The following is a 286,035-nucleotide window of genomic DNA, read 5'->3' as shown; positions in this document are numbered from 1 at the left end:
TTTATTGATGCTATATCCATACGACTCTTCTTGCAAAAAAATCATAGTTAATATGAGAATACAAGTAAGCATATTTGATAAATGTTGAAAAGACCAAGCCTATTGATCTTGATAAGGCCATTTATTCTAGTGCTTGACATAAAATATGTAAATGAAATTTTAAATCCCCTTCTTATCTAGGTGGAACACATCATAGTTCAATGGAGATAGGCTTACTTGCAAGAATTAACTATAGTCGAATTTTGTTGTAATCTTATGAAATGGTCCTAATTCAATATTAAATGTTGTCAAATAGACATCCAAAATGGTGATATATAATGTGATGTAAAGTCTATCTACTTTAAAAATAGAAGAGACAAAGAAAAAGGAAGAGAATAAGAAAGCATTTAAATCAATTCTAATAACATTTTATTATTATTTCTAATTTCTTAAAAAAGAACATAAATCATTAAAAAGAATTCAAACTTAAATATAAATTCAAAATTAAAGCATATCAAAATTTAATAATATTTAAAAAAATTAATTAGTAAATAATAATAATTTATTTTATTAAACTAATAAATAATTAAAATAAATTTTAAATTTTACTTTTAATTAAAAACTAAAATTAAAATTAACTAAATTAATTACAAAATTAAAATTTATCAAAATTTAAATATTAAAAATAATAAATTAAACAATAATTATAAATAATAAATTTATTATATTGATAAATAAATTATAAAACTAATTTTTTTAAATTAATAATAAATGAAAAATAAAATTATAAAAAAATCAAATTAACCCTGAGAATAAATATAAATTCAAAAATTAAAATTAATTTAATTTATACAAAATCAAAATATATCAAAATTTAAATATTTAAAAATAACAATTTAAACAATAAACATAAATAATAAATATATTACATTGATAAATAAATTGCAAAACTATTTTTAAAAGAATAATAAATGAAAAATAAAATTACATAAACATCAAATTATACATGAGAACTAAATAAACATTATAATAAAAAAATTAATAACTATTCAACATGTATGGGAAGAAATGTCGGTTAACCTTTGTTCCATTGTTCACAATATGCCTGAAAACATGAGTCGACAACAAAGTAAAAAAAACCGGTGGAACATGAGTATTTCAGGGAAACATAAATGGGAAAAGGATAGTGGAATGATGACAAGACAATTTACTGTTGATGGTAAACACCCAGACCTGGAATTTGACACGCATGCTATTTTTTTCTAAAACCGTAGAGATGACACTTCAAATTATAAATAAACGGTAAAAAAATATAGTAGGTAATATATATCATAGAATATTATAATTTATAATATTGATATATATTAGTTTAGAATGTTTATTATAAAAATACAAATTTATTTAAAATATTTTGAAATGAAAAGATGTAATTGTTTCTAATTTTATAATATTTTAATATGATTTTTAGAATAGTTCTATTTTTTCATATGAATTTAGAAACTTGTCATAATTGAAATGATAGAATATATTTGATAAAATAGTTTAATATAAATTTTTACAATATATTCTATTTTTTTATATATGAATTTAGAAACTTAGTTAATTTAATTTTTTAGATATATTTAATAAGATTGTTATAGAAACTTGTCATAATATATATAATTTTAAAATTTTAATGTTTATTATTACTAAATTAGTAATTATTAATTGATTATCATTTAATGTTAATATATATTAGAAACTTATCATAATATATATAATTTTAAAATTTTAATGTTTATTATTACTAAATTAGTAATTATTAATTAATTATCATTTAATGTTAATATATAATATATATTAGTGTAATAATTTAGAAACTTATTTAGTAAATTTAAGATTTTTGCATATATTACTAATTTATCATTATTTTCTCATCAACAATGATTTTCATTTCTTCCCGAGAAAGATGTGCATTGCATTGTGGTGTGGCTTCAATCTTCTACTTTTATAGTTTTTGACAGTTAATATTTTTCTTAAAACGTCAAATGAAAGGCATTGAAATGACTAAACCGTCATAAAAAATTTCAAAATCCACAGCCAATTCTCAGGTTTGCCCAAAATAGAAAATTTTTGGCAGCATAACCCCCCATTAATCGACAATGGAGAAGTTAAAAATTTAACAACAATAGGGAGAGAAATCAAACACAAATTCAATCTTTTACAAAAACACAACACACAACAGATATAGAGGTTTGAATTTCACAAAATTTTACAAAAATGGAAAGTTTAAAACACCAAGCTTCCAAGAAGATTAAGTTTGAAGAAGAGCAAGCCTCCAACTACAAACCACAATCTCCAACCACAATTTCCCCAAATTGCAGAATGAAATGATTTTTGGAAAAAAATTACATTATAAATAATTTTCTCACACAAAATATCTCCTTTTAGGTCAAATTTCAATTTTTAAAATAAAAAATAGAAAATAACATTTCTTTTCAAAACAATGCATTTTCAATTAAATTTCTAATTTGAATTCATTTCATTTTTTTCAAAAATTTAAAATCAATTTAAACATTAACATATCATAAAAGTAAAATAATTTTATTCTTTTTTTTTTTAAACAATTGGAAAACATAATATAACATTTCATTAATAAATCTACAATTCAATTTTTAATTAATCACAATTAAAATAATTGATTAATCTATTAAAACATAAAAATACACTTGTTTATTTCTAAATTAATTTTATAAATGCAATATTTATAAATTATTATTATTATTATTATTATTATTATTTTATTTTATTTATTTTTTTGGTGAAAAAAGGGGTAAAGATTTATTCAAAAATCACATAAATACAAAGTTTCGGCCTTAGGCCCACCAAGACAACAACAAAAACTAAAAGAATCCTAAAAAACCACCAGCACCACCACTACAAAGTCTAGTGACCATAGCATTATATCCGACCGTAGGATTTCCAATGATAATACATTTTCGAAAAGTCCTTGAAAAGATGACATGGCTAGGCCAACTACTTTGGAATTAAACCAAAAAGAAGGCTCATTCGGAGCCTCGAAGGGCCTCAAAAATGATAATGAAAAGGAAACATACATTAAAGGGAAATTGATCCTACACCATCGGGTGCTCTTGCATCATCTTGTCTTCTAGCATTAACTTGTCTAAAGGTTCAAGATAATTAGGAGGTAGACCATCCCTTCCACTAAAATCCCAACCATCAACATGCTCTGAAGCCCACTTGGCCAAACAATCAGCCACTCTATTCCACTCCATGGGAATATGACAAAAGGAGACAAATTTCAATGTATTACACAGTTGTAAAATTTGTCTGATCACAGAAGCTAATTGTCAACTCACATAATTCAAATTTTGTTTGTTCAACATTTCCACAACAATCTGAGAATCCAACTCACAAATAATCTTCCTCTATCCTAAAGAACAACCTCGTTCAACAACAATCTTAATAGCTAGGGCCTCCATAAGATTGTTAAAGTGTTGCCCAATATAAATAGAGAAGAAAAAAATTGCACAACCATCATCACCTCTACTTATACCTCCAATACCTGCATGTCCAAGATTCCCACGGGAAGAGCCATCTGTATTAATTTTTAAGATTCCCATAGGAGGGGGAATCCACCTTCCATCTCTACTTATCCACTGCTTCGCCTATCGAGATCTATTTCCAGCAGCACAGTCCATTTTAATATTTTCCAATTGCAGATTCCTTACAATAACATATCACCTGGATCAACATTTTCAGACAAATTGCACTTAGTCGAGATTATCTCCTGAAGCCTATTAACTATCTTCTACCACAACTGAGGACTCCCTACATGTGAGTCACAAAAGACCCTTCGATTCCTTTCTAGCCACAAATTCCAGATAATAAGGGTTGGCCCAATAGCCCAGGCCACTTGAAGAAAAGAGGTCTTCGATGGGGGTTTGCCCAAGCTATCCCAAAAGTAAATTAAGGAGGTAGCATGAAAACAAGCATGTTGCCAAGCCTCCCACCACTTGTGTCAAATCTCCCTAGAGAAAGGGTAAAGAAAAAACAAGTGGGAGCAGTCTTCCTCATTATGCATACAAAGATAACAGATAGATGGTCCCTGGAAGCCTCCCTTGCGAAGATTCTCCCCTCTGAGGTATTTCCTCTGAGCAATCAGCCATAAGAAAAAATTACATTTCGGCCAAGAGAAGTTATTCCAAACCTTCTTCCATCAGGGAACATCTGTCAAGCCATGCCATTGCCTATCAAGCTAAGCATAACCTTCAACAACAGAAAACTTGCCTTTTGGGTTAGGACCCCAAGCCAAAATATCTCTCTCCTTGAGGAAACTATATAACCTACCCTCCAAGATATTAACCAACACCACATGATCTTCATCTGAGCCACTCATGGGCCATTCAAGAGGATCCTTCCAGCAAGTCACCTCAACCTGTTTTAAAATCCTCCACCCCAACCCATCCAACATTAGTGAAAATGTTGCAAAGAGGTTGGAGCTGTGGATAACTAGACAGAATAGGAGGGTGACCATCCCAAGAGTCCTGCCAAAAAAGAGCTTCAGAGCCTCTATTACAAATCCACAAAAGGCCATCTTTAATAAGTCGGGCACCTTTTTTAAGAGTATCCCAGATACAAGAGCCCCTTCCCACTAAACTAAGATGAGGCGCCTCATGATCATTAGCACCATGGAGATACTTGTGGGTTAAAATCTTGGCCCAGTCCTGATCCTGACTGTTACACCACCTCCAATACAGCTTAGCCGCCAAGGCTTTGCTAACCAAAGCAATAGATTTGAGGCCAAGACCCACAGCATGTCTTGTTCTACAAACAAAGTCCCATTTAACTAAACTCCACTTAGAAGAAAGAAAAATACCTAACCAAAGAAATTGACAGGAAAGAGCATCGAACTCTCTCACAAAGCTGGAGGGGGGAGCTTGCACAAAACACCTATAAATGGGAAGCACTTGCACCACAGTCTTCAGAAGAATCACTCTTCTAGCAGAGGATAACCACCTATAAGTCCAATGATTCACCTTGCAATGAAATTTATCCAAAATTCCTTGCCAAAAAGCTTCGCGTTAAACCCCCAAATCTAAAGGAATCCCGAGGTACAACAAAGTAAGGGACCCCGTCTGAAATCTGAGGATCCTGGCAATCCTATTCTGAAAAAGCCGAGGAGTATTAAAGAAATATACGAATGATTTATCTTTATTAATTTTCTAACGGCTTTGCAATAGATATCCAAAGCGCTCCTGAAATTCACTACCTCATTGATTTTGGCCTTGCCCATCAAACATGTGTCATCCACAAACTGAAGATGAGAGTAGGGAGGTAGAGCATTACTCCAACTCCAACCCTGAATAAGACCATGTCTCAATTGGGAAGTAAGAAATATGCCAAGACCTTCAGCCATGAGAATAAATAAATAGGGAGATAAAGGGTCCCCTTGCCGAAGCCCCCGCGAAGCGCTAAACAATTTTGAGGGTTCCCCATTAATAAGAACTGAGAATGAGGTAGAAGTCACACAACTAAGAACCCAATTCACCCACTCTTCTCCAAAACCAAAAGCCAAAAGGATCTTCTGTAAGAAATCCCAACTCACCCTATCATAAGATTTGGCCATGTCAAGTTTAATAAACATAGCCTTCTTCTTAGAGGAAGCCATCAAATAAATAGCCTCCATTGCTATCACAACTCCATTAAGGATATGTCTTCCATCAATGAAACCACCTTGCTCCTTAGAAACCAAAGTGCAGAGGAGAGGTTTGAGTCGTTCAACAATCAATTTAGTGATTATCTTGTAGACAACATTACATAAAGCAATAGGCCTGTATTGGTCCAAACTATTAGCCCTCTCCTTCTTAGGAGTGAGATACAAGAAGGTAGAATTCATAGATTTGAGCATTTGTTTATTCCCATGAGATTCCTGAACCACATCTAGAAGATCATACTTTATAATCTCCCCTAAAAAAACTCAATAGGAAACCCGTCAGGGCCAGGAGCCTTGCCTTTTTCATTTGAAACACAACCCCCTCAAGTTCAGAAAAAAAAGTGGGGCGCAAGAGAGCATCATTCATTTCAACAGAGACAAGAGGGGGAATACAATTCAAGATGACCCTCTCTTCCTCCATAGTGTCGGGATCCTCTTTGGTAAAAAAATTAGAAAAATAACTGACAGCTTCCCTAGAAATTTCTTCTTTAGATGAAAGATGAACCCCTTCTGAAGATATGAGAGAGGTAATAGAGTTACCATACCTCTGAGCCTTAAAAAAATTATGAAAAAAAGTTGTGTTTCTATCACCTTCTTGGAGCCAATCAACACGATACTTTTGTTTCCAGAAAATCTCCTCACGTAACTCCCACTCTTCTAAGTCCTTAAGAGCAAGGGACTCAGCCATACTGAGTTCCACAGTCATCCCTTGATCCCTAATTTGACGCATAACCTCATCCATCTTGGATTGAGCTGCCATCTTGTGTCTATGTAGATTCCCAAAACATTGGTTATTCCACCTCTTCAGCCCGTTTTTCACATGATGTAATCTCTTCCCAAAGGTGTACATAGCTCGCCCATGGGTAGGCACCCCTTCATACCACCAATAAACCATAAGATCCTTCAACGACTGATCACAAAGACACATCCATTGGAATTTAAAAGAGGGATTTTTGGAGGTTCTAAAAGATGTAATAGAAAGCTTAATAGGCCAATGATCAGAACCCCTCCAATCAATAATTTCTGAACTAGTGGACCACCTATCACACACCCAATAGAAGGAAACCAAAAATCTATCAAGCCTTTCAGAGATAGCCTCAACACCACTCCTATTATTCCATGTAAAGACACCATTAATTGGCTTCACATCAATGAGATTCAAGAGACCAATATTATCCCTGAGTAAATTTGAGGAAGGATCAACCCTGAATAACCCACCTCGCTTTTCCTCCAAACTAGTAACAACATTAAAATCTTCGCCCAAATCCAGGGGAGAAAAGAATCTTGAGCCTGAACAAGATTGATGTGAGCCCAAAGATGTGACTTACCGACAAGATCAGTAGGAGCATAAATATTAGAGAAGAGGCATATTTCTCCAGTCTCAAAGCTAGAAGCGACCATAGAAATGGAAGACCTGCTAGAAAACCACCACAAAGGGGAAACTTTCCTTGGGTTCCAAAAACAAGCAACGCCCCCTGAACTGCCATGAGAACTCACTACCTGCCAAAGGCCCTGGGGCCAGACATGCAAAGAACAACTGGCCAAACCATTCACTGAAAGCTTGGTTTCCTGAATAAAAACAACATCAGGAGACTCAGATTCAATTAATTTGCAAACAACCTTCTGACTAGGGATTTTGTTCAACCCCCTTACATTATGTGAGAGCGCAATCATTTATGTGGTTGAGAGAAGTGGGAATCAATGAGCTTCATAGACCCCGACTTAACCAAAGTATCACCAATAAGCTTAACCTTTTCCTAATTCGTTTTTCATCCACTCCTTAAAGGTTTGTCTAAGAACCCTTTTTGAGGTTCTTCTACTGCAAGCTTAAAACAGGTAGGGCTTTGTTACTCTTCATAGAATCTAAGGCCACTATAGTGGAAGGAGGAGTAGAGGCCATGACCACTGCATCTCCAGGGACCTGTGACCCACTAAGATCTCTGTTGTCTTGAAAATGGGAAGGCAAATCCAGAACCATTTGAACATCCTATTGATTCTCTAAAGATAGGGCCCGACCCTCTTTCTTAGAATCCCCATCCAGCACCTTAAGCTGAAATTGGGCACCCAAGGACATTTCAACTAGAACTCCTTCCTCTTGGACCAAATCATCTAGAACATCAAACCTATTTATGGTAACATCATTTTGCCTATCCAACTAGGTTCTCTTCTTTCCTTTGTCTTTATTCTGAGGTTTGACAGAAATGAAGCCCTCTTTATCAGCAGGACCATGAAGCATAGGGGCTTTCCCCTTATCTTCCCCCAGAACAGAGTGAGGAGGATCGGAAATGACCAATTTAGAAGATTTATTTCTGGGACATCTCCACTGTAAATGACCATATTCATGACAAATTTTGCATCTAAATGGCAGGGTCTCATAGTCTAGCTGTTGGATCCAAGAAGATGCCCCCAAACAGATTTCCATAGAGTTTGATAAAGGATTATTTAAATCAACTTCTACTCATATACAAGCGTAGGAAATTACCTTTTGATCTTGAGTTTGCGAAGCCTAACCCATAGGTTTACCAAGAAGCAGTGAGATTGAGTGAAGAATATCTTCTCTCCAGAATTCCAACGGAAGCCTCAACAATCGGATCTACACGCGCACACTAGAGGGAAGCTCCTTAGCAGAATTAAAGCCAATATGCCAAGGTTTGATAAAGAGTCCCACCTGGTTGAAAAAATAAGGGCCACCCTCAAAAGCCTTGTTCCTATCTACCAGGTTGGAAAAAATAACCAGAAAATAGTTATTAGCTGCCATAAGTAGCTCCATATCTCCTTTAGGATTCCAAACACGACGTGCCCAAGACTCTAAAACAGGTATAGAGAGTCGAAGATCGATAAATTTTCATATGAGAGCATGATTACACCAATATTCAACATCCTTCAAAATTTGCTCAGGTTGAATAACCAGAACTGGACGATCTTGGGAACTCTCCAAACAACCATTCACCTTTTTCATGTGAAGAGGCTCTTTCGAAGAAGAGACGTCTACCCTGATTGGGAATTACTAATGTGTTCCTTTCCACATGCATGCATCAAATGAGACGGATTTTCCATATCCAGATCTCCAGAGATCGTTTGAGAAGAGGATAATCCTCTATTCTTCATGGACCCAGAGAAAATACCAAAAATAAATAAAAAGAAGAGGGGCGGAAAACCCAACCCCAAAACCTCGCACACCCCCAATGGAAACCCAGAACAAAAGAAACAGAAAAGGGTTGCCAAAAAACCCTACGAAAGCCTAGAAAACCTGACTACAGGAAAGCAAAAACCGACCCCCAGCAAGCAAGAAACCCCCCCAGAACGAAGCAAACAAAGCTCAGGACATAGGATAGGGCACGTCGAACCTAGCACGACACCCACACAAACACAGAGCCATCCTCAATATTTATAAATTATTAATATTCATAGGGTATTAATAATTAATTACTCATCAAAAAAATAAGCAAGAATAATTTAAATTTAGAGACGCATAACACACAACCCACCAAAGCAAAATAGAAACATGACTCGCATACTAACAAAAGGAAGGTTGATGGATGACTGACAATGCTCAGTGGTGAGCAAGGCTAAGGGTGAAACTTAGGGCCTTAAGACTATCTCCTCCACTTCCATCGGATTATTTAGGTACGCTCAGACCTGTGGAACCAGGTGAAGTCAGTATATATATATATATATATATATATCGTTATATTTAAACACGGTAGACACACCGATGAAGGAGAATCGTGACGTTCCCTATCTCACCGAAGTGAGTGAAGGAAAATCATCTCCTCGCACCCCATACACTTTACACACATACATGATGACATATACATAACGCATCTCATGCATATAGTAAATGTGTTAGTCCATGGTCAGTAATCCAATAAAATTAACATCTAACCATCAATAAAGAAATCATGCATAAACAATATTCATTGAATCTCAAATCAAAGCATAACACAACATAGCATAATATCTGAATAAAACATCACCACAAAATGTATCCACTAATATACACTGAAAAAGTCAACCATAGTCAAAATAGGTATCTAAAAAGTCTGATCGAGGGAGGGGTACTACATCCTCCCCTCAAAAACTAGGCTTACTCCTAGAAGCCTAAAACAAATATGAGTAAAACTCTGTCATCTACATTGCATCCTTCCATATAGCCGAGGTCTCATCATTTGGGTTGCATAGGACCCTTCCTGGTCGATGGTACGACCCCTGAGGGTCAAACCACGACGTTGCAGAATGTGCACGGGCTCCATGGAAAGTTGCTCGTCCTTGAGCTGCAATGCATTCCAATCAAGAACATGGGTCACATCAAGATTATAAGGTCTAAGAACAGAAACACGAAAGACATCGTGGATGCAAGATAGGCTTGGCGACAAGGCAAGATGATAGGCAACATGTCCTATCCTCTCAAGGATCTCAAAAGGGCCAACAAAGTGAGGCGCCAACTTAGAACCCTTTCCATAATGGATCGGACTCTTTCACGGACGCACTCTCAAAAATACTTGGTCGCCAACAGAAAACTGGCGATCCACTCTGTGAGCATCAGCATACTTCTTATGCCTATCCTGTGTTGCTACCAAATGCTCACGAATATATATATATATATATATATATATATATATATATATATATAAACAAAAATCTTAATTTAAAAATCTGATATTTTCCTTTTCAAAATAAAATACTCTTTTCTTTAAAAAAAATAAAAAAATCCTACATATACATATACATTTATTGTTTTTTTTTAATAACTTTTTTTTAAAAATCAAACCTAGCCAAATGCAAATCCACAAATATATACATTTTTTTTTCACTAGAAAATTAAAAATGAAAACCCAGCAACATTTAATAAACAACCAATTTTTTTTTTAAACAGGATTTTGATCAACACTACAAGGTAAACTATTTTTTTTTCTTCTCCCTATTTTTTATCAAACACGCAGCAATTTTCAAAATCCATAGCAAATTCTCAGGTTTGCTCAAAATAGGAAAATTTTGGCAACATAACCCCCCATTAATCAACAATGGAGAAGTTAAAAATTTAACAGCATGGAGAGAAATCAAACACAAATTCAATCTTTTACAAAAACACAACATACAACAGCTACAGTATTTGAATTTCACAAAATTTTACAAAAAAAGAAAGTTTAAAACACCAACCTAGTAAGCTTTCCAAGAAGATCAAGTTTGAAGAAGAGCAAGCCTCCAACTACAAACCAGAATCTCCAACCCCAATTTCCAGCCAAATCCACTCACAGAGAATTCCCATAAAATTTCCCCAAATTGCAGAATGAAATGATTTTTGGAAAAAATTTGCATTATAAAGAATTTTGTCACACAAAATATCTCCTTTTAGGTCAAATTTCAATTGTTAAAATGAAAAATAGAAAATAACATTTCTTTTCAATTCAATTTCTAATTTGAATTCATTTCATTTTTTTCAAAAATGTAAAATCAATTTAAACATTAACATATCATAAAAGTAAAATAACTTTATTATTTTTTTTTAAACAATTGGAAAACATAATATAACATTTCATGAATAAATCTACAATTCAGTTTTTAACTAATCAAATAAAATAATCGATTAATCTATTAAAACATAAAAATACACTTACTCAGTTATTTCTAAATTTCTTTTATAAACACAATATTTATTAATTATTAATATCCATAGGGTATTAATAATTAATTACTCATTAAAAACATAAGCAAGAATAATTTAAATTCAAAGACGTATAACATGCAACCCAACAAAGCAAAACAGAAACACAACCCGCATACCAACAAAAGGAAGGTTGACCGACGACTAACAATGCTCAGTTACGAGCAAGGCTAAGGGTGAAACTTAGGGCCTTAAGAATATCTCCTCCACTTCCATCGGATTATTTAGGTACTCTCAGACCTGTGGAACCAGGTGAAGTCAGTACCTTGTACCTATAATTACTGCATCACCAAACCATGCATACATATATATATTCAAACACGGTAGACAAACTGACGAAGAATAATCGTGACGTTCCATGTCTCATCGAAGTGAGTCAAGGAAAATCATCTCCTCGCACCCCATACACTTTGCACACATACATGATGACATATACATAACACATCTCCCACATAAAGTAAATGTGTTAGTCCATGATCAGTAATCCAATAAAATTAACATCTAACAATTAATAAAGAAATGATGCATAAACAACATTCTCTGAATCTCAAATCAAAGCATAATACAACATAGCATAATATCTTAATAAAACATCACCACATAATGTATCCACTAATATCCACTGAAAAAGTCAACCATAGTCAAAATAGATATCTAAAAAGTCTGATCCAGGGAGGGGTACTACAACAACACTTGGTTGTTATTCTTGGCAATCCAATTTGAGGGATGGTTTATTCAAGTTTCTTGGAGTTCATTTTTGGAAGGTAACAACTGAAGTGATTTTATAATTTGAAGGTGTTTTTTGACCCCCATGCCTAGGCTCACTGAATTTAAGTTGTTCTTAAAAAATGTTCCCATGTGGTCGTCCAATTTGGGAATTATTAGTAATTTTTATTAAGTTATTGGTGCACATGGAAAAGGAAAATAAAATAAAGAAAAACTTTTAATCTGACATTGCCTAGAGAATAGGGTCGATTCCTTGTGAAAAGCTATAAAAGCAAGTTTGAGATGCTCATTTGGATATGCTATTATTTTGATAATGAAATGCTACTAAAATATTTTCATATACTCTTGCTTTGAGGTTGTCTGCCTCCTAGCTTTTTCCAGTTTCGAGTTTGAAAGATAACTCGTAGTTGATTGTGGTGCAACTTCATCAAGAGGTTGTCAGGGTATTCCAATGGAGATTTCAATTTTGAGTGGATTTGATGTTTCTTAGTTGGTGTGTGAGAGGTGTTTGTTGATTCAAGTTTATACTCATACTATCTAAAGGTTTGGTTCAATTTTTATGAGTATTGGCTCTTTCTTTTCCAAATATCTGGGTGCTCCTATGCTTAAGGTTTCATGATTTTTGATGAGGACAATAATGTTTGCTGCTGGTCATACCTTTTAGCTAGGTGTACCATCTTGCTCGTGCTGCATTGGGATTTGTGCCATCTCCCTAGTTGCTCGTTGGAACTTGGGATTGGATGGAGGTTGAACACCTAGCCTTTGTGGTATCTTTTTCCTCTTTCTTTTACTATCTCCATAGCATATTATTCAATAATATATCTTCATTGTTGTATCATTTATCATTCACTTTCAATTATCTTTCTATCTATCTATCTTGGTTGTCTGTGGAGGTGGAAACACCAAAGCGGGGGTCTAATTATAGCAGGCCTCTAAAACACAGCCACATCTTTTTGTCTATGTTTTCCTTGTGTGTAGGTTGTCGATTTTATTCGAGGAGCTAGTTGGAGACTTCAAGCATGGACGGATTAAAAGATCATATCTCCTTTCTTTTCTCTTGTATTACTTCATGTATAATCGTGTTTATCCTTTTTGCATTGTTATTTCCTTCCTTTCTATTACTTAGACACGCTTCCCTCACAATCCATTTTTGATACGAACTCAGTGACTCTGTATGTATAGGACACCAGTGCATCGCACTATCGTCTAAGACCTGCACGTACATCCTCAAATAGAGCATCATAGAGTTGCATCAGAAGACCTCTATGAAACATTCAATGCCATCTAAGGGGTACCTAACAGTCTTATACTTTGTACCACATCTTGAGTGGAGAAGCTGAATAGTGAGTTTCCGACTGGTGTTCAACTGCCTATAGGAGTGGTTCACTTTTTCCCCTCTACATTTTGGTGAATGTGAACCAAAATTTCATATTTCTTCTTTGCTCCTTTCAACCCGTAAATGTGAGTCTTTTCTATAAGATTCATGACCCAAATAGCTAATGTTGTTGTAAGAAGAACTTTTAGAAAGAGCATCCCTTTGGATCATTATAGTTTTATTAGGCCAGGGTCGATGTTCGTGGACTCATTAGATGTGAATGATCTCTTTGCTTCTCAACCTCTCAAAGGCATTGTGACTAGGGGTTCCTCTACACAATTCACAAAATAGTACTCCAACGAATAGTCCCCCTCAATCTCCACCTATTGTCAATCATGAATCCACTCTTAAGGTTTTCTTCGACTAGGTTCATTCTCTGGAGAGAAACTTGGAGGACTTTGAAGGTTTTCTTGAGCAAGAAAATGTCCTTTCTCAAGCTGGTTTTCATTAATCATCTGAGAGATATGCTAATCTCATATAAGAAGGGCCTAGAAGTGTTAAGGGCTATTTCTATGATTGTTAAAAATCATGTACCACTAGTTGAGGCTATTGTTCAGGATGATGAATCCGACACCACTAGTCCACAGATTGGTCTTGATATCTCTCAAGCAATGATCCATATGGTGAATACTAAACCTACTATTGATCCATATGTTGATGGATATATGATACCTAAAGTTAATGTTTCGCACATGCCCTTTGGGTATACTACGAGAGCAATGACCTCTACTACTTTTGGACCTACTGTTAGTGTTGGTGGTGGTGGTGACCATATTTGTAGCGATGGTGGTGGAGGCGGTACTGCTCTGCCTCCGTCTCCGCCTCCACTGCCACATAATCCTATGCTTAACACTATATTACAAAATATGGGGCAGTTGCAGTAGCAACTTAATAACTTGGCATCTACATCTAATCAATCATCTCTTCCCTCTTATTATCGTCCTATCCCTCTTTGATGTGACTATTCGAAATATGATCACCTCTTGAGGGGCTGAATCTTTGAAATTCAATTGATATAGTAGAGAAGCGGATCCAAATGCACACATAAATGCTGTTATGACTATTTGTAGCGATTACCATAATTTTGAATTTGTGCTACTTAAGCTATTCCCTCAGTCCCTCAAAGGAACCACGTTAGAATGGTATAGTTCACTACGTGATTACTCCATTCAATCGTTTGATCATCTTATGGATGCTTTTTGTATGAGGTTTCAAGCAAATGTTAGAAGCTAGGTCACCATAGCATACCCGGTTCGATGTAAGCAAAAATCCCAATGAAAAGGTGTTAGAGTTTATCTCTCGATATCAATCCATTTCCACCAAGATCCCCTTTTCCCTACCAGATAGTGACTTATAGATAATGTTTATCAAGAATTTCGAGCCCACACTAAGAGAAAAATTAGCTTTAAATCATTATTTGAAGTTTACCAATTTATGCACTGCACTCACTAATTATCAAAACATGATAACTCAATTTGGGGAATCTTCCTCAAGCTCCCATGGAGACTCTTTTGAAGGAGGATCTAAAAAGAACAAGGCAGTGACAAATGTGTTCTCGGTTCCTCAGGTTACTAAAAGATCTACACAGGAGCTACTATCAATTCCTATTTTTACCAAATTGATCGACTCCTACTTAAGCATCATGCATAAACTATTGAAGACAATCTCATAACTCTCTCAAAGATTTGACCATTGTTTGATAGTAAAACATGTCCTAGATGGTATGATGGCTCTAAATTATGTCAGTAAAATTGTGTTCCTGGACATGATACTGAGTGTTTTATTTGCCTTAGACATTTTGTCCAAGACCATATAGACAACGGTTCCATATTAGTTAATGAGCGAAAACAAAAAGTTATCAAGTCTATGGATAAGACGAACAATGAATTGTAGGTTTACACTAATCCTTTTCCACCTCATTCATCTAGTTTTATTTCTGCATCATCAAACCCCGAGTCAAGTGGTGGCCCCTTTGTCAACATGGTCACTATCACTCCTATCTCGCCCCCTAGCTAGAAGGTGCACAACAAGGAAATATCATTCACACCTCTGGATGCTCCCTATAGTGAGGAGCCTACTCCATTATATATCCCTACTAAGATTGACAATTACATTGTCACAAGCGTGATAGTAGATCCCACATGTCGAGTTGATGTCATTACGGAGGAAGCTTTGTTCATTAATGGCTGGCATAGGGTGAGATGCAATGAGTGTCGTGCCTTTGTTCATACACATGACAGGCTTTCCGTTCCACCTCTCAACAATACAACATTGATGGTCAGTAGTCCATAAATGCTTGAAGCTTCCTCAGGAGGGCATAGTCCACACCATCCACAACACTGGATTTTAGTCGTTGATTGCTTGTGGGGTTTTACATTAGACCATTTTTTCCCTGCCCAAATTGGGCCCATGACTCCCCATGGATATTTTCTATATAAAGCTTATTATAAATATAAGATGAGAGAGTTAGCTTCTTCATTAGCTCAACCTGTAGTTTCCTTTCCTCTTGTTGCACCCATCACCGCCCCATCTATTATTGTGCTTGAGTGGGTAGTACCTTATGTCCCTTCTTCATCGAGGGCTGAGGTTAAACTTGTTCCTTAGGATAGACCTCCTTGTCCACCTAGGACCACACAATCCCTAGTGGTGCCTCATATTCCTATGTTTGTACTTGGTACAAACAAAGGAAAGGCATTCATGTTGCCATGGTCTGCATCCCACCCTCTCTTTGAGCTTCCCATCCTTCCTAACATCCCTTTTCCTACGCGATATGATAAGGGTAGATGTTCACCTCACATTCATTCATCTCCACTGGCTCCCACATCACAAGCTTTGAAAGTGTTCTCTATTCCTATGACTGTTCCTCAAGCAAAATGAGGAAGGGCACTTGTAGCTATGAATGTGAGAACTATGTCAACTACACCTTTTCATCAGTTGGCCTTCTCCTTTTCTTGTTCTACCTTCAGAGACCTCTCACATGGAGCACGATGTTGTTGAACCTTCCCATATTTCTGTTCTTGGACCCCATCTATAATGTAATCACCAAGTGCATGAGTGCAAGCATCATCGACACATGATGACCCATGAGCATGAAGTCGTTGTGACTGTCGTGAGTGAACCAGTGTTGTTCATCCCTACCACTTTCATGCATGCTTCCTAGCCTATTGATCTTGCTCCTACTTCATTATTTTGTCTTGTTGTCATCTGCTCTAGGGACTATTGATGAGCCTCACCCTAAATGGGTACAAGTTTTCGTCACTCCTTCCTTGGAGCCTCCCTTGATCACTTCCTTGCCAGATGTTCCTCCATTTTCCAAGCCTATGAACATGCTTTATACATAGGTGGTACCCAGTGCAACCTTGTTTGGTCTACCTGCTTCACAAACATCTATACATCCTAGTTTTCTCGAGGCACTCAAGCCCACTATAGTTAATCGGAGGTCTTCACCTCTGCAAAATTAAAAATGAAAGATTGAACATGAGCTCGTGCCTAAATTTCGTCATCGGAAGTCAACTTTGATGCCTTTGATTATTGTGTCTTTGCTTGTTTCAATTTTAGTTTCATTGTCTACTTTTGTTTTCTTTGTTGACGAGTTTTCACCTTCTCCGGAGTTTGTTTCTACCCCTCTTTCGGAATTTGGTAGTGTAGCTCTTGTTCCACCACCTCGAGTTGAGTCACCCACCTCTTCTAATGAGAGGTGTTCGTTTGACTCCTTAGAGGATATCCCGACATTGTCGACGATCTTTAGAAATCGTTGCCCCTCTCCTACCATGGGCTCTTCGATGAAAATGTGGAAGCTGCTTCATTCCTAGCTCTTGCTGCTAGTGTCACGCCCAGTGCTCCCCTTGCAATTATCGCATTTGGTCTTGACCTCCCTCCCCATATCATCAAGATTGGGAGGACAATGACTTGTACATCGATGCCTCTCTTTCTTTATTTTGTAGATTAGAGCATTTCTACTTGTGTTCCATCGTACTTGCTTTACATGTTTGTTCCCTCCCGAAGAACCCAAGTTACCTCGTTGGTACTTCGGAATAGGAGGATATTTGTCTTTATATTTTACGTGCTCTCTTGAAGGACCCAAGTAACTTTATAGGTGCTTGGAAACATAGGATTTTTTGTCGTAATCTTCTTCTTTTTGTCAATTGCCCTTCTTCTATCTATCATTCATTGATTTTTGATATCAAGGATGATGTGAAGTGTTGGAGGCATTTAGGCTCTCTTCCATGTTGACCCGATTTTTATTTTCTCTCTATCTTCTTTTGCCTTCTTCATACAATCTGTAAATTTTGGTACCACGATAAAACACCCATACGCAACTATATATCATCTCTTACCACTACTATGTGTTATGATGCTGAATTAGTTGATCCCCCTATGCCCTTATGTTTTTGTTGATGTTGTGGGTGCTATGTGTCATCTATTGTAAGGTGACATTCCATGGAAACATCTCACTATGTTTACATGACAATAGTATTAAATTTCCACAATCCATAATGATGAATATGATAACTTCTAGATTTGATTGTGCTACTTTTTTTAACATCAACGTTTCAGATCACACTCTGTGATCCATCATCAAGATGTTAAGAAATGCCAGGATATGAAGTCTGCAATTTGCTATCTTTCATATCCTAGCATTTCTTAACATCCTGATGATGGAACACAAAGTGTGATCTGAAACGTTGATGATAAACAAAGTAACACAATCAAATCTAGAAGTTACCATATTCATCAACATCTCTTCTCCTTAGTATGACATGTGTCTCACACATACCATTCTAAAGGGGGGGGGGGGCGCTCACATGCTTTCATATTTTTACATTTTTGCATTATCATATATGCATAATGTATTATCTTGTCTTCCTATTAGTGAGGGCCAAACCATTTGATCTATAATCTTGTTTGCCCATTAGTGGGGGCTAAACCACTTGATCCATTATCTTGCTTGCCTGTAAGTGGGGCCAATCCAATTGATCTAAGTTTGCCCCATTGTATGGCCATCTAGCATAATTTGCTACCCATACCGACAAAATCCATTATCTTGTTTTCCTATTAGTGGGCGCCAATCCACTTGATCTAAGGCCACCCTATCATATGGTTATCTAGCATAACTTGTTACCCATACCGACAAAATCTATAAACCATTATCTCATTTTCCTTGGTGGGGGCCAAACCATTGGATCTTATTGCCCTATCATACGGCTATCTAGCATAACTTGCTACCCATACCGGTGAAATCTATTTGTCTTTTTATCATTATTTGATATCTCAATGCCTATCGTATCACATTTTTCACTTTTTCATCTGACATGTTCGTTTGCAGCTAACATGTTTTTGATGGAACAACCCAACAACAATCTTAGTAATCTTTACTTTAGCTCGCATCTCAATAATAATGATATGCTCGCTAAAGTGGGGGCAAATTGTATTGTCATAAATTACACCCTATGTAATTCTGTGCTACATAAGCACCTTTGATTTACACCGCTTGGAAATCTGCTTGATTCCTTGTCCTTTCGTCCATCTCATTTGCTCTATCAGCTTCCGTCTTGTCCTTTTGTCCATCTCATTTGCCCATTAACCTTCACCTTGTACTTTTCCCAACCATATTGGTTGTTTGACTTGTAGACACTAGTGCGCCACAAAGATGTCCATGTGCTACGCTAGTGTCCTGTAAATTTGATAGTCTAGAGGTGGTCATTTGAGCATTATGCCTATGCCTGGAAGATAATTGTAATGCCTCTATGCATGTCCACTGACATCCGCTTCTGTCCAAGCATGCATATCTTCCTATTTGGAGTCCATTTTTTATCTCTAGTCACTCATTCAAACTCTCTAGTTGCCCATTCAATCACTCTAATTGTTTCTTGCATCTACGCTTGTTTGCAAGCTCTCATTTGTTGCATACTTGGCTCTCACACGTTACTATAGTTATCGTGCTTTGAGGAAGACCGGCTTCTTCTTCTTCTCTATTCGGCAAGCTTCTCACTTTGGGTGTGGAAGGGGATTCCTCCTCTTCCTCTTTCTTTTACTATCTCTAAAGCATATTATTCATTAATATCGTCATTGTTTATCTATTACTTTTCATTATCTTTCTATCTATCTATCTTGGTTTTCTGTAGAGGTGGAAACACCAAAGCGGGGGTGTGACTATGGCAGGCCTCTAAAACATAGCCACAACATTTCGTCTTTCTTTTCCTTGTGTGTAGGTTGCCAAGTTGATTCGAGAAGTTACCTGGATACTTCAAGTGTGGACCAATTGTAAGATCACGTCTCCTTTTTTCTCTCTTGTATTACTTTATATATAATCGTGTTTATCCTTTTTACACTGTTATTTCCTTCCTTTCCATTATTTAGACACATAGTGAGTCCTTGGATATGTATTAGTATTGTTTTACATGTACCAATGTTGGTATTGGGTAGAAAAGTACAATCTCTTATGCTTCTTTACTCTTCATGTATCATGATGTTATCATAGGAACATTTCAATTTGTGTTTTAAAATGAATATAGATATGTTGATTTAGTGTTAGAGGTTGATTTAGTCATCTCCTAGTGGGTCACAAGTTATTGACCTAGTCTTGGATGTGTTGCTAAGGTAGCGACATCAAGGAACCCTTAGAGGTGACTTGAGTTATCTGGGATGGAATTCCATGAGTTTAGACTTCTGCATGTGCATAGTTGGTTAACATATAGTTGACCTTATCTTGAGGTTGAGTGTTATACTTGTATAAGTAATGCATGCTAACACATTATTACTAAAAAAAAAAAATTCATGAATTCCTTGTATAGTTTGCTCTTATCCTCTAGGGTTCCTTGGTGGGTCATTACACATTTATATGACTCATATATGTGTGTCCAAATAAAATCTGCATTGGTACACATTGGATTTGTAAGGACACATTGATCCCCCAATTGCATAAATGACTTAGAATGATGGACAATAACTTATACAAATTATTAAGTATTCGTCCAAACATCACTAAAATTCTTACATCCTAATGAATAATTTATAAAATTTGATTGCTAAAATATTTGCATGGGATATTCAACTAGATATCAATATTTTAGTATTGATTTTGTGTAATTATTTTTATTCTATATTGATTTTTCAAACATTAAGTTTTTATTTATTTATTTAAGATAGATGATAAATCCTTATGTGATTCGAAATGGAGGTAAAATATCCTTTTTACATATTAGTTGAAGTACTTTATCTCTGGAAGAGTATTTTACATGAATATTTTCACTCAAAGTTCCTCTTGCTTGAAGGCCAATGATTATTTTGAAAGTCAGCTTCTTTGATTTGAGTGAACCAATTTTTAATGGAAATATTTTACTATGAAAAAACAAAAATTTAACTTCATGATTTAAGAAACTTTTAAGATACCTATATGGTCGTTAAATAACTATTGTTCTTGTGTTTTATTTAGATCTTTTTTTATGCAAATAGTAGATTTTCATGGACCAATATTCTTGAGTGGATTTTGCTTCAATTTTATGATAAATTTGATTCTAAGTATATTGCTTCATGACATGTATCATGAAATACGTTTAGACCAATTTATAATAACTAGCATCGTTGCATAATTGCATCACGACCATAAAAAATCCTTTGTCAAATCCAATAGGCACATATGTTTTAGTGTCACCAACATCTCTTTTTATTAAAATTATCGTTAATTATGGTAAATTAGAGGATGCAAGTACATAAGGTGAATTAAATATGTGATAATTTCCAACACTCCAAAGGGAAGCATTAAAAGAAGAAGAAGAAGACACTTTTAACGTCTACGAGGCTAAGGATAGCCTATCCAATCAAAATTGATTTCTGCAGATCAGTGCTTTGCCTATGCAAGTTGATGAGGAGTGCTCCCAACTTCTCAATATACTCATCATTGAATAAATTACACCACGAGCTAGTGGTTAAGATATTAATAAACTTATCCCTGCTATCTTTGAGGGCATCACACTCTAAGATAAAATGCTTTCTAATTTCTACTTTCACAGAGGTGCAAAAAGTGCAAACGCTTTCTTCCCAAGCCTCTTTTGGTCATTTCCACCACCAAGTCTCACAGTGGAATTGATGAGAAATAGCTCTAAGCGGAGCAATAAGAATTTTACGTCTCCATGATATATCAGCCCCTATGTACACTTTTTGAAGATGATCATGTGTGGGGTTGAACTCATTGATATAGTATTGTTTCTTTCTTCCTAGTCCAATACCCCAAATTCTTGTGTAGAACTTATCCATGATAAAGGTCTTTATCTCTTTGTTATTTGTGGGGTACATAATCAAATAAATGTTCCATTTACTCATCCATTTGATGTTTTGTTGCATCCAAGTCTTCTTTCTTTTGCACATTATGTCATTAAAGACAATCTTAGGCCATCTACCTTCTCCCATTTGTTCAATTCTTTTTAAATAGTTAATAGGGCACACTATAGCAATTGCTTCAATAAGGGCAGCTCCTATTTCACTTAACATGATACCATAGGGAGCTTTACTTTTAATTTTGAACTTGCTTGTGATTAAACATTTTTGAATTCTTTCAATTTGCTTCCATTGTGAGACTAAGGTACTGTTGGCCCAAATTTCACACACATAGAGAACAAGCAGCAACATTAAAAGCCCAAAAAGAGTTTGGATGGTTTTCCAATCTCATAGATCCACCTCTTTGCATCTATTTTGAAGAGCATAAAATGCTTTCCAACCTCCTAAAGTTGTTTTCTTCCTACAACCTTCCCAGCTTAGATTTTTGTTGAAATCAATTCCAAGATAATTGTAATTTGTAACTTCTTAAAAAATGTTGCCTTCAAAGTAAAACTTATGCTGATTTTGTTTTCTTCTATTCGAGAAAACCATGACTTTCGTCTTGCTGATGTTGAATTGCATTCCCACTATGCTGAAAAAATGCTCAAGAGCAAATAAATGTTCTTGCAAACCAAGGGAAGATTTAGCAATCAAAATGAGATCATCCGCATAAAGGAGCAACTATATCACAATTTTACCTAGTTAAATAGCCTCGCCATTTTGCATGTTTAACCACTCTACAAGCTTGTCAATATTCAAACAAGGTAGGAGATAGAGGGAACCCTTGTTTGACCCCAACATCGTTCCTAAAGCTATTTGAAATGCTAGGTGAAGTTGTGATTTTGACTTTAACCTCCTCATAAAGCCTATGAACAGTAGCCTTGAGATGTATATCAATCCCAAATTCTTCCATTATGTGACAAAGCTTATCTCTAGGAATTGTGTCAAAAGCCTTTTTGAAATCGACAAAGCAACAAAAGACTTCTCTCTTTTTCTCCTAAACTTTTTCAATGATGTGTCTCAAAGTAATACCATAGGTTGTGAAACGTATTAAGTCTGAAACGAACTTGACCTTTGGCACATTTATGATTTTCTTCTGTCCATTTGTTGATTATATTTTCTGTCATGCTACAAAATAATTTGCAAACAAAGGATTAATCATTATCATCCTATAATTGGAGGGGTTATTGACATCGCCGCTTTTTAAAAAGAAGTATAGCTAGACTAGTTGTTCAATCTTTAGGTAGCCCCTGAAGGATGACGTTGTTGAAGATTTTCATAATGTGAGGTGCAAAGGTTTTCATGCCCCACTTGATATACTTTGCTTGAACCTGTTATGCCTAGCATATCTATTTTCCCGTTAGTCTCCTTGAGTCGAAACGTGGGCCCCCTTTTTTTCTTTCTTTCTTTTTGTCTTTTTACCTCGGAACTCCGGGATCCCGGAGTCCCGAGGTCTTCTTTGGTTTTACCTTGGAACTCCGAAGTCCCGAGGTCTTTTTTGGGTTTACCTCAGAACTCTAGATTCCCGGAGTCCCGAGGGTCCTTTTTTGGTTTTACCTCGGAACCCCAGATTCCCGGAGTCCCGAGGTCGACTTTGTTGCCTGCTTCAGAACCCCTGACCCCTGGAGTTCTGGGGTGCATTGTTCTTTTCCTTTTGTCGAGCTCGGAACCGCAGGACCCCAGAGTCCTGAGGTTGTGTTTAACGCCTTCGTACGGACGAGTTCGGGGGGCTTATAAATAGAGATAATGGACTTTGAAAGTTCATTTGTGCATCCACAGTTCCTCCTCTCGAGCTCCAAGTCGCGAACTTCCGGACCTCCGAGCTCTCTTTGGTGTTTTAGGGCACTTCGATTCACCAGGTTGGTGAATTTTGTTGCCCTTGTTGTGTTTTTGTTTCTTGGTTTGATTTCCTTTCCTTTCTTTGTTCTTTTTGTTTTGTTTTTTTTGTTTTTTGTGTCCCTTCGTTTTTGTTGTGCGTGCCCTAGTTTTGAGCCTGGAACCCTGGATCCCCGAAGTCCTAGGGTGCCTTTCCATTCACCACCCCAGATCCCCAGAGTCTCGGGGTTCCTTTCCATTCACCACCCCAGAACTCCAGAGTCCTAGATCACCCCATTCCACCACCCCGGAACCCCGGAGTTCCGAATTTTTTTTTTGCATACACTTAACCCCAGAGTTCCGAACCTTCTCCCCTTGTCCCTAGCCCGGGACCCCGAGATCCCGAAGTCCCGAAGTAAATCAAAGTTTATGCCTAATATTGGAGACTGAAGGTTTGTGTTTTTGCCTCCAGGTTCAAGTAGTTAGATGGACTCATCCTCTAGCAAAAGAGGCAAAGAAATTGATAGACTCTTGGCCACCATGAAATACCATTATCAAGGATAGGTCCATGTTTCAAAGCTCGAGGATCAAATCAGATGGGTTACAGATACTGAAATCGGCCACTTCGAAATTGAAGATATCAGGGCTCAATTGGATAAACCGAGTCTTGAGGCCCTCCACCGAAGAATCAAGAGATCCGGCATAGTGGAGGCTACTGTATTCTCGCAGTCGTTACAGGCACCAGAACTAATAATGGCCATTGCTCCATTTTACAATCCACAAACTAGAAAATGCACAGATGCACAGGGAAAGACAGTCTTAGACTTGTCTCCAGATATGCTTGGGTTCGTCTTTGGTATCCCCACTAGGGAAGAAGTGTTTATGCTGACAGAGGAAGAGGCCTTAAATGCATGGAATGACAAGACATCAACTAGCAAGAGGCATATGAATTCAAACTGGTTAGAAGAAGAAAGAAAGACAGGGCTCAAGGCAATAGAAATCCTAAGGGCGGACTTCAAAGAGCCTTAAAGAGATATAATCATCATGCTCAACAGGGCATTTGGCAAGCCAGATTCCAAGCATTTTCATCCGTGGATGTTTCAATTCATGACCACCATTTTGATAGGGAAACAATACTTTGACTAGCCACAGATCCTCTTTGATAATATTTGTAAGCAGATGAAAGATGTGCAGCATACCCAAAAGTTCTTCTTCACATCATATGTCATTTGGGTAGCTGCCAGAGCTGGAAAATTCCCAGGCCTACAGGTGGAAGGACAATTGGGAGAGAAGGAAGGACAAAAGAAGATATGGGAGTATTATTCCCAACTCACTCTAACCAATGTTAAGGTGCACTTCAAGAGAGTTAATGATGCCTTTGTTTTCCCGATAATCATCAAATTGACAAGGGATGCAGGATACCGGATTAGCCCAGAGGCTATGGCTATCATCCGAGAGTGGGCATGTTGGTTCATCCAAAACCCATGCTCCACTTACATCAGGGTTAGTGGATTCATAGGGAACCTGATGTTGTTGCCTTGTTATAGCAACGATAGAGTTATTTTGCTAGAATATGTAAGATAGCTTGTAGGCCTTCAGTCATTGCTATCATCGAAACATAAAACAAGAATTGATTTCTTAGTGTCTATTGGATACTTTGTCTGTTCAAAGATACAAGTGGCAAAATTGGCAGAACAAGAGCTTCAAGATTTAAACTTGAAAGAATATGATCATGCTAGGGAATTTTATGATCTCTACAGGAAACTCAAACAAGCTATGCCTAAGGCATACGAGGAGCATAAGCCCAGCTTGGAAGACTTTTGGGCCAACTTGCAGGACAGTTTTGAGGTTAGGGAGAAGAGCTACAACAGGTTGTCTGTGCTGCAAGTGAGAGATTTCGGGATTGAGACTAACCTCCCTAAAGACCTGAGGGATGATGGAGAGTTACTTGATCCAATTTATAGAGAATCAAGGATAGATAAGAGGCCCCTCTCCCCAGTAAAATGGTTTGCAAGCGAAGATACAAATATGGAGAAGGTCTCCCAAGTGGTAATCAACAGGACTAAACAATGGTTAAGCCAAAGGGTAAGGCCTAGTGTCTCCAAGGGGAAACAGAAGGAATCCACCTCAGGGGTACCTCAGTCAAGGGGCCATAAGGAGTACGCCCGAAAGACAAGGTCAACCTCAAGGCAAAATACATCCACCGACCCAGGCGAAGAAGACAAGCCTCAACAAAGTACCAAGGACTTATTGAAGACACTCTAGAAGAAGATGAGGGAGTCTGAACTATTGAAGAAGGCTGCAGACCTGGGAGTGACTGATGGGCTAGGCGCAGTACCACTTGCCAAAGTTCTTCCACCAAGGACAGCTATAGGCCACACTGAAGGAGAGGGTACCCGAGAACAAGAAGAAAGTGTAGAAGCTACTGAGGAGATACTCGTTCAGCCACCTTCAACAGATGTCACAAATGCTCCAAGCCCCACTGCTCCTAGACCACCATTAGTCAATATATCCGCGGGGCAGCCCGGAATGCAAGGCTTCCAGTCTACCACTGAAGAAGTAAAAATTAGAAACATCGAGTCTGACTCCGATCAGGAGGAAGAGGATCTCGAGTAACAACAACCGCTAGGGAGCGAGCAAGAAGGGGGTGAGAAAGAAAACATATTGAATGAAAGGTTGATCCTAACTCCCCAAGATCAAGAGGACCTTCTTAAGGATATAGTAGCCAGGCAAGCAGAGACGAAGCCAGGTGATGAAGAAATGGCATTCAATGAGGAGGTCAGTGGCAAGCTAGGAGAATTACATAAACAACAAGCTCTCCAAGTTAACCTAGCCCACCAGATTTCCTCACCCCAAGATCCTGGGCAAATGGGAGCCGAAGTAAGAGATGAAGCAGAGGAGTAGGCAGAGGTTCATGTCATAATTGCGGATATTGTATCATATCAGGGTGATAAAAATGAAGATATACCACAATGGCTGGAGTTTACCTTTGGGAAGAAAAAGAGAAAACCAGAACTCCCAGAGGTCACTCTACAACAAGTAATCACTGAGGAACCTCCAAAGGTTAAAAAGCTGAAAACCATACACCACCTGTCAAAAACTAGTTCTGGTGAAGTGATTGCATATGTGGCAGTTCCATCGCAGGCTGAGGGACAAGCTTCTCCCAAATACCAAATATCACAGATAAACCTGGGTAAGCAAACCAAGTGGGGAGAGCTGGATACTTTGGCATTAGCCACAAGCATCGTCAGAGGACGTGTAGAGAAAGAGCATACTTCTAACATGGAACTCAAAGCACAACTAGGACAATATAAGCAATTGCTGATTGAAATGAGTAAACCTCTAGACTCTTGTAGAACGGATGACCTACCTTCAACCTCATCACTGCCAGAGGGAGAAGTAAGGGCACTAGTGGAGGTGAGACGAGTGGTTGCTGCCGCCAAATCTTGGACCCAGGTAAATACAACCAAGATTAGGTTGTTCTTGCAGAATACAGTAGAAATATAGTGCAAGGCGGTACAGGCAAGTGGAGCTTTGGCAACCTGCTCCACACAATGGGAGTGTAAGGAGAGCACTTTCAATAAACAACTCCGAATTTTGAGGAGGATACTATGGTTAGGGGAAGAGGTGATAGTCAAAGAAGACCTCTTAGGAGGAGATAGCTATGAAAACTTACAGTCCTATGTATACATTTTGGAGCTGAAGATAGAGATGTATCAGTAGTATATCAAGGATATGACTGACATCTGAGACCCTCTCCTCAGGGAAATTTTGTCATATGAGAATTTTGTGACGAATATACTGGGACCTTTTGGCCTCAGAATAGCTGATACCGGAATAATGGACCAGCAGCAAGTTTTGAATCAGTGGGATGCATATGAGGCACAACACCTAGGACCTGCTGCCCAGTTCGATGTCGCCCTTATGGATAGATACACACAGCTGATTACTCAGTGTCAAGAGGTGGCGGATACGGTGAAGGAGTTAGAGGAACAAGGAGCACATGCAGATGAGGTTTTGAAGAAGTATAAATTTAGAATTAAACATGTAGCTAATCCTCCAGTCCAAGCAATTGCATGTATAATTGAGAATTATAAAGCTTTTACCAAGAAATAAAAGGCTAAGCACACGATTGCTAAAGATAGCAAAGTTTTTTTTTCTTGTATTTTAAAACTACTGCTCCTACTCAAGTTCCAATTTTGAAAGAAATCCTGCATGATTACGAAAATGTGGCTCACCCAGCATGGTCTTTGTAGTGCTCATGCAGTCTCCGTTTTGTAGTTGTTAAGTGGAGTGTCAAGGTAGAAACTTGCAAGTTAACTGCGACTCCTAATTTTAGTTCTTAATTTAGGGTAGGTTTATTTCCTAAGTAATAGGGTGGAGATCTCCTATAAATTGAGAAGTTGGATTCATTTGTAAGGGTTTGCGAATTGATGATTTGAGGTCCAATTAGAAATTTTAGAATATTTTTCAGATTGTTAAGAAGTTTGAGTTATTTTTGTTATACATTCATGGAGATTAATATGAAAAGCAGCTTGTAGATTGCCTAATCTACGTTTATATTCTACCAAATTGTTCTGTGTAATCTAGTAATGTCTATTATTTGGAGTTAGTAATGTAGTTTAATCTTTTTGTCTATCACTTTATGAATCATATTGCACACGACAGTGGTGTATGAGAATTATTGTGATAGGCCATATTGTTGATGATTTTTATTTCCATAGACTTGTGAAATTGATGATTTTGCAGGTTTGCTGGAGGTTCGTTGTTGAATGTTAACTTGGATAATATTTGATAATTGCTTGGATTGCAAGGAACTAATTGAATAGTTCATTAAATTGTTATTATATTGGTCTTTATTGTTATTTTCTTGTTTCCCTTTACGCTTCACATTTTATTTCCCAGAGAATCTTAAGCCATAAAAATACAAAAAGAGAGGAAGTCTAGTTATTCGTAACCAACGAGATTTAGTTCTAACCAGCAGACCCCTTGACAGGTACAATCGCATCAGCCACTAAGTTGCCCATCACCGTCGAGACCCGACTATAGAGACCTTGGATTGATTAGTTCCTCAGAACTTATCGCTTTTCAGGAGAGGTGGTGAGTGTTCACATTAACTACCTGACTGTTGGTGAGTGTATCAAAACACCCGTCAACAGAACCTCAACCAATTCTTTAGATTTATCAACACCCAACTTCTTAATACCCATCTCGATCTCTTGTTCCACCTCAAAATCATACTCATAAGGTTGCCTTGTGTAATCAAACCATTGAGTAGTTGTGATATTATTTTTAGTTTGTTTCTTTCTTGGCTGACGTTCTTTCCAAAAAAACTTGTGGTTATTTTTGCCAAGAAAAATTAGCTCCTCTCCTTGAGCTTTATTTTCCTTAAAATTTGCTTGTAAGCATTGATGTCTAACTCTTCTTTATTTGTCTCTCTTAAAATTCTCCTAGCCATTTTGCATTCCTCATCAAACCATGCATTAACTAGAAAAGAATTTATCTCTAATTTTTTATTTTTTTTGTTCTTTTGCACTTTGTGAGACCTCAGATTTGTTAACTCATGACTATTGAAACCATGAAATGGATTTTTCTCCTCCTTAAAAAGCCTCTTAAGCGTACTTGAAGATGCTACCATTTTCTCGAGTGAAAAGAATTTTGCCTGTTGAATGTGGTTACTGAGAGCATTGATTTTTTGCCTAATATTGCTTCTTTTTTCCTCAATAAGGGCTTGAATAAATCAGTTTATGATCTGATTTTAGATCCCATAACTGCTCACCAATCACAACTACCTCAATTTTCTTACATAAGTTATACGAGCAAATTGCGTAGTCAACCATGCTTTCCCATTGTAAGTGTTGCAAGTGAAACTACCTAACTTTGCCCATCTAATCAAACCATTACAAATAATCAAATCAAAAGTGCCAAAAAGAGTAAACAATTCTTCCCCAAACTAGTTGCATCCTTTGGTGTCTTATGAAACTCTTTCCCACTGATGCTTTCCCTCTTTTGTGAACCAAATAGGATTACAATCAACTTTATAGCTAAGTATGCTAGCTCGTTCACTTGCAATTCTAGCATTGAAATCCACCACAAGGAGGATATCGCCATGCTAAAAGAACACGTCAATATTCTTTTTTAAGGCCACAAAGGGATCTTTGTGGTCTAAACCACACTTATAGGTTTTTGAGGCTTGTGGAGTGAAATAGCATACTACAATCCTAATAAGATTACTATTTTATGAGATTTTGAATCATAGAAACTACTTATTTGAGTCCTCTTTTTCAAGCTAAATGAAACGCCCTTCATTTTCTTTCACTAACACCATTATACCCTTGTGACCTTTGGCATTACCTGCTGCTTTGTTTCACATTGCCATTTTGAAATACCCTTCAAACATGGCAGTCTTACATCCTTTGTGCTCATGAATCTCTATGAGATGAATGATGTTTCTTCCTTCTGCAATAGGCCCTAACCCAAGCCCACGTCTCCAAGGATAACCTCTACAATTCCATCAAACTAAACTTAAGGAAGCCTAGGTAGAACTTGATTGCTATTTGTCTTGGCATGCAAGACTCAAAGATGAGTCATCATCCCTATGTAATTGTATGGACCTTGTTGCATTGTTTTTAACTAAATTTGTTGCAATTCTTTGTTGCTCGTTGCTTTGCCCTAGAATGAGGACTGAAATAACCAATAAAAACTTTACCTTTGAACAACCATGCTCTTTTACCCTCATCTCTAGTTGCTCTAACCTTTGCCACTTCAACCCTTCTCTCCTCTTGCTGCCTGATAGTTAAATCTTCATCTAAGAAAAAATGAGAACTCAAGAGTTGCTTCTTGCTTATAAACTTTGTTTGTCATGAACACTTGATAACTTTTATGGGCCTATTTTTCCTGCTATATAACTTGCCAACCCTCCATGCCTAACATATTTGACCCTGACAAAGCAACATGTCCCTTAAAAAATCTCTTGCAAGATCAAGAGTGTGTTTGTTTTTCCCATAGTCTCTCACTCCTTTGATAATTACATTTGTTGCTCTACCTTGCCTTTCCCAAAACTCTCTACCTTGTGTTTCATCAACCCGAGTATTAGCTTCCTCCCCCATGCTCGTAGACTCCTTGCTAATGTTGGCCCAAGTCTTGGTAACTTTTGAGAAACTTCTTTTACCTTCCACATTTTCTCTCTCTCTCTCTCTCTCTCTCTCTCTCTCTCTCTCTCTCTCTCTCTCTCTCTCTCTCTATGCAAGCATGCTTGGTGCAATGGTCTCTCCTCAACATCAGATGCCTTAGCGCTTAACACATATTTATTTGTTGCTACTGAAAATTTCAAAATTTGCCATTGATCCTTCATGCTTTGCCACTCAAACTTCTCGATTGCAAATGCTTCTTGTAATACTGACACTTGTCCTTTTAAGACTATTATTGTATGCTAGGGATTTATTTGTTGTTGCCAACACATGCATTTTAAGCTCTCTTTATTGTTCATTAACCTCCAAACCCTCCAACCTCCTCTTGCAATTCAACAATTCTTGCACGTATAAGTTAGAAGACCAAGCGAGAGGAGTGGAATTAGGACTATAATGGCAAAATCTTTTAGAGTTTTTGTTGCCTTTGAATATGTTCTTGCCTCCCACATGCCAAGGGGACTTCTTAGTGTAGCCCTTGTGACTGAGGCTTTGATTATTCACCCTCTGACAATTTCTTTCATGTGCACACTTTAAATGAGCAAGTCTACTTTTTAGGATACCCCTAACTTTTTGGCATCGGCCCAGATCCATTTTCCCATTTTTACAGATGATGCAGTGTTAACTTACCCCAAATGGTTTGTTTCAAAGTGCTCAGAGATCTCATGTCCATTTTCTAACTGTGATGTTGATAGCTTTTCCAATCCCAAGGTAAATATAGAATAAAATAACAAAAGGAAATAGCTTTCGAAAAAAAAGACAAGGCTAACCTATCGAGTTTCAATCCAAGGTACACCAATTGGTTCAAAATCGTGGGACCCTAAACAAGCCCACACAACCACTAACTGAGTAGGGCCCACAAACATTGTCCACCACAGTGGGAGCAGACACAAAACCCACCAAAACACTACAAGATAAGCCCTTGAATGTTGTCTTAGACTTTGACTTTCTCATAAAGAAAAAAAATCACTGCTATCACAAATACCACTACCAAAAGCCCTCAAAAATCCAGCACATGATGTCACTGCCACTACCAAAGGCCCTCAAAAAACTAGCATAGGGCGAACCTACCACTGCCAAAAGCCCCTCTTAAAAAAATGTCATTGATTGAATAGGCATAAACAAGAAGCATTTATCCTCAATGTGAATACCTCTCTCAAGCTTAAAGTTTTAATGAAAGTCATGCATGTCCCTTGCCTTTGATGCTCAATACCTCAAATCCTGAATTGAAGTGTTTGGTTCAAAGATCACTTGCAGCTTAATTGTAGATGTGTGTAGTTGGCTTCAATGAGCTATCACAACAATTTTAAAGCTCTTGCAGCATCACTCTCACCGTCAATAGACCTGCGACTACACTTAGTACAATTGAGATTGGACAAAACCCACCATGCAAAGAAGAATTAGCGCCCAAACTTCATGAGCAAACAATAGCAAACATTCCTCTAACCACCCTCAAAACTGTAAGAGCAAATGACATTGGAAAACCAAATGAGGAATATCCTTCATAGTCACCACAATATTTTGGTATTCATAGTAATAGTTAGCACATTTCTATTGCAGATGACAAATTCGCCAAATACACAAACCAACAAATTTACTAAAATGAATTTTCCTAGTCATTCTAATGTCTATTAACTTATAGATCCCCAAAAATGTTGCATATCATCCCAAAGAATCCTAACATATCATCACAAATCATTTTACAACATAAGCAACCCAAATAGTGTCAAACTCCATTTTCTTTCCCCTTGTCTACACTTCAATGAACAGTGGTCCAGTAGGTTTTGACCCAAATATTTGGTGCCAAAATACTTACCAAGACTAAGAATGAGAAATTCCTATCCTTATACCTCCATTTAGACTCATCTCAACATGAGATGACAAAAAGAACGCCCATGTCAACTTGTCCTTCACACAAAAATGAATCACCCATGGCGCAAAGTTGCCTTTTGACTAATTCCTGCAACACGTCAGCATAACTGAAATGTAAAGTACTAGGCACATTAGAGGTTTCAAATTGTCTCCATGCTCCTTACAACTCACAAAGTCCACTTGTTTGCTTTCACGAAACAACATGCACATTGTTTTCATTCGCCATTTTCCAAATGTATGAAGCCCATTTCGAGTCTTGACATCAACCTCTTGGTACATTTGTTGCCCCTCCAACAATGAGGAAACAAACAAAGAAGCACTATACAAAGGGAACTCAATCAAAGATTTTTGGTTTAAACATTCCCAAGACTATCTTATTTGGTCTCCTTCTCCTTTGGGCAATTAGTTAATCAAACAAGGGTAGAATATTATTAGGGATCCTAGACTAGTTGTAAAGGTAAGATGTTTTTCCTTCTGCTTGTTTGATGCAGGTCTTCTTAAGTCGGGCTCCTTTGCTTGGTTAGCATTAAAAGGCAGGATATTGACTAGTGATAGACTTTCTCTTCTAGGGATTGATCCTATATTCAATTGTGTGCTATGTGATTCAGAATCTAAAACCAGAAATCACTTACTCTTGAACTGTCCCTTCTCAAGGTCCTATTGGTTATGGCTGCAAGGAAAATTGCATTGGAGTGCACCACTTCATTCAGATTTGTTAGAAGTATTCGAATCTTGCCCTCTTCTCCACCAAAACTCTTTCTTCGCTATAATTTGGAATGTTTCCCCAGCTATCTTGATCTGGAACATCTGCTGGGAAAGAAACAAGTGCATCTTTAGGAATTAAAAAAATACTCTGGAAACTGTTTTCTTGAACAATGAAAAATTAATATCAAAATCAATAAATGCATATACTATTAAACATAAGAGAATAAACTCTCGCTATTCATCTGAGGATGACAGGATCCTCTTAAAATGGAAACTCATATCTCTCCCAGTCAAAGGGAGTGTGCTAAACAATATGCCTAAGAGAATTAATAGGAAAGAAATCAAATGTAAACCCCCTGATAAAAGCTGTCAAATTGAACTTTGATGAGGCTTTGAAAGGAAACCCTAGTATTTTGGGGGTGGGGTATAATCTTAGAGTCTCCATGGGGATGGTTGTAGCAGCTCTTGCTGCTAAAGCTCCAAATGACACAAATAACATGGCTGAAGCAAGGGTTTTGGTTGCGAGTTTCAAAGTAGCAATGAAGTTTAAGGTGAGGTAGCTAATCATTGAAGTGGACTCCCAAATTATTATCTTAGCATTTAGGAGAAGGGAAGCTCCAAAGTAGAAAATTAATGCCTACCATACTTCCACTATTACCATCTCCTTCATTGCTTCAAAGAAGCAAACAAGGTTGTAGATGTGTTGGCATACAAGGGTTGCTCCCTAGTTGTTGAGGAGGAATCCTTTGATCACCCTGAACTCATGGCAGATCCCTTAATATCCTCATTTGTTAAGGATGATGCTAATCATATTTAACTAATTCATTGTTTGTCCACTCTCAGGTTTTGGTATTGTCAACTTTCTCCATTGCAGTCTGTTCTTGGACTCTTTTGGTGGCTAGATGATTATGGTTTCAAATGCATTATACGAAAATCTACTTTTGTGCTCAGTTCCTTGCATGTTGTTCAACTTTGGACCATTATGCATCTTGTGACCCCTTCAACTTGCAGGTACATGGACTTTCAGAGTCCTTGTCTAGGGGTTGGATTGGTGTGTTTGTTGGTCACATTTTCTGCATGTGGTCTAGTCAAAGAATCTCATCATGCATTGTGCAGTCCTCCTAAGATTTTCCTAAACCCTTCAAGTTGGGTGTTGTTCAAACTTTGGTCCTTTGTGCCGACTGTAGCTATGTCAAAGCTTTCGATTCTCTGCTCTTTGCAGCTTGCGGGTTCTTGTGCTTTCAGAGTCCTTGATTAGAGGTTGGTGTTAATGCATGATAGCCTCGGTAAGATAAATGATTGAATGAGAGATAAATGAAGTATCTCATTCAATCATCTATCTTATCGATAGACTATGATAAAGACTTTAGTTATCATTCCTTCATTTGATGATTATTCTTCGACTTGTATATATACAACCTTAATTGCAAATTTTGATCAACATCGGATTCTTAACTAATGCTTAACTACCGATAATTATCTGTTGTAAATCATAAAGCATAGAATACTGATTGGTATCGGTTTACATTGTTAATCGTATGCACACCGATTAGTATCGGTCAAACATGTTAACTGTGTGAACACCGATTGTTATCAGGTTTAGTTTATGACTGCATACATACCGATTAGTATTGGTTGACTTGTTTATGATATACACGCCGATTAGTATCGGGTAACTTGTTAAGTTTTATAGATATACCGATTGGTAAATACGATGATGATTAAAAGGTATGATCAAGTAATATCTTGATCGGTCATGTCTAATAGACATGACCGGTCAAGGTATTGCTTGATCCTCCTTGTAGACACACACACACACACACACACATAGATATATATATATATATATATATATATATATATATCGGTGATTGTGAGAAGGACATCGAAATTGATAAATGCTCTTTCTCCATCTACAACATACCAGACAATAATCAGATTTATTATATTAAGAAATAACACATACTTGAAAGAAAAGATAACCTTGAATATAACTTGCATCTTGAATTGTAAATTGAATATCATTTACATGGTATCAGAGCTATAGTTAAATCGAAGTTGAGGCTATTCAATTTTGTGGAAAATTCAAAACAAGCATATATTCAACATCACATTTCTTCTAATGGCTAGCGCTATCAGATTCGAAGATAGACTCGAAGGAGGTGATGACTTCTCAGCATGGAAGTTCAGAATTCAGATGATTCTAAAAGAAAATAAAGTCAAATCATTTGTAAAAACTGAAACTGCAGTACCTGAGACTGAACCTAACAAAACAACTTGGAGAGAGGGAAATGAAAAGGCCATCAAAATCATAGTTGATGGGGTGAGAAATAATATTATGCCTACCATAAGGAAACATGAAACGACCTACAACATGTTCAAAGCACTTGAAGATACATTTGAGATATCCAATTCTAGTAGAACCTTGGCTTTAAAAAGATAAATAAATCATATAGCTATGATCAAAGGGGAGTCAGTCAATGCCTACTTCATGCAGATATCAGCCCTAAGGGATGAACTAGCAACCCTTGGATATGAGATCCAAAGCAAAGAATTAACACTCATTGCTCTAGATGGGTTGCCTAGTATATGGGAAACATTCATCCAAGGCATCAATGCAAGGGATGAATTTCCAAAATTTGATAGGCTAAAGGCAGATTGTCTCCAAGAAGAATCAAGGTTAAATAAGAAAGGGATCAAACATAAGAATATAGACGAAGATCTTCAAGTCCTAAATACAAACTCAAACAAGAAAAACAAGCAGAAACAATTTAGAAAGAGGAAAGGTCAGCATGGCAAGAACACCTTCAAGAAGGACCTTTCATAGATTCAATGTTACAAATGTGACAAATTTGGGCACTATGTTGCCAAATGTCCAGAAAGAGCCAAACAACAAGCCACATTTGCCAAAGCAGGAAAATCTAAAAGGGAAGATGACTCCGAAAAGTATGACTCTATTCAGCACTTACAAACCAAGCATCAAACAAGGTTAACTCCTGGGTGATTGACAGTGGCTCATCCAGACACATTATAGGGTTTAGAGAAGTGCTAGACTCCATGATAGAGGAGAATGATGAGGAAGTGACTATCGGAGATGACTCCACACATCCAGTCAGAGGAGTTGGAACCTGCACCATCAAACTAAAGTCAGACGTATCATTACAACTTAAAGGAGTACTATATGTCCCAGGCATCAAGAGAAACCTAGTCTCCATATCAGCACTAGAGGATAATGGATACAGAGTGACATTCATGGACAACAGAGTGTTGGCTTGGCCAAAGAATTCATCTATCAAGAAAGCTAAAACTATTGGTCAAAGACAAGGCTACTTGTATGAGCTGTGCACAGAGCCCAACGTAGCCCTAATCCATGAAACTACAGATGCTAATGAAGTTTGGCATAGAAGACTAGGTCACTTGAATTTTAGAGCTTTATCATCAACGGGAAACCTTGTCACGGGCCTACCTAAGTTAAAGCAATATCACTCAAGGGCATGCAAAGGATGTGCCCTAAGTAAAAATGCTAAGGGTGCTTTTCAAAATAGTACTAGGAAAACAAGCAAAATTTTAGAGTTAGTTCATTATGATGTATGTGGACCTATGTCTGTACCTTCTTTAGGGGGATTTGTGTATTATGTAATATTTGTTGATGACTACCCTAGGAAAACTTGGATCTACTTTCTGAAATGTAAAGAATCAGAAGAGATCCTTAATAGGTTTAAGGAATTTAAATCACTAACAGAAAACTACTCAGGAAATAAAATTAAAACCTTAAGAACTGACAATGGGGGGGAATACACCTCAGATTTATTTAAAGACTTTTGTAAAAATGTTGGGATTAAGAGGGAGTTTACTATACCTTATAATCCTCAACAAAATGGGGTAGCTGAGAGGGAAAATAGGACAATTGTAGAAGTTGCCAAAGCCATGATTCTTGATCAGAATCTAAATACCAATCTTTGGGTAGAAGCAACCAACACTGTTGTATATATACAAAATAGATGTCCTCACTCCCATCTTGAAGATAAAACCCCTGATGAAGTCTTTACTAAAACAAAACCAGATATCAGCCACCTTAGGATATTTGGGTGCCCTGTCTATATTCATGTGCCTAAGGAGAAAAGATTAAAATTAGAGCCTTCTGAAAAAAGGGGAATACTTGTAGGATATAGTGAAACCTCCAAGGCCTACAAAATCTATATACCTAGTCAAAGGAATATTGAACTAAGTAGGGATGTAATCTTTGAAGAAGACTTAGCCTTCAAAAGAGCCCAAAGCTCAACAGAACCTGAAGTCTATATCCCTACCCCTAGCATAGATGAAGAGCCTGCTCCTGAGCTTTAGAGGGAGAGTCTTGAGGAAAATGAAGGTGAAACTCAAAACCCACCTAGAGAAAATTTCAAGAAAAGACCACTATGGGCCACCAAAACTGTAGAGGAAGCTTAGAAGTATGCTACCCCTTCAGGAACATTCAGAGAAAGCAAAAGGCCTAACAAACTTACCAACTACGTCGCTCTCATGAATGATCTCTCAAAAGAAGAACCTACTAATGTATCAAATGCACTTAAACATCAAGTATGGAAGAATGTCATGTTTGAAGAATACCAATCCATTATGAAAAATGATGTTTGGGAGATTGTTCCTAGGCTAGCTAGGAAATTTGTTGTCACCTCCAAATGGCTCTTCAAAATCAAACACGCTGCAGATGGCAACATTGAGAAACACAAGGCTAGATTTGTAGCTAGAGGGTTCTCTCAAAAGGAAGGAATTGATTATGAGGAAACATTTGCACCTGTAGCCAGATACACCTCAGTAAGAGCAATCTTAGCCATTGCAGCATCAAAGGGATGGAAAGTTCATCAGATGGATGTTAAGACAACATTCCTTAATGGTGAGATCTCAGAAGAAGTATACCTAGAGCAACCTGAAGGGTCTAAGATTCATGATGCAGTCTCATGTGTGTAGACTCAAGAAAGCTCTCTATGGGCTTAAACAGGCTCCCAGGGCATGGTATGAAAGAATTGATACTTATCTCTCAAAACTAGGCTTCTCCAAGAATGATGCAGATCCTAATCTCTACTATAAGCAAAACAAAGGTGATATGCTAATATTGATTTTATATGTTGTTGATTTGTTAATCACAGGAAAAGATCACCTCATAGATCAGTGTAAGAAAGACCTTGCTAAAGAATTTGATATGAAGGACTTGGGACTCCTTCATTACTTCCTAGGCTTGGAAGTATGGCAGAATGTTGATGGCATTATACTAAACCAAGGTAAATATACCTTGGACATTTTAAAGAGATTTGGAATGCTAAACTACAAACCCATGACCTCTCCAATGGAAACAAACCTTCATAAACTTAAGGAAGCAGCAACAGAATCACAACCCTCAGATCCTACTCTATATAGGCAAATGATTGGGTCCCTGATGTATCTTGTAAATACGAGACCAAATATCTGTTATGCAGTTAATGCTTTGAGTCAGTTTATGTGTGAACCAAAGGAAATACACCTAGTAGCAGTAAAACATATCATGAGATATCTACAAGGTACCCTAAAACTTGTTCTCAAATATGAGAGAGTTGAACTAGATCTACACGGATTCACAGATTCGGATTGGGCTGGAAGTGTAACTGACAGGAAAAGCACCTCAGGTGCTGTTTCAGTTTAGGTTCAGCCATGATATCCTGGATCAGCAAAAAACAGTCATCGGTAGCACAAATTTCCACTAAGGCCGAATACATTGCAGCCTCCATGGCTGCTCGAGAGGCAGTATGGCTTAGGAAGCTACTTGTGGGGTTATTCGATGAACCAATGAAGCCTACAGTTATTCATTGTGACAACCAAAGTTGTATAAAACTTTCAGTGAATCCGATGTTTCATGACAACTCCAAACATATTGAGATTCCATATCATTATGTCTGAGACATGGTAGATAGGAATGTGATCCAGTTGGAATACATTTGTATAGGAGATCAGACAGCAAATATTCTTACCAAACCACTTTCAAGGGTGAAAGTTGAGCACTTCAGAAAAGGTCTTGGTATGATTGAAATGTAATTTGCTTTGTACTCCTATGCTTATTAAGATGGTTTATGTGTAAATTTCTTTGTCATGTTAGGACTTTTATGGGTTTAAACCCCCCGTGTACATGTCTAAGAGGTGACGATCTCTCAGATAATGAACACTTGTATGTAGACATTATAAGGTGACGATCTTATGATGTTCAAACCAGTTATCATGTTGGATCTCTGGTATGCCATGGATGTGTTGTGGTAAAACATTTTGAATAAAATGTTAGTGCACATACCGCAACTTGAATAAGTAGAGAATTTAACTATTTTCCTATAGTTGTTTCTAAAGTATTGCATGTTTAGGCAATACTGATATCACGTGCTTAGGTGATATACTGTCATCACAAGTTGATGTGATGAAACGTTTGTATCACATGTTTAGGTGATACTTCATGTCATGTGATTAGGTGATATGATCTTCTAAAGAGTCAAATTACTTAAGGAATACTGACCATCATTAGAAATGTGATGTTTGATATGTTGTCTTTCATTTTTCTTACCTAGCCAAGAGGGAGTGTTAATGCATGATAGCCTTGGTAAGATAAATGATTGAATGAGAGATAAATGAAGTCTCTCATTCAATCATCTATCTTATCGATAGACTATGATAAAGACTTCAGTTATCGTTCCTTCATTTGATGATTATTCTTCGACTTGTATATATACAACCTTACTTGCAAATTCCAATCAACATCAGATTCTTAACTAATGCTTAACTACCGATAATTATCGGTTGTAAATCATAAAGCATAGAATACCGATTGGTATCGGTTTACATTGTTAATCATATGCACACCGATTAGTATCGGTCAAACATGTTAACTGTGTGAACTCTGATTGTTATCGGGTTTAGCTTATGACTGCATACATACCGATTAGTATTGGTTGACTTGTTTATGATATACACGCCAATTAGTATCGGGTAACTTGTTAAGTTTTATAGATATACCGATTGGTAAATACGATGATGATTAAAAGGTGTGATCAAGTAATATCTTGATCGGTCATGTCTAATCAAGGTACTGCTTGATCCTCCTTGTAGATATATATATATATATATATATATATATCAATTGGTGATTGTGAGAAAGATATCGAAATTGATAAATGCTCTTTCTCCATCTGCAACATACCAGACAATAATCAGATTTATTATATTAAGAAATAACACATACTTGAAAGAAAAGATAACCTTGAATATAACCTGCATCTTGAATTGTAAATTGAATATCATTTACAGTTGGATTAGTGCATTTGTTGGGTTATCTATTCTGTGTTTGTGAGCTAGTCAAAGAATCTCATCATGCATTGCATAGTTCTCTTGAGATTTTCTTGATGAAAGTTGGATTTGTTTTGACAGTGTACTCCTCCATGACTGCCCTAGATCCTCTCATGATCAAGGATCACATGCCTCATATTTTGCCTCTTTCTACGGCCTTCAGTGGGCTTTCAATCAAGCAGGCTCTCTCAAGTATCTCAGATCTGATCTTTTGCTTCCATTTTGGGCTTCATTGTGTATCTTTGCAAACTTGTCACTCTCTTCGTAATGGCAACATACTTTGGTGTGTCATGCAAATGTGACAATGAGATTCTGGAACAGCAATGCCATCGGCTCTTCCATTTTGAGGAAGATACAATTGAGAGGCAATTATCCTCAAGCACAACACTGGTGGAGATGGTTCTCATATCCACGATGGTCAAATTTTTAAGTTGTTCTTCACCCCATTACTGCAAACAGTCCCATTCCCAAATTGGGTCTGCATAGTGGATAGTAAATTGGTGGTTGGTCAGTATTGACCAAACAGCCTCCAAATGTAGCTCAAGCTTTGGGTGGTATTGATTGTGATCTGATCTCGAGCTCTTCAGTTGAAGTATTTGATCTTTCAAGGGAAGGCAACAAAGATAAAATGATGAAGGCATGGAACCTCTTCAAATCCTATGTAACCTATGACGACTATGCACCCATGAACATCTTCTATTCAAACAACGAGGATTTCTTTTTGGAAGCACACAAGCGTAAGATTCTGGATTTCTTTTCAAGCCTTGCCACAATTGTGATCAAGTTTAATTAAGGGCCTCCTATGCTGGTGCTTCCCTCTCCTCATTTGATTTGTTTTGGTGCTTCTCCTCAATATTTGGTTTCTTTTGTGTCTTTTGTCCAATCAGTTGGTGTTGGGCTCTTTTATTTCTCTGGGCCTTTATTCCTCCTGTCTAGTTATTTTCTGCTGCCTCAATGGTTGAACCTTGCTCCCATACTTTGTGCAGCCTCTACTTCTATGTATTTCTATCATGTATTTTCCCTATTATTAATATATTATTCACTATGCATTTTATCAAAAAAAAAACAATGAGGAAACAATTCTTCCATTAGCATCTATTAGTCTTCGCTATTTGATGTGCAGGCAATGGCAATCTTAGACCTACCCTCATAGGAATATAAAACACTCTTTCCCATTCATTGTCAACTTACATTGATTCTTCTTCCTATAATAAACGTCTCACATGTACAAACAAGGACTCCCATGAATCAGATCACTCACATCCAATGCAACAACATCAAACAATAACTCATCTTTGAACCCTGAGTTTAGACCAAACCATGACTTGCAAAGCTTTACACTCTCATCTCTACTCCACATTGTAACCCAAAATGTACTGATATGGATGGTTCAGAACCTCTAATCCGAAATCACTAACCAACCTATTATAAATCAGACTGCTTGTGAACATGAGTCATACATAGCATTAGCTTTTTTACCTTTCAATTGCACTTTTATTTGAATAGTTGGGTGAGCTCTCCTTGTCCACGTGAGCTGTCACCCAACTCTTGAAGCCTTCTTATTGTACATAGGACACAAAATGCTTATTCACAGTCGAAGTACACTCAATCTCTATAAGTCTCCTTGTAATCTGGCTTGCTTGTCCTCCTCATTTGAAGGCACCGCTTCAGGTTGCAATTTCCAACACCTCTTCTGAGTGCCCATCATTATCACAATGTGAGCAACAATATTTTCCTTTACCTCTGCTCTTCTGATTTACACTAACAGTAACATTATCTTGTTTTTCACTTCACCACCATCCTCATTTTTATTATCACCTTTGCTTGTTTTAGTCAGAATAATACCCCTTCATATCTAACTTGAGGTGGTGTGCTTGGGTAAATGCGTCATCTCTGTTTAAAAGCCTAGTCATGAGGACATTTCAAGCATCCAAACAGTCCTCGACTATATTTTACGAGAACCTCATAGTTCAACATATCCTTTCCCATATAGACTGCCCTCTTCCCAAAGTTGCTGGTGTACACTTGCACAATTTTTTCTTCCCTTTGCCTCAAGTAATGCCATTGCATCACGCATTCTTCTTCATGGCCAATGAGGTAAAATTGCTTAGGTAACAGCCCTTTATAATCCTCACACTTCAACACTGGTGACACTTTCCAAACTTCCAAGCGCACATAACTCTTAAACCATATAAGAACATTCTTAGAGAGTTTCAACCTTGCTAAGGAGATCTGTTGATGAGGGGGTAATTGATGAAGACTTAAATATACCTCCATCTAGGACACCCATTGATCAAGCTTCTCTGCACCAATCTCTCCAACATAGGGCTGAAAATTCACTTCAATCTTAAGAAACATAGGGCTGAGTATTCACTTCAATCTTGAGAAACCACCCTTTACAGGACTCTCCTCCTTTCCAATCCCCTTTCCTCCATGTTTTCTTGCAAAATTCTTTGCTTGGAGATTAGGACAAGTGTCATGCTTTCCAATCCATCCACCACCTCCTCTATGCTAAGAATTCATGCAACATCCCCTTCAAGTTTCCTAAACTTCATTTCTCCATTGTCTTCCCGTGCTATTCTTATTCTCAACCACAGTCTTGTTCCAATCTCAAGCTCAAAAGGTAGCAAACTCACATCTCCACTCGATCTTGTGGATGCCACATACTTGAAAACCTTGTAAAACAATTTTTCCAAAAGATACAACTGCTATAATACCACTTTATCTGTAAACAGGGAATATGTTCCTCACACTACAATTAGAAATGGATACTGAATGAAATGACATCAACAACCCTCAACATAACGTCTATGAAGCAACATATAACATCTCATTCTCAACATATTGATAGAACATATGAGAAACAAAACATGTAAACACGCCAAATAATCTTGGACAAAACCCAATATGAAATGAAAAGCTCCAGCTCTAAAGAGCAAATCACTCCTTGGTCCACTATGATAAGGTTGATTACAGATTTATAGTGTCGCAATGCTTCAATAAGCTATAACAACAATTATGAAGCTCCTAGAATACCTGCAACGTACTTTCACCATGAAAAAACCTACTGCTACACTCAGTACAGTCAAGAAATGAACTAAACCACCATACAAAGAGCCAACCTCACACACTGTGTGCAAACAATATATGACATTCCTCTAACCTCCTATCCTCAAAAAATGGAAGATTAAATGACAAATTGGAAAACCAAATGACAAAAAACCATCATATTCCACATTCTAACTATGCTTTGGCAAAACCCTACATAAGGGCAATTGCACATGTCAAATTCAGTGCTTGAATAAATCAATAAATTCAGTAAAATGAGTTTTCCAAGTCATTCTGAAATCTGCAACTTATCCTAAGACTTCCAAATAGGTCCCACACCATCCTAAGTGCTCCTCGGGCATCATCACAACCCTTTTTGCAACATAACACATTAAAACATGATGAACTCCATCTCCTTACCCCTTTTCAGCACTCAAAGAAACCTAGTCAAGCAGGTTCCGACCCAAATTTTTGGGTTAACATCAATCGCCTTGACATAAGTAAATTATCCTATTTAGATAAGGAGATATGTTTAGATCTATAGTAAATAATAATTATTGTTCAATGTTGCTTCAGCGAGTGCAAAAACTAATATTCTGTCAGACAAGCAGTACATTATTTGTGGAACAAATCTTGAGGTAGAAGTAAAACATATAATATGATTAATCATTTAATTGTATTCCAAAATTAAAGTTTCCATCATTACTTGGGTTCAATATCACTAGACTTATATCACAAACTTCTTTTCTAGCATGTCAAATAAGGGGTTTGCTGAGAGCGAAGACAGTTTATCTATAACCTTCCAAATACTAGAAGCTTTTTCTACATTCTTTATTTTTATCATCAGATATGTAAATGGGCATTATAATGGTTCTTATTCAATACACTTTTCAAAAGTTAATAATTCACAGCCTCGAAGGTGATGGATACCATCCCCAAGGATCATTCGAAACATATTCTGTCACTTGTTTCACAATCATGTAGTTTTCAAGTCCCCTGCAACACAAAATTCAACATGATATGTAATCGAATCATCTGAACCAAAATATTCATTTTAACATCCAGTATTATAATGAAATATAACAATCAAAGGGAAGTTGACAGTATAATGAAATATAATCAGGCATTGCATATACAAACCATTCTCCAAGTTCTCTACCAAAGCCACTGCGTTTGTTCCCTCCCCAAGGTGCTTGACAAAAGCATGGTTGTGAGCAATTAACCCATATGATGCCTGCCTGCAAAGACTGCAAGAAAAGAGGAAATGCATAAAAAGCAGGTTCTCAAACATAGCAAAGAGGACTTAAGTTCATTTGACTTCCAATAAAGGTCTAAAACACAGGTGAATCACATAATTTTGGTCCATCAATAACACATATACCATTTTATTTCTAGATCCAAATTGAAATGTGAACCATGGATACTCCTCTTGAAAGTTATTCACAGTAGAGAAGAAAAACTCAGGTCTTGATTAATCATCTCAACTATTAGACACAATATTTCTGGATTAGACTATGTGAGCTTTTTCCTTCAACATTTCAAATCACATTCCATGATCCATTATCAATATGAGCAAGCAAGAGAAGAGAAAAGAGAGATTGCTCATCCTGATGATAGATCATTGAGTGCAATCTGTAATGTTGATGAAAAAAAATCTCACATAATTGAATCCAGAAATTTTTTATCTAACATTATGGATTATGGAAATTTTACATCTCAACTATGTCAACTTAAATCTTAATCACCATAGCTATCTTCATATGAGATATGCTCCTCATTTTTTAGCAGCCTTTATGGTCAACCATTGCCTTTAGCATCCACTTAAGCCTGATGCTAAGAATCAGTGACACTCCTACAAATAGAGCTTTGCAAGCTGGAGAATAAGAGTGCTATAATGGTACGACACATTGTATGTCCGATTCCTGATGCAGCTAATGAAGTTGATATTTCACTGATTCATGAAAAGAACTTAAGTTGCTGAATCAGAATCGTGTATGGGTACAGGTGTGTAGGTACAGTATGCTGGCATGGCAGAATTTTTTTGTAGGGCTGAATTTTTTTTATATACAGTATTAATAATTCAAGTTACTAACTTGGAATCAGGTACGAAACATATAATTAAAGCCAAACTTACATAATTTTGCAGCCTAAGTTCAGCTATGTAAAATATACCTTTGTAGATAAAAATAAATATGAACATTGAGAAACAAAAGTATGAAAAGCTTGTACTATCTCGGTAGTTGTCTCCATGCGAATACATTCTAAGCACTATGAAGATATCATGAGACATTCGTGTGCTCTATTCTAGGGGCATCTCTGCAGTAATCTTATCAAATATTAAACGTGAACGTTGGTTCCCTTGCCCTATAATCAGCCTGTATATGTGCCTAATGTAACATAGGAAAGAACAAGACATGGTATCAAGACTCGGCAAGTCTCTGTCAAACTCACAGAGTCCCAAGCTGTGCTTCCAGCAACAAATGTTGATGGCTGAACTACGCAGAATTCATGAATCAAATAGCGAATTAGAGCCTTTGCAATTCTTCTTTTTTAGCAGAACTCACTCGAGACTCAATTAGTCTGTCCATGTGTTTTAAACAAAAACATTAAAAATAAATAATACTATTAAAATAAAAAACTTACTATCATTTAAAATTACAACTCTTAAAAGCCCTTATATAATGGAATAGTAGAAGACCCTCTTTAATTCATTTCTCTGGTGGGAGCGAACAGAAGACCCCCTTTCTGCAGCTGTAAACCCTGACTGTCACTGAATAATTTCTTCCAGCATTAGCTCGGCTTTGTGGAATTCTGAACATTAATTTGTAACTGTTGTTTCAGTGGTTGAAACTGTGACTCAACCAGTGATAAGCATTGGAAACAAAAATGCTTGTTGCTTATTCTAGCAGTTTGAGAGATTTAGAGCTTTGATTCATGACTAAGTTCAACTGTTTTGTAGCCCATTCCCATCTTGACTCATTCTACCAAGAAATTCCAAGTATAGGTATTCTTTTCACTTTTTCTTCTGTTTTTTGAACTGTTTCTTTCATTAGTTTGTCTTTGATAAATTATTCTTAAATATATACGTAAAAAAATTCATTCTCAGATGACTGCATATATGTATGTGTCTTTTAAAATATTCATCCATCTTCTAATTTTTGAACTTATTTTGCTTTCATTTTCAATTCTTCTTTAACCCAGCAAAACTCAGAAACTTAAAAAATTCTAAAAATTTTAAAAAGAAAAACAATAATATTTATGCAAAATACAACTACAAAGCGTATCAAATTAGTTTAGCAATGGTTTGGGAGCAATGCCCCTAGTAGGGTGTACAGGGTGGGATCAAGAGGTGGAGCATTGCCATGAAGGCCAATTGAAGATGTTCGAAACAGCACAAACCTTCACAATGCACACCATTGTCATAATTTTCAAAAATGCAAAAAGCTGTGTATTTTCACTCCAATTCACACAAGAATAGACAAATGCCAGAAAGTTGTTTTTTTTCAATGTTTATGTTGTTACACTTTTGCTGCATAAGGTTACTTATTCTTTGTCCAGCAAGTTTTTGCACAAACTCACCGAGTTTCAACAAGTACTTGCTAGGTTTGCAGACTATGAGTCACCAAAAACTTGGCCAACAAGGATGTCAAGTTTTTCTTGGGAATTTTGAGCTACCCAAAAATCTAACGAGTACTCGACTCACCAAGTATTCAGTGAATTTGTATATCATGGTCTTAAGTACTTGTATGTATTCTCAGTCATGATGGTGCTCCACAAAATCTCTTTTAAAGAGATTTGAAGTAAAAAAGATTCAAAATAAGAGGAAGTAAAAAGAAATGGGAGCACCATTTTCCTCTCCTCCATGCTCTTTGAGGGATCAATTTTTTCCCTACTAGTTTAAGGAGTGAGTGGACACACCCCCACTTGAGTTCATGCACATACACACCCACACGTAGCCCTTGTACACCCAACCCACCCCACCCCACCCAAATGCATGCATGCACACACAAACAAGGGTGCAACTACTTCCTTTTGGACCCAATCCTCAACCTTCACTCAAGATTACTGGTTGGAAAAGGACATGCATGAGACTGCAATGTATGCAATTCCATATTTTTGGTACAATTTCCAATGTACCGTCAATGTGGTGAAGCAAGTACTTTAAAAATCACACTGGTTTTAAAATCATCTACTTGAATTTTAGTTATTAATCATGGTTTTTATTTTTTTGTCTCCTTTATCAATCAACATTGGTTGATACCTTGACTATTACGCAAAGTCACAAATCCTATACTATGGATGTAATTAGAGGTTCAATGTTGAGTCTTTGACTACCAAATTAGAGAATGTGGGTGCATTGTTTGATCAACAACATGCTATAAAAGACAGAAGGGTTGCACATTACCGTATAATGGCTGGACAAATGATGGAAACCAAACCCTTCTAAATTTCCTAGTTGCTTCCACGGTGTGTATCGTTTTCCTTAAGTCTACTCATGTTTCAGCAAACATTAACAAAGTCAAAATATTCATACGGTGTAATGGAAAAGATTGTTGTTATATTGGCCATTGAAAATATTCTCCAATTAGTCATGGTCAACATTGAAAAATAATAACTTTGGTAAAGCTACTTATGGAGAGTTAGCTATTTTTGGTACCCATTGTGAAATGCATTGCCTCACTTTAATGCTAGAAGATCTCCATAAATTAAATTTCATTAAACCTCTTTTCCAGGGAGTAACATATGGAAATATATTTATAGCCATGCTTCAATCACAGCAAGAAAGGGGCTTGTACAACCAAGTGCCACTCAAAATGCCAATATTTTCATAACTTTACAATTCATGCTCAAGGCAATGGGTTTTCTCAAAAGAATATTTGTTAGTGAGAAGTGAAAATCATTAGATTATGTAAATAAGACAGTTGGCATGGATATTTCTAACTAGGTCTTTTAGGAGGAAAATTTAAGAATGAATGCAAAGGAGATCATAAACATGAGTGATGGTTATTTTACTTTTCAATTTTTGACTTCTTTTTTAGCTAGTTAAATTTCATTTTTATCATCTCACTTCTTAGCTATGCATACAAGAGGATGTACAAGGCCAAGATGCCATTAGAGTGTTACAAAAACACAGAAAGTGACTACTTTACTGTATTGCACATCATAGACTGAATTCAGCATCATCGGCTCCACAAGGCATAGATTCAACTAGTTATTGCTTGAACCTGAAATTGTAATTTGATAGAAAAGAAGCAGTCTTAATATACGTAAAGACCTTGTGGTACAGAACTAAACTAAGACAGTCTACAGGTTAGCCATCATGAGAGTGATAGTAAACTTCAAATGATAGTGGTATCAAAAGAGATATCATAGTGTTCTATGAAGAGTATCCTATGCATCACAGTGTTCTATGAATAGCCATGGATATGATAGTCATCAAGTTTTTATCTATGAAATGTCATTCATAGTCTATTGAGACTACAGTATGTGGAGCTCATAATCACAAATGATAGTCATGTCAAATAAACCCAAGTCAACTGACCTACAAGAAGATAATCATCTAATATGGATGGTGATGATGATATTTTTGATGACCCACATGATATTTGATCAATGATCAATGATGGCTGATTGTTGATACTTGACATTATTATTTTTTAATACATACATACATATATATAAGCCCCCACCCACCCCTGCAGAGAAAATATAGTTGCCTGGGTTCACTCCGTCTCCTCGACTGTGAGTTCGGCCTGGCAGCACCCACCTTTATATATATAAAGAGAGAGAGAGAGAGAGAGAGAGAGAGAGAGAGAGTCGCTGTTGAATCTAGATTGACAACCTTCAAAACCAGCTAGGAAAAAAAAAATGGTGAGAATGAGCTGTGTTGAAAAAATGAGGTGAAATGACAAAAAGAAGGAAAGGTAGGGCAAAATTAAGGTTGGAAGGCAGTTTTAATTTTTAAATGTTTTTTTTTTTACTTGTGGTGCCCTTTTTTGGACACCCATGGCGTCGGAAACACTCAGGATCACCTGGGTTTGGCTCAGGTTTGCCCAGTGTCCGGCTCGGGTTCACCTAGCATTCGGCTCGGGCGCTGGGTTCAAACCCAAGGTGAACACAGGGCCAAACCCAAACCCGATTCCAACCTCCGAGGGATTCTAGTGGCTAGCCTCCCAGGGACAACTCCAGTATCAGAGATTAGATTGAGAATACATATCATGACATTCAATTTTACTAATATTTGACTATTAATATGGTGGTGTATTTTACTACATTATTTTACTATTAATATGGTGGTATATTTTGAATTTAATTACTACTCCAAATATGTATATATTTTTTATTTTTATATGTTATTGTATTGACGAACTCAAACCCCAAAAAAATTCAACTGAACCCGCAAACCAAACCATCAAACCTGAACCGGAACTGGTAACTTAAGAAATATTTCAGAACTAGATTCTTTATTTTATTGATACTGTATAGTGCTAACATGGCACTAGTTAATCTCATCAGAAATTTCACCACAATTAATACTAGCATTTAATGCCAAGTAAATCAGGAGAGAGGAAATGAAAAAATGTATTTTTAGAACTCCAAGACGTTCATAAGAAATATGATAACAATGTCACAGTGGTTGTTGTCCCCCTATGGGAATGACCTTTTCAATCGAGACAATCAGAAGTTAATTTTAAACTTGGTATCTACTTTTTCAAAAACTGAATGCTTAGTGGCATCCAAAAATAGATCTGATATCAAATATTGTTCATACATGGTTTTATAGTGTTTGGACTTCATAATATATGGCACTCATTAACTCCATTGCCCAATGGATAAGTTATTGAACTGAAATTTTGTTTCATAGAGAATACTCACACATCATCAAGTGACCTAAGCAATCAAATCATCACTTCAAGTTGGTCAAAATTGAATAGGGAAGCCTAATTATGCACCTAAAGACATAAAAGGGTTCTCTTATGCCATTATTAGTCATTGCACATTATTCAATTTTAGAATAATATGTTATGAACGTGCGAATGTCAGTTATTATTATCCTTTGCAAATGGTTAGATTTATTTAATTCTTTTCCAAATTAATAAACTATAAAAGTGTTTATTATTAGCTTTTGCACATGATTATATTTATTTAGTTCTTTTTGGAATGATGATTACAAAAGTGTAAAAAGATATCTTATTTGTGAATCGTGCACAAATGTTACTTAGCTAAAATAGGTGGAAAAGGAAAACAAAATCTCAACTATTTGAAAAAGCAAAAGTGAGAATAGAAGGATTAAAATTAGGAAAGCAGATTTAGCTTTAGAACTTGAAGTGTTGTGCAAGTTTCTTAGTTGCTTTTCAAAAACTTCATTAATAAGTGCTATGCACATTGTAAGGGGACCTTTTGAGAAGAATCTATTTTTCTAATGAACTTGTTTTAATAGCTTTTTAAAAATAAGTATTTTATTTATATGCTTTACTAAAATTCAACTCTTGTCAATTGTTCAAAGTGTGCAAATCAGTGTGAGTAATGACTGTGTTAACATAGACACAATCTTGTTATTCAAACTGTGTACACACCTTCCTATTCATTGTTTAGCTTTGTTTAAGATTTTAGAGGTTATAGAAAAATAATTGATAAATTGACTGGGTTGATTGATTATGAGAAGGTAAATGCTCTCAGCTATTCTCCTTCTTTAATCTATGAAAGCTCATAAATTTGTGTTTATTTCAGAAATCGGTGGTTTGTTTGTGTGCACCAACTCCAGTTCTCTTCACTCTATCCAGAAATTTGTGCATTTTTTTGTGTTTCCGGAAAATCTTCGGATGAGGTGTTTAGAGTTTGCTTCAGCCTATGTCTTCTTCAAAGGCACAAAAAAAATTGCAGTGCATGTTTTGTTTTCTGTATTGTAAGAGTTACACAGTTTTATTTATTTTATTGTATAAGTGAGCAACCCCTTTCAACCCAAGGGAAATCGTATTGTTTGTAGTGATCTTTCCACACAGCCGATGGAAATTTTCACTGTCCATTGGGTGAATCACATACCATTTTTTTGAAAGAAAGAGGTGAGAATCTTAAACGATAAAACTCAGTGGTCAATAATGATATCATTATTTTTTCTTAGATCAAATTGAATCTGTATTCAATTTTCTTATCTTAGGCTGCTTTATTTTTTTTTAATCTTAGGCTGCTCTCCAAAAGTTGGAATATGTTGGTCATTGTTTCTCTATAGATTAAATCTGAACAAGGAAACATGATATTTTGAAGGTCAAGTTAAATCTGTTTTGATCAAACCTCATCTATGCAGATCAAACTAAATTTAGGATACATTAAAGAACATATAGATCATTGCTACTTTTTTTTTAAATATAGGAACTTCCATTGCATTAGCTTCATTATTGCATTCCAATCTTCTCAATGCTTACAACTTCTGTATTTTTCTGGAACAAATAAACACAAATTCACTTGCAGTCGGTTTCACCTTATCACAATTACACATAAATGACATAATTTCAATAGGCATGCATCAAGTTAAATTACAGTCGCATCCTGCAAAGGACACTCTTAAGTATTACTAGTTTACCTCTGTAACACGCTGGCACAGGTCAGCATCCTTGGAGAGAACAGCACCACCTAAGCCATACCTGAGAAGAAAGGAATCAGCACAAAAAGGCAATTCATATTATTCCATGTTCTGAGTCTGCAGCTACTTTGCATCCAGCAAACATGATTTTAACTTACATGTTATCTGCTTCACTTCACTAACTTCTTCTCAAATTTTATTTCAGAATACAATTTGCAGAGATTTATGGAGTGTATAAAAGAAAATTGCAAAAATAAAATATAGTACAATAGGAAAACATACTCTGTATCATTTGCAAGATCTATGGCTTCATCTTCAGTTTTAAAAGTGGTGAAACATAACACTGGTCCAAAAACCTCCTCCTTCCAAATTCGCATTGATGGATTCACACTTAAAACTGTCGGTTCAATATAATACCCTTTCTTCAAGTGCTGCCATATTGAATCACAGGGAGTCAGCCCATGTTAGATACACAGTAACAGTAGAGAGAATATGGCATTCAACAAACTTACTTCCGGATGCTTGCCTCCACAAAGTACAGTAGCTCCTTCATCTTTTGCCGCAGAGATGAGCCCAAAAATTTTCTTGTACTGGAAGGAAGAATGAGAAAATAAGTTCAGTTGATTATGTGTCAATGCCTTCTTAGACTGCCAGTGATACTCTCTTAACAGCAACCTTATCTTTGTGTCATAAAATAATTCTGCCAATCTCATAAAAAATAAGTGCAGGGAAACAGACTCCCGCTTGCACCATAGAAATATCAAAACATGCATCCACAAAAGTTAAAACAAACAAACAAAACAGAAAACCAAACACAAATGATCTGTATATGGCATCTGCAACCAACGAGATCACAGTAAGGAGATGTTTACTCATCACAAATAAATATAGACTCAAACACCTAAATTGAATAGCTATGTTACTGGGTTTGCCCATTTCTAGGGACATATCCATATGAAACCAGACCGGGTACAAGTCTCAAGTCCAGTCTATTGCATACACCCAGGGTATGTACACAAGACAGTGGGTTCAACCTGGGTACATCTCATACATAACTGGGACGAACACAATCCTGTGTACAAGCTACAAACCTTGGGCATATCCAGGGAAAACCCTAGAAAAAAAAAAAAAAAAAAAATTCTTTTAAAAACAAACTTTTAGGACCAGTTCATTGTAGTTAAGCTCTGTAAACTTTCTTCTCATAAATGTCCATGATAGGATTTTGTTAATGCATTAACTTCTTTTGAACATATGAAAGCCAAGCAATTTTTATGACAAATTTTTCCATCATACATTTTAAACTTGTATCTATAAATGCTGTTGGAATCGATCTTTCACAGTTTGCACATTAGGCTCCAGATTCTCATGTTCATTCAACGACAATAACGCTTGATATGCAATCAGAGGGCATGTAAAGATTTGACAATATACTTGAATGGCAACTATACTTAGGCCTCTATGTGGGAAATGGTGAACAGTGAATGCATTGTCTATTTTGTCAGAATTAAGGTGCCATTTATCTTGCAATCCTATGTATTATTCATGTATCTCCAACACTTTTGGAAAGTGTCCTTGGACACCTAGGGTGCAATTGAAATTAAATTGTAATTTCGATTCTCTCAAAATCTTGATTAACAGTGGCCATTACAGTTGACTTTTGGATCATTATATGCTTTTTCCCAATTCTAGGCACTAGGATTGAGTGGGAATATTGTATGACGAGATGGGTCCCACATGAGTAGGCTATTCCACATTTAGCATTACACTTTGGAGTAGAGTCATTAGGAGTTATAAAACCTAGGATGCTTCTGCAGTTACTGTAATGGTCCCGACCTAACAGCGGAGAAACAGAAAACTGGAGAATGAAATGGTCTTACACCTGTAAGACTTAACCATTTCATTACATCAATTATCTCCGATAGTCAAGAAGATAGCCAACCCGAAGTCATCGGAACTAGTTAAGAGATCAATTCTCTTCCTTGATTTGGTGCAATCTCCTCTAAGGCATGGGTAAGGATTCGTTAAAATAATTAACAACATATTGAAGAAGCGGTTTAGACATACAGTTGGTTAAAGGAAACATCTCTTCCCAAAGACCACCACCACCGTAAGCAAAGACAACTCTTGACACCCGATGGAAAAGTATAAAGCAACAACACCTTGCAATAAAGGAGGGGCATTAAAAGAGTACCAACTTCAGATTCAGATATTAACAACCAGCCTAGATATCTATCTAAATAGTGTGGTATGAAATATAATGCATTATGTCTTGGCTGAGTCATTATTGAAGAATATTATGTTGCTACAGTTATATCTGTTCCTATATTGCTGTTCTTGTTATAATTCTGTCTATAGAATAGATATAATGATTCCTCTAAAGCTTCATCCAATCTGCCATCCGGTTATGGAGGGGATATGTGGGCATATAAGGAAAGCAAGTAGCCGGTTAGTCCATTCAAGTTGAGTTGGGAGGCCAAATGATGGATGTAATTCCGTGCCCCCAGACTTGATGGATAGGCTCAAGGCACCTTGTATGATCTCCCGTGGGCTTCATAACGTGGATGAGTCATTGGGTAAAGCCTCAAATGAATCCCACATATACGATATGACTATTATGATGGTGAATAGACGTAATGTCCCATTTTAGGACTATTAGCCCTTATGAGACAATTACCTTAACTTAGTCCTCTTAGTAATCAATCTATGACAATGAGATCAATTAATGGATGTTTTGTTTATTCAATCCACTGTGATTTCTGATATAATATACAAATGTATAAAAAATTAATAGCAATATCTGACTATACAATTATGGATATGCTTTGAATATAATTTACTTATCCCTTAGGATGAGGCTATTACACTGTTGTGCCTGATATAAATATCGATATATTCATGCAAAAAAAATATATATCCTTGAGCAAGATATTGCTGGCTTTGATCTGCAACTTATAATAAAGTTGGCGTCTCTAAATGATCTGTCAATACGTGCAATTACTGTCTTTCTTGCATTGGCTGCTATGTCTGATTTTCAGATGACATAAGCAGATAATAAATTTGATACCACTGGAGGGTGATAGGGTTATAAATTAAGATATAAACTTCTATGATGATCCCTTCTGAAATAGAATTGAGTATCCTTTTATAGAATGTGCTTAGGATGATAAATTACATTACCAAGGGTCATGTCCTATGACCTTTCATTATTGATGCCTTCCTTACTTAGCATAATGAGTATTGACTTAATCACATCTTCTTATTATGCTTAACTGCGCCATTCCTTAATGAATTCCAACCGCTGCATATAGACTCAATCTGAATTAACAATTAGTCTTCTTTAATTGCTACACCAAGACATCACACTCTTCATCATAGTAATCACCGATAATGTTGAGATGATTCAATCTTTGACCAACATAATATTGGAAGACAGTCAACGATTTATTGGTAGCGGATGATGACGATCTTTGAATATCATCACCTAGATGGTCTCATTTTGGGTTAAGAGTCTCGTACTATCGTAGTTGGACAAGATTGGGATAAGTTTGACGAGTGCAACTGGGAAGCAGTCATGCTTATCAAACTTTCAGTTACTAATGATCGGCTACCTCAAGTGCCATTCGGCAAGATAGCTGCAGAGATCTGGACTGTTTTGAAGGATCTTCATGAGACATCAAACAAGAGTTGTGCATTCTTTTTGAAGAACCAGCTATTTTCTATCATGATGGATGAGCATATGTCCTTACAAGAGCATCTGATGAAGATTAAGGACATTCGAGATCAGTGGAAGCAATTGGTCGGAAAATGCAAGAAGAGGATATGGTAGTCATCACCCTAAAATGTCTACCTAAATCCTATGAGCACTTTATAGAAACTCTCAACATTACTTCAACTAATGTTGACTTAAAGTTTCCAAAGTTGTGAACCAAACTTCTGCAGCAGGATCGTTGGAAACAACAGTTTGGTAGCAGTGCCACTTCATCCTCTACAGAATAAGCCTTCGTAGCCAAATCCTTTCACAAGGATAAAGAAAAATCTTAGTCCTCTCAACAAAAAGGCCCCAGTCAGTCTCAAGATAGCTCAAAGAAGAAGAAAGTTCAATGTAATTACTGCCACAAATATGGTCACTCGATAAGGACTGTCGGAATTGTTTGGCATTTGAACGGTGGAAGTAGGGAGGCTCTTAGCCTAAGGCCAATGTCGCAGAGCACTCAGAGCAAAAAGAATCTGCATTTTATGCTTTCATGGCAAAAAGACCTACTGATCATGTGAAGTCTTCTGCTTTGTACATAGACTCCAGTGAATCTCGACACTTCACTCATCGGCATGATTGGTTCACAGACTCCTCACCTTTCACTGATTCAATCATTTTTGGAGGAGATGAAGAGTATATTGTTGTCGAGAAGGGTAACATTCAAATTCAGTCTGGTGGGAGGAATCTCATTTTCCTCAATGTATACTAGATTCCAGGTATAGTACTAAACCTTCTCTCCGTGAGCCAAATTATGCGGCACTCTCCTCAACTTGATGTGGTATTCAGTTCACAAAAGTGTTCGATTGTTGATCATGCGAATCGCACTACCATGGCTGTTGGCATTGAGAATCATGGTCTATACAGACTTGTGGATACAAGTGATTCTCTGGAGCATGCTTTTGCAGCTAAATCATCTTCTATCAACAATCTTTGACATCAACCAATACAGCCACCTGAACATTCATTATCTTGCTTAGCTTGTTCAGGAAAATTTAGTTCATGGCTTACCTAAGATTCAAACTCGAAATCAGCGAGTTTGTGGAGCTTATCAAGTTGGGAAGCGGCACAGGACACCATTCAAGGATGGTGACTCATGGCGAGCCTCCAAGATACTACAGTTGGTTCACGCTAATGTATGTGGACGAATGAATAATCCATGTTACTAGTTCCAAGTACTTCTTGCTTTTTGTACATGATTTCAGTCGTAAAATGTGGGTGTACTTTCTTAGACAGATCAGATGTGTATACTGTATTTCAGAAGTTTAAGGGCTTAGTAGAGAAAGGGTCTAGCTATCCCATAGTCACTCTCAGGTCCGATAATGGGGGGGAGTTTTGTTCTACTACTTTCTCCAACTTTTGTGATACTCATGGCATCAAACGGCAGTTAACCACACCATACACCCCTCAATAGAATGGTGTTGTTGAGCAGCGCAACCACATAATCACCAAGATGACCTGGTCAATGTTGGAACAGAAAAGAGTGTTCCCAAGAAATTTTCGGCAGAAGCAGTTTACACCACAGTCTATCTCCTTAATTGGTCTCCCACACAAGTTGTTTAAGGGGAAGACTCCTGAGGAAGCCTAGACTGGTCGCAAACCTAGGATCAGTCATCTGAAAGTCTTTGGCTCTTTAGCATATGTTTGGATTCCAAATGCCAAGTTCTCCAAGTTGGATTGCAAGAGTCAGAAACTTATGTTCACAAGGTATAGTGACAACCACAAGGCTTACCGGTTGATTGATGTAGACATTGATTGTCTCATCTTCACTCACGGTGTTGTCTTTGATGAAGAACAAGGACCTTTTCAGCTATCCTCGTCTGTGCAAAATTCTAAGGATCAACCTTTGAAGGCTACTGATTTGGGTGTCCATCTTCCATTAGGTTCACTAATGGGAGGGACGATGCAGAATCTAAATTTGATGATGCTCAACCTGAATTTTCTCCAGATGATGTTGATCTTCCACCTGTTGAACCTGTTCTAGATCCAATTCCAATTATTCCTCCTGCATCTGATGTTGGTTCTTCTTGGTTTACTATTTTCTCTTGGAGAATTTGGGAGCTTTGGCTTTCAGCAGGTTTGAGGACGGAAACCCGTGAGCTTGGAGGCAATGGATGGAAACCCATTGTCTGTAGGAGATATCATTCAGGTATCTCACATGTGTTTCATATTCTGGAAAATGAAGGTACTGTTGTTGTAAGTCTGGAGATTCAGTCAGTGCTTGCATTCAGGTAACATTATTGTGCACAAGCTTTCCATATTTCAGTTTAAGTTGCAATTGGAATATTTTATCAGATTTGTGGGAGTGACCAGAGAGGTTTACTAGATAAGTGTTAGCTGTTCATACACATTGCTGGCCATACTATACCAGCTGGGCCGTACTTCAGTGCTGGAGGCTTTACCTTAGCTTAGCCATCTTGGTCAGTGGGCTCGTGTTGATTTTAATTGAAGTTTGCCAATATTATGGGGAGGTTTTAGAGGACATCTTCCATTGTTGCTGGAGATACCGCTGGTGGAGGCCGTACAGCTTGACAGGGCCGTAATTGATTGCTGGAGCTGAAACCCCATTACTGGCCATCCAAATATATAACAGCCACGTTCCTCTTTGCTGGAGATCAGACCTGGGGGTGCTTGCGCAGTGATTGAAGGGTCATTAGTCACTTCTTAAAGCTATTTTCTGAGAATTGTTGCTGAACCAATGCTGGTCTAAGCATGGATTGCACACAGGGTTATGAAGTAATGATTATGATTATTAAAAGTATTTAATGACTGCACTAATGGGTATGTTATTTTCTGATTTCCATGTATTTCCTTGATGAAACTAAATAGCTTGGGTTGGTTAATCAGATTTGTAATCTCAGATATAGCTGTGCTGATTACTTAATCATTTACAGTTACTAGACTCTAGCTGAAACTGGATATAAGTATTTATTATCATTGTGGAAACATTGCAAATAAACCCCATCAAACAAATTTAAAAACAAAATCAAGCCAGGGAACTGTGAATTACAGTGCTTGAATGTATGCCAACTGTTTGACATAATTCCTCAGTAATATAGAAGAAGGGAAAGTGCAAAAATTTAGTGGCAAACAGGGGTGGGACTCTTAAATTAATTTAATTGATTCCCTTACTACCTAACTTTAGCCTATGAAATAAAAAAGGCTAAGTGGTCACTTGCGACTACTCCTTGGAAGGGACATTACACTTTGGCTGTGATTCCAGCAGTTCAATATTCATATCAGCACTTGTATCAGCAATGTTTTATGTATCACCAGTTATTTAATAATAATATTGCATATGCACTAACATTTTATTGCTTTGGATGGTCATACCATCAAAAGCTTTCCTGTTTATGCACTTTATTTGTAACATTGGATGGTAGTATGGCCAATGATTTTCTTAAGTTTATTGTTGATACTTACCCCAATGAATAAGTGGTTTTTTGTACTCGCCCATGGCTAGATAAGTGGCAAGAGCTTTGGTTATTTCTCAGTATTTGCATAATCTTTCCCCTTACTAGTAGATGTTCCCAAAGTTGTTATTTACTTTTAGTTTGTATAAACTTTGCCATTGAATATGCAGATGTGCCCCTTCAGTTGCCACTAGGCAAGTGGAAGATGAAATTTTATTTCCAGTAATGTATATGCATCCCACTAAATAAGTGGTTTGGTCCGCTAGCTACTTCATGCTTTCCTTTTAGCAGTTTGCTTTTAGTTAATTGTAATCTAAAACATCGTATGCTCTCACCTTGCCCTTACTAGGATCTGGGTGATCAGAAAGTGAAAAATAAGTTGTGCATTTTAATTCAATTGAAAGATAATGTGTTTTCAAAAAAATTGCGGGTGGTTATTACATGTCTTTATGTAATTGGTTACTATTTGTAAATTTTGTTGTGTTCCATGGAGACATGTCCCCTCCAAAAAAAACTCGTGTTCCCTACAGAGGGACGTTTCCGAGGCTTGGGCACTTGGGGGAAACATCCCCCCACAACACCACCACTTCCGCCACCTCTACCACCTTTATCGGGGATTGCAACCATTAACTTTGTGAAAACTAGTTGCACTTTCATGGGGGCACTCACAACAATGTTATATTGTAGATTTTGCCTTGAAGATTTCAATTCACCTCTATTTTTATATCAGCACCGCCCCCCCACCACCGCTCTGCCGCCATCCCCTCACAATCCCCAAATTTAGGCCCTTGGTCCCCCAATCCCCATAACTCGTCTCCATGTTCCCCTATCCCCCATCAGGAAACTCCGTGGAACATTGAAATTTTGTGATCCAGTGCTCGTTCTAAGCTATATTTGTAAACTAATTACAATGTGTGTTTGTGTATAACGTTTTGACCCGGAGCTGTGAACCAATGAGGTCAGCAATAGAGGCCTTATCCCCATTTAAACATTCAACAATAGCAAAAACAACAACACCACAACTTAACCATTAGAGCATGCCAATGCTGATATATATATATATATACACACACACACACACATGTATACATGTATGTATATATATATATATACATGTATATGTATATATATATATATACATGTATATGTATATATACATGTACATATACATGCACGTATATATATACACATGTACATATACATGCACGTATATATGTATATGTATATGTATATGTATATATATGTATACATATATATACATATACATATACATATATACATGTATATACATGTATATATATATACCTACATGTATATACATGTACATACATGTATATATATACATGTACATTTATGTATATATATATACATGCACGTATACATGCACGTACATATATACATGTATGTATATACATGCACGTATATATACATGTACATATGCATGCACATATATATATATATGTATGTATGTGCATACATATATTTATATATACATGTATGTATGTAAAGATACATATGTAGATATATGTATGTATACATAGGTACATAAATGTATGCAATGTATGTATGTATGTACACACATGTATGTGTATGTGTATGTGTATGTGTATGTGTGTGTGTGTGTGTGTGTGTGTGTGTGTCTGTGTGTGTGTGTGTGTGTCTGTGTGTGTGTGTGTATGTGTAACTAATTCCAATAACCAAAATCAAAAGACAAATCTGTTGAGCCAAATAAAGGCTAATTGCTTATGAGCTAGCTTTAAATCCATCCAAACGAAACAGAAATGATCATAAAGAAACATTAAGCTTGAACCTCTCCATTCTTACCTGTCCTTCACTAACAACAGGTCCCAGACGGCAATCTTTTTCCAACGGGTCGCATATTTTGATGTTTTTAGTCCAATTCACAAGTTTTTCAATGAACTCCTTTGCAATACTCTCCTGCAAACAAGCAAATTTTGTCATCAATGAGCATCATTGAACTTATCACCCAATAATAAACCTAAAGTCTGTTACACTACAGTACTCCTACACAATGAACACATTACACAGATTATTAAATAGTAAAATCATTAATGACCACAAAAGACCCAAATCAAATGGACATATCATGCAAAGATAAGTCATGGAGTAATTTTAGTTGAGCATTTACTCTGACCATGAATGTGATTAATGATTTAAGAATCAACCTCATTAATTCCCACTAGTACATGAACGAGTCTGATTGGAATTAGATGCACAAATTTGTTAGCAATTGGCACGATGTTAAAGATTAATCTTGTTGCACCCTCCAATCAAATGTTTAATGCAGTTGCACAATGATAATTATGTCAAAGTATTCCTTTCTTACATCCTTTGATGCTTTATAATAATGCCTTTGTCTAGATTTAAAAAAGAACCATTTGTTTTCCCCTTGTGACTATTATAGGAGTGTGTTAGGAGCCTACCTGTTTTTTACTCTGTAGATTATTGTTGGACTATGCAAGCACTAGCACCCTCGAAGAAAGTTTCTAGAAAATTGAAAGAATTTCCCGGCTCATTCTCCAGAGTCCCTTATAAGATATGCATGTTTGTCAAATTTAGTTTATCTATGGAGTTTATAATATTTTATTAAATTAATCCATGTAATGGGTCACAGTTTTAGTACTGAAGATTTCTCCATAAGAACATTTCTTTATCATAAAACTAAGTGTATGCATGTCTCCAAATCGTTATATGGACTTTTAGTCTGTTTTGGCATTCTGGGGTCTTGCTTCTAGTGTATGCTATCAGAAACGTACAAGATTTATTTGTGCATCAGTTTATGCTAAGTGGAACATCCTTGAATGGGGGAGTGGAGGTATTATGAGGATATTATAGTGTCAAAGGAAGGTAATGCCTCGTATTCAAACAAAAGGAATTATCTCTCATGAAGGTACCCCTAATGTGCCTTAACACAGATTTTCCTCGAACTCCTTTAACAGCTTTCAAATACACAATTGATCTAGACTTATGGAGCCTGCTAGTTAACTATAATCTATAATTGATGGGTGGGCATAGATGTCATGCAAAGAAAAGCAAGGATGCATATATTTTTTTATTATTTTTTGTGGAATAAGGATGCATAAGTAGTCAAAGTACAATGCCTTTAGTTATGTTTGATAATATTGGTTATCCAGCAATGTAATAATTGTCCAAATTAAGTTTGTTGTCACTCTCAGGTAGTTATATGTGTCAGTTTGTTCATGGTTGTGTTCCTCTTGGCCACCATCAGGTCCTTTAAATATGTTGTGTACCGTCAAGGAAGGTAGTATGATAGAGTCAGATCAATTGTAATCCTTGGCCGACCATCTCTAGTCTTCTTCTCTGTAATAACTTCATGTGTGAACAAAGATATATTTTACTCCTGCATCTAGTATGCATTGACATCTTTATTGTTACTTACTGTATTTAATTTATCAGATATAGCAGTAAACAGCATATATTTTTCATAGCATGAACCTTTAAATTGTTGTTATTTATGTACACATAAGGGTAGTGTTGACGTGGATGAAATCGCATTACTGCAAACTCCATACGGCCAACGCAGTAAAGAATAAACTCACTGAGTATCCTACCCTCTCTTGGAATAAGGGAATCCCTAATGCTATTTTCTACGTTTTGATCAAAGGGGATAACCTCAAGGTTTCTTTTGTCAGGTCTTGACTGCGGGATCTCTCAATGGCTTGATGTGTTTATGCTGGAAACACAAGGGGACTTACGTTTAATTGGCAATTCTATGTATAAATTCCCGGGGACCTTTTACGGTTTTCCTTCAGGTGATGTTGGTTAATTTGAAGCTGATTTAGCAGGACTGCAGACTTCTAAAAAAAGATAAAATAGGGAGAAAAGAAAGGAAGGATAGGGAGAGAGATGAACTGAAAATTCTAACTAGGACAGCAGATTCAATCAAGCAGACAGACACCTCCAGGAAACTAAATTAGGCATCAACAGTCATTCAGACGCAATGTTTGCATAAACTTAGTGCAATTTTCAAAGGAGAAACCAGATTTTCACATTACCAAATACGATATTAGAACTTCTACATTCATGATATATATATTTGATAATCGAACTGAATCATAAAATAGTCCAGATTAACCATGCGGAAAGGAAAAACAATCAGCTATCCTCTAATGGTATGGACTGTGAAGGCTCTATCAGATGCTTGATTAAAAAAACTGCTGTGCAAAATGAATAGACATAATTAAAAAAGCTTTCAAAATTAAGTGAAGAAGGAGACCATGCACTCACAAGGAGACTTTGAAAATAGTTTTAATCCATTGTATTAATTCCTGCAAATTCCTTCAGAGCTTTCGCAACAATCCAAGAACTTCTTACAAAATGAGGGAAAACCAGTCCCTTAAATAGGCCTCAAAAAAAGCTGAATGGCCTGGATTAAATCTTCATAAGTGGCCCAGATTCATCTATAAAGCAGGGCTGCCCATACCCATAAATGGGAGGCAAATATCAACAACCACCCCCAAAGGGAGTAATAACTACCAAAAAAGGATAATTACAACAATTGGAATAATCAAAAAAAAGGTGTATAAAAGTTTTACAATTTGTTGACCAGAAGTCAACTGTCACCTTTTTGGGACAAAAGTGCACTTTTAAGATTTGGAGGGAAAAAAGCACTTTTGAGAAACTACTTTCTCTATTTTGGTTTCACATTCTTTCTTTAGAAACTGGTCCTCGTCATGCAGGTATTCCCGCCATAAATCACGACCTGCCGCTCGTTCCTTGCGAACATATTCCTGAAACTTGATACATAACTGGAAGAGGAGGCTAAAAGGTGGCATGGGAGGGTGGCGAATTTTGTACTGCATGCCCTCAAGATACTGGTCCACGTGCCCTAAACCGTCCTTCCAGCTGGAGCGATTACGCTCGAAGCACAATATGTCTGAATGGAACTGACCAGCAAAACTCAAGTCTTCAACGGAATAAGAAACCTTATCTGCTCCCAACCTTTCTTCCCAATCCGGCCGGATTACACTGTCGGATAGGTCATTTATCCACCCCGAAACCATTGATCGAAGGATGGTCTTGCCTAGTTCTTGCATGTTCCCCAGAATTGCCTCACATGCGTCCTTTTCTTTGTCAATAATTTCCTGGGCGTCGTTCTTCATGGTGACGGTCCAGTACCATTCCTTGAGAACACTGATGCCATGGGGATCTAGGATGTCAGGCAGTGTGGGAATCTGTGTATGCGTCCAGAAAAGAGCTCTTATGAGGGGAAGGGTAGAGGCCGCTACCTCGTGCATGTGAAGGGATTCCCTCTTTACCTCCAACAGTCTGACTAGAGTGAGCTCTCGATGGAGAGCCATTTCCTTTACATCTCTAAGGATCTGTTCTCCCTTTTTCTTGATGTCCTGCATCCATTCCTTGACGGCCTTTGCGGTATCCCGAATTCCTTCAAATTCAGTGGTGGTCCTTTGTGCCAATGCTATTGGGGGAATATGGGATTCAGAGGGGTTGTGTAATGGCCGTAGGAGCTTATCGATGTATCCCTCGGCTTATTCAGCACGGGCCTGATACATATCCTTTTCGGCAGTGATTTCCTCGAGCTATCTGAGTATGTTCTGCACTGAGTCCTTAAATTCCTCCTTTTCTTGCTCTTTTGTAGCTCGTCCGATGGGGACAGTCGTAATGCTATAATCTGCCAGTGTTATTTGATCTGTTGGCTTGTCGACGGGCGGGGTGGCAATATGAAGAGTGCGGTTCCTTTGCTCATCCCTGGTTACCTTAGAGTATGCTCTTGGTTTCTTCTTCCCTTTAGCTTTTGCTTGATCCATTCGTGAGAAGATGTCCTCTAGATCGATGGGTGCCTTGGCGGCGGCCCTGCGCTGAGCTCTGGCGATCAGCCACTCTTGAGGCACCGTCTGGGTTGAGGATAGGGTTAAGTTAGCACCCTGTTCTCTTATGCTCTCAACCGGCTGATCACAAATTAGCAGCGGCCCCGCCATCTGAGGGGTGAAAGAAGGAGGAAGCTCCTTGCTTGCATCTGAGTTCTCCCCTATTTCACTGAACAATTGTCTAACATCCTCTTGTGAAGGTTGCTCCTCGGTTCTCTCGAGCTCATGAATCTCATCTGTTCTTTGTTCCCCTTCGACGGTCGAGTCGTCCTTGGCTGTATTGAGGAGTAGCAATTCGTGACGGCTCTGCTGGGTAGGTTCATGCACTTCGATCCCCTGGGTGGATGGGATTTCTCCTTCCTTTATTTGGTCACCCAGCTTGGCCGACCTAGGGCCCTTTGGCTCGGTGTCCGGTATATCAGGTGCAGGAGGATCATTGGCCTCAAATGCATCGATGTTGCTCTGGGAAGGCGGAGCAGGTACGCAATCCAATTCTATGGCGTCGTCGGACGAACTGGGGTCCTTTGAAGATGAAGTGGCCTCTGGCCTCCTTATGGGAATCTTCTCCCTTCTTGTTCTTTTGGACGTCCGAGTCCCTCTACAGGCCTTAGCTTTCTTTCTTTTTTCTGGTTTCTCAGCTGATGTCCTTTCGTCTTCGGAAGACTGAGAGTCGAGACTGCCCATCAAATGGTAAGTAAACTGGACCCCCTCATGGACTAGCCTCTCGATCTGGAGATGCAACCATTGATCTGTGTATCTTGCCGGGGCTACCATAACTGCTTCGAAATCCGTGATTGGGTCTTGAGACCAATCAATGCCTGGCAAGAGGTGTCTTACTGCCTCGAATTCTCGGACTTGGAGGCAGTTCCCCGAGTCTGTGAGCTGATCCGGGACCTGACGGTATTCAAAGAGTCGCATCTGCTGCACACTCAACCTAGAATATTCCCGTCGCTTGACTTCGTAGTCATCGGAGCAATTTTTCCAATAGTCTTCAATTGACTCCTTTGCTCTGTAGCCCCTACCGTAGGCTCTCTTCGCCAAATTGTCATGATCAAAACATTTCCTTGGGAAATGTTCCTGTAGGCCATAAGAGGCTAGCTCTGTAAGGGACTCCTCTGCTAGGGTGGGGGTTCTCAATTGGACGTCATGGCTGCCTATGATCATAGGAAATGTGAATCCAGCCTGCTTGCTCTCCCGTAGTAATATGCCGGCGGGGCGTGATTGCCTTGCCACCTCCATGAGGACTGCTTTATCGGTTGGGTATCGCGGAAGTCGAAGGGGGGCACCATCGAAGCCAGCTATTCGAATGTAGGAGAACCTTGGGAACTGAATGAACCAGGCCCCATACCTCTGCACTAAGGTGGTAGCTTGCTCCGAGAGCCTTATGTGTAACCCTCCCTGCATTAGCCTGACCAGGCGCATTGTGAAGGCGTCGTTGACGCGTTCGTACTGACCAACCGCGTAAGCCAGGCTGTTCTTTTCCCTTTGAGCTATATCCTGGTAATGCAGCTGCGGGTAGCAATCATAGACCTTCACCTGACCAGGCCCATTCCCAATCTCACCTTTCATTATTAACCCTGGCAGTGGCTGGTTCTTTGCGAACATATAGACCAAATAGGAGGTCATGGTGAAGTACTTCTTCGTTTCGAGCTCAATCAACTGAGCGTGGATGTTATCACTTATGATCTGGGCCCAGTCAAACTTAGACTTTCCGGCAAAGACCTGCTCTGTAAAATAGAACATCCACTCTTCAAAGTAGTTGGACCTAGGAAGTCCCATGACTCGGCTGAGTAAGGTGACCATGTCCCCATGTTCATTATGAAAGTCACTTCTGGGGGTCTTTTTCACAATCCTAGTGTTCGGAGGCCTTTTCTCCTTGAACCATTCTTCGTTAATCAATGCCCTGCATCGGGCCGGATTCATATCATATGCCCCTTGTGCTTCGTCCATTGTTGTAGCTATGGGATTATTTGGAAAGGGGATATCAAATGCATCACCGATAGCCTCAGGGGAGAAGTCGGCGATAGTCATATTTTCCAGAAGCACTAATCTGGACTTTGGTTCGTAATGCCGAGCAGCCTCCACTACTAATTCATAGTTCTGGATTGCTGGAGGAAAACCTGTTGCTTGGGCGATGCCACTTTCCACCATTTGCCTAGGCCTGCCATATGCGTTGGGTGAGAAGACCCGATTCCTGAAGTCCTGAATATCAATGTGGCCAAGGTCGGTGTCACCAATGTTGTCCCAAACGCTCTGAACCTTCGACTCTCTTAATCCTCCCCTCTGATATTGATACTTCATTCTTTCAACTTTCCGCGGGATGTCTGATTTGGATGCTCGTGAAGTTTCGGCTGCAGCGGGTGTTTTTGATGATTCCGCCGCCGATTTAGGCATTTATCCTGATGGGAGCGGATGGCGAGAGATTACCCGACCTTGTCGCGTGAAGTGAACGGACGATCCTCCTTGTTTTCGGATTTGAGAGCTCTTTCAAATTTTGAATTGCATTCTCTCTTCAACTTTGGATTTTGACAAATTTGGAGGCTTCGGAATTTAACCTGGCTTCACTCGGCCTGCACGAAATTCGGAGCTTGGACGCTATTTGCAACCATGGAGATCTCAACCTGCTGGCAAATTTCGGAAGTCTCTGGGGTTTAGGCGGGCTGGAGATACTTTCGAAGCTGGGAACGTCTTTTGAAGCTCTTCAAAAAAACTCGGACCTGAGCGCTCACCTTGTGTGCCTTGGCAACTTTGGAATTTCGGAGTTGGGAGCGCTTTTTGAACCTCGGCAAACCTTGGAGATCCCAGAGCCCGCTCAAGCCTTGGCGAATTTGGAAGACTCGGAGGACTCGCCGTCTATGCTGAATGCCCGTCCAAACTTCGGGGTTTTGTTTTTAAAAACTTTTCGCACTTCCTCTTCGCGACTTCGGACCTGGGGTTTAACTTTGGCTTCGCGATGCGAACTTTGGCTCTGGGGTTTAAAACTTCGGCTCTTCCGTTATAAACTTCGGCTTCGCGTTTTAAGCTCGGACCTGGGGTCCGAAAAGGAGCCTCGCGTTATAAACTTTAGCTTTCCTAAAGGATCCGAAATTCGGACTCCAACGCGTTTTAACCTACTTCGCAACCTCGGACCTAAGGTCGAAAATGAGCTCCTTGCGTTTTACGAACTTCGGACCTGGGGTCCGAAAGTGAGCGCCTTAAGTGACTTCGGGTGTTTCTAAAAGATGTCGCGCTAACTTCGAACTTGGGGTCCGAGAATTGGGAACTAAACGCCTTTTCGGGCTTTCGGACCCTAAGCGCCCCTTTTTGTTTCAAAATATTGCATGATTTAAACTTCGGACCTGGGGTCCGAAAATGGTTTTTATGTGTCTTTCGGACTTTCGGACCTAATGCATCCTTTTCAGAACATTCCGCCTTCATTAAAAACTTCGGACCTGAGGTCCGAAAATCGTTTTTTTGTGATCTTGGGGGGGGGCGGAATCTGCTCTTTAGAGAATTTTGGAAACTTGCACAGAATGTCGGACCTCCCACCAGCTTCGCCAGACTCCACAAATCTGGCCTTGGGAGGCATCAAAATACCGAGGGACTCGGCCGAGCAATTTGATCCTTTAGGAGGCGAAAATCATCTCTTGCCCAAACCTTGCAAGGGTCGGGTAGCAAACTTTATGCAATCGGCCTTATAGCTCTGGCTTGGCGGGGTTCGTTAGTTCTTACCAACTTACGCCTATCCAAGGCAATCTTCAAAATTTTGGAACAAAGCCCTTGGCATTCACGCCCGAGAGCTGGACCAGTCAGGAGGACTCACTGGTCCATTACTCCAACGTCAATCAGCTTACGGATTGGTCACGAACTCGCTCGAAGAGACACGAGAAACTCTGCTTGGATCCTCAGGACAACGATCGAAAACTCAAAACAGGAAAAGGGGACCCTGTCGGCGACAGGGAGCGTGTGCAACGCACAACAGGTAGGTATGTGATGAAGTGATAAGGAAGTTTGCATGGGTATTGATGAGCTAAAACTACTGGGGGAGAAATGTTTCTTGTATCTATTGATAGGATTCCCTAGAAATCTCCAGTTAAGTTTTTAGAATTTACTGCATGAACCTTTTGTTTGTTGTTATTTCTGTACACATAAGGGTAGGTATGTGATGAAGTAATAAGGAAGTTTGCATGGCTGGTATGTGATGAAGTAATAAGGAAATTTGCATGGGTATTGATGAGCTAAGACTAGTGGGGGAGGAATGTTTCTTGTGTCTTTTGATAGGATTCCCTAGAAAACTCCAATTAAGTTTTTAGAATTTATTGAGTTTTCTCAATGGGTTAGCCACTCAACTAAAAATTTGGGAGGTAGATTGCAGTCTTAATTTTGGCATGTGGTCATCATAGCCATCTCCTCAATTTTGGCTCATTAACACCCATAAACTCCAAACACAGGGTACATTACCCTAATTAGATGAAAATAATCCAAAGCTGCAACATAAATCATAGTTTACAAACTCACTAAGTACTCACAATTTTCTTTTGGGCAAGTATGAGCCATGTTTACTCACAAGCATATTCAAGACAAAATGTCTATGAGTTTTGGCATCAAACTCACCACAGTAATACACAAGTACAACGCCAAAACTCACCAACCACTGTAAAAACTTCTTTTTAAACCCTCACTCCCACACATCTTACTCACGCAACATTTTTGCTCACCTTGAGCATCCGCAAGCAACTTGGAGAGGATCTAAAGAGAAAAATTTTAGAAATTTTGGGTTTCCAGGTTAGTTTTTTATTTTTCCACAATCATGTAAAAATTTTCAAGAATGTTAATATTAAATTTGTCAATGTTATGTACAAACTTATATGCAATGAATTTTATTTATGAAAAAATTTATTGCTGATTTATGCTAATACTTTCCTAATGAAATCGTTAAATCTTTTTTTTCCATGAGGGGTTACACACTTTACAATCTATGTTCCCAGTTCACCCAAGGAAAGCCCTAGGTTCCGGTCTAGTTCAAATCCAATTCGGGGTCCAGGTCTGGACCCTTGTGGATTTAGACTCATTGCCTGTGGGTTTGGATTGGATGAACCCGAGTGAATACGGGTCAAATTTTGCTTCCAGCCGCATCAATCTGTTGAATTTTGCTTCCAGCCACGTCAATCCATCGAATTTGGGTATTTTTAAAATTTGTTTGACTTTTTTATTAGTTCCAAGAAGTCATAGGACTTGATGTTTGTGCATTCAATAGACTACACTAAAAAAAGGCAGATGACTTATTGTGCATTCAAAATTGTGGCTCCTTGCACACAAACAAAGTGACTACAAAGAAGGGTGACAAGAAAGTGGGATGTCAACCCAAAGCATATTGACTTGGATGCTTTCAGTGCCCACTTTGCTGCACTTCATGTTGATGCTGACTATGAGCCCCCTAGTGAGCATGAGAGTGCTAGTGGCACTACTTGTGGTTCTAATTTACCACAGCATAGATCATCTAATAGACTAACATGGATGATAATGATGATGATATTTTTGATGACCCATATAATATTTCATCAATGATGGCTGATTTTTGACACTTGACATTATTATTTTTAATTTGTAACTTTAAAGTTTAACATATACCATGACATTCAAGTTTGACTAATATTTGACTATTAATATGGTGGTGTATTTTGAACTTAATTACTGCTGCAAAAACCCAAAATAACCCAACCCCTCAAAAAAAATGTCGACCGAACCTGCAAACCGAACCATCAAACCTGAACCAGAGCCCACACCCAAACCAGTAACTTGGTTTACAATTGTTAGTGTTTTGATTTGCATCTTTCTGATCAAAAAAACAAAGGAATAGATGTGCAGTAAGAACATTCTTAGAATTAGAAAGGGAAGCTCTCTATAAAATAGTAACTAACCTAAAACTAGACAATTTGTACATGCAATTTACAATCTTTACAGTAATTTTTGGGCTGATTTACTTTCATGCTAAATAAGCTTTAAATCTACAGAAAGCTAAGGCATTCTTTCAACACTCGGCAAGGGATTTTTATGCTTTTTAACTAATAAAAGATCCTACAACTTAATGCTTAGACCTTTCAATTAAAAACAGAGACTAAGCCAAGTACATGCAAATTGGATAGGATATCAGAAATACAAATTTGTGGTAAATTGAATGCAGTACTCAGAACAAAGCCACAATGTACACCTTCAAGCTCATCTACAATACAAAGTTTGCAAATTCATCAAAGCAATTAACCCTCAGCACACATTATTAGACATCTCACTACGCATTCGTAAATAGCATAGACATAGTGAATGTTACTGAGTGAATAGCAAATTCGAGATAACAATAACATTGACCACTTAATAAAGAGCAACTCCAGAAAAATACACAGGAATGAAATCTACCATAGATTGATGATACTAAGTGTAAAACTTAAAAACCATGTATTTACAATAATTATAAAGCTGCATGAAATAAATCAATAGCACTTATTCCCTAACTACAACCGCTTGCATGGTTTTGATGCTTTATTATAAATTATATGGTGCACTAATTCTAATGAAACTGCCAATTCAACTAAGAATTAGAATATTACAATTATATCTTAAAAGCTCACGTTTCTTACATCATGATGAGCCAGCTCTAAATGATTATGCTTTGATGATGTTTTTCTTTGTTCTAACCAAATCTAGCAAACCCTTTAATGAAATTCTAAAAGTTTGAATAGTCAATGAACCTTACCCTTGGTGTCTTGAATCTTTAAGTAAAAACCCTGTGGCGAAGCTCTGAAAATTCACGTTGACACTTACATTGTTAACAAAATTTTAGCAAACCCTCAAGCTTTTTGAAAGTTTAATTGCTCAGTGTACGCTCTACTTGTATATGGGCATCTCCTCGATCACTTTTTATTTCTAAATCACCTTCTCAATTTGATCACTAAAACTGAACATTGACTCTTTTATGCAACTTCATTATTCAAATTGTTCTTAAATGAATCTCCGAAGCAAAAAACACTTCTTTGTTGCAAATAAAAATCAAAATCTAGAAATTGGATTGATCAGCAAGAAATACATGCTAAATGGAAAACTTGAGAATATCAACTCTACAAATCTTCATCACTACTGCTACAAATGAAAAATCTTTATTACAATGCTTGAAATCAATCTTTGAGACTTTTCAAAAATTAGAAAATGCATTGCATGTGCTCATAAACAAAAAAAAGGAATTTCCTTATGAATAATAAATGTTGGTTTTTTTTTAATAAGCATTAATTTTGCTTCTCTCTTTCTCAACTCACTTTATTATTATTTTTAATATCAATTGCTTTTTTAAAATAATAATTACTTAACGGTTAACCAATAATAAATTGTTATCAATCAACAACTAATATTATTAAAATCATTTACTAGGCCATACCAAATAGGCGCACCTTTTAGAATTGTCAAAGACTAATAGAAAATATGTGTTATATTTTTTTAAATGCTAGGCGCACTTCTATTGGGTTCAGGCTCAGTTTTGATAAAACTTTAAAGGGCAGAAAATGCTGCACCTAAAATGATGCATAATTTCAAACTCGAGGCTGCAGTCTTTAAAGACTTCAAAGCACTTTAAAAAGTGCGCTCTCCTCCTTTAAACTTTAGCCATTTATCTTTTAAGCTGATCACCAATTGTCTCTTTTCACTAATGCTTTTAATCTGACCTTTTATTTTTTAATTTTTACCACTTATTAATAACAATAAATTGTTTGGCTTGACCCCACAATGCAACGGCAAGTTGCAAGCCGATATGGCATTCATGGTTCAAATCTCATGCAGGTAGGTGGCACAATGAAGAAGGCAATGTTCACACTGGCCGAAGCAGACAATACCTGCAGATGTGCATGGAGGTGGACAATGGTATGCACTAGAGAGAAGAAGAAAAAGTCAACAAGCAGGGGCAGGAAAGAAGATTGGAGTTAAAGACAGAGAGGAGCAGAGAGATAAGGACAGAGAAAGGAGTGATGTGGAGATGATGGACAGAGGGAGGAGTGACGTGGAGATGGTGGACAAAGGGAGGAGTGACATGGAGAAGGCACACGAAGGAATAAGGAGTTTCTAAGCAGCAAAGGAGATAGGTGGGCGGATAACTGGTGGGAAGAAAGTGTTAAGGAGGCAGTGGCAAGAGGGTAAGGAGCCAGCAGGGAGGAGTAACGGGGGGAAATGGAGAGAAGCAGAGAGATGAGGAAGGAGGGATAAGTAGCGGAGAAATAAGGAGGAAGGATAAAATAAGGAGGAGATCAAAAATTGATACAACTGGCATGGGGCTAATCCCAACATCTGAGGATGAGGTCCCTCAAAAATGTGGCCTCACTGGTTCATAGCTCCAATCAAAAGCATTTATTGATCAAAAAAAATATATATATTAATAAATTGTTAATAACTAATATTAATAAAAGTTTTTTTTTAATTTTTAAACAACAATAATAATTTTAAGATAATTAATAACTAATAACTACTTTTAATTAAAACAATTATTAATTGAAAATTAATAACTTAAATCAAATATATTAATGATAATATTAATAAATAATTAATGATAAAACTATTGATTAAAAATTAATATTATCAACAATAACTTTGATCAAAACTATCAAATAATAATCAATAATAAATTACCAATTATTACCGATAACAATTAATCAATTATTAATTAATAATCAATAATTAATACCAACGAAAAAATTACGAATATGCAGCAATTCAATAGTTTTTGGATTTTGACACAACATTCGTGTTGGCCAAAAACAACTATTTTTTATTAGGACACAATTTGCAATTCAGTAGATTTTTATTTTTTTCAACTTCAATGTTTACTCACAAATGACTATTTTTGACAACAGAGTTTCTTGTAAGGCAATCAAGTTTTGAATTGGGTACAACTAGGGTCAAAATATGTTATTTTGGTTAGATTAATTAATGTCATTGCTATTCAATTACCATATTGCATTTGAAATGGATCTAATTAATGAATTTTATTTTATTTTTTGTGTTTAAATTACTATTTTTTAACAGTTTTTTTTATTGAAAAAAGTTGTAGGTTAGATACAATTGCACCTAGCTCGGCATCACTTGATGGAAGAAGAGACCTCACTTGGAAATATGTCATAAGGGGCTGGCATCAAAAAGTGTGATTCATCTTTAATGCTCAAAGAAGCTTAATGTAGGAATCAAGCACCTCAAATACCATATCACTTGCATCCCTTGCCATGATGCAAAGCTATGTGAAAAAAGTCATAGAAGAGACAAAATTAAAGATGCAAGTAATCCTTGCATTGTTGGATGAGAAGAAAATAGAGAGGGAAAGGACACAAGTAGTTTTAGCAACAACCATTAATCTTGACATGCCAACAAAAACAAAGGTAGATATGGTAGGTATTGTGGGCTCTAGCATACAAGGCTCATTCACCTAATTCAAGCAAAGACAAATCATATTGGCCTTTTGTACCTAGAAACATATTTGGAACACAACTTTCATTGCAACATACAAGGAGGTGCACCAAGAAGCGTATAAGCCATAAGGCATGTCCAAATTTTTTATCTTACAATAGGATCACATTCAACACAGCAAAGAATTCATATTCGGAGAATGTGGTGACAACATTGACAATTGCATGTAAAGAGTACAAGGCACCCTCTCTAAGAGAGGAAGTTGTTTCAGAATACCATTGCAAATTCAAAATCAATGATGGAAGAACAAAAGAGGAAATAGTGAGAGTTTAGATGGATGGATAGATGGAAGGAATTACACCCTTGTCAATTTTTTTGTGACTTCAAATGGTGAGATGGTTTTCTTGAAGTTGATGCCTCTCAAAAAAATAAAGAATGTAAACATTTTGAGCATAATGTTGGAGCACGTTGTCATGAACATAGAGAATGTAGTGCAAGTTGCTACACACAATGCAATGACATACATGGCAGCTTAAAAAATTGCTTCAACAAAGACATTTGTCACTATTTTGGACTCTCCTTGCATAGCATATTGCCTTGACCTGCTTTTGGAAGAGAGCCAAAATCAATTGGGTGAGACCATTTGTAGAAGATGCAAAAAACATTACATAATAGTGAAATACCTTTATGATCACCCTTGGATTCTCAGCTTGATGAAAGAACACATCAAGGGGAAAGAGCTTTTGGGATTAGATGTCAAACAATTTGCAACTTCCTATTTTGCAAAGCATCAATAGTTTGTTAACATTGTTGAAGCAAATGTCTGTGAGACATACATGAGACTCAACATATTGAAAGAAGGTTGATGGAGAGAACACTGTCAAAACAGTTTTTAATAATGTCTTTGTGAAGAGAGTTGCTAAAATTGTCAAGGTAACTTCAAATTTCAATTTAAATTTCACCTTGAAACCTTTATTTTCAATTTTTAAAAGTAATTACTTTCCTTGTAAGTTTTAACACTTTAATTTGTTTGTACTTGAAGGTGTTCACATATTTGCTAAGGGTTTCGTGCATAGGGATCGGGATCAAAACCCAATGGAAAACATTTATGAGGCCAGTAATAGGACCAACAAGGCCACCCAAAACTATAACACGAGAAAGAAACAAATTTGATCCCATTTGGGAGATCATTGATTGGAGGTGGAACAATCAACTCCACCAACCCATTCATGCAAGGGGATATTACTTCAACCCCAAGTTTTTCTACTCTAATTGTTAGACTTGTGTGAATATTGTTGTCATTGATGTCAAACCAGTTATCCGGTTTGGACCGGACAGCATATGCAGTTCATTATTGTCAATCCTGTTATCTAGTTTGGTCTAGATCTCGTATGCAGTCAATATGTACAGTTTTCGTTATGAGCAGGTGTTGTGTCTTTTGGTATTGCTATGAGGTGTGATGCAGTAAGAGGGAGTTGATATAATGGAGTGATTTCCGGAAGATCCCTATCTCCGGAATTTTGAGTTGTGCTTACATTGGTCCTGGTATCAGTTACGTGTTTCGATATCAATTATTTTGGTTATGTCAGGTGTATCTCTTCATGTCTCATGGTTATGTGCAAACTCTGTATTTTGGAGTTTTGGAGACGTTATGTTTGAGTTTTGTGATAATGGGTCAGTATCTATGGGTTTGGATGACCTTGTCCCATTCCGGTAATTAAGGTATATGCATCAGTAAAAGAATTATGTAAAAGGAAGCATGAAAAGATCTTGCGGAGGCCGACTCAATTGTCATGTTTATGTTCAAGGCTTTATTGGGTAACGTGTTGTGCTAGGCCAACACATTATACCGATGTATGAGTCCTTCGGCATGTATATATATATATATATATATATATAGAGAGAGAGAGAGAGAGAGAGGCATGTGATATGAGGTGTGTGAAAGTGCAGGGAGTGTGTGAGTATTATGTGGAAGTAGCGAAGATAGCTGAAGAAGCAAGTGTGAAGTATAAGTTGCAAACAGGGAAGGCAGTTGGTGCATAGTTAGAGTGCAGATAGTACTACAGTATTGCAGTAATCCTTTACCAGACTTGCTGCAAGTGCTTGAGGAAAGTAGTACAGAGGTCTTTCACTAGATCTGTTGTAACTTGTAAGGTTTGTGAATTGTGATCTGAGCTTAATCTTGGAACTGATCTCATACATTTGGAGATGCAATCCTTTTTAGTTCATTCATACCTGTTGTAGTGAGCATTCCAGCAGTAAGCCAATTTTGTATCTTTGCAATGAGCATTCTAGCAGTGACCCATTTTTGCAATCTGGTAGTGAGCCACCCTTTTGTAAAACACCATATAACTAGTTATATTCTCTTGAGAGTTAACACTCCGTGGTTTTTCCCATTTGGGTTTTCCACGTATAAATTCCAGTGTTTCTCTTGTGGCTGTGTTTTCATGTTTATTCCACATTTGTTGTTTTATATGTGCCAAGTATAATTGATGAGTTTGATATTTTGGCAAAAGGTTTAAGTTTGGAGAAAGTTTCAGAATATGTGGGAATACTGATTCAACCCCCCCCCCTCGCCCCTCCCTCCCCCTCTCAGTATTTTGGTTCCTTCAACCAATTCAACACTAATAGCTTCACATAAGTTAATGGGGAGCCTATGAAGACCTTTCAGCAGGAATGGAGAGTACAAGACTCAAAGTTGAGGTGAGGGACTTAATAATAATTGTTGCAGAATTAGAATCAAGTTGAGGAAAGGCTCTTTTCCTCAACACTAGTTATACAAGAGAGATACATCCAAACATCAAGTAACAAAAATTGGAGATCTTCTGGATATTAGCTCAACTTAAAAAAATTTCATCCCATTCACGTGAAAAAGCACAATATGTTCACTCAACAATGCCTCAATGACCTATTTTTTGGACAATACGACATTCTACTTCACACAAAAAAGGTGAACACATCTACACAAGAGCTTATAGAGTTGAATGACACTGATCTCTACAATGACTGTACTATGTAGGATGAGGAGACCACTATGTTCAGAGAGGTCAATATTGCTAATTTAGAGAGGCAAGCCATGGAGAGAAAAGATTCAGCAAAAGCAAGAGAGTTTAGATTGGACGACATCACTATAGATGACATCCAACGTGAGGCAAAGGAGTCACTGCCATCTAGTACCAAGGCGGTATCAGAGGTGCAACCTTCTAGTTCAAACGAAGACTCACAATGGCGTGCAAGGACTAGACCCCCCCACCCAATTATTTGCTAGTACATAGAAGAGAAATTTATAAAAACTTGTAATTTCTAACTTTCTTGGACATGCAGTTCAAAGACAATTATCAACTATTTATTGTAATTGCTTGATGATGCAATTTTGTACTCTATTTGTATTTGAATATGATATAAAGCACTTCCCCAACATTTTATAGACTCACTTAGTACAATTTATAACTATATTTTGCATAAAAAATATTAGTTTTAAATTTAAGTATTATTTTAAGTTGTCAAGTTTTGCCATGTCAGAAACTTTTTGTCTACCAAGTACAAATCGATTCATAGTTTGCAAAGTGTGCCATATATATAAGTAACTCACTAGGGCCCGATAAGGCAGGACTTACAGCTTTACCAAATTCTTCACTATGATAATAGATTCATTTTCATCATTACTAACATCTATAACGTAATTCCCTTTGAGTGCAAAACTACACCTAGAGAACTTTATTTATGGTTATTGGAAATGTAGGAAAATATGCTACTCAAACTCAATCTTGTTAATTCAAAGTTCTTTAAAGTTTTGCCAGAATCTTATGCATGATAATAGAAATGTCTCCTAATTATTCAACTAGACTTGTTCATCCATACCTGGACTAGAAGGCGTGATGTTGCACTACAGATTTGTCCATTTGTCCAAAAACAGCCAAACATTGTCCATTCTACCGCTGTTTCACAAATTCAATATTAGCATGTAAAAGAGAGACCACTAATATGGAAAATGTACCATAATTGTAAGAAAACTCATATAAAATATATATGTATGTATGCATGCATGCATGTGTATGTGTGTGTAATGTCCCCAACTTGTGATTACCTGAATTTTGTCCTAAATTAGTAATTCCACAATATAGTTTATTATTTTTTCAATACATAAGAGTAACTTCATCTAGTCATTCAATAAAATTAGGAATAGACAAAAAAATACATGGATTAATGGCAAATATATCACATAGAATAATAAACATGTCTTTCCACCCATAACCAATCATAGTTTAGTTTGGTGGGTAAGCCTAGCGAGGGTGCCTGTAAACTGCTCAACTCAACTAAGCCCAAGAGCCTGCAACGTCCCAATATGACAGCTCACCTCTTGGCCCACAAGAAGCAAGATCGTCCCACTATGACAATTCCATCCCTTAGGGTGGCCTACTTAACTTGGGAGAAATGGTAAACTACAATTCCCTAACTTACTTCCTCCATTCATTCCTTTGATTGATTACGAGATAAGACACATATAAATAATCAAAGTAATTCATTATATTCATAATAACATATATATTTATAATTCGTTTTTTTTTAATAAATATATAAATATAATCTTATTGATATTATTTCAAGTATATATGTATGTATATCAAGCGAATATAAATCTTGCTAACATCATTATCATATTTAAATCTATTATCCTTATTCTGATTTAAATATATATACATAAATAAACAAATGAATTAAATTATATTACCAATTATTTATGTATTTGCTAATTAACTATTATATAAGTTATTAATACTACCACTGCCTAGAAACATTAGTTATTAGTACATTTAGTGGCTGGTAAAGGCAGACAGATCTGACATGTGTCAGATCTTGTCTGCCACTGTATATGAAATTAAGTATGACTGTCATACATATTGCAGTCTATATTAATACTACTATTAAATTCTGAATAAGAACATTATCAGGCTTCATATATTAACCATACATATTAAGCACATCCCCATGCATACCACCAAGAACAAGGATGTTACTGCCTGTAACTTAATAAAAGTTCTGATCTGATCTAATCGATGGTGATATCACAGGAAGCTTTTGATTCCTTTCCTTTACATCTCTCAATGTGAGGGAGAGGTCAAACCTCTTCATCATGTACGCCCTTTGGTAAGAGACACACCCTTTCACCATTAGCACCCTTTGAAAGAGTGCAACTCTTCATTATTTCTGCCCTTTGAAAGGGACACAACCTTTCACAATCAGATCTGCAATTCTTATTTAAATCAGATCTGCACTTCTGATTCCCAAATTATCCCTTTTTCATATGTATTCTCGTCTCCCTATTATACCTCATATTTGGGGGAATCACACTTATCATTTCATGCCTTCTGACCATTCATTAACTTAAATCAAATTTTAATTATATTTAATTATATATTTTTTATTTTTTTTTAATCTTTTGTATTTTAATTTTATTAATATTATTTATAATGAAATCCTATTCAAAGAGGAGACATTACAGAGTGTGTGTGTGTGTGTGTATGTAACTTTGTATAATAGATATGTGTGTGTGTGTGTATGTGTGTGTGTGTGTCTATATATATGTTTATGTTGTATATCTACATACATACATACACATAGTTATACATATACATATATCCATACATACACACATACACATGCATATGAATATCCATGTACACATATATATACACACATATACATATATATACACAAATATATACATACATATTGATGAAAGAGTATCCATGGAGGTAGGAGATTCAAATTTGAATTTGGCATATTCAACCTCAAATTTGGAATATATATTGGGGCATAGATTCATGGAATTGCAACTTGTGACAACTCACAAATTCACTCCTAAAACATAGATGTTCAAATGGGCACCCAAGAATGACTGATTCAGCAGTTTCCATTTTGGGGTCATGTTGAGTGGAGTTGATGGCATAGTGGACTGTTATTCTTAGCATGCAGGTGGGTGGAGATGACGAAGCATCCAGAAGCTTTTACGGCAATTTCTAAGTTGGGACAATGCTTTTCCCTTGTTTGGGCGCAACTTTTGGGGGGTTAAAAGGCAAGTTTCAACATTCATTTTAGGATTCCCATTTTCAGATTTTTGCAAAGTTTGAGGGGAACAATTTGAAGAAGAAGAAGAAATTGTAGGTTGAAGGTTAAGAATCTGATAAGTAGGACATGGAGCAATGATTTTGGCTTGTAATTTCTTCTAGTTATTGTGATTGATTTTATCAGATTTAAATCAGATTTTGGAGTCAACTATATAGCAAGATGCATGAGATGGGGTAATGATTTTGGCTTGTAATTTCTTCTAGTTATCGTGATTGATTTTATCAGTTTTAAATCAGATTTTGGAGTGATATTTGAAGCCTATAAGGCTGCCATCCAATGTAATTTCAGACTTGTTAAGTAATTTGCATATTTCCTGAATTTATAAATAAGATTTGAGAGAGATTGTTGATTTTTTTAATTTACTTAGCATTTTGAGCTGGATTTTGAATGTGGTTTTGTGCTATGAGAATACCCTATATCAGATTTTAAGTCAAATCAATTGTGATTTGCATGTGTGGATTGAAAGGGTTTTCAGCCCTTCATTGGTGGTATCAGAGCAGGAGTTCTTGAGTGTGTAAACATATCGCCAAACTAGAGACAATTTGCACCAAGACTCGGGGTTGGATTGTGTAAGAGATTTGTTGCATGTGTACATGCTACTTGCAAGAACTTTTAAGAAGATTTGAGGAGTTGAGGTTCCTGTGGTTGTAAATAGATTGTCGAAGGAGGCAGTTTACAATAATATTTGTGAATATTGTAAGAGGGGTTTGTAAATAGATCGTCAAACATGAGGCAGTTTTACCTGTGTAAAACCTAAAGAGTTTTCAAAAAAATTGTGTTGTTGAGGCTTTATAGAGCCTTGAGCATCGAAAAGAGAAATAAGGGATAAACAAAGAATCTACAAATGATTATGAGCTTAAGTCATGAAACATTTCAAATACCTTGGGTGTCTAATGTGGGAGCATTAATGGTGGTAGGAGATTTCAAATTTGAACTTGGCATATTCAACCTCAAATTTGGAATATTCCTTCTTGGGGTATAGATTCTTAGGGTTAGAACTTGTGAGAACTCAAAAATTCACTCCTAAAAGATAGCTATTCAAGGGGGCACCCAAGGATGAGTGATTGAACAATTTCTATTTTGGGGTCTTGTTGAGTGGAGTTTATGGCATAGTGAATTGTTATTCTTAGTATGTAGGTGGGTGGAAGTGACAAAGCATCCAAAAGCTTTGAAGGCAATTCCTAAGTTGGGAAGATACCTTTCCCTTGTTTGGGCGTGACTTTTTAGGGGTTGCCAAAAACAGTTTTTGGTAAATGGTAACTATGGTAGTTAAAAGGCAAGTTTCAACATTCATTCTACAATTCCCATTTTCAGATTTTTGGGAAGTTTGAGGGGAAGAAGAAATTTGTCTTTGACGAGATGGCAGATTTGAAGATAGAGAAATATGATCATAGGTATATTTCAGACTTACGATATGAAGCCAGGTTGAATCTTGTTGCAGGTTGAAGGTTAATAAGCCACTTTTATAGTAAGATGCATGAGGGGAAGAAGTGTTTTGGCTTGTAATTTCTTCTAGCTATTGTAACTGATTTTTATCAGTTTATATTAAATTTTAGAGTGCTTGTAATGCCTATAAGGCTGCCATGAAATGTATTTGCAAATTTACTATGTAATTTGTTCATTTCCTAAACATTTGGATAAGAGTAATTAGAAGTGGTTTGCTGATTTTCTGCATTTACTTGCATATTTGAGTTGCATTTTTATATGTTTTGGGTTTGGAGAATACCCATATCAGATTTTAAGTCAAACCTTTAGATGATTTGCATGTGTGGTTTGAGAGGGTTTTCAACCCTTCATCACATATACATGCACACATGCATACACGCATATACATACACACACACACACATATTGTAGACACTCTAAATTTTTTATTTTTTGTTTTGAAGGTAGTTTTGTCACACAATTATTTGCCAGCACAATACTCAAAATACTTACTAGAGGTCTGATTTGATGATTTCATTCATTCAAAACACAATACATGGCCTTGAAAATAGCTTTAACACAATTCTAAATGAAATAGCATCACCAAATGATATTAAAAAGTTATCATCAGTCATGGACCTAACTAAATACCTCAGATTAGACAGCAAAGTTGATGTTACAGGTCTGTTACAAATTTCTGAGCTTGAATAATCTTTAACCACAATATTTTGTGACCACACTTGATAGAAACCAAGCCTCCAAAGGTAGCGATGGCATCCAGATTGCTTCCAAACAGGAGAAAAGACCCTCTAAACCGCTAGGATCAGAAAATCAGTCCTTGCAAACAATTATTCAGCCAATTTCAAGGCTGCAACATGAGAAATACGACTTCTGTAGCAATCTGGGCATTAAACCAGGGCTAAGATGCTGAAAACTTGACACCACTCCTGAGAGCTGCATGGAAGCTCTTTATACACACTGAAATCACTTTATTTGGACTGAAATAGCGCAGAAAGCTTCCAGTTATGACTGTTGTAGCTAACTAGGTGCCAATATGCACAAAGTTAGCTAGCAAAATAATTCCTAGTTTCACTTTTAAGGCCTCTATCTGTAAGGAAACTTCAGTTCCCCCTTCTAACACCTCAAATGCCTCTGAAAGGGACAGTTTGAAGCCTTTTATGTGCAGAACCACGACTAAAAAAGACCCCACGTGCCTCTAAAGGAAGAGTGCGGCCTGGCCCTAGGGGTGATTTAGCTTAGTAAATTCAAATGACCACCAAATCATGTAAATGACCTATGAATCTTCATCAACAATACCCAAAAGAAAATAACAAATATTCCAGGAGTTATGAGCAAAAACGTGGGTTTTGAGGGAGCTGAAAGTGTATGGCTAGATTGGAAATATTCACCAAAACACACTAAATTCAAACAGCACTCTAAAAGTCATACACACCATAAACCTAAAGGCAACTCAGAAAACTTCATACATCTTCATTTTCTCCAAAATCTGCATCACCAAATCTCAGTAAAATCAAGTATTCTCCATCTGAAACCAATAACCAGCAAGGGTAGATCTTTCACCACCGAAACCAAACAAATTGAAGAGGGTTTCCGTCCTCAACAATCCCAAGAAGTACTCTTCAAAGTTCATATTTCAACAACATTTCAATATGTGTGCAACTCTGAATGAGAGAATGAGAGCCCAAATCCCAATATATAGGAGAAATTAGGGCAAATTCAAACATTAAAATATAATATTCCCTCAAAAAACTCCCCCATATAACTTTTAAAAAACAACTTATGTCTCCCTTAGTCTAAGCGTCCCACTTGGAGACACACTTTTAGAAATAATAATCACTTAAATGTTAAAAAGTCACTTTTAAAACAAAGTGAAATAGTAAAATAATTTGCATTACCTTATGGAAACTTGCTAAGATATCGGAAATGGAGAATCGAATATGTCAGAACCACCTGAAGCTGAAACATAATAACTGATGCCAACACAAGCGCATACCATAAATAGCAGTTTTCTCTAAGAACCAAAGAGAACAAACCCAAATACACCTAAAACTATTGGTGCCATGCAAGCACTTACTATAAATAGCAGTGTTATCTAAGGACCAAAGAGAACAAACTAAAAAAAACCCAAAAAGATCGTTGTTGTGCAAGCACTTACTATATATAGCAATGTTCTTTGAGGACAAACGAGAAATAACCCAGAAAGATCAATGCCATGCAAGCACTTACTATAAATAGAAAATGTCGTCAAAACCCACTGAAATTGAGAACTAAGCTCGCCAACAACATTGGAAGTCTCCCAGTGCATCAGGAAACCTACGAAAAAACCCTAGAAAATTGGCCAATACTTGCAGAATAGGATGGCATAAAAATGGGGACATTACAACATATATGCACGCACGCGCACACACACATTACTAAATCCAATTTGACAAATGTAACCTCATAAAACAAATTGGCCCTCAACTCTCATCTGTATGCCATAGGTAGCAATCATTTATGAATATAGAAGCCAATCAAATGTCATGCTAGACCCAACCTTGTGAGTGGTGCACTCATTATGGAGAACAATTATCTAATATTAAGACTTTCAATAGAACAAAACACTGTTAAAAAGGCCAAAAGAAAAACACTCGACCTGAAAAATTATGCATGCGATACAACATTACAGTATCATTTCTTTTTTCTAACATATTTATTCTTAGGAAAGAAAAAAAATCAATAGATGGAGACATCTGCAGATAATAACTTGCTAAGGATGCAAAAGAGAAGATTCATAAAGTTTTACCTTTATCAATGTCTACATCCTCAAACACAATAATGGGGCTTTTCCCACCGAGCTCCAAAGATACTGGCTGTTACAACATAAAACACCATTAAGACAGTAAACACAAACCTAAAAGGACAGTAGAAGATTCTAATTGCTGTTTGCAAAGTGCCTATGTGTGTAAGCTTATTTCCTTAACACATTCAGCTCCAATGCATTAGAGGAGCTAAGATTTAATTCCAACAATGTCTATTTAGAAGGCTAAGGTAATATATACTAGCAGATATGAATTGTGCCAAATCATTTATTCTCCTTTCTCACATTAAGTTTTGTCCGTCACATGTAAACGAAAACTGCAGTAACTCACAAAACTCAAGAGTGTCATTATTGTAAGATAAAATAATACAATAAAACTGCAATAAAATGATCTCAAACTTTAATCAACTGATTCTACTTGAAATCCAAGTATACCATTCAAATAGAACAAGACCACAATGTGTGGCATTGTATACTTCAAAAGCAAGAGTACCATGCATCAAACTAGAACCTTAGCTTTCTTAAATGTGACATAACACAACACCTCGTGCTCAAACTCTACAGGCGTATATTAGAATATTGCAATTATTGTCAATTCAAATACCAGGCCAGGGTAAAACCTTAAGTCAGAGGATGTATAGAAAGTTGATCTCAGGTGTACATTTCAAAACTATAACTCAACATGCTTAAGAACAATGATAACAGCCATACTCCTAGAGAAGGTACAGTAATCTTTTTTTTTAATTTATATTCCAGATCGTTTACAAATATTTTGCTCATACGAGCATCAACTTGAGACCATTACATGACACTAATACAAGCTCATTTCGAGCAACCATACTAGAATCAACCTATAGAAGACCAAGAGTCACAAATTAGAATCCACTTATTAGAAACCACCATTAGCTCATTTCGAGCAACCACACTAGAATCAACCTATGGAAGACCAAGAGTCACAAATTAAAATTCACTTATTAGAAACCACCTAGAAGCCAACTGTGGAAGATTAAGAGTCACACCAATGAATTCCATATTAGATGTCCTTTTGGGATTTGAACTTTGATCTCCACAATGAGAACTCAAAGCTTTAACCAATAGAACACAACCCCTTGGACAAGGTACAGTAATCTTGAAAAGGTAAAACCTACATATAGACCGGCTGGTCCCATAAATTGCCCTCTGTCAGACACTTCACAAATATAGTTGATATCTTAGGACTCTATAACTCAACTACAGAACAACACCTCAAAAATCTCCTGACCACCTCAATGGTTTAGCATAACAAAAGACATAAATATACTTCTCTAACAATAGTCAGTACACTAATACAACAACAAACACAAATCTAGCACTTCTAGTTCTAACATATCAATCACTTTTATTTTCTATTTCTTTTTTCTTTCAGAGTTAGGGTTTCAAGTGAAAAGATGACGGATTTCAAAATGTTGCTTCCAGCCCAGCTGAACAGATCTCAAAATGTCACTTGCCACTCAGCCAAATGCAAAACCTAGGGAGGTTGACAAAGCATGGGAATCTAGGTCCAAGATGCATCAAGCAGCAAACTTATGAAGGATGCAAGTCCCAAAATTCTATACGGTAGTGGTATCTTGGTATCTGCAGATTTCAGCCCCTCCATTGCTGTTGCAGCAGATCCTTTTGTGCCTGTTACTCCGAGCATATTTTGAGAACAGCAAAAAGACACTGTAATGCTCAAGGTGAAACAGAGATTTCTAGGCACCTGCCATTTGAATCGGTTCAAAAATCCTGTGAGCAACAGGCTTCAGATGAGATCCCCTAATCTCGGCGTGTACTTTTCCAGGAAGCTATGGCAAATGTCATTCCTTCCTACACATTGAAAGTAGCAGGTTCATCAGAGGTGCGTCAGAAGAGACATATATAATACCCTGTTCTAGGCTTCATCCTATTATCTCTGCAGGGCAAGATGTTATATCTGACGAAGAAAGGTACACCAAGCAAATTTTGATCTGTAGGCTTGATTCCTTCTGGCCACGTCTACTCAATCTGCACACTTGAAAAACAAATACATGCAAAATGCATATTAGAGGAGCTACAAAAATTTATCGAAGCACTCGAGGGTTCTTTGTTTCGCTATGGAAGTTTGTGGATGACAGAGATTGAATTTTAGGCAAAGGTCCTTCCGATTGGGACAGTTGTGTTGTGAATCAAGCCTTGGGATCCAGCACTTAACCCAACTACAGAGAATTTTTTTGTAAGGCCAACATGGTTCAACCGTCTTACATTCAGCTACAATTTTGGGTTGACTCGTGCTTCCAAAGTATTGTAAATCCTCTGGGTAGGTTTATTCTTATTGACCCAGCTACAGATAGCCTCAATCACTCTACGATGGCTCACATACAAGTAGAGATTGATATTTTGCATCGCTTTCCAGATGAAGTGTGGTTGCAGGTTGAAAATTGAGTATGGAAACAAGTATTGAATTATGAAAATTTTATGTTTCAATGTCATAAGTTTTCCAGATAGGGCATAATGCTTTTCTCGCAAACTGGTAAGTGTGACTTTGTAGAAAGGAGCTTGTATAGGGCTTTTATCATTAAATCGGCTAGAACCTGACTCTTCTGGAGATCTGGCTTGCTCCTCTCCCAAGTCACCTTCAAAACAAACCATAGAAAATGCCTCAAAAGATATGGCTCAAAAGTCAAGAGGAACAAGATGCTACAGTATCTACTTCAAAAGAAAGATTGATCTCTCCAGGACTGAAGGCTGTGACTGCTATACCAATAGAAAATTAAGGCAAAACAACAGTTGAAGAGAAAGAAAAGTTAGTAGGTATGCAGCCAGAACCAGTTGCAGCTGATAATGTTATGATAGATTCCCCTACCATCTTTAATTCTTGAAGTAAGAAAACTTTGGCAAATGACTTTGACTAATTCACATAACGTTGCTTTCAAATCTACTGAGGCTTACATTCCTGTTCCTCAACCATTCAAAGTGAATAAGACATCATGGCAAGCAGATTTGAGTTATGCAGAAGAATGAGGAAACAATCCTATAGATCAGATTAATCAATCTCACTTAGCTTCTCTGGAATCTTCTAAATTTGAGAAGATGACAATATAGGATGGACTGATGTGTTATCAACTTATCTAAGAAAGTTCAGCCTAAAAACTGGAGAAAGGAAATATGGTGCTTCAATCTCATAGGAAAAAGTAAACTATTGGTCTAGTTTGAGCCTGTCACACATGCATGGGTTTGGCATAGGAGCTTAGAATTGATTATAGTTTGCATGTTTTCATTGTTTGGCTGGAGCCCACTAAATCCCCAATATTTTAATCAAAAAAAGGTTAGGGTTTAGACTTTTTAAATTTGAACTAATCTTTTTTGCTAGGGATTTTGTTTGTGTAGTTATGCATTTATTACACCTTATGTTGAGCTTAATTAAGTAATTTGTTTGCTTAGCTTTAGTTATGCTAAGTTTTTGGAGAGTGAGGTGTCACCTCATTCCTTGGAGTCATACTTTCTAGAGATTGAGTTCTAATCTTCATCTCGTCGTATTCTCCATAAGTGCAACTTCATTGCATTTATTTTACACCTCCTGAATGTAATAGCTGAGTATTGTCCCGCATGTTGGGTATGAATTAGATCTTTAAGAAACTAGCTTTATTTATAAATAGCTTCAATTCATTTGTTTTTGGGTAGAGATTTCTCACAGTTATCTGAAATCTTTTATGGCAACCAAGCATGTTTGGACTAAGGCTAGTTTCATTTCCATTTTGTAATGTCATTTTTTGGGGGTTTTTGTGAGTGATTTTTGCAAGTTTCTTTCCAGGTGAATGCTGAAACAAAACTAAGCTCACCATTGTGCCCAAAATATCCAAAAAAGTTGGTTTCGCCTTTCTTTTCATCCCAATTAGACACTTTAAGCAAAGACTACAAAGTTTAAGGTTGCTACTTATCTATTTTATATTCAATTAACTTCTAATGGAAGCTTGCCAAAGCAAATTTGTGGTCACCATTACATCTAAAGCAGCCAAAAACCTAAGGAGTGCCAATAAAATCATCCAAATCAAACAACAATTCAAGAAGGCCCAATTTTTTGCTAGTTTGAGCCATATGGGTAGCATGCAATTTGAGGATAATTACTTTTGAAGCACAATGATGTTGCTCTGCGAGCCAAGCACCACAGTTGTTCTACCTTCACCAGCGACATGTAGTCTATGCTCCAAAACCTCCCAAGTGCTGACATTGGTCATCTGCCATTACCATTGTCAACAATCATCAATGCATAGAAGACATAATATCACAAATAGAATATTCTTTTGTCAAAATCTTCAAATAGGAACGTTCCACGTTCTAACAAAATATTCTTTACACAACACCATACCATCTGCTTAGTCAGTGTCATGTCATTTGCACTTTCATCTGACATGTCAATTGCCACACTAGGATCATACATCCGATTAGCTACCACACTAGACAATCTGTATGGCCCACATCAACACCAAACTATAAGCATGTGCATGTCAAATTAGCATACACAGTCACCTACGTGAGGCACTCCTTGCCTATAGGGGCTTGTATTTTGATTTGACATCTTAACTTTTGAAGGCCTATTGTCAATCATCCAAACTATATTTGGGGTGAACTTTTTTAATTTGGATATTTTTTGAGTTGCTCTCACTTTGGGAGTTTCCAAAGCTTTATTGTTGCACATATGGACTCTTTATAAGTTACAAGTTTTGAATATGTGAGATTTTTTGTGCACCTAACATTGGTACTCTTATTTTGCTGTCATTGCGACTGATGCGACTGAGAAATGTACCTTCAATTTCTTGTTTGATTTAAAAACTATAATATTGAAGACCAAAATCACTGTGTCTATAAACAATTGATTTGGGAACAGACTATTCTATATAGAGTCAAATTTTGGGGGCTGCATCTTTAAATCCTTTCTACTTGGCCTTTAATTGGTGCACAATGTTAAAATAATATTAATATCTTCTATTCTTAGTGGTCATCTTAGTTGTCGACTTATTTAGCTATTTAGCTTTTTAGTCAACTTATTTAGCTTGTTTAGTTAGCTTTTTATTATTTAGCTTTTTAAGTTTTTTGGCTTATTTGATTTCACTTTAACGACTAGTTCTATTTATAGAACATCGTCTTGTACGCTCTATATATACGTACAACACTAGGCGCACTTTGTTACTATTTCTATGTGCATTCATATTTGCATGTGAAATGGTGCAGCAATTTCTTGCAATCCAACTAGATGGAACAAACTACTGCTCTTGGAGAACAGATTAGAGTCCTTTTTCAATCAACAAGGTTTCCACCCCTACTTTTTGCAACAAATTCCACCACCAACCAATTTGAGTAAGCACAAAAGGCTCAATAATTGTGAAATTGTTTGTGGTCAACTTTGGTGTGGACTCTTTTGCAGTTATATGGTGACACTATGCTTGATGTTTCCATGGATGGCACACTTCTAATGATACTACAAATATTGTTGGTGACAATAGAAAGCATTTCTTAGTAGAACCCTCCCCCATCAAAGAGCCACATTTTTGGGATTCCTACATGTGTGACATTGGTCATTTGTTTCTAGAATCCTAGCTTGATAATTGTCCTCACTTCTTGTAGGGCATTATTTCTTTTGTTTGATGAGAGTTTCCCAGGGTGTGTGTTTGGAAATCTTTCACCAACTAATTTATTATGTGATCCACCTTGTCTTGTATATCCTCCTCTTTCAAGGGTTATAATTTCTCACAATCCAATTCATTCGCCTTTAGCTGATCTCTTACAACTTCAATTCGTTTTACCTCCTCAATTTGAATCTTCATTTTTCCCTTAGATTCATCATCCTCTTGCATTTGTAGCTTTAGCTTTGAATTCTTCTTCTTAAGCTTCTTGATTTCCTCTAGGGCACAAATGAGTTCTTCCTCCAGATCTACTATGGCATCCTCATATCCTTCTAACTCCTCTTATTTTTTTGTCTTCACATTCTAGGGCATTATCTCTTGTTTCCATTGCCATGAGTAGAATCTCTTCTCTACCACTGTCGGAGAAACTTCCATCGCTTTCTTTGGATGAACTATTCTTGGATGTAGAGATTATTCTTATGCTTTTGAAGGTTCTTTTTTCATGCTTCCCTCGTGTGTACTTTTTCTTGTTATGATGATGTTTCCTTCCTATCTTTTGCTATACTCTTTTTCCTCTTCACTATTTTCAATCTTGGTCTGTAGACACTTAGCAGCAAAATGACCTATATTACCACAATTATTTCATCCTCAATCTTCTCTCCAAGACCACAAATAGTGTTGACAATTTCATCCACGTGAACTAGATGGGGGGGTGAATCAGTATAAGACAATCTTTTACTTATTAAAAATTTAGTAATCACATTGAGGCAATCAAATACATTACACAAATAAGAGACGCAAGATTTTACATGGGATCTACCATCTAAATCCAGCCTCAACAAAATGAAATCTTCTTTACAAAGCTTTGTAGGCACCAACCCATAGAAAAAACAATCCCCTACAACTGGGGACCAACCCAGCAACAGACACCAATCTCTTTCAATGAGGCACCAACCTTCAAAATAACAATATGATAATTATTTGGAACTTCTTGGATAAGTTCTAATTCACCTTCTCGAATCTGCTCATATCCTCATCAAAATCTGCTTAAAATATCATTCAAAAATTTGCAATAAATCTGTTTCAATATCTCTTATAAATCTGCTTATATTTCTCTCCAAAATCCTGTTCATATACCTTCAAAATTTCTGCTCACATGCATTCAAAATTATACACTTATGTGCATTTTAAACATGCTCTTTATACGAATGATATTGAATAATTGCTTGGTTCCGAATACTCCTCACAAACCCTTAGAATATTTTCAGCAACGGAAGCAACTTCATGAAAAAACACACTGATTTCCAACGGATGCAACTCCTTGTTTTAAATGTACCTCTTCATCTCTAACTTGGGTGCTCCAATAGGGGTTGGCCCCCATAACAAATATATTTTTTGTTTACAAATTTTAAACCCCCAAAATGGGCAACCAAATGAGGGAGGCCAGCCCTATGATTTAAAATAATATTTTAATTCAATCCCCTTCTAATGTGGGTGCCGAAAAATAAGGGAGTCGGCCTCATAAAAATAAATAAAATCTAGTTATTAATATAGAAACCGGACTCGCCCAAACTCGCCCAGACTCGGCGAGTCCGAGTACAAGTCTGTTGACGTGTCTGGAATCGCATTGTTGCAAACTCCATCCGGCCAACGCAGAATAGAATGTACTCGCTGAGTATCCTATCCTCTCTTGAGATAAGGAAGTCCCTAATGCTATTTTTTATATTTGATCAAAGGGGACGACCTCAAGATTTTGATTGTCAAGTCTTGACTGCGGGATTATTCAGTGGTTTGATGTGTTTATGCTAGAAACACAAGGGGACTTACGATTTGCAACAAGCTGGTCTGCTGTGATTCTCGAATTACGAAATAAAATCAAAAGGGAAGGGTTCAGGAAGCCTAAGGACAAGGATGATAACAACGGATGCAATGGGTAGACAGATTTCGATAAACCAGTTCTTGTTTCGCCAGAGATATCCTCACAACTAGACAAAAACGGTGCAAGCTCCAAGGGATGAAGGATTTTCAAATAGGAGACACCTGTTTTAGGCACCCAATTCTGGCGCAGCCTAAGACGAACACCTGCAGTTGAACTAAGCACAGTTTGGGTTCAGACTAACCATGCACAGTGACCTACAATCAGCAGACCCCCAATGGTATGAACCAGAAATCCATCAAATACCCCTCCACACTTCACCATTAAAATCCCTGCACTCTAAAATTAACCAGCTGAAAGAAACCATGCAAACAGACCAAAACAAAGACAACAAACACCATATTTCAATGTTCATATATTTGCTTCAGCTGCCATTACAACAATTTTTGCGGCATCTCTATGCTATGCCTAAAATCTAACCTATTCTAACTCTAAAATCTAACTATCTAACTGAAATCTCTAACCCTCTAACAATCTCCAATTATCTAACCACTTACAAAAGAAAGGCCTCTGCCTTTTATAGATTTTACAATATTGAATCGAAGGCTGGGATGGACTGCATCCAAGGGTCTTGATTTGACTTCCAGAAGCAGGCAGCTTTAACCCATGCCCATTAATTTCTCAGTTATCCAACCAACAAATATCCCAACTACCTACCACTTTTGGCTTTAATTCAGGTTTATCCGATCTTCTTGGTGGTTGGGAGTAGTTATCCACAAAAATATCTGGCGCGGGACCCATTGGCAGTTTACAATAAAGCAGTTTCAGCTTTTTAGAAATTGAATTCCTGGAGTTAAATCCAGCTATGTGCTTTTTCTCGAGAAGGCATAAACTTGCGGCATTCAGAGTGTTCTTTGGTCTTTGGTCCCGGTGGTGGACTTTAACTCTGTAATTTAGGTAGTGGTGCGCTTCCCAATGCTTCATCGCTTTGATCCTGCATTGCATCTTTCTCCTCCAGCTTGCAGCGCTTGGCCTTGGTTTGTGATCCTTCCTTGATTTGCGTTTGAGGCCTTCTCCTGGTTCTTCGATGACGTCCTGCGACCTGCGAACGATTAATTTCACTTCAATAAATCAATTTGAAAAATTAATTAATTAATTTAACAAATATTAAATTTAATTACGACGTCTGGCTTGAGAAGCTCTTTGTGAGATGTATCTTGAAAATGCTTCTCTTTTCTCTTCGAATGTGAAATCTGATCCTGGGTCTTAATGGTGTTTGGGTGATTTTCTTCTGCGTGATTTTACCTTTGGAGTCTTGGGCATTTTGAATGGGTTTATGGCATGATTCTGGAGGTTTGAAGAGCTTCCGCAAATTTTAAAATCCTAACACTTATGCCTTTTCTGGTGAATTTCGGAGAACTTAGACGTTTTTGTAATTTTCGGATGCTAGCCCTATTTTCGCAAATTCGACGAATTTCAGACTTTGAACGCCTTTTTGCAAGTTCTTCGGACCTCTAGGCCAATCTTGCAAACTTCGGACCTCTATCGCTTTTGTAATTTCATCATATTCTCCAATTTAGCCCCCAGGGTCCGAAATTGGCGTTTTAAGTGAAATTTCGGACCATTTGGGGGTTTTTGCATGTAATGTCCCCATTTTAGCAGACTTGGATTTTGTGAGATTAGCCTATTATCCTGAGCCTTGTAAGCTAATGTGTTGGATAGAGGGTCTTTTGAGGATTGGTATCATCTCCAGTGTTCAGAGTGCTTCAGTTTGGTCTTCGTTTGGCATCATTCGGACATCATTTGCTCTACTTCCTATTTTTAGTAAGTCTTGGGATGTTAGAGATGGACCCCTGCTATTTTTAGTAAAGGGGGTATGGTCATATGCAGCTTCATCATGTCAACTCCCAGTTCAGACGGCGTTCAAAAATGTTGAATATTAATGGAGATATTAATGTTTATTTAGTTTAAATAAACATTAATGTTTTGAGCTTATATTATTAAGTTATAATATAATTTTATATTATAACTTAAGTAAGAGTCCAAGTATCATTAAAGGGGACCATTTAATTAATTAATTGTGGCTCTTTTACCAAGGTGAAATATTAAATGACAAAGTGAAAATATTATATCATTAAATGTCATTTAATATCATTAATTGATTTAATGCCTTATTGGAGAAAATCAAACCTTCATGGGAAATATATATAAGGCTTTTGAAAAGAAGAGAAGGGGGATTGATTATGTGATTGGAGTTTTTGATTGAAGTTTCTCTGGAGCATTGAAGTGTAGAATACCAAGGGTTTCTGCAAGATTCAAGGCTTGTCGGCATTGGAGCATTGAAGTGTAGAATACAAAGGGTTTCTGCAAGATTCAAGGCTTGTCGGCATTGGAGAGCATGGCTTCTTCATTGTAACAGCATATAGAGGGTGTGCAATATCATCTAATTATGCTTGTGAGAGTTGGCTTCATTCAGAAGTCAATATTGAGCTGATTGGAGGGTTTATTTCAGAGTTTGTTTGCAGATTGAAAGAGACTACAGTGCGCTACAGTGCCGTGAACAGTGCGCATGAACAGTGCGCTTCAGTAGTTTGAATTCTATAGAAGGGGATTTAGAAAGGTGAACAGCTATATATATTTGACAAGGGCTTTGCGTATGAGGAGAATCAAACCAATATATCAAGGCAGCCATTGAAATTCCAGGTTTTCTATCTATGGTCATTGTATTAGAAAATCATTACTTCATTGCATCATTTTCTATTATGATTATATCATGAAATACTTGGAGGTTGCATATGTTTAATGGAGATATAAGTTGCATATTCCACATTCATGGTAACATTCAACATTGATCAGCCACTTAGCTTTCATGCCAATTGTTTGCTTAAATGCCTAATGGCTGTAGGTATACATTTTGGGATGCATGACAAGTGTTTGTCTTAATGTCAACTAGCTGTACTAGTTAATTTCAGTCATTACATGTGTGTGTAAAGGTCTAAAACAGCTAGTATATCATTTCTATAACAACTTTGCATTGTTAGAAGCTTTCCATAACTTCATTTGCAGCCTACAAACCCAAAGAAGACAAATAAAGAATTCACTACAGCGGCTTCAAACATTGTATGCCAAGTGTTTGACAATATTCCTTGGGGTTCAAATAAGCGAAACAGGGTCAGATTAGCCAAGGGATATTATAGTGGTATCAGAGCGGTTTCCTGCCAACCTGTTGGGTAGATTGATTTAGCTAGTTAATCATGGTTACTTCAAGTACCCAGAATCAGTTGGACCAGAATAGGAAGCAAGTGTATTCCTCATTGGAAAAGTTAAAACAAAATCAGAAGAAGCTGGATGAATTGATTTCACACCCTGCAAAACTTGATAGAGTTGCTCGGTATATGACATCTATTTTTAAGGATAAAAAGGTGAAACTTGAAGAGAATGTGGTGATTATTGGCACTCAAGAAGTTGTTATCAGTCATGATAACAAGTCTGATTTTCATGACAGCAGCCTTGCACTTGAGCGTAATGATGATTTGAAAGTCATGGAAAGTTCAGAAAGTGTTGTGGGAGTGACCTTGAGTATTGGCACTCGTGATACAAGTGTCAAGAATGAGGATTGCATGGGAATTTTGGCTCATAAGAGTTCTGATCTATATGACAGCAGTGATGAAATTTTGCATCAGCGTGAGAGAGCAGTGACTACACATGTGCAAGATGTTTCTATTAAGTTGCCGCATGAAGGTACTCGAGATTTGGGTACTAATGGGGTAATGTGTGATGTGGATTCATGTCATTTAGAGTCTGATTTTTCAGATCAGACCTTAGAGAACAAGTTTGAAGATTCATGCTTTGGCATAGGATCCCAGAATCATGAGTTGGATGGCCATGTAGTTGCATTGGAAGTGAAAGTGTGTGAAGATATTGTCATAACAACAACTTCTACCTTGCCAGTTGAGCCATCCTACGAGGTACATAGCAACAGTACCTTAGATATTGATGTGTGCACAATTGATTGCATACATGATGTTGTTGATCACGAGGTGAGTGATGTTGATTCGGTTTCATACCATAGTGCAGATTTGGGTGGAAAGAATGAGTCACAGGGGTATCATCATCTGACTGGGCAGTTGAAGGTTAATGATGATATGATTGCTACAACTTTGGAGCATTTTGATGTCGCTCGACAAATGTTGGCGACCTTTGGTTGGAGTACTCCTGAGACATATGAGCACAGTGATAGAAGTCTTTCCCTAGCAGAGTTCCATGCACTCCGAGCAGCTATTGGGATAATGAAACAGAATTACTTGCAGTTACTTGCTGATAGGGATTATCTTCTCGAGTGGGATTGCACTTGCTACGATGCACTGAAGGGAAAGGAGGAGGAGGTTGATGAGCTCACCCATGAGCTTGAGGTGACTATGGACTCGTTGGAGAGCGCTCAGTCAGCCCTTTGTGAGTCACAGTCACAGGTTGAGGAACTTACCGTGGCATTGAGTTTAGCACAGTCTTCACCATCTGTGGATACAGTTGAGTTTCCTATAGCATCACTTGGTGATGAGTTTACACCCACGGGTTGTAGTGATGGGTATGTTGAGGATGTTGTTACATCCGTCACTGATGCAGGTACAGGTGACTTAGCTGGGATAAGTATTTGGGTTGAGAGCAGCAGAGAACCACTTGTTGCATCAGGTTCTCCCGAGGTTAGTGCTATGACAAATGATACAGGTCAGATTGTTGATAGCTCTTGTGTGGCAGTGGTGGACTCTCCAGAGAGTTGTGTGTTAGTACGCGACGTTACTCCATCCACTTCACATGGAACTCGCATAGTGTCATCTAGTTGGGAGTATGGCTCTCATGTAGATTTGTTTCCCTCTCCTGGAAGCAAATCTGTTACTTCATCCCATGCAGCTGATTTTGGACGCCAGCTTGTTGTTTCTCAGAGTCAGAGTGATCAGCTGCAGGTCTTAGAGGATAAGGTTGACTCAGCCTTATATTGTTTTTACTGCACAGATTCATTTATTGAGTACCTTCTTGAGAGTCCTGAGTTTCGAGAGGGTCCGTTTGGAGCCACCAAGGATACTCTCATCTGAGGTTCTCTCGCCATCAGGCTTGGTGTGGGAGTAATTATTGATACTCTGACTACAATGCTTCCTAATAGAGATTTTGTGATTCGGTTTGCAGAGAGGGTTACCAGAGCCCCTACCCAATCAAGTGTTTGGGGTCAGAGATTGGAGCCATCTCATGATTCCAGTATTGTTAGAGATGAGCCCTTGACCGATGTTGAAGCGTTTTATCGCAACTACATAGTGAGGAGTGCTCATCACTTTTCTTTTGATCCACACGTGGAGGACTTGATGATGCATCGATGTGGATTGGCTTCAGGATTATACCATCCATTGTGGGATGGAGAGTTACCATTTTCAGTAGATGGAACTAGCAGTTGCAAGTAGCCGACTCAATTGATTGTTGGTGGCTACTTGCTCGAGCAGTGTTCAGTTTCCCATCATGTTGATGTGTATCCGGTGGAGATTGTTACTCCTATGACACAGAGGCTATCTTTGGATACATGGCTTCAGAGAGACTATGGTGACAATGGGCGTGATGGTTTAGTCGGATATCACATCCATGAGGGTTTAGCAGAGGTTGTGGAGAGATGTTGCATAGCAGATGTTTCCAGGTACTCCTATCTTCACAGTACAGATGGATGTGTGTATAGATTGCACTAGGATCCAGGTGATGACAGAGTTAGTGTTGCAGTTTGGATAGGTCTCATGGGTTGGCTTCACCACATCTCGCATGGTGAAGTGGCGATCAGTGTTGAGCAGCGAAAGTCTGAGGGAGGTTTACATGGCAGATTTCTACCCTGGATTTGGAATCCAGGTATACTATGTGGGACACTAGCGAGTATGTTGAGGGATCCTTTGTGTGCATCCGAGTTCCGGTTAATGTTCCCTGTTTTGGGAAGCAAACATTGTCAGTTTTCAGAGTTGCTTCCACTTGATGTTCATGTTCTTGTGACACCTGGTGTTGAGGTTGATTTAGTTTGGCAGGTCTTGTTAGTTGTGCCCTTGGTGTGGGCATTACAGGAGTTGCTTGGTAATACCAGGGACATTACACAGGTCTTCATTTGGGATCTAGGTGGAGGAGTTTCTTTGCAGTCGATATTGCTTGGGGACAAGCAATTTCAGGAGGGGCGGACTGTAATGTCCCCATTTTAGCAGACTTGGATTTTGTGAGATTAGCCTATTATCCTGAGCCTCGTAGGCTAATGTGTTGGATAGAGGGTCTTTTGAGGATTGGTATCATCTCCAGTGTTCAGAGTGCTTCAGTTTGGTCTTCGTTTGGCATCATTCGGACATCATTTGCTCTACTTCCTATTTTTAGTAAGTCTTGGGATGTTAGAGATGGACCCCTGCTATTTTTAGTAAAGGGGGTATGGTCATATGCAGCTTCATCATGTCAGCTCCCAGTTCAGACGGCGTTCAAAAATGTTGAATATTAATATTAATGTTTATTTAGTTTAAATAAACATTAATGTTTTGAGCTTATATTATTAAGTTATAATATAATTTTATATTATAACTTAAATAAGAGGCCAAGTATCATTAAAGGGGACCATTTAATTAATTAATTGTGGCTCTTTTACCAAGGTGAAATATTAAATGACAAAGTGAAAATATTATATCATTAAATGTCATTTACTATCATTAATTGATTTAATGCCTTATTGGAGAAAATCAAACCTTCATGGGAAATATATATAAGGCTTTTGAAAAGAAGAGAAGGGGGATTGATTATGTGATTGGAGTTTTTGATTGAAGTTTCTCTGGAGCATTGAAGTGTAGAATACCAAGGGTTTCTGCAAGATTCAAGGCTTGTCGGCATTGGAGAGCGTGGCTTCTTCATTGTAATAGCATATAGTGGGTGTGCAATATCATCTGATTATGCTTGTGAGAGTTGGCTTCATTCAGAAGTCAATATTGAGCTGATTGGAGGGTTTATTTCAGAGTTTGTTTACAGATTGAAAGAGACTACAGTGCGCTACAGTGCCGTGAACAGTGCGCATGAACAGTGCGCTTCAGTAGTTTGAATTCTATAGAAGGGGATTTAGAAAGGTGAACAGCTATATATATTTGACAAGGGCTTTGCATATGAGGAGAATCAAACCAATATATCAAGGCAGCCATTGAAATTCCAGGTTTTCTATCTATGGTCATTGTATTAGAAAATCATTACTTCATTGCATCATTTTCTATTATGATTATATCATGAAATACTTGGAGGTTGCATATGTTTAATGGAGATATAAGTTGCATATTCCACATTCATGGTAACATTCAACATTGATCAGCCACTTAGCTTTCATGCCAATTGTTTGCTTAAATGCCTAATGGCTGTAGGTATACATTGGGATGCATGACAAGTGTTTGTCTTAATGTCAACTAGCTGTACTAGTTAATTTCAGTCATTACATGTGTGTGTAAAGGTCTAAAACAGCTAGTATATCATTTCTATAACAACTTTGCATTGTTAGAAGCTTTCCATAACTTCATTTGCAGCCTACAAACCCAAAGAAGACAAATAAAGAATTCACTACAGCGGCTTCAAACATTGTATGCCAAGTGTTTGACAATATTCCTTGGGGTTCAAATAAGCGAAACAGGGTCAGATTAGCCAAGGGATATTACATTGCAACTCTTCCAAATATTAAATTTTGGCCCCATGGTCCGAAATTGATGTTTTGGACGAAATTCGGAGCTCTTGGGGTTTCTTACAAACCTTTTAAGCATTTTCGGACCTAAACCTATCTTTTGCAAATTTCGGAGTGTTCAAACTTTTTTGCAACTTTATCATCTTCGGACCTTCTGGTGAGTTTTGCAAATTTCGGAGCATTTAGCATTTTTTGCAAGTCAGAAAAGTTTTCGGACCTAAATGCCTTTCGTAAAACTTCGGACCTATAAACACGTTTTGCAAATTTTGGAGTTTTTTGAATTTTAGCGAACTTGGATGCATTTTCAGACCTAAGCCCACCTTTTGCAAATTTGCACAACTTTGAATTTCGGCCCCAGGGTCCGAAATTGGGCATTTAAGTGAAATTCAGACCTAAACCACCTTTTGGCAACTTTTCACTTTTTCCAGTTTTTGCCCCAGGGTCCGAAATTGGGCATTTTAAGTGAAATTCGGACCTAAACCACCTTTTGGCAACTTTTCACTTTTTCCAGTTTTTGCCCCGGGGTCCGAAATTGGGCATTTTAAGTGAAATTCGGACCTAAACCACCTTTTGGCAACTTAAGTGAATTTCGGACCTCTAGCCAGTTTTTGCAACTTTTCACTTTTTCGAACCTTATGGGCATTTTTGCAACTTTTTTAAAAAACTTCGGACCTTTAGCCCATTTTTGCAAATTTCGGAGCTTTTGAGTTTTTTTTCAAACTTTTGCGAATTTTGAAATTTAGCCCCAGGGTCTGAAATTAGGCCCTTAGGCCTGTTTTGGCGATTTTAAACATTTTCCTCAAGAAGTGCGAGCTTGGGCACTTGGGCGAGTTTGTCAAGATCTCGTCGAAGGATCATTTTATGGAATATAACATTTAAGTATAAGTGATGTCACTTATACTTTAAGTTATATTCCATATATACTGTCAGGATGTTTGAGAGTGGTTTCGGACCTCCAGGAGTTATATTGCAAATTCTAGTTTTTGGAGGATTCCTCAGTTTTCCAGACTTAGTCAAATTTCAGGATCAGGACATTCCAGACTTGGCCAAATTTCAGGATCTGGACATTCTAGACTTAGCCAAATTTCAGGGCATTTGAAGATCAAGATGACATTCCAGACTCCATCACTCACCAACTTGACCCTTCATATCCCCTTCCTCTTCCGCAAGGACAAAAAGGCACAAACTGGGGGGTCCCTGTCCAAGACGGGGATGGGTGTGCGATTCGCACATCAGAGTCATGCTCGGCGAGTCCTAGGGACTCGAACTCGGACTCGTCCGAGTCTGGCGAGTAACCGAGTTGGCGAGTTTGGCTCAAACTTGCCAAACTCGGCAAGTCCCGAGCCCCAGACTCGGCTACTGGCTGGGTTAGTAAAATGACAAAAAAAACATTTTAAAAAGTTTTTTTGAAGGGTAGATAGTCTTTGTTCACTACAACCTCCGCCTGAGAATGAGAAAAATTAGGGTTACAACATGTCAACCAATAGAAAAATAACACCCAACGCCTTTATTAAATAATAAGTTTTTTTGGCCTCGCAAGGCGCTGCCCCTCGACCCCGCCTTGTATCGCGACAGGGAGCGCGCAAGGGGCGCTGCCCCCAAACCCCCGTCGAAAAATATGGGGGGAAACTACGTGGATAGAAGTAGGGAAAATTTAACCTCCAAGTCTGACACTGATTGGATCGACCAGGTAGATATAGAGGTTGAGACTATAGCCATGGCAGAGGAGGAGCGGAGAGCACGAGCACAAACAAGAGATTCAGAGGCAGATAGTGACACGGATGTTCCTGATGTTGGTGAGCATGGCATGGTGTCACGGGGAGCGGCTATGGCTGTCGAATCATCTAGGACCTACCTTAGACGCCTTCGCAGGGGACCGGGGCCGGAGGGTGCAGGCTCCTCTGAGCCATAGGCTTGTAGTTGTATTTACCTTTGGTATTTGTATGAAACATTTGATGATGATCATATGATGACATGGATTTTTTATTCCATGAGTTTTGTAATATTGTATACATTTGACAATATTTATATATCTATGTTTGTTATTTTCTTCAGCTACAATTTGCGTTTATGCTTATGTGATTGATGTATACTTGTGTATGTAATCAAATGAGTCGAGTTTGATGATGTTATTGTGTCTTTAAGGTGTATTCAATAAAGGGTGTCTGAAACAAGTTTTAAATATTTAAAAATCTCTAAATTTCTTGAGTTTTTCACTTTCCTAAGTCCAGTCGAGTCTGGAGCCGAGTCTGACGCCGAGTCCCGAGTCCGAGTCCAAGTCGGCGTTGCCGAGTCCGAGTCCCATTTCTTTGATTAATACTATTGAGATATTTGTCATTGATGTCAAATTCTGAAGCTATCTGTGTGTATGTTGGAGCTGCTTGTGTGTGTAAATCTTCTCTAGTCAGCATAGTGCTTACTTGTCAAATATATCAGCTGCTCAGTCCAATTAGCCACATAATCAAATCTTATGTCTGGTGGGGCCCATTTCTTTCATCAATATTTGAATTTTTTATTCAAAGGAAATGAACCTTTTAAATAAAAAAATGAACCTTTTAAGGCAGGTGTTATGTAATTTAAGTGGCATGTCAAGCTTCAGTTTTCTTATTCGAATCTTTTTATTCTGAATTTTTTTGGGAATTGACTTTAATAAGTCAGACTTTGGCGACTGCAAGCTGGGTGTTGATAGTGGAAGAAAGTTGTGGGAGTAATTTTTTTATGGATATTACTATGTGCGCCATCATGCTTTCTAGTGCTCTTCTGATTTCATTTATATCTTCAGTTTTTGTCTTTGATTTCTTTATGGGCCTGTCTTCTGGAGCCGTTACTTTTTTTTCTGGGCGTTCTCTTTCTGTCAGCTGGAAACGCTTTTTATAATATTATACTAAAGTTTATGGACTGTTTAATTTTTTCTGGTGGCTACGCTTTTGTTGGGATATTAATTCCAGATGCCGATATTCATTATTCTCCAAGAGTCGTGCCTCTGTTATTTTCGGCAGCATTCAAAGCGATTAATGTTTTTTTTTATAAGGTCGGGCCTTCATTTAAATAGGCTGTGCGTTTTGTTTTTTTGGACATGGTTATGCTTGTGGCAGCAGGTTCAAAAGATTCGAACTCATTTTTTTAATGTGAATGGGATCGTGGTGTATTGAAGTCTTAAGGCTGTGAATGTCTTCGTGTAATTGCAGACTATTGGAATTTATTCTCTGTTAAAAATTGAGTTCGTGAATTTTAGTGGCATATTGTTCTGAGTTATTCTGAGCCGTTTTTTATGGATACTGGCTTTGAATGGTGGTATTGTGGCCAACATGCATTTATGGTGCTCTGCAGGATGTGAGAGGTTATACGATAATATTTGCAGGGAACTTGAAACAAGAATATATAGTCTTCTATTCCTTAACGGAAGTTTTTTTTAATTTTCTGAGTGTGCACCTTGTTCTGTGAGGCAACGTGATTAGTGGAGGACACTTTGTTTTATTGTATGGAGTTTTCGATATATCTCTGGTCAGTGAAAAATACATGTTAAGACTACTGTGCACATTCACTTCACAGAGAGGTCAAGATGACTGCAGAGCTGAATAAAAAGCATTTATACGGTGTATAAGTTATTTAAGGAACGGTGTCAAAGTGTTGGGTGTGAACTGGATGGTACTATTGAATCACTCTCAGAGTTCATGAGCTCATATTTTCTGAAGTACAGCAATATCTCTATGTTGGTTGAGCTGTTTGAATGTTAGAGGAAAAGTCTGACATTGTGTTCTGGTTTTTAGTTCCTAACAATTATTTGTATTTGAGGTTGGTGACTCGTCTAGCTGGAGTTGGTGCTTCAGGTGTTTAGGGATAGGAGCTTTTTTTGAGAGTTGGTGCTCTCTTATGTAATCTGGGTTGGTGCCCATTCTAGGCTTTGAAAAATATTATGAACCATGGTTTTTTACCCGAAAGGGTTTTCCACGCGATAAATTCTGTGTGTCCGTCTTCATGCTTTCTTTTATGATAATTTTCTGTGTTAAAGTATGAAATTTATTCAAAATTTGCAAATACTGATTCACCCCACCCACTCCTCCACCTCACAGTATTTGCTTTGTGATCTTCAAATACTTCCTTGTTAATGTAAATTGTATCCTTGGAGGCCTTCAATTTGCTTCAGCAATAACACCTTATGTTTCTTCTTTGACATCAATAACAATAAATCTAACATTACCCTGATGAGCTCATTAGCTTTCTTCACAAATAATTCATCAAAAATTGTCTTTGCAACCCCTTCTTCATCTATCTTCTTCAAATAAAAAGAATCCCACCATTTTTGGCTCACAAACATCTACTTCAAATGTGTTCATGAAAAATGCTCTAAAAAGCGTTAGGTTAGCCACAAACTATAGTACCTATTTGTGAAAATGCCTTTCCACTACTGTGCTCTCTCATCAAGCTAAGCACCCATGGATGATTATAAATCCATTTGGTGATCTTCCTTGCATCTTCCACCTCATACTTCTACCAATAAAATTTACCTATGTCCTCCAACAAAGAATCAAGGTAATGAAGAGCACAAGGACACCAAAAAAGTGTTAGATGCCTCTCCTCCAATAGTCTCACTACCACCACATACATTGTTGCATTATTAGTCACAAATTGGACCACGTTGTGCATACAAACCTCTAAGACAATCTCCTTCAATATTCAACTCAAACTCTCAACATTCTCTGCATTGTTAGAGGCATCAACGGACCTAAAGTTCACCATATAACCATTTGAAGCCATTAAAAGTTGAATAAGTGTTTGATTCCTTATATCTATCCACCCATCTAATGTAATGTCCCCTTCTCATTGATGCTCTTTCAGTGGTCCATTAGCCTATTCCTGAGACCCGTAGGCTAGGTGGAATGAAGAATGAGGGTCTAGCATTGATGAAACGAGGACTTACTATTTTTAGTAAGTCAGGGAATGGCCATTCTGGTGTTACTGTACTACTGAGCTCTCCATGTTTTGCCTCTGGACGCAATGATCATGCTTTTCTGAGCATTAGTTCTTGACTTGCTATTTTTAGTAAGTGGCAGTGTGGCACAATTCTATTTTTGGCAGTAGACAGGGTTCTGATTCTGCAGCAGTTTTGGTGGTCGTCCTGACTCAATAGTGTTAATAATCAGTACGGGAGTCATATGTGAAATAATTAAATATTAATTCCTTATCCTAAGGTTTAATATTTAATTAATCTGATTATTGACGACTGATTTATTAAAAATTGGGATTAATGCCTATTTTTCCTAAGTTCTTGGCGAATTTCATGTTTATTAAAGAGATCGAAATATTGAGAAAGATATTATTTTTTATTAACTTATCTCTAAAATTTGCCAAAGTGTAACGTGGGTCCTTGCCTTAGGCGTGAGGTTTGACTTGTGGGAAATGGCGCCACTCTTGGGGTCTACATGTAGTGGAGCGAAATGCAAATGAAAAGCGTTGAAATTGAAGGAAATGGCATTTGGGTTTGAGGTGTGTGGAGTTATAAATATGAGACTTGGGCTCCCATTTCCCCATCTTTGAAAATTGCATCGTTATGCTGCCGGTTTGGCTACTGAAAAGCTGAGCTTCGAAGTTGGCTTCCTAGCCGATTCTCAGTTTCGTACTTGCAAGATAGTACCTAGTTGTGTCTTTGTGTTCCCAATGCTGATTGGTGAATGAGTTGCAAATTATGGAGTGTTCTATGTTGGATTTGAGTGTTTCTGGTTGCTGGTCGCGAGACTGCTGAAAGTGAATTTTGCTCACACCTCTTAACTAGGCGACTCCATCATTCTAGGTACCAGCTCATCCTTCCTTCCTAGCCATGGCGATACAATGTGTGAGTTTTTAACCCTTTTAAATGAGCAATGAATTTATTAGACAAAATCAAACTTCCCAAGTATAGCGTGGGTTTTTGCCTTTGCCTTGGGATGCGTGCCAAATGATTAGTGGTCTATTTGGGTTGTAATTTGGTTGGGATGTTGTTGTTAGAGTTATATTGGGGGATTGGGATTGATTTGAATTGATTCGGATGAAAAATGAGTGAGTTACGAGTATTTTGATGTTTCCATAGGCTGCTGAAATTGTACTTTCAGCTTGCAGATTAGTTGTAACAGAAAATTACAGTCTTGTTGTAAAATCTGCAATTACTCCTCTCATCTTATCTATATTTTGTAAGGTTGTTTCAGTAGTACTGATCATCCCTTCTTTTTGATATTATTTGTAATCCCCACTACATAAGTGGAAGAGGCTGGCTTGCCGCCTTCTAAGTTTTGTAATTCAGTTTTTGTACTCTGTCCTCCCACTGAATAAGTGGTCGAGTGATAAGTTCAATACAATGGTCCTCCCGCTGAAATATGCGGTAGAGTGATAGCTTAATGTAATGTCCTCCCACTGAAAAACGCGGTAGAGTGATTGAGTTTCTTGTCATTTTCCCTTGGTCGGTTTACCGCCAAGAGTTTCGTTTCTATCCTGCTGGATAAGCAGAAGGGGCTGGCTTGCCACCTAGATATTGTAATTTTTAGTTTGATTATTGTTGCTAACGATCCCCGGAACACTGTATGCTCTCACCCTCCCAGACTGGGCTCTCAGTGAACAAAAGGTGGAAGGGTTCCCTTTCAGCGGTTTGGTTTATTTCTCTAACCTTAACGGGTTGTGGTGATTGCTTGTGTCGCTTATTGTTAAAAATCAAAAAAAAATTACTGGGATATTACAGTGGTATCAGAGCTAGTTTTCCTGCAAGCCTGTGAGAGTCAGTGGGTTCAGAAGTCTCCATGAGTGACAGAGACGTCAGATACTACAACAGAGAGTAGAAGAGACAGCAGTTTCAGGTTCCGATAGTGCCGGAAGAGGATACTTTTTCAGAGGTACTGAGAAACAAAGGAAAGGACATAGATATTTCAGATTCAGTGGATTCAATGGCAGATAGGACCACAGACCCGGATGAAGCACCTGATAAGAAGGCAGAGAGGCAATTTGCTGCCATGATGGACATGATGTCCCTACTGCTGGCCAAGCTTAACCAGAACGTTGTTGGGACCCCTAATCAACCCAACAATGGTCTGGAAGCTAGCACTTCCAACGCTCCTGTGGGCAATACGAACGGGAGTAACAACGGAAGTAACAATGGAGGTTCAGCCCCAAGGCCTTTACAGCCTGTCTTTTTGTCAAAAGAAGTACAACAAGCTGAAACAGAGATACCCACAGCTGATGAGATAAGAAACAACTACATGGAGTATGCTTCCCTTCCCGGTGAGATCCGAGATATCCTAACTTTGGATCAATTCATGAATCAGAAAATGAAAAGAGGAAGGAGGAATGACTACAAGTCTGCTGCCCCAAGAGATTTCCAGCAAGCTCTTGGAAGAGTAACCTTAGCACACTTCGATGGAAGCGCTAAGAGTACAGCTAGAGCATGGGTACAGAAGTTGGACAATTACTTGTCCTTGAAACCGATGTCGGAGAAGGACACCATCAAGTTTGCTACCTTGCACTTGGATGGAGTGGCCCACGAATGGTGGTACCATGCATTGGTCACCCTTGGTAACAACTTAGTCACCACCTACACTGATTTCACCAACAAGCTAATTAAGAGATTTGACACCAGGGATCCAGAGGTGAAGTTTAGAGAACTTGCACAACTAAGGCAGCAAGGGTCATTGGACACTTACGTGACTGAATTCCAAAACTTGTCAGTCATGGTGAGTAGCATCTCAAAGAAGTGATTGGTTGTCCTTTTCACTGAAGGACTTGAAGAACCATTGAGAGGATGGGTCAAAGCTTTTGATCCGCCCACCTTGGCAGAAGCTATTAAAAAATCTAGAAGTATGGAGTTGGCTGCCCCAAAGAGTAAAATTCAGTCTAAGCCTTTCCCTTTCAGAAAGGACAAGAAGAAGTTTACGAATTAGACCAAGAAGTTCTCTCCGCATATGGATGATGGGCTTCGTCAAGAGCTCCGGAGAAAGAACCTATGTTATTCTTGCAGAGAACCTTGGGTTCCCGGACATAGGTGCCATGGAAAAGGGAATTTGCATCAGATGGAATACTATTCAGAAGATGGATCAAATTCTGAAATTTCAGAACAGCAAACTGAAGTTGAGGACAGCGAGTATGAAGAGGCTCTTGAAGGGCCTGAATTTGGGTCAGAAGATAGAGGAGTGTTTGCTCAACTCTCGAGCATTCACAAAAATGAGTCTTTCAGAGCTCGGGGTGTGATTGGAGAGCATCGTGTCATAGCTCTCATTGACACAGGTGCAACACACAACTTCATTGATGAAAGGGTTGTTGCAAAAAAGGGACTAGTGGCAAAGAAAGTTGAGGGCTTCAAAGTCATGGTAGCAAATGGCTCCACTATATCCTGTAACAGAATGATTTCCAACATGTCTTTGAAGTTGGGAAATCATGAAATCATAGATGATTTCTTTGTGGTAAGCATTGGAGGGACCGATGATGCAGTCATCGGGATTCAATGGCTGAGATCTCTTGGTGAGATCACACTAAACCTACAAACCATGGAGCTGAAATTCACGTCTGAAGGGAAGAAGGTGGTTTTGAGAGGAATGTCGCATGGGGGACTTAAAGTTGTATCCTTGAAAAGAATGGAAAGGTTGATCTGCCATAATCAGGTGGAGTGGGCAGCCGAATGTTTGATAATGCCTTCCAATCCATTGGTGGATAAGGGCAGCTATTCTTCAGATATTTCAGCAATGGTCAAGGATAGGAGCAAGATCATGGTAATGCCTTCAGAACCACAACAAGAGCACAGAAATTATCCTAAAGACATTCAAGCTTTGATAACTAAGAGAAGCAAGGTGTTCAAAAACACACCTCTTGGCAGACCTCCTGAAAGAGGTGCCGAACACATTATTGAGCTTGAAGAAGGAGCTAAGTCAGTCATGACTACTCCTTACCGCTATCCTAAGAAGCAGAAAGATGAGATTGAGAAAGCAATTCAGGAATTGCTTGACATGGGTTACATCCGGCCTAGCAAAAGCCCCTTTGCTTCGGCTGTTGTTTTGGTGAGAAAGAAGGATGGGACCATGCGCATGTGTGTGGATTACAGAGCCCTGAATCACAAAACCATCAAGAATCAGTATCCTATTCCGAGAATTGATGAGCTCATTGACGAGCTACATGGGGCAGTGTTCTTTTCCAAGATTGACCTCAGATCGGGGTACCATCAGATTAGAATGAGAGCTTCAGATGTGGAGAAGACTGCTTTCAGATGCCACTTTGGGCATTTTAAGTTCCTAGTCATGCCCTTTGGTTTGACTAATGCTCCTGCTACATTCCAGTCATGCATGAACAGATCTTCCAAGAACGGTTAAGGAAGTTTGTTTTGATATTTTTTGATGACATCCTAATATTCAACAAATCTTGGAAAGAACATTTACAGCAGTTGGATGAAGTGTTGGGCATACTAGAATCTGAATCCCTGTTTGCCAAGGAGTCCAAATGTGAGTTTGGGATGGAAGAGTTGCTCTACCTCGGTCACATTATCAATGCGAGTGGTGTGAAGGTGGACCCTGAAAAGATTAGAGCCATCATTGATTGGCCTACTCCCAAAAACATAACACATTTGAGGGGATTTTTGGGATTGTGTGGATTCTATCGGAGGTTTGTGAAGGGATATTCTCAGTTGGCTGCCCCCCTTACAGATCTTACCAAGAAAGGAGCTTTTGAATGGTCTGAAAAGGCACAAACAACATTTGAGCAGTTCAAAGGGATCATGAGTTTCTGCCCTGTTATAGCATTGTCTGATTTCACCAAGCCATTTGAGCTACAATGTGATGCATTTGGAGAAGGTGTTGGTGCGGTCCTCATGCAGGATAAGCATCCTATAGTCTTTGAGAGCAGAAAGTTGAGAGGTCCTGAGCGACTGTATTCCATTTATGACAAGGAAATGCTTGCCATAATGCATTCCCTTGCAAAGTTCAGACAGTATCTGGTGGGGAGTAAATTCATTGTTAAGACTGATCACAATAGTCTTAAACACTTCATGCATCAGAAGGATCTGAATGAGAGACAATAGAAATGGGTGAGTAAGCTATAGGCTTACGACTTCGATATTGAGTATGTTAAGGGAAAAAACAATATGGTGGCAGATGCCTTATCCAGAAGACCCCATTTGAGCTCACTTTGCGAACTTACTGCTGATTGGAGGGAGTTATTGTTTGCTGATTATGCCAAAAATCAATTTGCAATCAGCCTTAAAGAAGGTACTTTTCACGATGAAAGGTACAAATTGGTTGAGGGATTGATACTGTACAAGGGAAGAATCTTCAGAGTACCTGAATCTAAGTTAAAAGAGAAGATTTTGAAGACTTTCCATGACATCCCCCTTGCTGGTCACCAAGGTTATTTCAAAACATACAAGCAGATCCGAAAGAGATTCTCTTGGAAGGGGCTTAAAAATGATGTTTTGAAGTACTTTAAGGAGTGTCATACATGTCAGAGGAACAAAGATGAGCACACTCTACTAGCTGGTTTGTTACAACCCTTGCCTATTCCCGATCAAAAATGGGAAAGTATTTCCATGGATTTCATCACGGGGTTGCCCCGGGCTCAAGGGAAGGATAGTATCTATGTGGTGGTGGACAGACTTACAAAGTTTGCTCATTCTTCGCCATCACCAACTCTTTTACAGCAGCACAAGTTGCTGAAGTGTTCTTCCGGGAGGTGTTCAGATTGCATGGTTTACCGAAGAACATTGTGAGTGATAGGGACAGCAAGTTCCTAAGTGCTTTTTGGCAGGAGATTTTCAGATTGTGTGGTACTGTGCTCACTCCAAGCACCAGTTATCACCCTCAAACTGATGGGCAGATCGAGATAGTGAATAAGTGGTTGGAAGGTTATCTTGGAAACTATGTCTCGGAGCAACAGAATACTTGGGTGAGATGGCTTCACCTAGGGGAATATTGTTACAATTCCTCCTATCACATGTCCATTCGGATGTCACCATTCATGGCACTATATGGTTATGAAGCTCCTAGCTTCGCAGACTTGGTATTTGGTGATAGCAGAACCCCTCAGGCAAAGGATATGATGCAGCAAAGTCAAGATATTCTGAGGATTTTGAGGGACAATCTCCAGCATGCACAGAATCAGCAGAAGTTATATGCTGATCAGCAGCGTATTGAGCGCACCTTTGAGGTGGGCGACATGGTTTATTTGAGGCTCCAGCCCTACAGACAGTCTACTCTCAAGAAGAGTGGGGTTGAGAAATTGAAGCCTCGATTCTATGGGCCTTTCAGAGTCAGCAGAAGGGTTGGAGAAGTGGCTTATGAGTTGGAATTACCAGCAAGCAACAAGATCCATAATGTATTTCATGTGTCTCGCCTTAAGAAGGCTCTGGGACATAATGTTGTTGCTTCAACTGAGTTACCTCCGCTTGATGAGGAGGGAGAGTTGGTTTTGGTTCCAGAAGCTATCCTTGAATTTAGGGAACGAACTTTGAGGAGAAGAGTGATCAGGGAATACTTGATCAAATGGAAGAATCTACCAGCAGAGGATGCTACGTGGGAAAATGAGGAGATTTTATTGCATCCAGTCTTACAGTTGCTTGACGACAACCAATTTTGGGGAGGGTGGACTGTAATGTCCCCTTCTCATTGATGCTCTTTCAGTGATCCATTAGCCTATTCCTGAGACCCGTAGGCTAGGTGGAATGAAGAATGAGGGTCTAGCATTGATGAAACGAGGACTTACTATTTTTAGTAAGTCAGGGAATGGCCATTCTGGTGTCACTGTACTACTGAACTCTCCATGTTTTGCCTCTGGACGCGATGATCATGCTTTTCTGAGCATTAGTTCTTGACTTGCTATTTTTAGTAAGTGGCAGTGTGGCACAATTCTATTTTTGGCAGTAGACAGGGTTCTGATTCTGCAGCAGTTTTGGTGGTCGTCCTGACTCAATAGTGTTAATAATCAGTACGGGAGTCATATGCGAAATAATTGAATATTAATTCCTTATCCTAAGGTTTAATATTTAATTAATCTGATTATTGACGACTGATTTATTAAAAATTGGGATTAATGCCTATTTTTCCTAAGTTCTTGGCGAATTTCATGTTTATTAAAGAGATATCAAAATATTGAGAAAGATATTATTTTTTATTAACTTATCTCTAAAATTTGCCAAAGTGTAACGTGGGTCCTTGCCATAGGCATGAGGTTTGACTTGTGGGAAATGGCGCCGCGTTGAAATTGTAGGAAATGGCATTTGGGTTTGAGGTGTGTGGAGTTATAAATATGAGACTTGGCCTCCCATTTCCCCATCTTTGAAAATTGCATCGTTATGCTATCGGTTTGGCTACTGAAAATCTGAGCTTCGAAGTTGGCTTCCTAGCTGAGTCTCAATTTCGTACTTGCAAGATAGTACCTAGCTGTGTCTTTGTGTTCCCATTGCTGATTGGTGAATGAGTTGTAGATTATGGAGTGTTCTATGTTGGATTTGAGTGTTTCTGGTTGCTGGTCGTGGGACTGCTGAAAGTGAATTTTGCTCACACCTCTTAACCAGGCGACTCCATCATTCTGGGTACCGGCTCATCCTTCCTTCCTAGCCATGGCGATACAATGTGTGAGTTTTTAACCATTTTAAATGAGCAATGAATTTATTAGACAAAATCGAACTTCCCAGGTATAGAGTGGGTTTTTGCATTTGCCTTGGGATGCGTGCCAAATGATTAGTGGTCTATTTGGGTTGTAATTTGGTTGGGATGTTGTTGTTAGAGTTATATTGGGGGATTGGGATTGATTTGAATTGATTCGTGTGAAAAATGAGTGAGTTATGAGTATTTTGATGTTTCCATAGGCTGCTGAAATTGTACTTTCAGCCTGCAGATTAGTTTAACAGAAAATTACATTCTTCTTGTAAAATCTGCAATTACTCCTCTCATCTTATCTCTATTTTGTAAGGTTGTTTCAGTAGTACTGATCATCCCTTCTTTCTGATATTATTTGTAATCCCCACTGCATAAGTGGAAGAGGCTGGCTTGCCACCTTCTAAGTTTTGTAATTCAGTTTTTGTACTCAGTCCTCCCACTGAATAAGTGGTCGAGTGATAAGTTCAATACAATGGTCCTCCCGCTGAAATATACGGTAGAGTGATAGCTTAATGTAATGTCCTCCCGCTGAAAAACACGGTAGAGTGATTGAGTTTCAGTTCTTGTCATTTCCCTTGGTCGGTTTACCGCCAAGAGTTTGGTTTCTATCCTGCTGGATAAGCAGAAGGGGCTGGCTTGCCGCCCAGATATTGTAATTTTCAGTTTGATTATTGTTGCTAACGATCCCCGGAACACTATATGCTCTCACCCTCCCAGACTGGGCTCTCGGTGAACAAAAGGTGGAAGGGTTCCCTTTCAGCAGTTTGGTTTATTTCTCTAACCTTAACGGGTTGTGGTGATTGCTTGTGTCGCTTATTGTTAAAAATCAAAAAAAAATTACTGGGATATTACATCTAAAAATTAAGTATATTATTCCTTTTTCTCTTCCACAATCATCTTTGAATTTGCCACTACTTTCTAGAGCAACAACCCACTTAAGCCATGTGGACTATGTCTTGAACCCTTTCCCTACAATGTTCAAGGTTATGACCAAATTCTCTCGATAAGGGCTTCTTGCCACATTCAATAAAAGGTGGTTGTAGCACCCAAAATTTGCACAAATTATGGTTGTTTTATCATAATTCTCCTTGTTCCATGAGCCTCTAAGTGAAGGTTGTGAAGCGAGCATATTTCATAGAACAAAAAATCATTGTTACAGCCTTCAATTGAAACTTGATGAAATGGATGTCCTACAAATTTTGTGGACTGTGAGAGGAGCACACAATCTCTATATTTGCATCTGCCTCTAATTCTCGTGCCATGTTAGGAGTCGTCATTTTTAAACTGCTTGTAGTTGTCCTCATCTTCTCCAATTTTTATTGCTCTATCAAAGCAAGGGCCATCTTTGCCTCCCATACAATCTCCAACTCAATGTTTGGACACAATTTGACATTGCACCTAGCAATATATATAAGATAGGATTTGAGGTGATTGATGTCTCCACTTAGCTTCAATCCACAATAGTTGTGGATAAACGATCCAAGATTGGTCCTATTGTCTCATGGTTCCAAGTGGCATCCCTATTGCAAATGACTTTGATCCACTTCTTAGATGCCATCGGATACAAAGTGTAAACCCTAGATTGAAAAAAAATCAAAAAACAGTTTGCTACAACTTGCAAACAATAGTATTGAATAACATAAAAAAAAAAAGCAATTGCTAAAGAAACCTATATAGCATAGATAAATTTGGATGCAATATAAAACATGAATGCACATTAAAAAAATAACATTTCTAAATACTTGGAAGAATTTCTAGATTTAAAACAAAACCTTGAAAATATGAAAAACAAAAAATATAACTGAAATAGGTTTGAAAATATCCAAAATCTTGCAACCACAATCACCTAGAACTGCCACAAGAAGAGACCAAAGCAATATGATCATTGTGTGAATGAGAAGGGAATCTTTTAGCACTTTAAATAGTTGAACCACATTTTTTCCTGAAACTAGGTCATGTTTTGTCTGCAAACCATGTCCATGAGCTTCTCCTCCAAACTTGACAATTACTCATCCTGAGTTTTGATTTAGAACTCACCAAAACTCACCCAAGAATAAATGGGCAAGTTTCTCACCAAAGTATGTATCTTGCAAGTGCTTGATAAGTTTTAGAACTATAGTACAAACAATAATCAAATTGCACAGCCCTACCATATTTAAAATCCTTGTAGATGCTACTTCTTGATTTCTGTTGCTTTTACATATCTTGACATCCCAACATTGCATTGTTTTTTGTTCAGACCAATCTTTTAATTTTCCTTATTTGAATTCCTTAACTAGATATGCCATGGATGCCACAGCTATTTCTTTTTACAATTGCACTCTTTTGCAGTAACTGTAGCTATATAGCCTTTACTGGACATTATAATTTATGTCCAAATAAATAATTTTTTAAGTGGGTCAATTTTCTTGATGTCATGTAACATCGTCCTACTTTCTTCAAACCTTTTCTTAGGACCTCAGGCAGAGACAAAACAACAAACAATTGAATTAACTCTTCAACCCATATTAAAAACTAGATTCCCATATATCTCTCTGTACCTTCAAACACTTCATGAACATCATTTATTTTTTCTTTCCTCCCCTTTCTATGTTTATTAGAGCATAGAATATATATAATTTAGAAAAAAAAAACTCTGAAGAAAAGCCACAAATACATGCAAATTTGTCTGCATGGTGTTAGACATGAACAAAAGAAATTTTAAAAAATTACAATTGCTTGAAAAATTGAATGTATTGTTTACCTTTATAACTTGGGCTGCAGCAGTCATGACTGATCTACCTGTCGCAGTACTTCCAGTAAATGCAACCTGGTAGAAACAGAAATATAAAATAGTCTTTAGGAAGAAAATGAGGAAAAGTAAGTAGACATAATTGTTGCTGAAGACAGAAAATGCAACAATAAAAGAATCGTGTCCACAACTTCAGGGCAATCATTAAGGAGGAAACACTTTTTGTGACACAATGCATTAGAACTCCATCCACTAATAATGGAAGATGAAAACTGGACAAAAGATGCTAAACCTTGTCCACATCTGGATGTGCTGCCAATGGCGCACCAGCTTCACGACCCAGCCCAGTAATAACGTTCAGCACCCCAGGAGGAAGCCCTACTTCCTTGCATATAGAAGCCAACTCCAAACATGTTCTGGACAAACATAAAAGGTTTTTCTTCAAAGAATATTCCTAAACTCTAAAAAGTATCTTAATACCTCATAAATGAATGTTCTTACACAGATGAAAGCTCTGAAGGCTTTAGTATAGCAGTGCATCCTGCTGCAAGGGCCGGAGCAACCTTCCATGTTGCCATTAAAAGAGGATAATTCCTACAATAAAAGAAAATAACAAGATTTATGCCTTGAACAATATGTGTTGTTGTCTGAACATTACCAAAGGGCTTATATAAATGGAACAGTAGCACAAGTTACCAGAAGTATGAAAGGAAGGAAAATAACTAACAGGAGATATTATTCTGATAATAAAATCTAATATTGATGCACTCAACCAAATTAATGACAAAAAATATAACAAGGAAGCTTTCTAGTGCAGTTTTGATAGGTAAAAAATTAACTCAAAACATAAACCAATTCCAAGTAATTTATTTCTATATCATATCCATTTATGATAGTTTATCTCTCAAGATAATATAGTTTTTGGACCACATATAAGATTCTAAATTTGTTCTATACCTGATTGCCTCAAACGTAGCACTTGTAAAACAATGTTTCTGGATGGAACATGAAAAATCAATAACTTGTTCCAGACTCCAGACTAGCTTTTTAGTTATCATTAGTTAAATATATAAAAGGGATTTTACATTCCATCCATCTTATCCCATCATCACTGTTTAGATTTTCAGGATTCTTTCCTTTCTCAAGATTTTCTCTCACCCTCCACATTATATAAAAATCAACTTAAGCAACTAATTTAGTATGCTGGGCCCATAAAAGATACCTAAATTTCACAAAGTTCTACTTCCCTATCGGTACCAAATTATCCACACAACAATCTATTGTCCTTTCTTGCTCCCACCTTTCTCTCTCTAGCATATAATCTCCCACAACATGGGATCAAGAGATCCATTTTAGCTCTTGAACTATGAATTTTAGGAATCGTTACTTATCAAGCATGTTCCTTAGAGTATAGTGGAAAAAGGCAGCACTAAAATCATTTTCAAATGATTTCACCAGATCACTGTATATAGTGGGAAAAGGCAGGACTAAAATCATGTTTTCAAATTATTTCACCAGATCCCTGTATATAGGGAAAGGTGGCTTGTAGACAATTATGAGAAAGCGAAACCTAGATATTCTGTAGGAAGGGTTGCTTTCTCATACCCTAGCATTCTTTATATTGTTCTTGAATCTTTATCTTCTTATCAAAATGTTTGAAACTAAATTTGTGACATCTCAAATTGATCCGTTGTCATAACTCATAAGCTTGCTAATATGAGTATAGAACTTGACATGTATTCCACTTCCTTATCAATGTGAGAACGGCATATTATCTGAAACTTAGTATATGGTCCTCCCCTTTGAGTGGCTTGTGTTCCATGTATTTTTCTCTACTCAAATTTTTGCACTCAAAAACTAAGCCCTTTCTTTATTATGAACAGCAAGAAAGGCCTGTTTTAGACCTATTGATGAATAAAATGATTGTTCTGGGTATCCATTTATTATTACCAAGTAATCTAGATCAAAGAAGAAAATTTGTCAAAAAATCAGCAAAAATCATAGAACTTTTAAAATGCCGATTCTTTCCCCCAAAACGCTCGCGATTTTGTATAAGATCGTTGATCAATCTGCAGATTCGAACATTGTTGAAACATCAATTTGACCAATCTGTTTGGCTGGCTCTTCCACCCACCCCTGGGCCCTCAATAATGAAGCAGGTCTACAAATTTTAGTAAGATTCTTCCGCAATATGATTTTTGCCTACTATTTTTGTTAACGTTTTTTAGTCGATATTTCATTGATATTTTATCTTTGATATTTAATATAATTATAATATATTAACATAACATAATATTATAGGAATACTAATAACAATAATAAAATAACAATAATTTATAATTATTATATTATTGCATTATAATTATATTATTATTATATTATACTATTATATTATTATAATATATTAATTATATATTATAATACTATTATATTATTATATAATTATAATATATTCATATAATATAATATAATAATAATAACAATAATATAATAATAATAACAATAATATAATAATAATACTAACAACAATAATATAATATAATCATAATATTATTGTATTAAAATTATATTATTATTATATAATAATAAATTATAATAGTATAACCTTTATTTTCCCAATTTTTCAAAAAATCTTATACTTTTGATTTGCCAATTTTTTCCCCAAAAGATTTTTGCTGCTATGATCTAGATTGGTAATGCAGCTTTGAACTATTCGATCATTTATTTGTGTCACAAATCTAATTATGGACTCCAGTATCAGATTCCAATTGCTGTTCATTGAGTGTTAAGAGGCCAGTCTTTGACAAACCTTAGATAAAACTTGGGATATGGTTTTTGGCAGCAAAGGACAGACTGTGTTTATAGTTATTATCTAAATCGTAGTTTGCAAACTTGGTGAGTTACTGAGTACTCACGAGATTTTTCGCTCAGCAAGTACATGAGATTTTTTGCTCAACAAGTAGTCACAGGTTTAACTCGCCACCCAATTTTTTTGAAAAACTTGGCAAGTTTTCAGCGAGTATTTTGAGTGTTAAAGACATCTTTTTTTCTGTGATTTAGACACTTATCCTGTGGCAAGTTCAAGCAAAAAACACATCGTGGACAGGATAAGCATCAAAATCACAGAAAACAATATGGGTTAAAAACTCCAAAATCTCTACCCCCCTGAGGGACGCTACCCCTCAACCCCAGTGGGGGCATTGCCCCTAGACCCCCACCAAGCTCATTTGACACATTTTGTAGATGTATTTTGCATAAAAATTATATCTTTTTCAAACAATTATGTTTTTAAGCACCAAAATCACAGAAAAAAGACATGGGTTAAACACTCCAAAAGCTCTAACCCCCCTGAGGGACGCTGCCCCTCAACCCAGTGGGGGCAATGCCCTAGACCCCCACCAAGCTCATTTGACACATTTTGTTTTTGCATTAAAAAAAAGGTTGTGTTTATTAAGTTGCCGACTTTTCCCAAGTTTTTGCCAAGTACTCTCCAAGTCCGAGTCTGTGAATTATGATTGAAATTATGAACTATTTCATGTGATGACATGTCTGAAGATCTAAGCTATCAGCATCTGCCTTTTTTGTTTTTAACAGATTAAATTTGTTAATACATTTAGACCTATTCTTTACCATGCTAACTCTGATTCAGCATTGAGCTAAAAAAAAATTATTTTTCCCCAGAATTCTTACAAGAATTAATCAGGAAGCCATCTGGACCTAGGACCTTATCTCTTCCTAACAAGAAGAACAGACTCGCAACTTTTTCTATAGTTATCAGGTTTGTAAACTTGGCATTTTTTCTTCTTCAATACTCAACTTTCGCTATTCTAGAACATATTTTCTATTGTGGTTGTCACCACACTTTTAAAAACAAACTTTACAAAAACTTTGCTACTAGCTGATGTATTTCGTCCATATTTTCCAGTGTCTTTTCTTCTAGGGTTTTCAGCTCATTGATGTTGTTTGTGTTTGTTTTCAGGACTATTATATGAAATAATTCAGTCTTGATGTCCCTTCCTTCATCCATATGGCTCTGGATTTCTTTCTCCAGCTGATCACTCTATTCTGCAATCACAAACTACAATTCTGTGCCATTCTGCAAAATATTTTATTTTACTTTATGATGTGAGCATCATATCCTCCAGAGAATATAATGAAATAAATGGAAGACAATGAAGAAGAGAAAACTGAAGCTTGCTGCATGGTAATGATATGGTGTTTCATTTGCAGAAAGAGTACAGAAAATCTGAAAGACACTACATTTCTTCTATTTTGAGAAAATCCAAGGATAATATTGAATATTTGAATAACAAAATTTACATTCTGCAGAGGCAGTTATAATGGACTGGTCTGATTTGAGAAGACTGAATTCCTGTAACCTATCCAACACAAAATGTCTGTGATTTACCAAGTCGGTGCATATGATGACAATGAAAGAGTCACTCCCAAAAAGCAGAGGAGTAAAGAAAGAGCTCACACCCATTCAAGACACTATAGTCAAATTGCACAAAAACATATTGCAAGTAAACACTAATTTAACATTAGAGGATAGAGAAAGAAAAAGAAAATTGTATTAATAGTTAATGTCCGGAATGATCAAACTTAGCCAACAGGACTCCTAAGTATGGTAAGTTAGAATAACCAATTAGAAGCACTAATAGATGCAAGCAAAGTTTACTTCTTGTGCAGAATAATTGAGATATTAAGTGAGGAAGGAAATGGAATCCGATCATGATTCAAAGGAGAAGTTTCAAGTGAACAGCCATATCTCAGACAAAGGCAAAACTCAAAGAAACCATGATACTGTATATGCAATAACCACACCCTTAATAATGGAAAAATGGATGTAATAGATTGCATATGAAGGATGGTAAACAGAAAAGAAAATAATTCATTCTACAAAAGAACGTCCAAACAGATTTTTATTAAAAAAGTCATCTGAAATAACTAAAAGAGAAATTTGTGAGAAATGCCCCACATTACATTTTGATTTAAACTAGTTAAATGCATAAGTAAATAGCCATAAAATCCATACTTATAAAGATGGTCTGATAGAGAATTGTGAATATGGAAATGCTATTATACTTCAAGCATTTATAATACAGATATTACAAGTATTTACAGACTCTTAGGGGAAAAGCACCTTACTATATCTTTTCACTAGTAAGTCTCTGTAATAGGATATATGTTCATTGTCAAAGATCTTTCAAATTTATATAGACCGTTAACACTTGCATGTCTGGTGAAAGGCTATGGAACCATTCAGTCTAAAGCGGATATTTTAAAAATCCAATTCCAGCTTGATCAAAAAATACCATCATGCAATTGGCAGGATATCCACCAATGCTCATATGGCAACATAAATGGAATATTAAAACCATAACAAAAATGCCCAATGATAGTGGACCACGGAAGCTAGTCCCCTCAAATGCTGTTGACAATGGACAAACAAATACCAATGTCGAAACATTTTTTTGTAAGATAATCAACATAATTTATCCAGAAAAGCTACATACCAAGGAGTGATCAATCCTACAACTCCAATTGGTTCCTTCAAGACATGACTCTTAAAGGCCTCCATGGGAAGGGAAACTGGAGCACGTTGTTTACTATCCAAAGCCTCAGCAAGACCAGCATAATACTCAAAACATCCAGCAACGTCATCCTGGAAAAATAATACATAAGAATTAAAGAGGCAAACGGAAGTGTAATATTATATGATTCTTGTATAATGTCTGATGAAAATTTCAACTTCTGAATAGATCTTAAGATACCATATCCCATGCTGCTTCATCTAGTGGCTTTCCACAGTCAAGAACCTCCAGCTCAGCTAACTCTGACTTTCTCTCAGTTACCTGCTCAGATTCACCAAAACAAGAATCGTATGAGCTCTTAAATTGTTATGAGATTGATATCAACAAGGGAACTGAGCATGACATGTATAACTGAATGAACCCAGGGCTCTAGTGCACAACAAGACATTGGCACCAACAAAGGCAAATGTGTGATTGTGACTTTTGAAATTTTGATGCATTTATATACAAACTCTAAAGTTTTTGAGTATCGCCATCCATAGAGTTCAGAAATAATTTAATAGCTTAACAATTACCTATTTTGTACTGTGTTCACTACAAATCTTATAAATGTATGAATTTTGCAAAATCCACTTATAACAGTCACAGTATCAGATATTGTAATGGTATAACAGTCGCAGGTCATGATCTAGTGTGACATGGAAAAGAGGAATAATGACATAATTCCCAGAGCCAGTATTTTCATATTGCAACAATATGATAAATAAGATATATACCTAGTAAATCAGTGTCTTATATAAAAATTTTACTAGATAATGCAGAAATGAGAATATGCTATGAAACTATCACAGAAATGCATATGGTGTCCAGTGTGTAAGTTTGGGAGTCAAAGGCTTGTAATAAGAATGTTCTAGAAGTCATCCAAATGTGTGAGTGTGCTTGTGATGTGTTGTGACCTACCCCAAAATGCAAAATTCGTGTCAGTTGTGCTTCCCTTCATATTCTTGTAGCCCTCTGTTGATAACCAGTTAAAGATTGTTTCATTAGGGTTTCAAGTGTATGTATTTAGGTTTGCAATTTGGTCTTTGGTCTTATTGTTACCCCTATGGTATTGTGCACAATCTGATGTTCAGATTGTCTATGTGTGCACTAGACATTTGTAACATGATGGTGGTCTATGTATGCACTAGACTATGGCCTTTGGAGTCACCCAAAAGGTGCCACATGGTGTCCTCTGGGCATCGCAACAGTACATAGGGCATCATGAATACTACAAAAGGTACCACAGAATATTTTTTTATTTTTAAAAAACATGATTTAAAAAAAAAAAAAAAACTATACCCAACTTGTGTAGGCTGACACAATGATGATACTAACGGAATCTTCCCAAGATTTTGCAAAATATTCTCTATGATCAATACGGTCAAGGCAAAAAACAATTCAATACTCATGGGCAAGTGTTTGATTTTGACGAATTCTTGGGCTTTTTGGACGTCATGGCAAGGTTTGTTTGACCCAAAATGCTCCAAAATTTGCAGCTACCTTTTGGATCTAGCAACCCTCTCCCAACTTCAAACCCTTGTAGATTTAGCCTTGGATGTCCGATTTGGATGAAACAAAATGCAGAAATGACTTTCTTGAACCCTCTAAACTCAATGGTGAGCTCAGATCTACACCAACAAGCTCTAAAATGAACCTGCAATATAAAACCACAAAAAGGAAACCCCCTAATCTAATATTTCTATCAACTTTTTCTGATTCTCCAGATAAGCATTCGATGCAAGAGAAGAGCATACTCAACTTGTCAAGATCCACCAAGATTTGCAACCTAGATCTCTCAATTAAGGCTGACAAGAAGCAATCCCACAAGCTCCAATACCATGTAAGAGTCCGTATAGATTGCTATATATGATGCAAAATTTGGCTGCAAATTGTAGCCACCCAAGATCTAGGAACTTCTATGGAAGCAAAACAAAGATCAGCTATGAGAGAATAATGCTATTCTATCAAAGGATATGTCGATGGGTGTTTTGGCACACAACTTAGATAAAATATACTAAGTAGCTTATCTATCTTGAAAATACAGTTGCCCCAAGGTTCTTTTAGTCAAGTCTTGACTGTGCATAGGTAACTCAGTGTTTGATGTGATTTGCTGGTATCACAAGGGGCCTTATGTAATTAACTGGAAACTAGACAAGGGTTTTTGAATAAGTTTTGGTGAAGTATGAAAACCCTGAAATAAACTTTTGGACCTGATAGTTTGATGGCAATACTTATCATCAGATATAGCAATTATTTTAATGCTATCTTAATCTAACCCAGATTTTAAAATATATTCCAAAGGCAGGGTTAAGAAGAAGAAAGGAGAACAGAAATTCCCAAGGACAATTACAAAGAAAATTCAACATTGCGAGTAAACTAATCCTTTGTAAAAACCAATTCCAGCTTCATCAAAGAAATTCTCACATTTACACAGAAATGGTGCAATCCTTAGTGGAATGAAAGATTTTCACACTGTAAACACTTATCAAAACACCCATGCAAGGTGCAATTCTAATAAACATTCACAATTGAACTAAAACAAAAGTTTCAGATAACCATACGAAGTAATTAGCAATCAGCAAATCACATTGGGTATGAACCAAGAAATTATCAAATACCTCAACAATTCATCATCAGTGTAAATGAACGTTTCTAATAATGGAAGGAGGAACAATAAAAACACTTAGAAATCACAAGATAACAACAAGATCAACGTATGCTTGTCTTAAATTCAGAAGACTTTTGTTACAACAATTTCTGATTAACCCTTAACAAATGAGAGAACGCTGCCTTTTATAAGAAAAGCAGGGAATTTCAGATTACACTCAATGGTGAGGATTCATCAACCACCGCAAGCTGAGATTGCATTAACATTTAAGAACTCGGTCAATTTTCAACACTTCTCATATCCTTCTAGCCAAATTTTAGTTCCATGTTTGGATAGCTGTCTTTTCTGGAAAAGGATAAAAATAACCTCTTGGTTTACTTTTCAAAAGCAAATAGTTTTGCAACATCATATATTTGGCATTTAATTTCTGGAAAAATAATTCTCTTTTAGACTTCCTAAATAATAAAACAGCCTGGGACAACAATATATTTCTGGAAAAATAATTCTCTTTTAGACTTCCTAAATGATAAAACAGCCTGGGACAACAATATATTTCTGGAAAAACAATTCTCTTTTAGACTTCCTAAGTAATAAAACAGCCTGGGAGAACAATATATAAACTAGCAAAGTTCCATATGTAGCAAATCTGACGTGTAAATTTAGCGCTAATCATCTTTTCTTGATAAAATTGACACATTCTCTAGTCAAACATCCTTATTGATCTAGTTGATCTTATCATATCTACCATGAAAAAGCTGTTAAATGAACAATCAATAGCCCATGTGTAGGACATCTAATCATTCAATGTTACAAAGAATAAACATTTTAACCTGCAAATAAATAACCCAAGAACCTTTGTCGCACAGGAAATAGCATTGTGGGGGAATTTATTAACATCATTAATACTACTAAACAACTTAATACAAATGATGTTTTCATTAATCTGGACTCCAATTCATCATTCCTGCAAGTATTGCAATTTATTAACAAAATGATCACCTTTATTCCAAACATAACAGGTTTTGGACATTTAGAAATTAGCTTAGCACTCATTCAATCCATTCTCCCTCTCAACTGAAGCATGGTCCTAGGTTGGGGATGTATAGGCCTATTGATTCAGAACTTTCCTTCCAAATGATGTTAAATATCTGTTTAAGATAGTCATTCAGCCCATTACAGGAGCCTGAATCTTTGTTTTCTTATTTAATTGCACTCCTAGGATCATGAAAGATTATACATTCCTTTCCATGGACCATTGCAACCAAACCGCATTCCATGAATTTAAATTATAGTGACTAGCCTTGGAAATTAAAAAACCTGAAAGGAAATTACAGACTCATGGGGTAATTGAGATGGCCAACACACATCACAGAAGTTTTATTGTATGAGGTTATTGCCGGAAAATGAGCATCAAAATCCCCCAGTATAAAACGACTTTGCATGTTAACCAGTATTGCGAAGATTTGGGAGTGCTTGACCATTGCGAAACATTCAGGCATATTCAACCTTAGTTGAAGAGGGGTTGAAAACCTACAACCAAAGACTTGAAGATGGTTTTGAAGTGTTGCAGAAGAATGAAGGTATTTGAGTATTGCAAGAATTATGGATAGGTCATGATATGTTTGCATGTTAGTTCTCTGCAATGGTAGAGATTCAATACAACTTGAAGAATGAAAAAATGCTATGAACAAATCCTAAGGTACATCAGACATCCACCAATTTGAAGTCTTTTAGGGATAAATGAGCGCTGTGGAATTTTGGGAAGCAATGGGACATGGAGTTGTGGAGATTTGGTGTGGCTCCGAATATAGGTAATTTCCCACAATTATGGTCATTGCAAAGATTTGGTGTGTGTCAGGAAATCTGGATATTGGCATCCCAATATCAAACAGGACATGTGTGCAAAGCACAAAAAATGCCAATATACAATGACAACAAACTTGAGATTACAAAGGGAACCCCTTGGTTGTATAGGCCAAGGTAAACATAAGAATGCATAAGATTATAACGTGTCTTAATCTTATGACTTGAGAGATAAAGTGACAACTATCCTATGTACCATAAGTAAACTTAAATAACAAGTGTGAATAAGCCAGGTGATGAACTAGCTAGGTAGAACATCCCTTTCACACCAACAACTATTGTAAGATCATTCTTGTACTAATTAGAGGCCAAAATACCCTCTCTACCAGCTATAAGTTAAAAAAGGGTGCAACAATTTTAAGGGCATTAACCTTTAGCCTAAACTATTTAAGGTGATTTGCTTCAGTCAAATGCTTCCATAGACAAACTCCATATTCTCCAATAAGGATGATGGTAAAGTGACAACAATCCTATGTACCATAAGTAAACTTAAGTAACAGATGTGAATAGGCCAGGTGATGAACTAGCTAGGTAGAACATCCCTTTCACACCAACAACTATTGTAAGATCATTCTTGTACTAATTCGAGGCCAAAAAACCCTCTCTACCAGCTATAAGTTAAAAAAGGGTGCAAAAATTTTAAGGGCATTAACCTTTAGCCTAAACTATTTAAGACGTTTTGCTTCTGTCAAATGCTTCCATAGACAAACTCCATATTCTCCAATAAGGATGATGGTATTCGCATAAGATCTCAAAGAATGAAGCTACAAAGATATTTGAATGGAAGTAACTCTGTTTTCAACTTTCAATTGCAATTTGTTTTTCTTTCTGCTCTTTTTTCTTCAAGGTCTGGATATAAAAAGGCCTCCCAAAATTTCTATTCCATCTGACCATCAATTATCCCCATATGTTCTGACATATATTGTTTTGGCAGAATAAGTAAAGTTCAACCTGGACCCTCTAATGATTTATGTATTTAAACTTCCTTGAATCAAAACTAAGATATGTGTTTATTGATGCAGGCACATTTTGGGGCTTGAGCAATCGCCATTACTAAAAACAATTATTTTGCTTCTAATTTTGTTTTGTTTGTTCTAACCTTGGTCTCCTTGGTGTAGATGAGTGCTCCACATTCAAATTTTAAATTCAAATTACAGTCTCTCTCTCAATTTAGTGTGTTGAACTTGAAGAGGATCTTGTGTGGAAGACTCTTAATGAAGGGAGTTACATAGGCTCCTTGATTCTTGCTTTGACTTTCTTGGAAGTTGGTGCCACTTATGGAGGTGGTTTAATGATGTAAGTTACACCAGTTACTCCTTGATTAAAGCTCTTGATTTCCTTGTGTAATGTCCCTTTTTGTAAATGCCCTAGTTTTTGCCCTAAACTCACAATTCCATGTAACTTTCCTACTAGGGTTAGGAACATATACTTAATCATAAGATATCTCTGATTTATTGGGGAATTCAAACAGAGGGAAGCTAGAATAAGGTGATTCGATAAGGTGCCTTAGAGATCCTCTACCCTAGGCCCAAGAGCGGATATACCATCCCTCTTGGCCTCATATGGCCCGTGCCATCCATATGAGGTGGTGTACCCAGTGAGGTTTCCTATAACTGTTCCCTTTCATCTTCCCATCCATTTCCCACTTCCTATGATTGGAATTCTTGGTATATTAATTCGCCACAATAGAGGGATGAGGAGTATTCACTATAGGGTGCACCAGAAGCCCATCCCTTCCAAACCCAAAGGCAGTACCCCTTGTACCCCCTTGGCCTCATGGGACCATGAGGTGGCGTACCTAGAAGAGTACCCCATCATTGTTCCCCTCCTTGTAATCCCTCATTACCCCTACCATGGTTGAAAAACAGAATACATATAGTACATCCTATACTATGTCACGTATTCTATATATCTATATATTAAACAGTCATAAGAAACAGCATATTCTTCATCATTAATAAGCAGAAAATATCCATCATGCTAGGTACAAGAACTCATACCAAAAACCACAAGTATGTTCGAACTGCTGTATTTAATTATTAATATTCAATCTGATCTGTTTTCCTTTGATGATGATCTCTGGAGTTCTGATCCACAGCATATATATATATATATATATATATATATATCAACGATGACCGCTGCCTTCATTGCTGACTAAACCGCTCATTATTTTAATATTATTTTTAATGAGATTACTCCTTAAACCCATGCCTCTTCACTTAACAATTGGCTGTTGCTTTCAGATGTGATTGCACCTCCTCATTAATTAATACATACGCATCCCCTTGCTATGTCGATTAGGTTATGCATCGATGTAGAATGGCAGATAATCACAAGTCTTATTAATAAGACGATTTTCTTATTGATATTGATTGAAATGTCATGGAGGGAACATGACACCTCCGAGAATGGTAATACATTAAGAAAGAGTTACATTTGGCATTCTTGATGTTTGAAACTTCTATTGTTGGTGCCATGCCTGAGAAAGAGTTATAAAAAGAGGAGAGGAGAGCTGAATGAGATTGGCTTCCATATCATTATCTTGCAGTTGGAAGATGGAAGAAGGTATTTGGAGTTTTCATTTGCTGGCTGGGAGCTCAAGGCTGAAGTTTTGTGTTATTGATTGTAGCTAATCTTAGCATAGGGTTTTGTTGATGTGTATTTTACACACATACGAACACAGAATAAAATACCAAAGTATTTTACCCTCTCTTGAGCAAAATCACTGAATATGCTATGATTGCGAGAAAGACCATATTGTGATTCCAAGGTTTCTACAGTCAGTTCTTGACATGTGGGTAACTCAATGGCTTGATGTGATAATGCTGTTTTCACTCGGGGACTTACGTAATTGTTCAATATGGAGATCAATAGGAACGCCGATGACTTAAGATTTTGCAATTAAGCTCTTGGTCTATTCTAACAAGGATTTCTAAAAAAACGGCAAAAGGAATAGGGTTTAGGAATTCTATTCTAAAGCTTAGAATGCAAGAAAAGGGTGAATGATTCACTGGAATCCTACTAGGCAAGGTCTCATCATCAAATCGAACAACTTGACACAAGCTCAATGCAATCATCTAAGGTATAATTCAAAGATGTTCAAATCATTACCATCAAACATTGATTACCATTGAAGTTAATGCATAAACAATTGACGTATAACAATTGAAGTTAAACTCATATAGAAATTCCAGTTGACCACGCAAGGCACACTTACAATCAGCCAGAGGCTAGTGGTATGGACTACTGGATTCCACACAAATGCATTCAACAAATTCTCTCATTCAATCTAACAAACACTTAAAGCAAATTTCTAGTCTAAATTTCTAATCTAACTTGGAGGAATTGAGTACCTCAAATGCAAAGCAACACTTAAACAAAAATCACCATCAAGTCGAACAATGTTTTGAATTCAAATCTGCAGCATATACTGACAATTCTCAAAAATATCTCCCTTACAAATGAGAGGCAATGGGGTTTATATAGAGTCTCAAACAAAATTGAATGGCCAAGATCTAACCAAAATCAAGGGCCAAGATCATGGCAATAAAACCCTAGAATTGCCCTAATTAGGGTTTACATCAAAAATGGAGCCACCAACATATGGCCCAATAAAATAATGCCTAGTCATCAAGTAAAGAATCTTCCAGAAGATTTTGTCCTGCATCTTTCTCTCACAGCATACTCCAAGAATCTAGCCAATACAAAATCTAACTCCTCCATGGAAACGCTAGGCAAGGCATCCTGCTGCAAATCAATCACGTCCAATGCATCCGAGCAAGTATCCAAGGTGTTCTCCCAATCTGACATAAGCTTCTGCAAATTGTGGACATGGATCAACAAAGAAACTAAAACATCCATTTGACTCTTCTTCAAAGAGTCCAACCGATTGAAGTACATGAACTTCATCTTATCTCTCAACTCTGCTAAGTGTAAACCACTAGCCTCACTGACATCTGCTCCCAATAATTCTTCAATAGATGCAAGGATCTTTAATTGTATCTCTTGAATTGATCCTTCCATCTCTACACAATCCTTGTGTGCGTGCTCATAAATGGATTTCTTCATGGCCAATGAGCAATACCAGCCATGGAAATTATATCTGTCTCCATCATGCACAACCCTCTCCTTGATCAATGTGGACATAGGAATCCTCTTCAAAACTCTGAGGCGACGAATGGTCTTCTCCTAAGGGGTGTGTGTATTCAGTGCATAACAGTATAGTAGTGCAGGAAATGTAACAGTACACAAGGATGCAAGTGCGAAGAACTCATATGTCTGTATTCATTGATTCCAAAATGCCAGTACATTCAAGACATAGTTTCCCTTACACTTAACACATACATTGAAATAGAAGCCCAAGTACATATATATAGCTATCGGTACAGGTTGTCCAGTGCCAACTGTCGGCAACCGTCAGGTAACCACCAACCCTTAACACACTTAACATTCTAATTACAATATGACATAATTACTCGACAACATCATCCCCCCCAAAAAAAGGTGGTCTTCTCTTGACGATTGACAAACAAAATGGGGAATGACACCAAGACAAAACAAGAAAAATCAAAGTTGAGGGGGTACAGAGGGTGCCCCTGATGTAGAAGGGGCCGACAGTGTTGCCGCTGCCAACTGCTCCCTCAGCTGGTGGACCTACTGCATCGTATGCTTCAGATCTCACTCAGCAACTAACTGCCTCTCCTTGGATTTCTTCACCATAAAAAATGCTTCCATGAGCTCCTTCTGCTTGTCGTCCAACTCCTCGAGGGTAGAGGTGAGACGGATCTCAAGGGTTGTTCGCTCTGCCACTTCTCGCGCACGCCTCGCCGTCTCCTGAACCAACTCTGCCTTGGCACGAGCCAGCTCCTCCTCCAGACTAGTCGCTCAGGCCCACTGCTGTGCCAACTCCATCTCCATCGTGTGCAGAAGAGTAACTAGCTCCTCTCGAGCCGTGATGGCTGCCACCCATTTTGTCGCTGTTGTAGATGCACTATGTTGGGTACGCCTAAGCTGGCAATACCCGTCCCGAAAGGCTTGCTCTACCCGTTGTAGCATTAAGTGTACTCCACTAGCCCCAACTGTCTCCTCACTCCTCCAATCCGCCAACATCTTCGAAGTCTCCACAGCAGGCCAACCCCTGGCCTCAAAACATCTCCCAAACTCCTCAGCACACCCTCTTGTGGCAAAGGCAAGGAGACCCTCAATGACAGGCTGCCCTAGAGCCTGCTCCTGAATAGAGATTGCCAATCTCCATGCACTGGCCTCTACCTCCGCTGCCATCCTCTGCGTACTGGCTCTCATCTCCGCCAAAAACATCTTTATGACCTCTGGCTAGCTCTCTGTAGTGGCCTACATCTGCTGCTGGATCTCTGTCATCTCCTCCCCAAACCCAACAGTGTCCTGCAGGAAGTCCATCGCCAACTCCTACCACCCCTCCTCCTGATGAGAACTACCCTCATCTAGGTCCACAATCTCAGGATAAGGACGTGGTAAGGGTGAGGCAAGTGGGGGTCCTAGTGGTGGCATAGGAGGCATCTCATAGCGACCCAGCCACTCATCCATGGTGGCATCATCATCTCTGGCGATTACGATCACCGTGCCCTCTGCTATCGTCACCTCTGTATGTACAGGCTCCCTCCATACAGCAGACTCAGTGCAAGGAGGTTCACTGTGAACCAATGATACTGTTGGAGCTCCCTCTGCCACATTCGGTGTCTAAATCACTGGTATATCCCCTATCGGAACTGTTGTGGTGACACTAGAGGGTGTCGGCAATGGAGGTCGGGGTCTCAACTGCCCAAATCCTAGAATGGGCACGACTGTTATGGCTGCCACCGTCACCCCCGAAGCCGGGAGAGGTGTCAGTCCTCCATCCGAAGTCAATACTGTTGGTGCATACACTAGTCAGCCCACTCCCGTAGGTCGCACTCCACCCGCCAATAATCCACAAATACCTCTCGTCACATGCCCAAAAGACACCGCACAGCCACTACTCTCCTCTGTACCAGGGGTTTCCTCTACTTCTCTTCGGCTAGCAAGGCGGAATGCGTCATGACTCTGGCTGCTCCTAGAAGAAGTATCATCGGAATCTCCCCCTTCCTCTGCACTACTATCATCCTCTTCTTCAGCCTCTTCTTCTGCATCTTCGTCAACTGTCTCTGTCTCCTACTCATTTTCTAACACTACTACATATGGTGGTCTCCTTCGCTTCCTGTTGGAATGGGCTTCCCCACTGCCTACGACGGTATCCAGGTGGGTCCAATGAAATATAGCTGGCTGTGAAGATTCCAACGTCTCCCGAGGTTTCCAGACATACCTCTCCGGAGAGACTTGTGTGCGTACAACATCAAGAAATAACCCTATGGCATGGAACGGCATGTAAAAAGCTTTGTGCCGTAGGGTCAAAAATTCATGAATTCTGTCGGACAAGATTGCAACCCAATTGTACACCGTCCCATTCCTCAATCCATTCATAAGTGCAATCATGGGTACCGCCGTGTCAGATGCCCTGCTGGCTCCCGTAAGTCTGCTTTTCATGACATCTAGCAGACACTGCCATTCTCCTAGCACGATGTAGGATTTTTTCAATCCTTTGCTCTTGGGTGCCTTAATCGCTGCCCATTCCTATTCTGAGAGATCACTTCGACATATCAACTATAGCAGTTTCTCTTTCCTCTCTGGCGACATCTTAGTGGCATTCTTGTCTACTTTCTTCCCCTCATCTGGTATTCCAAAGACCCTGGCAAAATCCTTGGGTGCAAAGGATACGGTCACAGTGCTCTGCTAATAAGAGAATGTCGATGCCCTAGTTGCGTTGTCGTATGTGGTTACCATCATTCGCAGACATGATTCAAAATCCTTGATCGCAAAGATGGGCATTTGAATTGCCCAATGCACTCGTGCTTTCCTGAGAGACTACTTAATCACATTACTATCTGGGGTCTCCAACCACCAAGTTTTGCATACACTTCCACTTAATCCTTCAAATGCAACAGTGTTAGATGTGATTTTTACCGGCATTGTCTTCTTTTTGCCCTTTGCTATGTTTGTTGGCCCTGCAACTTTTACTCCAAATTGCAACACTCGCTTGCCCTTGTCCATGCTTGTCGTGCTTGCGTCTGCCATCTTTCCTCACTTGAGCGGTTGCTCTAATTGTTGCAACCGTTTTCGCCAGTCCAGCTTCCCCAATCTTGGTTTACCCAATTCCATCAATTCGTTTTAACTGCGAGCGCCAACACTTAAATATTTTTCAAATACGATTATTTCCCTTTTGCTAGCTCCAGCGATGTTTGTACGGCTTTGTACGGAACGCTTTATGCTTTGTACAGAACACTTTATGCTTGTACGGATTGCAATGTGTGGAGCTATTTGTTTCCCTGTTATTCGATACTTTGTACAGCCTCCCCAATCACTATACAGTCTTCATCCTTTTATGCGTTGTACGGACGGACTTCTTCCTTTATCATGTGCAGCTTACCTCATTGCAGCCGTACGGAAATCATTCTATCCAACCATACGAAAAATCGTGGTATCTCACAGTATGGCCCCTTTCTTTCCTTCGATCGTACGATATCTTCCTCACGCGGTCATACGGTCTTCCTCACCACCCTTTGGCCGTACGTTGTCCTCCTTCAGCGTCCATACGGCTTTCGATTTGCACCCTGAAATTTCGGTAGTCGTACTATTCTACTTGAGTCGTACGGATTTCATTGATTGCACTGTACATGTACGATGCTCCTCTCCTCCTCGGTCGTATGGTATTTCTTGTCTACTTTGTCGATCGTACGGATTCTACTTGATGTTGTCGTACGGCCCTCCATCTCTCCTCAACCGTACGATGTCCTTCTTCGCCCTGCGGTCGTACGGAGTTTGCTTTGGTCTGTTGGGGAAGTCGTACTATCTGCTCTGTGCGACTTATGGAATGTCCGTACGGTTTTATTTTTTAATGACGAGGTCGTATAGTGAGTTCTCAATTTTTTTTTTATTTTTTTTTTTGAGATGCAACAGCAAATGAGGGCCACTACAAAGAGCTAGCCAGAGGTCATAGAGATGTTTTTGGCAGAGATGGGAGCCAGTACGCAGAGGATGGCAGCGGAGGTAGAAGCCAATGCACGGAGATTGGCAGCCTCTATTCAGGAGCGGTCTCTCGGGCAGCCTGTCGTTGAGGGTCTCCTCGCCTTTGCCACAGGAGGGTGTGCTAAGGAGTTTGGGAGATGTTTTGAGGCCAAAGATTGGCCTGCTGTGGAGACTTCGAAGATGTTGGCAGATTGGAGTGAGGAGACAGCTGGGGCTAGTGGAGTACACTTGCTGCTACAGCGGGTAGAGCAAGCCTTCCGAGACGAGTACTACCAGCTTAGGCATACCTAGCATAGTGCATCTACAGCAAAGATAGAGCGGGTGGTGGCCATCACAGCTCGAGAGGAGCTAGTCACTCACCTACACACGATGGAGATGGAGTTGGCACAGCAGCGGGCCCAAGTGACTAGCCTGGAAGAGGAGTTGGCTCGTGCCAAGGCAGAGTTGGTCCAAGAGACGGTGGAGCGCGCACAAGAAGTGGCAGAGCGGACAGCCCTTGAGACCCGTCTCACCTCTACCCTCGAGGAGTTGGACGGCAAGCAGAAGGAGCTCATGGAAGCAGTTTTTATGGTGAAGAAATCCAGGGAGAGGCAGTTGGTCGCTGAGTGAGATCTAAAGCATAGGACGCAGCAGATCCACCGGCTGAGGGAGTAGTTGGCAGTGGCAGCACCGTCAGCCCCTTCTACATCAGGGACGCCCTTTGTACCCCCTCAGCTTTGATTTTTCTTGTTTTGTCTTGGTGTCATTCCCCATTTTGTTTGTCAATAGTCAGGAGATGACTTTCTTTTTTTGGGGGGGATGTTGTTGTCGGGTAATTATGTCATATTGTAATTAGAATGTTAAGTGTGTTAAGGATCGGTGGTTACCTAACAGTTGCCGACAGTTGGCACCGGACAACCTGTATCGACACCTATATATATGTACTTGGGCTTCGGTATGTGTTAGGCGTAAGGGAAACTATGGCTTGAATGTACTGGCATTTTGGAATCAATGAATACAGACATATGAGTTCTTCGCACTTGCATCCTTGTGTACTGTTACATTTCCTGTAATACTGTACTGTTATGCACTGAATACACACACACCCCTCAGGGGCAAAACACTGAATAGGCTAGAACTCATCCCAAACTCCCTCCAAATACTGTATCATGAATATGAGAGTTGTTGTCCTATCAAATGCCTAGACAAAATGAGTAAGGAAATCATCCACCTGTCTCTTCACATCTTCAATCCATTTTCCAAATTCCGAGAGTGTAACTCTTGTTGCCTCGTAATCAACATGAAGTCCATGATCAAATGCAATAGGAGAAACAAAGGCGGGATTCTCACGCCTTATCCCTACAATGTACTCCCTAAGTCTGATATTCTCTTCTTTATATTTCTCTTTTTCTTCAATCTCCCTATCCACCCTCGCATTGATCACCTAAATTGTATCATTGAGTTCCTGGAACTCTTTCTTTTTTGTAGTTCGTCCAAGGGCAACTGAAGTGATCTGGAAATCCATAGGAGTAGTTGCATCCATAGTCACGTCACCAATAGGGACGACCACCTGTGCAATCCGCATTCCAATCTCATCTCTAGCTATGTCTGAAAGTATCTCGATCCTCCTAGGTTCTTTCTCCTGATTGTTCCTAGCTAGGTAATCATCAATATCATCAATAGGTTGCCCCTCTATCATCTTCTTACTTTTCTCCATGCTCTTCATTAGCCAATTAGGAATAGCAATCATCTCCATCCCATCATCAAGAAACATCTCTCAATCAACCTCCTTCAATGCCGAGATAACATCATCATCATCATCATTATTCTTAGACAAATCATACACATTCTTTCCCAAGCTAACCTCCAAAAGGACAGTGGGAGATCCCGGATATTCATCATCTTCATTTGGTGGTGCGGATGTGGTTGTGGCATGCAACTCGAGTATTATCTAGTAATATCACTGTGTTTGAGCATTGCTCAAAATCCTTGTTTGGTTCTGGCATATCAATCTCCTTGATTGATGGGACACTGAGGGGAGATAAAGGTTTTTTCTTCTTCTTCTTTACTTCTTCAATCTTCTTCCCTCTAGCCTTGGTTTCTTCTGGTGTATTCTTCCTTCACTTTGGAGCTTGACTCTCCTCATCCACATGAATCCTTATGTTGTCGATTGTCCTTTGATCATCTTGGGAAGAGGATTCCTCTAGTTTCATCTTATCATACGTGAAGATAACACCCATATCAACTAATCAATTCATCTATTTGTCTACCCATCCTTGGAAGAAACTCAAGACTTCTCTCATCAATTCACTCAAATCTTTCACTTCTTGTTCTGACCAATTAGGCAATAGGATAGCCTTCTTCATTTTGTTTTCGTATTGTGGATGAGTATGATCTTGATCATCCAACACCTGATCAAGAATGAGAAAGAGTTCACACTTTTTCATGAAATCCACGGACATTCTAGACCACATTCTTCTCTTGAGTGCTTGCTCGTCCATTAGGTTGGCCCAATAATCTTCAATGTCCACCTTGTGTATGAATCTATCTCCTCTGATCCTTCCAACTTTCTTATGTGAATCAAATCTTTCTCACGATAAAATGCAATCTCTTCAAGCACCGTACTAGGTGCAACAACAGATTGGCACACCTCCAATGTTTTTCCTACGGAAATAGGAAATGTCATCCCTGTTCTATGTTTCTCCGTCTGGATGAAATCAAATTCCAAAAGTTGTCTAACCACTTCCAATAGGATCATCCTATTTGTAAGATACCTAGGAAGCTTGTATGGTTCGGATTGAAATCCCTGAATCCTTAGGTATGTGAAAGTGGGAAACTGTATGTACCACAATCGCCTTTCTTCAACAATGGCGCCACCTCCAAAATCACCCAAATCTGAAAAATACTCTCCAAAACTTGCTCCAATGGCCTCCAAATAAAATCGCCTAAGTCTGAATAGGCAAAAAATAAACTTCAAACACCAACTTCAGCCTCAATGATGTCAAGTTGACACTACAAAAAAATCACCCAGATGGAGAAATTAGCCCAAATCAGCAACTTAGCAATCACAATCAACAAGTATATTATTATTATAATGCTGGTCGCTCTTTTTTAAACTTGCTTTTGCCTTGAGTTTTCACCACACAAGCAATGTGGGATAAAACATAACATTTGCTTTTATACTTGCCTGGGAAAAATCGATTTGCTTCTAGAAGGTGATCGATTTTTCCTAGAAGGTGTAAATCATTAAATGTTTATTGCAAATCATTTATTAATTATTTTTAATCTTTAAATAATCATCAACCATTGCAAAAATAATTAATTTTGGGGCTGATTTATTTTTAAAAATTTCGAAATTTGATCAACTTTGACCCTTGGGGAAAATCGTCCCACATTTGGATTAAAAATCCAAATAAAAATCATTAAAATATTGAAATTATGCACATGGGGCCCCCACTTTGGATTAAAAAATCCCAATGAAACTTCATCACATTTGCACAAAAAAGTCTCTAGGGGAAAATCGCCATTTATCTGAAATGAAAAATCCAACTTAATTTCATCACTTAGCTCAAAAAAATCACCTTGGGGGAAAATCGAACCCTATCTAGATAACTATCTAGACAAAAAATTCATCATAAATGCACTTGGGGAAATTTGCCCATCATCAAGACACATCTCTCGATCAAGCTCCTTCAATGTCGAGATAACATCATCATCATCATCATTATTCTTAGACAAATCATACACATTCTTTCCCAAGCTAACCTCCAAAAGGATAGTGGGAGATCCCGAATATTCATCATCTTCATTTAGTGGTGCGGATGTGGTTGTGGCATGCAACTCTTGAGTATTATCTAGTAATATCACTGTGTTTGAGCATTGCTCAAAATCCCTTTTTGGTTCTGGCATATCAATCTCCTTGATTGATGGGACACTGAGGGGAGATAAAGGCTTTTTCTTCTTCTTCTTTACTTCTTCAATCTTCTTCCCTCTAGCCTTGGTTTCTTCTCGTGTATTCTTCCTTCGCTTTGGAGCTTGACTCTCCTCATCCGCATGAACCCTTATGTTGTCGATTGTCCTTTGATCAACTTGGGAAGAGGATTCCTCTGGTTTCATCTTATCATATGTGAAGATAACATCCATATCAACTAATCTATTCATCTATTTGTCTACCCATCCTTTGGAGAAACTCAAGACTTCTCTCATCAATTCACTAAATCTTTCACTTCTTGTTCTGACCAATTAGGCAATAGGATAGCCTTCTTCATTTTGTTTTCGTATTGTGGATGAGTATGATCTTGATCATCCAACACCTGATCAGGAATGAGAAAGAGTTCACACTTTTTCATGAAATCCACGAACATTCTGGACCACATTCTTCTCTTGAGTGCTTGCTCGTCCATTAGGTTGGCCCAATAATCTTCAATGTCCACCTTGTCTATGAATCTATCTCCTATGATCCTTCCAACTTTCTTATGTGAATCAAATCTTTCTCACGATAAAATGCAATCTCTTCAAGCACCGTACTAGGTGCAACACCGGATTGGCACACCTCCAATGTCTTTCCTACGGAAATAGGAAATGTCATCCCTGTTCTATGTTTCTCCTTCTGGATGAAATCAAATTCCAGAAGTTGTCTAACCACTTCCAATAGGATCATCCTATTTGTAAGATACCTAGGAAGCTTGTATGGTTCGGACTGAAATCCCTGAATCTTTAGGTATGTGAAAGTGGGAAACTGATTGTACCACGATCGCCTTTCTTCAACAATGGTGCCACCTCCAAAATCACCCAAATCTGAAAAATACTCTCCAAAACTTGCTCCAATGGCCTCCAAATAAAATCGCCTAAGTCTGAATAGGCAGAAAATAAACTTCAAATACCAACTTCTGCCTCAATGATGTCAAGTTGACACTACAAAAAAATCACCAAGATGGAGAAATTCGCCCAAATCAGCAACTTAGCAATCACACTCAACAAGTATATTATTATTATAATGCTGGTCGCTCTTTTTTAAACTTGCTTTTGCCTTGAGTTTTCACCACACAAGCAATGTGGGATAAAACATAACATTTGCTTTTATACTTGCCTGGGAAAAATCAATTTGCTTCTAGAAGGTGATCGATTTTTCCTAGAAGGTGTAAATCATTAAATGTTTATTGCAAATTATTTATTAATTATTTTTAATCTTTAAATAATCATCAACCATTGCAAAAATAATTAATTTTGGGGCTGATTTATTTTTAAAAATTTCGAAATTTGATCAACTTTGACCCTTGGGGAAAATTGTCCCACATTTGGATTAAAAATCCAAATAAAAATCATTAAAATATTGAAATTATGCACATGGGGGCAAATCGACCCACTTTGGATTAAAAAATCCCAATGAAACTTCATCACATTTGCACAAAAAAGTCTCTAGGGGAAAATCGCCATTTATCTGAAATGAAAAATCCAACTTAATTTCATCACTTAGCTCAAAAAAATCACCTTGGGGGAAAATCGACCCCTATCTGGATAACTATCTAGACAAAAAATTCATCATAAATGCACTTGGGGAAATTTGCCCATCATCAGGAATCATCATCCGCATAGAAATCCTCAAAATTCAATCATTAACTGCTTTGGTGGAAAATCGATCTGCATCAGGAATTTAAACTTCATCCGCATTAAGGTCATCTACACTTCCAAGGGAAAAATGTGGGTCATCAGAAGGGTTTCCCATCACTTAGTCAAATTTTTGCCGTCCTGGTGGAAAATCGCCTTGCATCGGGAATTTGATGGGGAAAAAAGGAGGTCCATCGGAAATCCAGTGGAAATTCATATTCCATCAAGATTTTGAGTGGGGGAAAATCATGGGTCATCGGAAATATGGGGGGAAAAGCACCTCCCATCAAGAATTTTGACGTTTAGACCCTTAAAACATGGATTTTCATCAGGAAACCTATCGGGATAAAGTACAAATTCAACTTGAATAACCTCCTAGGAGCGAGAAAACAACGCCTAAAGGTCCTTAAAACACTAGGGCACTTAAATATCACCGACGAGGACGTTCAAAACACGTTAACACTCAAAAGGTTCACACTTAGACAAAAATCTAGGATCACCTAATGTCTAACACTTTACACACTTGATCCTATGCAAAATTTCAAAACCCTAATAGCAATTAGGCATGATCAAAATTCCAAGACTCGGGCACTCAAATTTGCCAACTATGCTGCCAAAACCCTAAACTAACCAGACACGAAAAAGCAGGAAGAGGAGGTCCCCGTTTGCAATGGGGTGATGTGTGAAGAGGTCACAACAGGTTTCAAGATTCCATATATATGTTGTCTATGTTCCAGATTTGGTCTCGTATGATTTTAAGGGGTTTTAAATAAGTTTCGTAAGGGGATATGCCTTACAAATTTCCCCATAAAACTTTGATGTGATCTTGTTCCCTTATTGTAATGAAATTCAACATTTCATTCATGTGTGGTGTTCACAATTTGCCAACAAAAAATCAGTAAACTTGACAGCAATTGATATTCAACTTGTTTCTGTGTTAAATCAGTATTTTAGCATTCTCAAAAATTTGGTTATGATCTTCCAGAACCACTGAACAAGGATATTAAAAAACTCCAAAAATCGGTACAGAATTTCAGTGGCAAAGGTCCTGTTGTTGTGCCTAGTTTATTGCACTTTCAGTCTAGCTTTACGATACTTGTGTGAGTCTTCAATTTCAATTTGTTGAGTATCATAGAAATCTTTTCAACCCTATTGACATGTGTTGTGAAGTCTTGCTGCAAGAGAAAAGTCACCATTCACTTGGCTCCCTACCCTTGAACGTGCATATCTATCACAAAGCCTTCAAGTCATGAAAGAGACACTGATCCCATACATCAGGGCCCATTTTCTTATTTCAATTCTATTTCACCATGATCTCCCATAGAAAAAGTTTTAGCAAGTCGTTTAATATACCAAAGAACCATTACAATTATAAGGGTGGACACTATCTCCACCATATATTCTGGCATACCAAAATAAAACCACATGAATTTTAACTAAAATACTATGAAAAAATGCCTAAGAATGAGGACAAAATATTTTTCTCCAACATAAAACCCAGATAATGGCACAATAGATACTGGGAAAATAACAATGAAAAGAACCATAATTACCTTTGCAGCTATAGCACGCAAATATTTTGCACGGAAGGCTCCTGATGTCCGGGCCCAGTACTTTCCTCTGTTTCTTGTAAAAGCAGTGCGTGCAGCCTTGACTGCAACTTCAACATCCTCTACAGTTGCAGATGGTATTTCACCTGGAAAGGAAAAACAGAATTTAACAAAAAAGAAGCATGAGAAACAAGAACTAACTTAAATTAAAATCAAATTCAATATATAAGAAAAAAAATTACAACACTAACCATTCTACTTTATGAAAAATTACAGTGTACCTCAACCCCACTAGGGGCTGCTGCTCCCAGACCACCACTCTGATTTTAAAAAACATAACAAAAAAATGTTTTTGTGCTGCACCAGAAATGGAAAACAACATTTTTTCCTGAGTTTTTCCCATTTTAATCTTGAGAAAGTGAGTTCCATTTATACTTTTGGTTTGTCAAGTTAAGCCCAATCCAAGTAATGCTACTATGACATAAATTAGTTCAATTTATCTTTTAACATTTATGATTTGACAATTGACATTGAATTATTAATTTTCAGCTGTGTTCACAATTATCTCTTTAATTTTGTACGTCTTCAGCAAATTAGGGTCACACACACACAATCATCATCCCCCTGCCATCCCTAAAATCTAGAAAAAAATTTGCCATTCCCAAAACCCAGTTGTCTTGCAAATTATCCATGCATTCTAAGAAAATTCACAATGCAGGATGCTTTTCCAAGAGAACCAACAATATCAAGTAGATGTGGCTGGTATAATTGCGGCAAAGATGGGTGTGCCTGTGAAAAATATTCAGACAGAAAAAATAAAAGCCCAATTTCATATGCTAGTGTTACTAGCTCATGCATTGGGAAAGCAGCTAGTTATTATTGATAAGGTTGCTCATATTGTACTCCATATATGAGTATCAAAGATGCAAACTTAAAATGGAAAAAAAAAACAAAGCACTCAAGATGAAAACAAATGGCAAGCTTAGTTTGATGAAAATCTGATATTTTACTAATCACCTCGATTTTATTTTGGAATGCATTCCATGGAATATAAACTGAAAATTCAGAAAAAGGAGAAGCCTTCCATTTTTCAAACCCAAGTTAAGCTTTGTTCACATATGCCAAAATAAGGTATTACCATAATGTATATAACAAAACCTGAACAAACTTATTTCTGTTATTTTGTAGGTTTTTAAGCTTTGTCTTTGACTCAATGCCAGGCTCGGACACATTCTCTATTTGTTATCTCATTCTTTCCTGGGTAAGAGCTCCTAAAGAACCTTTGACTAACTGGCTTAAACAAAACAAAAAAAGAAAAAAGTAAAAAAACTCAACAAATGTCATGTTTAAGCATCATTTAATGAAATTCGCATTTGGAATTCACCCTTATTGCTGATTTAACAAAACACACATCTTCTACACAAGAAGAAACTTAGAAACCTAAAGAGGGTTTTCATCCTCAAAATATTATGGAAGAACTTGCAGGTTCGATCCAGCAGCATTTCAATATCAAATCTTTTACATTTGCAAAATGAATCCCCTCAACCTCCTTTTATAGTTTTGGAGGGAAAAAAGCCAATTTGAAAATATAAATAATTCATTTTCTCATCAAAAGACTTATTCACAATATACTATGACTTTTCATGTGCAAGTCCCCCACATTTTCCCCAAGGCATCCACTTTGAGGGGGCATAAGCAACTTTAATAAATATAACACTTCAGAAAATATTTTATTATTAAACATTAGAAACTTAAGTGTATATTTTAAATATTCCACCCAAGTTGCAGAACCAAGACTCCGAAATCCAATTTTAATCATGCTATGATAAAATTGAAGGAGTGGAATGAAGACTGGTGCCAACTCAAAGACTTACTGAAAGCAGACATGCTCCCCAAGAAGTTTAGACATTGGAGAACACCCTAGGAGACCAAAAAATGTTTTTGAAAGCGTCACCACAATCCATACTACCAACTGGGCTCAATGTCATAAAAAGAAACCAAGAAAAACTAAACTTGAGCTCTCCAAGATCTTGAATACCCCTTTCCAAACCCAATTCACCTACAGGAACTCAGGAAATAGGTTAGCAATCATCAAACTGATTACGGCTAACAAGGGAACATTACAGCATGTAGCCCAAGCTGAGTATAAAAAGTGTGAGATGGAACTAGTAAAACTTGAACATGGAGAAAATTCCCTAAATCAAAAAATTGTATTGAACCAAAAAAAAGATGGATCATGGCATAAAACGAGAAATTCCAAAGCCAAGTGAAAAGCTGAAGTGATGCAAGTTGATACTTGATCATAGATACTGGTAGCACAAAAAAACTGGTTTGTATTGACATAGTGTAGATGTTCAATTAGAAATGTACACCTATCCAAATGAAAAACAAAGTCTTTTCATTACAAAAGGGTCACAAAGCAACCATTAGTGAGCAATGCAAGGTTACTTTATATATTGAAAATCACCATGATGAAGTGTGGTGTGATGTAATACTTACAAATGCTTGCCTTGTAATGTTGTGTAGACCCCAGTATGACAAAAGTGCAATACATGATGGCAAAAAGAATATATTTGAATTTTCAGACCAACAAGGATCAGAAGAAGTTTAAGATGTTGCCTATGAAGAGAGGATAAAATAGCAATGTTGTGTCACTTTCTGTTAGGGTTTCAAGCAGATCCGAAGCAAATATGAACTAACAATTATATGCAGATTTAAATACAAAAGATAAAGAAATAAAACAGGACACAGATAACACAGAGATTTAACGTGGTTCACCCAGAATGGGTTACGTCCACCATACACAGCCGTCCAATCTTTCTTATTATCCAGCAAAAACAGTACATCAACCTTACAATGCCTTAAGCATCCCAGCCGCTTATAACATGCGTTTTTAGGGCAACAAACAAAGTCGGCCTTTTTTAGGGTTTTATTACAATGTCGGTTTTCATCAACAAAAACGGCAAAAAAAAATTTCTCGGGGGCGGCGAGGATACGTGCTGAGTGTACAATACTTTGCTGATCAGTCGCCACATTTCAACACTTTCAACCAAAGAGCTCCTCAAATAAGTAAAGAAGACAAAGGTATCTTTTGTTGTATTTCCAAAAACAAAACAACATAAGGTGGAACAACAAATGCAAAGTAAGCATTTTGGTAAACTAACGCAAGAAGATTATTCCAAAGAGTCGCTAAGGGGATTAACATCCATGAGGAAAATTTCTCATCATATTAATTGATGTCGGAAGCTAGCTTTACAAATAAAGCTCAACATAGAATAAGACCATCAATGAGTTAAAAGTTGAATAAACAAGTTCAAGATTTGTCAGATAGAGGTTTGATAAGAGAAAATCTGTGCTCGTACAATGCCAACAATGCTTACGCCAAAAATAAATGGAGAATGGAGAGCAAGTATAGATTCAAGAACCGTTAAATACAAGTTTCCATTGTAAGAAAGGCTGACTTGATGGATTCTGAGGTGCAAAGTATTTCTCCAAGATTGATTTGAAAAGCACATATCATCGAATTTTAATAAGTCAATGAAAAAAACAGCTTTTATGACAAGGGAAAAATTGTATGAGTGATTGATCAAGTGAAAGTTTCAATTGTGAGGTTATGACTCGGGAATGGGGTTGTGAATTTTCAGGGACTGAATGGATAGATTTCTATTATGATTGGACCCTTGGTTCACATGAATGTAAGAGATTGAATTTGAGTGAAGTGCATAGTTGTGTGATCAAGAAAGGTAAGCTTTTGATTGGTGATCCTCTTGATTGAGAAAGAAATGAGATTGCAGCTTACAAACGAACTATTCAATGGCAGGCCATTGGACAATATTTCAGATTTGGAGCTGCTGTCCACCTTCCAATCAGCCAACACATGAATTTGGTTACTTGCATACAAATGGTTTGGCAAGTTTTTCCAGCCAAGGGGAGGAGTCTTTTTTTATTGGAGTTGAATGGTGGTGGTAATCTAGTCATTGGAGAAGTATTTCCAATCATTTCCATGCTCACATCTCCTATGAATACAACAATATTTTATCATTGCAGCTACTGCCCCAATATTACAATGCTGATTTTGATAAAATAAATCAACGAGCAGATTGATTTTGAGTACTCGTAGGTTTTATGGCAGTGAAATGTGGGATATTTTTCAGACATGGTTCAACTATTTCTAACTTCCACATTGATTAGTAATGCTTATCGTGAGCATTTCATGTTGTGGATCTGTGATTTCGGATGTTGCACTGGTGATTGCAGCTGATTGTGTAAACTGGTGTGCACAGGACTGCCTTTTTAACACTTGGAGATTGTGTTCATGAGGTACTATCAGTTTGTGACAACAGAAGCATTCCTGGGATAGTTATGAGTTCAGCTTACAATTTTAATGATGCTGTCATCATTTGTATCAACCACTTGACAAGGACAGTAATGAGATATACTGAGAACCATACTTTTTTGTTTGACAAATTAAATTTCCCATTGTCCAGGATCATGTTAGACTGTGGGATTGCAAATGTAGATTACACTAAGTCACTTTGGTATGAGATATTCTATGTGCTGACAGGTATCCCAATTTGGGTTTTGAGGATGATTTCTTTGTTGCGTTACAAGATAGGAAAGTGTAGATTTGGCATGATGGGTTTCCAGATTTAATCAAAGTGGCGAAGTGACAGCATGGTGAGATCTTCAGATCCTAGGATCACAATGAGCTTCATTCTGAATCAATCAGGTGAATTTGATGTTGAGTTAGCATTGTTGAGGGAAAGCAATCTTTCAAAAGGGAGGACTATAACACCCCCTTTCTCTGTCATTTCTGCATTTTTTTCAGCTCCAACTTTCTTGGAGGGAGAGATCCTTATTGGTTTGGAGTTTGAGTATTGACATTGAGTTTTGAGGATCTTATTGGGTCCATTGATGCTTTCCAATGGTGGTTTATGTTTACCTCACTGGGTAAATAGGAAGAATACAGAAACCGAACAGTAATGCACAATGCCAATACAAAAGAAGTACCAGAATAAGCTTGCCATTAATGTCAAAGGATGTTCATATTATAATCTGTCGTCAATATTACATGTCCTCCAACACCCGGAGGTGGTACAATATATGACAGCCGAAGGGGTGCGACACAACCGTCGCGACTCCAACTACCTACCCGTCGGCTAACTAACTATCAATAATTATCATTACTAAACTATACATTTTTTCCCGATAACATCATCCCCCCCAAAAAAGAAGTCGTCTCCGACGACTAACAACAAAATGGAGACAATGCATATATACACCCAAAACAAAGTCAAGGAGGGGGCTGAGGAAGCGTCCCTGAAGTCGAAGGCTGAGATGCGGGTGTCTGGGCCGCCAGGCGGGCGCGGAGCTCATAGACCTACTGGGTGCGTGCTGCCACATCCCGCTCTGCCACCAACACCTTCTCTAAGGCCGTCTTCACCATAAGCGCAGCCTCCAGTAGCTCCTTCTCCGTGGTATCGGCGGACTCTGTCATGCGAACCAACTGAGCTTGAACAACATCTAACTCCTGCTGGACGAGACTCCGCGCACTCTGCTCCTCCGAAAGACGGGTGTCCACCGCAACCTTCTCTGCGCGGGCTGTCTCAAGCTGTGCTACCAACTCTGATCTCTCGGCTGCCCACGAGGCTTGTTGTCTGGCCATGTCCTGCTCTAACTCAACTCGAGCAGCCTCGCGAACCGCAGACTCATGCTGCGTCTGGCGTAAGGCATAGTAGGCCTCCCTGTAAACCTGCTCAATCTCCCAGACGAGAGTCGTCACCCTACTCTCCACGACGGGCTGAGGCAGCAACCGTCACCACTGCCTCGGATCCCACAACGTCCAGTCGCACCTGAGGCTCCGTCTCAACCATCTCCTCTGCCACGCCTCCCTGCGGTGGACCACACGACTCCGCCCTGCTGTCAGTACATGCCTCTGTGGGAGTCGGTCCTGCGGCGGGTGCACGAGCCTGCTACGGTGGTATGGGGGAAGGTGATGCGGCCGGCTGCATGGGCCCGAGTGTAACGGGCGTGCGGCTCTGCCCAAATGCCGGAATCGAAGTACTGCCTGCTGACAACCCCACAAGTGTGCCAAGTGGGAGTGTGGGTGGTGCAAACAACACTCGCTCTCCGGCGGGCTCCATCCTCCCCTCGTCTGTGGCCCGACTACTGCTATCATCCTCATCCTCCGAATCCTCCGAATCCTCTGCACTACTAGAAGTTTCTCGCCCACTATCAGGTTCTGCTGAGGTGGTCTCGAATATCCTTTTCCGCTTCGCGGAAGAGTGGCCAATATCAAGGTGTCTCCAATGCATGATAGGAGGCTCACCGTCTGCTAATGGTTTCTGTGGCTGTATCTCCAATTCTGCCTCCGGTACTACTTCTCGCGTGGCCTCCAGAAACAATCCGATGGCATAGTGGGGCATGTAAAACGTGCGATGCTCCATCATCAAGAACTCGCACATCCGTTCTGATAACAATGTAGCCCAATCATACACAACACCGTTCAGCAACCCGTTCATCAATACGATTTGAGGGAGAGCGATGTCCGATGCCCTACCAGACTCCATCAACCTGCTCTTGATGACGTCCATTATGCATCGCCAATGGCCCTCTGCAACAAAAGACCTACGCATCCCACGGCTCTTCGTGGCATCAACAATGCTCTCTAATTCTGCTGTGGTCAAGTCTCGGGCTACTCGTTTAATCCAATATTCTTTTTCCTCCCGTGTCATTTTCTTAGCTTTCAATTCCACTTTCTTGCCATGTACTCCTGGAATGCCAAACACTCTCGTAAAATCTGCAGGTTTGAAGGATACCGTGATATCCCTCCCCAAGTATTCAAAAGTACTCGTTCGTGAATGGCGATCAAAGGTATCAACCATGAATCGTAACGCTCCCTCATACTCACGGACAGCAAACACAGGCATTCGGACGGCCCACTCCACTCCTACTTTCCGAAGGCTCTTCTTCACCAAATCATCATCTGGTGTATCCTGCCACCACTTCCTGCATTCGGACCCATTCAATCCCTCAAAGGTGATCTGCTGTGGGGTCAATGCGTTCTTTCCTCGTGCGGCATGCTGCTGTGGTGCCTTTCTCTTCTGCCTGGCGTGCATTGTGTTACCGGCTATGCGAACACCCGAAGGAAGAACTCACGTATCCTTATTCATGTGGCTGCCCTCCTGCAACCGTTTTTTCCAATTCCTCTTTCCTGCAGACTCCATTAATTTCCTGTAACTGATTCTTGATTTTAGCCGTCGCGTTGCAAAAAGCGGCTAACTGCCTCCGGGCAGCTAAGACTGTGCGGAGGTGATGTGCCTATGTGTTGGGCGTGCGGTAGACACGGTGATATGCCTGTGTGCGGTGCGTTTTTTATTGACCGCATGGTGTTCGCACAAAATTCAACTTCCTTCCTTCCACCGCACGGTAGCTTCCTTCTTTTCGCGCTGTTCGGCGGGGGTTGGCGGTGGTGTTCCTTCGTGCGGTGCGGCTTCGGTGGCTTTTCTATCCCCGGCGTTTTGTGCGTTGCCCTTCCTTTCCCTTCGGCTGCGTCTTCTTTTCCCCTTCGCTGATTTAAACTTGCGCGGCGTGGCGTGGGCTTCTTCTCCCTCCGCGGTGCTTCCTTCGTGCGGCGTGGTCTTCTTCGTACGCCGTTCCTTTTCCCTTTGCGCGGGTGGCGTGATGTGCCTTCGGCGTTGTTCCTTTCCTTGGCACCGCGTGGTATTTTCCTTCGTTCCCCCCCCGGCGATATCTTCTTGTTTTCCTTCGGTAGTGGTGGTGTGTTTTATTTCCTCCGTTTGGGTTTGGGCGGCTTTATGTTCACGCGGCCCGTCGGTGGCTTCCACCTTCGGTGGTGCCACCGCACGGTGGTGCCACTACGTGTCCACCGTACGGTGGTCTTTTTCTTCTTCGTTTTTTTTTTGTTTTTTTTTGTTTTTGTTTTTTTTTCAATTTTTCTTTTATATATACTCTTTTTTTTCAAATTTTCGTATATATATATACATATATATATATTTTTTCCCCATTTTATATATATATATATATATATATATATATTTTTTTTCAAATTTTCTAATTTTTAGCTGCGGCCGTCTAACTGGAGGTTCTCGGTTCCCTCCGTTCATGATAGACCTTCAGTTTGGACCCGTTGACTGCGTCTGGTATCTCCTTCCCGTCCAGCGTCCATAACTTTATCGCCCCGTTCGTGTTGACCTCACGTATCCGGAAGGGCCCTAACCATCGAACTTTGAATTTCCCCATTTTAATTTCGTTTTGTCCATTATATTTCAAAACTAACTACCCCGGGGTGAACCTCGCCCTTCGAATGTGTTGGTCGTGCCAATGTTTCCTTCGTTGCTGGGCCACGTCTGTCGCCCACTGTGCCATCGTCCATCTTTCATCCAGCTTATTTAGGGCGTATAGTCTCTCTCGAAGGCTTTCCATGTCGCCTAGCCTGTTGTCAATAGCGATTCTGAGACTTGGCACCATGAATTCCACTGGTACCACAGCCTCCTGGCCGTACATCAATTGGAAAGGTGTCTGCCCGGTGGTTACTTTGTAAGTTGTTCGGTACGCCCAAAGTACCGACGGCAGACGCTCCTCCCAGTCTTCTTTTTCCACCCCACAGGACTTATAAATTACCGACACCATGATTTTGTTGGTCGCCTCAGCCTGACCGTTTGCTCTGGGATAGTACGGACTTGATAGGGAATGAAAAATTTTGAACTCGGTTGTCAGTAGTCGAATAATATGATTTACAAAGTGCCCTCCTCTATCACTTGTCAATTGAATAGGTATTCCATACCGGGTGATAATCTGTTCATAAATAAATTTCGCTGTACTGACGGCAGAGTTGTCTGCCAAAGCCCTCGCTTCGACCCATTTGGTCAAATATTCTGTCGCCACGACAATGTATCTACATCGTCAGGCGCGACTCGGTTTCAATGGACCAACGAAGTCTAACCCCCATCTTTCGAACAACTCTTGAGCATGCGACGGGTTAAGTGGCATGAAATCTCTCTTTAACGGTCGCCCAGCACGCTGACATGTATCACAACTTGTCACCCATTCTCTGGCGTCATTATGCAGTGTCGGCCACCATAAGCCCGCTAGTAGGACCTTCCTTGCTGTCGTATCCGGTCCCATGTGTCCTCCAGCGGCCCCTTCATGGGCTTCTCTCAATACTCCTGGGATTTCCTCTTCCAAGACGCATCGTCGTAGGATCTGGTCAGGTCCCATTTTGTAGAGAAGGCCATTTATAAGTTGGAATGTTCGGCTTCTTAATACAAGTTTCCGTCTTTCGCCTGCTAACATTTCCTTAGGAAATTTTGACGTTGACAGGTATTCACCCACACTCGTGTACCAGGGAGGAAGGATGGCAATGCGGAAAAGATGGGCGTCCGGAAAATCCTCGCTAACGCCTTCGGCCGGCTCTCTAGACTTGATCCGTGATAGCTGGTCAGCTATGACATGGCTCCTGCCAGGTCTGACAATGATGTTGAACGTAAATTCTTGTAACAGCAACAGCCATCGACTAATCCGCCCTTGGATGATTGGCTTGTTCACCAAATACATCAACGCCTGGTGATCCACATAAAATGTGAATGGTGTCGCCAATAGGTAATGTCAGAATTTTTGGACGGAGTATACCATGCCGAGGGCTTCTCTCTCCGTCGTGCTGTAGTTCCTCTCTGCGTTTGACAAGAGTCGACTTGCAAAATACACTGGGTGGTCCAGCCCGTGGCTGCCAACCTATGCCAGGGTGGCCCCTATGGCGAAGTTGGATGCGTCGACATGTACATGGAACTCTTTGTCCCAGTCTGGGTATGTCAAGATTGGCGCACCCACCAACCGTGACTTTAACTCTTGAAAAGCCTCTTCTTGGGCCGTCCCCCAGACGTATGGCTCCCCCCTTCGTGTCAGCTTATCAAGTGGGTATGATACTTGGGCAAAGTTCTTAATAAACCGCCTATAATACCCGATGTGCCCAAGAAATGACTTGACGCCAGTGACATCGTCGGGCGCCTCCATCTCCACAATGACCCGTACTTTGTCAGGGTCCGTCTTCAGTCCAGCCTTGCAGACGATGTGCCCTAGTAACTTGCCCTGAGGCACCATGAATCTGCATTTCTTGGGATTTAGGGCGAGGCGGGCTCGTCGGCATCTCTCCATGCATTCGCCAAGTGCGGCCAGATGTGCCTCCTCCGTGCTGTAAATGGACCAATCATCCAAGAATGCTTTGAAGTTTCCTACGGACATTTTATCGAAGATATGGAGGATTATCCGTTGAAAGGTAGCTGGCGCGTTGCACAACCCGAATGGCATCCGGTTGTATGCATAGACGCCATCTTCTACGACAAAGGTGGTCTTCAATTTGTCCTCCTCTGCAATGGAAATTTGATTATATCCGGAGAATCCATCCATAAATGAATAAATTTCGTGACCCGCGACTTCCTCGAGGATGGTGTCTGTGAATGGTATGGGAAATGGATCTTTAATTGTGACAGCATTCAAACACCTGAAGTCTACACAGATTCTTATCTGATCGGCCTCCTTTTTCAAGGATATCACAATGGGTGATACCCATTCACTCGTCTGGACCTTGAAGATAATCCCTGATTCAAGCATGCGGTCAATTTCGTTATTTACCCTAGCCGCATAATTTTTGTTCATCCTGTATGGCCTCTTCCGTACGGGCACGGCTCCGGGAACCAGAGGGATCCGATGTACACAAAGTTCTTGTGGTACCCCCTTGAGGTCCTTATACGTCCAAGCGAACACATCTTTGTATTCTGTGAAGATTTTGAACGCCGCCGTCTTTAAGACCGGATTCCAGTCGTCGCCGACTAGAATGTTTTTCTGTTCTGAAGTTTCTCCAAGGTTTGTAACTTGAAGTGCGGATTCTTCGTACCTTATGGGCTTACTTTTGTCAAACTGGTGCGCTGGTGCGTCATCCATAGGGACATCCCCTTCCTTGTATTGTCCGTATTCTGGCGGAAACTCGTTCATGTCAGGTCCTTCAATCCCCAACATATTGCACCCGTACAATAATTCATAGTCTTCCATTTGCCAATGGAAGAGCCCTTTCAAAGAATCTGTCTCATCCTCAGAACAGGCTTGAATTCCTAAGATGCCTTCATCATCTGGTTCCCTGCCATCTTTTCCTTCGTCGATATCGTTGTCTCCGTCGGACTCTGACTCTGACGCCAACTCTTCACTGACCAGTTGAGTTTTGAGGTCAATGGTATACTTTCTGCCAACCTCTACCGAGGATGGCATCATACCCCTTCTTCTTCAATGGGATGACCACAAAATTCAAGACGAACAGCTGTGTTCCGATCGTCACTGGTTGCGCCATGAGTGTGCCAAGCGGCTTGATGCCGTGTTGGTCTGCTCCCAATAAATTAAAGGTGGACGGCCAGAGAGTAGGTTTACCCAATTTTTTCCATGTTTCCTCTGGCAAGACATTTACTCCCGACCCGCCGTCGACAATTGTGTCAGTCAGGATGGTACCCAATATACCCATTTCCACCACTGTTGGGTGTCTACCATTGCTGATCGTCAGGGCTAATGGGTCTGCCGCTGTCTCGCCAAGGTTGTCCTTGCCATGTATTGGTCGGCCTACTGGGGTTATCATTGCGGATTGCAACAATGTCGCTCGCAAGTGCGGCATACTTTCCAGGAGGTCCTTCATTTTGACGGGTATCTCGACCTGTAACAGTTGGTTTATAATGTTTGTTTCTCCTTCAGAGCGAGAAGTACCCGCAAGCCCCTGTGCATCCTTGCTCGTTGACATCTCCTTCTCCAATTCCGCTCGTGCCTCCAGTGCCTTTCGTTTTTCCGTGCGGGGATCTGGATAAGTGGCCGCTTTCGTCTTGGACCTTGTTATGGCGAGTACATCTTCCGTTTCTACATTCAACAGGTTCACGCCAAATTTGGGACAATTGCCATCATCATGGTCCCCCGGACTGCACCACTTGCAAAGTTTTTGTGGTGCTTCCTCCACTGTACAGTCTCTGGCGAAATGCCCCCATTGATTGCAAGCTCGACATTGTATCATCGGCCGCCCTTTAGCGTCGTATTGGATTCGGCTTCTATTATTCGTATTGTTATTATTACCTCTTCCTCGCCTGTTGTTTCGATAGCCGCCAGACGAGGCGTTGTTGCTCGCAGGTTGGGACGTGCCGACTGACGCAGATGGTTCTGTAAAGAGAACCTGTTGGTTACGGGTCCTCATTTTGTACGGACACTCCTTGGTAAGGTGTCCGGCAATCTGGCAAATATCACAAAATGCTTTTTTCGGACAAGACCCCTTGGTGTGTCCGTCGGTACGGCAGTCCGTGCACCATAACTCCCCTTCGTCGCCCTTGCTTGTGCTTCCTTTGGTTGCCTTTATCTCTCTCATCATTCGCTCCATATCGATCTGGAGAGCCCGTACCTTCCAATTAGAGTCGTCATCACTGCTATCACTTTTGTCAGAAGAGGAATCATCCTCCGACAAGGATTTATTTTTCTTCTTCTTGGATGTCTTTTGTTCACTTTCTAAATCCATTGCCCTGTTATAGGCGTCGGAATATGAAGAGGGAGGTACTATCCATTGCCCTGTTATAGGCGTCGGAATATGAAGAGGGAGGTACTATCTTCATTTTTCGTCTACGGGATTTCTTTAGACCTTCCACAAACCACCGTTTTTTCAGTCCGTCTGCCGGCTGGTTCTCCATCTTTCCTAGCAGCTCTTTGAGCCGCCGGCTGTAGGTTCGAACAGTCTCGTCCTTTCTCTGTTTCGTGCCGTAGATTTCGGCTACGATCTCATTATCGTCTCTTAGGAGACGAAACTCTGCTTGAAATTCCTTTTTCAAGTCTAGCCATGTGCTAATTTTAGCCTTATCCGTATCCGAAAACCAGTCGATGGCTACGCCCCTCAGGGTTGCGAGAAATTGTGTTACCCACTCGTCCTCATCGGTAACACCATTCGCTCCCCAAATTGTTTCACAAGTGCGACAGTGGCGGACAGGGTCTTCTTTCCCATCCCCATGGAACTTTGGAAGTTTTTGTTTTTGTGCCATGCCTTGTCTTTTTACTACTGGTGGCTGTTGTCCTACTCCGGATGGGTCAGATCCTATAAGGGGTGCTTGACTGCCGTGCCCCGGTGTCCCTCCGACACTCCTGGCAGCCCCAGTGTCTTCTCCCTCTCCTGCCTCCTCCCCACTCCTTGGAGTTTTCCTAGCCTCTGGTGTGTGTGGCAAGTCGTGGCAAGTCCCTCAAATCCCTCAACTGAGTTTTGGTACACTCTATCCTACGGCGGGTTTCCGCAAGTAACTCCTCCCGACTCCGTGGGTGGCCGCTGGCCTCACCGTCCCCTTCGGAGCGTTCCTCCTCTCTTCGCTTATACCTCTGTCGCCTTTCCGCTTGCTGTTCAAGGATCAAGGCACATTGGGCTACTGCACGTTCATCTATATATTGTTGCTTATTTTTGTCTTTATTCAGTGTATTGGGCATTAATTCCCAGACAGCTTTCTATATACTTAATGGCATAAAAAGTAGAACACTTTTATTCATTCATAATGTGGAAGACAAGTTTATGCCAACAATATGACATAATTATTACAATAAGTGTTCTTTATTCCGCCCCGTATGGCTCACGGTTCAAATGCCCCTGACCTGGCGCCATCTCGTTCTGCTTCCCGTTCCTCGTACTGTTGCAAAATTTGTTGACGTCGCTCTTCCCGGGCAATCTCCTCCAGGCGAGCTTGTTGTGCCAACGATGCTTGTGCTAGCAATCGAGGGAGATGGTTCATCAACCGATTTACCTCCGGACTCACTTCCAACGCTGTCCACACAGCACTTGGTGGGACTTCCACCCCCGCCGCCTCTCGTCGAACGTAGGTCTGAATGGCTACTTGGAGTAGAATTGAAAATTCTCTCGTCGCGGTGTCTTCTCCTACGTAGAGTTCTGTTTGGGCATCGTCGACTTCTGGGTTTATTTCACCAACGGGTAGGCCCATTGGGTCTGTGCGCCATCCGTGTCTTCCGTTCCGAGTTCGTCTAGGCAACGGCGCCAAATGTTTACCTCACTGGGTAAACAGGAAGAATACAGAAATCGAACAGTAATGCACAATGCCAATACAAAAGAAGTACCAGAATAAGCTTGCCATTAATGTCAAAGGATGTTCATATTATAATCTGTCGTCAATATTACATGTCCTCCAACACCCGGAGGTGGTACAATATATGACAGCCGAAGGGGTGCGACACAACCGTCGCGACTCCAACTACCTACCCGTCGGCTAACTAACTATCAATAATTATCATTACTAAACTATACATTTTTTCCCGATAACAGTTTAGTCATTTCTAGTAGGCTCGAAACATCTTGGAGGAAAAGGCTAGTTTTGGAAAGTGCATTTTTAGCAAGTCGGATCTTTGTTGAGCTCCTGAGTTATTGGTACCTTCATATTTCAGTTCTATATCATTTCTACAGTTTTCGTACTTTCAAATGGTTGTGGGAACAAATTAATTACTAATTGTCAAAAAAACATAAATTAAAAGATGACTTAAATCAACTATTTATAAAGTGAACATAAAAGTGACTAAACTGCTGAAAATGTCACTTTTTGGAGCAAACAGGATTACTATTTTAAGAAAAGGTGTTTAACAAATATTAAATTCCGAGAAGTTCCCAAGGAGAATATAAAAGGGTTGAAGGGTCTCATTTGTATTCATTCTAAATATCGTTAATTCTCTGGAAACCACAGTTGTGGAGATTGAACAGGTTTGTTCAATACAACCCTAGAACGAAAACTCTATGATGAAGATCAAGTTTGGTGGTAAAGATTCCTCCCTAACCGATACAGTGAAATCCATTCAGGGCTTCAATTTGCACAGAAAGGATTTACAGGTTCAAATGAAGATTCAATTTGTGAAGTCTTGCCAACAAGACAAATCGACAAATTTTGTAGAAGCTTGCAAGAAAGGCAGAGTTAATAGTTGGAAATTGTTATTCCAATTTAGGAATGGAAATTGTTCCATTCCTAGCAGTCAATCATACAAGGGTTGGTGTTGAGTTCTAACCTGAGTTTGGCGATGAAGCTATTCTTACTAGTCATTATGAATGACCCAAGCTTGGCCTGATGTTTTCATCATGCTGTCGAGGGTTTAGGGCACATAAATACTCATCCAAAGGAGCATGTTTACCTAGTTTATCTATCCTAGACAGTTGGGCGTGGGCTTGGAAGATTGAGAAACATCCGTGCAAGTCAAAACAAAGGTTGTTGTAGCTGGCATGAGGGATTTAAAACCTAGTTGGGCATTTATTGCGTTCATTCCTAGGCGCTTCCTTCAAAAAAGAGTTGGGCGACAATATTTATGATTGTTGGGTGGACTCCTACACTCCATGATGAGAGGGGAGACTGACATATTATTCTCTAATAAAAGGAGACAGTGCTGGCATTAGCTTATTGCAGATTTATGAAGTTTTCGAGAGTCATTTCTAAGGCACCAAGTTTCACAACGTTAGGCAATGACAAAAGATAGCTGAGCAAACAAAGGTTTCTAGTCAAATTATCGATTTGGAACAGGCATCTCACTTATTGTTGATCGATTTTCAGTTTCAAGGGAGGTGTGAGTTGTTGCAGGGAGACATGGGAGTCTTGGTGACTCATTCTTGTCTTAGCATGAAGAAATCCTTAGCCATCGACCTATGTTGTGGGTGCTCATTCAAAGTATGTAATATTGTTATCATTGTCTGTTGTCGGGAATGATCTAGTTGGATCGACTCTAATCCCTGGCTGACCATCTTTGGTCTTCTTCTACAATAATTTCATGTGATAATAAAGATATTGTTGGCGGCAATATTGTACACGAATAAAACTAGTTAATTAAGTTGTAATTGTCTTGGTTAGTCAGTAACCGAGGGATGGTAGTTACGGTGCGACGGTTGGCACTCGCACCCCCTCGGTACCTTTATATACCTCGGAGGTAACTTGTACAAAGAGACTCGATTATGAATGGAATAACATCTCTTATATTTTATGTGATATCTATGGCATTACTATTCTGCATTACGCGTTGCATCTGTATGCTTTAAGCTATTCACCCAAGAGGGTAAACATTTGGCGCCGTTGCCTAGACATACTCGGGAAAGGAAGGAACAGATGGCGTACCGACACGATGGGCCTACCCGTCGGTGAGATTAACCCAGAGGCCGACGACGCGCAAATGGAACAACCATCGTGGGACACAGAGCGTGATGGCAAGAGGCGAAGGGGAAATTGAACCCTATAATAATCCCGGCACAATGTTGAGATAAATTGTGGCTGAAAGGCAAAATAATAAAAAAGTTTTTTTTGTGTACATGGTGTGTGCTTGCTATGTACGGAAGTGATTTATGCCAAATATACTAAATAAGGACAAAAATAAAAAGATACAAAGTGACGAATGGGAAGTGGCACAAAGAGTGTTGAATCTTAAACAGCAAATAGAATGAAGGTGTAGGCTAAGGCAGCTTGCCGAGGGACGACCGGCCGAGGGGTTGCTCGAAGGGAACCCAGGAGGTGTCACAGAGGTTGCGGAGGCAAAGATAGACAAAGAGAATTACACTCTCTACACTATCGTAGGGTTGCTCGAAGGGAACCTAGGAGTCACGGAGGGTGTCGAAGGAGAACTCTACAGTTCGCCAGAATACCACCGTAGGGTAAGAAGTCGCGAAGAGTTGGTGGAACAAACAAGGCGAAGTCTAAACCTAATCGATGCTACTAGAGACCTACTAAAGAACTTGTCCATTTCGGAGGACAACCGGAGGGAGACGACCGAAGGTGACGGTACGACCAACAGTGCCGAGAGAGCACAAGGGTACCGTACGGGAGGCAATTTGTTCAGTTCGGGGTCAACAACCTTCTCCGGAGGACCCATGAGTAGAGGGTCAGGTGCAGGAGGCGGAGGCAGAGGATCACCACGTACAAGCACACAAGGCACCAAAGGAGCAAGACCCAGCGGTGGGATGGCAAGTAAGCAGAAGCTACCGAAGTTCAACGGCGAAGGGAAGGAAGATCCCATCCACCATTGCCGCACTTGCGAAACCATATGGTTAGCGAACGGTGTTACCGACCAGGACGAATGGGTAACACAATTTCCAGCAACCTTAAGGGGAGTGGCCATCGACTGGTACTCCGATACGGATAAGACCAAAGTCGGCACATTGCCCAACCTAAAGGAGGAGTTCGGGATAGAGTTTCGCCTCCCCAGAGACAACAATGAAATAGTAGCCGAAATCTATGGCATAAAGCAAAACAAGAACGAGACTGTCCGAGCCTATAGTCGGTGGCTCAAGGAACTGTTGGGGAAAATGGAGAGTCAACTAGCAAATGGGTTGAAAAAGAGATGGTTCGTGGAGGGACTGAAACACTCCATCCGGAAGAAGATGAAAATTGTTCCACCAACCTCGTACGAAGATGCATATAATAGAGCAATGGATCTCGAGAGCGAGACCAAGACATCCAAGAAGAAAAAGAAGAAGAATAGCTCGTCCGAGGATGATGACTCTTCCGAGGGAAGCAGCAGCGATGGCGAGTCCGGCAAAAAGGTGCAAGCCCTGCAGAAGGACATGCTGAGGATGATGAAAGAGCTGAAGGTTATGAAGGGAGGTCCGAGCAAGACCAACGAAGGGAAGCTTTGGTGCACGGAATGTAAGACGGACGGCCACACGAAAGGCTCCTGCCAAAAGAAGGCCTATTGTGATATATGCCAGTTGATGGGGCATCCCACCAAGGAATGCCCCTACAACATGAAAACACGAAACCAACAAGTATTGCTTACGCAGGAACAACAAACTACATAGGGCGGTATCATTAGCTCCCAGGCGAACAACAATGCAACATTGGGAGGCTACTGAGATAACCGGTGGGGAGGATGAAACAACAATAACAATACAAGGAGCCGGATCCAATACGACTCCAAAGGCCGACCGATGGTACAATGCAGAGCGTGCAGCCAATGGGGGCACTTCGCCAGAGACTGCCCGAAGGGAGAGGCCACACAATATTTGTGCAAATGGTGCGGACCAAGAGACCACGAAGACGCCACCTGCCCGAAGTCTGGCGTCAACTTGCTCAATATCGAGGAAACCAAAGAAGAGGAAGTGTTGGTTGTAACCTGCGCCCAAGCCAGACACGCAATGTGCCCAGACCCGGAGACGGAGAAACGAAGGGTACGGGAAGCACGGGAAGAAATTGAGAAAGAGATATGAGAAAGGGCGAAGGCGAAGGGTACGGCAGGTACTTCCAGCTGACCGAAGGCGGAGGAGGCTATACTGAATCAAATTTTAAAATTGGAGGTGCGTGTGAAGGTACACGACCTCCTCCAAACGATGCCTCAATTACGAACGGCGTTGCTGAATAATCTCTCCCAACCACGCACCAATACCAACCACCGCACAGATGTTCCTGGGGGGTCTACAATAGACCCCATGCTACTGGCAGTTAACACTGGAAGGAACCCGGCCATTGTGGAGATGGGTATCCTTGGCACCATTCTAACCGATACCATCATCGATGGTGGATCAGGAGTGAATGTTCTTCTAGAAGAAACCTGGCGGAAGCTGGGGAAGCCGACGCTGTGGCCATCTACATTCAATTTGCTGGGAGTAGATCAGCATGGAATGAAACCCATCGGGACACTGATGGGCCAGCAAGTTACCATCGGGACGCAACCCTTCATACTGGACTTCGTGGTAATCCCACTAAAGAAAAAAGGGTATGATGCGATCTTAGGGAGAGGGTGGCTAGTGGCAGCCAAGGCCACCCACAACTGGAAGAAGAACACTCTGTCTATGGAGAATGGAGGAAGGAAGTTTATCATAGACCTTGGGACGCAGTTGGTTAGTGAGGAACTGGCATCATCTTCGGAATCGAAGGGTGAAGGAGAAGGCGACCTAAAGGACGGAGGACAAGGCTGCAGGGAGCCCAACGACGAAGGGATTCTCAAACTAGGAGAGTGCTCCGAGGATGAGATGGGGTCATTGAATGGGCTCTTCCACTGGCAGATGGAGGATTACGAAATGTTCCAGAGCTACAGGCTCAAGGTAGAGGAACCAGAGCAAGTAATAGAGGTGTACCTGCCTAAATACAGAGAATATTGGAAGGGAGACGCCCCAAACCTCGATGACGTAGATAATCCCAAGATCATTCGTGTCGGCAACGATTGGAACCCCGTGTGGAAGGTCGCAGCCTTCAAAATCATTATTATTCTTCTTCTTCTCTTCTTCTTATGTACGGAAAGGAGACCGTGGTTCCTGTAGAATTTATGGTTCCAAGTCTTTGGATGGCCATTGAAAATAGACTTGCCACCAACGGGTCCAAATTGAAACCCTACCACGAAAAGCGCGCAGGGGACCCGAGAGGCCGGAAGGACACCCGAGAGTCCGGAGGGGGACCCGGGAGGATGGAAGGGGACCTGAGAGGCCGAGCAGGTGACTCGAACAGCACGGGACCAAAGCGGGAGACTCTCGGGCGAGGCAAACCGAGAAAGGGCAATTAGAGAGGCACGGGACCCAAGCCGAAGACTAGATTAGGGAATTAAAAACAAAAAACTTTGAAAGTGGCGGTGGGACCACCATACGGCGGAACCACCGCGGTGAGACCACCGTGAGGTGGGAACCCGTGCGATGGAACCACCGTACGATGAGACCACTGTACGTTGGACCATGTGCGGTAGGACCACCGTACGGTGGACCACTGACGACGGAGGTCACCTGCGGTGGAATACCACCGTACGGTGGACCCCCGTACGGTTGAACTACGTTGGGCGTGCGGAAGGAGGACCGTACGGGGTGTACGGTGGACGGTTGGCCATGTTGTCCGTACGAGGTGATCCGTACGCTGGAGGTGTGACCGTATGGTAAGGAGGGTGTTGACCGCACGGGAAGGTGGTCATACGATTGGAGGTGTCAGTGTTGTTGTTGACCGTACGGGCAGGTTGTATGGCCGGGGTGCCATCAGGGATTGGAAGAAAAAAAAAACGACGACCAGATTGAAAAATCATTCGATGACGTCTGGAGCCAGGACGCTGAAAATATTAGAGTGGAGAAGAAGGGTTTTGACATCTTAAAATATCATAGAAATGATGTGCGCCATGGACTTTCGTGTGGTTCTAAGGGTTGTAAATTGGTGTTGGCAGCGGGAGCGCACCTGGGGCGTTGCCCCCAAACCCCGCGAGGGGCGCTGCCCCAGACCCCACGGGGGCACTGCCCCTCGACCCCGCTGGGTGCTGGATTGTTCTGTACTGTGAGAAAGAAGCTTGAAACAGATTTGGAGGTTGCAACCAAACGGAGTTTGAGGGAAGGCATTACAAGAACGCAAAGTCGTACGGCACCAAAGAGTTATTTAGTTCAGTTATTAGCCTTTGGGGAGTGTGATGGAGGATTTGAGGCGTCTCCTAGCCTTTGTGTCAGAGGGTTGTGGCCACCTCCAGGCAAGAATGGTACGCTTTGAGGAACTTGGAGTATGTCTCGGCTGGATGCTGGACGTGAGGTTGCCTTGGTGGATGCGCAGAGGGCTCGGGAGGAGCTGACCACCAGGTTGGAGGCAGTAGTAGCGTGAGACTTAGCTCAGCGTACCCAGGAGTTGGATGCCACGAGGGCAGAGCGGGTGGCTATCGAGGACAAATTGGCTAGGGAGACAGTATCATTTGAGTAGCAGTTGGTGGAGGCTGAGATTGAAAAGCGTGTTTTGCAGACAAGTTTGATGGTAGCAGAAAAGGGTTTTCAGGTGAGGATGCAGCAGGTGTATGAGTTCCGGGCTCGACTGGCATCAGCAATTCCTGCAGTTCTCTACCTTGGTTCTGTTTAATGTCATCTCTATTTTGTATTACGTCATCCGAAGACGACTTCTTTTCTTGGGGGGGATGATGTTGCTGAGAATGATCTAGTTGGATCGACTCTAATCCCTGGCTGACGATCTTTGGTCTTCTTCTACAATAATTTCATGTGATAATAAAGATATTGTTGGCAGCAATATTGTACACGAATAAAACTAGTTAATTAAGTTGTAATTGTCTTGGTTAGTCGGTAACCGAGGGATGGTAGTTACGGTGCCACGGTTGGCACTCGCACCCCCTCGGTACCTTTATATACCTTGGAGGTAACTTGTACAAAGAGACACGATTATGAATGGAATAACATCTCTTATATTTTATGTGATATCTATGGCATTACTATTCTGCATTACGTGTTGCTATTCACCCAAGAGGGTAAACATTTGGCACCGTTGCCTAGACATACTCAGGAAAGGAAGGAACGGATGGCGTACAGACACGATGGGCCTACCCGTCGGTGAGATTAACCCAAAGGCCGACGAAGCGCAAACGGAACAATCGTCGTGGGACGCAGAGCGAATGGCAAGAGACGAAGGGGAAATTGAACCCTGTAATAATCCCGACACAATGTTGAGATAAATTGTGGCTGAAAGGCAAAATAATAAAAAAGTTTTTTTTGTGTACATGGTGTGTGCTTGCTATGTACGAAAGTGATTTATGCCAAATATACTAAATAAGGACAAAAATAAAAAGATACAAAGTGACGAATGGGAAGTGGCACAAAGAGCGTTGAATCTTAGATAGCAAATAGAACGAAGGCGTAGGCTAAGGCAGCTTGCCGAGGGACGACCGGCCGAGGGGTTGCTCGAAGGGAACCCAAGAGGTGTCACGGAGGTTGCGGAGGCAAAGATAGACGGAGAGAATTACACTCTCTACACTATCGTAGGGTTGCCTAAAGGGAACCTATGAGTCACGGAGGGTGTCGAAGGAGAACTCTATAGTTTGCCAGAATACCACCGTAGGGTAAGAAGTCGCGAAGAGTTGGTGGAACAAACAAGGCGAAGTCTAAACCTGATCGACGCTACCAGAGACCTACTAAAGAACTTGTCCATTTCGAAGGACAACCGGAGGGAGACGACCGAAGGTGACAGTATGGCCGACGGTGCCGAGAGAGCACAAGGGTACCGTACGGGAGGCAATTTGTTTGGTTTGGGGTAAACATTGTCTCTACATTGCTGAGAAAGGTCAGAATTAAATATATATTTGTAATTGTGTAATCTGTTCTATTCAATAAATATGGTGTTTGCCTCTATTGCGAGTAATGCAGAAATTCCTTAACTGTTACAAGTAATATTATGGATGAATATTAAGCATTACAAATTGAGTTTACTCTAAACTTTCAAATCAGAAACAACTCATTTTTTACATGTATACAAATATGACATAAAATATCTATTCAATGGAAGTGGATAAGGGTAACTGTTGGAAAATAACTTGGCAAGGGATTTTACAAATATGTAACACAATAACTCAACTTCAATGCTTGAATGACCTCTACAGCATATGTATGACTTCAGCTCTCATTGAAAGTTTATGTGCCCAAGACACTTATTTATAGATTATAATCTGTGTTCCACGAGGATGCGTCCCCAAGCATTTTACCCCCATACCCATACCGAGGACATGGGGGCATTTTTTTTGCCATACCCAATCCGTTTCCTACATGCGCCTGACAAGGGAAACGTTTCCTGCACGAGTTTGGGACAGATTTGGGCCGTCAGGGACGTCCAAGCGTCCCGGGGACACCTGAACGTCCACAAACAGCCCAGCACAGTTTGCCAACGCAAAAACAAAAAAAAAATATTTTTTTTATATCTTTTATGACCTGGCTGACCCTATCAATAACATTAAACAGCAATAATACGAGCTTTGAAAAAAAACTTCAAAGACATTCACTTTCAGGGTGACTCGTGGATTGAAAAGGAAGGTCAAAATGTTGTGGCCTCACTTCAGAAGGTGGTCAAGAATGTTAAATATATAAAAGAAGACTGATGGCAAAATTTCCCACCTGGAAACCAACTACAAGAATATTAATGACAATTTGATAACTTTAGTAAACTTCAGCTACAAGGTCATCAAGTGTAGTGCAGACAGTATAAAGGTTTTGACTGAGAAGTTTGAGAAAATGCAAGAAGCTAAAATGCAATTTGTTGATCTTGAAGCTTCAAACAAGGGCAAACAGACTATCCAAGAAGATGACAAAGGACCTAGTACCCGTACGAGAGCTTGCCTCAAGAGAGTAGCTAAACAGTTGAACCAAGTGCTGAAGGACATGAAAAAGCTCTCCATGAATATCTCTCAACATGAAGCTGAAACGGCCGAGAACCTAAAGAACCTGAATTAGTTCCTTCCTTTGTTTCGTTTCTTTTTGTTGTGGGTTAGCTGCCTATTTCTTGACTGTTTGCTAATGTCTTGTTGATGGTAGCATTTTGTAAATAGGGTTTTGGATCCCTTCAAAACCTGTTTGACCCTTAATCAAAAACATTAAACAGCAATAAAAAAATAAAATCCCTAATCCAGCAATAAAACAAGCAAAAAGGATGAAAAGACATTTCTTTTTGCATTTGCAAAGTTGGAGAATAGCAGTAAGAGGAGAAGGAGCAGCTGGTCAAGGAGAGAAGAGCAGGTGAAAGAGGAGGTTAGGGCATAAAACCCACTCCACTAGAGGTATGCTTTTCATATTGCATTTGTTTTTGCAATTTGTTTTAGATTTGTTCAATTTTTTTTCAAGTTTCTGACCAAAGAGGGAGGGCATTGTGGGTTTATTTTGTTAATTTTTCAACTTGCAGCTCTCTTTGACATTCTTATGCAAACAAAATCATGAGCAGCTATGAGAATAGTGGTGGGAGTAGTGATAGTGAGAATGATGAAGTTGAAATTGAAGAAAGAACTCGAACTAGACCAAGAACTAGAGTGGGGCAGCCATTGGGGGGTCTTCAAGAAGTGTGAATGTAGCAGGGGCAGCCAGTTCCTCAAACCCATTTGAATATCCTTCCCAAATCCTCAAACACTATGCAAAAGGCCCATTTGACCCCAAAAAATCTCTACTACAATTTGCTACAAGAATTGACAAAGACAAGAAAAAAAATTCAGGTAGTAGTAGAGAATGGGAGTGTCATTTGTGCCACAAACATATTTATTAATGGCAGCTATACTAGAGTCAAGGGGTGAGAGGTTGCAAAAATATAAGTGGTCAAGGGGTGAGAGGTTGCAAAAAAATAACTCAAGCTCAGAAAATTGAGGCAACTAGATTGCATATGGAGGGGAAAGCATTAAGTAAAGGGACTTCAACGAAGAATTTGCAATCTACTATGTCGATGGATGATGCTTCTCATGGGGAAGAGGGTGGCATTTCTACAAATGAATGACAAAGAAGACTAAGAGAGAAACTAATGTTGCTGATTTGTTTAACATAAAAGCATGAGATAAAGGCTGAAGCCATTCCATGTCTCACGTTCTTCATATTTTAAACAAATGTTCAAAGACGCCATAGCTGCTGATCAGGCTGAAGCCTTTATTGCTAAGTTTCTTTCGGCTCATGCTCTACCATTCCATGTCTCATGTTCTTCATATTTTAAACAAATGTTCAAAGATGTCATAGCTGCTGGTCCCTCATTTGTTCCACCTAGAGAAACTAAGCTATGCAGCACCCTTCTTGATAAAGAGTACTCCAAGGTGACTATTTTGATGGAGGATATGAGGCAAACATGGATGAGGGATGGATGCTCCATAATCTTGGATGGATAGACTGATATCAAACATCGGCTACTCATCAATCTTATTGTCACTAGCACTGTGGGCTCTTGTTTTCTTAGAGTTATAGATTGTTCGAGGAAAAGGAAAGAAGCAACCTTCCAATTTCAGATTTTGAGAGAGGGCATAGAAGAGGTTGGAGCCTATAATGTTGTGCACGTAGTGATTGATTCAGCCCGTGTGTGTGAACTAGCTGGAATGATGGTGGAGAGTGCTTATAAGCACATTTTTTGGACCCCATGTTGTGTGCACAGATTGAACAATACCTTGAAGGACGTTGGGAAAATTGATTAGGTGAAGACAATAGTGTTAGAGGCTAGAGATGTACAAATGTTCATTTGCAACCATCTCACTTCACTTGCATTGTTTAGGACATTTTCGAGAAAGGAATTCCTCAAGCCTGTGAAGACTAGATATGCTAGCTACTTTATTTTGTTAGAGAGGATGCTTGAGGTCCAAGGGGCTCTACAATCCATGGTGGTCAATGCAGAGTGGGTTAGATGGCATGAGGCAAGCACAACAAAAGCAAGTATGAAGCAAAAAATCATTGATGATAACTAGTGGTCCACAATGAGGTAAGAAAATTGGCATTGCTGATTTTATTATTTAATTTTTGAAATGTTTATTTTATTATTTTATTTTTGAAATGTTTCTAACTTGTAACTTGTTTGCACTTGCAGATATATCTGCTATTTCATTGAACCTATCGTGTGAATGATTGGATATGCTGATACTGACTCTCCTAACCTTGGAGAGATTTATGAGACCTTTGATAGCATGCTTGGGCAGATCAAGCAAGATATTCATAGCAAGGACCCGACCCTACTTTGGCATTTAAAGAGGAGCATCTTAGGCCCATTGTGACGCAACGGTGGAACATTATGAACAACCTACTTCACATGGCAGCCTATGCTCTCAATCCCCAATGGTATGCACCGAGACCTAGGAGAGTGGCTCCATCTAGTGATGAATAGGTGAAAGATGGCTTCTTTAAGGCCCTTGCAAAAATGTCTAGTGAAAATGATTCTACCAACTTCGCACACAATGGCTTGCATTTGTCAATCTTCATGGTCCAACCTTTGGCAGACTAGAGGCAAGGTCAGATTGAGCTATATTAGGTCAATATAGTACTTTCCATTCGTCTTCTTTCACAAGTTGCCAGTTCCTCTACTATAGAGAGAAATTGGTCCACATATAGCTTCATCCAACCAGTCAAGAGGAACCACATTACCTCCAGACGTTCGAAGAAGTTAGTGGCTGTTCACAGTGCATTGTGGCTACAGGATCACCAAACTCTTAAGTATCGTCAAACTCTAGTCTTATGTTGGGATTTCAATCCCGAAGATGCTATGCAGGTTGAGGATGAGGAGACACCTCTAGGATTGGTAGGGGTTCTGTTGGTTGAGAATCTTAAGGCAGCCCCTCATATTGACAATGACTTAGACAGAAACTCGAGCTCTGATTTTGATTTAGACTCTTAGACCTACCATGTGTTGATTATGGACAACCATATATTTTCTTAGTTCTAACTTGACATTATTATGGACAGCTGATTATGGATTTCTATGTTTTTTGTTTACAGTTTATGTCATTTCATAGTTATGGATGTTTAATATTTATGTCTATTATGAATGTTTATGGCATATGTTTATTGACAATGATGAATGAAAGCATTTGAATTTTGGTAACATGTTTGTTGATTCTCATGTGAAATCTCAATTCAAGTCTAATGCTATGTATTAATGTCTATGATGAATGTTTTATCATTGTTATGATATGCATATTTGAAATTTCTCTATAATTTTAGAGATCCCCCTACTTTTTTAATAGCCGTTTCCTACCATCACCCCAAAAATGGCCCAAAAGTACCCCCATACCAAAAACATGTCCTAGTGTCCCTTGTCGTCCCCATCCCCGAAATTCCGTGGAACATAGATTATAATAATCTGCTTTTAGAGATTTAATAAAATTCAATATCCCAAAAAGAATTGTTTTAAAGCAATCATATCCCTAACTACAAAAAAAGCAAAAAGAAAACAACTAATAAAATACTTAGATGCAAAATAAGCTAATAACCATCACTCGAAAACAAAATTCCTAAAGTTGACAATTGCAAGATATGGTCAGTGCTAAAAATGAAATGTTGCACGTGAATGAACTTGAAACAGATGAATCAATTTTCAGCACTAAAATGCTACTTGGATCCTCTAGATCTTTTGAGACATGGTGAAACTTCTGAGGAACAACAAAATTTGATGTGCCCCTTGGGCAAATAATGAAGCCCTAGCCACCATGAACAAAAGATACTCCAGCATGATACTATGCCAATCCTCTCAATTTAAAAGCTTCAACCTTAGAAGCTTGGAAAAACTTTCTTTGATTTGGGATGCCAACCCTAAATATAGTTCACTTATCAAAATCCTACGTAACAACACAATAAATCAACTTCAATGCTTGAATGATAATCTTTGCAACATGAGTCTGACTTTACCTCTCATTGAGAGTTTAAGTGCCCAAGACACTAATTTATAGGCTACAATAATCTAGTTTTAGAGATTTTTGAAAATTAATTAATATCCCAAAAGGAATTGTTTTGAAGCAACCTTGTCCTTAGCTACCAAAAAAAAAAAAAAAAGTAAACAACTAATTCTTTACAAAAAAAACAAAAAGAAAACTAATTCTAGAAAAACTAACAAAATCCTAAAGGCCTAAATAGGCCATCACCTGAAAATTGAACTCCTGAAATTGATAACTGCGTAATGTAGTCAGTGCTAAAGTTAGCATGTTGCATGTCGATGACCTTGAAGCATCTTGAAGCAATTTTTCATAGAGAAACACTAATTCATTTCTCTAAATCTTCAGCAGCATGACAAAGCCTTTAGAGAACATCAAAACTTGAAGATCCCTTTGGCACATAATGAAACCCTAGCCACCATGAATCAAATGACATTCCAACATAATAATACGCCCATACTCTAAATTTAACCTGTTGTGAGGTATTCACACATCGCCCCATTGCAAATGGGGACCCCCACTTTTTTCTACTTTCCAGGCTAGTGTTAGAGTCCTTAGCTTTTAGCCTTTGCATTGAAGAGGTATTGATAGAGAAACCCTTAATCAAGTCTAATCAACAACGCAAGTGTTTCCTTGATCATTCGGGTGACTTATATATGTTACAATGAGAGGTGACTTCTAGAGGCAAAATTTAACTAAGTATGCCAAAATTTCAAGTGCCCCTCTCTCAGAGAAAATTTCACTCCTTTTGCCTCAAGTTGAAGGTGAAATCATAAGCAAGGCGAGTTTTGAGGTCTTATAGTATATAGAGGCATAAACTAAGGCATAAAGTAATAAGATTCAACTAAAAAGTGTGTTTTCAAGCTACTTCAAGTGCTCAAGGTCGAGGGCGAAAAACTTCAAGTGCTCCTCTTGAGGAGCGAAATTCAATTCAAATGCCCTTAGTTGAGAGCGAAATTGTTCCTAAAACGCACCATGAGCCTAGTTTCAATAAACACGAATGGATGAAATGAAGGAGAGTGAGCGAGAAATCACTTAGTGTCAAATTTCACTTCACTTCGGGTGCACCACTCTTAGAGCGAACTTCAAGTGCACACCTTGTGGAGCGAACTTCATGTGCTCAAGACTCAAAGCAAAATTCCTTCTAAGACCTCATGTTGAACATGCTATGACGTATTGAAGTTGGGAAAGTGAGTGTAAGTGAGCAAAGGGGAGTTAGAGTGTTGATTTTAAATGAACTTCAAGTGCTCCTTTGAAGCGAATTTCACTTCATGTGCTCTTTAATAGGAGCAAATTTTCCTTTTAGGCCTTCCATGAGGTTAGTTTGACATTTTTTCATGACTGAATGTTTGAAAAATTTAAGGTTTGAGTCGATGAAGCAATGAAAACAATTGAGAGTGGGTTTAGTTTCGATTTGAAATTCACTTCAAGTGCATCAAGGTTGGATGCGAACTTCAAGTGCATGTGATTTGGAGCGAACTTCAGGTGCATGAGATTTGGAGCGAACTTCAAGTGCATCCCAGCTGAAGCGAATTTTGCTTCATGTGCTCCACTCTCAGAGCAAAATTCCTCTAGAGGCATTCCCTAAGGTTAGTTTGTCATGTTTTCATCAAAATGGTTGAAAGCTTCAAGGTTGAACTCATAGAATGAAAGCAAGTTCAATGACAAGTTTGAAGATCACTTCAAGTGCATCAAAATTGAAGCGAACTTCAAGTGCATCAAGGTTGGAGCGAACTTCAAGTGCTCCACATTAGGAGCGAAATTGCTTATAGATCCCTCTTCTAAATTAATTTGATGTCCCAACTTGCATGAAGGATAAAGTATTCAAACCTGAATCAAGGCTGGAGCGAACTTCAAGTGCTCCACATTAGGAGCAAAATTGCTTATAGAGTCTCTTCTAAGTTAATTTGATGTCTCCACTTGCATGAAGGATAAAGTATTCAAACCTGGAGTGATGAAGGGCAGAATTGGACTAGGTTTGAGAGAACTTCTATTGCCCCTTATTGGGAGAGAAATCCTCTTATCAAACCTGCAAATCACATAAAACCAGAGCATATATCAAGTTAGAAGAATTATCAAGGTTATATATTATGTGTGTTTGATATCATGTCTGTTTTGTTTTGCAGATGGGACACGATGGTGATTGCAAAGCAAAAGGAGAAAGATTGTAAGATCTACACCACCATGTAAAGGGGAAAACTTCATTTATGAGCACAAGAATGCCCAAGAGGAATATCAACTCTCACCGCACCATGGAGACATGACGAGATCAAAAGAGTGTGAAGGAGAAATCATACAATCACCCCAAGGCAAGCAAGCGAGGATGAAGGAAGGACTCAGCTACATCAATGCTTCCCATCGCCACTACATTGAGCGAGCTTGAAAGGTTGAGTATCAAGAGATATCTCTCAACATCCCTTCATGGTGATGAATCAAGTCTACAAGACCAAGTTGAAGATGGTGCCCCAATCACCACTAACCAATCAGAGGAGTTCCACATGAGCATGTCCAGATGCAATGTACCTGACTCGTCCATGAAGGCACAAACTTCGAGGCACCTACCCTCGTTATCCATTGGTCGAATATTCCAGAGAGGACATGTGTCAAAATGTTGTAATTATTTCATTGGCCAAAATTGAGTTTGTTGTAACAAACCCTAATTAGGGTTTTCATTGTAAAATCTTGGCCATTGATGGAGATTCAATCCTGGCCGTTCATTGTAAAATGAGCTCTCTATATAAAGCTCAAGCTCTTCATTTGTAAAGGTTAATAGAAGAATAGAATAGAGAATAGTTCAATAGTAGATAGCAATTAGAGTAGAAGTTAGATTAGGAGAAGGCAAAGATTGTTGCCAAAACCTTGTTGTAAAGAACATATGATTTTATTGAAGTTATGGTGAATTAATGTGTCATTTCAACAAGTTGCATGGTCTCTACTTCTCAATTCATTTTGTTTTTATGTTGATTAGATTGAATGGAAGAATTTGTTGAATGCGTTTATATGGAATCCGTTTAGTCCATACCACTAACCTCTTGCTGATTGTAAGTGTGTCTTGCGTGGTCAACTGGAGTGATATGAGCTTAACTTCGAATTGGTATATATCCATTGCTTATGCATTAACTTGGATGGTAATCAATGTTTGATGATAATAATTTGAACATCTTTGAATTATCCCTTAGAAGATTGCACTGAGCTTGTGTCAATTGTTTAGTTTGATGGTGAGACCTCGCCTAGTAGGATTCCATCAAATCATTCACTCTTCTCTTGCATACTTAGGATTAGAATAGGCTTCCTAAATCCTTTCTTTTTGTCCTTTTTTTCAACTCAGGCTAGTTTAGGATAAAAAGCATCACAAGATTGCAACATCAGATGATCAAGTTCCAGCAATCCAAGCATTCAACAATTCAACATAAGTCCCCTTTGTGATTCCAACATAATCACATCAAACCATTGAGCTTATCCACACGTCGTGACCCGACATACCAGAACCTTGGAGTTATCTCACGTGATCCTTAAGCTAATCTTCAGCATTTGAGTAACTTTGTTCAAGAGAGGATAAGATACTTTTGGGTATTTTATTCTGTGTTTGCATGTGCATGAAAAACACATCAACAAAACCTTCAACTTTGGAAGCTTGGAAATTTTTTCCTTAATTCTATGACACCATAAGGACCGTTGCGTAAGTTTTGATGAGGTTGAAAAAGCCACGATTGAACCCTTTCTATTGCCATTGCCTACTAAAGCCCTTCATTGTTGATCTCCTAACTCTTCATTCACAATGATACATGTTTGATGATAGAGCCATGATGTGGTATTGCTGGCCTCATTTTTAACCTTGGCAATTGTATATTTTTTCTGCTCATGGAATCAACATGTGTCAAGTTGTTATCCCACATTATTCATCAATGGTAAATTGTGTTTTAAGCTCCTTTGTGATGTCAACTTGTGTGGGTCAAAAGTATTAAATGATTTTGTCCTCAGTCACAAATGGTCCCAAACATTCTCAAAGGTCAAGTCAGTAGACAAATTGAAGTTTCAAATTATGTTCATAGTTGCAATTTATTTCTGATTGTGGAATACATCGCAAGTTACAAATGGAGAAAAATTTACAGTTCCCCAAACTTGCAAACCATGAAAGTTTTCCAAAAGCCCGAAGTGCATTGTGTTGCAGATGGAAAAAGGTTTTTTGGTTTCTAAAATAAAAGTCAAAATTGCAAGTTGTTACAAATTTCCATTTCCTGGAATACATGTTGAAAGTGTGATTTGTTAAACTTTCCAGTTTTACGAAATGTAGTTGCAAGTTGCAAATGGGAGATTTTACCAAATTTGCAAGTTGCAACTGAAATTAATTTCCTAAACCCTGAAATAGTGAAAATATGAAGTTGAGCTCCAACCCTGAATTCACTAAGGGCAGTGCAAAGTCCTTATTTCGTCCAAACCCCAAACTACACAAGACTTCAAAAGGCTGCAGCAAATATCGTAAATTCTCAACATTTTCTTGGCTCTCAAACCTCTCAAGCGGCCCTTTCGTTGTGTCTAAAATCTCCCAAATCATCAACATGATCTTATTCAGCAGTTTTAATGGTTCTCTAACTCACCAAAATGTTGGTGACATTCACATCAGGGATTTTCAAGGTTTGCTAACCTCCCAAAATGTCAATGTCAAAAGGAAAATTTGTGTCAGCAATTTCTATAGTTTGTGAACCTTACAAAACACTAAAGCACTTGCTCAAAAGAAAAACAGTGTTCCACAGAGTTTCCTGACGGGGGGACGTAGGGACAAGGGGCTGGGTTTCGGGGATGGGGGGACCAAGGGCCTAAGTTTGGGCACTGCTGGGGGGCGGCACAAATAGATAAAATAATTGAAAAATTAGTTAAAAAAAATGTGTAAGGAATAAGTATAAGAACTATAAATGAAGCTTTGCCACACTATGTAAAGTTTCACTGATAAACATCAAAAACATGAAAATGATTGCATTGAAAATTTGAAATTTGATCATTAACTATGGTGGGTAGAGTCTTGGAACTTTGAGAGCAAAATGCAAACCAAGAATAAGTATTAAGAATTGCAAATGAAGCTTTGGCGTATTAAGTGAAATTTAAAGGTTTAAACTAATAATTAAAAAAGTTAAAAACATAAAAAAAAAAAACGTGGAAATGATTGCATAAACAATAAGAATGGTGGATGGAGGTTTGGGGTCAAGGGGTAGTGCCCCTTACAGGGATCTTGATTATGGCTTTGACTATGAACATGCAGAGATTTGCAACCAAGGGAAATGTATTATGTAGATTTTTATGATCAGGATTCATCATTGGCCTATTAATTGCTTAGATTTATAATTTCATGAGGGATTGAGGGCAACACCAAAACAAGGTTGAGGGCAGCACCCCTTGCGGGAGTCAAGGGCTAAGAGAGAGAGAGATGTAGAGAGAGAGGTCTAGATTTGGGGGGAATAGAGAGAAGTAGAGAGAGGGGATAGAGGAAGAGTGATAGGGAGAGAGAGAGAGAGAGGTCTAGAGTTCGGGGGAGATAAAGAGAGTGAGATTGAAAGAGTGAGAATGCTGATAGGAGCTTTCTGATTACTGAAATCTGACTATTTGAAAATCCATAAATCTTCTAAAACCTAAAATCTGCATTATAACTCCTAGAGATCTAAAACCACTCTCAAATATCCAACCAATATATACATGAAATATAACTTAAAGCATGTCTTTTTCCTTTCTTACACTTAAATGTTTATTTCATGTATATATTTTGATGAAGCAAATGAGAATGACTTGAAAACAAGGATTCCATTTTCACAAAACTTTCACCATTTTTCGCCTAGGGAACCAGTTTTTGAGTGGGGGCTATGGAGACTCCTAGGTGTCCCCGAGACTGCCAGGGGACTCTTGGGTGTCCCCAAGACATCCCAGAGACGTCTGGATGTCCTTGGCGTCCCCAACAAGTCTCCAGCATCCTGGCAGCAGTGGAGGAATGGCGGGGGGACGTCCCGCCCCCATCCCAAAAACATGAGGTTTTGGGGGGGTGGGGGAGGCGGGCACACGTCCCCATGGTTCACTAGAAAAAAGGCCCACTATTTCACTCTTCACATGTGATTTGTAGCTGCCAGGCCATAGCCTCCAACCTATGCAGAAATGGAGTTTTTGGAGCAGGATTCAAAAAGATTTCCAAAGTGTAAAGGATAGAGAAACTTGAAATGATATGCAAAGGCCCACACTACATAGACCCAATTAACCACAATGATTGCAAGATATATATAGAATGGATTCATTGAACGGACTTTAGAAGCTTTTAAGTGAATACATTTGGCAAGTGTAAAGGCCGAATCTCCACAACCTTTACCAACTTCCTCCATATCTGTGCAAAGAAGAGAGCTTTGGAACGTGGCATTGAAAACTTTCCAGCAATCAATTTGGTGCGTTCTAGGTTAAAAATTTACAGAAGACTTTATTCTTGTTTCAGTTTCAAGTTAGTTTATGCAAAACAAAGATGAAATTAATCCACAGTCGAAATGTGTCGTTTCCTTGATACATGTAGAAGAAAAATGCCAAGACATCCTCTCTTCTAGCTTTCTTTATCTTCGCAATTTTAAATTTCACTAAATCTCCTTTATGACCTAAACGTGAACTTTAAAGTTAGAAAATAAGAATTTCAAAGAATAGTCATAAAAATATTACATATGGATTTCAAGAAAATCAGATTTTCACGAAATGGTTATGACAGTGTTACAACAGAAAGGTTATATATATAAGATCATTGTGTAAAAGGGGTGGCGGGTTCTTTCCTAGGGACCTTTTCATTTATAGACATTCGTACAAGAACAGAGAGACTTTAAGCTCTCCAATATTTGAACTCGATAAAGAATTATATTGCTGGACTATGAACGTATGTATTAGTTCTTTAACCTGTAGGTTTTTCTTATGTTTTTTTGTGCAACCATTCTCTAAAATGCTTCCTGTAATGTGGTGGATGAAATAACTGTTTATTCAAAATACATGTTTTCTATTTGATGCAACAATAGCTGTAACCTAAGTCACAGGATACGGCGATTTTCATGGATGAGGTTCGAATTTAATCGAATTTCAAACTTCTATAAAAAAAATCGAATTTAATCGAATTTCCTCTATAAAGCACTGCTATTCGCCTCTAAACACAACTCAGCTGGTCGTGGGTATTCTTTGTATATGCTTTGTATCTATTGGGTCATGGGTGTCTGCAACTGCTGGGTTGCCCTCGGATTTTCTCCAACAAGGGTCGCTATTCTGATAATTTATTAGAAGTATACATATATTTAAAAATAAACAAAATTATAGAAGGCGAATTTTATCCGAATTTTTTTTCGAATTTTTCCCTTGTCGAATTTCATCCGAATTTCATGGTTGTCGAATTCGAATTTGAATTCGAATTCGAACCTTGTGACTTAGGCTGTAACATTAAAAAATTTAGATCTATGAGTCTAGAAATCCTAGTTGAATGTATCCGTTTTTATTAACATTTCCTCGTCTAAACGCTTCTTGTAGTTTTCTTTCAAACTGTCTTTTCATGGGAATAAATCTTTGTGTTTGTTCCTCATTTTCTGAAAATCTATTCATTATTTTCTGGGAAAACTAGGCTATTAGCCCCATATTGCCCCGTGTTAACCTAATCTAGTATTTCCTCTTTTTCTTTCAATTTTAATTTGAGTCTTTCCTGCTTTTTGGTTAAAAGCATATCCATGCAAGACCCAAATTTTTATCTTACAAGAGAGTTACCCCACTCAAAGACAAAGGAAGTTTGCTACTCCAACCCCAGTCAAAGGTTTGCTACTCCAGTAGTGATCTCTCCAACTGTTGTAAACTTTGTTGCTGCCTATTATGCGAATGAGAAACAAGCTGCTTTCGGCAAAATATTGCAGTGACAGATCTGTTTACTAGAAGGTATACAGCATAAACACCATTGTACCAAATGTCTAGAGCTGTTATGACTGTTTATAACACCATCGGAGTCCAAAAAGCTCTTGTCATAGCAGACCCAAACACTGAAAATTGCACTTTACTGCTACTGTACTTAACAACTTTTCATAATGGCACTGCAAATCTTGCACAGACCCGTAGAAACAGTATTCTTTCTGTTGTGAACAGCTGATAAATTGTCCAATTTAGGTTGGCATCATCATTTAAACTTGTTTCATAAAGTGTCCTGTTTGTAACTTTCAGCTGACTAAGGAAAGAGAGGAGCGGAGAAAGTTACTGGCTAAGCCAACCAAAAATTGAGCCAACTTTTGCCTTTAAGTGCCCGGATAGACATTTGGATGATTTGAGCCATGATAAATTACACCTGAAGGAGATGTTTGATGGTTAAACCTATAAAAAAGTGTGCCTTTCGCACATTTCAGTTAACTTTTAGCCATTGCTACTTGACAGATCTAACTTGGCTTAAACTACAAAAAGGTGTACATATATTTGATTTAAAATCTATCCTTTAAAGTTGGCGCACTTAATTAATAACATATACAACTTTTTTATGACTTGGGGGCAATTCGGCAAGGGTTAAGCCGTTCAAGAAGTGAGCCATATTTCTGTTTGGAATAGTTCAGTTCAAAAAGAAAACTGTCAGAAGTAACAAATTTCTCTGTTTGAAATAGTTCGGGTCAAACAGAGTAGTGGACAATTCTATTTGCAAAACATTTGGCAAGTGTTGTGCCTTGCGAAGCATTCATTATAGAACTCTCTGATCTGAACTGATATTCCACAAGATGGCAGTTTTGATTTGTGCATAGATTAATATACCCTGTCAAAACCTTACGGCTCTCTCTCCCTCTCTGAGATTGCTGTAGATGCTACAAATTTACCTAAAGTGGTCTCAATATGTCTCTAACAAACTTTATCAATTTGATTGCCGTGACAAAAAGAGAAGGGTAACAAAATAAAAAGATGTCGAGAGTTAAACCATACCTATTGTTTCTTCAGTAGCAGGATTGATAACGGGGAAGCGATTTCCTTTGATGGGCGCTCTCCACTCCCCGTCTATAAAGAGTTGTCGAATGGGTATCTTGAAAGCCATGATCTCAGACGGAAAATTGCAGAGTGGAAGACGATCGCTCACTGGATGAGATAAAATGAAGTGGAATAAAAGTATTTAATGACGTTCAAGAGACCAAGCACCCTTTAGTGCCTCACCATGTAATGAGGAATATAAGGAATATCGCTGTCAAGCAGTGGGTTGCATTAGCCTTTGTCACTCAGTGGGCAATACACTGGAATTCGCCACGTGACCTTCTGTGCCATTTGCAGAGGTGGTATTATTATTATAAATTAGATCAGCTGACAGTCAGCAGCTTGATTTTCTGACAAGGATACTAGAATTGAATGCAATGGGATAGGATAGGATAGGATAGGATAGAAGAAGAAATTATTTTAACACTACTACAAGAGACCCTTTCACAAATCAATTTCTGTATTTCAAATTTTTTTATCCGAAGTGTGATGATCAGTGTCCCTGTCTTTGTTGGCCTTGAAAGCATCACATTCAAGAATGAAGTGTTTTTCAGTTCCAACTTTACTCGAAGTGGAAAAAATGCACTCTTTCCTCCCAAGCTTCTATTGGTCTTTTCGAACATCCGATTTCATAGCGGAGTTGATGAGAATTAGTTCTTAATTGAGCAGTGAGGATTTTGGCATTCCATGGTATATTGGCCCCTATGTATGCTTTTGATGATGGCTACAAGAGGGGTTAAACTCTTCAATATATTATTTTTTCTTTCTCCCTAGCTCTTTACCCCAAGTACGCTTGTGGAACTTATCCATAACATAAGCCTTTATCTCCTTACTATCCATGGGGCACGTATTCAAGTATATATCTCATTTTCTAAACCATTTGCTATTTTGTCGCATCCAAATCTACTTTCTTATGCATAATGTGTCATTGAAGAAGACCTTAGGCCATCGACCCTCTTCCATTTGCCCAATTCTTTTCAAATACCTTATGAGTCTTGTCAAAGCAATTGTTTTAATAGGCGCAACCCCCACTTCACTCAACATGATAACATAGGAGACTGAACTTTTGAGTTTGAATTTGTTTGAGATCAAGAATTTTTTAATTTGCTCAATTTGTTTCCATTATAAGTTAGAGGTGGTGTTGGCCCATGCTTCGCAACCATAAAGTACAACCGAAAGCGGAAGAGGATATAATAGCAAAATTAGCTTATAAGATAGTTGATCCATTTCAAAAAAAATTTAAATAGATCTAATTGATATAAATATTTATATATTTAATTATATTGTTTTTTATTAAGTAGGGAAAGGGTTATGAACTTAAAAGTCATAACAGTAAAAAGATCAAACAAAAAGAGATAAGAGGGAGGTGTAAAGAAGTTAAGGTAGCGGAACAACTTCTTACACTAATATTTAAAGAAAGGTGATGCAAAAAAAAATATCTTTACAACAATCACTTAAACTTAACAAAAATAAATATAAATAGCATGCATACCACAACACAATGATTTGCATAGGGGAAAACCCTTTTGAGAGAAAAACTCCACACTCCAAAAGTTGTACAAAATATAATTTAGAAACTGACAACAGATTACAATATAGTTGCAGAATAAGTTTCTCACAGGAGTATCACCAATGAGCTCTAGAGGCAACTCAACAGGTATCACTCTCATAATACATCACAAGACATAGTCATAACACAATGCCATCATAATATAGAGTTGTCTTCTAGCGCAAGAAAAATACACATAATATTCACTATTAGACCTATGACCTAATCATAAATGATCAGAATTTACATCGATAAATTATAAACAAAATGTGACTTTCGAGGGCACTACCCCTAAACCCCATGGTGTGTGCAACCCTCAAGCCTCACAAGAGGGTACCCCTCTTGCAACCCTCGTGCTCATTTATCAATAGTAAACTTTTATAATTGCAAGATTGAGAGACCATATTCCTAAAATTCTCCCACTTGTTGAACACCTTACAAGAGTAACGAGAGGGGTACCAACATGATGTTTCAAGCACCATCTAACCTTTTTTGTGCTCACAACCTTAGTTAAAGAATCTACAACATTCATCAAAATCTCTACCTTAACTAGTTCACCCTTCCATTCTCAACCATATCTCTAACAAAATGATATTGAAAATCAATGTGCTTGGTCCTGCAATGAAATGTCAAGTTCCTAGCTAGGTAGATTATGTTAGGATAACTGGTGGACAACTGAGAGGGGGGGGAGTGAATCAGTTGTCAACATATTATAAAACTTTAAGCACACAAAACCTTTCTACCAGAATGCATAAACCAAATACCGGAATAGCGGATGTAACAGTTAAGCATAAACATAAATCACAAAACAATTAACCAACCATCCACAATACATAACACCAAGATTTTTACGTGGAAAACCCGGTAAAGGGAAAAACCATGGTGGGAAGCCTACCCACAGTCAGATAATACTTCTACAACAAGTATGTGATTATAATAAGAGGGGTCTGCAAATGCAGGAAGGCACATTGCCTAGAGCACACTGCTTATCACAAAAGGAGCCTCACTGACTACAAAGAAATCCAGACTACAATCCGGAAAGATGAGTGAACTGCAAGAATAGCATCTCCTATGCCTGAGTACAGTTCTGGTTAAGCTCAATACCGGAGGTCTTAAACCTCTTTCACAAACCCAATTCGATCACCTATGATCGACCAAAACCTCTGCATATGATTACAACTTTATTCGCACACAGATAATCCTATAACCCATGACCACCGATCTTCAAAGAGATCTTACATCATCTTTATACCAACCCGAGACCTATACAATTAGGTCGGCCACCTAAAAGATAATACTATAGATTCGTTACATAATCCCACAAACCAATGATAAACCAAGTCGGCCTAAAGACCGAAACAACATAATCCAAACAATAAATCCAACCGGTGACACATCGGGAGCATCAACCAACACGCTACGCAAACCAGTCCATAACCTAGCAGAATAACACCAGACCCAAAATAGGTCGTCATAAGCCAAATGAAACACCACGAACAACTGGAATATGAACATGATAACCATCAGCATCCTGATAACCTTCTAGAAGCCGCACCAACACCACTTATCAGATTCATCAAAAGATCTTCATCAAAGCGTTGCCTATAAAACCCTTATCGATGACCAAAAGGCTTACTAGAAAAAATGATAGCATCCAGATCATCAAATCTGAACCAACAGAATGTGATACACATTAGGAACACATGAATAACCAATCCAAGCCAATTCCACAATCCAAACCAAACTAGAGACCAATCTCCTAATCGTCATCAAAATCCAACCACTCTACCGGAAGCCAGTAGATAGCAAAACAATTAGTGTTGTCATCAATGACAAAACATCAATGCAACACATAATCAATTCCTCCAAATTGCCAACAATCTCCCCCTTTGGCATTGATAGCAACACTAGATGTGAAAAACATCCAAGTGCCAAGAAAATGCCAAACAAGTCTCCCCCAATGGAATACATCCAACAAACTCTCTAAGATGATATGACAATAAAGTTCTGAATCAAAGACCAAACTCCCCCTGTGAATGATATCTCTGTAAAGCTCTATTTTTCACATATATCTCTCCCCCTTTGACATCAATGCCAGAAATCTGACATAAACATCAAAGAAAAATCATAAAACCTCTAAACCACATAGTTGACTACTCCCCCTGAGTAGTAGCATCAACACATCAATTCGGAGTGAATGATAACATTGATAAATGCATACTGAATTGATGCCAATCAACATCACTCAAGTCTCCACCGGAGGGGCAGAAACTCGCAATCCGTCTCTGAAGTAGTCAAATGATTCCTTAGGCAAAGGTTTAGTGAAGATATATGCAATCCGCTCTATAGTGTTCACATAAACTAGTCTGATTTCATTTGCTTCCACCTTCTCCTTCAGAAAATTATACTTGATAGAAATGTGCTTAGTCTTAGAATGAAATACCAAATTCTTTGATATATCAATAGTAGCAAAGTTATCACAGTGAATAACTACCGGTTCATTGCAATCAACCCTTATATCCTTCAACATTTTCTTTATCCATAAAACTTGTGTACAGTTAGTAGCAGCAACAACATACTCAACTTCAACAGTAGATAAAGAAGTACATGATTGTTTCTTGTTGATCCATGAAACAAGTTTCTTTCCAAGAAAGAAAGCTCCACCGGATGTGGTCTTCCGGTCATCAACATCTCCAACCCAATCAGCATTTGTATATGCACATAGTGTAAAGTCATCATCTTTAGGATACCACAAACCATACTCAGTTGTTCCTTGCAAATACCTAAAAAATTCTTTTCACCGCACACTCATGATTCTATCTAGGATCACTCTGATATCTTGATACAATACAAATTGCATTCATTATATCCAGTCTAGTCTGAGTCAGATATAAAAAACCTCCAATTATAGATTTATACCTTGTAGGATTTATCGAAGCTAATACATTTTTCTTTGTCAATTTGTCACTTGTAACCATAGGGGTACCAATCAGTTTAGAATTTTCCATACCAAATTTCTTCAACAACTCTCTAGCATACTTAGTTTGACAGATGAAAATTCCTTTATCATTCTGAGTAATCTACAAACCTAAGAAAAATTTCATCTCCCCAATCATAGACATCTCAAATTCATTCTTCATATTTTCATCGAATTCCATACATAACTTATCCTCACCTCCAAAAATGATATCATCAACAAATACTTCAATAATCAATATGTCATCATTAGTGATCTTATATTATAAGTTACTATTAGCATTACCTTTAGTGAAACCAAGCTTCAAAAGATATTTGTCCAATCTATCATACCAAGCTCTGGGGGCTTGTTTCAATCCATATAATGCTTTCCTTAACCTACAAACCATGTTTTTGTCATCTGAAAGTGAAAAACCATCAGGTTGCTCAATATAAACTTCCTCTTCAAGATATCCATTCAAAAATGCACATTTAACATCCATCTGATAAACCTTGTATTTCTTATGAGCAGCATAAGCAAGAAATAATCTCACAGTTTCAATCCTAGCTACTGGATCAAAAGTGTCATCATAATCAATTCCTTCCTTCTGAGAAGATCCTTTGTATACCAATCTAGCCTTATTCCTCACAACTTGTCCATCCCCATTCAATTTATTCCTAAAAACCCATTTAGTTCCAATAACATTCTTATTTTTAGGTCGGGGAACTAAAGTCCATGTGTTGTTCTTTTCAATCTGATCTAATTCATCTTCCATAGCTTTCATCCAACATTCATCTTTACAAGCTTCAATAATTGATGTCGGTTCAACTTGAGAAATTAAACATACCTCACCAGTTGCCAACCTTCTTCTTGTCATTACTCCTTTGTTCTTGTCTCCACTGATCTGATCTTCTGAATAATTTAACCTTACATACCGAGGAGTCTTCTGACTTTTTGTTTCCCTGCTTAGATCTTCAGTCACTGTTTAATTTTTTGATACTACCGGAGTAACTAGTTCAACATTTTGTTCTAGTACAGGTGCTACCGATTCAGTTACAATCATCTTTGCTTCCGATTCTCTCTCATAAGTTCTGATTTGACATTTGTATAGCTCATCCACCTTGACATTAGCACTTTCCACAATTCTCTGCAATCTCTTGTTATAACATCTATATGCTTTGCTTTCATTAGAATAACCAAGAAATATCGCTTCATCACATCTAGGATCAACCTTTCCAATGGAATCATCTCTTTTGATATAGCATTTACTACCAAAGATTTTGAAATACTTAATTGAAGGTGTATGACCAAACTGTAACTCATAAGGTGTCTTACTGGTGTCTCCCTTGATATGAACTCTATTGAATGTGTATACCATCATGATCATAGCTTCTATCCAATAGATATGAAGTAGATTAGCTTCCATCATCATAGTTCTAGTTGTATCCAAGATAGTTATGTTCTTTATTTCCACAACACCATTCAGTTGAGGTGTTTGAGGTGAAGATAACTGTCTCCTTATCCCATGCTTCTCAAAATAACTGTTAAATTCATCGGATGTGAATTCACCACCCTAATCTGACCTTAAGCATTTAATCTTCAACCTTGTCTCTGTCTCAACTTTAGCTTTAAAGATCTTAAAATTTTCAAAAGCTTCAGATTTCTCCCTTAGAAAAGTAACCCACATCATTCTAGAATAGTCATCAATGATTAGCATAAAATATCTATCACCCTGAAAACTAATTCTAGTAGTACCTCATAAATCAATATGAATAAGATCAATAACATCATTAGATTTGTCTTGTATACTCTTAAAAGAAGTTCTGACCTATTTTCTCATTTGACATTCCTTACATACCGGATTATAGGGCTTCACAATCTTAAGTATATCTCTAATAACCTTAGTTGAACTGATCTTTATAATGCAATCAAAATTCACATGGCACAACCTCTTATTCCATAGCCAACTCTCATCAATTTGTGCAATCAAACATCTTTTCTCATCAGAGTTCAAATGAAAGATGTTACCTTTAGTTTGTGTACCGGTTGCAATCTCCAAACCAGATCTGTTAATGATTTTACATTTTCCATCCTTGAACTGTAATTGAAATCCCTTATCCACCAACTGTCCTACACTCAAAAGATTATGCCTTAAACCTTCAACATAATAACCATTATCAGTGTTATGCTTACCATCCAATGATATAGTTCCTCTTCCTCTGATCATGCATGCTTTGTCATCTCCAAATCTAACCAGTCCACCATCAAATTCTTGCAAAGATAAAAACTTCCTTTTATCTCCAGTCATATGATGTGAACAACCACTATCTATCACCCATTCATCCTTGTCTTGAATTTTAGCAGCAAGGGCCTTTTCCTCATTTTGAATCATAGGTACTGGAGCATCTTCCTTAATAGCCAAATATACTCATTCCTTTCCACTAGCTGAATCTTGTGTCGGTTCATCATCAAAATCAGTCACACCTTCCTCATCTGCATAGTAACGTGATTTGTCTTTGTTTCTCCTATACTTATGCTTGTTCTGATAATCATGGTTAGGCCTAAAAGATCTTCTAGCTCTCTCTTCAAATCTTGAATTCCTCCCAGGACATCTAGATGCAAAATGACCTATCTTATTACATGCAAAACATTTAAAAGGTGATTTCCCTTCATACTTACTTCCAACAGGACTTTTAAGTACTCTTGTAGCAAATAGGGCTTCAAGTTGCTCAAACTCTTCATCTTCTTTCTTCACTTCATCCAGTTCCTTTGCATATAAAGCTTTCCAATCACTCTTGTCGGTCGATGATGTAGGTGCATGAAAAGCAGATTCGGTCTTTGCAACTCCTTGAGGACCAAATTCTTCAAGCTCAAAAGTAGATAATTTTCCAACCAAAGTATCCCTATTAACAGAAGTGTTAGCCATTGTTCTCAACTCATTAATTGCAGTAGCCTTCACCTTGTAAGTTGGTAGCAAAGCTCTCAAAACTTTAGAAACAATCTCATCTCCGCTCAGAGATCCACCACAACAATGAATTTCCATAACAATTTTATTAACTCTTTCCATGAAAGCAGTAATCCTTTCATCTTCTTCCATCTTTAGGTTCTCATACCTTACCCGGTAACCATTAGCAATTTTAACAGTAGGGTCACCTTCATTCAAAGCCTCCAACTTATCCCATATAGCCTTCGCATTTGATTGGTCAATTAATCCCATTATTTGTTGATCAGAAAGTGCGCTCAAGAGTGCCTCTCTTGCTCTACAATCATTTTCAATGTCCTTATCCAAGCTTGCCAGAGGAGGATTTCTAGATGTCGGATTATGAGGAGTATAGTCTTTCTATGTAATCTCCCAAATCTCTTTCCCAATACATCTCAAATGAGTCTCCATTTGAATCTTCCATACTCTGTAATTTGTTGAATCAAGCTTAGGGGTTTCTCTCTGAAAAATAGATGCAGTTGAATTATTAGTTGTCGTAGTCCATCTTCCTCAAGCGGTTAAGCTTCTGCAAAAGAGGACCAAGCTCTAATACCAATTGTTAGGATAACAAGTGGACAACTGAGAGGGGGGGGGGGGTGAATCAATTGTCAATAGATTATAAAACTTTAAGCACACAAAACCTTCTACCGAAATAGCAGATGTAACAGTTAAGCATAAACATAAATCATAGAACAATTAACCAACCATCCACAACACATAACACCAAGATTTGTACGTGGAAAACCTGGTAAAGGGAAAAACCATGGTGGGAAGCCTACCCACAGTCAGATAATACTTTTGCAGCAAGTATGTGATTATAATAAGAGGGGCTTGCACATGCAAGAAGACACACTGCTCATCACAAAATGAGCCTCACTGGCTACAAAGAAATCCAGACTACAATCTGGAAAGATGAGTGAACTTCAAGAATAGCATCTCATATGCCTGAGTACAATTCTGATTAAGCTCAGTACCAGAGGTCTTAAACCTCTTTCACAAACCCAATTCGATCACCTATGATTGGCCAAAATCTCTGCATATGATTACAACTTTATTCGCACACAAATAATCCTATAACCCATAACCACCGATCTACAAAGAGATCTTACATCATATTTATACCAACCCGAGACCTAAACAATTAGGTCGACCATCTAAAATATAATACAATAGATCCATTGTACATAATCCCACAAACCAATGATAAACCAAGTCGACCTAAGACCAAAACAACATAATCCAACTGGTAACGCATCGGGAGCATCAACCAACACGTTACACAAACCGGTCCATAACCTAGCAGAATAACACTGGACCTAAAATAGGTCGTCATAAGCCAAATGAAACACCACGAACAATTGGAACATGAACATGATAACCATCAACATCCTGATAACCTTCTAGAAGCCGCACCAACACCACTTATCGGATTCATCAAAAGAACTTCATCAAAGCGTTGCAGGGAAAACCCTTATCGATGACCAAAAGGCTTACTAGAGAAAATGATAGCATCCAGATCATCAAATCTGAACCAAATGAATGTGATACGCATCAGAAAAACATGAATAACCAATCCAAGACAATTCGACAAGCCGGACCAAACCAGAGACCAATATCTTGACCATCATCAAAATCCAACCAGTCTACCGGAAGTCGGTAGACAGCAAAACAAATAGTGTTGACATCAATGACAAAACATCCATGCAACACATAATCAATTCTTCCAAATTGCCAACAAATTACACTCTGACTTTGACAATAAATTATTTTTACGCTTTGTTTTATTCCAATATTTGAACAAAGTCTCTTAAGTTTAATGGTTTCTTTACAAGCATGACTAACTACCATATACTCAATTTCAGTAAAGACAAAGCAACCACGACCTAATGCTTACTCATCCAACTAATTGCACCACCAAATATAGTAAACACATAAGCACTAGTGGATCTCCTACTATCAACATCACCTAACTAGTCTAAATCCACACAACCATAAATATCAAGGAAAACTTTGTCTCCAATCAAATTACCATGATAACACAAAATATACTCTAAGGTAACCTTCAAATATCTAAAGACTCTTTTACTTGCACCCTAATGAACTCTATCAAAATTAAACATATATCTAGAAAGAACACCCATTGCTTGGGAAATGTTTGATCTAATGTAGGCCATAACATATGTCAAACTTCCAACTGCACTATGCTCATGTCTTTCATCTTTGATTCGAATGTAAGATAATTTGAAGCAAATAAATTTGTTCCAACTATGGGGGTTGACCCCATAGTGCAACTGTAGTTGCAAATACGTGTTGATACGGTTGCCTCATTTTGAATCCTTGGACCAGTATCTTGGTGATGACGACTGATAAAATTTGGATGGTGAGGAAGGGTGTTCAATGCGGTGGAGGAATTTGCAAGTCGTGTGAATGTGAGTAGGGAGGACTGGATGGACCAAAGGAAACAGATGTTGGAGGATGTTGTTCAAAGAAAAAAACATAAACACCATGTTAAAATGCATGCAAGAAGAGGTGGAGACCTTAGAACCTAAGCTAGAGGATTGATGTCACAGGTTGCACAGAAGGAAGATACACTGCAAGGAAGGGATCCACATTAGTTGAGAAGGTAAGGGGAAGGATGGATAAAACGGAAGAAGGAGGCGAATATGTGGAATGAAAGACGAAGAGAAGGAAAGAGAGTTTGGTGAATGGTGGAGGATGGAGGAGTGGAGGACAGAGAGTGGAGGAAGATAGAGGAGTGGAGGATGGAGGATGGAGAGTGGAGGATAGAGAGGAGGACATAGAGGACTAAAGGACAAAGAGGTAACAAGGAGAAAGAAGAGAAGTATAAAAAAATATGATAAAGAGGTGTTAATGCGTTGAAAGATATGATGTACTCAAGTATGGGACCCCCCATTGTGGTCCCACAGGTTCATATCTCTAGTCAAAAGCATTCACTAATAAAAAAAAATACTCTGTTCCAACTATAAAGGGAGTACATAATGGTCTGAAATCTTACATGTTAAACCTCTATAAAATTGAATTCGCATACTTACTCTGACCTAGCCATTGTTTTTTGTCCACTCTATCTCTTCTAATTTCTATCTTAAGAATGTGTTTAGCTGCACCAAGAACTTTCATTTCAAACTTTGTTGAAAGCTAAGACTTTAGTTTTGAAATCATACATTTTCCTTTACCAATGAATAATATATCCTCAACATATAATACACTGTACAAGAAAATATCACCATCAAATTTATAAAAAATATAGTGATCTGATTTAGAATGCTCAAATCTCATACTCAATACATATGTATCAAAATTATAGTACCACATCCTTGGACTTTATTTAAGGTCATACAAAGATATCTTCAATTTACAAACCAAATTACTTTTACCTTTCACCACATAGTGCTTTGGCTGTGTCATGTAAATATCCTCCTCTCCAAATCATCATGAAAGAAAGTTGTTTTCATATCCATTTTCTCAACCTCTAAATCATAAGTAGCAATAATAGAAAGCAAAAATTTAAAGAATGTTATTTTTACAACAACAAAAAATATCTCACCATAATCAACACCCTCAATCTAAGAGTAGCCTTTCACAACCAACCTTTCTTTAGACTTCTCAAAACCTCCATCTAAATGATTTTTTATTGAACACCCATTTGCAATCAACAAGTTTTCATTTTTAAGGCAATGGTACAAGATTCCATGTATCATTCTATTTTAAAGTTGTCATTTCTTTTTTCAAGATTCTACATCATTCGTACCTAATTCATCTTTTTACAAATCTAATTTTATCTATGTTAGTATTGAAAGGCAAAAACACATCTTCAATCATCAAATAAATACCTTTCAAGTGGTTGTCTATGTCTTGTAGACTTCCAAACAAGTTAAGTTGGAGGTTATTCCTCTTCTTCTAAAGATTCAGAGATAGGCGAGCTCTCCTCAACTCCTTGTCTATCTAGGGGTCTTGATTCAACTTATTCAAGCGAAGAAGGAAATTGAATCACATCTTCTTGTTTAGCTTGTTTTGGTCGCAACATAACAAAAGGAGGTTTAGTTTATCTAAAAATAACACTAATAAAATATAATATATTTTGTTCAATAAGATCCAAAAGCTTGTATCCTTTCACTTGATAATTGTATTTGATGAAGGTACATTCCATATCCTTGTTCTCCAAATTTATTTGTTTCTCCTTTGGCACATGTGTATATGCCTCACAACCAAAACTCTAAGATGTCTCAATGAAGGCTTATAACTTGGCCATGCCTCCATATGCATTTTATCAACACAAGTTGATGTAGGAGACTTATTGACTAGTTGGTGAGCAATGACAATAGCTTTATCCCAAAACAAAAAATTTAGGCCAACACCACTTAGCATACTCATAGCCTTCTTCATTAATGTCATCTTCATTATTTTTGCAACTCTACTCTATTGTTGAGAATACAAAGTTGTGTTTTGTCTATGAATGCCATAATCTTTATAGAATCTATCAAAATCATTAGAGAACAATTCACTGTCATTATTAGTCTCAAACTTTTTTTCAATCTCCTAATCAAACATTACTTTAAATTCTTTAAATCAACTAAAAACTTTAGATTTATTCTTAAAAAAATATATCCATGTTCTACTATTATCATTAATAAATGAAACATAACATGTGAATTTCCAATAGAAGGGACATCTGCAGGACCAAACACATCAAAATGGATAAGATCCAACACACCACAAGATTTATGAGAACTTGAGTAAAATTGAGCACAATTTTTTTTTTCATAAATGCAATTCTCACAGATATCAAAATCTAGATTACAATTAGTCAAACATTCAATAAGGTTTTTATTTTCCAAGGTCCTTATAACCTTTTCTCCAATGTAGCCATGTCTCTGGTGCCATCACATAGTCTTCTCTACTAGTATTTTTTATTTAAAAGAAAGAGCACCTTAGGATAGCTAAAATTCATGACCATCTGCTAAAGGTGAAACCTTCACCTCTTCCAATAAGCAGTCATGGATTTTACAATGTGCGCATCTATCTTATATAATGTGACAAATCTAACACTTCTAGCAATCGCCATAGCACCTCTAACCATCTTACATCTTGAATTAAAAAAAAAACTACATGCATATCCACATATATTAGTTTACTCATAGACAAATATATTTGTGCTAGTCCATGGATATGCAACACACCATTAATTATTTCTTATTCTACCATCAAGAAACCTAATTCTAACTTTACCATGATCGATAATATTTTAATGAGAATCATCACCTAGGTACACCTTAACTCCATCAAATTCTTCATATTTAGAAAACCAATCTCTATTACAGGCCCTATGAAAAGATGCATTTAAGTTTTATTAACCATGCATCATTACCTGTACGAGTGGTCAAAGTAGAAATGCATGCATCATCATCTTCCTTCTCGAACTCAAAATCAAAATAAAAATTATTCTTTTCTTTCTCTTTTCTGTTTTGCACTCCTTACAAAAGTATCCAAGCTTACTGCAATTTGAGCAAATAACTTTGGACCTTCCAGAAGATTTGGATCTCCCCTTAAACTTGGATTTATGATGGTTATCATTCTTCTTACATTTTTCCTTAGGTATTTCACAAATATTTAGGGTCTCCTTGGTACTGATAAATACCTTCATCCTCATCTCTTTAGAAAGAAAAGAACCCACCACATGTTTAGTCATTAAAATAATAGTACTACCTATTAGACAGTTCAGATAATCGGAAGACAACTAAGAGGGGGGGGGGGGTGAATCAGTTGTCTCAGATTACAGGAACATTCAACAATTAAAACTTTAATCGAAACCCAAAACAGTAATACCAGAATAGAAGTTAATCAATTAAGCATAAATAATAATCATAGAATAAAATTCATCCACATAACACCGAGATTTGTACGTGGAAAACCCGGTAAAGGGAAAAACCACGGTGGGAAGCCTACCCACAGTCAGATAATACTTTTGCAGTAAGTATGTGATTACAATGAAGGGGCCTACACTTGCAGGAAGGCCAACAACCTAGAGCACATTGCTCATCACAAAAGGAGCCTCACTGACTACATAGAAAACCAAACTACAATCCGAAGAAGTGTTGAACTGCAAAATATAGCATCTCCTATGCCAGAGTACGGTTCCGGTTAAGCTCAATACCGGAGGACTAAATCCTCTTTCATAAACCTAATTCAATCTCCAATGATCGACCAACTCCTATGCCTGAATGATATTATATTATTCACGCATTACATTCCTTGACCATGACCTCTTACATTCCTTGACCATTACCTCTTACATTCCTTGACCATGACCTCTTACATTAACCATGGTGATCTACAATGAGATCTTACATCTATTTATACAAACCCTCGACCATAAATAATCATGTCGGCCACCAGACAATAAACTGATTACATAAATACAAACCATGTCGGCCTTAGACCAAACAAATAATATCAACACATAAGACATCCCTAAAATACATCAATAGGTCTTATCCACACGTTACATTAAATTCGGTCCATAACCTAGATCAATCAGGACCAAGTATATATCCACATGCTTCAGCAGTGATCTCCATCCACCAAGTCTCGAACATGATCACCAACAACATCCTGAAACTCCATCAGAAGCTACACCAACACCACTTATGCAATTCATCAAAGATCTCCATCAAAAGCTCTGTCGGTGAAACCCTCACCGGAACTAGAAACCAATCTTCTAAGCAAGCAGGATAACATCCAATCTCTTGACCAAAACCAACTAACCAAATATGAGTATAAGTATCATAAACAGGCCAATTCCATCACCAAACTATATCGAAGCCTGCTGGATCATACCAGATCCAAGTTAACTAGAAACCACTTATTCTACCAGGACCAGAAGGGTGTCGGTAAAGCATCCAAACAGCTAGTTTTGACATCAATGACAAAACATCAATCTAACACATAATCAATTCCACCAAATGGCCAACAATCTCGCCCTTTGACATTGATGGTAACACTAGATTTGAAAAAATATCTAAGTACCAAGAAATGCCAAACAAGTCCCCCCCTGTGGAAGACAGCCAACAAACCCACATATAGCTCTGAATAACTCTCCCTTTTACTTTTTATATTTCTCCCCCTTTGACATTTTCTTTTCTTTCTTTAACTTTTTCACATCAATATCTCTCCCCCTTTGACATCAATGCCAAAAATCTGATAGAAATATCAAAGTAAAAACATAAGCCTTTGAATTCCAAAGCTGACTACTCGCCCTGAGCAGTAGCATCCCACATCAGTGCCAGAATGAATAGTATCTTAGATAGTGCATGTCGGACTGATGCCAAACCGCATCAATCAAGTCTCTACCGGAGGGGCAGAAACTCCCAATCTGTCTCTCAGGTACTCAAATGATTCCTTTGATAAAAGTTTAGTGAAAATATCTGCAATCTTCTCTTTAGTGTTCACATAAACCAGTCTAACTTCATTTGCTTCCACCTTCTCCTTCAAAAAGTTATACTTGATAGATATGTGCTTTGTCTTTGAATGAAATACTGGATTCTTTGATATATCAATAGCAGCAGAGTTATCACAGTGAATAACTAACAGTGCATTACAATCCACCTTTATATCCTTCAAGATTTGCTTCATCCATAAAACTTGTGTATAGTTAGTAGCAGCAACAACATACTCAGCTTCAGTAGTAGATAGAGAAGTACATGATTGTTTCTTGTTGATCCATGAAACCAACTTCTTTCAAAGAAAGAAAGCTCCACCAGAAGTACTTTTTTGGTCATCAACATCTCCAGCCCAATCAACATCTGTATATGTACATAAAGTAAAGTTATCATCCTTAGGGTACCACAAGCCATATTCTGATGTACTTTGCAAGTATCTAAAAATCCTTTTCACTACCATCTCATGATTTTCTCTAGGATCACTCTGAAATCTTGAAACAATACAAACAAAATTCATAATGTCAAGCCTAGTCTGAGTTAAATAGAGCAGACCTCCAATCATAGATTTGTATCTTGTAGGATTTACCGGTGTAGAAACATCTTTTCTTGTCAATTTCTCACTTGTAACCATAGGAGTACTTACTGGTTTAGAATCTCCCATACCAAATTTCTTCAACAATTCCTTGGCATATTTAATTTGACAAATGAAAATGCCTTTGTCAGTCTGAATAATCTGCAAACCTAAGAAAAATTTCATCTCACCAATCATAGACATCTCAAATTCTTTCTCCATATTCTTAGAAAATTCTATGCATAATTTATCTTCACCTCCAAAGATAATGTCATCAACAAATACTTCAACAATCAGTACATCATCATCAGTTATTTTATAATACAAATTACTATTAGCACTGCCTTTAGTAAAACCAAGCTTCAAAAGATATTTATCCAACCTTCTTACCAAGCTCTAGGTTCTTGTTTTAGTCCATATAAAGCTTTCCTTAACCTGCAAACCATATTTGTATCATATGATAGTAAAAAGCCATCAGGTTGCTCAATATAAACTTCCTTATCAAGATCCCCATTCAAAAATGCACATTTAACATCCATCTGATAAACCTTGTAGTTTTTATAAGTAGCATAGGCAAGAAATAATCTTACAGCTTCAATCCTAGCTACAGGTGCAAAAGTCTCTCCATAATCAATTCCTTCCTTTTGAGAATATCTTTTACAAACCAATCTAGCCTTATTCCTTATAACTTGACCATTCTCATTCAATTTATTCTTAAAAACCCATTTAGTTCCAATAACATTTTTATTTTTAGGCCGAGGAACCGAAGTCCATGTGTTATTTTTCTCAATCTGATCTAATTCTTCTTCCATAGCTTTTAACCAATGTTCATCTTTACATGCCTCAATTATTGATACCGGTTCAACTTGTGAAATTAAACATGCCTCATTAGTTTCCAATCTTCTTCTTGTCATCACTCCATTGCTCTTATCCCCAATGATTTGATCTTCAGAATGATTCAATCTCACATACCTAGGAGTCTTCTATCATTCTGTTCCTCTTCCTTGCTCTTCAGTTATTGTAGAATTCTCTGATGTTGTCAGAGTAACTGGTTCAACTCTCTATTTCAGTAAAGGTGCTACCGATTCAGATATAATCATTTCTACTACCAGTTCCTTCTCATAAACTCTGATTTGACTTTTGTTTAGCTCATCTACTTTGACATTAGCACTCTCCACAATTCTCTGCAATCTCTTGTTATAACATCTATATGCTTTTATTTCATTAGAATAACCAAGAAATATGCCTTCATCACATCTAGGATCAAATTTTCCAATAGTATCATCTCTCTTGATATAACATTTACTACCAAAAATTCTAAAATACTTAACTGTAGGTGTATTGCCAAACCATAATTCATAAGGTGTCTTACCGGTTTCTCCTTTGATGTGTACTCTGTTGAATGTATAAACTGTTGTACTCACTTCTTCTCTTGAATAGATATGAGGTAGATTAGCTTCCATCATCATTGTTCTAGTAGCATCTAAGATAATTCTGTTCTTCCTTTCCACAACTCCATTCTGTTGAGGTGTCCGAGGAGCAGGAAATTGTCTTCTTATACCATGCTTGTCACAAAAGTTATTAAACTCACTCGATGTGAATTATCCACCATGATCTGATCTCAAATATTCAATCTTCAATCCCGTCTTAGTTTCCACTTTAGCCTTAAAGATTTTAAACTTTTCAAATGCTTCAGATTTTTCTCTCAAAAAAGTAACCCACATCATTCTAGAATAATCATGAATGATTAACATGAAATATCTATCACCATGAAAACTCGCACAAATTAGTATGAATAAGATCAAGAACATCATTTGATTTATCTTGTATACTCCTAAAAGAGGTTCTGACCTATTTACCCATTTGACATTCTTTACATACCGGATTATAGGGATTCATAATCTTAGGTATATCCCTAACTGCCTTAATTGAACTGATCTTCACAATGCAATCAAAATTGACATGACATAGCCTTTTATGCCATAGCCAACTCTCATCAATCTATGTAATCAAACATGTCTTCTCACCGGAGTTCAAATGAAATATATTACCTTTTGTCTGTGTACCGGTTGCAATTTCCAAGCCAGATCTATTAATAATTGAACTGTAATTGAAATCCCTTGTCTACCAATTGTCCTACACTCAAAAGATTATGCTTCAAACCTTCAATATAATAAACATTGTTAGTATTGTTCTTACCATCCAATGATATAGTTCCTTTTTCTTTGATCATACATGCCTTGTCATCTCCAAATCTAACTAGTCCACCATCAAATTCTTGCAAAGACAGAAACTTCCCTTTATCTCCAGTCATATGAGGTGTACAACCACTATCAATTACCCATTCATCCTTGTCTTCAATTTTAGCAGCAAGTGCCTTCTCTTCAAGTACATAATCTTCTAGTGCTGAATCATCTTCCTTGATAGCTAGGAATACCCATTCCTTCCCATTGTCGGATCCACTAGCAAAGTCTTCTCCCAGTTCATCATCAGAATCAGTAATGCCTTCCTCATCCTCTATGTAGCATGATTTGTCTCTGTTTTTCTTGTATTTATACTTGTTCTGATATCCAGGGTTAGGCTTAAATGATCTTCTAACTCTTTCTTTAAATATTGAATTTATTTCAAGAGATCTAGATGCAAAATAACCAATCTTATTACATGCAAAACATTTAAAAGGTGCTTTTCCTTCATACTTACTTCCTACCGGTCCTTTCGACACTCTTCTAGCAAATAGTGCTTCAAGTTGCTCAAACTCATCATCTTCTCTCTTCATATCTTCTAACTCCTTTGCATATAAATCTTTCGAGTCTTTCTTATCGGTTATAGATGTAGATGCATGAAAAGTAGGTTCAGTCTTCACAGCTCCAGAAGGTCGAAATTCTTCAAGCTCAAAAGCATATAGTTTCTCAACCAAAGTATTTCTATTGATAGATGTAATAGCCATTGTTCTCAACTCATTAATAGCAGCAGCCTTCATTTTGTAAGCTGGTGGTAGGGCTCTTAGGACTTTAGAAACAATTTCATCTTCGCTCAGAGTTCCACTACAACATTGAATTCCCATAAAAATCTCATTTACCCTTTCCATGAATGCAATAATCCTTTCATCTTCTTCCATCTTCAGGTTTTCATATCTCACCCAATAACCATCAAGTTTAGCAATATTTACTGTAGGGTTACCTTCATTAAGAGTCTCCAACTTATCTCATATAGCCTTTCCAGATGATTTGTTAGTTAATCTTATTATTTGGTAATCAAGAAATTGCACACAAGAGAGCTTCTCTTTCTCTACAATCATTCTCAAGCTCCTTATCCAGGTTTGTCGGAGGAGGATTGCCAGATCCTGGATTATAGGGTGTGACACCATTCTATGTGATCTCCCAAATCTCCTTGCCAAGACATCTCATGTGAGTCTCCATCTGAATCTTCCATATTGTGTAGTTTGTTCCATCAAGCCTCAGAATATCCCTTCGAAAGATAGCTCCAGAAGAACTGGATGAACTTGAACTGATAGTCGTCATAGGATCTTCCTCAAGTGGTTAAGCTTTCTGCAGAGAGGACCAAAGCTCTGATACCAATTGTTAGACAGTTCAGATAATCAGAAGACAATTGAGAGGGGGGGGTGGTGAATCAGTTGTCTCAGATTACAAGAACATTCAACAATTAAAACTTTAATACCGGAACCCAAAACAGTAATACCGAAACAACAGTTAATCAATTAAGCATAAACAATAATCATAGAATAAAATCCATCCACATAACACCAAGATTTGTATGTGGAAAACCCGGTAAAGGGAAAAAACCACGGTGGGAAGCCTACCCACAGTCAGATAATACTTTTGCAGTAAGTATGTGAATTACAATGAAGGGTTATGCACTTGCAGGAAGGCCAACAGCCTAGAGCACACTGCTCATTACAAAAGGAGCCGCATTGACTACATAGAAATCCAGACTACAATCCGGAGAAGTGTTGAACTGCAAAAGATAGCATCTCCTATGCTAGAGTACAGTTCTGGTTAAGCTCAATACCAGAGGACTAAATCCTCTTTCATAAACCCAATTCGATCTCCAATGATTGACTAATTCCTCTGCCTAAATGATATTACATTATTCGCACATTACATTCCTTGACCATGACCTCTTACATTAACCATGATGATCTAAAATGAGATCTTGCATCTATTTATACAAACCCCCAACCATAAACAATCAGGTCATCCACTAGACAATAAACCGATTACATAAATACAAACCATGTCAGCCTTAGACCAAACAAATAATATCAACACATAAGACATCCCAAAAATACATCAATAGGTCATATCCACACATTACATTAAAGTCGGTCCATAACCTAGATCAATCGGGACCAAGTATAGGTCCGCACGCTTCAACAGTGATCTCCATCTGCCAAGTCTCGAACATGATCACCAACAACATCCTGAAACTCCATCAGAAGCTGCACCAACACCACTTATGCAATTCATCAAAGATCTCCATCAAAAGCTTTACCGGTGAAACCCTCGCCAGAACCAGAAACCAATCTTCTAAGCAAGCATGATAGCATCCAATCTCCAAACCAAAACCAACTGACCAAATATGAGTAGAAGTATCATGAACAGGTCAATTCCATCACCTTACTATACCGGAGCCTACCAGATCATACCGAATCCAAGTTAACCAGAAACCACTTATCCTACCGGGACCAAAAGGGTGTTGATAAAGCATCCAAACACCTAGTGTTGACATCAATGACAAAACATCAATGCAACACATAATCAATTACACCAAATGGCCAATACTACCAATAGCTATAACAAGAGAATCAATTGAATCAAGAAAAAACAAAGTAAGATCTAACATTTATCCTTGTCATCCATCTTGACAGTAATAGGTGCCAACTAATCCACCAACATATTGAATGCTTCCAAATGATTTGTAATTTGTCCACCCTCTTCCATTCTCAAAAAATATAATTTCTTCAAAAAAAATCTAGTTCACTAAAGATTTGGCTTGATACATCTCACCAATTTTCTTCCATGGTTTCTTTGCAGAGGACTCTTCACATTGATTAAAATAGAGTATACTAAGAACAACCTAATTAGACCCTTGAATTTAAATTTCATAACATCAGATTGAACCACCAAAGTAGGATATGTATCTCTCAAGGCATTCTCATCAATAGCATCCTACAAATCTTGATCTATTAACAAATCCTTCATCTTTAGCTTCTACATCTTAAAATTATCTGTACAAAAATTTTCCACCTCTATGCTCCCTAATGAACTTGCAATCTGAAAATGATAACAAAGTATCTTCTGCACAAGTTCCCTCTCAAAATTGGATTAGTTAAAAAACTCAACAACCCACAACTAAAACTAAAGGTGATTAGGCTTTGATACAACTTATAAGAAAGTTAGGCAGTGGGAAAACTTCCTACTCTAATATTAAGAGGAAGATAACACAATTTTTTTTTTAGATCTTTACAATAGTTACAAAAACTTAATAGAAATAAACATAAATAGTATGCATTCTACATAGTGATGTGGGCAAAACTGCTTAAGAGAAAAATGCCACACATTTAAAATTTGTCCAATATACTATTCAAAAATCAACGATAGATTACAATTTACTTGTAGCTAAAGCTTCTCACAAGAGTATCACTAATAGAGATCTATGCAATGCCCTCATAACATAGGTTTGTCTTATAGGGCAAGAAAAGCACAAATAATAGATCCATAATCAGATCTATGACCTAATGATAAATCGGACTAGGATTTAAAATGATATATGATACACAAAATGTGTCTTTCATGGGTGTTTCCCCAAAACACCTATTAGGGATTGCAACACCCAGACCCCACAATGGAGGGACCATCCCCTTTAGACCCTGCAAGGGGGGTACCCCCCGCACTCATTTATTAATAGTAATCAATTACTATCGTAAGGTTGAGACACCATATTCTTAACACATAGGCCCTAAACTAGCTCAAAAAAGACACACATATCAAAGATCACCATTAAACACAATTATCATAAAAGTTGCATGCATGTCGTTTTCAATAACACTAAAGAAACAACAGATGATCATAAAAATAGCGAAAAAGTAAATAGAAACACTTGAGTAACAAATTCATTTGATTAAATTCCATTTTTTCATAAGGGAATCAATCGCCTCCTCTCATTCTTTCTTGTTCTTCTTTTTGGCCTTTACTTTCATTGTCTTCTACAAATTTTTATTTTTATTTTACTTAGTTTTTTCTTTCTAATCCTAGAGTGGTTAGAGACACTCCTCATAGCTACTTTTTTCATGATCCCTCCAATACAATGATAATACTAATAAGAGCCTTAGATACATCCTTTTGATTTTTTAATAACAAATATTAGACACAATTTTAAATATAGGTCATTCACATCAACATATAAGTTTGTTACATGAACCCTAAGAGCATTAAAATATTTTCTACCTTATTTAATGCCAATATCCTAAGCATCATTGACAAATATATTTCATGTGCCTTAATCACCCTCTTCTTGCTTATGGTCTTACTGCTCCCCCACATTATCATTCTAAGACTCATCCTCCTTAATACCTTCCTCCTCTCTATCTCCTTCTTCATTACTCACTGGAACAAACACCTTTCAAACCCAAATATCCATCCTCCTCCTCCTCTTAGGAAATTTCCTCCATGACCTCTTCTTGGTTTCAAGGAAAATATTACTCATCAATAGAACCATCTTCTTCCTCCTCTATCATAATTTATTTGCCTTTGGGCTCAGAGTTTTCACTCAAAGAAGCAACTTTGGCGACTCTCATAGATCTTCTACCACTCAAATATTTGGAGAAACTTACCCCAAAACCATTTTCCCCTTTGATTTCTCCCTCCATATCATCCAAAATATCAATAGTGTCATCCTTCAATATCACAGTATCTAGATTATAATCTAGTTTCTTCTTCTTAGCTAATCCAAGGTTTTGGGAGGTGGTTCTTTTCCTTTTTTCAAGGTTCACCTTCAACAAGTTTTTCAAAAAGGATGGGGTGCTTGGGATATTACCACTAATCACCAAATTTTGTCTTTTATTATTCATTTTTACCACCTTGAGTGTCCCTATCAATAATGTTATGGTTTTGGCTAGAGAAAGGAGATTTACTCTCAATAAATTTTATGTTAATGCTATTATATTTTCATAATACATTCAAATATTGTTTGTAGTTTATAGATTTGAGTGTGTGAGAAATTTTTTAACCATCAATGATTCAAATCACACTTTGTGATCCTTCATCAGGTTGCAAGAGAGTTCAAGGAGATGTAATATGAAGGATCTAAAATGTTGATTATTAAAATGTTTCTCACATAATCAAATCTAGAAATTATAAATAATTTTATCTTAATCAAGCTCTTTTTGAGAATTGAGTTAGATTAAGGAACAATAGAAAGAAAGAACTTGTACATTGTTAGAAATTAGGATCTTAGGATACTAATTATTATAAACAAGTTCATAAAATAAATGAAATGAGAATCATACATGCATAAATGTACACATTACACAAGATATACATGGGGAAAACCCTTTTGGGTAAAAAAAAAACTATAAAGCATCATTTTATTAAAACACTTACAAATATAGTCTATCATAAAATAGACTTGAACCTGGGGACATTCCTCCAATACTTCCACATGGCCAATAATACCTCTTGTGCATAGTGATGTAACTCACCATAAAGCTCCAAATTCACACAACTCTCAAATGAGAGAGAACCTCCTTAAATATAGGAGAAAGGGTGGCTTCACTAGCCACACATTTTCAATAACCCCCACTCATAAATAATTAATAATCTAATAGTTATTAGATTATAATTATTTCAAATGGGATATGCTTATAAATCATATAATATATAAGGGTTTATAACCTTATATTAGAACATTATATATAAATGTTATAAGGATGTGATCTCTAATAACATTATCTTCTAACACTCCCTCTTAATGTTAATAGGGGATCACATGTCAATTTCCATAAAAGAAAAAAATGAAGCACCCCAGTAACCTAGGTCTTCTTTGACAGTGATAAACAGGGACACAAATATATGCCAACATGAAGATCATGCATTCCGGACTACATGAAAGTCATCTAGTAATAATTTATAATCCCAGTGTTTAAAAAATGATGCTATGAGGTCTTAAAAAAATATATTGGAGCCGCAGTCTCTTCAAATTAGCCTCTCCCTAGGTTCATTACATAGTGTCTGCAGGACTTAATACAATGCTTTTACAAGTGGAAGATTTACAAGGAGAAGAATTTACAAATGCCCGTAGGACTTAAGCACAAATGTGCCTATAGGACATACTAATGCCTACTTGCAGTATTAAAACAAAAAAGGACTTACATATGCCTATTTGCAGGCTTAAAGGACTTACTAATGCCTATATAGGTCTTATTTCATACCTATTAGGACATATGCCTACCCCGTAGGATTTAAAACTAGGATTTAGCCACTAGGTGGTGTCATTGACATGCACACTCCCCCTCAATGGCATCACCTAAGGCCAAACATTATTTAAATTTGGAGCATATAATGCCTAAAGTTCTTATGCCTATTAGGTCTTACATCTAGGATTTAGCCACTAGGTGGTGTCATGTACACTCCCCCTTAATGGCATCACCTAAAACCAATCACTTGCATAGAAGATTTCAAAGTGACGGCTAAAATTCTAATATATAGCATGTGTCCATGATCTTCAAGGTTTCTTTATTATAGAATTATTTTACTCTAGTGAGGTGCCCATGATCTTCAAGGTGTCTTTATTATAGAATTGTTTCACTTGAGTGAGGTGCCCATGATCTTCAATGTTCATTTTGATTTTTAGAAATGATATTCTCTAGAAAGAGTAAAGTAACTTCAAGTAAGATGGTTCTTTTCATGTATCCAAATGGAACTCTTCCATAAATCTTCAAGGCCATATTGATTCTTCAGGAGCTACATTCATATTTTGCCCATTTGATTCAAAGACACATAGAAGATAGTCTTCTTATGATAGTATTGCACCATCCATGTAATAACACTTTCACCATATGTTTTGAAGGAATAACCTCGCCATAAAAGAAACAATATAGTTAGTAACATAGTAATCAATTAAACTTGATTTTTGTTGCAAAGAAAGAACAAAAATAATATGCATTTGTCATTTGTCAAAGATCATATAATACTCATAAATATAAAATATAGTCCAATAATTTGTAGAAAGGAAATTAAAATATAATTTCATGAGAATAAGCATGAATAATTAGTTGTCTTGTTTAAAATAAAAAATAGTCATGCTACTACATATAGTAATGATCCCAACAAAATAGGCAATGGGTGAGCTATCCTTTCTAGGTTTGCTCCCCAGACAGTTTATAAGGGAAATAGCCACTCATTATAATGTGATGAGCTAGCTTTCTAATAAATTTATATGATACATGAACCTTATAACAATTCAAATTGTATTAAATGTTTATAAATAAGGCTCTTTAGAACTAAATAAATCCTTTCAAATGATGGGGCAATTCGTGAAACAATGTCTTCGATAGGTCATTTATTGACTACATTTCATAGTGTACACAAATGAGATACATTTATTAAGTGAGATATGGAAAGAAAAAATTGAATCATATAAAATAAATGTTACAAATCTTAAGCTTAAAAGCCTAAAATAAATATCAAGTGGTCTTTAAGAATGAATTTATGTTACAATTTTGTCTTTGACAATAAGAGAAGAGAGTATTAGGAGTACTACCTAAGTTTTGATATATCTAACATATAGTTACTTCATCATACCAGACTAAAAAAGTGTAATGCATTACCTTTTGATGTATATTCCATGAAATATAACTCTCTAAAATTAATTCAAAGCATTTGATCCAATTTCCAACTCATATCACTTATAATTTAAAAGGAACAATTATAACTTGATAAATAGTATGGTTTGAGTAGCTAAGGATTAAATCAATCCATACTTTAATCATGAAGAATTGTCAATGCTATAAAAATAATAATAAATTATGTCCTTAAGATATATCTTGTATAATTTATAAGATAATAAAATTAAAAATCCAAGAGGTATAGGTCTCAAAGAAGTAAAACGACCACATAATCAAAGAAATGTGGAGTTTGAAATAGACTATTTCAAGTCTTGCAAAAAAAAGACCATAATTTTTTATTTTAGTTTGATTTGAAATTGCAAAATAGAAATCTCTTACATGTGGCTTCTTCGTGAAACATTCTCAATATATTAAAGGATCCATGTTTGGGTGGTAAAAGTTTACCAAAAGGAAAGATTATAACCCACATCTAACAAGTCATTGTCTAGAGGCAAAGACAATGATCTGCATTACAACCCTACTTAGCTTGTTTCATAATCCTATTGTGGTCGTGTAATAGTGCAAGGCACACCCAATTTGGTTATCTATGAGTTCCATACATATTTTGCAGTATGATAAGAAAAGAATATAAGTGATTCTTCAATTTCGTAAAGTAAAAGTGAAAAAAACTCCCAAAGGTAAATATAATTATGATTCTAAGGTTTTCCTTGGAATTTAAGCAAGTAAAACACTATACATTATAATTTATTTTATCTACTGTAGTTTTCCAAACATTTTAAATCTTAATGAGCTTAAGCTGCTAATATTATTGCTTTAATGTAGATCATTTTGATTTTGACGTCCACATCTGCCATGTAAAGCAACATGTCAATCAGTTATTTCAACATCTCATGATGGTCGACAAAAAATTGGTTTTCATCGATCATTTGTTGGAAGCATAACTGAAATAGATTGAGGAACATAAGTTGTTTATTGGCAATAAAATAAACAAGAGTATACTGACTATTTAATATTTGGGTAATGGATGAAGGTGATATTTGACATAATGACTAATAGTTTTTGATGAACAAATGTTGACTCTAGAATGGGTGAGCCACACACCCAAGCTACATAATTCCCTTCCAAGGCATCAAAAAATTATTCATATAAAAACATTGTCAAGCTAGTGACAAAATGCGCTTTTCAATTAGAAGACAACTTGCTCTATTATATTGTGTCAGAGATAGTGGGTATATGAGTTATGTTTAGAATTTGTGAAAGCTTATTCAAATTTTTAGAGATGTAAATGTAGGTTTGTTGAGAATGCAACTATGGAGATACTCTTAACTCTTCCAAGATTAGAAGAATTTGAAGTTGGTCATCGGTTAAGAGCAGAAAAAAAAACATTGAGTTGGGCATGCATGATAGTATTAGAAAACAACATTCCAACTACGATAACACATTTATTGCATTTTGGGAATATTTCAAGCACACTGCCAATGGCCTTACAAAGGAAGCTGCACATTGAGCACAAAGATCTTTCCATAAAAGAATGATTGAATATATCATATAACATTCCCTAGAGATAACGAGTTTACTTTAAATATTCGTGCAAATTAGGAGAAGAGAGATGGTGGTTGGAGAAGATTGTCGACACTCCACTCATTAATAGCTAAAGATTAAAAAATAATGAAAGCAAATGAACAAGGTCATGACTTTAAGATACTTTACCTTCTTTGACTTTTATAAGTACACAGGTCCTTTTGTTAAGTGTGGGGTCTTGGGATCTTCACATGGTAGACAACTATTAGAGGGTAATCATAGATGAAGCCACAAAGCATAGCAATATCAGAAAAAAAGGACCCATAGTTAATAGAGGTTGATATTTTAAGGAAATGAAAATTGTAATTATTGAATGATAATAATGATATTAATATTTTTAGATTTGTTTTTTTTAAGTTAAGTCTCAGGGATGTTTTTATACGTTGTTTTGAAACAGGTTTTGCTTTTTATGGTTATTAAATTATATTTATCTTTATACATTTAAAGGCTAGTTTTATATGGAAAAAAAATTGTCATATAAGGATCAAGGCAGTAAATGTTCTATGATCTATTTAAATTGGGACAATGATCTATTGATATCGGCATATAATCTATGTTTATCACCTAATAATCAAATAGTTGCAAATCAAAATCCTATGCTATTTGAATATTTTAGAAAGAAAAAAGTGAATTTTAAAAGATATCACCAAATATATTGCACAAATTGTATTTTGCAAGAGCATAAAGAGATTTCCCTTCAAGTTCAACATGTCTTCTAATATAGCCTGTAAAAATTAGCATAGCCTAATAGGCTCTTATACGATGTTAGAAATTAGGATCTTAGGATACTAATCATTATAAACAAGTTCATAAAATAAATGAAATGAGAATCATACATGCATAAATGTACACATTACACAAGATATACATGGGGAAAACCCTTTTGGGTAAAAAAAAAACCATAAAGCATCATTTTATTAAAACACTTACAAATATAGTCTATCATAAAATAGACTTGAACCTGGGGACATTCCTCCAGTACTTCCACATGGCCGATAATACCTCTTGTGCATAGTGATGTAACTCACCATAAAGCTCCAAATTCACACAACTCTCAAATGAGAGAGAACCTCCTTAAATATAGGAGAAAGGGTGGCTTCACTAGTCACACCTTTTCAATAACCCCCACTCATAAATAATTAATAATCTAATAGTTATTAAATTATAATTATTTCAAGTGGGGTATGCTTATTAAACATATAATATATAAGGTTTTATAACCTTATATTAGAACAATATATATAAATGTTATAAGTATGTGATCCCTAATAACATTATGTTCTAACATACATAGTCATGATAAGCCCTTGGTGGAGGGGAAAACAAGATCCATCCTTGATACATTTTTTAAGAGAAGAAAACAAATAAAAAGGAATGTTTATCTTATCACCATGTCTTATATGATTCAATATTTGAAAATGGTAGCAATAAACTGACTTGAATATTCCCTTTGATGTAAAATATTTCATAACATGAAGACTTACCAGTCCCCATTGCTCCAAAAGGTTATCCCCATTGAAGCCAAAATAAAATATTTCTTCTTTTTTCCTTCCTCGAAGAAACTTTCAGTAAATATTTGATATTTCTCATTGCTCCATTTAGGAACTTTCAAGCCTTTGTATTTTAAATTTGTCACCTAGGAAATTGAATTTTTGGTAACAAAAAAATGTACACTAACTATAGTGACTTCACCTTATTTTGAGGAGTTCTAAAATTTGGAGGTGAGTTGATCATTATAACCTTTCATGGAAAGGAAAAACACAGTGATCTTAACATGATCAAAGATATTCCATAACTCAACATTTTGTTGTATGTAATGTCCCCTAATGAAAATGCCTTAAAATATCCAAGTTTGGATCTTAGTTCTTATTGTATGGGTTAAGAGAGAGTACCTTAGCCTTTTCTATGGTTACAAATTGTAGATACAAAGTTAGAAGATAGTATAAATTACATTAAGGAATGATCATATAAACTACTATACATGTAGAATTAGCTATATATAACATAAAGAAGGATTCTTGTAATGTTAACATGATGAATACTAAGAGGGGGGGGGGGGGTGAATTAGTATACCGAAAAACACTGCACGTAAACACTTTGCAAGACTAACAGTAAACCGGTAAAACAGTTTAACAGACAAACCGGTTAACACACATGCAAACCAAAATGCAAATAAAGCATTCACCCACAGGAGCAATGCAACCATAACACAAGATTTTTGACTTGGAAACCCAAATGGGAAAAACCACGGTGAGATGAAACTCACAAGTCATTATCTGCAGAATAGAACCCAGACTGGTTAAGGTCTTACAATTTTCTTTACCAGAATAGATCTTGTTAGGAATCTCAATCTCTGTTAGGAGGTAATTCCAATTAAAGACTACCTTGCTAGAGGATTTTAGATCCACAGATGTGAACCACCTTGTTAGAGGATTTACAAAAGGCTTTTGGGCCTACCCAGTTAAGGGCTACAAACTTGTCAAAGATGTGAGTAATCAACAAGTATATGATCTATCAGATAGCACAACTTGCTTGGTTAGATCCTTGATAGCTCGCTTCTAATGCATTCTAGCATTACTTCAGTCTTCTATAACTCTCACTCTATTACACTTCACAAACTTGATCTTCTCAGTTAAGATCGTTCTCACAAAAACTCATCAACCACCTTAAACCCTAGCAACAACAAAAAAAACAAAACTCCAACCCCCTAAAACCCTACACATGATGTCCTTATAAAGGAATCTGATTTCATGTCGGTCCAATAGGATTTCAATACAATTCCATAGGTTCAATGAATCTGGACATACTCGGTAACACGACACAAGAAGCACCGTTAAAGTGTCGGCACCATCAAACAATCGGTGGATGGTAACTCATCACAAAATGTCGATTGGTAACTCATCACAGAGTATTATCGGTTTATACTGGTTGCCGGTTAGACAAAAATGAAGACTGGTAAAAATGTGTTATGCCGCTTTAATCCTTTGTACCGCTTGGGATCCACGATCCGCTTGGGGTCGACATGCCGCTTCAGACCGGTAAACACATTCTGCAAAACATTAATAGTCTAAAGACTATAATACAATATACCAGTTGGAATAAATATCGATTGAGCTCTAACTCATACATATAAAGGGGATCACAAAGTAAGTGTGTGTCCATCAATGACAATCACAACATAAACATAAAAAATGCCAACAATCTCCCCCTTTGGCATTGATGGCAACACTTAGGAAAATAAAATTTTGACATCTAAGTGTTTTTCAACAAAATCATGCCATTTAGCAAAATTGCTCCCCCTAAGCATATACACTATCCCTTTAACAATACAATGTATAACAATTGTTCATATAGAGCATAAACATTGAGATATTCATAGCATATACCAAAATTTTAATTGTCTCCAAAAAGAATTCTTCTCCCCCTTTGCCAACAATGACAAAGTACCGCTGAACAACCCTGTTTCCATTTGATATTAAAGTAATAAAAGTTTATGACAATAAGGAATGATATTTGTCAAAAACATATTTAAAGTCCTTCAAGAATTGTTTCATTGACAAAGACTAGGACTCAAGTAGGGAGGTGGCTACTTCTTTTTTTGTTTGCATCTAGGAGACTTGTTCTTCCATGGCATCGATTGTGCTCATCTCTTGTGTCACTGTTAAGGCATCCAAATTTAGATAGCACTTCTGAAGAATTTGCAGATGTGGGAGTAGAACCAGTTGTAACTCCTGCAAATCTTGAGACCGGGTGCTGATCTCTTGCTCCATCTTTGCTGATTGGATATGGAATCGGTGAACAATTTTCCCATAAGTTGCAAAGGAATCATAAGGTGGCTTGAATGTGCTTATGTAGGACTGCAAGTCCGTTTGAAGCTTTTGCTTCTGAGCTAGCACATCATCATAGAACAGATGGGGTTGACAGATCTTGCTGAGTAGCAGATTCCCCTCAGCCAGAGCATCCCTTATATCCTTTTTCTCTTTTTGCAACTCAGACCGGAGCTCATTCAACTTCTTCACCAGAGCTATACTAAAAGATTTTTGATGCACTTTCTTGACAGTTGCCTCTGCTGCCTCTTCTAGGCTCTGCACCTAATCATCCACTGCTATGCATAGTAGCTTTAGCTTAGCCAGTGATGATTCAATATTGGGAAGATTTGTATCAGGTAACAAACTGGTAAGAGTGTCCACAGCTGCTTGGATCACATCTTCCTCCTTCTTCCTCCTTATTGCCTCTAGACGTTCTTGGGCAACTTTGATGCTCTGCATTAGCTCCGTTTCACTAGCAGACTGGAGATCGATAGGACTGGAGAGATCAACTAGTTTGGCTTGACTCCCGGTTGCCTTTGGAGTCTCCACCCGAGTGCTCTTTGCCACTTCTCTTTCCTTGTCTTCTTCAACTTTCTTCTTTTTCGCTTCTCTCCTCTTCTCTTCTTCCTTGTCCTCCTCAGCCTTTTTCTTCTCCTCTTCCTTTTCTTCTTCTTCCTTCTTCTTTTTCTCTGCTTCCCTCTTCTTCTCCTGTTCTTTGTCTTCTTCTCCTGTTCTTTGTCTTCCTCTTCCTTCTTCTTTTTCTCAGCTTCCTTCCTCTTCTCTTCTTCCTTGTCTTCTTCTACCTTTTTCCGTTCTGCTTCCTTCCACTTCTTCTCTTCCTTATCCTCTTCTTCCTTCTTCTTTCTTGCATCTTCCTATTTCTTTTGATCTACATCTGCATTTCTTTTATCCTCCTCTTTCTTTTTCTTTTCCTCTTCATTCTTCTTCTTCTTCTCCTCTTCATATTTCTTCTTCTTCTCCTCTTCATCCTTTTTCCTCTTCTCCTCTTCATCCTTTTTCCTTTTCTCCTCTTCATCTTTCTTCTTCTTCTTCTCCTCTTCATCCTTTTTCCTCTTTTCCTCTTCATCCTTTTTCTTCTACTCTGCCTATTTCTTTGCCACTTCCTGTCTGTCCTCTTCCTTCTTCTCCTGTTCAGCCTATTGCTCATGTCCTGTTGCCTCAGATGGGATTTCCTGGGTAACATCTTCTTCGTCTAGGGCATCAACATCAATAGTGTCAATCGGTTCAACAACCGGGTTTCCTTCATCATCAAATACTTTGTCCGGTTTGGATATGACTGGTTCTATTTCAGCTTGCCAGTTGGCTAGACGCGCTTTATGCGTATGAATCACTGTAGTCATATGCAGATGAGTGTCTTTTTCCACATCATCTACTTTTCCTTCTAACAACCAGAGTCTTCTTTTTCTGGTAAAGAAGAGTCCTTTATTTTCGTTGATGACATCAAATAATTCTGAATTGGACAGGTCAAGAAAGTATTGAGCAAAAAATTTCTCCCTCATTTCCTGTTCTTTTTCTATGGCAATGCGCCATTTATTATCTAAGGATTTATACAAAGAATCTGGTGTCTCAGCTCTAATGTCTGAGGGTGACCAATCATTAGCACATAAATATTTAATGATTTCATTTTCAACAGCTTCTTGTTCATCATCATTGAAATCATCAAAACAATCAATCGAATCATTCAACAGTTTTCTCCTAATATTTTTGATGGTTCTGTGACAATGTGTCAAAGGTTTGTAGGAGGAGATGTCAATATTTACCGGTGCTGATGATGCCAGTTCATTCTTTGTCTTCTTTCTTGTCTGTCTCGCCTTCTTCGGTTTTTCCTCAGAAATAGTTTCTTCTGAGTCCAGTGAGGTATTCCTTGTCTTCCTTTTCCTCTCGAAGACTTTAGCTGGTACTGCTTCCGGTTTCTTCTTGGCCGGTGACCGTTTGGTCACTTTTGGACTTGTTGTTGTAACCGGTGCAGATACTGCAGGCACTGCCTTTGTCTTCTTCACTGCCAGTTCTTTTTCTTTCTTTGTAGAGGGTTCCTCGACTGGTGTAACCCTTTCCAGATAGGTTCCGGTCCTCTTTGCCTTAGGATCAAGCGGTGAGGCAATAAGGGTAGAGGCATACCCTTCCAGCATATCATACATCACCTCATAGCCCATTGGCTCCACTTCTTCCATTCTAGGCTCAACAGCCTCCATTATGCATTGGTCCACTTTGATGATAAAGTAGATATCATCTTCATACTTCTTGACTATATCACCTGAGATCCTCATCCTTTGGCTCATTTTCCTTCTGAACTCATCAAAATACTTGTTTAGAACATCAGGGTAACCGGTTCCAATTGCTTGAATGCTCTCCTTGATTTGCTTGGTTATCGGTTGGTCAAGAGACCACTGGACATCTCCTACTCCTGGGAAGTAACCTTGGAAATAGAAGAACAACCCAACTAGTAGTTGTCCAAACTCGAACCTAAGTGCATTATCCTGTTTAATCGACTTTAGGTTCAACATGAGTTGTCTCTGCATACCGGTGCACAGGTCAAATTATGCATCCTCCTTTATCATCCGGTAAGTGGCATTTACCGTTGCAGTAGATACAGAGTTAATTCTGCTAGCAGAGAATGTTCTATAGCCTATCACCATGCAGGCATACTTAACTAGATCATCCGTGATGGAGTTGACTGTCATGCCTCTTGAGTCGGTCACTGAATCGGTGAGCTTTGACATCTCCATTTTACTTACTGTTCTTAGGGCTGGCACATCCCCTGTATTACAGAAACCGGTGATAGCATGAATAGCTTGCGGTGTGATATCATGCATTCTCTCCAGGTACATCTTGTCACCATGGACTCTGCTCAAAATGATCCTTATGTGATCCTCTGAAAAATCTTCCAGGAAGTAGACAACATTGTGGAGTTTCTTCTTCTCCAAAATATGAAACTCCGGTTTGATCTTCTTATCTTTTCCACAAAATAGACCTAACTGGGAGTGGACAACTAGAGACCCTAGGTCTTCTATCTTGTAGTCTATATAGTCAGAAATTCCCTCTTCTACTATCACACCAACTGGAACTTGTGATAGGGCATTATACCTATACTTCCTTTGAATGAAACTTGCAGACTCGACAGATGCACTAGAACTGATATGAGATGCGGAAGCCATGATAGAAAATTTCAAGAACTCAAGAAATACATTTTGAAACATGTGAAATTAGGGCTTTTCAATTCTCCTTCACTTCACACTCCATCAGTTGCTGAATCACCGCTTTGTGTTCTCCACTTGACCGTTTGTAGTTTGAATTCAAATCTCCTTCGCGGTTTCTCAATTTCTCAAAATCTCAGCTCAAATCATCTTTTCATCGCTCTGCACCTTGAAAAACTTTTCTTCGCTTGAAAACTAATAGTGAGAAATGATTTCAAAAATCCCTTTTAAACATATTTCTCACCTACCATCATTAATGCTTCACTATTAGGGTTAAAACCCTAATTTGCCTTTTTACCATTTCTGATCTTTTGCCAAATGACAGGCAACACACACCGGTTAAGGTCTTTTACCAGTGTAAATCGGGGGTTCGTAAGCATTTTGCCATTTGCTCCCCCTCAGCTTTGAAGCTTAGTTTTCCGATTTCGTGATTTCCACACTAGGTGCAGAAACCGGTTCCTCTTCTAACACTGCTGGTTTCTTCTTCCAAGTTTTGTTCATGTCCGCTTGAACAGTGTTAACATCAATGTTTCCTTCCGTAGTGACCGGTATATTATCAGATATTTTCTTTCTTGATCTATAGAATCTGGCAATGTGACCCGGTTTGTTGCAGTGATAGCAGACCAATCCAGGTGCTCTCCAAGGTCCATTGTCCATGTTTCCATTCTTCCTTCTGCATGTTGCAGCAGTGTGATCATGACCATGAAAAATCCAACAATTTGCTCTCCATCTGGTTGTCGGTTGATACCCACCGTTGCCTAACTGATGATTATAACCATTAAACTGGTTGGGGTTCCGGTTCACAAAAGATTCTGGACCAGTTCCTTGAGTCCTCTGTGGATATCTTCCAGTGTTGTGCATGATAGACCTGCATTCAGATGCTCTATGCCCATACTTGTTGCATGCATAACAATGACCATTGAACTTATTGGATCTAGGTATATTGTTAATAAAGTAAGGAAAATTATTATAGGCTTTGCTCCTCCATACATTTGCAGTGTGTCCTTCTTTTAGACAGTTAAAGCAAATGGGTTTGAAGTTTTGCTTACCTTTACCTTTGAATGACGGTTGCTTCTTTGATGCTTCAGCATTTGCACAAGAGGTCTCACCTTTCTCATGACCAGAATAACCAAGTCCATCAGTATTCTTGACAGGTTTGGCAGATTCAAGCTTTTGCTCTAACTTGAGAGTGCTCTTGTTAAACTTGGCAAGTATTTCCTTTGACTCAGAGAGCTCCTTGGAAATAGCAACATTCGTTTCTAACAGGTCAGCATTCTCAGAGATAGCAATGTTTAGTTCTCCTTACATGTCTTGCTTTTCCACTTTGCTCTCATGGAGTTGAGCGGTTAGGGCACTAATTTCTTGTTTCAATTTGGAGATGTCTTGATCCTTATCTCTTACCAGATCCTCAGTTTTTCTCCTATTCTCCAGCTCCTGACACATTCTGATGGTTAGTCCTTCCAACTCTTTTCTTAGATTGGCATTGGACTCATTTAGCTTTTCCACTTCTTGGATTAGGGCTTCCATATCCGCTTCATCAGAGGAACTATTTTTAGATAGCTCCATCAATTTCTCAGCATGTTCTCTCCTTTTTGCCTGAGAGGCCTTATATTTTACCATAAGCTCATCATAGGCTTGCTTAGACTGAGTGAGCCGATGAGTAAGTTCCCTCGATGAGTATTCCCCCGTATCTCTTTCCAAGTGGTTAAACTTATAGAAAGATAGGCTCTAATACCAATTGATGAATACTAAGAGGGGGGGTGAATTAGTATACCAAAAAACATTGCACTTAAACACTTTGCAAGACTAACAGTAAACCGGTAAAATAGTTTAACAGACAAACCAGTTAACATGCATGCAAACCAAAATGCAAATAAAGCATTCACCCACAGGAGCAATGCAACCATAACACAAGATTTTTGATGTGGAAACCCAAATGGGAAAAACCACGGTGAGATGAAACTCACAAGTCACTATCTGCAGAATAGAACCCAGACCGGTTAAGGTCTTACAATGTTCTTTACCAGAATAGATCCTGTTAGGAATCTCAATCTCTATTAGGAGATAAGTCCAATTAAAGACTACCTTGATAGAGGATTTTAGATCCACAGATGTGAACCACCTTGTTAGAGGATTTACAAAAGGCTTTTGGGCCTACCCAGTTAAGGGCTACAGACTTGTCAAAGATGCGAGTGATCAACAAGTATATGATCTATCAGATAGCACAACTTGCTTGGTTAGATCCTTGATAGCTTGCTTCTAATGTATTCCAGCATTACTTCAATCTTCTATAACTCTCACTCTGTTACACTTCACAGACTTGATCTTCTCAGTTAAGATCGTTCTCACAAAAACTCATCAACCACCTTAAACCCTAGCAACAACCAAAAAAACAAACTCCAACCACCTAGAACCCTAGACATGATGTCCTTATAAAGGAATCTGATTTCATGTCGGTCCAATAGGATTTCAATACAATTCCCTAGGTTCAATGAATCTGGACATACTCGGTAACATGACACAAGAAGCATCGTTAAAGTGTTGGCACCATCAAACAATCGGTGGATGGTAACTCATCACAAAATGTCGGTTGGTAACTCATCACAAAGTATTACTGGTTTATATCAGTTGCCGGTTAGACAAAAATGAAGACTGGTAAAAATGTGTTATGCTGCTTTAATCCTTCGTACTACTTGGGATCCACGAACTGCTTGGGGTCGACATGCCGCTTCAGACCGGTAAACACATTCTGCAAAACATCAATAGTCTAAAGACTATAATACAACATACCGGTTGGAACAAATACCGGTTGAGCTCTAACTCATACATATAAAGTGGATCACAAAGCAAGTGTGTGTCCATCAATGACAATCACAACATAAACATAAAAAATGCCAACATAACAGAGTAAAAATCATGAATTTTGGTAGTGAGATAGAGTGCAATAGCTGGTAGGGTGTCTTGATTAACAATTCCCCCTAGCCAATGTAACCTTGTAGAGTGCCTTAATATAGTAGTTCCCCCTACCCAATGTATCCATGTAGGGTGCTCCTGTACAACAATTCCCCCTACCCAATGTATCCATGTAGGGTACCCTTGTACAGCAATTCCCCCTACCTAATGTATCCATGTAGGATGCCCTTATACAAAAGTTCCCCCTACCATGTAGGGTGCCCTTGTACAACAGTTCTCCCTGTAGATATAGTGTTCAACAATATCATAGATCAGATTCATAAACATGAATATATTGCCAACCAATTATGCAAATGTTATTAACATTAGTCATAAATATGCAAGGTATTAATACTATGAATATACATATGTTATCATGCAAAAATTACCATGTGATGCATCTACAGTTTGCTATATGTAATTCCTGGAATTCATACTTGTTTGGATATATGGCTGAGTATATTTGTAGCGGGTATTAGGATTTTGTCTTATTACTTACGTCTTCCTTTATTTCCCTTGATTACCTCTTCTATAATGGTGGTAAGACCACCATCAATAGTCATGTCCCTTAGAGGCAACAACCCTTTTGAAAGGTCGTTGCCTTTCCTTTGTAAGGAAAGTAAAGTGCGGAAAGCACCTTTCTAAATGCCAAATTCTTAGAGGAGAGAAGCAGGGATTACTCTTACTTCTAAATTACTGTCATTAAGATGCACATAATAGAAAACAAATTAAACAACAACAAGATTCACAATCACAAAGAGTACACCAGAATTCACGTGCGAAAACCCTTACGGGTGAAAAACCCACACACCAAAGTAATATCTCTTGCATTACAGTAAAAAACAATTTACATACAAGTTACAAATTTCATGCTCTAATTTAGTCTCTATTTAAGCAACAATATAGAAGATTACAATCATAATCTATCTCCAATTCAACATCCAACCGAATCACCAATCGACCATCATCAACTAATTGACTCCCATCTATAAGTATTTTTTTAGACGATTTGTATCTCTGCCCAAAAAATAGTTTGATTCAGTTTCCATGGCTTCATTCAACCGTCTCTATGAACTTTCATTGAACTCCAGGTTGGACCGATCATCAGCATCCAACTCAACAGATGAACGCCAATCAAACATGGTCCCCACTAAGTCTCATGGCTTATCGGTAAGAGTTCCTCACGTTGACAACGCCTTAAAGCTGTCTTAGCGAACTCCAATATCACACTAAAATCGCTCAAACCAACTCGTGGGGTGATGGGACACAGACTTCCTCACTTCCCCCTTTATCCCGCACTTCATCGCCTATCATTAGAATTCTTCACGGGGTGGTGGGAAAAGGATCTCCTTGCTTCCCCTTTTACCCTATGCTTTATCCAAGGGCTTTAGAAAACACTTTCAGGGTGGCAGGGAAGCATGCACCTTCCCTTTCTCCTCCAACCCACGCCTCATCCACGACCTTTGGAAAACTCTCATGGGGTGGTGGGGAGACTTCCCTCTTCTATCCCCGCGGGCCCATAATGTTTTTGCTGATTTTATATTTCCTCATGGGTTGGTGGGGGAGACCAAGTCTCCTTTCTCCCCGGTATCTCGCAACCTCTTCCGCCTTTATCTTTTGCTTGCTCGGGGTGCAAAAAAGTATTAACTTCCTTTCTTCCCACCATCCTGTATGGCCTCGATATAGAATTATGATTGTGGCTATATCACCAAGACTTTGACAACATCTCATCATAACCCTTATTACCGTGAGATAAGACTTTTTCTACGGGTTAGAAATGTCTTCCCGAAAGCAAATGTCACATTGAACTTCTCCAAGACTTGTCAAACGTCTCAACGATATTGGTAAGAAGAAAGATCTCCATGAACTGCTTGAAGAGACTTGACAAACACCAAGGTCACACTGAAATCACTATTTTGCTTGACTTTGCCAAGACACTGAAAGAGTCTTGTCAAAAAATGATCTTTGCAGAAGCTAAAATCCATCTGATGGAGATTTCAACCAATAAGTTTGAGACACCCATTCTCAACATTCTCCCACTTGACGAAGAACTTACTGGTATCTTTAAAACATACGAGACGAAAGAAAATCATGCGTTGCAAGGCCTATGGAGTTGGCACACCATTTGAACTTAGTCATGCTCACAAGTTTTTTCAATACATCTGCAATATTCTTTAGAGTATCCACCTTTTTGAGATTAGCCTTTCTATCTTCCACCATGTCACGAACAAAGTGGTACTGCACATCAACATGTTTCATCTTGGCATGGAAAGGGGTATTTTTTGCCAAATAAATGGCACTCTAACTGTCACAACATATAGAAATCTACCCTGCATTGAACCCAACATCAAAACACAAACTCTTAAGCTAAACAGACTTTTGACAGGCACGAGTAGCTATCATGTACTCTTCCTCTGTAGTGGAAAAAATGACTACAACTTGCCGCTTGCTCATCCAACTGATTGCACCACCATTAAATTTGAATACATATCCATTGGTGGATCTTTTTCTATTAATGACCCCTGCCCAATCAAAGTCCACATATCCCTAAATTTTGATACTCTTCTATGATCCAACCAAATTTCCATGGTAACACAGAGCATACTGAGAAGTACCTCTCAAGTATCTAAACACTCTCTTCATAGCATCCCAATGCAGTCTTCTTGGATTTGCCATAAACCAACTTAGTACTCCTATTGCTTGGGTAATGTATGGCCTAGTACAAACCATTGCATACATTAAGCTGCCAATAGCACTTGCATAAGGCACCTTGGTCCATGTCCTCCATCTTAATAGAATATTTTATAATCTTCAATAGAAAGCTCTGTTCCATGCAATACTGGAACAACTAATTGCTTGCAATTTGATATATTGAACCTCACAAGGATAGTACTAATGTACTTGCTCTGATTGAGACAAAGCTTTCTATTCTTCCTATCCCTATTGATTTTCATCCCCATAATATACTTAAGTCTTTCATTTCAAAACATGTTGACAATAGAGATTTTAAATTAGAAATCATACCCTTATCATTCCCAATGAATAACATGTCATCCACATATAGAGCAATGATAAGCAAATGACCATTTCCAATCTTGTAATACACATAATAATCAGATTTTGATCTCACAAATCCCAATAACAACACAAAGGTGTTAAAATTCTAGTACCACATTCTAGGTGATTGTTTCAAACCATAAAGAGATTTGTTTAATTTGCAAACCAAGAATTCTTTACCTTTTTCAATAAAGTGCTCAAGATAGGACATATAAATCTCTCTCTCCAAGTCACCATGAAGGAACGTTGTCTTCACATCTATCTGCTCAATCTCGAAGTCATATGCTATTGCAAGTGACAAAAGAAACCTAATAGATGTTAACTTTTCTACAAGAGAAAAGATTTCACCAGAATAAATTCCCTCTACCTGAGAATAGCCTTTCACGACCAACCTAGCTTTGTATTTTTCAACACTACCATCTAGACCAATTTTCTTCTTAAATACCCATTTGCAGCCAACTGGTTTTTAACCTTCAGGAAAGGGCACTAGATCCCAGGTTTCATTCTTCTTCAAAGAAGCCATTTCTTCATTCATGGCCTCCAACCAAAAATTTGAATTAGACATTTTGATTGCCTCTTTCACAGTCCTAGGCTCATCAGTGTTAGTAATCAAAGCATAGGCACAATTCAAATCCAAAATTGAATAACCATACCTATTAGGTTGTCTCCTCTCATGTGTAGACCTCCTTAATGGTTGAGGTGGAGGTTCTTATTCTTCTTCTTGATAAAAAAATTTAGAGCTGCTTGAGCTCTCCTCACTTTTAGGTACACGTGGAGTTCACATTTCCTCCTTTTTTGGAGTCAGAGGAATTTCAACTGCTGCTTCCTCTTTCTTTGTCTTTCTAGACTACAGATCAACTAAATTAGGTTTCAACTCTCAAAAGATCACACTTATGCTGTACAACACCTTATCAGTCACAGGATTCCAAAGCTTGTATCCTTTCATACCCAAGCCATAGCCAATGAAAATACACTTAACAACTTTGTTTTAAATTTGGATCTATTTACATCAGGCAAATAAGCATATGCCTCATAGCCAAAGACATGAATATGTCTCAGAGAGAGCTTCTTACTAGGCCATGCTTCCATAGGCGTTTTGTCTACCAATGTTGAAGTGGGGGATCTATTTTGTAGATAGCACACCGTGGATACAACTTTAGCCCAAAACTTCTACTCCAGACCAACAATACTCAACATGCTTCTTGCCTTTTCCATTAGAGTTCGATTCAACCTTTCAACAACTCCATTTTGTTGTGGAGTGTAAGGTGTGGTCTTATGACTTTTAATACCATGGTCTTTGCAATATTGATCGAATTCTGCAGAACAAAACTCACCGCCATTATCAATCCTTAAACACTTAATTTCTCTACTAGTATGATTTTCAACCAAGTTTTTAAACTCTTTAAATCAACTGAACACTTCTGATTTACTTTTCAGAAAGTACACACATTCCCTTCTCAAATAATCATCTCTGAAAGAGACATAATATCTAGATTTTGATAATGAAGGTACATTAACAAGACCAAAAACATCAGAGTGAACATAATCTAGCCAACCAGAAGATTTACGAGGACTAATGTAAAATGAAATACGGTGTTGCTTTTCATATATATAGAATTAAAACTCAAAATTATAATCATCAAGCTCCTCTACCATATTTTTGTTTTTCAGAGCTTTTAAGACCTTCTCTCTAATGTGACCGAGTCTATGATGCTATAACATTGTTTGCTCAATGGGAAGTTTAACCTCCATTGACCTTGCAATGGTCTCCTTCTAGGAAACCTTGTATGACTTTCCAGAGGTACTATTACATTGAACAAACTGTACTTCTAACTTGAACTGAATACCAATTTGTGCACCCTTAGGTAGCACTATGGAGCCTCTAGTCATCTTACAACCACCACTTGAGAATGAAATTTGTACACCAACATCATTCAACTTACTAATGGAAAGCAAATTTTGAGCTAGACTTGGTATGTGCATTACTCTATCAATTCCCTTATTCTTCCATCAGGAAATAGAACTCTGTCTCTTCCTTGACCAACAATTACAAGAGACAAGTCACTATCTAGGTATACCTTTCCACCATCATATTCCTCATACTTCGAGAATCATTCTCTATGAGATGTCATGTGGAATGATGTGCCTGAATCAATCAACCAGACATTATCAACTATCTGATTTGCCAAGGTAGCAATAAAGGAATCTGCATCACTCTGAGAACACTCGGTATCAGAAGAGTTCTTCTTCTTCTTTTCTCCTCTTTGCAATCCTTTCGAATATGACTAGACTTCCCACAATTCCAACACTTCACCTTGGACTTCTTCGTAGGAGATTTTGATCTCTCCTTCGATTTGGATTTGGATTTCTTGTCCTTCTACTTGCCCTTTTCTTTTGATCTTCCTCAAACAACAAGAACCTCTTTGGCCATCTGAGAAGATTTCCTTCATGCCTCTTTTAAAAGAAACAAAGCAACCACATCTTCCATTTTGAAGGTGGTTGTTGTACTTTCAATAGCCATCACTACATGGTCCCAAGTGTCAGGTAAGGAACACAACAAAAGCATACAATGATCCTCATCCTCAATCTTTACTCCCACAGAAGTTAACTATGCAATGATCATGTTAAAATTATTTAGATGGTCAGCCATAGATGTCCCTTCACTCATCTTCAAGGAGTACAACTTCTTCCTCAGGAACAACTTATTTACTAGAGACTTTCCTTGATAAATGTCAGTAAGTTTCTGTTGGCAATATGGAGGAATTGATTATGTGTTGCATTGATGTTTTGTCATTGATGTCAACACTAGCTTTTATGGTTGGTTGTCGGCAGACAGGTTTTGGCTACCGGTAGAAGAACTAGTGTTACTGGTAAGGGTTTAAGGTTTTACCGGTAGAGCTTTTATTGAGAATCTTTGACAAAATGCATAAGTGGTGTTGGTGTGGCTTCTAGATAGAATTCAGGATGCAGTAGGTGATCCTTGATCATGCCTTGATTGATTGGAGACATCGCTTTAGTGTGGTGGACCCAGATTTGGTCTGGTGCCTATCTAGGATATGGACTGATATCATGTTAATGTGTTCTCTACACATTACCGAGATATTTTATGGATTGGTTAATGTTGTTTTGGTCTAAAGCTGACATGGCATATCATTGTAATATGGATTTATGTAATGATCTTATTGTAATGTATTTTAGGTGGCCGACCTAATTGGTTTAGGCCTTAGGGTTTGTATAAATTGATGTAAGATCTCATTGTAGATCATATGGTCGTGGTCATGAAATAAAATATCATATGCGAAGGAGATTTGGTTGATCATAGGTGATCGAATTGGGTTTAAGTAAGAGGTCAAAGGCCTTCGATATTGAGCTTAACAGGGACTATAATTAGGCATGGTAGATTCTATCTCTGGCATTTCATTCTTCTGGATTGTTGTCCAATTATATTGAGGTGGTTATAACCTCTCTGTGGTCAGTGAGACTCCTTTGTAATGAGCAGTACGCTCTAGGTAGTGTGCCTTCCTGCATGTGCAAGCCCCTTATTGTATCACATACTTTCTGATTGTGGGTAGGCTTCCCACCATGATTTTTCCCTTTACCGGGTTTTCCATGTACAAATCATGGTGTTATGTGATATGGTTGCATTTTTTTAATTCTCTATTTCATTCTTAAGTTTTATTGCTTACCGGTATCTGTTTTTGCTATTCTGTTATTCAATGTTTATGTGCTTCGGTTAAAGGTTATAAAGTGGTTTGATTAATATAATCTGTTGACAACTGATTCACCCCCCCCCCCCCCCTCAGTTGTCCACTAGTTATCCTAACAATTGGTATCAGAGCTTTGGTCCTCTTTTGCAGAAGCTTAACCGCTTGAGGTAGATCCTATGGCAACTAATACTTCAAATCCACCAGCAATTATTTTCAGAAGAGAAATCCCTAAGCTTGATGGAACAAATTATGGGATATGGAAAATCCGAATGGAGACTCATCTTAGATGTCTTGGAAAGGATATTTGGGAGATCATTGAGAAAGGATATACACCTTATGATCCGGCATATGGAAATCCTGCTCCTGCAAACTTGGACAAGAATATTGAAAATCATTGCAGAGCAAGAGAAGCCCTCTTGTGTGCACTCACTGATCAACAAATCATGGGATTGACTAATAAATCATCTGCAAAGGTTATGTGGGATAAATTACAAACTCTGAATGAAGGTGACCCTACTGTCAAAATTGCTAAACTTGATGGTTACTGGGTAAGATACGAGAACTTGAAGATGGAAGATAATGAAAGAATTGCAACATTTATGGAAAGAGTAAATGAGATTGTCATGGGAAGATGAAATAGTTTCCAAAGTCTTGAGAGCCCTTCCATTGGCTTACAAGATGAAGGCGACTACAATTAATGAATTGAGAACAATGACAAACACTTCAGTTAACAGAGACATTCTGATTGGGAAATTATCTGCTTTTGAGCTTGAAGAATTTGGACCATCTGGAGCTGCAAAATCTGAACCTGCTTTTCATGCATCATCATCTAGCGGCAAAAGTGATTGGAAAACCTTATATGCAAAAGAATTGGAAGACATGAGGAAAGAGGATGAAGAATTTGAGCAACTTGAAGCCTTATTTGCTAGAAGAGTACCTAAAGGACTGACAGGAAGTAAGTATGAAGGAAAAGAACCTTTTAAATGTTTTGCATGTAATAAGATTGGTCATTTTGCATCTAGATGTCTTGAAAGGAATGCAAGATTTGAAGAAAAAGTTAAGAAATCATTTAAGCCTAATAAGAACAGATATAGATTCAAGAAAAGAAAACAATGCTACATAGCGGATGAGGAAGGGGTAAGTGATGACTCTGAGGATGAACTGGCTACAGACTCTGCTAGTGGATCCGACAATGGAAAGGAATGGGTGTTCTATACTTTAAAGGAAGATGAACCAAAACCGGCTATCAAGAATGAAGAAAAGGCCCTGGCAGCAAAATTTGAAGACAAGGATGAATGGGTAATTGATTGTGGATGCTCACATCATATGACTGGAGATAAAGGAAAATTTCTGTCCCTACAAGAATACAATGGTGGTCAAGTCAGATTTGGGGATGAGAAAGCATGTATGATCAAAGGTAGAGGTATTATTTCTCTGGATGACAAGCATAATACTGACAATGTCTATTATGTAGAAGGTTTAAAGCATAATCTTTTTAAGTGTTGGTCAATCAGTGGACAAGGGATTCCAACTTCAGTTTAAAGATAGAAAATGCAAAATCATTAACAAAACTGGTTTGGAGATTGCAACCGGTACTCAGACTGGAGGTAATATCTTTCACTTGAACACTGGTAATAAGACATGTTTGATTGCTCATATTGATGAGAGTTGGTTATGGCATAAGAGGTTGTGTCATGTTAATTTTGATTGTATTGTTAAGATCAGTTCAACAAAGGCAGTTAGAGATATACCTAAGATTATAAAGCCTCATAATCTGGTATGTAAGGAAAGTCAATTGGAAAAGAAAGTTAGAACTTATTTTAAGAGAATACATGATAAATCTAATGATGTTCTTGATTTGATTCATACTGACTTATGTGGTCCAACAAGGACCAGAAGCTTTCAAGGTGATAGATACTTCATGCCGATAATTGATGATTATTCTAGAATGATGTGAGTGACTTTTCTAAGGGAGAACTCTGAAGCTTTTGAGAAATTCAAGATCTTTAAATCAAACAGAAACTGGATTGAAAATCAAATGTCCAAGATCATATCAAGGCGGTGGGTTCACTTCTCATGAATGTAACAATTTTTGTGAGACAAATGGAATTAGGAGACAACTATTTGCACCCCAGACTCCTCAACAGAATGGAGTAGTGGAAAGGAAGAATAGAACCATTTTGGATGCAACAAGAGCCATGATGATGGAACCCAAATTGCCTCATATCTACTGGAGAGAAGCAGTGAGTACAACAGTCTACACATTCAACAAAGTTCACATCAAAGGTGAAACCGTTAAGACCCCTTATGAATTATGGTTTGGACATACACCTACTCTTAAATATTTTAGAATTTTTGGAAGTAAATTTTATATCAAAAGGGATGATTCAATTGAGAAGTTTGATCCTAGATGTGATGAAGGGATATTTATTGGATATTCAATTCAAAGCAAAGCATATAGATGTTATAACAAAAGATTGCAAAAAATTGTGGAGAGTGCAAATGTGAAAGTGGACGAGCAAAAAAATCAATCTATATCATATGATAGGGAACCAATAGTGGAAATGATCATAATTGAACTGACAATGCCTCAACTAGTACAAGACACTGAGATAGTTACACCAGTACAATCAGAAAATTCAACTATGACTGATGATCAGAACAATGAACCTGAAGTTCAGAAGACACCAAGGTATGTAAGATTAAATCATTCCGAAGATCAAATAATTGGAGATAGTAACAAGGGAGTTATGACAAGAAGAAGACTGACAAATGAAGAGGTATGTCTTATTTTTCAAATTGAACTGGCATATGTTATTGAAGCTTGTAAAGATAAATATTGGTTAAAGGCTATGGAAGATGAATTAGATCAGATAGAGAAAAATAACACTTGGACTTTAGTTCCCCAGCCTAAAAATAAGAATGTTATTGGAACTAAATGGGCTTTTAGAAATAAACTAAATGAGGATGGTCAAGTTGTAAGAAACAAGGCTAGATTGGTTTGTAAAGGATATTATCAAATGGAAGGAATTGATTATGGTGAGACATTTGCACATGTAGCTAGAATTGAAGTTGTTAGACTATTTCTTGCCTATGCAACATATAAGAACTATAAGGTCTATCAATGTTAAATGTGCATTTTTGAATGGTGAACTTGAGGAAGAGGTATACATTGAGTAGCCCAATGGATTTTCACTGACAGATGACAAAGATATTTTTTGTAGGTTAAGGAAAACATTATATGGATTGAAACAAGCTCCTAGAGCTTGGTATGCAAGGTTGGATAAATATCTTTTGAAGCTTGGTTTTACTAAAGGCAACGCTAACAGTAATTTATATTACAAGATCATTGATGATGATATTATGATTATTGAAGTATTTGTTGCTGATATCATTTTTGGAGGTGAAGATAAATTGTGCATGTAATTCTCTAATAATATGAAGAATGAATTTGAAATGTCCATGATTGGTGAGATAATATTTTTCTTAGGTTTGCAGATTACTCAAACTGACAAAGGCATTTTTATCTATCAAACTAAGTATCTAAGTGAATTGTTGAAGAAGTTTGGTGTGGATAATTCCAAACCGGTAAGTACTCCTATGGTGACAAGTGAGAAATTATCTATCAAAGACACATCTGCACCGGTAAATTTGACAAGGTATAAGTCTATGATTGGTGGCTTGTTATATCTAACTCAGACTAGACCAAATATTATGAATGTAGTAAGTATTGTTTCAAGATATATATCAAAGTAATCCTAAAGAAAATCATGAATATGCAATAAAGAGGATATTCCGGTATTTGCAAAGAACAACAAAATATGGCTTATGTTATTCTAGAGATGACAACTTCACTTTATGTGCATATACAGATTCAGATTGGGCAGGAGTTATTGATGACAAGAAGAGCACTTCTAGTGGAGCTTTCTTTCTTGGAAAGAAATTGGTTTCATGGATCAACAAAAAACAATCATGCATTTCTTTATCTACTGCAGAAGCTAAATATGTTGCAACAACAACTAATTGCACTCAAGTCTTGTGGATGAAGCAAATGTTGAAGGATATCAAGGTAAATTATAGTGAATCGGTAGTTATCTACTGTGATAACTCTGCAACTATTGACATGTCTAAGAATCCAGTATTTCACTCTAAGACTAAGAACATATCAATAAAATGTAACTTTCTGAAGGACAAGGTGGAAGAAAAAGAAGTCAAATTGGTTTATGTGAACACTAAAGAACAAATTGCAAATTTATTCACTAAACCGCTGTCTAAGGAATCATTTGAGTATTTGAGAGACAGGTTAGGGGTATCTACCCCTTTGACAGAAACTTAACTGATGGAGTAGACCATTAGTTCGGTATGCATCATCGACTTTATCCTTTGCTCCGAATTGATGTAGTGGTGCTACTACACAAGGGGAGTAGTTAGCTTTGAGATTCATAGAATTTTGATATCTATGTCATATCTTTGGCATTGATGTTAAAGGAGGAGAGTTATATGTGAAGAATAATGTTTATGGGATTCAAATCAATTTTAGATTGGACTGCACTCCTCAGGGGGAGCTGCTAGGATTTTTTTAGTTTTTCATTGTTATATCTTCTATGAGAAATGTTTGGCACTTCTTGGTACTTAGATGTTTTCTTTTTCACATCTAGTGTTGCCATCAATGCCAAAGGGGGAGATTGTTGGCAATATGGAGGAATTGATTATGTGTTGTATTGATGTTTTGTCATTGATGTCAACACTAGCTATTATGGTTGGTTACCGACAGACAAGTTTTGGCTATCGATAGAAGAACTAGTGTTACCGGTAAGGGTTTAAGGTTTTACCGACAGAGCTTTTACTGAGAATCTTTGACATAATGCATAAGTGGTGTTGGTGCAGCTTCTAGATGGAATTCAGGATGCAGAAAGTGATCCTTGATCGTGCCTCGACTGATTGGAGACATTGCTTTGGCGTGATGGACCCAGATTAGGTTCGGTACCTATCTAGGTTATGGATCGGTATCATGTTAACGTGTTCTCTACACATTACCGAGATATTTTATGGATTGGTTAATGTTGTTTTGGTCTAAAGCTGACATGGCATATAATTGTAATATGGATGTATGTAATGATCTTATTGTAATATCTTGTAGGTGGTTGACCTAATTGGTTTAGGCCTTAGGGTTTGTATAAATTGATGTAAGATCTCATTGTAGATCATATGATCGTGGTCATGAAATGAAATATCATATGCGAAGGAGATTTGGTTGATCATAGGTGACCGAATTGGGTTTAAGTAAAAGGTCAAAGGCCTATGGTATTGAGCTTAACCGGGACTGTAATCAGGCATGGTAGATGCTATCTCTGGCAGTTCATTTTCTGGATTATTGTCCAATTATATTAAGGTGGTTATAACCTCTCTGTAGTCAGTGAGACTCCTTTGTAATGAGCAGTATGCTCTAGGCAGTGTGCCTTCCTGCATGTACAGGCCCCTTATTGTATCACATACTTTCCGCATAAGTATCATTTGATTGTGGGTAGGCTTCCCATCGTGATTTTCCCCTTTACCAAGTTTTCCACGTACAAATCATGGTGTTATGTGGTATGGTTGCATTGTGTTAATTCTCCATTTCATTCTTAAGTTTTATTGAGTTTACCGGTATCTGTTTCCTCTATTCCGGTATTCAATGTTTATGTGCTCCGGTTAAAGGTTATAAAGTAGTTTGATTAATATAATCTATTGACAACTGATTCACCCCCCCCCCCCCCCCCCCCACTTGTCCACCAGTTATCCTAACAGTTTCTTCCACAGAGAAGTTTTTGTCTTCTCCTCATGAAATTTCAATAAAATAGATTCTGCAAGACATAATATGACTAGCTCTTTTGCTTTCCTATCTGTGGAGTCCCAATCTTCTTGTTTCATGCCTAGTGGTTTAGTTCTAGACAATGCAACCCAAAGGTCTCTGTCCACCAACAGGTCTTCCATCTTGAGTTTCCACAACTCGTAGTTGCCACCATTGAACTTATAAATGTTTACTCTCCTTGATGTGCTCACCATCTTCAATCTGCAATTTGACACACAAGTTCTCTGCAAAACCCCATTGTAAAATTAACACAAAAAGCCCATCCTACCAACAAGGATAACACAACTAGCCATACTCTGATACCACTTGTAAGGAAAGTAGAGTGCAGAAAACACCTTCCTAAATGTTAAATTCTTAGAGAGAAGTAGTGATTACTCTTAATTCTAAATTACTGTCATTAAGATGCACATAACAGAAAATAGAGTAAACAACAACAAGATTTGCAGTACACCGGAATTCATGTGGGAAAACCCTTACAGGTGAAAAACCCACACACCAAAGCAATATCTCTTGTATTACAGTAAAAAATAATTTACATACAAGTTACAAATTTTATTATCTTATCTAGTCTCTATTTAGGTAGTAATATAGAAGATTACAATCACAATCTGTCTCCAATTCAACATCCAAACAAATCACCAATCAATCATCATCAACTAATTGACTCCCATCTACAACCATTTTTAAAAATGATTTGTATCTCTACCCCAAAAATGGTTCGATTTCATTTCCATGGCTTCATTCAATCGTCTCTATGAAATTTCATCGAACTCTAGCTTTGATTAATCATTAGCATCCAACTCAGCAGATGAACACCAATCAAATGTGGTCCCCACTAAGTCTAATGGATTATTGGCAAGAGTTCCTTAACTTGGCAATGCCTTAAATGTCTCTTAGTGAACTCCAATATCACATGAAAATCGCTCAGACCAACTCACAAGGTGATGGGACATAGACTTCCTCATTTCCCCCTTTATCCCACACTTCATCCACTGTCGTTAAGATTCTCTCATGGGGTGGTGAGAAAAGGATCTCCTTGCTTCCCCTTTTACCCCGTGCTTTATCCATGGGCTTCAGTGAAGCATGTGCCTTCCCTTTCTCCTCTAGCTTACTCCTCGTCTGTGACCTTTGGAAAACTCTTGTGGGGTGGCGGGGAGTCTTCCCTCTTATACCTTTGCTGGTCGACAATGTTTTTGTTGCTTTTGGATTTCCTCATGGGTTGGCAGGGGAGACCAAGTCTCCTTTCTCCCCGGAATCCCTTGACCTCTTTCGCCTTTATCTTCTACTTGTGTGGTGTGTAGGAAAGTATTAAATTCCTTTCTTCTCGCCATCCTGCAGGGCCTCAGTATAGAATTATGATTGCGGCTACATCACCAAGTGTTTGGTAGCATCTCATCAAAACCCTTATCGCCATGAGATGTGACTTCTGCTATGGGTTAGAAACATCTTACTGAAAGCTAGTTTCACACCAAACTTTGCCAATACTTGTCAAATGTCTCAACGATATCGGTAAGAAGAAAGATCTCTATGAAATGCTTGAAGAGACTTGTCGAACACCAAGGTCACACCAAAATCACTATTCTGCTTGACTTCGCCAAGACACTGAAAAGTGTCTTATCAAAAAATGATCTTTGCTGAAACCAAAAGCCATCTGATGGAGATTTCAACTAGTAAGTTTTAGAGACCCATTCTCAACATCCTTCATCTCTTTTCTCAACCATGATAACCCAAGGTGTGCACTATAATCAACGATCTAATGATTGATACTGGAATAATCAACATATATGCTCCATCTAATCCCCCTTTGTTGGAATGATGCCAAACCCTATCTTATACCTTGTTGATCGAAGGGATTGGTTGTGTTCAAAGGAACATGTCTGATGCCTTTTCCCAAATCATATCTCTTACCATATCTAAATCGTGCCATTTCATAACAAACCAATTTGTTATCCATTTGTTATTCAAATTGTGTCTTTTCATAATGAACGATTTTCTTGTAATTGTTGTTGTTCTTACGGTGATGACTAGTCATCTCATTTTAATGATATCATGAATATATATAAAATTAAGTATAACTGTGATACATATTGCAATCTATATTAATATTACTATTAAATTCTGGATAAGAACATTATCAAACTTCATATACTAAATATACATATTAAGCACATCCTTATGCATACCACCAAGAACAAGGATGTTACTTCCTATAACTTAATAACAACTTTGATATGATCTGATCTGATTAATGGTGATGTCACTAATTTCTTTTGATTTCTTTCTTCATAACTCTTAGTTTGAGGGAGAGGTTACACTTCTTCATCATATATGCCCTTTGGCAAGAGACACACCCTTTCATCATTAGCACCTTTTGAAAGAGTGCAAATCTTAATCATTTTTGCCCTTTGAAAGGAACACAACATTTCTCAAACAAGGATGCACTTTTATTCAAATCAGATTTGCACCTCTGATTCCCAAATTATTTTCCCCTTCAAATGAGTTCTCATCTCCCTTTTATACCTCATATTTGGGAGAATCGTAACTTATCATTTCATGCTTTTTTGACCATTTGTTAACTTAATTAAATTTTAATTATATTTAGTTATATTCTTTTATATTTGAATTTGAATTTTATTTTTTGTTCTTTTTTTTTAATTTTTTTTATTATTATCATTTAATATTAAATTTTACTCCAGTGTGGGGACATTACATTGTAACACCTCTCAGGAGATAGGATTCAATATTTTGTTGGAACTACCCATTTTATTGTTGTCAAAATTACCCTCACCAGCAACACCACAACCAACCAGCACAATGCCATCTAGTCTGCATGAGAAACCACATAAGGCTTAAGAAACCACTTTCTTCTTTGTTATCCAACTTTAGAAATTTTAAATATAACAACCCCATAAATTAATAAATTTACCTTGTTATCAATAAAGATGGCTAGGTATAATGAAATTTTCTCCATTTTTAATTCATTTAGTACTATGAAAAATGATCATTACTCACCCTTCTTGCCCTAATAAAATGCTAACTTAATATCATATTGGCTATCATGTTATTTGAAAACATTACACACATGGTGGGGTATTAAATAAAACCATCTTAGATCATCATCCAAAAGGATGTGAATTAAACAATACAGAGAAAAAATATCTTTTTATGGATATCATCCATTAATAGCCTCCTTATCTTTATTATTACTTAAGGCCATCAATATCATTTTTCTAGCCTCATTATAGTTTTCCATGTCAATTTGAAAAAATTCCATAAGTCTGAGACATCCCTCCTACCTAGAAACACCTTCTTCTAACCCAACATAATGTTGAACATAATCTACTTATTGGATATTTTGAGACACACCAAATTTAAATCTTTCATTTGAAATCAACTCTTTAACTTTTGGTGGCAAACCAACATATGACCAATAAGTCCATTCCAGGTAAGACAACCTCAAATTGGAAATAACATCTACAAATTGTTTACCTTTTCTATACACATGATCAATTTAGTACTAAGCGAAACTCCTTAACAATAACCTACTTTCATCTATCATATCTCTAATTTTTCATGCAAAGGACATTTCTCCATATAGGTATCAATTATCAATTTTGAGTCACCCTCAACAACTTGAGTAAAACCCTTGTCTTTGAGTATTTTAATACTCTACCAAATAATAGTGGCCTTAATAACATTATTTGAGGTATTTTTGAGGCCTTCAACAAATCCTTTCACTGAATGACCATTATTATCGTTGATAACCCCCAGTAGTACAAATCCCACTTGTGCCTTTTAAAGAACCATCATCTAAGAGTTACCATTTTGTATTCTGCCTCTACAAAATCTTGATTCAATTCATTTTGGTTAGTTTATGAACAATCCCCCACTTTTATTTGATTCTCAACTCAATATATGAAGGTGTGATATTTTAGAAACCATAGTTCCCAACATTTAATTTTTTTTTTGAATATTCTATTTAATACTCCTAAACACCACCTTTTAACCAACTTTTATTATTTTAATACGTACTAGTTCAAGCATTGACATTATATTTATAAAAAAACACCTTGTTGTTTCATTTCTCGTCTCTCAAAAATCTATTATGCCTTTCTTTCCACAATCCCCAAGAAACAAATGGGGGGATTTTCTTCCATAAATCTAAAATAATTGGGTAAAAAAAAGGGGCATTTTTGTTCCAACTAACAACAAAATCCTTAAGAGAGCAAGGTAAAACCCCCAAAAAAGTGATTTTATGGAGGACTTCAACCCAAACCTCTCTAGAATATGCACAATGGAAGAACAAATTATCAATATTTTCCTCAACCTCATAACATGAAGTATAACTATTTATAAATTGAAACCCTCTTTTGTTTAAACTGTCAATACTAAGGATATTGCAATGTCCAAAAACCCACTAAGAAAAATTAATCTTGAGAATTGGGTGACCATTCCACACCTACCTCTAGCCAAAAGAAGAATCATTTTGAGGTTCCATCATGGAGTAAGAAAACTTAACAAAGAACAACCTAGAAGTGAGCTGAATCTAAATACATTCATCTTGTCTATTTGAGGAATATAAAATGCACTCTCCTACACCTCTCCTATTTGTTACATTAGAATTTGAATATGCTCATACCATCCTTGTTATCTTCCTTCCCTAAGAAACCTACCACCACAAAACTATCCCTAAAATTCTTTCTACTTTTGCTTGTCTTCATTCCAATCTATGTAACCATGCAAGTGTCTCCTATTAAATCTTATGAGCATATATTTGATTTGGTTAAAATGTTGAAAGGAATAAAAGGAGGGACCTTCCTTCCAAGAATCCTCCCAATAAGCAATCCTTTTCCCATTTCCACTTGTACAAAAAAGGAAATAAATGACTTAAAAAACTACTAAAAATTGCATATAAATTACTATTCTTGGTCACATGACCATTAGTATTTTATTGCCAATCATTTATAAGGCAGCCGAATTTATGACAAACCATTTTGGTCATTTATTGGTTGTTTTGATTGATCAATTTGGTAGTATATTTAGTCATTGATTATTGTTAATTGGTCATTTATTTAGTCATGGTAGTAATTTATTTAGCCATTGTAATCATTAATTATCGTCAATTGGTAGTATATTTACTCATTTGTATCAAAACAATTAGAAGACAGTGATTGTTATTCATAAGTTTGGATGTCATCTAGATATGAAATATTGGTAAAATTCATATTTAAATATATATATATATATATATATATAGACACACACACACTAACAAGATCAAAATGACTATTTTTTTCTTTTACTTGCAAGTAAAAGAAAAAAACAATAATCTTGATCTTGTTATTATTATGTGTGTATATATATATTATAATAAATATATTATAAATTATAATATATATATTTATTTGTTCAAAAAATTAAAAATTGGGGAGGTCGTGGACCTGCGACCCCAGGGTCCACAACACTCACTGTTGTGGGGGCTGTGACCTCCATGGGGCCGCATCACCCATGGTAGTGGGGGTTGCGTCCTCCATGGGGGGTGCAACACCCACGACCATGGGGATTGCGACCTCCATGGGGGCCGCAACACCCACAACTGTGGGGACTCCGACCTCCATGGAGTTGTAGGTCCTCACGACAGGGCCGAAATGGGGGGAGGGGAAGCTCCAAACCCCTCCCTCCCCCCAAAAATAGTAAACTAATAAATATTATAAATAAATAAATAAACATATAAAATTCTTTTGATTCAAAAGAAATGAAACCCTTCTGAAAACATGAAATGGGTTTGAAACCCTGTAAAATTTGCATGGTTGCCACTCTTTCCCAATCCACATCTGAGATTTTTGCAAAATAAAAAAGGAAAAGATGCATTAGATCAAGGGTTACCTCTAGGAAAACAAGAGATGGGGTTTGGAACCCTTGAGAATACAAATGGCTGCCATTCCTCCTCTTCTCTCATCCAAATCTATAAGAAAAACAAGGATAAAATACAATTAGATCTAGGGTTAATATGAGAAAACAAGAGAGAGGAAAAAAATAATGAAAATATTGATTAAAAAAGGAATAAGCAAGCAAGAACACATTGGTAGAATCTTTTAGATCTTCATGGCTTCTTTGAAGTAGGCCACACATCCTTGAGAAACCTGCAACAATGGCTTCCATGGAGGAGGCTAGGGTTAGAGAGCTTGATAAAATGTCCAAATGAGAGAATAGGGTTAGAAATTTCTTTCTTTCCACCATAATAGATGCTAGGGTTTCCATTGAAGCCCTAAGATCCAACAGTGGAGATTAAAATAATCTAATGGATGGGATTCTTTGCACAACCCATTAGGATTGTGGCTAGAAGATTTTTAAATGAGAATTAAAATAATATATATTTGTGTGTGTGTGTGTGTATTTATATGTGTATATATGAATATATTTATATATGTGTACACACACACACATACATACATACATATTTATGCATATGCATATACATATACATATACATATACATATACATATACATATACATATACATAGACATATACATATACATATACATATACATATACATATACATATACATATACACATACACATACACATACATATACATATACATACATACATATACATACACATACACATACACATACACATACACATACACATACACATACACATACACATATACATACACATATACATATACATATACATATACATATACATATACATATACATATACATATACATATACATATACATATACATATACATATACATATATGTGTATGTATGTATGTATGTATGTGCATATACATATACATATACATATACATACACACACACACACACACACACACACACACACACACACACTTACACACTTATAACTGTTATTCAAGCATAAATTTGATGTTTAGTTGTGTATTTTATCCGATGATCAAATTAATCATTTATTTAGTCATTTTTATTTCTGTGACTAATTATTTAGTTGTGTTTTCTTACCCGATGACCAAATTAGTCATTTATTTAGTCATTTATAGTTGTGTTGCAAAAAATGACTAGAATTTGATCATTTTTACTTGTTGTGGCTAAAAGTTTTAGTCACCTGGTCATTTATTTGCCATATTTCTACAAGTGTTCCTATTCTCCATTGAATTCCTTGTTTAAGAATAATTATGATTTTTAACAGGTTGTTCCTCACAAATGAACTTTGAGATAACTCAGTAGAGGATGAGAAACAACCTTGATTGGTATTACCCATATACTTAAGTTTAAAAATAGCAACCCAATCCTTAATACCTTCCAAAAAGTTTCACCCAATTTTGGCAAGAAGAGCCTTATTAAACATTTGGAGTCTCCTTATACCTAGATCCTGGACAACTTGGGCTTACAAAGTTTCTCTTAGTTGACCAAAGTAATTCTTGAGTGTTCTTTTGTTTTCCCTTCCAAGGGAGTTTCCTTTGTATTTGTTCAATCCTTTCAGCAATAAAAACAAAAAATTTATAGAATGTAATATTATACTACGATATTTTGTAATGAAGCTTTTAGAAATTGTAGTTTTCTTGCTTGACTTAAAACTTTCCCTTTCCATCTTGTAAGATTATTTTGAATCTTTTCCACTATACTATTCCAATAGTTATTTGAAATATTTGTAGTGGGAAAAGGCAACCTCAAATAAGTAGCCAAAAGGACAACAAATTAGCACTCTAAGATCCTCATAATATTCTCTCTAAGTTGAGAATTCATGTTGAATAAGTACAACATTATTTTATTATAAATTATATAATAACCAAAAGCCCTAGCATAATCCCCCAAGATATATTTTTAATGATTGGCCTCAAAAATTGAAGCATCTTGAAAAATAACAACGTCATCCACAAATTGCTAGTGATGAGGCAAAGAAGAAGTAACTTTTACACCCTTTAAAATTCAACAACTAAGCTTCCTCTGAAAGTTCCTACCAAGGACTTCAACCAAAATAATAAACAAGTAGGGAGATAAAGGATCTCCTTGTCTTAGACCTTTGCCATTAGAGAACAAACCCTTGGGAATACCATTGATAGAATAAATTACTTAGGAGTAGTAACCCAAGCTTTAATCAGGTTTAAGAAACTGTCTTTAAATCCAAACTTCTGCAACACAACAATAAAAAAGGGCCATGACACCCTATCATAGGTCTTAGAAATGTCTAGCTTTAAACCATACCTTTCTTTCTACTATTCTCTATAAAATGGTTATATTCATGAGTGGATAAAACAACATCCATAATTTCCCTTCCTTTAACAAACCCCTTTTGGTTGGATGATGTCAACAATAGAGAATAGGTTTGAGCCTATTGACAATAAGTTTAGAGAAAATATTTTATGAATATTACAGAGACTTATTGCTCTATCATCATGCATTGAAAAGGCTTCAACATTTTTTGGAATTAGTACAATAAATATGGAGTTCAACTAATTTAGAAGCCTTCTTGATTTGGAGATATCCCAAGCAATATTGAGAAGATCTATAGAAATAATTTCCCAAAAGTCTTGAATAAAAGAGGAGGAAGCCATCAGGCCCAAGGGCTTTAAAAGAATCAAAGGAGAACACAATATTTCTAACTTCTTCCAATGAAATAACCTTCCATAAGTCCTTTAGATCTTGATTATATAAAATATTGGGAATCACGTCAATCAAATCTTCTACTTCTGAGAAATCAAATTTATAATCAACTCAAATTTTCTCAAAGAAAGAAATAACAACCTCAAAAATATCATCTTCGTCAGTAAGAACTGTAGACACCTAAAATTGTCATGTCTAATTAAATAAATATTTTATTTATTTAATTATCTAAGCCTAATTCTTCTATTAATTAAATAAATCTTTATTTATTTAATTAATTCATTTATCCTCTTCTAGCCTTATTTCTCATTTAAATAAATACATTTATTTATTTAAATTATCCCTTTCCTAAATTAAATAAATATTTAATTTATTTAATTATCCTACTTCTTCTATTAATTAAATAAATCTTTATTTATTTAATTAATTCATTAACCTTTTCTACACATGACACATGTCATTCATCTCTTAATTCATACACTACCTACCTCTTTCATTATTTTGGTATTTCTTTTACCTACCCTCTAATCCTAGCCGACCTCTCTTTTTACACCTCTCAATCTTAACCCTCCATTTCCTATTGTGTCTTCTATTTAAGGAGATGCTTTCTTCATTGTCAAACCCTAATGACTGATTTTGGAGTACTTGGCTACACTACGATCCTACTTGCAACCACATTCCGTTCTTTGTTGAGCTCTTGTGCATATAAAAATCTGAGAGCAAATATATCAAGCAAGATCAATGGAGATAGGAAGAATGGAGATCAAAACCCTATTGGACATGTGATGGTATAATCTTTGTGATTTTGAGTTATTTGCATTGTCTTAGGTAATCTTCATATGTTATGGTGGATCTTTGTTGATTGTTAGGCTAGGGTTTGGTGGTTGAATTCATTTAGCCTTTCAATTTTGTTATTATTGTTATCCATTTTCACCATAAACATTTTGGCACGCCTGGTGGGACATGGATTTTTCTTAGATCTGTGTCTTTTGCAGATTTTTCTAACCCTATATTGCTATTTTGTAAAACAATTTGGAGAATAACCTTGGGATGCTAGGGTTTTGGACACAAAATCAAGATCTTGGAGAGATTCGATCATATCTCACAAACGGCTAGGAAATTTTGTACCAAATTGTTTTTGCAGGTTCAAGAAAGTATCAGGAGCTCTCAATCCAAAATTCAGAATTTGTGGAGCAAATTTTCATTTTCTAGGAATTTTTTATGATTTTTCATAAAAAATTAATTTTGAGAGCAAATGAGAGAATTTTTTGGATTTTCTTACATTTTTGGAAATCTCTCATAATTATACACAAGATCTATTCTTTGTGAATTTAATTTTGATGCAAAATATTTCCCTAAAAATCGGATCTTTAAAAATTAGGGTTTTTATTTATTTTGATCAGATCTCACAAACGGCTTCGAATTTTGACATAAATTTTTTTGTACAGGTCAGAAAAAGTATCAGAAAGATTCAGTAAAAATTTCAGATTTTTTGGATCGATTTTTCATTTTATATGAATTTTTTATGATTTTTCATAAAACATTAATTTTGAGAGAAAATTAGCAAATTTTTCGGATTTTCTTACATTTTTAGAAATCTCTCAGAATTATACACAGGATCTGTTATTTTTTATTTTAAATTTGATGCAAAATCATTCCTAAAAAATCAGATCTTTGAAAATTAGGGTTTTGCATTATTTTACTCATATCTCACAAACTGCTTGGATTTGTTGCAGAAATTTTTTTGTACAGGTTTGGAAGACCATAAGGACTCTCCAGTAAAAATTTTAGATTTTTTGAATTGATTTTGCATTTTATATGAATTTTTTATGTTTTTTCATAAAAAATTAATTTTTGGAGCAAATTAGCAAATTTTTTTGATTTTCTTACATTTCTGGAAATCTCTTGAAATTTTACAAGTGATCCTTTTTTATGATGAATCAGATCTTTGAATTGGTCAACAAAACGCATTATTGAAGGCCCCTATTTCACAAAGTCTTTTGGATCTAAAATTTACCTAACTTGTGTGCTTGCAGGAAGGGGTGATTATTTCAAACAATCCAAACTACTAATAAATCTTTGTTGCAGATCCTTGGCAAGGGTTTTTGGATTTTTATTGTGTGCCTTGTTTTCATAGACTAGCAAACACTTCCATTGGTGCACTAAAATTGAATCATTGTCTTTTGTGTCTTGAGCAATAGGCTCTTTTTGTTTAATCTTTAGAGGGCCTGTCTTCCCGTGTGGTCATTAGGACTACTAGTGAGAAGAGAACGACCCAAGTGGTAGCGAGGAAAACCCACCTCATCCGAACCACTATAATCAAATGTATTCATGGTGAAAACTATGAATAACGTGTGCTGATTAGTTCATACCGACACTATGTCTCCCCATAAACCCGTTTGATCAAATTTATTTGATCAGTTGTAGGGCGTAACCCCTACCGGCTGGGATCTTCTATATTTACAGAGCTGAAAGTGCCGCATGTATGGCCACACGAGCGGATGCCCTTACTAGCACCATTTTGTTTTAGAGGCCCAAATCCTTCTAGTTGTTGGGGCAGGAGGTCGGACCTCTGGTAGCGGCCCACACACATACGATTCTTAGTAGAGATACAAAGTTCGCCACGGGGAGTTTTCGTGGGGACTGATGCTTGGTTGACCCGAGAAGTGAGTGCCGAGGGTGGAGCCAGTGAGGTCAAGCATCTAAGTATCCGCTCTGAATAGCGTAGCCTCGGGGGTAAAACCCCATGTGGGATCAACAACTATTGTCTTGGCCAGCCATAAGAATTGTGCTTGACTTATTTTAAACATTCAAAACATTCAAGACCAAACAACAAAACATTGTGTCTTTTGTGTTTTCAAGTGTATGCAAAACAATTTTACATCAAACAACACACTTTCTTGGAGTCATTTTGAAGTCTAAACACTTGCAAACATTGAGTCCTCAACAACATTGTGTCCTCTTGTCACGAAAAACAGTCAAACATTCAGATTTGGTCACAACCAAAAACTTCACAAATTGGAAAAATTTCACAGTCCAACAAACAAAAGAAATCAGTTTCGGAATACTTGAGCTTCCTAGGTTGTTTCTTCAGGTTTCATCTAGCATTCAACCTATCTTTGGGTCTCACACAATCCATCATTGCTTTACACCTTACATTACATTCACATTTGTCTAAACTTGAGTCAAAAGGTCACTTGCTTGTCCTCATCATACTTTGTCAACACACTACATACAACAACACTTTGCTAAGTGGTCCCTCATCAAGGTTTCTTACCTTTGGGTCTCATTTGGTTTTACTTAGAGTCAAGGTCAACTTACCTCATCAAGAGAAACTATCCTCTCTTTGGAAGCCACACCTACTCTACTACATACATACTTGGTCTTACACTTTGGACATTGCAAGTACACTTCAGACTCATTTACATTTCATCCAACTCTTGGTCTTCCATACTCTTTCCATTTTTCATCTAGTCTCTCACATCTTGGTCAAATACCTAGTTCATGGTTGAAACCCGTCTTCAAAAATCTAGGAGAAAAGCTAAAGAGGCTCAAGAGTCCGCAAACATGAGTTCTTATGAGTATGACAATGATTTATTTTTCAATATTGATCACACTACATTGCCGGACAAGGATGTCTATAGAAACATTCCAAATGTGGAGAACGCAGACACTATAAACAACAATGTTACACACAATGACAATTTGGACAACTTATCAATACATTCAGCAGATGTGGAAGAATCCATTATGAATCCCCATTTCAATCGACTGATTGAGGAAATAATGAGGAGAGATAGACAATACTTCTTACACATGATGGCACAAAGTGGAGCCAAGATACCTCATGATTTTGACATGTCTCAAATAATGGAAAATCGACCTTTGCAACAAACTCACTCCAACATGGATCAAAGGAGACCTAATAGTGGAGGAAATAAAGGACCACATATGGTACCTGAATCAACATCAGCTTTGCTTCAAAAACCAGAGGTCCCACATACATATGGTCAAGCATATGATACTCACCTTCGTAGACCATTATGGAAGTCTTATGCAGACAGATATGCTCAATCACATACTAATGCTAAGGATCAACCACCAAAACAAGTGGATACTCAAAGGCATCCTCAAAATTTGGACATAAGGAAACCTCATGTCAAATTTGGGGGCAACACAATGGAAAATGAAATGCCTATTGAATATGGTATATATGCACAAAATAGATATGGGGTTCCTCAACATGAAGCTATACCAAATGCTCCATATATGCCACATCAATATAGACCTCCATATGGACATGTCTACGATCAGTATCATCCATACATGCAACAAGCTCCTCCTCAAATTGGCGTCCCAAACATGGGGTATGCTACAAGAAATAGATCTCCTCCCAAGAGCAATTTGGAGCAACAAATAAGAGATTTACAAAAGAAAATGGAGGACATGAGTGCACCAAAACCAACATACACTATGAGAGACATATGTCCTTATCCATTTGATAAGAGCATCCCAATGCCTCCATTTCCTGCACACTTTGTGATGCCAAAATTTGACAAATATAGAGGAAAGGGAGACCCCAAGGCACACATACGACAATTTTTCACAGCCTGCATTGAGGTAGCGGCAGAAGAAACATATTTGATGAGGTTGTTTCCGCAGAGCTTAGGAGATCAAGCTATGGAATGGTTTTCTCAATTACCTCCCGGTATTAAGTCATGGGGCGACTTAGCAGAGGCATTCATTCAGCATTTCTCCTACAATATAGAAACAGATATCTCAGTCACTACTTTGTGCAACACCAAGCAAAAGGAGGGAGAATCTTTTGCATCATTTTTACAAAGATGGAGAAATCTAGCCAGCAGATGCTCTTGTGAAATTCCCCAAAAACAAATGTTAGAAATGTTCACTCAAAATGTTAACAAGGCTATTGGATATGATCTCAGGAAAGCTTGTTTGTCTACATTCAAGGATGTTATTGAAAAGGGCCTAGCAACAGAAAAAGTCTTAATTGAACAAGGAGTTATCAAACTATTCAAAGAAAACAAAGAGGACTTTAAAGGAAAGGACAAACCAAAATTTTGGAACAAGAACAAGAACACAGTTAATGATGGTGTTGTTGATGCCAACACAGTGAGACCCAAGTTTGTTTTTTCTGGATCAAGTTCTACCAACAATCAAGTGAACAATCAAACAACTTCTAAACCACGAAGGAAGTACACTCCATTGGGAGAACCACTTGAATCAGTATTCAAAAAGCTTGTGGCAAACAAAGTGATCACAGTTCCAGATTTTCCTCCATATGAACCAAAGGTCAAACCAAATTGGTGGAATGATGATGAGTATTGTGAGTTTCATAGGAGCAAGGGTCATAAGACAAGTAATTGCCATCAATTGAAAAACATTGTGCAAGATCTCATTGATAGAGGAGATATTGAGATTGAGGGACATTCATCTAACCAAGAACATGAGGTGTTTAAGGAACCATTCCCAAAACATGACAAAGGAAAAGGCAAAGTCACAGATGATCAAGCCAATTACACTAGAGCACCTTACAATTATGATTCCACTATCAATCACATCTCAATGGACAATCATATCTCTACTATTACTATCAAGAACAAAAATCCTGAGAATTCTTCTCGGAGACCCAAGATTGTCCTAAAGGGTGTTGGCTCTTCGTCTGAATCTACCTCTGAATGTCATGTTACAACTCGTCGAGGTAAAATCATGTTGCCAGGTGCCTCCACTAAAAACACCGCTTCTTCATCAACCAAACCTGAGTATGACCTTGTAGAACAGTTAGGGAAGACACCCGCGCTCATTTCAATCCTTGAACTATTACGCATATCCCCCGCTCATAAAGCTATCCTTGACAAAATCTTGAGAGACACTACCGTTCCTACTGATCTGAACATGGACCAGTTTCAAGCCATGGTGGGATACCTTTCCGTTCCACACTCCCTTACTTTCACAGAAGCCGATGACGCATATGTAAGTCAGCCACATAATGCACCACTACACATTGAAGCCTTCATACACAAACATAGAATCAAACGAGTCCTGATAGATGGAGGAGCAGGTCTAAATATTTGTACATTGAGCACCATTAAACAATTGGGATATTCTGAAAAAGCTATGAATTCTACAAACAAAATTACCATCAAGGCATATGATGATGAAGAGCGTTCATCCAAAGGCACAGTCACCTTACCTCTCAGAGTTGGGCTCGTTACAAAGGATGTGGTTTTTCAAGTCCTTGATCTAGATCTCACATACAACATATTGCTAGGACGTCCTTGGATTCATGAGATGAGTGCAGTACCATCTACATATCATCGATGTATCAAGTTTCCACACAATGGAGTTGAAGTGACCATCAAAGCAGATCCAAATCCATTCATATATTGCAACAATCTGCAACCTCAATCAGAAATAATAATCCCAGTCAATCGCGAAGCTGTTCCTTCATCAGCATATGTGGATCCTGAATCCTTAAAAGCTTCTACATCCAAACAAGCAGAGCTCAAAGACAAGTTCAAGATTAAAGACCTAGGATGTGGTGAGTATATATTTCATGTTGACCAACTCCCATTATCTCCTAAGGTATTCTGTCAACAAGAACAACCTACAAATAATTTGCAATGTCAAGGAATTGGGTGTGAACCACCTAGTGTTGTGGCTACTAAGTCCGAATGCAAATCTTCTCTAGTGGTGCAAGCAACTCTTGATATCAATAGTCCTAAGAGTGGTTCCAGCGAAGAATCTATTGAGCATATCGCCAGCCCTCTTGATAACTCACATAGCTTTACCATATCATCCACTCATTCCATTTCCACTCCACTTCCAGACTTGGATCAACAAGAATTACAAAAGCCCTTACTCATTGGGGATCAAAAAACAAACTTTGAAAGGAAAAATGTAAAAGTCAAAAATAAAGAAAAGTCCTTTAGTCCAGATCAAAATCAAAAGCTATTGGACTCTGCAAAAATCAAGGTCAAGGATAAAACTCCTATGAAGCAAAAAGAACAAGAGTTGATCTCCCCTAATATCAAAATAACTGGGGGCAAAAGTTCTAAAATTTCAAGTCAAAAAGCACACTTGTTGATCTTAAGTCTCCATCATGCTATCCTACTTTCACTTCTTTTCACAATTATAAGCCTTCATCACTCATCCACTTGTTCCACACATCCATCCCCTTTTGGTGATACATCACGGACCTTTAATGGAGCTTCCTCGAAGGACTTTGCTATTAGTGATGCCCAAACTTCTTCAGGTGACACGCATACGGGCCTGTGTAGTCCACACACTAGTAATTCTATCGCAGTTCCTTCATCAAGGAAGACAGTCACTCAAGCTACACATCATTCAGTCAAGGAACAATGCAACTACAATCACAAGGTAAAGCCTCACACATTTGAGGTAGGCGACTTAGTTCTCAGAGAAAATCCCAAAAATCAGCAAGACAGAGAGAAGAAGGGCAAGTTTGAACCAAATTGGCTTGGTCCTTACATCATTACAGCAGCATATGGATCTAGGGCATATCAGCTCTCAGCTACAGAAGGTGAACCTTTGGAGGATCCTATCAACAGCATGCACCTTCGCAGGTTCTACACATAGCTCTTCAGAATATCCTAATTCAAAAATACAAAAAAATCAAAAAATTTCAAAAATACAAAAAAATTATAAAACAAAAAAATCGTTACTTGGTGAAAACCTGGCAAACAGGCGCCTTGGGACACAAAAAACATTGAAAAATTGAAAAAAGTAAAGAGAAAGAATTTCGTCCAACGGTGAAAACCACTTCGGTGGCGCCCTGGGCAAGTACCATGGTGAAAACTAGGTCACCAGCACCATGCGTAGAGACTTTGCTCCTCTCTCCTTCAGGATTCTCTTTCATCCTTTCACTTTGCACACACTCACAACCTATTCATTCATAATAAACTTACCCAGTTCCATCATGGCTTGTTATTGATCTACCCAAGATTGGTTAGCCATTCATAATAAACCTCCCTTTTCGCCTCCCTTTCCATCCATAATAAATCAGATCCTATCTGTGGCTAAGGCAAATTCCTACGTCTAGTGATGGGTGTGGAACTGAGGACATCACATGTTTCGAGGAGTACAGTTTCTTCCAGCTTCCTTTTGTCTATTCACGCACAATCCGCAATAAAGCAACATTTGCATCATAGATCCGCAATAAAGTTTCATCTTCTCCGCAATAAAGTATCAGTTTCATGGATTCAGTCAGTTTCAGATGAGACACAACAGCAACAATGGGCTTCAACAAATCAAATATTTCAATAGACTCAGACAACATTATGGTTTAGTGCTATCTAATCCTTTCTGTGAAAGTAAACATTGTGACCACAATCAAATAAGACTTATACAAGTGACAAGAGACACTAAACTTGAGGACTACAGTGGATGTTGGTGTCGAGTCTTGGTTTTCTTTTGATTTCATCTTTTTTTTTTTTGGTGACATGTCTTTTAGCTTTTCCGGGATGTCTTTGACTAGAGATTCTATCTCCAGGATGTCTTTGACTAGAAAGGCGAGGATGGGGTATCGTCACCTATTTGTATTTGCTGTCTGTGGATTGTCTTTTAGTAATGCTATGATTTGTCCAAGGATATGAGGACACTGTGAGTCTAGTGTGAACTGGGGCATTCCTTGTTTGTGACTATCTTATCTCCATGCAAACAGGTACAATGACTTTCTGGGTCGAACATATGCCTCGATTGTCATAGCCTATTTTGCCATAATAAAGCTCAATGATGATAACGCACAAGAAGCTCTTTCACTTTCATATCTTCTGTCTTTCATCCCCCCTTTCTTTATTGACTTCCATCATCCTTCTCGAGTCCGCGTAGCCTGCTATCACATGACTGAGTATAATGACACACCAAAAACATTTGCATTTCATGTAGCTGCACCTACATTACCACATATAAGTATTTCATACATACATATAGATATCACAACTGCATCACATCCTGCACACAACACTTGTTAGCACAATTTACATCTGCATTATCATATTCATCTGCATTACATACATTCACATTTGCATCATGCATACACATATAAAACATAAAAAAACAAAAAAAACAAAATATTGCATTGCATCATATACATATTTGCATCCATATCATAAGCATCACATAAGAACATCTCATCACATAGGTACACATGCATATAGCTGCCGCAAAGATGCATCATCTCATATATATATATATATAAAGTGTCATGATACAATGATGTCAAAATCATATGGCTACAATCACCCGCAGGTGTCTACATCATTATACAAAATGGTACAAAACTGATACAGAGGAACTCACTGATCACTCCTGCCAACACTATTGGTAGTGCTAATCCTGTCCATGTCATGGTATCCCATGCCACATGTCCCACCCTCATCCCTAGTCCTGGATCCTAGAACACTCGTCTCAGTGCATCCCTATCTCCGTCTCGATCATAGGGTACTAACTCCCCATCGATCGATATCCGTAGAATCCTATATACATCCTCCAAGGTGACTGTCATCTCACCCATCGGCAAATGCAAACTACAAGTCTCTGAGTGCCATCTCTCAGCTAGTGCAGTCAGCAATCCCATGTTTGCCCGAAACTCAGGCACATACAGAATGTATCTCAATCCTATAGCCTCAATCGTGGCTCGGTCCTCAAGTGTCAACTCAGGTCGCAATCTCTGTGTCGACGGGAATCTCTCCCGTGACTCCAGCATAGGCAGATACTCCTGCAGTCAACCAATCAATCATATCAGTTATCGTGGCATTCACTGTTTATCACATAATGCTACTTGCTATCTAAATGCATTTGGTTATCTATCCTAAGTAACACTCCCTGTTCATCACAAAGTGTTGCTATCTATCCTAGTAGTGCTCCCTGTTCATCACAAAGTACTACGTGTGTGACATTCCCTGTTCATCACAAAGTGTTACTCACATTCGCACTCCCTGTTCATCACAAAGTGCTGCCTATCTTGGTGCTCCCTGTTCATCACAAAGTGCCTTGATCTATCCTAGTCTTCCTAGAGGACCTGCTGGAGTGTATCCTCTCAGCAGCTTATCCAATCGACAGCGTATGTTCATCACAGAACTGCCGATTTGACCTAAAAAGACCAAAACCATGCATTTTTGACACACAAACACGCTTTAAACTCATAAACACGCTTATAGACTGCACAAACGTGCTTCTGCAACACAGACGCGCTTTCTGAACACATACGTGCCTAAATCCTTCATAAACGCGGCCAGGGAACATAGACGCCCCTAAAGGGCACAAACGCGTCTGGAATTTGCAAACACGCCCGCATTCATCACAAACGCGGTCCCAGGCATAGACGCGCCTGGACCCGACACAGACGCGCCTGTTGGACACAGACGCGCCTGACACTGACACAGACGCGGTTCTACGTTTTTGCATTTTTTCACTACCCTATTCCTAGCACATTTATTGCTACCTATTGAGCATTAATGACAAAAATTGAAATGCGTGAAAGCACAAGGAGGTTTTCGGGTACTTACCGGCTCTCCTGCATCTGCTGGTCGCTGAAATCGGCGAACGCGGTCGAATCTATGAACGAAGGCCATCGCTGCTGACTGCTGCTGCTCTTTTCTCGCTCTGCACTGTGATCTTGTAAGGGTGTGGATGACAATGAGGATGTCTTTTGCCCGTGGTCTATCTTATAGCCTACCCTAGCCCTCGCCCTCATTTCCCGAGTCAATATTCTTTATCCCGTGACTTTGTCACTTTATCTGGTCAATCCCGTCTTTCTTATCGAGAGATTGTCTGCAATCTTTTCAGACATTTTCATCCAATCTCTCGAGGGGGCATAGCATTCCCATTCTGGGGCAACTCTGTATCAGTTCATCTTATCTTCTTTGAAACAACGTGACAAGCCGCATTGTCTCAAAGAGGGGCAAAATGTAGACACCTAAAATTGTCATGTCTAATTAAATAAATATTTTATTTATTTAATTATCTAAGCCTAATTCTTCTATTAATTAAATAAATCTTTATTTATTTAATTAATTCATTTATCCTCTTCTAGCCTTATTTCTCATTTAAATAAATACATTTATTTATTTAAATTATCCCTTTCCTAAATTAAATAAATATTTAATTTATTTAATTATCCTACTTCTTCTATTAATTAAATAAATCTTTATTTATTTAATTAATTCATTAACCTTTTCTACACATGACACATGTCATTCATCTCTTAATTCATACACTACCTACCTCTTTCATTATTTTGGTATTTCTTTTACCTACCCTCTAATCCTAGCCGACCTCTCTTTTTACACCTCTCAATCTTAACCCTCCATTTCCTATTGTGTCTTCTATTTAAGGAGATGTTTTCTTCATTGTCAAACCCTAATGACTGATTTTGGAGTACTTGGCTACACTACGATCCTACTTGCAACCACATTCCGTTCTTTGTTGAGCTCTTGTGCATATAAAAATCTGAGAGCAAATATATCAAGCAAGATCAATGGAGATAGGAAGAATGGAGATCAAAACCCTATTGGACATGTGATGGTATAATCTTTGTGATTTTGAGTTATTTGCATTGTCTTAGGTAATCTTCATATGTTATGGTGGATCTTTGTTGATTGTTAGGCTAGGGTTTGGTGGTTGAATTCATTTAGCCTTTCAATTTTGTTATTATTGTTATCCATTTTCACCATACACAAGAACCATCCCATGATGAGAAGAAATTTTTTTGATGATATTCCTCCTTTTGTGTCTCATCATCATTTAATGGAAGAAATGCATATTTTTGTCTCTTTTCATAAGCCATTGTGATGTCGTAAAAATGGGGACAAGGCAAAAACATAGTTCAATGTTAATAAGTTAGTTTCAACCATAAAACCAAAACAAAGAACTAAAAACCATTCCAAACATATCAAAAGATATTTCAAAAAGCATGAAAGAAGTTTAAAAAAACAAAAGAAAGGAGAAGAGTCTCCCTAAGATGCTTCCATGATGTCTTTTGATGCTTCTCCCTTGTTTCTCCCCTCTCCAAGTCCCAAATGAGTGTAGCTCTCATCTTTTAGCACTATCCATGGATGTCATATGGAGATTCAAGATGGTTGTAAATAAAAAACAAATGCTTATGCAAGTGTAAAAGGGTGGCTATGAGAAAGATCCTAATTTCTATGTGAATTTCACTATAATAACAATGCTCTAATGCTCTCTAATTACCTTTTTTTTCTTGGGGAATGAGGTCCTTTTATAGGGAAAAATGTTGATTGAATGGCTAATATTGAGTGGGATTGTGAAGGGTCAATATTGATGGGTTTAGGATCCATGTGATAGCTTTCAACCCGATCCCATAATGACAAGTGTCAACATGAGATGGCTTGAGAGGAGAGAGAAGGAGCATTTAATGCCTGAGGAGACATGAGGGTAACCTCATATGGGTTGGGTTATTGGATAAATCTATTATCCAAGGGATAAACTCTTGTGCAAGATTAAAAGGGATAACCATGGTCAAAGAAATGAATGCTTGAAGAGACCCATGAGTTAAAAGATGGTTGAGTGAGAGAGAAAGTCTCTAACCAAAGGTTAAGTTTGAGTTGACCATTTATGGTCATGTAAGAGCCTTTAATGGTTTTAGAAGACTTTTGATGTTAGCTTGTTGGAGACACAAAGCCTTTAATGGTTGTTGAAGACTTTTGGGTTGTTTTGAGAAGTGACCTTTCTTAAGGGATGTGCAAATGATTAGAGAGGGGGATTAGGCTAATTAGAAGGGGTTAGAAGAGTCTAGAAGGGGGTTAGAAGAATCTAGAAGGAAGTTAGTGAGCAAATAGGTGAGGATAAAAGGGGATTTTAATTAAAATAAAATTCATTTATTTCAACTAAAACTATGCAACTTGCATTTGTAGGAGAATGCAAGTGGGAGGGTTTTGGGGATTTTAAATAAATGTTGATTTATTTTAAATGCGGAGAGGGGTTAATTAAACAAATATGCTTTATTTATTTAATTAATTGTCAGAATATGGTTTAATGAATTAAATTAAATAAATTGAATAACTTATTTAATTAATAGGAGAAGAGGTTTAAGATGAATTAATTATTAATTATTGATCGATGGTTAAATAATCAAATAAATACTAAGTATTCATTTAATTAAGTAGACAAATTTGGGTGTCTACATTTTCCCCTCTTTGAGACGGTGTAGTTTTTCACATCGTTTCAAAGAAAAACAAGTAAGCATAGTATGTGCCCCAGTATGTACCAAGTTGGTGGTTAGGTTTTGCCCCTCGAGAGATGGGACAAAATTTCAGAAAATTGGGCGATCTCTCGAAAAATAGAAAGAAATTAGGGGACGGTAGAGTAGATGAGTTTAAAGGAAATGGTGAGAGAATGGAGGAAAATGTAGGTAAAATGGAGAAAGGGCAAACCTTGGAAGTACCCGGGGGTCACGATGGTCATTGGGTGATGCAGTGGTAGGCTATATGTAAGGGAGAAGGGGTAAAACAATCCTCATTTGTACATGTGTCCATAGCAATCCAGAGCCTCTGACAGCGACCTGTGAAACAGTGTAGGAGAGCGAAAATGGTTTTTCCCATTGTCGGTCATCGATTGGAGTGCATGCAGAGGTACCAGCGGCCAACATAGTACGGTCCCCCGGTAAGTCTAGTTCTGAATTTTGCCTTTTGACATCTAAATTAGCGCATCTGTGCCACAATGGCGCATTTGTGTAGTAGTTTTACGCTATTACCAATATAGTGCTTTGGTATAGTGGGTCTAGCACTATTGTTTTTGTAGTTTTAGCGCTTTTGTCTGTCTGAGCGAATGAGGTTAGTATAGCACATGTGTCGCACAGTGTAGCGCTTTTGATTTTGTTAAGTGCTTTTGTAGGTAAAAAATAGCGCGATTGATCGGATTAACGCTTTTGTATGTTAAAATAACGTTGTTGATGTTGTGGTGGCGCGTTTGTTAGTGTTATAGCACTTTTGTCTGTAAGTGTAGAAGTATCTGTGTTGGTTGCCCCAAGTTGAATGTCAAGTTGATAGTTGATATTAACGTTTGCTTTTGCATGCGTAATAGTGACCTGTGAGACTTAGTGAACCTGTTGAGACTAGGCAAGTGATGTAAATGCCTGTTGCTAGTCTAGGTTTAGTGGTGAGTTGAGTTACTTGATGAGACTTAGATACTTTGAAAAAGCATCCGATGAAGTCTAGGTAAGAGTCAATGTTGCATAGCAAAGATTATTGATAGTGTTTGTGTGATTTGTGGTTTTGTAGGAGGATCGCCTAGGGGTCTTGCAGATGCGTGAGAGGCATCCGACCACACAACGCCTACGAGATTAGTTGACAGATTTATTGATAGACTATATATGTGCAGTAGGCTTATATGATATGATGTACCTACCCATGATTCAGACGAATCGCGGGTTACTAACAACGCTGGCCGAGCGATGGCATAGTGAGACATGCTCGTTTCATTGGTAATGGGAGAGATGACTGTGACACTGGAGGATGTCTGGAGGATATTGCATATCCTGATTATTGGTGAGGTTGTTACGTATGACAGGGCGCTACGAGAGGCGGCACTACGACGAGTATTCCCGTATCCAGATTTAGAGGTTTTTGATGGATTGGTTTTGTGGGAGGACATAGCGGATTCATATAAGGCATTACCAGCAATGGTATCAGGAATCGTGGGAGGGCTACTATGCCCAAATCAAAGGTCACATGGGCTTGTAGTGGGCTAGGGGTAGGTGATTGAGCAAATGGTCAGTGAGAGCACTCGATATGCATGGGGACCATGTGTGCTGGCACATTTATATAGGGATTTGCATGATGTTGTGTACCATGAGATTTCATCGCTGGGAGTGAGGATTACCTTGCTTCATATCTGGGCATGGGAGCACTTGCCGATATTGAGACCAATGTGTTTGAGGTTTAGGGCGATTCACCAACCCTATGTATATATGTATAGAGGGATGATGACACAACCCCACTTGGGGAAGTTGGAGTATTGGCGACATGCATTGGATGAGTTAGATACAGTGATATGGCGCCACTACCAGGATTGTGAGTAGTGGGATGATGATGATGAGGCGATGCCATATGTGTTCATGGGGCAGTTCCTCATTGGACGAACATCGTATGTGGTAGAGAGGCATTTGCCAAGGTGGGTGATGAGACAGTTTGGGCGTATATAGGGTTTGCCTCGAGGTTTAGTTGAGTATGCCAGAGTAGTACAACAGAGGTTCTAGTGGGGGCTAGTATTATCCCACGAGTAGGTTCTAGCAGAGTTTCAGATATTATAGGTGAGGCCATGACCATACCGAGTAGAGGTTGCAGATGCGGGGGTGACATAGGAGTATACACAGTATTGAGCTGCTCATATGATTCCACGGATCTCAGATCCCGTAGAGCCCATGCCACCATTTGAGGATGACAGAGCACCGCGACAGGGGAGGAGGAGGAGGTGGAGATGGTAGGGGAGGTGGAGGGGGTGGAGGGGGAGATTTTGGAGGAGGAGGTGGAGGTGGAGGAGGTGGATTTGGAGGTGCAGGAGGGTGGTTACAAAGGAGAGGCAGAGGTGGGCAGCCCTTACAACTGTCACATGGTTCGTTGATATAGGGAGCAGTGAGAGCAGGAGGGAGAGATGTCAGTGGTGGAGAGGGTGGTGATGTGGCTATAGAGATGGGACGTGGAGACATAGGTGGGGGAGAGGGTGGTGATGTGGCTATGGAGATGGAACAGGGAGCCGTAGTTGGGGGGAGAGGGAGACCTACGAGATGTGGTAATATTACGGTTGTAGACTCTCCTGACGGCTGCCGATATGCACATCCGAGAGTTAGAGATATAGTTGGAGGATAGAGATGCAGAGATTGCAGCTAGGGATGTCCATCTTTTTGCATGGGGGGAAAAGTTGACCGTAGTTGTGCGAGAGAGAGATGATGCAGTGGATAGAGTGAGGGAGCTACAAGATAGAGTGTGATTTTTGGTAGGAGTGTAGGGACAGGGCCCGACTGGGGAGACGATGAGGGAGATGCGGCGAGCAGGGGAAGAGATTGACTACTGGCGAGGATTATATGAGTAGGTGGTACAGAGTAGTTAGCGAGTGATGAGCTATTCCCAGATGCGGCGGGTGAGATCAAAGCGGTCTCAGAGGGGTCAGAGCAGTGGTGGTGTGATGGCTCCTCCTCAGAAAGATGGTGAGGGTGGTGGGGGGGGGGTGGCATCTGGCCAGAGTACAATTTGAGGTATTTCTGTGCATTGTTACATTGTTATTATACTAAGACTTGGATGGCTCTTGCTAGCTTATATTTTGGACATCATTGTATTCTGATACATGTACTCTTTTTTATTGATGTGATATATGATGAGATCTTAGTTTTGTGGCGATGATATGATATGCATGTATGTGATGACATGATTTCTTTATGCATGATGATGATATAATTTATGTTTAGATGTATGTGTTTGATGTGTTTGCTTTCTAGATGTACATGTTGATGATATGAATTATATATGTATGATATGGATGATTTGATAACATGTGGATGCAGGTTAATAGATGTATGATGTTTTTTGTGATGATGTTTAATGATTTTGCTAACATGTGAATGCGGGTTAATAAATGTATGATTTTTATGTGATGAAATGATGGTGATTTGTGCTAAATGATGAGATTAGATAATGAATAATGATATTTGATAGAAAATACTTTATATGTTGAAATGATGATATAATGATAGGGATGACATGAGTAAAATATGCATTTTAAAATGTACTTAATGAATCTAATGAATGCACTTAATGAATGAAATGATATTAAAATGTCATGTATGATTTAAATGAATGCACTAAATGGACGAGATAAATGTATTACATGAATGAATGCGAATGAAGGCTTTTTAAAATGAACTAAACAAATTCGTGAATGCACTAAAATGAATAAATGAATGCACTTTATGATTGAAATATAACTAAATGAAGGAATGAATGCACTTAAATGAATAAATAAATGCACTTAATTAATGAAATGCAACTAACTGAAGGAATGAATGCACTTTGTGAATAAAATGCAACTAAATGAAGGAATGAATGCACTTAAATGAATAAATAAATCCACTTAATTAATGAAATGCAACTAAATGAAGGAATGAATGCACTTAATGAATGAAATGCAACTAAATGAAGGAATGAATGCACTTGCATGAATAAATAAATGCACTTAAACGACAATGCCATTCCTACATGATATATAAATGTCAAGTTGGTTGAAAAATGTAAATATGGAATGGAGATGTGAGATGATGTATCAGAGAACTCTGTCGTGATTGTACCCAAGACAAGGCTTATATGCTGAGCTTTCTCATAGAAACCCGAATTAATTGCATGCAGACAACATATGTGAACAATGGATGAATGAACAAATAAATGGGTGATATACAACATAATGCAATATAAATAGATGAGATGAAATGGTGATCCATGACTTATTCATAATGCTTTATTTCCTCATCGAGCATAGTAGTACCAATCTTGGCCGAGGTATCAAAAACCATGGTTGAGCATTTCACTTGTAAGCAAACATCGTCGACAAGGAAAGTTACCGTCCATTCGGATTCATATACAAATAGTCAAGGTATACGTTGTAGTCACTAAGCCACAGTGATCTAGGACTGCATTTTTGCATAGGATCGCCTAGCTTAGTGAACTTCCCACGTAGACACCATTAGTACATGCCCCAAAACTTCATTGGAACAATCCACAGACAAAAAAAGAAGAAAAAAGATACCATGAATCATCCCAACCACTCTAATCACTTGTGGATATCCTAGAGTAGCGTAGGAACCTGATATAAATAAAAAAAAATTGACCAAGTGCCTATCAACCAAACATAATTTTCTTGTCAAAGAAAGATGTTACCATGTCTTGTTTGTAAGGAAGGATGCATCCTTGTGAAGTCGGTTGTGCACAGATGTGTGATTTGTTGGTTGATTTGATAGGTGGTCATCATTTAAGGAGTTTCAAAATGTTGTTTTTGCATCTATTGTGATGTGTATGTTCAAGAAACAAATTATTTTGCAATTTTTAAATTTTTTTTTTTTTGATTGATTTTGATGTTTTTGGATTTTTTAATGTTGGGAATGTTTTTGTGTTTTCTTCAGGACATCTTGCAACTGTTTATGGTATTTTCTGAGATTTTATGAATGTTTTTGATATTATTTCAGGACGTTTTGAATGAGTAACTCAATGAATCATGAGCATGGAGAATCCACTCCCATCAGTAGGTTTAGAACATTTCCCCCAGTTTAAGTGTTAGTATAAAAGTAGGACGCAGGACACATGAGGCAATAACCCTAATTGCAGAACAATAACAAGCCATTGGTAGATAGGATGTATGAGTAGATTTAATGGATGTGATTGTAGCAAGTCTGAGAGACAATGGAGCTATAGCCTTTACGAATGGCACCTATTTGCTAGGTTTTCACCACCGTACTTATCCAAGGCGCCATTGAAGTGGTTTTCAGCATTTGGATGAATGATTTTTCTTTACTATTTTCTTCATTCATTTTTTATTTTTTTTATTTTTTTGTAGTTTGTTCAAGACTTTTTCTGATTTTTTTTTGTATTTTCTGATATTTGATGAGCCTGATGCTCTGCACAGCTTATGTATGAAATTTTTTGAGATGCATGTTGTTGACTGGATTTGCTAGTGGTTCTCCTTCTGAAGTTGCTAACTGATATGCCCCAGACCCAAAGACGATAGTGATGACATATGGACCCAGCCAATTGGATTCAAATTTGCCCTGATGTTCTTTGTTCAGTTGATTAAGAGGATTCTCTCTGAGAACAAGATCTCCTAATTCAAATGTGCGAGGTTTGACCCTATGATTTTAGCTTCTGCTCATGCGTTGTTGATAGGCTTTTAGGTGATTGTAGGCAACTTGTCTCTTTTCATCAAGCAGTTCCAAGTGCTGAAGACGTGAGACTCAATATTCTTCATCATTTATTAGATTGTGCAAGGAAACTTGTAGAGATGGTAATTCAACCTCAATAGGCAAGATGGCTTCTGCTCCATAAACCAGTGAGTAGGGGGTTGCGCCTGTAGGGGTTTGAATGCTAGTTCGATATGCCCATAGTGTCGGATTCAAACGAATGTGCCAATCACGACCAACATCATTGATTGTCTTTTTGAGGATCCTTAATATGTTTTTATTTGATGTTTTTGCTTGACCATTGCCTTGGGGGTAATATGGGGTGGAAAAATAGTTTTGGATATGAAACTTCTCACAGAGTTCATAGATATCTTGATTTTTGAAAGGGATCCCGTTATCTATGATGATGGACATGGGTACACCATACCAGAAGATGATGTAATTAAGGATGAATGAGGCAATTTGCTTGCCGGTCACTTGGGTGAGTGGAATGGCTTCGATCCACTTGGTGAAGTACTCCATGGTGGTAATGATAAATTTATGACTGTTGGATGAAGATGGATGGATTTTATCGACAAGGTCAAGTCCCCACTGACAAGAGGGCCATGGTGTTGTGATAGGTTGTAATTCTTGTGCTGGGGCATGTATTAGATCTCTGTGAACTTGGCACTTCTTGCACTTTCTGACAAAGTAGTAGGAGTCTTTTTCCATGGAGGGCTAATAGTATCCTGCCCGCATGATCTTTTTAGCCAATGAAGGGCCACTTGAATGAGCTCCGTAGATACCTTCATGTACTTCTTCTAACATTGTGGTCACCTCACCTTGCTCTAGACATCTGAGGAGAGTACCATTGAGACCTCGTTGGTATAGGGTTTCAACAATGATGATTTACTGAGAGGATTGGCGTATGAAGGTTTTTCGTTGATTGTTTGATTGGTTAGGGGGAAGGATTTGATCACGTAAATAGGCATAAAATTCACCATACCATGGAGAATCGAGACCGATGAGTTGACAGACCATCTCAGATTCAGGGATGTCATAAGCGGGGATCCAAAGTTGTTCAACTAAGAACTCGTAGCATGTGGAGTTCTATGGAAGACCAAGGAGAGAGGCTATTGTAGCCATTACATCCGCAACTCTGTTCTGGTCTCGAGGAATCTGCTCAAAAGTGATAGTTGTGAATAATTCTTTGAAGCTATCAACCATTTTTTTGAAAGGCATGAGCTTATCGTCCTTAGTTTGGTATTTATCATTGACCTGTTGGATTACCAGTTGTGAATCGCCATAAACCTGTAGCTCTTTTAAGTTCCACAGCATGACCATATGTAGTCCTGTGATCAAGACTTCATATTCTGCTATGTTGTTGGTGCATGGGAATGCAAGCCGATATGATTTTGGAATGCTATCACCTTGAGGTGTGATGAAGAGAATGCCAGCTTCGGAACCATGTTTGGTGTATGAGCCATCAAAATATAACTTCCATTATCGTGCTGGCATAATTGTGAAAATCTCGTCATTTGGAAAATTGGAAATGAGAGGATGGTCGCCTGTGAGTGGTGCTTCAACTAGCTGATCTACAATGACTTGTCCTTTTATGGCTTTGCGTTCCACATATTCTATGTCAAACCCACTAAGGAGCATAACCCACTTTTCCAAACGCCTGGTTAGTGCTGCTTTACTGAGTAGATACTTGAGTGGATCTATCTTGGCAATGAGTTGCATCTTGTGTGTCAACATGTAGTGCCTCAATTTGGTGGCTGCCAAAATTACTGCTAGACAAGCTCATTGAATAGGGGTATAATTGAGTTCATACCTTACCAACCTTTTGGAAATGTAGTACACTGCACATTCTTTGCCTTCTGCATTATGTTGTGCGAGTAAGACGCCTAAGGACATAGCTGTAGCTGATATGTATAACGATAAGGGCCTGTTTGGAGATGGTGGCTCCAGTAATGGTGGCATCATTAGGTAGTCCTTTAGTTGCTTGAATGCTTGCTAGCAATTCTCTTCCCATTTGAAATGAATATTCTTGTGAAGTAAATGTGTGAAGGGATGATATTTTTCGACCAATTATGCAATGAACCGCCGAATTGATTGTAGCCTTCCTTGTAATGTTCTTAGTTGACTGATGTTCCTAGGAGGTGGTATTTCCATAATTGCTTTAACCTTTGCGAGATCAACCTCAATTCCTTTGTTTGAGACAATATATCCCAAGAGCTTCCCGGAGGTTACCCCAAAGACACACTTCTTTGGATTTAGGCGTACATTATATTGCTCTAGTCTGTTGAAGATTTTGTCAAGTAAAGCGAGGTGACCCTCTCTGGTTAATGATTTAGTTAGTAAATCATCCACATACTCTTCCATCAGTGTACACATCATATCATGGAAGATAGTAGTCAATGCCCTTTGATATGTTACGCCAATATTCTTGAGATCGAATGGCATTACATTCCAATAGTATGTATCCCATGGGCATGTAAAAGTTGTTTTGTGTTGATCCTCTGGAGTAATCTTGATCTGGTTGTATCCTGAAAATCCATCCATGAGTGATAGCATTGCATGTCCTGATGTGAGGTCCACGATCATATCAATGTTTGGAAGAGGGAAGTCATCCTTAGGACATGCTTTGTTTAGATCTCTAAAATTTGTATAGATACGAATGCCCCCAGTTGGGTTTGCCACTAGTACTAGGTTGGAGATCCATTCTGCATAGTCAATGGGTCTTATGAAACCCACATCTAATAGATTTTTAAGTTCAACTTTTACTAATAGTGAAATCTGAGGATGCATCTTTCTAAGGTTTTGTTTTACTGGTTTGGTTCCTTCTTCTACTGTTAAGTGATGCATTACTAGTTCTAGATCGAGTCCTGGCATGTCTGCATAGGATCATGCAAAATTGATTTATTCCTTGGGAGAGAACTCTATAAACTCACAATTTTCTGCTGGAGTTAGTGATTCTCCTAGATGTAGTATGTGTGAATTTTTAGGTGTCCCCAAATTGACCTCCTTTGTTTCTTATATGAGAATAGATGATCTCTCATGATTAGTGCAAAAGGGGAGAGTGTCACACCTTCTATCCTCAGGCACCTCAGAGAGGTTTTCACCATTGGATACATCCTTTGTTTTTACTCTTTTTGTTTCCACAAGTGCCATAGTGTGGTTTTCACTTGAGGATTATGTTTTGATTGTAATATTTTTGCGACTGAAAGGTGTGGCATTCTCTCCAAAGTAAGCCGTGTTGTTAAGTTTGATAGCATACCCAACTTTTTGATCCCCGTTTGGTATGTCATCCCGTAATTCCAGAAAGTCTATGATTGCCTCGTCATTTTGGAAGGTGTCAAGGTGTGGAGGATCTTGCAGGTTCCACTCAATGAGTTCAGGGTAAATAATTGGCATTGCTTCATTGATCATGTTAAGTTCTTAGGATGCATCGGTTATGGTAAGTATAGAGGAACCAAGGTCATCGTCAGTACTATCCTCTTCATAACCAGGCCTAAGAGGTGACCTATTTGAAGTATCCTCATTAACTAGGTCCCAAAAGGCTTTAATAAATGCATCTCCTTCAGCTTTCTTAACCTCAAAATTTTCCCCATCAAATGATTGTAAAAATGAAGAATCCCACTCGTATTCATCTGAATCTATCTCAGAATCACTCCGTAGAACTCTATCACTATATGTTATAGGGATGTCTACTGATGTGAAAGATTTGTTGATAACTTCTGCAGGGGTTTTATCTGACAGAGTTACTGATGTTGCTTGGGTGTATGAAGTAGACAAGAGTCTTATCCCAGGAATGATAGTTTGGTGAGCAATATAACTCCTTTGCTTACTTGCAGTAAATTGTGGAGTATTTTTGTAACTTGAAAATTTGGACCTGGGAGGTTGATTGGTAATAGATATTGTCTGGCTTCTAAAAGGGGTGATCTTTGAAGTGGTCCTCTTATGTTTTCTTGGAATTCCGAGCTTAGAAGAGCTTCCTGACCCAAGGTTGAATCCGAGTCCAGTTGTATCCTATGGTTGTAACAATGGTTGCAATGGTTCTTGTACACCTTGCTTGTGGAATCCCAATGCACTATGGCCATCATAACCCATCGTTTGCATTAGGGTAAAACCTATACCTTTCTGTCGGGATCCTGACTTGTTGTCTAGTTGTGTTAGAAGGGTCTTTGTAGATCCATTCCACCAAATCTTCATCAATAGTTTCTTGTTCTTGTGATCTACCTGGGATGAAGGCATCAAGTGTAGTAGCATGGGATGCAAAAAGTGGTTTGAGTGACTATTGTGGTTTTCCATAAGTCCTAGGTGAGAGGGGTAGTTGGCCAACATAGAAAAGTTGATTAATATTATACTCTCCTAGGCCTTCATCTTGTACTTTCATTTTCAGATTTTCTTGTTTGGGTGTTGGGATCAGTGTATTGGTGAGGTTTGTTGGGTGAATGTAAGATGATGAGGTGGCGGCTTCTCTATTTCTAGGAATTGTGATATCAGGTTGATGCCTTATATGGTTGCAAAAAGCGAATGGGTTGGCATCACCCAGGATACTCATATCTACTCCATTATATGGAAATTTGATGCATTGATGGTAAGTAGATGGTATTGCTTGCATGGCGTGAATCCATGGTCTACCCAATAGGAGATTGTATGGAAGAGGGAGATCTAAGACTTGATAAACCACATTCTTCACCATGGGTCCTACCCTAACTGGTAGAGTGACACACCCTTTAGAGGAGCATTCTGCATCATCACATGCCTTGATGGTGATCTGCTTTCTAGCATCTACTGCATCTTCTACATATCCCAATGCTGTGATTGTAGACACCTAAAATTAATATTTAATTAATTTAATCCTGTCAACATAATTAATTGAGTTAATTGTGTTATCCTCATTCCTCTCATAATCAATTAAATCTAATTTAATTAATCCTGTCACTATTGTCCAGCAAATAAGTTAATTATTCCCCTATTCTTCTAAAGTCCCCTCCAATAATTATTTCATCTAAACCCACTCAGTTAATTAATTCTAATTAATTAACCTAGTCATGTGATTCCTACAAATCACTTTTCCTAATCCCACTCAACCTAATTGATCCTTCTAGAATCTCTCATAATCATGCTTATCATTATCCCTCAATTTTTAAATTCCCACTCATGTCATATCAACATTGAGTCTCTCAAAGAAATTCAAATTTATTTGAATCCCTCAATGCATCCTTATTTGGGAATTTTTAATTCCTCATGTTTGAAATTTAAATTTCTCCCCCTTTTCCCAAGGAATTTTATATTCCTGTTTATTTTCCCAAGGCACCCTTGATCAATGCCTTCCATCTCAAATCAATCTCAACCCTCCATAAGGAAATCAATCTTGGCCCTTCATTGACCTCCTCCAATCTATAAATTGGAGCCTCTTCTCCTCACAAATCAACATCTTCTATGACATTCTTATGTTGCTCTTTTCTCCTCTCATCCTCTTCTAATTATCCCTCTATCATGTCCTCATAATCCTCCATTATCAAATCCTTCTATCCATCATCCAAATCTAATCCAATAATGCATTAATCTTGTTGAGCAAAGGAGATCAATCTACATCCAAATCAAGCAAGGAGCACATCAAGTGGAGCATCAAGGTTGCATCCTCATCATCCACTTCATCAAACTCAATCCGAAGGAGAAGGTAAAATAGTAAGGTATAAATGATATTTTGATGTTTTAGTGTTTTCTTGCTGATTTCATTGTGTTTTTTTTATCATTTAACCTCTCATTCCATTTTCCCCTCTTCATTCTGGCACGGCCGGTGGGACCCACGTCCTTATTTTTAACATTTTTGTGAGTTTGAAGTGTTTTTAGATCATAGATTGTTGATTTAGCACGTCCGTCTGCACTTCAGCGTGTCCGATTCTCTGCTTCAACGCGTCTGTGGGAAAAACAACGCGGGCAATTCAAATTTGAATCTTCTAGGTGCCTTTTTTGTAGGTTTTCGATAAATCAGTGCATACGCAGGCGAAACAATGCCTTTGCACACACCAAAACGTATGCGCTCAGTAAAAAAATCCTCTTGCCTATTTTTTTTGAATTTAAAAAAAAAAAAACTGTCAATCAACGCGTACGCAGGCGAAACAATGCCTTCACAAGCGCCAAAACATGTGCGCAGATGAAACAACACCTTCGCAAGCGCCAAAATGTGTGCGCATAGTTAAAAAATCATAAAAAACTACAAAACAATGCCTACACACGTGCTTCAGCATGAGCGACTGCAAAATTGTGCAAGCGCCATGGGTTCAGTGCGTGCATTTAGGTAAAATAACTGGTTTTTGTAAAACGGGCATAACTTTTCGCTTGTGTGTCAGATTTCAAAAAATTCAAAATGCATTAGAAAGGGGATTCAGAAATATAAAATGAGTTGTCTTTATATTTTTCATATCTATTTTCAAAAATTATTTTAACACGTTCAAAGTCAACCCTTTCTTTTTGAACTTTAGATTTCCATATTTTTAGCATACAAAATCAGTTTCTATCAAAAAAAATTTTGAAATCACTTAGAAAATCATAAGAAAATTGATTTTTCAATCTTTTTTTTTGGTTAATCATCTTGTGTTTGCAGTTTATTTTCTTTCGAGTTCCCAAGATCAAGTATCAAAAACTACTAATCAAGTGGTTTTACAGGTTGCCTAGGAGGTTCAAGCAAACATTGTGTTTTTTTTTATTAGGCACCTAGATCTAACTAGGGGGTAAAATAATCTTGTATTTTCCTTGTCTTGAAGAGTCAAAGGGTAGGAGAGTATGCTCTTGCCTATATAGGCAATCAGAAATCTAGACCCCTTTGGTCTTTTCTAGGTTTATTGCATGTTTACCCTTAGCGGGCCTGCCCTCCCGAGTTGCTATTAGAGCCGATGAGAGGGGAATGACCCAAGTGAGTACACCCGAACCTGGGGTTCCCAAATCACTATAATAAATAGGCTATTGAGATAAAAAGACTCAATGGTTGGGGCTATATGAGAGTTCACTCTCACATTGGGTGCTTAGTAGGATCTTATAGATCTCAATCACGCTTGTGTGACTACTAAGTTATTGGTGCTTCGTTGGGCTATAGGCCTCAATTTTGCTTGCACAACTATGAAGGGTAGCTCCTAATGGGAAGCCATACTAAACAGCTTGTGCATAGTGGCCAAAAACCTTCTAGTCATTGGTGCAGGAGGTCAGACCTCCGAAGTCACATATTTTTACGACCCTTAGTAGAGACACAAAGTTTGCCATGAGGAGTTTTCATGGGAATTGATGGTTGGCTACCTCGAAGAAGTGAGTACCATGGAGGGGAACAAGTGGGGTCAAGAATCTAAGTGTCCACTCTGGGTAAGCATAGTTGGGAAACCAATTGGGATCCATTGACTATTGTCTTTTCTTGCCATAGGATATGTTGTGAAGGAGCATGAGTGTCTTTTGAGTCTAACTTCTTTTGACCATTGTGTTTTCTTTACTTGACATCTCTTGCCAAGTCCATCCCCCACAACCAATCAATCATCCCTCTTTCCAAATTCCATCTTGTCATCATCAAATCTTTAATCCATTTATATCTATCCAAGAAATTCTCCAATCCCCAAACCACTTTCATCCATTCAAACAATCATCCTCCCTCAACCAATATTTTTTTGTCCAAATCATTCATCTGACTTTGGGTAGCCTCCCCCTTTATTCTTCCTATTATCTATCCATTCTTCCATAATCATTCTCCCTCTAATCCAATCAAATCTTCAAAATTCCAATCAATCAAATCTCCAAAATTTCAATCAATCAAATCCATTCATCTTCCTAATCCGGTTATCCAATCCTCCATCAAGCAATCATCCAATCCTTTAATCCAATAAAATCCAATTCATCATCAATATATTCAAGTCCTAATACAAGAACCCATACCAATCAAATCAAGTCCTAATCCAAGGATCATTCCTCCAATCAAATAAAGTCTTAATCCAAGGACCATTCCAATCCAATCAAGTCCTAATCCAAGGACCAATCCAATCAAGTCCTAATCCAATTCCAATCCAAATCAAATCCACTCAAACCAATTCCAATCCAAATCAAATCCAATCCAAATCTAATCAAATCTAATCCATCATCATTCAAAGCCAAGTCCTAATCCACATATTCATCCAATTCCAATCTAATCCTTCACTCTCGACATGACTACCCAAAATTTCAAAGCTTGGTATGAGAAGATGCTCATGGAAGTTAATGAACCTACCTACCAAGTCAATCCCATAATACCTCATCCACCTATCATACCTTCATCCATCTCACCTCAACACTTTGCACATAATCCCAATCTATACCATATCTCTTATCCTTCCTCTACCTTTGACAAGGGAAATCCACCTTATTCCCCATCCATATCTCCATATTATCCCTCATCCGCATATATACCTTCATCGTCCCCCCCCATCTACATCCCAATCCGCATCCTTATACAATGCATTCATTACCTCTACTCCTCATCCAAATACTTTACTCCATATATCATTAATCCTAATTCCTCAATCAATTATGCTAATCCTTCATCCAATCCCAATCCCAATACCCCATCTAATCCCAATTCTCCATCTAATTCTAATCCTCCAAAATCCATATTGTCCACATCCTCCAAATCCATCATCCATAATCTTATCCAAGACATGCTAATAAAGGAGACAAAATCCCCACCTTGAAGCAAAGTGGCCAAGTCTCCTCAAGTCCTCCATCCACCCCAATCACCTCCACCTCAAAACAAATCCCAATCCTCCGCACTTCATGATACCCCCATTTCCCCACCTACTCACATCAAAGCTTCCATATCCTCCTCCATCACACAATCCCCACAACTCCAAACATGCCAAAAGCTTGTTCCAAAGCATGCTAGCATAGAATCCTCTCCATCTCATGATGCATCTCCCTCCACTCCATCTAACGATCCCATCCCCTCCACTTACTCTCATGATCATATGATTCCTCTATCATCGAATGATCCTCTTCCATCTCACGATCCAATCATCCCTCCCACTCCATCTCATGATACCCTTCCTAGTCAAGATCAAAGTCTCCCTTCATCTCCATGTCATGATCCCAATCCATCTAAATATCCTAATTTTCCTTCCACATCTCATCCCCCTCAAAATGGATTCGCATCTTATTTCCAAAATAATAAGGGTCCTCAATCTAATGCTCAAGATGTTGGTACATCCTATATTCCTCCTAAATCCAACTTTCCTCCATACAAATCAAAATCCCATTATCCCTTGTCATCCACATCCATTTTGGGACCCTATATTCCAAATCTAAATCCTCCATTCCTTCCATCCATTTTGGGTCCTTCTATCCCTCCATCCGCCACCCTATCACCTCAAATAATCCTAAAGCAAGATCAACAAAGGCTCACATCATTGAATTCCTCCCAACACCCTCCTTCCATCATCCCACCATCCATAAAATCCTTAAGTCATTCATCCTCATGGCCCCATCCCATTGCTATTGGAAGCAATTTGGATGCCCCATCTAAAAAGCATAAAGCTCAAAATCCACAAAAATCAAAGGATCAAAATGTCCCCTCAAAACAACATGCTCAAAAGAAAACTATGATCCCAAGAAAGAAAAATAAAAAAGGCTACAAAGGCCCCAAAAGAAAAAATCAAAAACTATGTGGATTCCCAAAGAGGCAATGCATCCCAAAGCAAAATAAAAATTGGCATCCAAACTTGCTAATCCAAAAGATCCATCCATTCATAAGTCCTCCAATCCTCCTTCTAACACTCCTCCATCTTCAAAATCCATTTTGGGTCCTTATGTCCCAAAACCCACCATCCCAACTCCATCATCCCCTTCTTCTATTTTGGGTCGTCATTTCCCAAAATCCACACTTTATACCCCATCTAATTCAAAACACTCTCCCCCACTACTCCACCACCCTTCAAGGTGTGTGCCAATGTTTATCTTCCATAAATTCTTCAAAACCCCATCCATTATCCACCATCCACTTTTCACAATCCCATTCTGTTAGTCCAATCCTTTCCAAATCCTTATCTTCCATCCCCTATCCATTTCGTCTCCCTGATTCTTGTTACCAACATCTATGAGCATACCTCCAGTTCAAAGAAATAATAAGGGATACCATCTATGGAACTAGATGCTTGAGTCCTCCCTTCCTCTTTCATGCATATACTATCTTCCATATCCACTCATCCTCATCTTTATCTATCCAAACTATTCTAAAAATTCAAAATAAAATAAAAAAAAAAGTTCAAGAAAAATACAATTTTTTTTTTATAGAAAAAAGTAAAGAAAAATCATTTCATCCAATGGTGAAAACCACTTCTTGTGGCACCTTGGGTAAGTACCATGATGAAAACTTGGCAAACAGGTGTCATGTGTAATCCCCTCATCCCCTTGCACTCTACACTTGTGGGCAAGCTTCATCCACACAATCCTCCCATCCATCTGCATCCTATCTAAATCCATTCTCCTTTCCTATCTTTGATCTTGACTATCCTATCCATATCCTCCATCTCATATCCCTCATCCTATTAAAATTAATCCTCCATTATTATCTTTCTTCATGATCATATAGAGGCAAATCAAGGTATATGCATGCATGCTTTGGAGGATTCAAGCCTTAATCCTCTACCATCCATATCCATTACACATTATCCTTCTACCTCATACATCTTTATCCACCATCCTTGCATCCTTAATTCCATTACCTCTACAGTGGGGCATTGCACATCCTTTGCAGCATAGTCCTTACGTCTCCATCATCCTACCCTCCATCCTTTATGCCTCCATTTTCTATCCATATCCATCCACTTGATCCATCTATCCAAACAATATCTCTATCCATTCATCCATCCATCCTTTTACCAATTCTTAATTCTCCCTTGTCATTGGTTCTATTCAATCAAATCCTATCCACCAATCCACCCCATCCTATCCAATTTCTAATCCAACCTTATCTCTTCTAATCATATTCTCCATCTCTTTCAATTTAATCAATAATCCCATCCCTAATCCAATCCTACTTAATCATCCACCCCCCTTTTTTCATCCTATCTAATCATTTATCCTTCTTCCAATCCTATCCAATCCAACAAACTGAGCTTTCCCCATCTACCTGAGCTTGCACTGACTTGTGCCTAATCCAAGCACCCATCCATACTTTGCTAATCAAATATAAGCAACAATCATCTCATATGCAGATCTTGCATATCCAGCTTGTCTTTTGTCATCCATCAATCAACCATCACTCTACCCATTGGGATGAATCCTTCCCATGTCTGGAAGTTCATCCAAATCCATCACCTACCCATTAGGATGTCTCCTTCTCTAGTCTGACATTTTATCCAAATCCATGTCCTACTCTTGGCAAGAGATGTAAGTTGGTCATGTGCATGTTGTTTGCATGCTTGAGATTTTCACTTTGTTTTCATCTTGTGTCCCAAGACTATACTTGTTCAGGACTTCCTTGATCATCCTATATCTTGGTATGTCTTGGCTGGTGTATAATGGGGCATAGTTTTTATGGTATAGTGTGTTTGAAGGTCTTCCTTGTACGAACCGACAACCCTGCATTAGTGTTTATCAACACTTGCATGATTGTGTGCAAGGCATTCCTGTTTGAATGAGCATCAGTCCATGCCTCAGATCTTCATATCATCCTAGTTCTTATAATTAGTGGTGTAGACTATCCATGGCAATATCAAATCTAGGTTTTCTCTCTATACTTGCTCAACAAGAAATCCAATCCATTTATCATTTCTTTGTCTCATTTCATTCACAACACTCCAACCCATCCTAGTTCCCTCTTTCATTATCTTCATCCTTTCATCACTTATTCTTCTAATTCCTTTCGAGAGCATACCCATTTTCTTCGAACCCACATGTCCTCTTGAGGGGGCATACCACTGCTTCCTCATCATCCTTCCTCCTCATCATTCTTCCTCATCTCATGACTGGGGCATCATGCGACTAGTTCTTATCCTTTTCTTCCACTATGTTTTATTCTTCTTTGATATAACATCATTTCACGATGCTATATCAAAGAGGAGCAAAATGTAGAGACCTAAAATTAATATTTAATTAATTTAATCCTGTCAACATAATTGTTTGACTTAATTGTGTTATCCTCATTCCTCTCAAAATTAATTAAATCTAATTTAATTAATCCTGTCACTATTGTCCAATAATTAATTTATCAAATAAGTTAATTATTCCCCCTATTCTTCTAAAGTCCCCTCCAATAATTATTTCATCTAAACCCACTCAGTTAATTAATTCTAATTAATTAACCTAGTCATGTGATTCCTACAAATCACTTTTCCTAATCCCACTCAACCTAATTAATCCTTCTAGAATCTCTCATAATCATGCTTAACATTATCCCTCAATTTTTTATTTCCCACTCATGTCATATCAACATTGAGTCTCTCAAAGAAATTCAAATCTTTGAATCCCTCAATGCATCCTTATTTTAGAATTTTTAATTCCTCATGTTTGAAATTCAAATTTCTCCCCCCTTTTCCCAAGGAATTTTATATTCTTGTTTATTTTCCCAAGGCACGCTTGATCCATGCCTTCTATCTCAAATCAATCTCAACCCTCCATAAGGAAATCAATATTGGCCCTCCACGGGCCTCCTCCAATCTATAAATTGGAGCCTCTTCTCCTCACAAATCAACATCTTCTATGGCATTCTTATGCTACTCTTTTCTACTCTCATCCTCTTCTAATCATCCCTCTATCATGTCCTCATAATCCTCCATTATCAAATCCTTCTATCCATCATCCAAATCCAATCCAATAATCCATTAATCTTGTTGAGAAAAGGAGATCAATCCACATCCAAATCAAGCAAGGAGCACATCAAGTGGAGCATCAAGGGCGCATCCTCATCATCCACTTCATCAAGCTCAATCCGAAGGAGAAGGTAAAATAGTAAGGTATAAATGATATTTTGATATTTTAGTGTTTTCTTTCTCATTTCATTTTGTTTTTGATCATTTAACATCTCATTCCATTTCACCCTCTTCAGTGATTAACTGTAATGTGCAAATGTTAAGGCCAACTCCATTGTCAATCAAGACTCACTTGATTCTGTGTTTATGTATGAATCCCTCAATGTGGAGAGGGGCGTTATGCGGTTTTTGAAAGGATGCATCATCATTCTCTACAAAAGTGAGACATGGTGATGATTTGAGACTACCAACCATGGCTTGAAATTGATTTGTATTGAGGTCGGGTGGAATTGATGCTTCTTGGAGAGCTTGATCTAAGATGGTTTTATATGAGGGGGATATATGCAAAAGCTCTAGTATGGAGATAAGTGCTAGCATCTTATCTAATTGGTCCATAAGGTTATAATGTTTGGGCACATATGCTGCTTTTGATGGTACACCTGGTAAGACAAGCTTGCTATGACGGGTAACAACATTGCATGTGGGATCCTTGCCTTATATGGTAATGGTAGCAACTTGTTCATTGACATCATAAATATTATTGATAGTATAGGTATAGGATGAACATGTATAATCTTTCATGTTATCTTGATTCTTACCTTGATGGGAGGGACCTGGTGGAACCTAAAATTATAGGCAAAAACTTGGTAATTGATAACCAGATTGCTCATGTTGGAAAATCAAAAAATCATTCTATAGGGAGTATATCTTACCCAAGAATATTTTTTGCAATGTGATTATATTTTTCATATAAATGATTTAAAAATAAAATATATTTTTACAAAAGGGCAAGGAGAGGGAGTTGAACACTCAACCTCTCAACCCGACCTTCCTAACTACCCATACCTACCCTCCCCTTTTACCAATTGCTCTATTGTATTACTTGAAAATGTTTATTAGGGTAAATTACTATGGATAATAATTTGCAAATATTTCCACAAGATTTTAATTTATTAAAGTAATCTTGAAATGTGGAAATACATTTTGAAATATGTGATTTAAATAAATTATTTTTACCCTAAAACATTGGTAAAATATATATTAGGGTAAAATGTTATTTCATATAAATGGATCTTATTTTGAAAAATATGTTAAAAGGTGTGAAATGTAATAATGAAGAAAATTGAATTTTGATATTGTTATTACCTTTTTACTCTCTTGTAAATTATTTTTGCCCTTAATCACTAAATTAAATACTTTAGGGTGAATTTTATTTAAAAGGATAAATATTTATTACAATGTTGTTTTATGTGCAGAAAGCTAAAATTCTTGGGCAAACATTAAAAGGGAGTATTCTTCATCCAAGATTACATTTTGACATTTTTTTGTGATATAATATTTCTAATTATTACTTGTGAAAGGCATTTTGAAAATAAATCTTATTTATAGCATCTTGATATACTTATGCAAGTAGTATTTTCTTTTTGCCTTTTAAGAAATTATAATTGTAATATTTTTTATCAAAAGGGAAAATATATGAGGTATTGGATGACCTAAATAGGGTTTGATATATTACTATGTCATCTTATATTCTCTTAATATTATTTTCACCCTAGGTAAATAATATTCATTAGGGTGAGTCATTTAATGCTTGATTGGTTTTTGCAAAGGTTACTTCATATGATATAATATTTCTGACCCAAATTAAAGATTACCAAAAGGTGAGAAAGTATTGTAACATTATCAGAAGGGAAGTATTTTCTTTTACTTACTATACAAAATCTTTTACCTTATGTTATTTAATGAAAACTACTATTGGAATAAATATTTACGAGTGTTTAATACTTTGATTTAAGTGAATTATCATAAATAAGTATTTTACATAGGGTAAAAGGATTATTGCCTAATTAAAGTGGAATATATTTAATCTTTAATTAATAAAGGATTTGATTGGTTTATTTTATGTGTAGGAGATATTGAATATTTACGGGAAGTATTATCAAAGCGAAGGATAAAGGATATATTATTAAAGCTTTATTTAGTGTGTATTTTAGGGATTCAAATGTAATTATCTCTGTAAACCAAAGGGTGTGTCCTTTGGAAAAACAACTGTCTGTAACTCCCTCCTGTATGTGAAAGGGTGTGTCCTTTCACATATGTCTTTTGGATCAGGTATTTATAGGGAGTCTTTTTCAATAAAAAAAAAAGAACAATTCACAATCGATGAGGCTGCCAGTAGGGGCTATGGGATGTCTGTAGGAATGGAAGTATCATTTTGAGCAATCACTGTGTAATGGAGTATTTGTAAGTGTAACTATTGTATGCATTCACTCTCCAGAAATTAATATACAAGATTCACTGTTTCAATTCTAGAATTCGTGTATACTTTTGTGTTGATGAATTTCATTTTATCCTCTTGATAAATCTGATAAAGGGTTTAATACAGTGTGCCACCACAAGTTGTTATAATTGAATATAAGATTTGCTTCTTCATGTTCTTATATCTCTTAATGGAACCTCTGTATTGATAGTCTTGTGTTACAAGTTGCCTGAAAACTATCTCAAGAGTTTAATCAAATTATTTGTCCACAAAGTATCGTGTATATTCCTGGATAGAGGCACTGGTCTGTCATTTATTTTTGAGATTTTGATTTGTATGCATAAGGTCCTTACAGAGAAACATTCTTCCATATCCTATTTGAACTAATCCTTGCAGATTTCATTCAAGTCCTGAAAGCATTTCATTTTCAATATACAATATCTTTAACATACACTTTTATTCATATTCAGTTTTCAGTTTTCAAAGTATTCAGCTAAAGCACATGATATAGCATAGTTGCAGAACACTAATTTGCCAGTTGTGTAAACTTGCTTAGAGGCTTAAATCCACATTAAAATAACTCTTTTGTGCTTGAGAGGGAAGGGTACACCTACCTAGGTCTTGTGGAGCCTGAAGTGCAGAGGGATTTGGTCTTCGATCATCCCTGTTCGTTGGCCAAGGTTGATTGGATTTCCTAAGGAGTTGGCAAGTCTTTGGGTTTTCCAACTTGTGGTTTTGGGCACCAACAGGACCTCCTTTCTCATATGATGGGAGTGGATTTTTAAACATGGTATGATCAGTATTGGAAGTTTTTGCATTGTGACCATCCACTTCTATGTCACCTCGATCAATGAGGTCTTGAACGATATCATTTAATTGGTGACATTTGTTTGTTTTGTGCCCTCTTCCTTTATGAAATTCACAATAATCATTATCTCTCCACCAGGAAGGTTTGTCTTGTGGTTCATAGTGTGATGTTTTGGGTAATGTGATAAGATCAGAAGAGATGAGCTAGTGTAAAATCTTTTCCAGAGATTCTCCCAAGGGTGTGTAGGTGTGATTGGATTTGTAGGCCGGGTACCTATGTTTAGGTTCCTCTTGCTGTGTGTTTGAAGGTTGATTTCCTGGATTGGTTTGAGGATTACCTTGATTGGTAGTGGGTTTGTTGTAATTATCTGCAACCCCTATAAATTTGACTATGGGTTGGGCGATTTTGACAGTTCGTGTGTCCACAACATCATCGTTAACAATGTTTTTGTTCGTAGCCCAAAACTTTGGTTTGGCACTGTTGTAGGCTGGTCTTGGACCCTCCTTGTTGTCATTATATATTTTGACAAGTCCCTTTTTGATAAGGGCTTTCTCTATTTTAATTCCTTGAGCTATGACGTCTTTGAAATTGTCAGAACATTTTATGTCCAAGTAAAATTCCATTTCCTCATTTAAGTTTGAAACAAAAATTTCAACTAATTGCTCTTTGAGAATGAGAACGGAACGTCTACTAGAAAGGTGTCTCCATATTTGTAAGAATGTTGAGAATAACTCACTATTCTTTTGTTTTGTATTGGATAGATCAGCCATGGAGACATCCCGTTCTATGTTATGCGCATGATGAGTGAATTTTTTTTGTACGAGGTCCTCAAAGGTCCCGATCCCACTGGGTGGGCATGAGAACCATTGCATGGCTGAGCCTCCCAAACTTTGGGGAAAGAGGCGCATTAAATATGTGTCCTCGTATGCAACCTCTAAGCAAGCGGAGAAAAATTCTCGCACATGATCTCTAGGGTCTCCCTTTACTTTGTATTTATCAAAATTTGGGGTTTCTAAGGTGCATGAGAAAGGAGGCATGTATATGTTTCTATCAAATGGATATGGGAAGATATCTTTGAGAGCATATTTCTTGTGTGTCCTTCCTGAGTGCACTTGTTGGGCGAGATCTTGCATCTGTTGTCTTAACATATCCATTTCTGTAAGAGGAGGGGGGATGTTGTCGTGTTGATAGTTATCATCATAGTTATGTGTATTCCTTGCCTCCCTTTCACCATGATTTTGTTCTTATCGATGGCTATGTTGGGATTGTTCTGGTATATCCTTAAGTTGTGATACATCAAAGTCAATGGGAAGTTTGGCTTCTTCTTGAGCAAGTTTCAGAAAATGGGCATCAACACTTCCCTTGAGAATTTCTTCAAAGAGTTTGTTAAATCTGGGGTTGCTAAGTGCATCTTCTATTTGTACTTGTGTAGGGGTCTCTAGGTCTCCTCTTCTGGAAAAGGGGTTGATGTTTGCTTCTTCTTCTTCCCATATTTCATTTTGATTTTGTCGATGACTCTGAGACCTAGTCCTAGCCATGTTTGAAGCACGTTTTTGTGGCTGAAAAAGTGTGGTTGAGAATGGGATAAATGAAAAAGTGGATGTGTGATCCCTTCTTATAGCTCCAAGATTTTAAGAAGATGATGATGAGTTGAAGTGTTTGTGGATGTTTGTTCTCCTACACTAATAGTTGGGTATCAACAAAGTCCTCTTTAGAATTGCTCGTTTGATGTCTTAACAATTGTGATATTAGGTGTAGCAAGGTTTGTGTTGTTACAAACATAAGCTACCTAGTAATGAGAGGATGCACTCATAGACTAGTTTTAATCTATCTAGATGTTTAGTAATGCCCTTTTAGGATTTTTGATCCTAGATGTAGAGACACACTAGAAAGTAATTTCATTTGTATGCTAAGCAATATCCGAAAGGATGAAGGACAAGACCTCTTTGTGTTGAGAGTTGAATGAATTTTTGATGTGTTTGGAATGAGTGTGAACCTTGGAAGTTATACTAAGGGAATATGATTTTTTTGGAAATGATTTTGAAGTGAGAAAGATGGAAGAAAATGCAGGAGGATTATGTGAACTTAGGAATCTCTAGTAAGTGATTGCGGGTTGTGGAATGTATGATGGAGGAATGCGTTGACTTTGATTGTGATGATATAATAGAGCCCTTCTTTGAAAGAAATCTTGTGATGCAAGTGGTTCTAATTTAAAGTCGTCAGTAAAACCGTGACTAAAATCATGATATCGATGGATGAAAGTGAGATGTTTCAGCAACAACTTACAATTTTTATATAAGAAAATTATTATTTTTTGAGTTTTCTTTTCACTTTGCTTCTTTTTGGTTCTTCTATAAATTGACTTTTTGACATATTTGAGAGATTTCCAAATATGAAGCATGTGTAGCTTTTTGCAAGAATGTGTGAAGTTATTTTTTTGAGATTGTTGTTGGGGTGTAACTTGTTTCAATTGTTTGAATCCTTTGACAAGAAAATACGTCAAGCACACAAACACATATTCTTGCCTTTTTTAAAAAAAATGGCACAAAAGGTGTGGGTCTAAATCAACCCAATCATGAACTTTTTGACCCTCATAAATGTATGTATGTTCATAGGCCTAAAGTTGACCCAAATTTTTATTGGTATGACAAAAGACAAAGACAACTCAAACACTTGTTATCTTGAAGGTAATGGCCAATTGCGATATTTTCAGCCCACAACCTGATATTTCTTCGACTTTGGTACTACATACCTTATGTATCCTGCCATAGCAAGTAAGGATGTGATATACTAAGTCTTGTGTGAGCATAACATATAGGTGGTCCCTATGATGGGGGAGTCACCACTTTCATTCAAGCTACAAGTAGCCTTTCAAAAGGCCTTGTTTCTACTGAAGGAAATATGTATGGTGAGTATCTTGGGAGCAAAACCATCTATGCTCTTGCACTAAACTTTTCACAAATATCCTCAATCAATAGAACGGGTGGGCTTCTAAAATAAGAGGTGTCTAGTAATGTTTGATGTCTTTGGACGTAAATTCATTCTATAGTGACTCACTTAGGAGCCTTGTAACTCATGGTGGGTCCCATATGTCCTTTCAGCAAGTTACACTATAGGAACAGCTACACCCAAGGCTACAAATTTTGCTCTCACTTGATTTCTATAGCGGCTCAAAGGATTTACCATGCAAGGTCGTCCCAAGAGTGGTGTGTCTCTTAGCAGGCCTCTCTTAAAAATAGAAAATTTAGAGCGTTACGAACACTTTTCTCTTGCACCTAGGACCACGAGAGCCAAGGGAGAGGATAGTGTGTGTTAGAACTAGGACCACTCTACAAATTTGCACAAGCGTTCCAAACACAAAAGACACTTGTTCTTTTTAACCTTTCATTGCAATGTGATCTATTTGCTACTTGGAGATGTTTCTCCAACATATATGGTGTTCTTTTTAACCAAGATAAAAACTGTTTTGACACTTGACAAACTTTTGGAAAGCAAAAAACTGGTCAACAAAAATAAAGTCGTGTAGCCTTTGTAGCAAAAAGGTAGATGTGAGGTTCTTTTTATGCACAAAATGAAAAGTTGAGTTTGTTTTAGTTGCACCAAAATACAATGGAGTTCATTTTATTCCTTTGTTTGAAAAACAAGAAAGATTTGATTCATTTTATGCACCAAAATAAAATTTGAGTTGTGTTTTAAGTGCACCAAAAGATAATGAAGTTCATTTTATCCCTTTGTTTGAAAAATAAGACAGATTTATTTTAAATCAAAGAAATTAAAATGCTTTTTAAAATCCTTCCAAAACCCGCAACAAACTGTTAGACTTGAAAAATCCACACAAAAAGTTAGGCAAAAATGGTTGGCTAGACAAGCCTAAAACTTCATTTATCTTACAAAAATAGCTCTCTGCCCGATACAAAAGTGCTAATCTAGTGCAAGTTTTTAAAGCGCTAGACAAAGAACAAGTGCTACAATAAGTTAACAACGCTATAAAATGCTGCAAAAGCACTGCAATATGACAAAAGCACTAGAAAATCGAACAAAAGCGCTGAAAAAACCTAACAAAAGCACTATTTCTAAGTTTTTAGACCGGTAATAGGATGCTAAACTGCATTGCAAAAGCGCTAAAATGGGTGATAAGCGCTATTTCGGGTGACGAAAGCACCAAAACTCCTCCTGTACGTGAAAATCTGCAAATTCAAAATGGCTAGTTAAAAAAGATCAGAAGGTCACGTGTTCGATTCATGTCGAGTTCACCAAATGATGTCATGGAAATGGGGAGAAGGTAAAAACATAGTTCAATGTTAATAAGTTAGTTTCAACCATAAAACCAAAACAAAGAACTAAAAATCATTCCAAACATATCAAAAGAGATTTAAAAAAGCATGAAAGAAGTTTAACAAAACAAAAGAAAGGAGAAGAGTCTCCCTAAGATGCTTCCATGATGCCTTTTGATGCTTCTCCCTATTTTCTCCCCTCTCCAAGTCCCAAATGAGTGTAGGTCTTAGCTTTTAGCACTATCCATGGATGCCATATGGAGATTCAAGATGGTTGTAAATGAAAAACAAATGCTTATGCAAGTGTAAAAGGGTTGCTATGAGAAAGCTCCTAATGTTTATGTGAATTTCACTATAATAACAATGCTCTAATGATCTCCAATTGCCTTTTTTTGCTTGGGGAATGAGGTTCTTTTATAGGAAAAAATGTTGATTGAATGGCTAAGATTGAGCGGGCTTGTGAAGGGTCAAGATTGATGGGTTTAGGATCAATGCGATGGCTTTCAACCCAATCCCATTATGACAAGTGTCAAAATAAGATGGATTGAGAGGAGAGAGAAGGATCATTTAGTGCATGAGGAGACATGAGGGTAACCTCATGTGGGTTGGGTTATTGGATAAACATATTATCCAAGGGATAAACTCTTGTGCAAGACTAAAAGAGATAACAACGGTCAAAGCAATGAATGCTTGAAGAGACCCATGAGTTAAAGGATGGTTGAGTGATAGAGAAAGTCTCTAACCAAAGGTTAAGTTTGAGTTAACCATTTATGGTCATGTAAGAGCCTTTAATGGTTCTAGAAGACTTTTGATGTTAGCTTGTTGGAGACACAAAGCCTTTAATGGTTATTGAAGACTTTTGGGTTGTTTTGAGAAGTGACTTTTCTTAAGGGATGTGCAAATGATTAGAGAGGGGGATTAGGCTAATTAGAAGGGGTTAGAAGAGTCTAGAAGGGGGTTAGAAGAGTCTAGAGGGGGGTTAGAAGAATCTAGAAGGAAGTTAGTGAGCAAATGGGTGAGGATAAAAGGGGATTTTAATTGAAATAAAATTTATTTATTTCAACTAAAATTATGCAACTTGCATTTGTAGGAGAATGCAAGTGGGAGGGTTTTAGGGATTTTAAATAAATGTTGATTTATTTTAAATGTGGAGAGGGGTTAATTAAACAAATATGCTTTATTTATTTAATTAATTGTCAGAATATGTTTAATGAATTAAATTAAATAAATTGAATAATTTATTTAATTAATAGGAGAAGAGATTTAAGATGAATTAATTAAATATTAATTTATTTAATTGTTGATCTATGGTTAAATAATCAAATAAATACTAAGAATTCATTTAATTAAGTAGAAAAATTTGGGTGTCTACACATTGAATCCTAAATTTTGATTTCAAGAAAATCTCCCGAATCTTTGAGATTTTAAGCTATTCAACATGCAACTCTCTCTCTTTTGCAAAGGTATCCATGTCAATCCTTCCTTCCTCCAATCTCCATTAAATTTCTTTAAGATATTTGAGGCTCACTTATTTTTTATGGAAAGTCTTCATAAAAATATTCCATTTCATCCATTAACCTTCTCTTTAAAAACATTTAATTTCTTATCTAAGTAGTACATAAGAGTACCATGGGAAGGGGAGTTCCACCATATTTTAACAAGATCCCTAAACTCAGGGTGGGAGGTCAACACTATTTCATACTTGAAAGGAAAAGGACTCTTAGAATCACCTTCTTCCCACTCGAGAAAAATGACATTATGATCTAACCTAGTGCTAGGGAGGCTTATCAGAGAAAGCCTAGGAAGGATATTCCATCCATCAAAAATCATGAACGAGTTAGGATAAATTTGAATGTGACTACTCCCTCATATAATGTTGTGCCAAGTGAATAAAGATCCTTGCAGTTTAATATCCATAAAACCAAATGAAGAAAGAAAATCAACAAAGACATCAAGCTTTCTATTTTGTTAGTATTTATATGAGAAGGACATTCAAATTGATAAATTACAAGTTATCATGTTAGAGAGTACAATTTGATATGTGTTTAGAAAATATATTAAATCAATTTAATAATATTATATTTGATAATGCAATGGAATGATGACTAGTAGTATATTTGGTAGGTGGTGAAATGTGTGGGGAAATTTCAGAATGGGTAGATTCAATGTACCACAATTATTGATTTGAGTATTATGTTCTAGCATTTTGTATCTTGTATGTGTTGGTGTGCTTCGCAGTAGCATTTCCACGTGTCTTTTTTATACCAATGAAAATCTATGAAGGTACAACAATCATTGTAAAGGTTTACAAGTGAAGAATGCTCCAAAATTGAGTAAGAGGAAGTAGACGAGGGGGGAGATGACAATGGACTTTATGATGTTCATTGATTAAGAGATTAGAGATCCTATGTTGTAGAGTGTTGCAAAAGTAGGTGATTTGGATTTGGGATTTGGCCAAGGGTTTGGAGGGTCTCTTGGTGTATTCATTCAAGAGGCAGTGGGTAAATTGTTGCTAGATCTAGGATACTCTTGACAATGCTCAAACTTTGTCTTGTGTGGCTATAATTTTTACTATAATGAGCTCATTTCTTCTTCATGATGATGTTGGTGATGTAATCGAACAAGGTGATGATTATTTCAACTATGTCTTGGAGCACCTACATGCCATAAAGAAGAGGTTGACATGTTTGCAATTAGTTATTGAGGAGATAGGTAAAAGCTTCAAGTCACCCTTCTATAGGAGGCCATCCTCTATTCTCCAAATGTTGTGAGTTAGAGGAGTATGAAGTCAAAGCTATGGAGATGAAGGCCTCAAACCATAAAGTGATATATACTATAATGGGAATTGTGATTGAATTGAGATAGTCAGGGAGAGATTTGTGTAATTTGCCTCAACCCCTATTTATAGGCCTCTAAACTAATATATTACTATGTAGACAATATAGGTTGGGTTAATAGTAGAAGAGGCTATGGACATTTTTATGTATGTTTTTTTAGTACCTTGTATATTTTTTCCTTTTTTTATCACTTGCCAACGAGTGAGACAATATGGGTATTCACCAAATTTTGTGGTTCCTAAACCTAAACTAGGTTTTATATACAAAAACATGAATTATCAATTTTTATGTATAGAATATTAAATATAAACTAACATGTTATATAATACAATTTGATATGTTTATAGAAGATACATTAGTTTTGTGTACAAAATATTATTTATTGTGTATACAATTTTAAAATATAGTGTTGAAATACGTATAATTTTGTCTACAATATTTGAAATATGCTTATATTACATATTTATTTATAATCAATTATAGGAATGATTTGTAACAATCTCAATTTTGTTTCAAATGCAATCCACAATTTCCTTTTCTTTTATCAAAATAGCATATAATGGGGTTTTGGCTTGTTTTTTTATGGCTATACTTTAGAAAAAATATCGCTATGCTTATATCATAAAGGAATTTTCGGTCTTGTATGTTAAAGATATATATTGTACAATTGAAAGTTAATTTGTGTTAAGCAAAAGAAATAAAGAAAAGAATATAATATTAGTAACATTAAATCTTTTATCAATGCAATCATATACAATTGTTAAACATGCAATTGCACATCATGAAGCTGTGAATGTATTAGATTAGAAACTATTTTTATAAAGCATATATTATGAAGATGACAACAAAAAATTGGAAGGTTATCTAAAAATATACTAAAGTTTATGTACTTAAATTCATTATAATGAGAGTAAGTGTAGGCGAGAGTCTTCTTTTTTTGAAATAATTGTGTGAATTATTTTTCATTCTTGAATATTTATTTAAGGAGAACGGTTCTATTCGAAGTCTCATTATGGATTTAACTCTAAATATAGCTATAAAAGTTAGCATTTCTCTTTATGTTTTACCAATATCAATTGTTGCTTTATCAAGTGTTAATCCTTAAGACTTATGTATATAATTTCTCATGTTGTATGTGTCTATGATTACCTATCAATATTATGCACATTGAAATTTAAGAAATGTTGTAATAGATCAAACAACAAACTCAAACTTGCTACGAAATTCTCAAATGGAATAAATAGAAGAATGTAAACCAATTCAACAAAATCATGATATCGATCAACATTTTAGATTGAAAGATCAACAAGATGATTAATAGTCGAGCATTGTTGAGACAATTTGATTGAGAATTGATTGCTCATTTGTTTGGAATTGATTGATCTATTAGGAGAGATGAATAGACTGTTAACTGAATTGATTGGGAGTGAGGTGGATTGATAGACTTAGTCAGAAAAAAGTGATTGTGAGTTGAAGTGGAAGTTAGTGGTAGTTAATGGGAGGGAATAATTAGCCATTTTAAACATGCATTGTAGGAGAATAAATATAATAAATATTTTATTTATTTTGGAAGAAATTGGTTTTCAAAAGGGGATGGACAATTAAATAAATTAAACAATTTATTTAATTGTGAACACAATAAATTAAATAATTTGGAATAATTATTTAATTGATAGGAAGATATATTTAATTAAATAATAAAGTTTATTTAATTAAAGGGGAGAAGACGAGATTGATTAAATAATAACATATTTTAATATTATAAGAAAATAAGATAATTAAATAATAAAAAATATTTAATTATGAGAATAGAGGGAAATTTTGATTTTGGAGTTCAAATTAGGAGAATAGAGTTATGTTAATTAAATAATTAAAAAAATTTAATTAATTAAGAGGAAAATTAGTAAAATTGACATTCGCAAACATTCGGGAAAATTTAGGTGTTTACATTTTGCCCCTCTTTGAGACAATGCTATTTTGAGCATTGTTTCAACAAAAAATCGTAATTTTTTTTCTCCAATATGCCCTAGTGGTCACAAGGTTTTGTGTTGCCCGCTTAAGAAATCAAGCAATTTTTTTTATTTGAGGTTTAATTTGTCAACAGTGTGTTTGCAAGTCCGAAAATATGTGCTGACAAAAAAAAGGGGTTTGTAGGGTCTATGAGGTGCAGAAGTTAAAGAGGACTGAAACCTATACATTTACCATGCCATGTAGGGAAAATTTGGCCTATAAATAGAAAATTAGGGCTATAATTTGGTCATTTGTGCGTTGAGATCTTAGAGAATTTGGAGAGAGCAAAGAGTATTAGAGCTATTGTTGTGGAGCTATGGTGGGAATCTGATGTGACTATCATCATGTTAAGTGTGTTTGGACCTTCGGGAGGGCAGCTAGCACAGACAATGGGGTAAGTGATCAAACCCATATTTTAATTTTGATGTATTTATTGTACGTTAAATGTTAGGTCCTAGGAATTGTGCAAAATAAGTGTGTGCATGTTACGACATTTTTGGATCATTTATCACACTTAAAAAAGTATGTGCCATAATTGTTATGTGTGATGCAATTGACTGTTAAATGCAATTGTATAATAGTTGTGCCACATTTGTTTTAATAAGTGTATCACATGATGCAAGAGTCACAGATTTGTTGTATGTGTACCACATGATGAGTTGAGACATTAGCTCTTTTTATTCCCAGACCTCATGTTTTTCTCATGTTTTGATTTATATGATGGGATAGTGATGATGTATTAAAAGTTGACTATATGCATTTCAGATATTAGCTGAACCTATTAAATCATGTTTTCTATTTGCCAGTTGTTCCTGCAACCATGTGATTCATTCCTGTTGCCATATGGGTTGTCTTAGGCAATATCATGTGTGAAATTAATAGATGTTTTGATTAATAAAAATAAATGTGTATGTGCTTGTATGTTCTTTCTTTTAAATTGTAGGAATAAATAAGATGCTGCGGTGAAAGCTCTCCTGTCACGCCAATTGCAGTAAGAGGTATTCAAGGAGGTGACTGAAAGATCAAATCGGCGGAGAATATGATGAGCATAAGGAATGACAGAGGAGAAGTAGGCAGACAATACTCATTGATGTCTGACTCAAGTGGGCGTTAGTATTGTAAATGCCACCACACTATGTTATGGCTGTGGTTTGGTTTAGATCCACATTATCAGTAGCTTAACTCCGACTGTTTCCCTTCATGAATATTATCCGCCTCTTCTCATCAACATGATCTGTGTTGTAGGAAGTAGTTGTTTTCTTTTAAATAAAGGTCTTTGTCTCTTTTTAGAGGTTAGAAAGAAAAGAGAAGAAAAATAGCAGAAGATTTAGAAATAAAGTTGCAGAATGTTTTGAGTTTCTTTTGATTTTGAATAATGTATCGAATTTTGAGAAACAATGAATCAAGATATGTTATTCTGAGCACTTAGAGTTATTTTAGAAGCTTGGAAGCACTCATCCAAGGGGGCCCACTTAGTGAGTGTTCTTGTGCCTTTGTTAAAATTAGTTTTCTTCTTTATCTGCAATAGACGTTCTTGCATTGATTGTTCCTGCAGCCATTGGAAACAAATCCATTGACTATTCTTGCAACCATTGGAAACAGATCCATTGACTTTTCCTACAGCCAAAGCAAACACAGTAATTCCTGTTTGATAGCTTTGGACTTAGTTTGTATTTCTTGAGTGAAATTTATGTTAATGCAGAGTTTTTCTTGTAACCATTCAGTTGTTTTGATTCTTACTTTTCCCGCATAGATGTTAGTTGCTACAGTAATGTAGGGTAGCTATCACAGGAACTTAGTGCATATACAGTGCAAACCCATTTCAAGTATTACGTCCTTGGGTTGACAATCAAATGAACACCAGCTATGGAGATAGTAACTTCACAGAGTGAATGTCCAAACTTCAGGTTGAGACTTTAACTATAGTTATTATTCTTATTGTTGGTATGAACATTTTTGGTGCCGTTGTCGGGGATGGTGTCAAACTAAGAACCTATTATGGTTATTATCTCTTTAGTTTTCAGTTTAGTTATTTTTGATAGACCTAATTGTTAAGTAGTTTCTATGAACCTGCATGCATAGGCGAAGAAGATATGCTCAAGGTAGATTCTTCCCCAATCATCCTAATCATGCATAAATTGACCCCCCAGATGTAAATCCTTTTTCTAAACTTTATCAAACCCCAAAAAATTTGAACCATCCTGAATCTGAATTTCCTGAGAACAACCTCCATTTTCTCTTTGGACCTCTAGAAGAAGAACTTTATTTAGTGAATTCTCCTAAAATCCCAATGCAAGGAAATCCACCTCCTGGTGGGAATAATCCACCCCCACCTTTGGCACCAACATTTGAGTTTCCTATCTCAGATCAACATGATAATGCTAATCTCAAGAACATTACAGCTTCTTCCCTCCCTAAATTCTATGGATTAGTGACAAAGGACCCATATACATTCTTGTTTGAGTTTGATGTCCTCTCTAGGAGTTTTGATTATACTATAGATGCTCATAGACTCAAAATATTCCCTTCCACTTTGAAAGAATCATCTTTAAGATGGTTTATGATTCTAGGGAGTAGTACAATCACTACATGGGATGAGATGAAATGATTTTTTCTCACAAAATACAAGGATTATTGTAGAGGCATTGATCACCATGGGGACAATATTTTTAGAATGATATAGAAAGAAGATGAAAGTCTCGAAGATCATCTGGAGAGGTTTCTATTCAGTGTCAAAAAGTCCAAGCATAGCACTCTAAATGAAGATTCTCTCAAGCTAATATTTTTGAGAGGAATCAATAATGAATGCATTGATGCTTTGGATCTTATGGGAGGAGGTGACATAACACAATCCACATAGAATGGCATTGGACAAATTTGTCGGAAGTATTCCAGATCTGCTTCTAAAAAAAATAGATGTTTCAAGCCAAGAGTTTCTTCATCAACATCTGATAATGGAGTTTGTAGAATGGAACTTAGCCTTTTGTTCAAGGACTTTAAGGAGGATATCATAAATAATATGGCTACTCAATTGGATATACTCTTAGCTAAGAAGAAGCATGAGGAAGATGATGGAGTTCTTGCAAAATTCTGCCCTCATTGTAGACAAAGGAAAAGAGATTGAAGATGTAAAATGGTTGCATATTGAAGTTCCTGACTTCAAGAAAATACAAGGTGATGATGAACAAGTTTTCTATGTTTCTCAAAGAAGGCCAAATTCTCCAAGACAAGGTATGCCTCCTGATCCACTTTATTTTTCTGGTTATAGTGGAAATTATTATGCATCAAATAATCAATGGCAATAACCATATGCTCAAAATTCTTGTAGTTATCCAAATTGGTATGGTCCTCAAGGCCAAGGGAAAAAAATTGCTAGTCAAACTCCATAGTGGCAGCAACCACAAGGAAATTGGTCTCCACCTCAGGGACAATGGCAATAATTTCAAGGAAATTGGAAATCTGCAAACAATGGAGGGGGAGTCAACCATACACCAATCAGTCTTCTGGATATCAACAAACTATTCAATAGCCATAACCACTTGCAATAATGCCTCCCCCTGCAACCACTACTGTTCCACCTAAACCCACATAGTTTCCCACTCAACCAATGCCGAATCCTAATATAAAATCTCAACAACAACAACAAGTTTATTTAGCTGATCCTAATCAATACCCAACCTATTCTCTATCTATAAGTGATATTCACCTCAGATATGGGACAACTTTGCCTAATCCATCCCCTCCAGTTATAACTGAAATACCTAAAGAACAAGAAATCTCTAGTCCAACAGTCTCAATACCTCAAAAACAACAACTACCCCTGTTTCCTCAGAGGTTGCAAGAAAAAGAGATTCTTTTAGAACAAGAGCAAAGTTTTGATATTATAGATCAACTAAAACACATATGTGTTAAAATACCCTTGTTACAAGCTATAAAGGATGTTCCTATATATAGTAAGGCACTTAGGGAAGCATGCCTAAAAAAGCCTGGCACAAAGAAGAAAGATCCACAAACAGTGCATGTAATGGGTCAATTGGTAGATATTATGCTAGGAAAGGTTTCAATTCCTAAGTATGTTGATCCTGGTAGCCCTGTTGTGAATATAGTCATTAATGGCACTCAGATAAAGAATGCTTTGATTGATTTGGGAGCAACCATTAATGTTATGACAAGGGATATTATGCAGTGGCTTGAAATCACTAGTCTCAGACCTAAACCTACAGTCCTATAGCTTGCTGATAGTTCTATAGTTTGACCTAATGGTATGATTGAAGATATAGTTGTTGCTTTGGATTCTTGGGAATACCCTATAGACTTTATGATCCTGTCTCCTAAGGCCACATTGGGAGGATATCCAGTGATCTTGGGAAGACCTTGGCTTGCTACAACTGATGCATATATTGGATGTAGGTAAGGGGATATGACTATTTTAGATGGGAACTCTACCAAAATATTGGCTTTGTATTCCCCTGCTCAGCCCCAATTTGATCAACAACAAGCCATTTGGCCTAATTTCGGCGAAGAATTTGAAGGAGTTGACTCTATCAATCACCTTATGATGATTAATAGAGGACCATTCATCCAACTTCATGATGACGACTCAGTTCTTTATAAAATACTAGCAAATGAGTTCAGGCAAGATCAACAGTCACAAGAGTTAGTACCAAATATTGCAGAATCAGACTTTCTTGCAACCACTGATATATTGCATACTATGTTGCTGCAGGAAGTCTGTACTTCTCATTTTTTTGATATATCTCAGATTGATCTTACTATCAAAGTGGAAGTTGATTCAAACAAATATTTGAATATCAATAGTAATCTTACAGAAATTGAAAGGATAGCACTTGTGGATTTGCTCAAATGTCATAAACATGCTTTTGCATGGGATTACAAGGATATGCATGGAATTGATACAATAGTTTGTACCCACCGTATCTACATAAAAGAAGACTGTAGACCACTTAGACAACCACAAAGAAGAATCAATCCTGCATTAAGAGAAAAGTTAAAGAGGAATTGCAGAAGTTGTTGAATGCTGGATTTATCTATCCTATTTCTGATAGTCAATGGGTATGACCTTTGGTAATAGTTCCTAAGAAAGGAGGAAAATGGAGGGTATGTGTTGATTACAGAGCCTTGAACTCAGCAACCAGAAAATATCATTTTCCATTGTCATTTGTGGATCAGTTATTAAACTCTTTGGCAGGGAAGCGATACTTCTCATTTCTTCATGGATTTAGTGGCTACAGCCAAATTCAAATTGCCCTAGAGGATCAAGAAAAGACTAAATTTACTTGTCCTTCGGGAACATATGCATATTTTGTTCTTCCTTTTGGATTATGTAATACTCCAACTACTTTTCAAAGAGTGGTGATAAGCATATTTTCAGATATTTCTCAGGACAACATGGAAATTTATATGGATGATTTTACAACCTATGGTTTAGAATTTGAAGAAGCATTGGAGAACCTAAAGAAAGTTTTGCAATGATATGAAGACTATAATTTATCATTAAATAGTGAAAAGTGCTTCATGATGATGGAGGAAGTTATAGTTCTTGGTCATCATATCTCTATAAATGAAATACAAGTTGACCCAGCAAAAATAGAAGTTGTTCAAAATATCACAGCACCGGTAAAATAAAAAGATGTCAAAAGTTTTCTTGGTCATGCTGGATATTATAGAAGGTTTATCAAAGATTTAAGAAAAATTGCAAGCCCTTTATATTTTCTTTTGACCAAGGATGTGGAATTTAAATGGACTTCCTCATGCAATGAAGCTTTCTTGAAGCTCAAACAAGCTTTGACCCAAGCACCAGTTCTTAAAGGTCCAAACTGGTCCTTACCATTTCAAATTCACACAGATGCATCTGATTATGCCATAGGAGTAGTCTTAGGACAAAAGAGTGATAATTTGGAGAGTGCAATTTATTATATCAGCAAGAACATGCAGGGGCCTGAGCTAAATTACATAGTCACTGAAAAAGAAATGTTAGCAGTTATCTATGCACTCAACAAATTTAGGCATTATATAACAAGGTATCCTATATTTGTGCATATTGATCATACCGCAATCAGATATCTCATGAAAAAACCTTCAATTACAGGAAGATTGGCTTGCTGGTTACTGTTGATGAAAGAATTTGATATCACAATTATTGATAAACCAGAAAAGTCCAATGTGGTTGTAGATTATCTTTCAAAGCTTCAATTTCAAGATGATCCTGCAGCCATAGATGATGCTTTTCCAGAAGAACATTTATTCCTTATATAGGCACACACTCCCTGGTATGCTGATATTGCCAATTATTTAGCTGCTAATAAAATACCAATTCATTTTTCTCCTAAAGAAAGAAGATTGTTGGTGGAGAAAAGCTTTAACTTCTCATGGATTGTTAATTGTTTATTCTATATGGGACTTGACCAAGTCATGAGAAGATGTGTTAGAGAGGATGAAACATATGATATCCTACATGCATGTCATGATGAACCATGTGGAGGACATTTTGCTGCTAAGAGAACAACACTTAAAATATTGAGCATAGGATATTATTGGCCAATATTATATAAGGATGCAACACAATATACAAGGAAATGTGATAGATGCCAGCGCATGGGTAGGCCTACTAGATCTGAAGAAATGCCATCATATCTACAGATACTAGTGACACCATTTGATAAATGGGGATCAGATTTTTTGGGCCAATTGATCCCCC

At 37.7% G+C, this 286,035-nt stretch overlaps 1 protein-coding gene across 1 annotated transcript; it reads right to left on the bottom strand.

The window, feature by feature from the left end:
* Window positions 1–44,399: 44,399 nt before the first annotated feature.
* On the bottom strand, window positions 44,400–177,493 carry LOC131065597 (aminoaldehyde dehydrogenase 2, peroxisomal). Its single transcript, XM_058000159.2, has 15 exons — window positions 177,031–177,493; window positions 140,962–141,104; window positions 121,471–121,551; window positions 121,213–121,361; window positions 116,198–116,290; window positions 115,989–116,112; window positions 115,709–115,774; window positions 85,150–85,216; window positions 78,651–78,727; window positions 61,330–61,443; window positions 52,854–52,931; window positions 52,624–52,772; window positions 52,342–52,402; window positions 44,901–45,007; window positions 44,400–44,756 (listed from the first exon to the last, which is right to left on the bottom strand). The coding sequence occupies exons 1-15, from the start codon at window positions 177,137–177,139 to the stop codon at window positions 44,666–44,668; spliced, it is 1,509 nt and encodes a 502-aa protein (XP_057856142.1). The 5' UTR covers window positions 177,140–177,493; the 3' UTR covers window positions 44,400–44,665.
* Between the last annotated feature and the right edge of the window lie 108,542 nt (window positions 177,494–286,035).

This window comes from Cryptomeria japonica, chromosome 7 (assembly GCF_030272615.1).
Source record: "Cryptomeria japonica chromosome 7, Sugi_1.0, whole genome shotgun sequence".
In the NCBI taxonomy this organism is placed as follows: Eukaryota; Viridiplantae; Streptophyta; class Pinopsida; order Cupressales; family Cupressaceae; genus Cryptomeria; species Cryptomeria japonica.
The sequence above is the reverse complement of the archived record's forward strand: the minus strand, read 5'-3'. Positions and strand labels throughout refer to the sequence as shown.

Bases quoted from the DNA above. Each gene is read 5' to 3' on its own strand.
- LOC131065597 (XM_058000159.2), bottom strand. From the start codon at position 177,139: ATGGCTTTCAAGATACCCATTCGACAACTCTTTATAGACGGGGAGTGG. The intron at 85,217-115,708 runs GTAAACAATACA...ATGTTGTAACAG, and splicing joins CTGCAGCCCAAGTTATAAAG to CCAGTATCTTTGGAGCTCGG. The intron at 45,008-52,341 runs GTAAACTAGTAA...CTTTTCTTGCAG, and splicing joins TGTGCCAGCGTGTTACAGAG to TCTTTGCAGGCAGGCATCAT.